This window comes from Gymnoscopelus braueri, assembly GCF_963280865.1.
Source record: "Gymnoscopelus braueri genome assembly, chromosome: 3".
NCBI lineage: Eukaryota > Metazoa > Chordata > Actinopteri > Myctophiformes > Myctophidae > Gymnoscopelus > Gymnoscopelus braueri.
In genome coordinates, this window is record NC_137612.1 from 46,267,477 (window position 1) to 46,555,834 (window position 288,358).

Below are 288,358 nucleotides of genomic sequence, written 5' to 3' on the forward strand. Positions count from 1 at the left end.
CGTGCCACTACTGGAGTAGGCCAACTGAATGGTCTGAACTACCCAGTGGGAAAGTGTTTGCTTAGAAATGGGCCTACCCCGCAACAGCGGTGCCCATGACACAAACAACTGATCCAACTTCCTAGAAGCCCTGGATCTGTCTATATACATCCTCAGTGCCGTCACTGGGCAGAGATGATCTCTCGTCCTCCCGTGACGAGAATGGGGGCGGATGGAACGTCGCCAAAGTCACAGGAGTACAGGGCGTAAGAGGGTTCTTGGGGATATACCCAGGCCTGGGTTTAAGCACCACCCTCGTCTCCCCATCACTGAACTGCATGCACTCCTCATGCACTGATAGTGCGTGGAGATTACCAATCCTCTTGGCCGAGACCAAGACTATCAGTAGTGCAGTCTTGAGCGTTAGGTGTCGCAGATCGATCTGGCCAAGAGGTTCGAAGGGCGCCCTAGACAGGGCGTCCAACACCAGGCTCAAGTCCCAGGACGGTACCAGGGACTTAGCTACTGGCAGAAGGCGCCTCGCCCCCTTCATGAACCGTCTCACCAGATGGTTCTGACCCACCGTGTCGTCGCGCAGGCCTAAGTGGCAGGCAGAGATGGCCGCCATGTAGATCTTCACTGTGGAGAAAGCCCTGCCCTGCGCGCGCAGGAATGGGAGAAAGTGGCTTATGGCCAGGAACACGGCCAGGAGCTCTAGGTAGTTTATGTGTTGGGTTTGCCGTCGGTGGCCCGTTCTGGCGATAGGCGAGCCGTAAACAATACCGAGTCTAGAGCTATGCCTATAAAAGACGCAGTCTGTGCTGGTATGAACACGCTCTTTTCGTGGTTGATCTTGAAACCTAGTTTCAGTAGATGATCCACTACTCTCTGCGTGTACTGCTGCACCTCGGGTTCCGAGTCTGCTTGCAGTAGCCAGTCGTATATGTACGTAGATAGGCAAATGCCGTCTCTCCGGAGGGGGGCGATCACAGCGATCGTATATTTGACGAAGACTCTCGGGCTGAGTGACATGCCGAAGGGCAGTACCATGTACTCATAGACTCTTCCCCTGAATCCGAACCGTAGGAACTTCCTGTGCGGTGGATAAATGGGAATGTGAAAATAAGCATCCTTTAGGACAGGGAGAGAACCTCTGCCTGTAGAATGTCGCCCGCCTGGCCCCTCGCTTCTGAGAAAATGATTTTCACAAAAGCGGGGGACCTCGATGCGAACTGGAGCCTGTACCCCCCCGAGAGAGTGTGGATGACCCATGGAGAGGCTCTGCACTGGATCCACTCTGGAATTCTCAAAGTAAGAGAAGTGCCTATCATCTCGTGCCTGGCCACCCGAGGTGCAAGGTTGCCCTCTGGTGGACGAACAGTGGAAAGACTTTGACACAAACTCCCTTGGAGAAAATCTATTTTTCTTCATGCGGGGATAAAATGTCCCGCTGTCTCGGGGTGTCCTAAGGACCCCCGAGGCAGCGGACTCATGTCCCTTATGTTGTGGGAGTGTTTTAAATCTGTCGCTAGTATTCGTTTCCCTGAAAGAATCAGGCGGTTTTGATTTTTTATTAGAACACTCGGGCAGAGAAAATGTACATTTTGTACAGAAATGTGCAAATGTACAGTATGTGCCTGTGGGACCGGTGAGTGAGCTTGTGTACCGCGTACCTCCCGCTCAACCCGGCCCTCAAAACTGGGGAAAGTCTTTTTGCCTGACGTGTGCATCCCACTCGACCCGGCAGCCCCGTTCGGGGAAAGAGCACGGGGGGCGACATTGTCCACTGTCGCCCCCGCTTTTGTGCCATCTATGTCTGCTTCCTCCTTCCCTGCTCGCTCTTCTGAGTGGCTTTGCGGCCCCTCTCCTGAGCTGCGCCTCTGGCTTGGGGTGATCGGAAGCGGGGTTGCTGACCGCCCTGGCCAGACCCACTGGGTCGTCTGTTGTCAGGGGATGGTGGAGACGCCATCGGTTGGGAGTTGGAGCGGGCTTGCGGCTGGGCTCGATGAGGAGCAGCAGCAGCGGTGACCCGGGCGGGGAGTGGGGCGTCTTTGAGCGAAGAGAGCGATGGAAGCTCACCTCGGTCGGACCCCACTGGTGACGAGTTGGATGAAGAGAGGACTTTGAAGTCCTCCTGGTCCTCTCGGTCCTCTCGGTCCACTCGGTCCACTCGGTCCTCTGCGTCGACGATCGGGTCGAAGACGTGGTCCGTCAGGTCGTCGTCGAGTAGAGGGTTGGCCACATCCATGTGGCCACTCCAACTACCCACCGGATGGGACCTCAGCGCTCGTAGCGGCTGAGGTTTGTCCAGTGGTCGGCTCTGACCCGCCTCCTGATCGTCCGCCCTAGAGTCAGGAGGTGGTGTCGAGCCTGCCTGGGGGAATTTCTTGTCCTTCTTGCGGAGGTAGGGCAGGTCTGTGTCCACACAGACCGTGCAGAAATCTGCCCCCTCTCTTAGGCCGTGAGCGGCGTGTTCCCGGCCCAGACAGGCTACACACTGGGTGTGGTTGTCTAAGCCGGACATCAGCCGGCTGCACCTCTCACACGTCTTCTGTCGGGTGTTGAGGGTCGCGGACCTGGCGCTGTGTCTGGTTCCCGACGCCATGCTCTTCTTGGTGAAGGCGTGGGGGGAAGGTTGGGGAGGTGGTCTCGACCCACGTGGGAGAAAACACGCGGTTCTGTCGTGCTTATCCGAGCGCTTTAGCTTTGGTAGCTTAGCACTATGGTGGAGAGCACCACGTGTCGCCCGATGGCTTAGGCTATGGTAGGCTAGCGGGGAGGCAGGGCTAGCTATGGTAGCGTAGCAGGCAGCCACGCAGAGTCACCCAATAGTAGGTGTGCTAACGGTGTGCTGTGCGGTTAGCTGGTGGCTAGCGTAGGCTTGAGACATCGTTAGCTGTGAAGCTAACGTGTGCTGGGTCAGGCTAGGTAGCAGTAGCAAGGCTCGAAGACGCGAGATGTGAGTTAAGGCTTAACTGTTGTAGAATCCGTGTGTTCGTCACTTAACAGAGAAAAAATCAAATCACCTGGATTAAATGCGCCTTGCGGTCACAGAAGTCTATCCTCTATAGCAGAATAATCCTTGTGGTGACTGAGTGGAATGCGTCTGTAGTTCTCACCGAGAAGAAACGAAAAAGGAGGAAGTAGATGTATCCTGGGTATTTATTACCACGGAGGGCGGGACCTCGGACAGGAAGACATCTAAAGTCCAGCCAATCAGAGTATTGCCCGGAGTGTATCTAATGCTTCTATGTTCACGCCAGAGGGCGCTCTCCCATAGGCGAAACTCGAAGCGACTCTATTGAAATAAAACAACGTGGTTTGAACTGACTAACATTGCCATTCTTGCAGCCTTGCACTCACAATAGTGGGGCTTAAAATCAGCATTCAATCATGCTGCTCATGAGCTCATCAGAAACTCAGATGTGTTTCTTAATGGCAGTGCTTTGTAAGTTGTACATGTACATATAAGATTGTATTGTTGATAGTTGAAACATGTTACAATAAGTTCAAACAGCAGTAATAAAGATATGAAGATATTTATGTTGCTTTTTGGCAAAAACAACCTACATTCAACTGCCAATATCTATGGAATGGATGATTTCTTTCCCCGATTCCACAAGACTCGGATACCTCTTTTAAAGCGATCAGGGAATCGATCATACTGGAGATAAATATTCTATGATTTGAAGGTTAGTGGAAACACTCAAAAATTGCTGGCTGTGGGCTTAGCAAACAGTGTTCTATTTATGGCAGTCAAAGACAGGGCCGGACTGGGACCAAAATTCAGCCCTGGCATTTTGGTCCAAACCGGCACACCACCCCCCGGGCCGTTTTGTCAAGGGGGGGGGGGGGGGGGTAGCGTTTCACTGATTCACTGAGGCCCCTGCTGGAAAGCATCCCAGCCCAAACATTAACGTAACTAATAATTGGGCCGCGCGACCCGGAAATGACCGTAATAATCTTTTTTTGGCCCAGCGGCCCACTGGCCCAGCGGCCCACCGGGCATTTGCCCGGTACGCCAAATGGCCAGTCCGCTGCTGGTCAAAGAGTTAAGGACAGGAATTATTTTAGGTTAGTTATGAGTTTTGGTTGCGAGTCAAGAACCAATACAGTACAGTATGTATGTTGGTTTTGGTAGGTGATTTCACATTTTGGTGGCAGCATAGTAAAATGCATTTTTACCCATGTCTGAGCCAAATACAGCATTTTACTACCATGCACCACAAACCTGGAATAACCTTCCAGATTACAGTAGACAAGCCCCAACCTAGCCATTTTTAAGTCTAAGTTAAAACATATTTATTTAACAGTTTCAGTTAAATTTCACTTATGTGTTTAATAAAATCTTTCATCTTTAGACTTTCCTATATCTTATCTTATCTATTTAATTTGTATCTCTCGTTAAAGTGCACTGTTGCACTTTGATTGCATTTGTTTTTAGCACTTTGAGTTGCCCTGGTGTATGGTGCTGTATAAATTAAGTTGCCTTGCCAAGTTGCCCTCCCTGTTGCAGGAAAGACACTGCCTTGTTTTAGTATACATTAAACTATTTTTCCTCTTTGAAACCTAGAAATCACCTTGACAAAAATGTCACAACTCTGTCAAACTCACCCTCAGTCTGTCTTCCAGCTGTGTTCTCCGTCAGGACCTCCTGTGGTCCATGGATGATGTTGGAGATTCTAACATCATCCAAACTCTCATAGATGTGCTCCTCTCTCTCCCCCTTCTGTCTCCTCACCTTAACCTGTCCCCTTTCCTCAGCGTCACCTCTCTGGATTCTGTTTTCACCTCTCTGTCTTCTTTTTGTATATATCACTGTCTGTGTCGGGTCTGGTGAGGCATAAATATGTTTAGACATCTTACCGGGATGATACTTGAAAAGTAACTATTGACTAGAAATATTAACTATGTTGTATATTGCTCTCCTGCTTGATTGCTATCTCCCACTACATTACATATTACTAGAGAATTAAACTTGTTTAGCAAAATTAGATGTCTGTCTGTTGCTGGTTGGGCGAAATCTGTATCAATAAGGAAGTGTATGACAGATATCCACACTCTAAAAGCTTGTCACGATAAGAGGCGTTGTGATTTTGTAGATATGCTATATCCGCTATATTTTAAAGATACTGGCAAATAGTAAAACTAAGGACATTTCTCATGGTTGTAGTTAGTATTGAAAACACACAAAACAGTTTCAGTTAGTTCATGTTTTTCTTTTGTGTACATGCCACTCACACACGCACACACACACACGCACGCACGCATGTACACACACTTGCCCAAATGTAGCAGCCGCACCTCTCACTCATGTTTTTGCTCACGACTGTGTTGCAACCAAGTTAGGAATTGCAATCAGGTGGCAGGTGGACATTTGCATTTTTTGGGTTATATTTTTTTACCCTTAATTTGACTGCCAATCACGTAGATCTACGCGAACCGATTTAAAGCCGCCACGTGCCAATCGCGTAGATCTACTTTTTTTTTTCAATTTCACCCAAAGACCAAGGAGATATGATTAGTTGAAGATCTAGACTCCTATCCACTTCCTTGTTAACTTAAAACTTAAAAAGTCTATATTTCGTCTACTCGAGTACTTTTTTTTTTCCAATGAAAAACTCTGGCACTGGCTAAAAAAATATGAAAATACCTCTGGCAGTTAATGGGTTAAATGTTATTTCAATGAGGTATATTTAGAAGTAACAATTAGATCTCTCCTTTCGAGTTGGTACTGGCCACTTTAATGCACATGTTTGACCATTGCATAGTTACACCATGACATTAAATCATAACTTAGGCTACTTACTTACGTAATTTACTTAAAGCTGCACTAGGTTGGCCTGGAAACCAGACAAATCTGCCAGTGCAAAAAAAAAGAAAAAATAGCCCTTGGCAGATTTGGTCTGACCCCACTCATTTGTGATTGGATTTCCCTGCCCCGAAGTGGGGCACCAATCAGGGCCCAGTATGCAAATGTAGGGCGGGTTTATCACCAGAGGCACTTTTTTTATTCGCCCCTTGGAAATGCATGTTCCACACAGAGATTCCAGACTAATAACTACACAGTGATATTAGTCTGGCCATATGCCTGTACGTAACTTTCATGTTCTACCCTGGACTTGAACCATGCGCAAGTGCTGACATGTTTTACCACTGAGCTAATAGAGCCTGCCTGCTTGCTCTGGGCAGAAATTGAATTTTGACCTTCAGGGCAAAATTCGCTTCAAACCAGAAACAGGATTGTCCAACCTAGAAATCATGTCCAACCTAGAAATCTAGTTACTGTATATTGTAATTTAATTTTAGGAATGTCAGTCAGTCAGTCAGTCAGTCAGTCATTCTTGCTTGGTTCTCCTCAGTGGCTTAAGCAATTGCTCTGTACTTGCACATGGCCATTGATCATTAGCATATGCACACCGTGAGGGAGACCCTTTTTCTCTTCGTCGCAATTTAACATGTTTATTTGCGTTTTGCTGTAAACAACGGACATTCTGAGCTTGGCCGATGGGACTGTCGTTATGGTTACAGCCCCCCAGCCTATGGGAGCGCATGTGCTCGGTTTACTACTGCTGGCCACGGAGCAGCAGGGGCGGCCTTAATGATCTGGGGGCCCGTTTCAAGAGCTCATATGGGGGCCCCATATGCACCCCCCCCCCCCCCAAAAAAAAAAAAAAATTACGTTTTATTTTATTTTAGTTTTTTATAATTTGTGGACTGAAGTTGGTTTGCTTCCACAATCCATAATGATGCATTTCGAACTAAATTAATTAGGCTATCTGCACTTCCACCATGGACAGACAGCTAAAACAACTCACTGCACATGATTCACTTGAGCTGAGCCCTGATTCAATCAGATCTACATCCTCTTCTTGCATGAAATTCTTGGACGTCGGCCAGCCAGAGGCGGGCCCCGGACTGGGATGCGAGTCAAAAAATATTTTAAAAAAAATATATATATATATATATATATATATATTTTTTTTTGTGGGGGCCCCCTGAGGTTGGGGGCCCGTTTCAATTGAAACGGGTGAAACATAGGAAAGGCCGCCCCTGCGGAGCAGGGACTACGCTCCATGCGCTCTGTCCACCTCAGTAGGCTACACCACAACAACGCATGGACAGGACGACATCATTTTCACAACTACTCCAAAAAACATCCCAATGTTTAATCCAGGTTGTTGTGGGAGGGACGGGTCCGGCTGCGTGTGCACACACACACACACACACACACACACACACACACACACGTGTGTGTGTGTGTGTGTGTGTGTGTGTGTGTGTGTGTGTGTGTGTGTGTGTGTGTGTGTGTGTGTGTGTGTCCGCGAGGGGTCACACGCTGTTTATTGGATATTACAATAACTTCTGCAAAGAGGGGTTCACAGAGTTGAGTTTGAGTAGAACTAGCGTGACAGAAATGCTATGAACTAATTTCTTGTCACATTGCTCACCTCATTAAACACTTCATAGATTTTAGAAATAGAATTACTTGTTTTCATAACATTTGCGTCAGTGCTAAGTTTGATAAACAGGTACACTGCATAGTTTTAACAGACTAGTACGGGGAGAAAACCCTGCCGTTTAGTTTGTTTATGTGCTGCTCCTCCTCTCACTGCGCAGTGCGCTCTGCGTTCCTATGCAAAGGGCAGCAGGGGCCAGTTGCACCACCCCATACTAAGTTCAAACTTAGCCTAGTTATTGCTTAAATGGCTTTTAAAAAGCCATTTAACCAATTTAGCCGGGAAAGTATATGTGTCATTTTAGATTTATTTGGCTATTCAAAAATAGCAGATATAGGCCTACAAGCTCATAGCGTGGCACCGAGTGCCGCGCTATGAGCTTGTAGATCTGCAAAAAAATAAATAATGAAAGTTTCTTTAAATATATATATATTTTTTTTAAATATATATATTTAAAGATTTTCACACATTTTCACGTTTTTTCGAAAAATAGCAGCTCTACAAGCTCATAGCAGTGCACTCGGTGGCACGCTATGAGCTTGTATATCTGCTATTTTTGAATAGCCAAAGAAATCTAAAATGACAGAGATGCATCCCGCATTGAATGGGTTAAGCTATAACTAGGCTAAGTTTGAGGTGGTGCAAATGGCACCAGGAGAGGAGGGGGGGGGGGGGAGTTGCGTGGGGGGACAGTTTGAAGATCTAATGGAGTTGGGAGGTTTTGTCAGAGGCGCTTTTTTATACTTTTCATAGCGTTTTATACTATATACGATATACTGTCTGTGCACAGCGCATAACCCAAACTGCACACTTTGGGTGCTCATATCCCCCGACGGGTATGGTCTAGTTGTATTAACATACCGTCGCCTTGCTAAACTAATGGCCTATGTCATTTTTTTCAGGAAAAATTAAAAACTGATCCAAAACAAAACTTTTCTTAATCATTTCACTCAAAATGTTTATAACAAATTATGACTATTTAAATAGAAATAACACTGTCTGTCGTTTATATAACATAAGAGATTTAAATAGGTTTAAATAGGATTAAATCTGACTTAGGCCAATTTTGTTTTGTTTTTTATATGGCCTAAATCAGTAAATAATTTGGCCCAAGTCACAAAACCATGTGACTTAGGCCCCAAAAAAATGACTATTTTGGCCTAAGTCACAATAGAGAGTTAGGCCATTATACTAAAAGGGGAGTGAACAGCATGATCCTTTTCAGTTAGGAGATGGGCGATTTTACTAGAGGTGGCCAGTGTCATGAGGAGCTGACTTATAGGCAAAAATATCATTTTCCTCAAAAAATTACTTAGGCCATTAGTTTAGCAAGGTGACAATACTATACTATACATACTATACATAACTATAATACAGATTGGACAAAATAACATTTTATTCACAGAAAAACACATAATAGAGCTTTAATATTATTAATATTTTTTGTTTTTATTTATTCATTAAGTTATAGTTGTGTTTCTTCTTTTTGTTCTGTCTGTGTAATAATGTCTGATGTACCGTGTATATAGAACTTGTAAAACCCATGATGGTGGTACCGTCCTATAATGAGCATCAGTGAGGCCCCATATATGAAGTTGAAAAAAAGTGAAATGTTCCATTTAAGTAAAAAGCACGTCTCCCACCAAAGCTGGTCTACTGCAGATCTAGATTAGATTATATCTGCAGTACACCACTGCAGCAGAACACTCAAATGTTCCTAGTCTGAGCACTTTTGAAGGTAGAAAGTCATACTAGGGTATAGCAGACTGATCATCAGATATTTGCTTTTTTGTATTTCAGTGACACAGTGTCACTTTATTATTATGTATTTTTATTTTAGGCTATTGTATTGTATGTATTTTATTTGCTAGTACTTGATGTAAATTGTTTTAGATTTTTAAATGTAGTATTATGTGTTTTTCTATATGTTATGTATGTTTTTCAATTCTGTGTAATTCACAGTGGAAATATTCAAATCAAATCAAATCAGTTTGTGTGCTCGATCTCTATGAGAGGTGTGATCTACTCCCAGGAAACCACAGACCACATCCATCCGACAGTTCACCGTTTCACAGAAAAACACACCAATGTTTCATTTAAGTTCAAGGAGCACTTCACCCCTGGAAGAAGTTTTCGGTCTTTTAATGAAGTTTAGGAGTCAAGAAACAAGATCCTGGGTTTTTTTTGTGAATAATCTGTGTTTTTAGATATCTAGTAATCTTCGCAATATTCGTGACGTTATTTGCATCATGAGAGATTGGTCTCATTCCTTTCCGCACTACATGTCTCGGTGTGTCTCAGTCAGACCATCTCAAAAGACAGCCCCAATGGGGTGTCCGTAACACTTTGTTCAACCTTCTTTCGCCACTCGGCCACTCCCATTAGCTGCGGCCAGCGGCCCTTGCAGAGTGAGGTATTACTTTACCTGAGTTATCTTCTGATAGTTGTACTTGAATGTTGACATGAAATAATAATCCTGTGTAGTGTTTCATAAGCGCAAGCTTGAAAAAAAAAATACAGCGTGGAGTAGCAGCGCTGGTAAACAAACACCGTCACGAAAGGCTAGGATCATAATACCAAGGATGTGACAGTGATGTCAATACTATGCGACACGGAAGTGAAACTGCATGAAGATACTTATATGTCCCAGTGATATGACATCACTAACGAATCCTTGGACATAATATGTAACTAGTTGAACGTTTGCGAGGACAGCCAGTGTTGCCAGATATTGTGAGAGAAATAAGCAGCCAGGTCTATGAAAACAAGCCCAAAAGAAAAATAACTATGCCAAGAGCACTTTACCTAGACATGGGATATTATATATTTGAAAATTGCTGATCTACAAGCTCACAACGCTTCGCAACCCATTGTGAGCTTGTAGATCTGCTATTTACAAAAAAATCTTGAGGGGGAAAAAGTCCAAAATGTGGATTTTTTGCAAAATATTTTTATTTGCTTTTCAAAATGTGGAATATTTTTGACACATATTTGTTAGGGGCTCCCTGCCACAAATTATAATTTCAGATGGGGGTCTGTGGAAAAATACATGAACATGTTTGAGAACCACTGGTTTAAACAGCAATCAAAACATTTGGAAACAAGCCCAAATATCAACTACATTTTAGAAAGAAGCCGCTTATAATAAGCAGACATGGCGACACTGGCATGCTGTTTGAATGTTATTGTTGGAGATCACACCCACATGGAACCTCCCCTGCCACAAGGCACCAAAGCATTCTGGGAGTTGAAGTTATAGGCAGTGATACGCTGTGGTCCCCCTGTGGTCCCCCCTGTGGTCACCCCTGGAACTTCTTCCAGGGGTGAAGTGCTCCTTTAAGTTCAAAGAACAAAACTGTGACTACTTCAGCTTCAAGGAGTTTTATTAAACTGTGGCAGATCCTATAAGCAACAATATCATTTCTAAAAATGGTCTCCGCCAGGCCGAAAGGCATGGCCGAGACTATGTTTTGCACCCTGTCCGTGTGTCCGTGTGTGCGTGTGTCTGTGTGTCCGTCGCCCCGTCCATCTGTGGACAGCTAATCTCCGGCACCGTTAGCATGATCGCAGCAAAACTGTGCACACACACACTCCCTGGATGCCAAAGCAGAACCTCTGCCCCAAATCTTTCACATGGGCCTGTTCACCAGGAGGCCGCTTTTTGCTAAACAAAATGTTTTGACATTACTCGTACAGATTTTGTCCAAACATCACACAAATCGGTACACAGTATCCCTAGAATGTCTGTGATCTTACATACATTTCATGTATTCCAAATACACAGCCATAGATCGGTCCTATCCCTGCATGGTTAGCAGACTGACATTTGCTCCACACCAACCGCGACGCGCGTCTGCAAACCCCGAGTTAATAAAACAAGCACCCCCATTCTCAGTCAACCTCTCTTACAGACCAAACTCACATTAGATGTAGGCTATTGTGTGTATCATCATGTAATACAACACACAAATGTGTAGGCCAATATGTGTAAAATTTGATTTCTTATTTTTTTCGCGTGTGTGTGTGCGTGCGTGTGTGTGTGTGTGTGTGTGTGTGTGTGTGTGTGTGTGTGTGTGTGTGTGTGTGTGTGTGTGTGTGTGTGTGTGTGTGTGTGTGTGTGTGTGTGTGTGTGTGTGTGTGTGTGTGTGTGTGTGTGTGTGTGTGTGTGCGCGCGTGCGTGTGTGGCCTGTTAAAGGGTGTTTAAGGCCTGTTAAAGGGCAAGGCTGTTTTGGGAATTTTACCTTCAGGGTTTGGGAAAAGTGGCTGTTTTGGGTTTGTTGGTCAATCAATGGACAAGGTAGGTTTATATAACATGTCATAATGAGTGAGTCTCTATTTGACCTGGTGTCAACATAATGTAATTATGCAACATCTAAAAGCTACATCCAGGTAGGAGCCCTCTTAAGGCCCTGATGTCAGATCAGGTGACACATTGGACAGAGCTTGGGGTTCCAGCTGCAGCCATCCATAGTGACATCCCACATGACATCAAACTTGGTGAGTAAACCTTGTATACAACCTTATATACCTCTTATATACTTGAAAAGTAACTATTGACTAGAAATATTAACTATGTTGTATATTGCTCTCCTGCTTGATTGCTATCTCCCACTACATTACATATTACTAGAGAATTAAACTTGTTTAGCAAAATTAGATGTCTGTCTGTTGCTGGTTGGGCGAAATCTGTATCAATAAGGAAGTGTATGACAGATATCCACACTCTAAAAGCTTGTCACGATAAGAGGCGTTGTGATTTTGTAGATATGCTATATCCGCTATATTTTAAAGATACTGGCAAATAGTAAAACTAAGGACATTTCTCATGGTTGTAGTTAGTATTGAAAACACACAAAACAGTTTCAGTTAGTTCATGTTTTTCTTTTGTGTACATGCCACTCACACACGCACACACACACGCACGCACGCATGTACACACACTTGCCCAAATGTAGCAGCCGCACCTCTCACTCATGTTTTTGCTCACGACTGGGTTGCAACCAAGTTAGGAATTGCAATCAGGTGGCAGGTGGACATTTGCATTTTTTGGGTTATATTTTTTTACCCTTAATTTGACTGCCAATCACGTAGATCTACGCGAACCGATTTAAAGCCGCCACGTGCCAATCGCGTAGATCTACTTTTTTTTTTTCAATTTCACCCAAAGACCAAGGAGATATGATTAGTTGAAGATCTAGACTCCTATCCACTTCCTTGTTAACTTAAAACTTAAAAAGTCTATATTTCGTCTCCTGAGTACTTTTTTTTCCAATGAAAAACTCTGGCACTGGTTAAAAAAATATGAAAATACCTCTGGCAGTTAATGGGTTAAATGTTATTTCAATGAGGTATATTTAGAAGTAACAATTAGATCTCTCCTTTCGAGTTGGTACTGGCCACTTTAATGCACATGTTTGACCATTGCATAGTTACACCATGACATTAAATCATAACTTACTTACTTACGTAATTTACTTAAAGCTGCACTAGGTTGGCCTGGAAACCAGACAAATCTGCCAGTGCAAAAAAAAAGAAAAAATAGCCCTTGGCAGATTTGGTCTGACCCCACTCATTTGTGATTGGATTTCCCTGCCCCGAAGTGGGGCACCAATCAGGGCCCAGTATGCAAATGTAGGGCGGGTTTATCACCAGAGGCACTTTTTTTATTCGCCCCTTGGAAATGCATGTTCCACACAGAGATTCCAGACTAATAACTACACAGTGATATTAGTCTGGCCATATGCCTGTACGTAACTTTCATGTTCTACCCTGGACTTGAACCATGCGCAAGTGCTGACATGTTTTACCACTGAGCTAATAGAGCCTGCCTGCTTGCTCTGGGCAGAAATTGAATTTTGACCTTCAGGGCAAAATTCGCTTCAAACGAGAAACAGGATTGTCCAACCTAGAAATCATGTCCAACCTAGAAATCTAGTTACTGTATATTGTAATATAATTTTAGGAATGTCAGTCAGTCAGTCAGTCAGTCATTCTTGCTTGGTTCTCCTCAGTGGCTTAAGCAATTGCTCTGTACTTGCACATGGCCATTGATCATTAGCATATGCACACCGTGAGGGAGACCCTTTTTCTCTTTGTCGCAATTTAACATGTTTATTTGCGTTTTGCTGTAAACAACGGACATTCTGAGCTTGGCCGATGGGACTGTCGTTATGGTTACAGCCCCCCAGCCTACGGGAGCGCATGTGCTCGGTTTACTACTGCTGGCCACGGAGCAGGGACTACGCTCCATGCGCTCTGTCCACCTCAGTAGGCTACACCACAACAACTTATGGACAGGACGACATCATTTTCACAACTACTCCAAAAAACATCCCAATGTTTAATTCAGGTTGTTGTGGGAGGGACGGGTCCGGCTGCGTGTGCACACACACACACACACACACACACACACACACACACACACACACACACACACACACGCGTGTGTGTGTGTGTGTGTGTGTGTGTGTGTGTGTGTGTGTGTGTGTGTGTGTGTGTGTGTGTCCGCGAGGGGTCACACGCTGTTTATTGGATATTACAATAACTTCTGCAAAGAGGGGTTCACAGAGTTGAGTTTGAGTAGAACTAGCGTGACAGAAATGCTATGAACTAATTTCTTGTCACATTGCTCACCTCATTAAACACTTCATAGATTTTAGAAATAGAATTACTTGTTTTCATAACATTTGCGTCAGTGCTAAGTTTGATAAACAGGTACACTGCATAGTTTTAACAGACTAGTACGGGGATAAAACCCTGCCGTTTAGTTTGTTTATGTGCTGCTCCTCCTCTCACTGCGCAGTGCGCTCTGCGTTCCTATGCAAAGGGCAGCAGGGGCCAGTTGCACCACCCCATACTAAGTTCAAACTTAGCCTAGTTATTGCTTAAATGGCTTTTAAAAAGCCATTTAACCAATTTAGCCGGGAAAGTATCTGTGTCATTTTAGATTTATTTGGCTATTCAAAAATAGCAGATATAGGCCTACAAGCTCATAGCGTGGCACCGAGTGCCGCGCTATGAGCTTGTAGATCTGCAAAAAAAAAAAAAGTGAAAGTTTCTTTAAATATATATATATATTTTTTTAAATATATATATTTAAAGATTTTCACACATTTTCACGTTTTTTCGAAAAATAGCAGCTCTACAAGCTCATAGCAGTGCACTCGGTGGTAGCTTGTATATCTGCTATTTTTGAATAGCCAAAGAAATCTAAAATGACAGAGATGCATCCCGCATTGAATGGGTTAAGCTATAACTAGGCTAAGTTTGAGGTGGTGCAAATGGCACCAGGAGAGGGGGGGGGGGGGAGTTGCGTGGGGGGACAGTTTGAAGATCCAATGGAGTTGGGAGGTTTTGTCAGAGGCGCTTTTTTATACTTTTCATAGCGTTTTATACTATATACGATATACTGTCTGTGCACAGCGCATAACCCAAACTGCACACTTTGGGTGCTCATATCCCCCGACGGGTATGGTCTAGTTGTATTAACATACCGTCGCCTTGCTAAACTAATGGCCTATGTCATTTTTTTCAGGAAAAATTAAAAACTGATCCAAAACAAAACTTTTCTTAATCATTTCACTCAAAATGTTTATAACAAATTATGACTATTTAAATAGAAATAACACTGTCTGTCGTTTATATAACATAAGAGATTTAAATAGGTTTAAATAGGATTAAATCTGACTTAGGCCAATTTTGTTTTGTTTTTTATATGGCCTAAATCAGTAAATAATTTGGCCCAAGTCACAAAACCATGTGACTTAGGCCCCAGAAAAATGACTATTTTGGCCTAAGTCACAATAGAGAGTTAGGCTATTATACTAAAAGGGGAGTGAACAGCATGATCCTTTTCAGTTAGGAGATGGGCGATTTTACTAGAGGTGGCCAGTGTCATGAGGAGCTGACTTATAGGCAAAAATATAATTTTCCTCAAAAAATGACTTAGGCCATTAGTTTAGCAAGGTGACAATACTATACTATACATACTATACATAACTATAATACAGATTGGACAAAATAACATTTTATTCACAGAAAAACACATAATAGAGCTTTAATATTATTAATATTTTTTGTTTTTATTTATTCATTAATTTATAGTTGTGTTTCTTCTTTTTGTTCTGTCTGTGTAATAATGTCTGATGTACCGTGTATATAGAACTTGTAAAACCCATGATGGTGGTACCGTCCTATAATGAGCATCAGTGAGGCCCCATATATGAAGTTAAAAAAAGTGAAATGTTCCATTTAAGTAAAAAGCACGTCTCCCACCAAAACCACAGACCACATCCATCCGACAGTTCACAGTTTCACAGAAAAACACACCAATGTTTCATTTAAGTTCAAAGAACAAAACTGTGACTACTTCAGCTTCAAGGAGTTTTATTAAACTGTGGCAGATCCTATAAGCAACAATATCATTTCTAAAAATGGTCTCCGCCAGGCCGAAAGGCATGGCCGAGACTATGTTTTGCACCCTGTCCGTGTGTCCGTGTGTGCGTGTGTCCGTGTGTCCGTCGCCCCGTCCATCTGTGGACAGCTAATCTCCGGCACCGTTAGCATGATCGCAGCAAAACTGTGCACACACACACTCCCTGGATGCCAAAGCAGAACCTCTGCCCCAAATCTTTCACATGGGCCTGTTCACCAGGAGGCCGCTTTTTGCTAAACAAAATGTTTTGACATTACTCGTACAGATTTTGTCCAAACATCACGCAAATCGGTACACAGTATCCCTAGAATGTCTGTGATCTTACATACATTTCATGTATTCCAAATACACAGCCATAGATCGGTCCTATCCCTGCATGGTTAGCAGACTGACATTTGCTCCACACCAACCGCGACGCGCGTCTGCATACCCCGAGTTAATAAAACAAGCACCCCCATTCTCAGTCAACCTCTCTTACAGACCAAACTCACATTAGATGTAGGCTATTGTGTGTATCATCATGTAATACAACACACAAATGTGTAGGCCAATATGTGTAAAATTTGATTTCTTATTTTTTTCGCGTGTGTGTGTGTGTGTGCGTGTGTGTGTGTGTGTGTGTGTGTGTGTGTGTGTGTGTGTGTGTGTGTGTGTGTGTGTGTGTGTGTGTTTTTTTTTTTTTTTTTGTCACCCGATGTCTTTTTTATAGGACACGTATATATATATATATACACATACATATATATATATACACATACATATATATATATACATATTACGCTTACATCTATATCTATCTATATATATATCTACAAGTGCACAATGCGTCGCAAGCTAATAGATGTTATCATTGGTGCACAAGCAGCGAGACACCATCGTACCGTCGCATTGTGACGCACTGTAAGCTTGTAGATCAGCTATTTTCAAATAGCTGTATAGGGCTTAAAGTGGTTGAACAAATTTAGCTGGGGACTCCCCGACCTCTGGAATATAGGAGCGTGGTGGCTATGGCTACCTGACCGTCACAGAGGTCAATGAGACGAGTCAATGAGGAGTTTGCTCTGTAGCAGCTTGCCTTCAAAGTACATCCATGGGGCACCCCATTCAGACATAATCATAACAATGGGTAGTTATAAATGCAATAATTCAGAATCCAGTCATACAGTAAAAAAAAGTCATAAGATGAATAATGAATATATAATAAATCAATATTAGTAAATCAATAATTATACAGGAATATACATTTCCATTACACTCAGTGTAGCAAAGATTAACTCCAAAACATGTAAAGTTTACAAACATTGTAAACAAACACAGAAGCAAATAAAATACACCATAAAGAGATTGCAACGCAAATGCGAACTACAGTCAGTGGGTCCCCAATCAGCACTAGCCGAATGAACAGGTGTTGCCAATAAAGCATACAAAGTAACACAAGAGATACAGAGTTACAGATATAACTGAACTACGAGCCATATGGTTTTTGTATATATTTGTTTCACTCTTCATACCAGTAACCTGTAAGCTGATTGTATGACATTCTGTATAGTAGTGTGTATATCTCTGTCTCTTATATGTCATCATGATTTGTGTGCATGGGGTTCTCATCTTAAACAAGCTCAGTGCTTAATGAGTCTTCCAGTTTAGTAGACCTTGTATTGTGAATTTGTACTTCCATGTACTGTTATTCCCATGTCTTACTAAATAAAAGTACATCAATCAGTCAGGGTTCCGCTCAGCCCACAGCACAGAAACAGCGCTGGTCAGGGTCACTAATGACCTTTTGATGGCAGCTGATGCCGGCTCCCCCTCCCTCCTCATCCTCCTGGACCTCTCGGCGGCTTTCGATACAGTCGACCACAATATTCTCCTCAACCGTCTTCACTCCACCATAGGACTCTCCGACTCCGCACTACACTGGTTCACCTCCTACCTCACAGACAGAACCGAGCGTGTCTCCCTGGGAGGTGCAAGTTCCCGGACACAGCCTGTCACCTGTGGCGTCCCCCAAGGTTCTGTTCTCGGCCCCACCCTCTTCACACTCTACATACTCCCCCTTGGTCGTGTCATCAGCCGGCATGGGATCTCCTACCACTGCTACGCTGATGACACCCAACTGTACATCAGGACCAACCCAATCCACTCTGCCTCCTTGCCGTCACCACCTTCAACACCATCATCCACACTGACCACCTGCCTTGAGGAGATAAAGGCGTGGATGACTCAAAATTTTCTACAGCTAAACAGCACAAAAACAGAGGCCATTCTAATCTGCACCCCACACCAGGTCAAATCATCCCCAATAACTAGCATCACTTTCTCCAGCCAGATCCTTTCCCTCTCACCCGTAGTCACCAACCTCGGTGTTAAAATGGACCCCCACCTGACTTTCGATTCCCATATCAAACACCTCTGTAAAACCTCATTTTTCCACCTCCGAAATATAGCCAGACTCCGCCCCACACTCACTCTGCCAGATGCCGAAAAACTCATCCACGCCTTTGTCTCCTCAAGGCTTGACTACTGCAACGCACTTCTCATCGGGATCCCTAGCAAGAGCATCCAGAAGCTCCAGTACATCCAGAACAGTGCTGCTAGGATCCTGATGAGAGTGCGGAAATACGAACACATCACACCCATCCTCCATTCACTACACTGGCTCCCCATCTCCGTCAGAATTGAATACAAGGTCTCCCTCCTCACTCATCAGTGCATCTACAGCAATGCCCCCTCCTACCTAAAGGAACTCATCAAACCCCCGAACTCCACCCGCTCCACCCGCTCACTCCGCTCCAGAAACTCAAACGTACTGGAGCCCCGCACAACAAATCTCCGCACCATGGGGGATCGGGCCTTCTGCTCAGCTGCTCCTCGACTATGGAATGCCCTCCCGGACCATCTGAGAGCACCACAGTCGATTGACATTTTTAAAAAGGGCCTAAAAACCTTCCTTTTTAACAAGGCATTTGCATAGACAGAGATGTAGTTGTTTTATTTTTATTTTAAACTTCTACTGTGCCTGCTGACTTGATCTGAATTTTATTCATTTCACTGTTTTACTTTTTTATTGTTGTTTTCTCTTTCTTTTTATGTTTTTTAATCCTGTAGCACTTTGAGATTTGCTTCAAATATAAAGTGCGTTACAAATAAAATTTATTATTATTATTATTATTATCAATCAATCAATCAATCAATGGTTCACATGACGCTCGTCTGTCAAAAGCGTCAACTTGTTCCTGTTTTTTAATTCTCTCCATACAAACCCCCGTACATCTACATAAACGTTCAGATTTCAAATATAAAATGCTTAACCCACGGCCACGGATGTAACAAGTTAAAAAGCCTGGGTCTAAGTACCCGTATCTTCCGTATTGTTCAATAAAAAGCATTTTAATCCGATTGGCGGCCATTTTCTCATACAATGTATCAGAGTGCAATACACCTCCCAACCGATAGGGTCACTCAGTTGAAAGCATTATGAAGGAAATCTTGACAAAATGGCCAATCGAATTAAAATGCTTTTTATTGAACAATACGGAAGCTACGGGTACTTAGACCCATGCGTTTTAACTTGTTACATCCATGGCCGTGGGTTAAGCACTTTATATTTGAAATGTAAACGTTTATGTAGATGTACGGGTTCAGGGACGCCGGCTTTTGTGCGTGGCCATGGGGGCTGAACTTGACCACCACTCAACCCCCACCCCCCCCCCCTCCCCCCCGCCTCCACCCACTGCGTCGCGGGCATGTACGCGCGCGAACCGCGCGCGATTTTTTTTGCTTAATTAATTCATTAAATGACCATAAAACAACATTAACAACACTCTACCCATCCTTCAGTGTGTCCCATCCTCAAATGTTTTACTTAAATAAAAGTACTTATTTTAGTAGTAGCCTATAGTTACTTCTACTCCACTACATCACATATAGACAAATATTGTACTTTTACTCCACTACAATTATTTGATAACTTTATTTACTATAGTTACTTTGTAGATTTTGATTATTATTACAAAACCACTTATACATTATATATACTTTGGCATTTTGAAAATAGCAGATTTGCGACGCGTTGTGAGCTTGTAGATCTGCTATTTTCAAAGAATTTGTATACATTTTACACGTTTGAAAACTTGTGAAATGGGACCTTCTGCATAATGAGTACTTTTACTTTTGGTACTTTAAATACATTTTGATACCAATACTATTCTACTTTTACTCAAGTACATTTTGAATACCTTACTTTTACTTGTAATAGAGTATTTTTACACCGCAGAATTGATACTTTTGTTTAAGTAAAACATTTTAGTACTTTTTCCACCACTGGTATTCAGTGCATAGCGACCCTTCATTTCAATAAGGGCAGATGGCAGAGCCAAAACCTGCAGAACATGTTTAGCACAGCCATGGCCATGGTTCACGCGTCATGGTGCCGAGTCCCCCTGGTCTAAAGTTGTGTTCGATTTTTTCGAGCCGCAATAGCCCCGCCCCCCCCGCCGCGAGCCGTTTCTATGTCTGGGCTATTGTTCTAGGTGTCAACGGCACGTTAACACCTATCTGCGCCCCGCTATAGTAATGGTAATGGTAGTGGTACTGTAAGTTTGAGCCTGACATCTGAGATTCATTCATTCATGACCAATTGAGCGTGGGGGCGCTAGCCCCGAAGCCCCGAAGCCCCCGCGTCATCGGCGCCCCTGTACGGGTTGTAAATGGAGAAAATAAAAAAAACTAGGAACCATGCAGTTGCGCCATGACAGTCATGTTTCAGGGCTACAGAACTACTAAATTAACACTAGGACATAAAATAATGTACTCACATTGTTTCATGAACGCACGAATAAAGAAAATCAAGTAACAAGGGAACAAAAACACATAGTTTGTAGTGTCTGACTGGTCCCGTGTGTGACACTACAGTACTGACTGACTGTCTGTAGGTAAGTAAGTACCACGTCAGGCCACTAGGCGTCACTGACAGGCTTTCTGACAGTTACAGTGTCATGACCTGGTCATTGTAACATAAACCTGAAGCAAAAACTAAACAAAACACACAGAAGGTAAAAAGTGTGATGATACATTTTGATGATCATGTCCTTTTAAAAATACATAATCCGAATTGATATAATTTGGGGTATTAAAGGTAGGGTAAGTGATTTTCTTTGGTTAAAATAAGTGTTGAATAGCTCTATATTCTGATAGTACTCATTGATATATAGTGTTTGTTCAGTAACAGGAATCTCCATGTCTCTCCAGATCTTTTATAAACAGAAAATGCATTTTCAGGTCAGGATACCAATTTTACCCAATCAGGATAGAGAACTCGGTCAGGAGGATACATATTAAACTAGAAAATGTGCTCCTCGGAGCACAAGTCTCCGCCAGCGGACCCGTGCTATTTTAATCAAATGAAATCACCTACCTTATCTCTAACCATAGTTCTTTAGGAATGTTCTAATTTACGTAAAATAGAACATGTTACTATATTATAGCAATTATATTATCATAACAATAAGTAATGAGATACAATAAGTAATGAGATACAACCTCCGGAAGGTGAACAGACAATAATACTAATTTTCATATTTATTGTAATGTTAGGTCCATCTGTTCATCCTGTAGAGATGCAGGGTGGGGTTCCAGCATGTCCTCCGTCAGCCCAAAGTAATCATCCTCCACAAACAGAGCACAGGTGGAAGGGAAAAGCCAGTATTGTTTGTAGATTCTGTCTCTGCCCAGAGGAACGAGCGACGTACGACGGGAAGCCTTCTGGATACGATAAGAATTAAGGTGATACATGGGCACTCTCTCCTGATTGGCTGAAATTGTGTCACCTACCTGAAAATGTATTTTCTGTTTATCAAAGAGCTGGAGAGATAGGAAGCCTCCTGTTACTGAACAAACACTCTATAGCAATGATTACTATCAGAATTACCCTATACCTTTAACATTAAAAATAAGCCGGCACATAACAACCTGCACGGTACAGGGGCAAAAATGTTATTCAAAAAGAAGCACAGTTTCGGTTACAGATGAATATAATCTTCTTCAGGCAGGATTTGGGGTCCCCAGCTAAATGATTAGTATCTCTTGAGATTGTACAAATGGAACCAAATGGTGCATTTGGTTCCATTTGTACAATCTCAGAGGTATGTGGTCCGTGGCCTGATAGTAAACTGGGGTTCCTTGACATGAAAACGTTTGAGAATCACTGATCTATGTCTTCGGGATCACCAAACCATGACCCACCCTCCCGATTCACCGCAGAACACAGCAGAGCACCATGAGGTGCATGGGGGCGTTGGCAGGCTTGAGCATGGCCGGGGTGTCTGAGCACATGGAGGCCAGGCAGGCAGGAAGGTTCTTGTCCTCGGCAGCCTTCCCCAGCCACAGCCTCTTCAGGCTGGGGCAGCACCACTCCCTGAAGGCCAGGGCCTCCACCAGCTCCGGGGTGTGAGGAGACGTGCCCTCGTAGGCTGCCCACTCTTTGACCACCAGGGAGAATCTAAAATCCAAACCAGCAATCGGAACGGATCTTGTTTCGGTTTAGTAAACTGTACCTCAAAAGAAAGCTGAATGAATACACTGAAAATAAAATAAAATAAAAATAAACAAAATTTGAAAAATGGCATTTAAATGCCAATGTCAATCAGTCGGGTAATATTGTTGCTGTCGTGCAGAAACCTCATATGTCCATATTTCAACTTTATGTTTTCTCGTAATTAATGGACAACTTCAGCCATTTTCAACCTATCTTCATATAATTGGTCCTCACTAATGCTCATGATAAAATGGTGCCATTTATTCTACTCACGTGTCTCATAGGAGGGGCTGTGGACACTTCAGAAACCCGGCTTACGGCCCAGACGGTTGGCATAAAAGCCAAAAAAGAAATCAAAAAAGAAAAAAAGGGAAATCATCGTTAGGCAGGCTTTTTTTCCCCCCAAATTTGTTTTCAAATTTTTTATTTAGATTTGTATTAATGCAAGAACAATTGCTTCCATTATAGCATGCTAACTTTCCAGGAATAGAAAGCCTGCAGTTTCTAATAGCTTGGATTCCCCATCAATGATCTCACTATAGGCAGGTTTCTGAACTGTCCACAGCCCTGCTCTGAGACACAGAGGCCCCTTTTCCACTAGGGTTGAACCACTTCCGTTCTTTTTTCCTCGCCTAATTTGTAACCAGTTCAATATTGAGAGATTTTAAAGAAAAGACCCTGTAAATCACAGGCTCTCAAGGTGTGGTCCGAGGACCCACCAGGGGTCCTTAAAGGCGTTCCAGTAGGTCCACGGCTAAATGATTGATAGTTGGGAAACAACTTACGGGTCAGTAACTCTGAGAGTGTACAAATGGAAACAAATGTACTTTACGGGTCCATTCAGTTGGTTCCTTTTGTCAGAGTTAAATTAGTCCCAGAGAAAATATTAAGTATGGCAGTGGTGGTAAAAGTATACTACTCACATTCTTTACTTAAGTAAAAGTATCAATACTGCAATGTAGAAATAAATACACTGTAAAAGTCCGGAATTCAAAATTTACTTGAGTGAAAGTACAAAAGTATTGGTGTCAAAATGCTCTTAAAGTACCAAAAGTAGAAAGTTCATTATACAGAATGTCCCGTTTCACAAGTTTCAAATGTATAAAGATCTTTTGAAAATAGCTGAAGCACACAACACGTTGCATCGCCAAAGTTTAAATAGGACTGAAGTGGTTAAAGGTAGAGTAAGTGATTTACTTTGGTTAAAATAAGTGTAAAATAGCTCTATATTCTGCTAGTACTCATTGCTATAGCGTGTTTGTTCAGTAAAAGGAGTCTACCATGTCTGCAGCTCTTTATTAAACAGAAAATGCATTTTCAGTGCTCTTTCCTGATTGGCTTAAATTGTGTCACCTACCTATAAATGTACTATATTCTGTTTACTAAAGAGCTGGAGAGACCCCTGTGACCGAACAAACGCTCTGTAGCAATGATTACTATCAGAATATAGTACGTTGACCTTTTTAACCAAAAAAAACAATAAAATAAAAAATATCACTTACCCTACCTTTAACTGATTCACTGCCAATCACGTAGATCTACGCGAACCTATTTAAAGCCGCCACGTGCCAATCACGTAGATCTACGTGAACTATTATTATTATTATTTTTTATTTTTTCAATTTCACCCAAAGACCAAGGAGATATGATTTTTCGAAGATCTAGACTCCTATCCACTTCCTTGTTAACTTAAAATTCAAAAATTCTGTATCTCGGCTCCTGAGTAGGCCTACTTTTTTTTTTTCAATGAAAAATCTCTGGCACTGGCTATAAAAATATGAAAATACCTCTGGCAGTTTACTAAAGTGTTGGCCATCTTGAAAAATGGCCGCCATCTTGAAATTTCAAGTAGCTGTGGGTGGCCTATTGTCAAGTGACCCATAGAGACTGCTCATGCCAATTTTCATGCTTGTATCACCAAATAAACCATCATATCACTTAACTGCCCACTAAGGTGTCGGCCATCTTGAAAAATGGCCGCCATTTTGAAATTATAAATGCCTCAGACAATTTTCTTGTCAAGTCACCCATGGAGACTGCTCATGCCAATTGTCATGATTTTATCATAAATTGAAAGATCGTATCACTTATCTGCTCCGCTATTAGTATTTGACCAATTATTTGAAGGTCCACTTGCATTATCCCACCAGTGGGTCCAGGCCCACAGGTTGGGAATCTCTGCACTAAACTGAACAGTATGACATTTATATTTTTTTGAATTGATAAAGTCAGATGCTCAATCCCGCCGCTTTACCAAATCACTGATACATATTTGGATGTCAATATGATATCATATTGATGATGTCAGAGTTGCCATGCAGATGCCAGCGCAACTGAATTTAAATCAGTGTATCGCCTCCATATTAACACAGAAAGTGAAAAAGTTACAACTTGGATTTAGCAAGACCTCAAGGGAATATTCTTGAGGAGGCAGTGTTAAATAAACTTTTTTGTTACCACCGCGCTCTGACTTCTCCTGCAATATCCAGTACGAGTCAGTGTTACCACTTCTGACTTTCCTGTCTTGAGTGGCTTGTAGCTTCATTCTAGAGACTAAATGGTTCATTATTTGTCTTTTACCGAAGAGGATTTCTCCTGTCCTGTGTGCCATGACATATTTAAGGAACCTGTTCTCCTGTCATGTAGCCACAGCTTCTGTAAAGGCTGTCTGCAGGAATGGCTGGAAAGGAAGGAGCAGGAATGGCTGGAAAGGAAGGAAATAAAGAAGTGTCCAATTTGTAGTAAATTAGCTTTAATCGATGATCCGCCCTGTGTTCTGGTGCTTAAAAACCTATGTGAGACCTTTTTAGAGGAGAAACACAGGAAAGTAGATCACAAGGAAGAAATCCCTGAATCTTTGAAGCTCTTACAGGGGAAACTGAAGATCTTTAATAGAGTTCAAACAAACTGTGACCAAGCAGCAGAACACATTAAGATCCAGACCCAGAACACAGAGAGGCAGATGAAGGAACAGTTTAAGAAGCTTCATCAGTTTCTACAACGGGAAGAGGAGGCTAGGATCACTGCACTGAAGGAAGAAGAGCAGCAGAAGAGTCAGTTGATGAAGGAGAAGATTGAGGGTCTGAACAGAGATATATTAACTCTTTCAAACACAATCAGAACCATAGAGGAGGAGCTGAGAGCTGAACACATCCCATCTCTGCAGAACTACAAGGTCAAAGTGGAAAGAGTTCAGCTCACACTGCAGGACCCACAGATGGACTCAGCAGCACTGATAGATGAAGTCAACCACCTGGGCAACCTGACCTTCAGAGTCTGGGACAAGATGAAGGACATTGTCTCTTACACTCCTGTGATTCTGGACCCCAACACTGCTCGTACCGGACTGTTCCTGTCTGATGATTTGACCAGTGTGAGATGTGGAGAGGAACAGAAGCTTCCTGACAACCCAGAGAGGAATGACTACTGGTACTGTGTCTTTGGTTCTGAGGGCTTTAACTCAGGGACTCACAGCTGGGATGTTGAGGTTGGAGAAAATAGACACTGGTGTGTAGGTGTGGCGACAGGTTCTGTTCAGAGGAAGGGAGACGGTAAGGGAGAACGTAGGGGTCAATACTGGACACTAAAGTCACATGATGGTGAATACACAGCAGTCTCCTTACCAGAGAATATCCTATATAATATAGTTCTCTCAGTGAAGCAGAATCCCTGGAGGATCAGAGTCCAACTGGACTGGAACAGAGGAAAGCTGTCCTTCTGTGATCCTGATACTAACACACACCTGTACACCTTCACACACACTTTCAATGACAAACTCTTTCCATTTGTTTATAATGTTGATGATAGTGTCCCTCTGAAGATGTTACCAAGGCAAGAAAGATCAGTGTGACTAGAAGAATTGCTCCTCAGAGCACAGATCTCCGCCCGGTCAGGTAGGTTATTGGGGCCTCCTGGTGGTGCTATAATAGGCCAATGTGAAAAGGGTGCCATTTCTTCTTGGGCCTTTCACGGTAGTCATTCATGATTTGAGGCATTTTGTTCCAAAAATGTGTTTCGCACAAATCAACCTACTGGTGGCGCTATAACAAGCCAATGTGAAAAGGGTGGCATTTTGTGTTAGCCAATGTTAGCCAATTAGGATGGAATATCAAATATCGGACAGATCCTTCTTGATCACATGACTATAGAGATACTGTGTACCGATTTGTGTGATTTTTGGACAGAATCTGAAGGAGCAATATAAAAAAAAATATTTTAAAACAAGGTGGCCTCCTGGTGGCGCTATAAAAGTGAAAATTTTGAAAAATGCAGGGCAGATGTTTTTCTTGGTCTCTAGGGAGTGTGCATGCAAAGTTTCACGCAGATCGGTGCAGTTATACTGTAGGTGAAAAAAAATAATGGGCCTGTTATAGCACCACAATGAGGCTGATTTGAAACATTTCAAGTGGCATTTTCTCCTTGGCCTAGTGGGAATGTGCCAAATTTCACGGAAATCGCACGCTGCGTGCATGATTTGAGGTATTTTGTTCAAAACGGAAGCGCACACGCAAAATGTTTACATAAAATGTTTCTGTGGGCCACACACGCTCGCGAAGTTTTTATATTTAATTAATTATAGACGTGCGCATGCCGTGCGTGTGGGAGGCAGGGAATAATCATAGTATACCCTCCAAAAAAATCTAGAACACATCACTGGTTCCTTGGGCCGTGGTGGTACTGCAGACTCCACTTGCGGCTTGCTTGAATGACCCTCCTAAAGGCCTCACCGTGGATTTTTAGGGCTTCTTCCTCACGGAAGACACAGGCTGGGGCGCTAACCCATACTGCTCCGGAAAATTATTGGTAGCCACTGTGTAATCTAAGGCAGTGGTTTTCAACCTGTGGGTCGGGACCCCGAGGGGGGTCCCCAGTCCCCACATGATTGTCTTTTGGGGGGGCTCCCCAGATGACAGTAAAGCTTGCGTACACTACAGGATTCTTTCTGTCTTAAACTATTTTGAAATCTTAAACATGCACACACTAGGCTACACGATTTTAAAAATCGGGGGCATCTCACACTACAAGATTCTCTCCAGATTCTTGGGCTTGCACTCTTAAACAAGCCAACCAGCTTAAAGTGCGCAATGAAACAGTGTCGCCATGTCCGCTTATTATAAGCGACTTTGGGCTTGTTTTTCTGAGTTGCTTGTACATTTTGGTTGTTGCGGGTTGCGTTTTTTGGGCTTGGTTACGACCTTATATGGTCTAGAGGACAAGGAGTAACATATTTCAGACCAGTCAGGTTCAACCAAAAAAGTGTACAGTTTATTAATTAAGTCAAATTCATAAGGGAAAACAAACAGGGGAAGCAACAACGTCGGGGTGGCCAAAGCCAGAACAACCCTACCTTTAAAGAAAAACAATCTAAGCTACACCCAAAATAAAAAGTACAATATAAACTCCCTACCTAATAAACAGGAGAAAAAAGGGGGAACAAAGAAAATGGCAGCACACCCCTACCAGCTTCCCTGTTCGGAGGTACTCAGGAAAAGTGTCAATACTATTAAGGAAGGTCTCCTATCTAAGGATGGGTTTAGTTCGAGTTGACTTAGTCTGAATATAAAGAAGTAGAACTAACTTTACTAAAGTACGGCCTAACTGATGAGGCTTGGAATTACTATAATAACAGTCAGTTGGGAAAACAGGTCTCAGCAGGTGGTGTTGCAATGGTAAAAGAGGGACTGTGGGCTGATCTTTCCAGGCTTTTATAGTGGCTGCTTGATTTGGGGAATGGGAACCAGGTGTGTCCCCAATCCCCACGCCACTCCTCCAATCTCCATGGCCACTCCCACCTTCATCCATCCTGCAGCACTGACAGAGGGTTAGACACACACACACTAAGGCCATATAGGGCCGTAACACCCCCTCCCATAAAAATAAGCGTGTACATGGTTAGTTAGGGGTGGCTATAACCAATTACACAAAATAATATCTCAAACATTGTCATTGAATTAATCACCCCCATTCACGGGACAAGGCATCGGCCACTACATTGTCAGCCCCCTTCTTGTGTCGAATGTCCAGGTTGTAGTCTTGGGCCAGCAGGGCCCAGCGCATCAATCGTTGGTTGTGGTTGTACATCCGAGCCAGGAACACCAGTGGATTGTGGTCGGTGTAGACAGTCACTGGTGAAGGGCTGGAGCCCACATAAACATCGAAGTGTTGGATTGCGAGCAACATGGCCAGAGTCTCTTTCTCTATCGTGGAATACCCCAACTGATGCTTCTTGAACTTTGCAGAGAAGTAGCACACTGGGTGGTTGATGTCATCTGTGCTCCCCTGTAGCAGGACTGCTCCTGCCCCAGAGGCACTGGCATCCACCTCCAGTGTGAACGGTCGAGAGAAGTCCGGAGCAGCTAGAATTGGAGCACTGCAGAGAAGAGACTTTGCACAGTCGAAGGCATGTTGGCACTCATCTGTCCACACAAAAGGATGCTTAGGGCTGGTTAACATGGTTAAGGGGGCAACAACTACAGAAAAGTTCTTGCAGAAACATCTGTAGTATCCGGCCATTCCTAAATAACGTTTCAATTCACGTCTGGTAGTGGGTCTTGGATAGGCGAGGATGGCTGATACCTTGGCATCAACAGGGCGCACCTGCCCATGGCCAACCTGCTTGCCCAGGTAGGAGACAGTTGCCTTGGCAAACTCACATTTTGCCAAGGTGAGTGTTAGACACGCCTTTGCTAGACGTTCAAACACCATACTCAAGGACTTCATATGCTCCTCCCAAACAGAAGAATACACCACCACATCGTCTAAGTAGACATTACAATTTGGGACATCACCTAGTACCCTATTCATTAGACGCTGAAACGTGGCTGGTGCATTTCGCATACCGAATGGCATAACTGTGTACTGTAGGAAATGGTCTGGAGTCACAAAGGCTGATATGTCAGATGCCTGGGGAGTAAGAGGCACTTGCCAATATCCTTTCAGCAGATCCAGTTTGGTAATATAAACAGCTGACCCTACATTGTCCACACAGTCTTCCATGCGGGGTAAGGGAAAGGAGTCGGGCACAGTGACAGCATTCACCCTGCAGTAATCTGTGCAAAAACGTGAAGAACCATCTGCTTTTGGTGTTAGTAAACAGGGGGAACTCCAAGGACTATGGCTAGGCTTTGCTAGGCCATTCTCAAGCAAGTATTCAACTTCCTTCTTCATCATCTCTCTTTTAACCAGAGGGCAACGGTAGGGATGCTGTTTAATTGGGGCAGCGTTACCAACATTAACATCATGTTCTACCACTGTAGTGCATGAGGGAACATCCCCAAAGAGATCAGGGTAGGCAAGAATTAACTCTGTCACATCCTGTTTTTCATCATTAGTGAGGTAGGACAAATATGTGTCTAACTTTGACAATATTTCAGTGTTTTGATAGCCTACCACATTGTTGAGCTTTACTTCCCAGTTTTAAACCATCCTCATCCACCTGTGCCATTGGGCTCACTACCAGAGAAACTGAGGCATCTGGGGTGACAGCAGCTTCAGTACTTTTCTCTGGCTTGTCCTTGGCATCCTCTCTAGAATGAAACAGTTTCAGCATGTTAACATGGCAGAGACGTGTCTGGCGTTTGCGTTCAGGAGTGTGAATTACATAGTCTGTGTCACTCACTTTACTCTTCACCGTATATGGGCCTGAGAACCGTGCACTAAGGGAAGAACCTAGCACGGGCAGCAGGACTAACACCTGATCTCCTGGTTGGAAACTGCTTTCCTGTCATAGTGCTGTTTCATCTTTCCCTGGCTGGTAGAGAGGCTTGCCTTTGCCAAGGCGCAGGCATGGTGGAGTCGTTCCCGACACTGAGTGACAAAGTCTAACACATTCGTTTTGGGTGAGGGACCAATGGACATGAACTGTTCCTTTAACACCTTCAATGGGCCCCGAACACTATGCCCAAATACAAGTTCAGCAGGGCTGAACCCAAGAGACTCTTGTTTAGCCTCCCGAATAGCGAACAGTACGAATGGTAAACCCTCATCCCAACTTTTCTCTGTTTCAAAACAGTATTTGCGTAGCATTGACTTCAATGTTTGGTGCCAGCGCTCAAGTGCACCTTGCGACTCAGGGTGATATGCACTTGACACCGCATGTGAGATCCCTAGGGACTGTAACGTCTGTCTAAACACCTTGGACAGAAAATGTGTTCCCTGATCAGTTTGGCAGAATTAGGTAGGCCAAAAGTAGTGAAAAACTTAGTCAATGCTTTAGTAATGGTTGGGGCAGTAATTTTCCGTAGAGGAATAGCCTCCGGAAACCGGGTGGCCACGCACATTATCGTTAGCAGGAATTGGTTTCCAGATTTAGTTTTCGGCAAGGGGCCCACACAATCAACAATCACATGTTCAAATGGCTCACCCACAGCAGGTATCGGGCAGAGGGGGGCAGGTGGTACCACTTGGTTAGGCTTCCCAGTGACTTGGCAGGTGTTACAGGTCTTGCAGTAAAGGGCTACATTGGCCTTCAAACCTGGCGAAAAGTGCCTAAGTATTCGATCATATGTTTTTGTGATTCCCAAATGTCCAGACCATGTATGGTCATGGGCCAACTCCAGCACATGCTGTCTGTAAGCAGAGGGAACAACAACCTGATACACAAGACCCCAGTCATTATCAGTCTCATCTAACCCCTGCATGTTTCGGGAGATCCATTTTCGCATTAAAACCCCCTCATCGAAGTAAAAGGACTGGTGCTTGCCCCTTACCTCTGTGACCTTTACAGCCTCTGCAAAACATTTTGAGAGGGTTGTATCGGCCACCTGAGCATTGATAAGAGCCTTACGTGAGACTGGCAAGTTGGGGATAGGAGAGTCAATTTACAGGTTAGTGTTATCGGTGTCCACCTTGTGAGGTGGGGAGTCATCTTCCCTCAGAGCAGAGGCAAACATAGAGTCAGCTAGATTCACCCCTTCCTCTGCCTGTTTGCGGGCCTGAGCCCTAGTAAGCACACTAGCAGAGAACACCTCTGGAAAGGTTTGTGACAATGCATCCAATGAGTCAGGCTCTGGGTTGCACACAACTTCAGGGACAGGTCTCACCTTACCCCCTGCAATATCATTTCCCATAAGGAAGTCAACCCCTTGGATAGGGAAAGAGGATCGGACAGCAACACGGAAAAACCCAGTAACCAGGTCTGATTGCACATGATGAAGTGGGGCTGGCACACAACCCATCTCGATACCTTGTACTATAGTACTTGTCCCACAGGAGGACTCCCCACTCAGGGGTAGAACATCACTCAAGACAAAGGACTGTGAACCACCCGTGTCTCTCAAGCTTAACAGGTCGTTGGTCCTCTGCTTTTCCTGTTAGGGACACCAAGCCTTCAAAGATGAATGGCTTAAAACACTCATCGGGGACCATTGGCTTATCTGGAGCTGCCCGGAGGCCAAAGGGGGGGACAGTTTTAACCAACCCCATACCTTTTAGCTGCCTAGTCTGCTGCCTCAGTGGAGTGGAGTTAGACTGTTGTGACTGCTGTTTACGCTTAAGTGCATAGCATTCTGCAATACTGTGACCAGTCTTAAGACAGAAAAAACACGTTCTCGGATTCGGAGGGGACGCCTTGGGGCGTGTGGCCGGAGGGTCATCATTTTTGTGATAAGGCTCACGCATGGGAACATTATCCCGTTTCCCCCCAAAAACAGTCTTATGGGTTAGCGCAAACTCATCTGCGAGTACAGCTGCCTCCTGCAGAGTAGTCACCTTTTGTTTGTTTATGTACACCATAGTGCGCTCTGGTACACAGGTTTTAAACTCCTCTAGAAGCATTAGCTCCCGCAATGAACTAAAATCAGAAGTTTTGGTTGCAAGGCACCACCTATCAAAAAGGGTACCTTTCTCCCTGCCAAACTCTACAAATGTCTGTGTAGCTTTCTTTCTCTGGTCACGGAATCGCTGTCTATAAGCTTCCGGTACCAACTCATAGGTTCTGAGTATCGCACTTTTAACAATCTCATATTGCAGACTGTCCTCAATTGACAGGGCTGAACAAGCCTCCTGAGCCTTCCCAGTTAGTTTGCATTGAAGCAGTAACGACCACACATCCTGCGGCCAATGTAAAGCCGCGGCAACTTTCTCAAAGGCATTGAAATAACATTCTACCTCAGTCTCCCGGAAAGGAGGCACAAGGGCAATATGTTTACTCACATTGAATGTAGGCGTGGTAGAGGACACTGAGGGTTCCGGTTTCTCCATGGTGGACACATTGGTACGAGGGACAGCAACAGGGGACCCTGGGGGATCTGGTTTCCCCATGCCGAGCACCTCGGTGCCAGGAGGGACAGTAGGGGACCCTAAGGGTTGTGTGTGTTCCACCTTAGACACCCCTGTGCCTGCCCTCAGTTTCGCATCTAGCTCTAGCTGCCGCATTTTAACACTCATATCTGCCTCAATGCGGTGCAATGCCAGTTTGTACTCCATGTCTATCTTGCGAGCATCTGCCTTGTCTTCATTCTGTAGTTTAAGGCGGGTTAAGCGCACCTTCAAACGTGCACTGTCTAGTTTCGATTCCCTCGAAGAGGAACTCACCGAGGACAGGGGTGACTCTACCCCACTTTGATCAGCGCCACCACCCACACCACCCCCCTCCACCTGAGGGCTCAGGCCCACCCACACCACCCCCCCTCCACCTGAGGGGGCTCAGGTTGAGCCTGTTCAGACGGCAGCTCCATGACCTTGTTCTCCACAAGCCCTGCCAACACGAGGGCTTTTAGGTCGGCTTTAAGAAGAGGACCAGTTTTCTGGATCCCCAAATAATCAGCAATTTCATGCAAGTCTACCGTCCTGCATTTATTAAGCCTATCTACGGTGGGATTGCTTAAAAAAAGCTTTAGATCAAATTGTGCCATTTTACCATTGCACACACAATTAAACACCTATGCTGATCCCGGACGAGCCCCCAAATATGTTACGACCTTATATGGTCTAGAGGACAAGGAGTAACATATTTCAGACCAGTCAGGTTCAACCAAAAAAGTGTACAGTTTATTAATTAAGTCAAATTCATAAGGGAAAACAAACAGGGGAAGCAACAACGTCGGGGTGGCCAAAGCCAGAACAACCCTACCTTTAAAGAAAAACAATCTAAGCTACACCCAAAATAAGTACAATATAAACTCCCTACCTAATAAACAGGAGAAAAAAGGGGGAACAAAGAAAATGGCAGCACACCCCTACCAGCTTCCCTGTTCGGAGGTACTCAGGAAAAGTGTCAATACTATTAAGGAAGGTCTCCTATCTAAGGATGGGTTTAGTTCGAGTTGACTTAGTCTGAATATAAAGAAGTAGAACTAACTTTACTAAAGTACGGCCTAACTGATGAGGCTTGGAATTACTATAATAACAGTCAGTTGGGAAAACAGGTCTCAGCAGGTGGTGTTGCAATGGTAAAAGAGGGACTGTTGGCTGATCTTTCCAGGCTTTTATAGTGGCTGCTTGATTTGGGGAATGGGAGCCAGGTGTGTCCCCAATCCCCACGCCACTCCTCCAATCTCCATGGCCACTCCCACCTTCATCCATCCTGCAGCACTGACAGAGGGTTAGACACACACACTAAGGCCATATAGGGCCGTAACAGCCTTGTTTCTTATTGTTGTGTAAACCAGTGGTTTAAACAACACATACCCCCCTTCTGAAAATATGTTGTGCCAAAGACCGGTAGACCCCCATACACGATTTGTGTGGATTTGGAAAATATAACATAACATTTTTTCAAGATTTCAAGCTTGTAGATCGGCTATTTTCAAATATGCAGTGTATTTGTATAGGTTTAAAGTGCTTATGTGGCCTATAATGTCGCTTTTTCTGGGCTTGTTTTCATAGATCTGTTGCTTCTTCCTCCCGCAAAATCTGGCAACATTTCAGACAGGCTGCTCCGCTGCTCACATACAAACAGCTCTCTCTCTCTCTCTGTATTCCTCTCAAATAAACATCCCCCCTTGAGCTCAGCACGCTCGCTCACTCTCTTTCTGTTTTATAATAATGTTTAACTTAATGCAGGTGTTATAAAGTCCAAGACTACCAAGAGACACCGGCAGGCACGCCCCCAAAGCGCGTGCATGAGCGCACCGTAGGAGCGCACCCTCAGGCACGGAACGGGAGCGCGGACGGCGGACGCACCTGTCAATCAGAAGTGACGCTGTGCTGCGGAGACGAGCTTTTTCACCGTGCCCAGAGGACTTTGTTTACTGCGACGGACCCTTTCTGTTATTATACTCCTTTCTACCATCCATTCCTTTTCCTGTGTGCGTCATCGAACAACTGTAAGTTGTGTTTTATGTTTGCTGTATGTATGTTTCACCGTTATTATTGCTGGTGTATCTGCTTAGGGTAATTTTGTGCCATTGTTTGATGTGCCGTTCTATCCCTGTGGACTGACTTTTTAGGTTGATTGCTAGTGATTACTGTTATTATATCTACGTCTAAATAATCTACCTATATGCGTCATTTACCTGTATGTATTTGTTTGGACTAAAAGGGAGTCTGTAATGTGTCCTTACTTTAGCTCTTGCCGTAGAATACGACTCTGATGTATTTTATTCTATGAGAGTCGTAGGGAACATGTACAAATGCAAAAAAAAGGGTGCTTACCTCATTGCCCCAAATGTCAACTCATTCTACGGCGTAGTAGTGCAATGTAATAATCCATATTTTTCAATAAATAAGTGTTTTAATCCCGTCTGTGGCCGATTCTGTCGGAAATTCACAATGGACGGTATTGATGAAGCGCATCCGGAATTACAAAAAATGTAAACGGAAAGTAAACGAGGGGGGAAAAGACAGACGGGATTAAAACGCTTATTTATTGACAGAAATTGATTATTAGATTGCACTACTATGCCGTAGAATGAGTTCACATTTGGGGCAACGAGGTACACTTTTTTTGGTTTTAAAAAAAAATCCTGTTGACAACAGGATTGTCAATAAAAAGAGTGTTCTTTTTGGGCTTGGGGATTAAAGTAATTAGACCTTGCGTCAGTGAGGGAGGAAGAGTTCCTTTCTCAATACTTTCCAAATCAATACTTTCCAAAACTACATTAAGTAGAATAGGAGCTAGCTTTTCTGTAAACGCCTGGTAAAATTCCGCAGATAGGCCATCAACTCCAGGAGACGTATTCATTTTAAGATGTTCAATTGCAGAAGTAATTTCTATCTCATCACACAGCTTAGCCTCATCTTGATGAATTGGAGTAATATTGTTAAGAGAATTCAAAAATGAAGAGAGACTGCTGACAATACTTGGATTTATACAAATCACCATAACATTTTGAGCAGTAATCAGCTATTGTTTTAGGATCATCAGTCACAGTGTCATTAATATTAAGCTGATGGATTATATTAGCCTTTCCATGATATTTTTCTAAATTGAAAAACTTCCTCAATCCACCTTTTCCTTTTTAGCCAGCCATGTCTCTGAGCGGCGAGGTGTGCCTGGTAACGGGGGCGTGTGGATTCCTGGGACAGAGGCTTGTCAAGCTCCTGCTGGAAGAAGAGAGACTGGCAGAGATCCGTCTCCTGGACAGACAAGTAACACTTGAACATGTCAAGACTCTGGAAGGTAAATACATTTAATTAATAAAAACACTTATTTTCAATTATCATTCACTAACCATGGAACTAACTAACCATTAAGACCGGGAAAGCATCTGTGTCATTTTAGATTTTACAATCATTTTAACCACTTTAACAATATTTTATACTTTGGCTATTAAAAAACAGCTCACAGCTCGTCACTTCGTGCGCTGCAAACTAGTAGATCTGCTATTTTTTAAAAGCAAACATTGTTTAACTCAAATCTTTCAACAAAATATGTTGAGATGGGGGTCCGCGGCCAATTACATAATTGTGGGTGTCCTGATTTAGAAGACATTTATAGAATCGGCCTCAGGTCTTAATGGGTTAACTAACTAACCTTAACCTCAGGTCCATTTGTTCACTCTCAGAATTAAGGGGGTCCTTGAAATATAAACAAAAGTTTGAGAGCCACTGGAGTAATAGTGCTGATTTGATGTGTTTGTCAGACTGTATGGTGGAGACCAAGGTGAAAGTGTTTGAAGGAGACATCAGAGACAGTGATGTACTGAGGAGAGCATGTCGGGGAGCGTCCATCGTCTTTCACGTTGCGGCTCTCATTGAAACAGATGCTGTGGACGACAGCGAGCTCTACGGGGTCAACGTAAAAGGTAATACTTTAGGCCATTGGTTTTTGAGATGGGGGTCCGCGGCTAAATACATATCAATTTGGGGTTTCTTGACATGAAAAGGTTTGAGAACCACTGCTTTAGGCCTGTCTGAAAATGCTACATAAACGTTAAGAGTCGTTTCCATTCATCTGTATTAACACAGCTGTATGAAATGAACAGAGATTTCATATTTCCATCTTTATTCCCACATTATAACTTTTCAACCTACTACTAATTACTAGTTACCAATTTGGGCATTTAGTGCAAAACATATTAAAAATGTTGGGTACCGGATACTGTCATGTTTTTCTTAGCATAGGTAGAGTGGCTTGGGAAACGGCAGGTCCCAGTTTGATCCCGGGCTCCCCCTGAGTTAGTATCGAAGTGTCCTTGAGCACCCCCAATTGAGCAGGGTGGTGTCTTGCATGGTTTCCTCCGCCGTGTGTGTGTGTGTGTGTGTGTGTGTGTGTGTGTGTGTGTGTGTGTGTGTGTGTGTGTGTGTGTGTGTGTGTGTGTGTGTGTGTGTGTGTGTGTGTGTGTGTGTGTGTGAATGGGTGAATGTAATGCACATTGTAAAGTGCTTTGAATGAAGGCGCTATATAAATGCACCATTTGCCATTTAAAATTCTAGTTTGAAATGCAGCACTTTAAAGGAACTGCTTTTCCAGGCATATTACATGAGTCCCAGGCCCTCTTGTGGTGTTTAGGGGTAATGAACTGTATTAGGATTTACAGTACTGCACAACAGTGGTTCTCAGTATTTTTAATGTCAAGGACCACCAAATTAATATGTATTTGGCCACGGACCCCCAGCTGAAAATACTTGTGAACCAGGGATCTCCATACAAGAGTAATGTTGTTAAAAAACATAAATATTTCATGCGTTTTGAGCTTGTAGATCAGCTATTTTCAAATAGCCTATGTGGGCTATAGATGGGGTTAAAGTGGTTAACGGACTTTGATGCTATATTAACTCATTTTGCTGGGGACCCCCTGGAACACCCTCAAGGACCCCTGGTGGTCCTGGGACCCCACTTTGAGAAGCACTGCTGTACAGTATGTGATGCTCTATGTTGAAACTTATTGTGTGTGGTGAAGTGTGATCAGTTGTACTTGAAATACAGTCACTGATTCTAAGGTAATAAACAGGGGTGAGAAAAAGAGGGGAAGTCCGCGCACCGTTTGAGCTCCCAGTGTTTCGATCGTAGCCGGTCTTCATCAGGTCTTTCAAGACCTGATGAAGACCGGCTACGGTCGAAACGTTGCCTAACAAATAAAAAGACTCTTCCACTGGGAGCTCAAACGGTGTGCGGACTTCCCCTCTTTTTCTCATGTACGTATTGTTGTCCAGCACTCGATTAACTGTTTTAGGATGTGCGCGCTTACCCCTCGTTCCTAATAAACAGGGGTGCACATAACTTTTTTGGTCTAGTTCTCAGGGGAGCACCTGGAGATGTTACTTGGTGCTCACCAAATACATTTTGCCGCTACCCGTCTCGCAGGGTGGATAAAAGAGGGATACATGGATGGATTTTTTTCATAACTAAAGATGAATTAACAAATTATGATGTGTGTTAGTCTGTAGAATCAGTAGTGTAGGTGAGGATGTGTGCAAAATATGGTGTGAGGGTGTTGTATGCAAAACAAAAGAAACAAATGCAAAATCGAATGACTGCACTTTAAGCATGAAAGTCTGTTCTTTAAACACACTGAAATCAACTGAATGTCTGTTCTTTAAACACTGAAATCAACTAACTGACTGCTCTTTAAGCACTGAATGTCTGTTCTTTAAGCAACAGCATGATTCATTGCAGCAAGGTCTAAAAGCAATACCGGACATTCATAACTGCGATGCAGTATTTCTACATCGTGGTATTGCTACTTTTACTTAAGTAAAACATTGGAGTGCTTCTTCCACCACTGATGTAAATATGTTCCACTCTTGCCAGTTCAGTAACAGCAGCTGGCCATGGTGATATAAAGGATGCGTCTCTAGTATGATTAGCTGAGAAAAACATTTTACGCATGAGAGTATTACATACTACTAACTATTATCTAAAGCAGAGGCTTCCAAATATTTTCATGCCATTTGAGGCTTTAACAACATCGTTCTGAAGCATATATTAAGTACTAGAATGTTGTTATGAGCAAGCATATATATACTCAACTGACTACTTACACATGTTACCCACTGGTTCATTACAATAACATCAAATGAGCACGGCTCAATACATAAATAGTAGAAATCCTCATGAGAAAGTTAAATGATATGGTGAATATAATTATTAAAGTTCCATTTTCACCTTCAGGATATTTATCTTATTGAATTACATGTTTTGAAAGCTTTCATATCAGTAATATTCAGAATGTATAGGCTAATTGTATATAGACCCCTTAACAGACGACGTCACACTGGCTCCAAACGTCATACTGGCTCCAAATTAAATCAGGTCTCGCTAGGGCGCGCCTCACTAGCCAACACACAAGAGGGGGTTGGAGTGAGCTGAAACCGGCGCACCCCGAAACAACAGGTTGAGAATTGATTGCATGAAACAATCACCTGTGCATCCAGTCTCAATGTTAGTAAACAAATAATTGGTCTATAGAAATGCTGCAATTCAGCATAATGTTGGTTGGGAAGCTTATGGCCTATCTACACTGTTATATCTATGCTTACTGTACATCATTCAAGAACAATTTTGTTCATCCATTTTATCACATGATTGGGTGTACAGTATTGAAGTAATGGACATAATGGAGTCATCCCATCCAAAGAACACATAAGTAAACAGACATACAGGCTTCTAAAAAAACACTTGAAAAAAACACTGATAACTACGGTAAACCCAAATGCTTTGAAGTTTGAAGTCTAAACACACACACTTCCCTCCGTGCATTTCATTCTGTGTGGATTTGTGGATATTTGTTTCTTGCAGCGGAATATCGTGTACACACAAATTCGATCCTATAGCTCGCTAAGTCGATCACCCAGTCTAGTCACAAACTTCAACCCATTCCAGTATATCTCTGTACGATCCCACAGCCCACAAACTCTGTTGCTGAAATCCCATCCAGACAGCCTGCTTATGCCTGCCGTAATAAAGCTGATCATGGGAGGTCTAATATCTATGCCTGGACCGCTGGCGTAGTGGTCCAGGCACCCAAGCTCTAGAGTAGCCTGACAGCACGTCACGGGTTCGAGTCCCGATTCCAACAACCTTTGCTGCATGTCACCTTCCATCTCTCCCCATTTCATGTCAGCCTACTATCCTATCCTATCAAAAAAGGCATAAATACTGTGTGTGTGTTCCAAAGTCACAGAGAGTGTTTTTCATGTCCAGCCACACAGCTATTGCTTGAGGCCTGCATACAAGCGAACGTCGTCTCCTTCATCTACACCAGCAGCGGGAGTGTGGCGGGACCCAACTCCAACGGCGACCCCGTCATCGGCGGCGACGAGGACACGGCCTACACGTGCTCCCTGAAGGTCCCATACAGCAGGACCAAGAAGGAGGCGGAGCAGCTCACCCTGCAGGCTCACGGCGAGGTTCTCCAGAACGGAGGCCGGCTGGCCACCTGCGCCCTCAGGCCCATGTACATCTTCGGAGAGGGCTGCCGCTTCCTCCGCGGCCACATGGCGGACGGGATCCGAAACCAACACGTCCTATACAGAATGTCGGCCCCGGAGGCCCACGTGAATCCGGTGTACGTGGGTAACGTGGCGTGGGCGCATCTCCAGGCGGCCCGCGGGCTCAGAGATGCCCAGAAAAGATCCAGGATAGGGGGTAATTTTTACTACATCGCCGACGACACGCCGCCGGTCAGCTACTACGACTTCAATCACGTCATGATGTCACCGCTGGGATTCCGAATCCAAGACAAGCACAGGCTGCCCCTCCCACTCCTCTACCTGATCTGCTTCCTGTTGGAGGCGCTGCGCGTGCTGCTCAGCCCCTTTGTGCGCTATGTCCCGCCCCTGAATCGTCAACTCTTAGTCATGCTGAACACCCCCTTCAGCTTCTCCTATCAGAAGGCTGGTAGGGACCTGGGGTACGCCCCCAAATTCACCTGGGAGGAGGCCCACAGGCGCACCATAGACTGGCTAGCCTCCGAGTTACCCAAGGAAAGGGAGAAAATATGGGCTAAAGCCTGATTATTGTTCCGTAGTACAGCAGTGTCCCCTGCCTCAGAGAGCAGATCTACATGCTTGTAGATCTGCTCGTTGAGGCAAGCAACGCTGTCATGCTATGGGGTATTTAAGCTTTAGCAATTACAACTCCACAAGACGAGAAGATTCTCATCTATATCTCTGGTCTTTTAGCTCATTCCCTTATGGAAAGACAGCAAACAGCAAGATGTAAAATTTAGTGTCTGGATTTATAGCTGTAGTTGGGATGAGCCTTTCTGTAATGGGACCATTTTTATCAGTAGGCTAGTCTGATTTTGGTCCAGTGGATATGAGAGCACAGTGCAGGGCTTTCTTTTTAATTAAGGTTTATGCAGAGCATGGTTAACAGATTGATTATGATTTTGACTTCTATCTGTTCATGGAATAATTGCTCTAATCTTTTTCTAAGGTATGTAAGGAGTGATTGGGGAGGCGTAGGGGAAATGTTGTTCTGTAGTGATTTTAATTTTAGTTATACTAGTGTGTGGGCAACGGTTATAACAACTTGTAACTGATGTATTTTGCTCTGTTGAATGTTCCTTTGTGTAAAATGAAATGTGAGGACTTCAAACATTGATGACAACACATTTTCAAGAATAACATATATTAAACTGTGTGACCCACATGATTTTGGGTGGTCCCCATGACAGTGAAGTGACAATTTAAGGACCTTTAATACCTAAAAAAAATACCATTACTGCATCAAAAGTAATCAACAAACTATACAATAAAAAAAGGTCAAACATTGTCCAAATTGTCAAATAATTTTGAAAACATTTTGAAAATGGCAGATCTACAAGCTCACAACGCCTTGCGAGGCGTTGTGAGCTTGAAGATCTGCTATTTTCACAATAGTCAAACTAAACGTAATGCATCAACTCCTACATTCCAAATGCTATTATATTATTATTTCAAAAGATTTCCCACACAAAAATCAATCTTCATCAATAAAAAAAACAACGATTTCTCAAAAGAATTTCATTAATAAATAAAAAGAAATCAAAGAAATTCCATCAATTAGTTAAAAAAAACTGTGAAAATAGATCTACAAGTCTGGGATGCGTTGTGAGCTTGCAGATCTTTTGGGATATGTCCTTTTGTACACCTACAAACGGACAGGTGCGTGGGAGTATGAATGCTGAATATGGAAGAGAGAGGGAGTCCTGCACACTGTCTTCACTTATAAAGAGGTTTTTATTTAGGATGATGAATGCCTGATGAAGGTCCAAGCGGCCGAAACGTTGCATCCTAAATAAAAAGCTCTTTATAAGTGAAGACAATGTGCGGGACTCCCCCTCTCTTCCATATTGAGCTTGCGGATTTCCCATTTTAACTAGTTTGGATACCGGGGAGACATCATACCTGCATGCCAACATTAGACTGTGAAGATTTTCTTCTGTTACAATTGCCCCCCCCCCCCCCCCCCAGTATACAGTATATTATACAGTATATATTTTTGTATTAAATTTGACATTTCTTGTCCTCTTTTTGTGATGTGACATAAATAATATATTTATTATTATTATTTAATAATAGTAATGTCACAATAATTGATATGATTATGACAACATACATCCAATAACGTATTTACTTAAAGGGATACTTCACTTTAGGGCCGGGGACACATTTAAAAAAAATATTAAAAATAAATGAAAAAAGTTATGGAAAATTCATGGCCCCCTCACGCATTAGAGTGTCCTACTAATGTGTGAGGGGGCCATGAATTTTCCATAACTTTTTTCATTTATTTTTAATATTTTTTTTAAATGTGTCCCCGGCCCGAAAGTGAAGTATCCCTTTAATGGCAATTGGCAAATAATATACTGGATTGATTCTAAATAACACTTTACTTCCTGAATGAAGCCAAAATAGACCACGGTGCTAGGGTTACCAAAAATGAACAGATCTGCAGATCTACATCTTGACGCGTTGTGAGCTTGTAGATCTGTTTTTTTCTTATTTTTTTGGAAGCAGTGCATTCTGGTCTGTGAGCAGTGTTGCCATATCTGCTTATTATAAGCGACTTTCAGCTTGTTTTTCTGTAAAGTTGCTTAAATATTGGTAGTTGCGGGTTGCTTTTTTTGGGGGCTTGTTTCTGAAGTGTAGTTATTTGGGCTTGCTTCCATTTTATTAATTTTTAATTAATATATTATATATATTTTTTTCTGCAGATCTGTTTCAAATAATATTCCAAATATTTCACTTTTAAAATAGCAGATCTACAAGCTCACAATGTGTCACAAATGCGACGCACTATGAGCTTTTAGATCGGCTATTTTCAAATAGCCAACGTGCAAATGTAGCCCATAGTCGCTTCTTTTGGACCTTTTCCTTTTTTCTTCTTCTCTTGTACACATTTTTTACTTATCATACCAGTAACCTGTAAGCTGATTGTATGATTGTGATGATGTTATCACAAGAAAGGAGGAAATTATCTTGGAGGCAAACCTCTCCGGTAACAAAAACGCCGAAAGAGTGATCAAAAAGGTTAACCAAAGAATACGCTTTTTGTGTAGGATTGGACGTCTAGTCAGTAAGAATACTCTGAAGATTCTTGCAGGGGCCCTCATACAAGGTTATTATGATTATGCATGCCCTTCATGGTATCACAACACCTCCAAGGCCTTAAAAACAAGGCTCCAAACATCCCAAAACAAACTAGTAAGGCTACTTCTTGGCCTCAATCACAAAACCCATCTAACCCCTGCTCATTTTGCTAGGATTGGATGGCTTAGTGTTGAGGACAGAGTACAGCAACTTGCTATGGGCCTGTAACCTGACACCGTCAAATGGAAGAAAGCTTGCGACACACATTTTGTTTCACAGCGTACTTGCATCTGAGACTTCGGGCGCAGAATCGATGACAGACAGTTTTTCTTTTTTTCAAGCTACTAGGCAGGTGATTGGATGATCCCGCCCCTAGCAGCCGCTGATTGGTTCGTATGCGCAGTGGTTCGGCCATCTCTACTCCCTTCGCAATCCCAGACCTCCCTGAAATCAAATGCAAATGAGATTTCCGGAGGGAGGGGGTTTACCAGGCTAATGGGCCTGGTCTTCAAGATACACCACAACATTGGGATCCCCCTGTATTTGTCAAAATACTTCCAAAATGTTAATGAAGTCCATGATCATAGCACCAGAGGCAGCTCCACGAATCATGTTCAACCCAGATTTGGCTCAACAAAGGGAATGAACTCGTTCTCATGCTATTCACCAAAAATGTGGAATGCCCTACCTAAAGGAGTGTAAAACCCTACTCACTTTCAAAACTGCCCTAAAGATACACCTTCAGGAGGCTGCAATTCGAAAATGGCCCCTGTCCAACCCCCCCCCCTTATCTTTTTCTTCTCTTGTACATATTTTTCACTCTTTATACCAGTAACCTGTAAGCTGATTGTATGACATTCTGTATAGTAGTGTGTATATCTGTTGCCTCTTATATGTCATCATGATTTGTGTGCATGGGGTTCTCATCTTAAACAAGCTGTGTGCTTAATGAGAGTTCCAGTTTAGTAGACCTTGTATTGTGAATTTGTACTTCCATGTACTGTTATGTACTGTCATGTACTATTCTCATGTCTTACTAAATAAACTACATCAATCAATCAAAAACCATGTGAGGCCACTAGGCGTCGCTCACGGGCTTCCTAGCAACTGCTGTCAACAGTTTATACCAAGCTGACCTTTCCTATATGGATGTATAACTATTTCTGACAGAAAATGCTTCATTTTTATAGTTCCGTAAGATAGTCCTCCTTCTAAGTTGTATTGTAACACAGCTCTGTTTACACTTTTATGTATTCCCATTTATATGTATTATTTAATTGTACACACATTGTTCTGTTTTCATTGTTTTGTTTTTGTTTTTGTTTTGGCAATGTAAACGTATGTTTTCTCATGCCAAAAGCTCCAGAGAGAGAGAGAGAGAGAGAGAGAGAGAGAGAGAGAGAGAGAGAGAGAGAGAGAGAGAGAGAGAGAGAGAGAGAGAGAGAGAGAGAGAGAGAGAGAGAGAGAGAGAGAGAGAGAGAGAGAGAGAGAGAGAGAGAGAGAGAGAGAGAGAGAGAGAGAGAGAGAGAGAGAGAGAGGAGAGAGAGAGAGAGAGAGAGAGAGAGAGAGAGAGAGATCATATCTTAATTCATCACTTTTTTTTGTCATTTAAGATAATCGGTTTTTTTTGTCTTTGGTATGTGTGTGAATGTGTATATTGTATTGGTTCTTTAATTGTTATTTTATTTTTGCTTGTCAATCTGTTTAATTGCACTGTAATTTATTAATTGTACTGTATGACCCCAGGAAGAATAGTCACTGTGGGGATCTAAAATAAACAATACAATAAACAATAAACAGACAGACAGACAGACAGACAGACAGACAGTCAGTCAGAGAAAAAGAGATTGCAACAGCTTGTATTTGTCCACTAGGGGGTGTCAGAGCACTATGGTCAGACTCAGACATGATATGATCCAAAGTGCCCCTCCGTTCATAAAACGCTCTCTGTGGACACGGCTCCTAAATCAAAGTCCTTTAATCTTTGGAGCCGTGGTCTGTCTGTGCGGCCATTCTCTGTTCGTGTGTGTGTGTGTGTGTGTGTGTGTGTGTGTGTGTGTGTGTGTGTGTGTGTGTGTGTGTGTGTGTGTGTGTGTGTGTGTGTGTGTGTGTGTGTGTGTGTGTGTGTGTGTGTGTGTGTGTGTGTGTGTGTGTGTGTGTGTGTGTGTGTGTGTGTGTGTGTCACAATACAGGCGATATGATAATAACTTTAGGTGTACATCTCCAGTCCAAAATGGAGAGATTTTGCTCTACAAATTTGTGAACGCTGAATGTTCATTAAATTAATAATAATAATAATAACAATAACAATAATAATTATTATTATTATTAATATCATCATTATTATTTTAAGTTCATGACATTTTTACTATGATGCATTGCTCTGTACTGCGTTTTATCCTCGGTTTTATATCAGCTAGCCCACTGGTTCCCAAACCTTTTAGGTTATGTCTCTCCCCAGGACCCAAACTAGAGAAAATAGCAGATCTACAAGCTGCTGTTTGTATGCGAGAGCTGGCGAACTCAGATTAACAAACTGTAGATCGGCTATTTTCACTACTTCTTAAAACATTTGTTTCCTAATTTATGGAATTTATTTTGAAAAATCATTGAATTTATTTTTAATCATGCACAAGTTTGCTTTTTCTTCAAATGTTTTGAAATAATAATAACTAACAAAATGAAGGAAACAAAACATAAAGGCATATTTGGGAAACAGTGAGCTAGACTACACTTCCCATGATGCCACTGGAGTGGGCGTGTTTTGTGGAGCCGCTGCTGAGCTGGGAGGTGACAGCGCTGTGTCCGTGTTGTCGGCGTTGGTTGGGGAACTTCACAGCGGCGACGGGTGTGGCTTGAAACGTGATCAATCTGAACGAGAAGACAGAAGAATGCATAACGGCATTAGTGTTGTTTAAAAGAAAAGAAGGGAAGTAAGTGGGCACGAAAAAAAAGCGAATAGCTTACGTGGAGTGGGTGTTTTAATATATAGGTTCAACAGCCTCACTGGCATCGGCATCCATCTGGGCGATTTCAACAGCTGGAATACTTTTTTTTTGCTGAACTTCGCGGCCCATTTTCGTGCGTAAAACCTGTGCTGATAGGTTAGAGGTTATTATAAGGATCTACTCATTTTGCCCTAATTAAAAAAATCACCTAAAGTCCTTCAAAGTTTTTGATCCGCATGACAACTATAACTGTCCTGATGTTGGTGTATTGACTCCTGGGACAACGACTCTTTTTTTTGGGGGGAAAAAATCTTTTAGCAGTCACTGCCAAGTCCACATTGAATTAGGAAATAATTGAATTCGTTTTGTGATTATTTTCCCTTTTTTTTTTCTCGTGGATGAACTCGCGACACCCATCGCTCTTCCAAAAAAGGGGAAGTTTGAAGCGCTTCAACTTTAAGTTGAAGTGTCAGCTGAGGGAATCGCTCAACTTATAAGTTAAAAGTGTCAGCTTGAGGGGAGCTTTTATTTTTTGGGGGAATAAAACGCTTTCAGACGCAGTCAGCGACCCTGATCTTCAATACAACATTTCCTCGGGTGATCTTTGACCGTAAGCAGCAGTCCTGAAGCGCGCACTAGGAACCATGGGGTGTACAGTAAGTCAGGAAGATAAAGCCGCGGCCGAGAGGTCCAAAATGATTGACAAAAACCTTCGAGAAGATGGAGAGAAGGCATCCAGAGAAGTGAAACTGCTGCTGTTGGGTAAGCGCTCCTTTCTCACAACCACTCTGCTCATTCACACTCATTGTGTAAGTCAGTGGTTCTCAACCTTTTTCAGGCCGAGACCCCCCAAAATAATCATATTTGAACTGCGGACCCCCCCCCCCTGACAAGCACTTTGAATGTAGGAGTTGAGGCATTACATTTTGTTTGACTCTGTTCCACAGATACATATTGTGAAAATAGCAAGCTCACAAGTTGCGAGGTGTTGTGAGCTTGTAGATCTGCTATTTTCCACAATTGTTGCCTCTTTCTCATATTGACAATTTGGCAAATTTTTGACCAGTTTTTATAGTTTACTTTTAATGCAGTAATGGCATTTTTTCTTTTCTTTTAGGTATTAAAAATGTATATAAAAGTCTTTAAAGACCTTTAAAGACCCCCCCCCCAAAAAAAAAAAAAAAATCATGGGAGGACCCCCCTGGGGGTCCCGACCCTCAGGTTGAGAACCACTGGTGTAGGTTACATTGTTGCGATCGGATATTACTAGTAGACTCGGTACAAAGAAAGCCCTACAGGTAGAGAGTGGCAGGATATGGCTTTGCCACAGTAACCACTTGCACTGTGCAAGAGAGTGCATGCAACCTGGTACAAGAGATATCACGTTCAGTAAGTACACAGTTAAACATAGACAGTGGGCACAGTCACCGAAGGGCATTAATGATTGATTGTGGTAAGTGGTTGCCATCACGGATTGTCTTCTTATTGAGCCGATAGAGCTGCAATTGTCCAATATTAAACCCTATAAATGCAAAGAGCATTGCTGCAGCCTCAACACACCACTACAGAGTTCATTATCTCATGGTGGCATAACCTTGAGACATGTTTGACCTACCGCTTGCTGAAATGTTTGTGGTTACTTTATCCCTGACTTGTCTCCTGGAGAGATTGGGAATGACATGTAAACATTTGTATGAGAAAACAAATGTGTGAGGGGGCAACAGTTGATAGATGAATGTGACCTCACACATTGCCCCATTTCATACATCCAAAAGTGACAGTAGTGGTGATTGCTGTCTGGCACCTGGGCAGAGAATTTGCTGGTCAGTTGTCTCAGCTCGGTGTCCAGCACCATCCGGCAGTTATGTTAGGCTACATGCTGCCTTTGTGTGAGTCTTTGGTGTGTTTGGACTGAAACACCCGAGCCTCTGTTGAGAATGTTTAGAGAGCTTCTGTCTGGAGACCGAACAGCAGTCCGGATCACACACGTTTCAGCCAATGGTATATTCTCTGTAATTGTGGCAGATGTTTGAACCCTGGATAGAATCTTGCAGTGGTATTAGGCCTGGCCTAGATTTGAGGTTAGACGGAGCTGGACTTCTGTTTTTGGTCAGGTGGTTCTAAATACAACGCTACAATAAAGTTCAACCTTGTGTGTGATACGATTGTTTCGGGTGAATTCCCATCACATACCCATACTGTACATTGTCACCCAGTTGTTCATTGAATTGTTTTTATGATTCTGTATATGGAGCTACTTTAAAATGAAACTGCCAGTCAGTGATTTGCAGTGGTTTACTCTCACCAGGTCTGTCAACTGTGTGCAGTTCGTTCAAACTATGGCTGTTACTGGTTTGATAATGAATTTGCTGCTGTTTGGACAGGGAGGGTGAACATCTCTCACTTTTCTCACACACACACACACACACACACACACACACACACACACACACACACACACACACACACACACACACACACACACACACACACACACACACACACACCATTGATTGACTAATGGTATGTTTGACATTACTGCAGACCATTTTCTAAATCATACCATAGTTTGTTTAATCTTCGAGGAAGCGTTTATTTCAGTAAGGTATGAAAATCATCTAGACTATATACTGATGAGTGACACAAATCTGTGGAAATAGATTCAGGTTCAGATTTAGGCTAAACACAATGCGCACAACTTCTTTATTAATATGATTTAGACTTTGATTTCTTATACTCTTATAGAGTCCCGTCTATCAGTGACATCATCGATGGGGAATCCAAGCTAATAGAAACTACAGACTTTCTATTCCTGGAAAGTTAGCATTCTATAATGGAAGCCATTATTTTCGCTTTAATAAAAAAATTAAAATAAAAAATAAAATAAAACAACTTCCTAACGATGATGTCACTGGTAGACGGGTTTCTGAAGTGTCCACAGCCCTCCTATGAGACACGGACTGAGTACGAAAAGATTCACCCTTTTATCAGGAGCATTAGTGAGGATCTATTATATGAAGATAGGTTGAAAATGGGTGAAGTCGTCCTTTAAATACACATTGGTGACTGTAGTTTCTTTCATTTTGGTACCCTTGAGAACAAGTAAACAAAACATCAATACTGGGCACCTGCATTCTGAGAAATAAAGGTTCAGTATTGTGTATCGATTGTCCTTTCTCTGCTACATACTGACTGCATGACTGTTATTTTAAGGGCTTGATGAAACTTGAAGTGTTTATTGATTATAAATAAGTAATATAGTACATATACCAGTGGTGTGTTCTACCATGTTATGTTACATACTGTACGTAGTGTGACCTGCAGAACATTTTCGTAGCCAAGCGTAGCCCTCTACTAACCATTTCATCCATTGAAAACGCGCTAGCGTATCTCCACGACCACGCGCATGTCGTGCAGGGAATGATCATCGTATCCCTCCGAAAACCCTAGAACACATCACTGGTACATGCACATTATTCCCTTTTATATGAGTGTCAAAGAAAAGTCTAAATTGATTAAACAATCTCTGTCTTGAGAGAAAAGAGCACTCAGACTGTAACTTGCTGTGTTATTGTCTCTACAGTGCTGGGTGAAATGGATGGTTTGGAAGTATTGGCCCTGGTTTGAAGTCTAATTACACAGTGTGCCCTGTAGAGTTCATATCAGTAATTAGTGATATTGTGCTGTGTGCAGCAGGGATTGAGAGAGGAATTATAGGACACGTTGAAAATCCAAAATGAAACTTCACAAGATTCGTGCGAGGGGACTTGTCATGCGAGGAAAGACGTCTTCCTCTCCTTTACCTGCATATTGCAGCAACATGTCAGTGCGTGTGACGGCGGCGGTCTGATTCGGAGAAACTACTAGGGTTGCTGTCAGGTGAAATCCAGATACCTCTTCTGTGGCAGCTGTGGTCACACACACAAAAACCAATGGCTTCAAGATGAAACCCTACTCTTTTTGTCTTTTACAGCAGATTACGTAATTTTTTTCTTTTCTTTTTTACAGTGATGGTACAGGAGTAGTGCTTGCCGTCTTGAGTATGAGTAATACACCTGTTTATTTCATTCAGTCTTGAGAGACAGAAGGTGTTGGGCTTGGATATTTGTTTTGTTTTGATTTTTCCAGGACGTTTATCCAAGGCATCTTCTCAGAGCACGGCTGAGGAAAACCTGGCCTCCTCTTTCATCCCGATGGCCTTGGAAAGGCGAAGGAGAAATCCATCCTGCCTGACCAATAGAGCATGTCTTTGGAGTGGCACGCCCCCCTGCCCCGCCCCTGCCTCCCTCCCTCTCTACTAAAGCAAACTAAACAGAATCTGAGAGAAGTGCTGTGGGCTTCAGATGAAGGAGAGGCAGAGCTGCTATTTATAGACTTTTGACAGAAATGAGGAAGTGATGGATCTCTGAATCAGGGGGGCCTTCCTTCAGTAGAGTCGAGGGAGTCTTAACCACTAGCAATTCGGGGCAACACAGGTGCTCCATGCTTTACCTGGTGTAAACAAATAGATGGGATTGGATATTTCCATGGTAACCGCTTTCATCCAACTACGCTGCAGGAAAAAAAAAGATGTCTGTTTGATTGTTTTGCGTTGTGGCTCGTCCCTAGAGGAAGCCATTAGTTAATGCAGCACAGAGGAGCTCCTACTGTATCTGACTCGCAGGCTTAATAATGCATTCATTAACAGGAGACCTATGTTCAGTGGCCTCCCTTCGGATTCTAGACTTTGATTGGTATTTCATCGCCTCCCCCTTCTCCAACTAAACATGACACATTTTGCCTTCATTTTGGCTTATTTTTTTTCTGTCTGTTTTCTTTTTTCTAGCCTCTTGTTTCAGTTCAGTAGACATGGAAAGTTTCGTTGGCAGCGTGCACTGCTTTTACTGTGTATAAGAATAGTAGCTTGGTCTGTGTGAACATCTCTGATGCACAGTTCACCACACACACACACACACACACACACACACACACACACACACACACACGCACACACGCACTCGCGCCCTCATGTAAATGCAGAGAAACACATTTGCTCACAGGCTTGATGAGCCGTGCCGTTATGTAAACATGTTAGCATAAGGAATACACACACTGTGGTCACAGAGGATGGTGATTTGTTATTGTGTAATACATGCATAACCGAGACATTGCACCGTAAAGAGACCTGGACAAATGTGCACATTAAACGAGCACCACATCCACTATGCGCACTATGCGTGCATGCGTGTGCGTGTGCGTGTGTGTGTGAGGTTTAGGTCCGCAGTGGAATATACCATCTTTCTCTGCAGCTGTCTTGCTTGATGGGTATGGCGTGATTAACCCATTGAGACCTGGGACGCATCTGTGTCATTTTTTGATTTGAGCTGAAAAGCATTATTTTACACTTTTGGCTATACAAAAATAGCAGTGCCGCAGCTACGAGCATGTGTGAGCTGTGTGAGCTTGTAGATCTGCTATTTTTGAAAAATCTTGAAAATGTGTGCACATTTTGAATATAATTTAAAAGCAAACATTAACTCAAATCTTTGCTTCTGGGGGGTCCCTGGAACAAAATATTTTGAGATGGGGGTCCGAGGCCAAATGCATATCATTTTGGGGGGTCCTTGAAATGAAAAAGTTTGAAAACCACTGATATAGAAACGTACGTTTTTCAGAAAACCGTTGGGATTTAGAAGACATTTTTTGCAGAATCGGAACCTCAGGCCTCAATGGATTAATGGAACTAGAGGAAAACAAAAGGACAGCTTTATTGGCCTGTAACTGAGGAATGCTGATCATATTCTCAGCAGAAATTGCATCATGGTCCATCTATTTTGAGTTTGAAAAAAAAACAACTGATACAGCAGTTCTGTTATTAATTTCCACTGGGAATGAACGAGTCTTCCCCCTTACCATGTGATAGATCCTATATTACATGCATGTCATGCATTTGTATGTATATGACATGCTTATTGTTAGAATGTGGGAATATGTGTGGGCTTTTCCCAGCCAGTCACATGGTCACATCTGCAAATCATAAAGCAAGGCTGATGTATTGTATTGCCTTCAGCAGTTTTTAGTCACAGATCAAGGCATCAAATAGTTAACCGGACAGGCGAGGCGACAACTACATTACATCACTCACGCCTTGGGGTGGGGAATAGGCTAAAAATATTTCTAGGCTAAGCATATGATATTATCTCTGTGGAGGGGGATTTAAAAGAGAAGCCTATGATGCTATAAGAATGTCCACTAATTCTTCAGAAATCTGTTTTCTTGTTTGACCACAAGCAGAAAGAAAGACGGATGACACCAAACCAACATTAATTTTCTCTTTCCTCTTTTATGCATGAGCTGTGGTGACTGTGTCAGACAAAATACACGTATCAGCTTTGGTCACGAACAATGGACAACGGCTTCAAAGTCATCCTAAAATCAACAGGGTTTCATCAGGGCTAAATTGCTCCCCACAATTACTCTCCTAAAAGGCCCCCAAATCTGTTTTAAAACACGCTTATGTATTGAATACCACGGTAAATAGTATATATACCCCCTCTGATAAGTATAACTCCTTAAACTCTTAACTCCCCCACACACACACACACACACGTGCACCATTTGTACGTACACACACATGCACGTACACACACACGCACGCACCATTTGTTTGAACCATCAACATCGAGGCTTGATTAGATTTTTCTTTTTTATGGTAGGCACACATCCTGTGTTCCCAATCCCAACTGAGCACCGCTGTGCTCGACAGCTACCACTGTCAAAACACTATTTGAGCCAAGAAGAAAGGTGCACACATGCCTGTCCTTTTCTGTACTACCGTCTCTTCCAACAGAGCTCAATTATTGTGTATGTGTGCATGCTCGCGTGTCTCCTCTCCATGGCTAATCAAGAAGGCAGTCGATTGCCACTGCATAAGATGTTGGTTAGGCCAAATTGTATTAAATCGTAAGTGGTGTGACACTTCTGCAAGAGCCGTTTCCTCCTGTGGAGTCTAGGGTGGTGGGGGGGGAAGCAAACGGTTACCATTATTTTTCTTAAACGTGTTGATTAACTCGCTTTCTCTGAGCTTGGAACAACACACTCAGTATTGATCGGGAGAGCGAGAGAGAGGCGACCTGTATCGACCAGGCTGGCTGCTTGCTACGGTTGCCGAACGCCATCCATCAGAGAGAGAGAGAGAGAGAGAGAGAGTGAAAGCTGTGGTGTGAGTAGATGGACTAGCAGACAGCTCTAGCCTCTTCCTGACCCTACCCTGCTATCAGCTAGCAGCAGTCAGTGATTAGGTGTTTAACTGGTATGTATTTTGCTGGAAAACTTGATTCTGTCAAGAGTCAGTTTCTCCTGACATTTGTTATTACTGTACCTACTTCTCCAGCCTTTTCAGGGGTGTGATCTTCACCAGGAACACTTGAACGTGTTTGTCCCAAGAAAAATTAAAGAAGAAAATCCCACTGAATATCTCACTATTAATTATAAATTACAGTTTGGTAACACTTGATATGCATACCATGTCTATAATTCATTATAAACATATACTTGTAATGCATTATAATCTGCTTATATATATATATATATATATATATAAGAACTCATAAATATTCATAATGCTTTTGTGGAACAACCTGAAAAGACTGCACAACAACATGCTAGCTTGCAGTGGAGTTGCCCGTATAGAACAGAAACGTCATACTTGATGACTACGTACGTGAGGAGACGGGCTTTATTGCCGGTCTGTCCATGTTGTGGTCAGTGCTGCATAGACACACAGGGACTTCTTCCCTCTCATTACAGCTGGTGGGTGAGTTTTCAGTGAGTGTTTGGTATAATTACAGTCGGCTGATTATACAGGGTTTCTCTCTCGAAGAGGCAGAGTCACATTGACCTGCTTGCTTCATCACACAGGTACAAACAACAAACCCATCTGAAACGCCTGGGCCTGACCTCTTATAAACCCAGTCACGTGAAATCTCATGGAGCTGTACGGGAACCGTGTTGTGAATTACCGTATAATCACAACGAGAATAGGATCCGACATACAGGCCAGTGAGGCCACGAGGACGCTGCTTATTTAGCACGCTATACTGCCTTGTTTACTGCCTGTGTTTTTGTGAGACACGATCTTGTTTATTTGCTGTTTACAGTTGTGCTGCCCTATTAGCTGTGTGTGTGTGTGTGTGTGTGTGTGTGTGTGTGTGTGTGTGTGTGTGTGTGTGTGTGTGTGTGTGTGTGTGTGTGTGTGTGTGTGTGTGTGTGTGTGTGTGTGTGTGTGTGTGTGTGTGTGTGTGTGTGTGTGTGTGTGTGTGTGTGTGTGTGTGTGTGTGTGTGTGTGTTTTGGGGTGGGGTGGGGTTCATCCTGCAATTACGGGGAGCGTTGTGAAGATAAAGCCTGCTCCTGCAGACTGCTTGTCTCAATGTGAGTCCACAGGGAGCGGCCAGCGCTATCCACCCTGCTTAAAAAGCACTGACGGCATGAGAAGTCCACAACTGCTGGCTCCATGCTCGTTCGTCACCACGCAACCATACTTCCCCCCCACTGTTTCGTACGAGCACAAGAATAGCATACAGTGAATATTTCAGTAACACTGAAGCCCAGGCATAGTCTGACTGTATTTTTCTTGTCTTTTTTTCTTTTTTGGAGCTACACAAGACAAGTTGTACAGTAACTGCTGAGTTACTGTCTACATACCGCTATGCTCGGCTAAACAGGATACAAACGGGCTCTGGTCATAGAGAGGTTGAGGGTGTGTGTGTGCCTGGCTGCAATGCATGAGGCAGGGCAGACCATAAAAAAGTGTGTGTGTGTGCGTGTGTGTGTGTGTGTGTGTGTGTGTGTGTGTGTGTGTGTGTGCGCGCGCAGCCACGTGCATGCGTTTGTCTATAAAACTTAGAAAGCCATTGAGAGAGACAATGACAAGACGTTTAGAAAACAAGCGTACGAAAGGGAGATTTTCTAATCTCATCTATAGGCTCTTTATCTTATCTTTTCTGCCACGCAGTCAAACTATGCTCCTTGTATCTCGCCGGCCATTGTCACATTGTTGCCAAGAGGAACGTTTGTGTGTTCTAGATGCAGTCCCGCTCCCATTCACAGTCCATGGGAATAATGTATACGTCGACTATACCCATGAAAGATTGTTGTGAACTGTCAGTTTGTTTACAATCAATGGGGGACGTGGGGGGTAATGTACGCTAAAACACACACATACTGTAAACCATTAGTAAATCCCACCCCCTTCCCTTCCTCTCTCTCTCATTTACAGGAAATGAGCTCACTTCACTTCCTTCACTCATTGGGTTACTCTGTCATTTCCTGCATTGGAAGGCGCGGTGCTCCTGGAGTATATAAATGCACTCTCTCTGCTTCTCTGCGCCTCTGAACCAATCAAAAGACAGCCGTGGTGGTGTACACTTTTTTTTTTTAACCCATTCAAACCCGTGAACGCATCTGTGTAACCACTTTATCAATTTTTTAAATACTTTGGCTATTCAAAAATAGCAGATATACAAGCTCATAGCGCGGCACCGAGTGCCGCGCTATGAGCTTGTAGATCTGCTATTTTTTTAAAATCTTGAACATTTTGTGCAAATATTTGAATATATATATATATATATATATATATATATATATATATATATATATATATATATATATATATATATATATATATATATTTAAAAAAATATATATATATATATATACACATTACACACACACACACACACACATATATATATATATATATATATATATATATATATATATATATATATATATATATATATATATATATATAAAGTTTTTCAAAAAACTGTAGGAGTTTTCAAGACATCTGTAAAACCCCGAGAAGCAAAGATTTGAGTTAAAAAAATATTTGCCTTAAAAAAATATATATATATATTCAAAGATTTTCACACATTTTCACGATTTTTTCAACAACAAAAAAAAGCACTGCCGCGCTACGAGCTTGTGGATCTGCTATTTTTTGAATAGCCAAAGAAAATGTAAAAAATTACACAGATTCTATCCCGGTCTAAATGCGTTAAACAAGATTTCTCTGCAGGATGAGAATAGTATATAGCGCTACGTCTGTGATCAGTGATGTCTCTTTGAAACTGGGGATGGTTGGCATGCCTGTGTCGCTGTTCCCTGTGCTGTGCAACAGTGAGCCAAGTGATGGCATGTGACACAGAGCTGCTTCTGTAGCCGAAACCTTTCAGAAAAGCAAAAAAAAAGGAAACGAGAGGCGGCATTCATTTCACCCGCAGGTGCACGAGCCTGGTGCACGCTGGAGTGGCTCGTTGTAATAATTTTTCTTCATCCTCCTACACCAGTGGTTCTCAAACCTTTTCATGTCAAGGACCCCCCAAAATGATATGTATTTGGCCATGGACGGACCCCCCATCTTATTTTGTTCCAGGGACCCCCCAGAAGCAAAGATTTGAGTTACGAATGTTCGCTTTAAAAAAATATGTATATTCAAAGATTTGCACACATTTTCACGATTTTTCAAAAATAGCAGATCTACAAGCTCACTCGGTGCCGCGCTATGAGCTTGTATATCTGCTATTTTTGAATAGCCCAAAGTATAAAATATGGATAAAGGGGTTAAAATGCTTGTGACGCTTTATTAACTAATTTTGCTGGTACCCATCCCCAAGGACCCCTGGGGGTCCCCGGACCCCACTTTGAGAACCTTTGTTTATTCACTATTCACTCTGACTCTCACTTTTTTGTTGTTGCTTTGAACCATATTGGTAATTTGCCAAGTGTGTTTGTTTGATGTGTTTTATGTGGGGAACTAGTGGTGGATGTGCATTCAGTGACCCCTATAACAGTATAACTGAGCAGTGGGGGGGCCTGTCTATTGGCAATGGGTGAAGAAGGGCTGTCATGGTCATGACATTGTAGAATGACAATTAATTGTGATACAAATGAAAGTCATACTGTGTAACCTTAGTCTTCAATAAAACAAGAGTAAACTGCAGTTGCACAGGTCAGATATGACAAATAACTTACATCACTTTATACTTTATAACTTCATACTTTAAAAAAAAACATTAATAGCGGAAATAGCCGATCTACGTTGCGACACGTTTTGAGCTTGTACATCGGCTATTTCCACTTTTCTTTTTAAATATATGAAACATTTTCAACATGGAAATGATTGACATGGAAATGATCAAATAATTGCGATTAGGTGATTGTCATGTAGTAATTGTGACAGGCCTAGTTGCGAGACCTTTTACTCAGTTAAACCATTTTCTTTTAATCTGACACGTTTCGGCGTATGGCCTTCACCAGAGCACAATGAGTTGCATGGCGTCTAACCCTAACCCTTACCCTGTGCTTAAATTAATTTCGTATACTACATCCTCCTGCCAAATATATTAACTCATCAATATTGATAACCATATAAAGGTTCAAAATTGCTCCAGGAAATTGATTTAGGTTGAAATTAAATGTACGATTTTCTTTTAAGAAATTAGTTGTTGCATAACCACACCTGCCTTCACCTTCTAAAACTAATCAGAGCCCTCCTCTATTCTGCAAATGAAGACCCTCCCTGGAAACCAATACATTTCATGGAGATGAAGAAAATGAATCATCTCTCCCCTTGAGCTTTTTTTTCTTTTCTTTTTCATTATCTCATTTTCTCTAGTGGCCTTCCAGTGCAGCTGATCTATTATAAGCACTTTTGTTTTTATAAGCAGGTTTGTTTAAATTGCCTCTTGTTCAAAAACGTTATTTTAGACAGTAAAGAAGTAATTATTTCCTGTATACATTTATTGTGTCCTTAGCCAGAAAAGTATTTCTGCTGTTTCTCTGCTGATTCTAAGTAATATGTAATCAGTGGTGGAAAAAGTACTCAAAAAGTATCAATACTGCAATGTAGAAGTTCTCTGTTACAAGTAAAAGTCCGGAATTCAAAATGTACTTGTGTAAAAGTACAAAAGTATTGGTACTTAAAATTTTACTTAAAGTACCAAAAGTAAAAGTACAAAAATGCTTAAAAATAGCAGATCTACAAGCTCACAACACGTCGTGATGCGACGCGTTGTGAGCTTGTAGATCGGCTATTTTCAAATAGCCTAGGTATAAAATAGGGCTTAAAGGTTTCATGACATTCAGTTTTACCACACATTAAAAGTCTTTGTCATGGTCCTTAAAACGTGTATAAGAAGTTTTAACAAAAAATTCCACTCCAGTGATCCATGTTAGGTGTTTTTCTCTCACATTTCTAAAGCCTTTTCAACTGCAATGAAAAAAGAAATCTTTGCCTGCGGGTGTCGCTGTTGAGGGATTTTGCCTGTCAATCATCGCCTCTGCTCAGCCCCCCCCAAAGGAAAAAAAAGTGAAAATTAATGTCATAGAACCTTTAAGTGGTTATTGTTTTATAATGCAATAATTTATATTTGCAAAGTAACTAGTAACAAAATGTTTCAAATAATTGTAGTGGAGTAAAAGTACAATATTTGCCTCTGAGATGTAGTGGAGTAGAAGTAAAAGTATAGACAATTGGAAATACTCCAGTAAAGTAAAAGTACCTCAAAATTGTACAGTACTTGAGTAAATGTACTTAGTTACTTTACACGACTGCCCGTATACATTGGTTGTGTCCTTCTTAGCCTTTGCTGCTGAGTGTAAGCAATATGTAATATTTAAAAATATTTGTCTTGCCCTTTTCCACCGTGGTTCTTGCTGTGTTGCAGATGGAAATGCTGCCATTTCCTGTTTCAACCCACCACCCCCTTCATCTGTCACTTCCTCTTTCTACTGGCTGCAGTAACAAGTAAAACAGAAGTAGATGCTAATCCTTTGTTTGGCTGGTTGAGGAAACCAACACACCCATCCTGCATCACTTGGCTGACTCTGGTCTTATATACTAGGCACCGCTAACCATATTCTATTCAAACAAGTGTCAGTGTGGTGCTATTGAACTCAACCTTTAACCTTGGGTTGTAGGCTAATACTGTAGCTACCTGGCCAGCTTTATTGATTGTCTCCACCAAGCCGGGCGGCCGAAGGAGGAGACTATGTTTTCGCTCCTGTCCGTCCATCTGTCCGTGTGTGTCTGTGAACAGCTAATCTCCAGCACTGTTGGACTTAGCAGAATCTGTTTTTTTTGTTGTCTTTATGCGAGAAAATTGGGATTTCTGAGATGTCTATTACTCTACAATGAGAGGGAATGGAATCACTACTTCTGGATGTTTGCTCACAGAACACAGAAGCAACAGATAAAAATTATGAACAAATATTTGGACTTTTATAATGTCCAGGTACTGTAGCTGACTGTACAACCCGTTACAGAGTTCAACACCACTTTAAATAAGTGGGTAATCAAAAACTACATTTCACCCTTCACTGTCAGCAACAGAGGAGCTAGAGCAGTAATTACTTTTGACTGAAAGTACAGTGAAAACTAAACCCAGGAGTAGACCTTTATTACTGTAACTTTGCCTGCTTACGACGGCCTCCATTTAACCAGAGAGAGATAACTTTCCTCCCGGACATGTATTCGTTATAGCTCATCACATCATACTCAGTCATTATTTTTCGTTGTCTCAACACAGCCCTCAGGGTATAAAAAGATGTTTTGGAAAGAATGCAGTACGACCATAAAGAGTTTTTTGTACCTCGGTGTGTCGTTTTGTTTTCCACCCTATAAAAATGGCTCCTAAAAGTGCAGATCTCTATAAAGCGGTGTGTGCGCTGCACTGCGGTGTGTATATATATCCATGCTCTAGTGTCTACCTTTCCTAAGCCCTTCGCCAGAGCAGGCCTGTGCTAAGTTTAAGTGTGGGGTCTGTGTTTGCAAGCGTGTGTTTTGGATTATGGGGCAGGGTGTGTTATGGTGGCATGTGGGAGGCAGTCTGAAACTCTGTGAGATGTGCCATGTCACGTGTGTGTGTGTGTGTGTGTGTGTGTGTGTGTGTGTGTGTGTGTGTGTGTGTGTGTGTGTGTGTGTGTGTGTGTGTGTGTGTGTGTGTGTGTGTGTGTGTGTGTGTGTGTGTGTGTGTGTGTGTGTGTGTGTGTGTGTGTGTGTGTGTGTGTGCTTGTGTTGGTAGTACCACTATCGGAGCGGTGTGTTGGGGTGTTGGGGGGCAGGGAAGCAGAAGGACGTCCGAAACAGCTTTGTGGAAATGATGAAGAAAGATGTGTGATTCTCTCTCACAGTCTTATATCTCCTCTTCATTCATTATCTCTAAACCAGTGGTTTCATGTCAAGGACCCCCAAAATATATTTGGCTGCAGACCCCCCCCCCCCATCTGAAAAATATTTTGTGCCAGGGATTTTTCAAAAATAGCAGATCTACAAGCTCATAGGGCTGCACTCGGTACGTACCAACGGATGCTATGAGCGTCCGTTGGTACTTGGTCCACAGTGCCATGGACACGTTTTTTTTTTTTTCTCACACAGAACCAGGAGATAACGCGATTCAATGATTTGCAGCTCCATTCACTTACTGGTTAAAGTATTTGGGAAATATTCTGTATCTCGGCTCCTGTGTTTTTTTGGCAAAACATGCTATTTTCAACTTGCCGCAAGTATGCTACGGATTACCGTGATCAGATTGTTTTTTCCCCCCAATTCTACGAGACCCCTGTGCGTGTAATGAGGGGATCACCGTGCGGACAGCGTTCACAGAAAATATTCCATGATTTAGGTAAAAACACTAGTTCTCGCTGGCACTGGGGTGACACTATTACAATTTTACTCTGGCAGTTAAAGAGTTAAAAAGGGGATATACTGTATATGTCCCCCTTTAAAAAGGAAATAATAATACCATTGTTGACACAAACAGGACGCACGGACGGCGTGCGCACTGCCACACACACGCACGCACGCACAAACAAACAAACGCATATATGCATTATTATTCACTGTACCTTTTGGCTGAAGTGAGTCACGCAGGGCGAGGTTTAGGAAGAGAGGTGGATAATAACACATCATCACCTTGGGTTTTTGTGTGAGAGGGAGAGGGAACAGAGGGCTGACTCAGCTATACCACGTTACACTGACACTCATATCCACAGAGATTACGTGTTCTCACTGGAAAGCTTTATTTAATCAGACATTTTAGAAGTCAGGAGGTTCAGTGTGCGTGTGCGTGTGCGTGTGTGTGTGTGTGTGTGTGTGTGTGTGTGTGTGTGTGTGTGTGTGTGTGTGTGCACTCAGTGGAAATAGCAGCGCCTTGAAATGTCCATGGAAATGAGGAATTCTCTGATTATCCCATATCTTCTCCGGCACAAGGCTGAGTGCCGCTGAAACTGCACCACCAAGGACTCTCCCTGGACCTTCATCGTGCAGATATGATCATGAAGGCCACGAGACAGACCAACCTAGAATTTAGAAATTCCACGTGTGATGTCGATAAGATCACTCATGGAAGCTAATATAGATATTTAAGCTGCTTTTTGTATGAATAAGTTATGTTAAAAAACATGCAGGGTGGATGTATCTCTGCCTCTTCTCTCGCTGTTCTTACCACATGGTGACGCGATTGATTATATCATCCACCCCCTGTCTGCTCTGACCACTGCATGGGGTTTTACATTTCCCCAATTAGGTTTCCAAACAAACCTGCTGCCTGCTAGTATCTCTCTAGGAGACTTGAGACTATGCAGCCCTAGCATGCCAGTGAGCTGGGTTTTGGAAAAACTCCCCATTACTAAGAAATGATTTCACATTATGCAATCAACATTGACCGCTAAACCGATCCGAATGTGAGTGACGTCTTCTACAAACAGAGGAAATAACAACAGTCATCTCCAGGAAGGCCTATATTGCTCCTGTTTCAGTCCTATTTGACAGCCACTCTAAGCAAACTGTCGCTGCCTTAGGCTCTATATGCACAGCAGCCATATTGGAAAGAAATTGGGCCTCTCTTCCTTACTTCCTTCACAGGTCTTACCAATTATACTAATTAAGGCTCTGTTCCAACACAAACACGCATGTAGTAGGCTACTGCAGCTGCTTCTGGCTGCTATTGTACACATCAAATGCAAAAGACAGAACATATGCAAAAAGAATGATCGGAAAAGGGAATTACTCTGAGCTCACGGACCGGGTAACAAGGAGATCACATTTCACTGTCACACAAACCAACTTGTTGTTAACATAGTGTGATATCCAAACATTTGATCACAACGGCTGCTGTTCAAATAATTTTTATTATCAGGTTCATCTGATCCAGTGTATAGCCTATTAATCCAAGGTGCATGAAATGATAAATGAACAACCCGTCTTTGTCAACAAAGCAGACTCGATGAACGTGGACGGCAGTAGCACCAAACATGGTGACCTATAGAAACTAGCCTCTATAGAAAGTTTCACTGCCATAGTGACTCACTTGGGGAAAAAATTATGAAAATAGAAAATTTGGCAATGTGGCAACATTATGGATTTGAAGATGAGCTGAAACATAAACACTGAATATGGAAAAAGTAGTATTGCTTTTATTAGAAGAAAAGTAAGTACCAAGTGGTCACAGAATATGATTGGTCACTAAAGTCGGTATAGCCAGTTTGGTCCGGTTCGACCATGAACGTTTTTTATATCGGCACAAGCCTACGTCCAACCCCATGATGATGCCATGTTTGGCTATTTGACTACTGTTTGCCTGTATGTGCATTTTTTTGCCAGTTAACCATGATGTCTGTCTCTGTGCATCGTGTCTAGACCTTAACGTGAGCTAATGACTGTTCTGCCACTGCCCCGTTCTCTGGTTTCAGCATTTCACACCCAACAAGCACAGCAATTTGGTAAGGACAGGCCACTCTCGCCCTAAGCTGACCTCAGCCGTCTGCCTCTAGTCTCAGACCGCCACTGACGTACTGTGCGAGTAATTGAGCCGTAATTGCGCTTGACTTATAGTAGGAAATTCATCGCTTCAAGCTTGTGCTTAAAGAACAGCTTAATGAAAGTGTTCTTCTTTGTGTTTGGTCAAAGCCGGAGCGGCGGCTTCGTATTATGCTTTGTTTCAGGCGTTTATTACTTTGGTGTATCGCTCTTTTAGCAATTATCCATGGCTATCTGGGTAAGCCTGGGTAGGCCTCCCAGCCGCTACTGTATGACACAGGCAAACCACACTGCACTGCAAGCCGGGATGAAGCTTGCCTGCCTTAATTATTATGATGAAAGCACTGGCTTGGGAAGCAGCATGTAACTCACTACAGTAGTACTGTAAGTGGCTAAAGGGCCTTTAAGGACTTGTACCATGTTGATGGGGGTAATCAAGCACCCATGCAGGCAAGTCAGACCTGTATGGTTGTTTATTCTCTTCTGTTTAAGTGTTTTATTTTCTCTTTGCTATCATGCCCCAGGTAAAAGGTTTCTGGGTCATGTTAGCCTCTGCTGTTTTTCTTCTTATCCCTGCTGTCTCAGTCACTCCATGAAATGAGCAATTTATCTTCCCCCTCTGCGGGGAACGCAAAGAATGGTGTCAGGCATGCCGTGTAGTGTGATCTTAATGTATACGCTGCATGTGTTCCTTCACATGCATGTGGGCTAGTGTGTGTAATAGTATGTGAATGCAATGTGTGAGGGTGTGCGCACATCCAAACGGTATGCAATATCTACTGAATGTATCCATTTGTTTGTTATTGGTGTGTTGTGCTGACATTTGTTATTTTGTGTGTGTGTGTTCTGTTTGTATACATTTTTTTATTTTACCGTTAAGGACTGTTGATTAAAAACCAATACATAGGAAATGTTGCAAGGAAACGAACATTTAAGAAAAAACTTCCCAAAAAAAATTACATTTCCACAAAAACAAATCCCCCAAAAATATTGATACGTTATTTTTGATACAGTAATATCGATACAGTAAGAATCGCGACACAAAATATCGCAATACTCAAGTGTATCGATATTTTCTTACACCCATACCCTACCTTGTGTGTGTGTGTGTGTGTGTGTGTATGCCAGGCAGTGTGGTGGCGTTGCAGTGATTTGAACCAGATTACTGCAGATCTGTTGTGTAATAATGAGGAGAGCTGTGCCGATGGATTAAACACAGCATCATGTGGCCCAAATGAGGAAGCAGGTCTGCTGAGAGAAACACTGAGTCACATCAGACAACAACACACTGCATCGTCATCCTCCAGGATGACACAAACCCTCTGTAGTTCTGAGCACGCCTCCACAGTTGAGGCCGATCCTACAAATCAGTAGTTCTCATACTTTCAAGATTTTTCAAAAAATGCTCAAAAATAGAAGATTTGGGGGTGGTGCGTACTGCCTGTCACAATTATTACATAATTGCCTAATGGCAATTATTTGAGATAAGCTCAATTATTTTTGTCATAATCGTTTCCATGTTGAAATATTTTCATATATTTTCAAACATTTTCAAAAATAGTGGAAATAGCAGATCTGCAAGCTCACAACGCGTCGGCGTTGTGAGCTTGTAGAACGTCTATTTCCACTATTAATGTTTTTTTTTAAAGTTTAAAGTTATTAAATATGTCAGTCATTTCTTTGTATATGTTGTCATATCTGCCATGTGCAAACTCAAAGCCTAAAAGCCAAACAGAAATGTAATTTGTATTCATAATGTTCCACGGCAAAAACACAATTAAATCGTTATTTGTGTGACAATTAATCGTCATGTAAACTTTCATAATCGTGACAGCCCTATAGTGTGCGATGCCACAGAAATATTGTGATATCGCAGAAGTATCGTAATATTATAGATTTTTTGGCCTTGCCTAATTGTGAATTCCAAATCACAAGAGCCTGCATTATAATCTTTTTTTTTTTTAACAGAGAAATGTGGCTATGACCGTCTCCCCAAACAAACTACTCCCACCCAATTTCACCTCCCCACTCCCTGGTGCTGGAAAACCAGGAGTGGCGGGAGTGAGACTCCAGAAACTGAAAGAAAGAAAGAAAGGGGAGAGAGCGTTAGCGCCAGGATGAAGTAAAAGGAGGGCATAGAGCTGGGGAGACGTGAGAGAGTGGGAGGCTGGGAGGGTCTGCACGGGGCTGGGCTGGGCTGGCGCAGTGAAAAACGACGAGTGAGAAGAGGAGGTGGAGGAAGGAACTAAGGAAGGAGCGTATATAGAGGGAGAGAGAGGGCTGCAGCTGAGCCCGTAGCCGGGGCCGCAGCACTGAAGGCTTTATTGTGATTTGTAATTATGTGGTTTTCTGTGGGGCCTCAGTCTGGTGCTCTCCCACACTGAGGCCCTTTTTTAGCCGGCAAATACTGAGGATGGAGGAGAACAGAGCGAGGGTGGAGCCGGGGGGGGGGGGTTAACCCCTTCAATCCAGCCCACAATGAACAGATGAGGCCCGCGGGCTGCGTGTGTGCGTGTGTGTGTGTGTGTGTGTGTGTGTGTGTGTGTGTGTGTGTGTGTGTGTGTGTGTGTGTGTGTGTGTGTGTGTGTGTGTGTGTGTGTGTGTGTGTGTGTGTGTGTGTGTGTGTGTGTGTGTGTGTGTGTGTGTGTGTGTGTGTGTGTGTGTGTGTTTGGAGTTGGACTGAAGCCCCACACGGAGCCGTCACCAAAATGAAAAAAAAGAACAGACCGCTATTATGAACGAGTCCCACCAACAGTAGGTTTATACGCCAGAGCAAGGTCACTTATACAGTATAGGAAGAAAAAGAACACTGTTGAGCACTTCGTCTGGAGTGCGATATTATTATTTGTGAGTTGAATTTGAAAGTAGCCGGATGAAGTGTTGGGATCGAGGCAATATTTGGTCTGGTCACTGGGGTGGGGTGGGGTCCGAAAGATCAGGAATAGAATGGCTGATGGTTTCTTTTTTTTTAGATGTAAGGAGGGAACAAATTAGAACCAGAAGCTTTGGCGGAGAATCAAAGCTGATCCGAGCTGAAATCCTAAAAGACAGAGACTGTTGTAGCACGCGATCAATCTTTTTTCCCCCAAGCGTATGAATCCCCCATTAATATCTTTTAGCTACCCAGCGTCAAGTACATAACCATCTGCCAGATGATTACATTTATAGATCATGAGTGTAAATGCAAAGCATTGTTAGCTTTCAGAGTAAAGCGCCACCTGCTAAATGTAGTGTGTGTGTGTGTGTGTGGGTGTGTGTGTGTGTGTGTGTGTGTGTGTGTGTGTGTGTGGGGGTGTGTGTGTGGCAATGAGAGAGAGAGCAGTGCAGCAGGATGATCCAGATGGAGAGACGTCTCAGCATGCATCTTCCTTAGTGTTGTTGTTTTTCTCTCCTCTCCATTTTTCCCGCGAGTGATTATGGTGAGCCAGTGACGGCTGGAGGGCACTGGGTCAGGTGGATGACTAATGGTTGTCTGCTGTGGCAAAGGCTCATTCTTTGCCCCCAGTCCTCGTTGCTGGCTGAGAAATCAGCCTTTTATTTGGGGCTTCCTCTAGAGACCTGCACAGGATCCTTTTACTTAGTATCGACGGGTTGGAAGAACAGGGGATGTAGAGGGAGGGAGTGAGAGGGAGAGCTCAGCTATTTCAACCCCAAATGAAGATAAACAGGAAACGAAGGGAATGATGGAAGGGAGGGCGTGAATAACAGCGCTTGAGGACAGAGTAATGTTAGAGGATGGATGAAAACGGCCTCGGAGGGACTGTTTTGCCATCAGTTTGTCAGCCAGCTAGCCCTGCCAGCTGTCTTGAAGAGCAGCTGTACTGAATGGATTCCCCCCTTGTATACTTCATAGGCGCAGTTATGTCGGAGGTCTCTCGTTCCTCCTATGCGGTCTGCATGCCACGGTAATTGGCTCTATGCACAGCAGCCATATTGGCAAGAAATTGGGCCCCTTCCTGACTTCCTTCACAGGTGTTACCAATGATATTGATTAAGGCTCTGTTCAATTTGATGTAGCACAGTGGTTCTCAAACTTTTTAATTGCAAGGACCCCCAAAACTCTGAGAGTGTACAAATGGAACCCCATTTGTACTCTCTCAGAGAGTTACACACCCGTAACGGGCCATTTGGAACCCCCTCACGGAACCATGAGGGTACCTGGACCACACTTTGAGAGACCCACTGGTGTAGCAGAGTGTTTCCAGCGAGCCAACATGCACAATATCAGCAACCCTGACTCTGTTGGACCTGAATGGAACAGAGCCTTCATTAGTATCATTGGTAACACCTGTGAAGGGAGTAAGGAAGAGGCACCATTTCTTTCCAATATGGCCGCTGTGCATAGAGCCTATTGTGCAGTCTGCTTGGCTTCATTATTATGGTCTGCATGCATGCATGGCAGCATATCATCGGGCTGGAAAACCTTGTAGTATGTCCGAAACCGTTGCTTTCCAGGAAATGGAAAGAATAAACCTGTGTCCCAAATGGATCCAATGTAGTTATTATTTAGTCACAAGCTCTGTGGAACGTGTGATTACCAGCTGCCCCTAATACCGGCCACCGAATGGTGATCTTGGTTTAATTGACCTGGACGGTGACACTCTGGACTGGGCTTGCCGCAGCGGAGCTGAAGGTCTAAGGACATACTATACGACGGAAGAAGTTAATTCTTTTCAGTGGTTCGATATTTATAAAACCTACAGACACACTATACAAACACTTTCACTTTCTTTCTTTTTTTGCATATAGCAAAAAAATCTGAAGCTTACAGTAGATCTTCTATTTTACTTTTTCACGACACTGACTCTTGTAGTATAATAAAGTAGGACATTGATTTACAAAAATAAACGTAAAAAGTTGAAATATGGCGATACGAGGTTTCCGCCCAACAACGACGATATCTGGAATAGCTTATTACACCTCGTAACTGTTTGTTTTGCAATGGTCTGAATTTGTTTCATTTGGGGAATTCGGTTAATAGTCAAGTATAGTTTCTAGTGAGGCTGTTCGACATTGATAGCAGTGTCTGTTGTGCCAGGAGTCTTGCCTAAAAATCTGTGTTGTATAGACCAGGGGTTCCCATTCTTTCCATGCCAAGGATCCCCAAATAGCCATAGCTTCTGTCTGTAGCCCTTGCTAAAGGTCTTAATAAATACTGTAGATAGCTAACCTTGTAGATCTGCTATTTCTGAAAAATGTCATACAATTCTGACATCGCTATACCATAAATGGCATTCAGAAAATAGGGACACCAAGTTAAAAGTCAGGCACACTAATCTTATGCACTGAATTTGAATTGAAATTTAACATTTTATATATGTAAATCTTTTTTTATGATTTTATTTAATTTTATTTGTTCCCCTCTCCTTCCCAACCCCCCCCTCCCCCCTTTTGAAAACCTGTGGTATAGGCCACATATTGACTCACATCACCACCTGGTGCTGCAGGCTGATTTCCTGTTTTTCAGCTCGCCTGTGTTTTGGTCTTTGAGAATACAGGCAGAACTGAACAGCCACCTTTATTTTCTCCATCAAACACACACACGCACGCACGCACGCACGCACGCACGCACGCACGCACACACACACACACACACACACACACACACACGCAGGCCTCGGCCTGGCACTCTACAAGCACAGGAGTACCGTTTCAAACTGTGCCAATTCAAAAATCACCTTCAGGCAGTGATCTTTAGAATATGACTGCCAGATTTAAAGTCAGCTTGCACAGTGCTGACGAGTATTTCACCCCCATCACTACAGTTCCACGCTTACACACACAGTCAGCAGGATAGATTCCCCTCCCCGGCCGGCAGAGCTCAGGCCTCACGGGCATTGGGTGAAAAACGACCTGCCCTTTTGTCCACCGAGGTTTGATTAAAAGCTGTAGGGAACTGATGCATCGAAACAAGAAAGCAGCATGGGGTTGGGCTCCACCTCTGCACTTTTGTCTCTAAATACTGTTTTCCTCACTGCACCGAGAGCTGTTATGTTGACTACATTAACCCATTTAGACCTGAGACCCATTCTACAAATGTCTTCTGAATCCTAACAGTTTTCTGGAAAAAAAACAATTGTTGCTGTATCAGTGGTGCTCAAACCTTTTCATGCAAGAACCCCCAAAATTAGGCCTACTATGTATTTGGCCGCATCTCAAAATATTTTGTAATAGGGACCCCCCCCCCAGAAGCAAAGATTTGAGTCAAAAATATTCCCTTTAAAAATATATATATATTTAAAAAAATGTGCACAAATGTTCAAGATTTAAAAAAATATAGCAGATCTACAAGCTCATAGCGCGGCACTCGGTGCCGCGCTATGAGCTTGTATATCTGCTATTTTTGAATAGCCAAAGTATAAAACATGGATAAAGTGGTTACACAGATGCGTTCCCGGTTTGAATGGGTTAACCCTGGTGCCCCCCCCCCCATATAGCGAAAATAGCTCATCAACAATCTCACAACGTGAACGCGATGTGAGCACGTTGTCGTATATCGTATGTGGGGCTTAAGTGGTCATCAACACCATGGTCACCACCAGGCTATTACTACAGCCCAAGGGAGCTGCACGGCCACATGTGTAATCCTGATGTTTGCCGAGCTGTGGGCCTCTGCGTTTCCAACCGATCAGACACACATCTTGTTGGATCAAGAGCGGAGACGTGGGGTTTGGCAGCAGAGGAAAGCCAAGGTTGACCAACCCGCCTCATTATTATGAGCTCTCAAGGTTTATTGCTTATTACGGATCCCCATTAGTCCTCACCGCAGTGAAGGCTGCTCTTCTTTTGGGGTCCAAACATTCACACTTCACAATCAAATTAAAACATAAGGGAGATTGAAGATTTCGGTCTTCACATAACTCCACAAATGATTACATAAGCATATTACTCTCTGGTGGACAAATATTACTCTCTGGTGGACAAACCAAGAAATTATATGCATCCATGTACAAACAGAAAAATGTATATCCAATTACAGACAGTCCAAACATTAAACATTAGGTGTCAGACGATAACCACTAAAGGAATTTTGATTGAAAATCAGTTTTTTTTTAAAGATCTCCATGCTAAACAATTTAAAAAATATATATTCTTTTGCATATAATGCCCAAAATAGGGACCCCAGGGTAAAACCGGTTAAATGATCCATTATGTCACCAGTTGTGGCAAGAGTTGTCTTTTAACAACACACGTGAATAATGGCTGCAATAACCGCAACGTGATGCCGTCTATGCGGCTTCACTGGATGAGGAAGTGTTGCTGTGAAGAACTCTCTACAGGGAGGAGGAAGGCCAGAGAGTCAGATGGAGTGAAACGCTCAATTCATTCACCATCGCACAACAGTGTTGCTTGCCGAAAAGTACAGATTTCCAAGAAGACGGCGTGTCATGATGCAACGTGTCTGTAGTTGAAGATCTGTTTTTGTCGGCTAGCGCCACCGGCGTGCGGCGGAGTTTAAATCAGTCAAAACACTCCGTCTGGCAGAAAGTGTGCTCATGTGCACAAACTCAATACTGACACGGTGAACAGGAAGGGCGTGGCTGAGCTGTGCAGTGTGTTTCCTGCCAGGCAGGAAGTGAGCTAAGGGTCAGACCACAGACAGACACAGTGAGTGAGTTAGCGTTCTGAGCTGCTGCTGCTTCTGCTGCTGCTGTCGTCCCAAGATTTAGGCTCGACTTAAACTTCGTTGCGCAATTGAAATAGCTTTCAACGTTTTCAGGCCAAGGACCCCTTGGCTGAGAGAGAGAGAAGAAGCAGGGACCCCCACACTACATATTGTATAAAATCTTGTTGTAAATAAAACATTTTCATAGATTTCTTAGACGGCTTCATAGACTTTGACAGCGCTATCATCAGTGTATGTTCGAGACATACACTGACATTTAACCACTTGAACCGTCAATATTTAGTCTTTTTTTCCCTCTACACCAAACCTCTTTGCCAAAAATAGCAGATCTACAAGCTCACAACGCCTCGCGCTGCGACTGCGAGGCGTTCTGAGCTTGTGAGATCTGCTATTTTTTGGCTAACGTTCCACTCAGAATAGAGATGCTGGGGTTCAAGTGGTTCATGTAAAAAACACGATCCTATCACACAAAGATTTGGCGGCCCCCCTGTAGTAACTCTGGGGACCCCCTAGGGGTCCCGGACCCCCTGTTGAAGACCCCTGGTATAAAGCATAAAGCGGGCTTAAACATAACTGCTGTTACCAGGGTCTTGCTGCTCCAGTCATTGGATCAATCACTTCATAATGACAGCCCGGTTGATGCTGATTGACAGTCCACAGGCAGGTTGCCAAGTGACAGAGCCTGGCACTGGCTGATAGAATTGTTCATTAATGAAGGTATTTCATGAATGATATCATCATCAATGGCTCTCCCGTAATTTGTTGACGGGGGAAAGGCAATGATAGTGGCACGTAATGGAGCGTGAGAGAAGGTTAGAAACCCCCTAGTGCTCGGAGGATCAAACTCTGACCTTTTACATGAAAGCAGGACAGAATTAAAGCAGCTGGGAGATTGATGACTCAGCCGTTTGAGACTTAGTCTTGTCTGTTTATGCTGACATTAAGGCCTGGACTCACTGGACATACCCTCTCTCTCCCTTATTCTGTACGCACGCGTACACACGCGCGCGCGCGCACACACACACACAATAAAAGTGTCTTAGAAGATAAGATGCTAACCAAAATAATTGCTTATGAAAAGCTTGTAGTTGTGCAACAGTCGGTGTGACTTTTTTAGATTAGTCATTTGTTGAATTCCCTGGCTGTGAACAGCAGCATTGTGTTAGGTATGCACAGGATATTGCAAATGTGTTATGCAACCAAGGTCACCATCACTCTGACATTCATAAAACGTGTCTTTGGGTCACCCTTAAGCACAGTGTTCTTCCGAAAGTTAATTTCTTCACACAAAACGTGCACTCGGCACTCTTTGCTGCTTTCAGAATGTGTGACATCGCCTACAGCAGTCTAATATGTCTTTCATCCTTGCGTGCCTATATGTCCGATTTACAAGCTCATATCGTGTCACGAAGCATTATGAGCTGACGGCCACCTCTAGGCCAGCATTTCCACGATTTGTGCTTCTCTCGCTCTCTCTCTCGTTAATATGCAAATCAACCTACCCCGACCCCACTCCTTGCCCCTTAAGATAACGCGGGTCTGTATTTGTGTTTGCATTCCCTGTAAGGCAAAGGCACATAGAGGTTTGTTCCCTCCCTGTGTTATAAGCTGTGCTATACAAATCAAGCATCATTTGACTTCACTGTCCACTGTGCTCCCCATTTGCAAACTATCATATTGTTGTAATGTTTGCTTCCTGTTATCTTCTGTGCAGCTCTAATATCCCTCGCTGAGGCGAGGAGAGAGCTAGTCTATGTCCACACAGGCCTCCAATGGATGGATATTAATATTTAATGTCTGTGCTTGGTTAAAACCTTGAGAGCTTACCCGGAATGGGGTGGAAGGTTTAATGGGTGATATAAGTGTGTGTGTGTGTGTGTGTGTGTGTGTGTGTGTGTGTGTGTGTGTGTGTGTGTGTGTGTGTGTGTGTGTGTGTGTGTCATGCTCAGAGTTAGACATACATCTGCAGTCACCTTTCCCGTTGACAATGTCAGAAAATCGAGGAATTAATCAAGCTGCAATGGTACCAAGTTCAACAGCAGCAGCAACAGACATAGTCATCGACGTGTCGTGTTAGACGTGTCCGGTCCTAATATGGTATTAAACACACTCACTCAATGGTACTTATACTGGACTATACTAATGACAATCAGTCTGTTCTGTGCTCACCGCTAAGTAGGGCCGCAGATTGGTCAATACGTCATCTCCTTCCCAGTCATCACCATGGTAACAGTTGCAGGACTCTGGGGTATTTATAAACAAAACCACTAGCTGGCCACATTGCGTTTGAAAGTTATGCATTTTTTTTTAAAGTTCCCTGAAAGTGTCTGGTGAAGTTTGAAACACACACAGGGTTTCCCCTCCATCACACAAAGAATTTTCCATGTGTCACATGAAGCCATAATTTCAATGGAAGCACCTTGGGTCAATTAATTCGAACTTTGAGCACAGTGACTTGGCGGAAAATCTGAGCGCTGTGAGAGTGAGAGAGAGAGAGAGAGAGAGAGAGAGAGAGAGAGTAGTGGTACTGCTCTCTCTGCTCTCTCCATAGGAAGACAATGGCTGGACCAGTGCAAAGCGGTTTTGCCACTTGCCATGAATGCACTATTACACTAAACTTTAAACACACCGATTTAACCACTTAAAGGGATAGTTCACCCAAAAAAATATTTTTTTCCTATCGATTAGTCACCCCATGGAGACATGTTTTTGTTTTCGCCACATTCCTAAGCCAATAATTTGATGACCAGCGGACCGGTAGGAACCGCTGCCGGTCATCAATAAAATATCCATGAATTCAAGTCTCCATGGGGTGACTAATCGATAGGAAAAAAAGTCATTTTGGGGGTGAACTATCCCTTTAAGCCCTACTTCAAAAAGTAGTGCAAATAGCCGATCCACAAGCTCACAATGCGTCGCATTGGGACACGTTGTGACAGCTTGTAGAATGTAGATCTGCTGTTTGCCTGTTTTGCCTATAATGATTATGCTCAAAATAGGGACACTGTCTGTTTCCACACCTCTTTATTTCTAATCAATTCAGTGATCAGAATCAACTTTATTGTCACATCACTGGTTTACACATGTAAAGAACTGGGTGAAATTCATTTTTGCATTTAGCTCCATCATTTTGTTGTTTTCCAGAAAGGGAGAAGAAGAAAAAGGGGGGGGGGGGGGGCGGGTAGAGGGAAAGCAGGGAGGAAACATTAATCTAACATTAAATAAGCATGTCAAAAACATTAAAAAGTTAGATATCTACATATATATATATATATATATATATATATATATATATATATATATATATATATACAATATGCGAAAGTGTAAACACATTGCTAGGTCCACATAGTGGCAGGTATGTGCATGATTAGACATACCTACACCTTTTTTTGCACCTTATTAAGGTGAAAGAACACATAGGCGTTGTTAGAAGAAACTTTTATCAGACTTCATTGCACACAGGTTGCCATGGAAATTATTTTCATTTTTTTTCCTTCTTTTTTTTTGTTGGCAGAGTAAAGCCTAACCCATAACTCCCAACATATTGCTAATGAATTAATCCTCTTTGTCTGTTCATCTGCGATCCAATATTTGAGAGCAGCCTCTTTGCATACTGGCTCCAGTGAACTCTGATTGTTAATGTGTGGAAAAGCCCTGGCTGGCTCCCGAGTTTCAGCCTTCTGGTTACCATGGTATTTATCACGGAGACGGAGTATGTTATGAAAGCAAACAGGTCTGTTTTTGCACAAACACTGGCTCGGACGCCACTGATGGTAAACTGAAGGTGACTGCGTGTGTGTCTGTGTGTCACACGCACCATGGATCTTAAATATTCTCTCACACTTTTTGAATAGTGTGGCTTAATTACTTATTACGTACTTATTAGTTGTATGATGAATAGCAAAAATCCATTCTGCAAACTCACAACGTGTCACCATGATAGAAGATAGATCTGATAGATTTTGTTTGACTTGAATGTAATGACATGACCGAGGACGGCCGGTTGAAAGTAGTTAATGGCAGTGGCACTGAATTCACGTCATTGTAATGATTTACGATTTGTGTGTTCAGGTGAAAGTAAGAAACTATAACTGAACATCATATGGTCTTCTTATAAAGTAGCTCTCTCTCTCTCTCTCTCTCTCTCTCTCTCCTCAGTGAAAGAGACACACTCTGTCTCTTTCACTGAGGATCTCCCCCCCCCCCTCTCCCTTTCTCTCTCTCTCTCTCTCTGTCTCTCTCGCTCCCTTTCTGTTTCTCTTGATCTCAAAGTCCAGGACTTTATATCTCTCTCTGGTCAGCTGCAGAGAGAGGGACCTGAAAGCAAGTGGAATAAACAAAAGGAAGGCAAGCCAAACAAATCTGCAGCTTGGGGGCTCTCTTGGCGAACACGCCGGTTCAGAGGCAGTGTGCACGTACGTGTACAAAGAGCCCTCTGTGAGACCACTGGTTCAACCCTCTCCGTATTCCTGAGGAGTGCTCTCACGCTGAGGCCACACAGACACACACACGTGCATACAAATCGCGCTCGTTAGCCATAGTTCACTTAAGCAGAATGTTTTCACATTTTTGTCCAATTATTATTCTATGAGATGATGATCACGAACACTTAACTTGATCCTGCATTAGCAAGAATGAAAGCGAGGTTTCTGGTGGTGAATACCATGGGTCAGGATAGTCAATACGAGAGGTTCACTGTCCATCAGGTCAAATGCTATGCATGATAAAAATGTTAATATTCTACCAGTGTGGGGTATTGCTTTGAACAGAGCCGGTGTCAGTCAGTGTTTCACTAAAACTCTGTATTGCGGTGAGCATACAGAAAGGTTTGGCACAAGAAGATATATTTTTACTCATTTTTTTTATTATTTTCCAAGTAGAAAATTCAACAAACAAAAGGACAAATATGAGAAAGACACATACATAGAAAAGTAAAACGAAAATAAATAAAGTAAGGACAAACAAAAAAAACATAAACATTGTGTTGAGGTGGGCGTCATAACACAAGGGTTAACATATTAATGAATTAAAAAAATGACCCCTTTTTTTTCAAACAATCAATCAATGAGTTACATTTCCCATCAAACAGTAAGAAGTCCATGTCTTCCAGTTCTCCGCATATTGTTCCGCTCTCAGCCTAAGAGAGAAGGTCAGATTCTCCATAGAGTCTTATCTCGTTGACTACTGTAGTCCAATAGAAGATATCTGTTGTTTTGATTTATTTCAAACATATTTGCAGGTGATTTGTCACTCAATAACAATGATGATAATCGCTTATTTTTTTATTTAGAGTTGCAAATGATTCTTTCCTCCTTTTCTCTCAATTTAGTCGTTATGCCAATTCCTGCATTCCGCACACATTTTCGGTGTTGTCCTGTCACTGCTGCCCCTACTGGCTCACATGGCAATGACAAGCCCCTACCGGGAAGATCTTCGTCCTACTCCCCGCCGCCTGGCTTCCCTGGCGGGGGATTCGAGCACCATGTCTCTCCGCAGTGGTGGTCACCCAATAATTTTGACAAAAATGATTTTGACTGTGGGTTTGCTGTCTGCCATGTATCAGAAAGTCTCAGGGAGCTTTACACAGATGGCTGCACTTTGCATGGATGGCCCACTTACAGTACATGGATTAAAGTTCTCAGTCGCCACGATTCCATAGAAGCCAGCATGGCTTCTGTGGAAGAATGTTGCACAGCGAAAGTAGCCAATCTGCAAGCTCTCGCATTGAGAGCTTGTAGACGGGCTATTTTCGGTTATTATTTTTAAGATTGGAGCATTTGAGGTGTTCAAACTATCAATATGTGCTGCTTCTGAAGCATCTTCCATAAAATCCTAATGGTCTGTGATATTTCATAAAAGTAAAGACTCAATCTGTGATTTATTCACCTGGTTGGCAGTATGTAGAACAGCAGGAACAATATTATCTACAGTATATGTAAAGCGCTTTGGATAAAAACGCTATATAAATGCACCATTTACACACACACACACACACACACACACACACACACACACACACACACACACACACACACACACACACACACACACACACGCATAACTATGCATATATATTCTGTATCAATACACATGGATTCTTCTTCCACCATTAACCCATTCCCACCCAACTCGTCAGCTGATCTCCACAAGCCCCAATGAGTCTGTTCTTTGAGGGAATACTGGAGTCCATCCAAGAGGCATGTATGTGTATGTATGCATAACAGCAGCTGTAGGTATCTGTGTATGTCCTTCCATTGAGAAAGGCAGACCCTGGTGTCAGGTAGGACACCTAGCCTACTGGTTAACGAGTAGTACTGCCTTAACCCATTCAGACCGGGATAAATTATGGATAACTGTTTTTATACCTTTCAGTCTGGGAACGCGTCTATGTCTTTTATTTCTGAAATTCTTAAGCCCCATTTGTACTTCACCATATGACGGAGTTGGACGCCGAAAATAGCGGATCTGCAAGCTCGCATATCTGCTATTTTCAGTCGGGAGACTAGCGTTTGAATCTTGGGGTAGGACATAAAAACATATTTAACATCCATTATCTCCAGTATGTGCAGGCTACAGGAAGGAACGTGGACGTTTACAGAGTGTAAGTACATCAGTCCAGTGCACAATTAGCTAGATTGAATGCAGCCAAGAGCTCGACATATATTATGAGGGTAATAGGATGATTCACAAGGCTGTAAAATGCGCTAATGTGCCAAGCCACAAGCAATATGAGGCTTTGCAGACATTCTAAAGTAGTGCCAAGGGTGTGCAAATAATGTCTGGCTAATTATAAACAGCGTAATGGCAGTGTATACTTTAACAGTCAACAGGTTTGCCTATACAGCCAGTTCAGTGGGTGGTTAGAGAGAGTCCAGAGATGGTTGGCGTGCAGGGTTTGTGTTAGGACAGCTGCATGGGCGGAATGATGGCCTCTTTATTTATAGGAAGCGGCTCTTGAAGAGGCGGGCGTTCTCAATCTTAATGGATCAGCCTCATTATCTCTCTTAAGTGAAGAGATTTACACATATTTTGCAGCCAAGATTGGTTGGTAGCAGTGTCTCTGTTAGCAGTCTGTCTCTCGTGCCCTCTCAAAGTGATGCTTAGCCACTTAAGGCCTATATACTTCATTGTACGTCATCACAATGCAATGCGTTCAGTGAGCTTATAAGAAGGTTGGAGTGGCTTATTGTCGGTATTATTATATTAGATTATTATCTGTATTATTATATTGCTGAGTACAAGGGCGTCTATTGTTATTACTTTGGTACTTAACGTCTTAGTTGCCCAAGCCGTGCTATCATACACTGACTTGGCGGTGCCCGGGGTCGTTCTGGTAGTGCTCTACTGACTAAGCTACCTGGACACGAGACCCTTACACATTTTATAATTATGTAGTTCGATTTTTCTTTCTTTTTATGTTTGAAATTCCTTTCTTTTTCTTTCTTTTTTTTTTCTCCTATAATGTAAGGTCCAAAGTAGGGACACCAGGTTTAATGTGGTTAAAGGCTGATCCCAGCAACCCAATGACTCAGCTTATTTAACAAAGTAAATACCCTTAATGATGAATATAAGAGGGCTCTTTCAGAAGTCAAGTTTAAATAAGACATGTTAAGAAGAGGGAAACTGCTCACCGAGAGGCTGTTCTGACAGGTGTAATCTCGTACATTCAATTCTATGTGTCGAAGTGTTCCTGAGCAAGACACTTATCACCTAACTGCTCACCGCCCAGCGCTCATCATAATAATAATAATAATTTGGTCCCCACTCCTTAGTTTGGGGTATTTGTCACTGTATATTTGCACATACTGTATGGTGAAATATTTCCTCTGTATTGAAGTGTCCTGCTCAGGGACACTTCAAGACATAGACCGGACGTGAACCGGGGACTTTCTGTTTCCCAGGTGGCCTCTATACCCATTCAGCCATGGCCGCCCGCCCGTCTGAGCAGCTATCAGCTGGGTGAAGCTGAAACTGAATTTCACCAATGGGACTAACAAAGGTTTCCCTTTCATTACTGCCTTTCTATCTTCGGAGGAGTCTGATATCCATCCACAGATTCAGGGCTTGACATCGAGCATGATAACTCGATGCTGGTGCACAGAGTGTCATGGAAAAATCATACTAACCACACAGGGTGAAGCCATATGTCAAAGTGTATTTCAAGCAGAACCCAACAGCCTTACAACCTGCCAGGCCTAAGAACCCTTTACATGTATGTCAGGGCTTCTTTCAGCCCAATTTGCACAGAGGGTTGGACATTTTACTCAGAGAGGGAGGGAGAAGGAAGGTTTTTGAATGGTGTTACACCCTAGAGTCTACTCTAGGGCATACATAGGCAACTGGCTAGTGAAGGTGGGGGCCACATGCGGCCCCCACCTTCACTTAACACATTGACCGCCAGAGGTTAATCTCATAATGTACTCACCAGTGCCAACGTTTTATTGTTGTTTTTTGTTTTTTTCACGTCGCCATAGATCTTGTTAAAATCCTTAAGATTGAGCACGGTCTGTTTACATCGGCGACATCTCCCTGCGTGTACCAGTCCAAACCACGTGTCAAACGGAGCCGCCATGTTTGAGTTCTGACCGTTTATGTTAACATGGGAAATGCGAGGATGAAAAACTACATAGGTTTACAGGGGTTTTTGTGTACGACTTAGAATGGAGGCAGACGGGAAACAAAAAACGGGATCGCACTTCCGGTTGACTTCGGGTGGTGTTACACTGAAAATGGTCCCCCTAGAAAATTGAAAAAAAAAAAAAAATTCGAAAAAAAGGAAAAAGCACCACAGCCCGTAGGCTACGGGATCGGCGCTTAACCGTTGGATTTAACGGCCCGTAGAACTACGGGCCCGGCGGTCAATGTGTTAATGCGGCCCGCAAGTTAATATCTGAATACTGATATATTATTGATTTCAGCTGTTACAATTCCAAACATGACCCGCTTTAATTACTTCAGTCTATATTAGTAGCTTAATGACTAGTGTTAAAATTCTATTGTATTTTTATGTCCAATGTATTTGTATTTAAGTTCATAAAGTTATAGTATAACTAAATGCATTTGAAATTAAATAAAAAATTTACTTTTCAGGATTCCAATAAAAAAAAAGAAATCTGGATTCCAATTCCAACATAGCAAAAATAGCTGATCTATATCGACTATTTTTGCTACTTTTTTCTGACATAGAATGGCCCTCTGGAGTGAGTGTGGAAATATAGTGGCCCTCTCAATCATCAAAGTTGCCCACCCCTGGTCTAGGGCCTAGCCCCCACCTCAGAGTGCTGTGAGGAAATTGTGAGATAATGCAATATTCTTTATTCACACTTCTGCCGCGTTTCTCTACCTGTCGAGCCCGAGGCTAGGGTGAGGTTTTCGAGATAAGCAGACAGACTGTGTGTTGACCATCAACATTTAGTGGGAGGTGATTGTTTAGGGAACCACAGCGTAAGGATTCTTATCATGTCAGCTGTTGACTCAGCCCGTAGGGGTCCATTCTGCCAGCTGGAGGGGTCTTTCCTGGTAGGATTGAGATTATAGAGTTTATAGAGGTTTTGAGGGACTGGGGGAGAGAGGGTCTCTCTCTCTCTAAGTTGACTTATGGTGAGACAGAAAGAAGCTTTGAACAGGGATGACTGCACTGTGCCTTTTCCTCTTCTAGAAATAAATCGTATTTTAACCCGATTTATAAATTACTTAGTTGACCGTGTTCCCCCCAGGGGCCTATACAATTTTTTTTCCCCCTCCAGCCCCAAATGTCTTTGCCAAAAATAGCTAATGTACAAGCTCACAGCATTGTGAGCTTGAGTGGGTATTATGTCCTGCAAAATGTCCTCTTTCATAACCCATAATACCACAGGTATTAATCTTTGATGTGTGCTTCGTCTTTGTGAGTGTAATGTGGAATTATATATATATATATTTTTGCCAGAAACGTAACAATGGTCCGATAACTTGTATGTAACACAAAATCGGGAGGAGCAGAGAAAAGTGTCTACACCACCGGTTCTCAAACTGGGGTCTGGGGACCCCCAGGGGTCCTTGTAGGGGTCCTCAGCTAAATGATATGTAACTCTGAGAGTGTACAAATGGAACCAAATGGACCCTTGCGGGTCCATTTGGTTCCATTTGTACACTCTCAAAGTTACGGGGTTCTGTGGCCTAATAATGCATAGTAAACTGGGGATCCTTGAAATGAAAAGGTTTGAGAATCACTGGTACGTTCCCCGGTTTCTCAACGTCGGGCCTGTGGGACCACCGGGGGTCCAAATTGAACCCTTTGGACCGAGCCAAATGGACCTGTTGGGGTTAAATTAGAGTTACATTAACACTGGATTTTACAGTGTAAATTTGGGTCCCGGAGATAATAACCCATTGCGCTCTCTCGGAGTTACAGACCCGCAAAGGGTCCACTTTGACCCCCTGGTTGGTCCCCATGCCCTACGTTGAGAAACAGTGCTGTACGTCATCATCATCAGTCCAGTATTGTGTGTCGGAGGTGCATGCGGCTGTGGTTGTTCTGCTCAGCCACTGTGCTTGAGCCTTTTGAGAGGTGACAAGTCGGCTTGAATTGTTTCATTCAGTGAGAGGTGTTAGTAAAGCAAGCTTTGGCTTGCGCTCAGAGAAAAATGTCTTGAGTCGTTGGTAAACCAGCTCACCCCCTCCTCCTTTCATTTCCTGTGCTTTTTTTTCTCCCCCCCTTTTTTTTTTTATTCGGCAGACTTGCAAGTGGGAGTTGCCATAGCAACAAGAAATGGCAATAAACTTCCTGTCTCTACACAATGGTTCTTTTTTCCACTCACTTGCAAACTTCACATTAGCTGAATTCAAGCGCTGTTTGTCATCTTTTGTAGATACGTCAACAATTGTTTCCCTCGGAACTCGTTTCCCAGAAATGTGATAAACATTTGCTTCTTTGTGTTTTCTGTTTATCTTTCCAATTTATTTATTTAATTGCTCTTTTTAGACATGCAAATCTTTGCCAAATACTCGATAAGATTTCCTCACAATATTTGTATTAATATGTGGTATGCATATTGATAGCTTTGCATATGCACATTATTTATGCATATCGTCTCTGTTGGGTGGAGACCTCACATGTCCAAAAGAAATGCAACTTTTCAGGATTAAGATTAAAAAATAGCAACAAAAGTATCAGATCTACAAGCTCAGAACGCGTAGCTTTTCGAGCGTGTAGGTCTGCGCCTTTTGATGCTTTTGTGTGACACTGTAGTAGGCTATTATCAAGTAGTAGGGCATATGGAGGGCATGTGGAGGTTTCTGCCCGACATCAATGACATTGCTCTAATGCGCTACTCTGCCATAACACATTTCATTTTGTGTTTGTCCCCCCGCACCTCCAGCTTAGGTGTTATAAACTACTGTACTTACACATCACGTGGGCCTCATTACTGTCATTCTATCATGGCACTCTGCCCCAGACACCACACTCTCAACATTACTTGTTGGAGGTTGGCAAAATATACTTACAATACCAAAAGTAAAAGTAGTCATTATAAAGAATGTCCCATTTTTAAAAAGTTTTTCCCCCCACAAATTTTCAAAAACAACTATTCGCAATGCCATGCGTTGTGACCTTCAGATCAGCTGTAGAAGTATAATATAGGGCTTAATTGGTTAAAGGTAGGGAAAGTGATTTTCTGTGTTAGTGTTGAATAGCTCTATATTCTGGTAGTACTCATTGCAGAGTGTTTATTAGGTAACAGGAGTCTCCATGTCTCTCCAGCTGTTTAGCAAACAGAAAATGCATTTTCAGGTCAGGCTGACATTTTGTCACCTACCTGAAAATGTATTTTCTGTTTTATTAAAGCGTTGGAGAGATGATTACTGATGATCAGAATATAGTGCTTTAACCTTTTAACAAAAAACTTTTTGTTTTAACCAAAACATATCACTTACCCTACCTTTTAATTAATGCATGTTTTTGTAATAATACACAAAATCTGCAAAGTAACTAAAGTTTTCAAATAATTGTAGTTGGAGTAAAAAGTACTTAATGTACTCAGTTACTTTCCGACCACAGGTCACCAGCACACCTCACCTACTTCATAGGAGCATTACCAACGTGGACATGCTACTGTACGTGTGTCTATAAATAGCTCACATGGAGTTTCATTATCCATGAACTGAATCCCCCTGCTCATCCTTAGCCAGCAGTTTGCTGCATGGTCATTGGCCCGCCCTGCCCTACAGCTTCATCACCACTGGCGATGTCATGTCCAATGTCAAAACATCCCCCTGTGCATGAAAAGAATAACGGTAACTGACCCATCGGGTAATAGCAGGTTATATAGCAAATGAAAAATGATTTGTAAACTCCGTTTTACCCATGGTGTTCATTTTAATCATGTATTGAGTTCAGCCATCGATTGCTCTCGCCTTCAAAATATGCCTATGTGTTACAGAAAAGTGAGGAAGAATATGTAACCCGTGGATATACTGTATGTATTTGACCGCGCTATGAGCTTGAAGATCTGTTTTTTTTTTTTTTTTTCGTGAAAATTTGTGTATATATAATATGTAATATATATTTTTTTTAAGCGAACATTTGTAAAATATGTTGTTCCAGGGAACCCCAGAAGCAAAGATTTGAGTTACGAATGTTCGCTTTAAAAAATATATACAGTATATTTAAAGATTTGCACACATTTTCACGATTTTTCTAAAATAGCAGATCTACAAGCTCATAGCACGGCACTCGGTGCCACGCAAAGAAATCTAAACATGGCACACAGATGCGTTGTCCGGTCTTAATGGGTTAAACAAGCAAGCGCAGTGACTGCAATGGAGAAAGCGGTGGTGCAAAAAAGTGGTGGAATAACTTGGTGTGCACATTGCAGGCAAGTTGGTTCACTGCACATATCTGCAAACACGCATGTGATGTTTATTATATGACAAAAAAAAGGAAACTTGCCGGTCACGGTGGCCGGCCAAAAATTGCCTAGCGGAAACCCTGATACGGACTGTGAAGACTGAAGAGTGATCTATCTCTCTGTGTCTCTGAGCTCTTCTCTTACACCTCTCTTGTATCCTCTCATCCACGTTATGGAGACCCAACACAGCTTTTACAGGTCCTTTTGAACGCTTTGCTGTAATACTACTGATGGAGGTCTGTTTACAGTAGCCAAAAGCCAAAACACTTTGTTTTCAATGCCAACTTGTTTTCCGCACTTCAAAGCAGCACGCAGAAACTGGGCTATTCAATCCGCTATTGGCCAGAGGATATCTCAATGCTTGCAGACATCTGTTGCTGCATGGACCATTTCTTCGCTTGCATGAATTACAATGAATTCATTCATTCTAATGAATGTAGTTATAAATTCTCTTAATGTCTCAATTGGCGTGTCAGTGTTTAATAATCAGGCTACACTTTAAAAATCAGGCTACACTTTAAACACTTTAGCTTGAAAGCGGTCAGGCTTTAAAGTTAAAATGGGGTGACAGGCGCTCTGAGGGCGTAGAGTATATAGCCGTCTGGGAATGGAAAGGTCCTTGGATTGATAGTACCAGCTCCTCCTGGCTTTGTGTTGAAGTGTCCTTGAACGCCTATCTGCTCTAGATGAGTGAATGAATAGGTGATTGTAGCGCACATTGTAAAACACTTTGGAGGAAGCTGCAATAGAAATGCTAACCACATATATTTTAGTCTTTGAGGGGCGGCCATAGCTGAGTGGTTAGTGAGCCCGCCTAGGGAACCAGCTGGCCCTGGTTGCCCCAGGTTCGATTCCAGGCTATCCCAGCATTTGTGCCGATGATATGAAATTTGTCCCTGAGCAAGACTCTTAACCCCAATTGCTCACAGGTTCTCATTGGAAACAAGACCGCAAGGACTTTCATGAACGACCTGTTAAAAGGAATTATCCTTATCCTTATAGAAATGTAAAGCATTTAAAGAGGAATTTCACTTTAAAAAAACTTCTAGGGTCATTTTTATATCTCTTCTCTGACTTTTGCAACCTTTACCACACAGACAGTTTCTAGGTTGCTTGATTTAATATTTAGATATTTGATATTCATTTGAACAGACATGTCCCCTGCCTTCAACTTCAAACTTGAATGGACTGATGATGACGACGTTAGACTCATTGGAAACACAAGTCCCTGCTTCTGGTGTCTGATAATTATCCTTCTAAGGAATAGAAGACCTTCATTTTCCAATTTGTTATTTCGTGCATGGATTTCATGCATGGGCTTGGACTCATTGATGCAACATTACATCGTAGAAAATATTAACATAATAAAATAAAGCAGGGACAACGTGGTTGAAATGGAATTGAATAGGCTCATATGTTAGGAGGCGTGTCTGATCAAATGAATATCAAATGTCATAATATTGAATCAAGCTACTTAAACGTGTCACTCTGGGTGCACACAAAAGCCAGAGTAGATCTGATCCCAGAAGTGTTTTAAAGTGAAATACTTTAAAATTACCGTCAAATTATTTTTGCGACATGTCGCTGGAATTTTCCAGAGAGCTGAGCATTTTGCGGGTTGGGTTTTGATTTCATGCAATTAGCTTGGTTGGAATACTAAATGGATGTCTGCTCTGGCCAAGCTGGGGTGTACTGACTGCCCATGAGGTGATGTAGCCATTTCTGCTTGCCCAGCCTCGTCTACTCTTTGATCAATGGCCTTTCTGTTTGGAGTAATTACCCTTGGCCTTTACTGGGCTGGAAGTGTTTGAGTGTACTATGTGTTCTGTGTGCATACATGCACATGCATGCACAAATGTAAAGCGAGTATTAATGATGTACTGAAGCAGCATGACCTCTCTTTTTGAACACACCTGAGGTTATCCAATTCAAGCATGTAGGAAAAACATTACATTACATTTTACCACACCAATGGAATGGTGTGGGAAATATAAAGTTGTGAAAGTTATGCAGGTGCCTTTGTTATTGTTATTAGCTGCCGAAGGCGAGGATTATGTTTTCGCCCCTGTAAGTCTGTCTGTCCGTCCGTCTGTGAACAGCTAATCTCCGGCACCATGGGACCGATCAGCGGGAAACTTTGCATGCCCGACTCCCCAATTGGCCTGTTTCCAACCACTGTTTGGAAAACCTATTTTTTGCTACTACTCCTTATAGATTTTGTCCAAACCTGACGCTGTATACATTATCTCTGTAGTCATGTGATCAAGCTGTATCTGTCAGATTTGTCATATTCTCTTCCGAATGGCTACAATTGGCTTCCAAAGGCCAATTTTGGCCATTTCGTACAAAATGCTACAAATAATGAACGCAGCATCTGATTTTTGTGAATCTTTGCACGCACACCCCAGTAGGCCGAGGAAAAAGCTCTGCCTCAAATCTTTCAAATTGGCGTCATGGTGGCGCTATAACAAGCCAATTGGCCTATAACTCGCACAATCACAATCGCACAATCTTTTTTTCCCCCTGGATTCCTTGGATCATAACGCAACTTCACATACGTTTAGGCCCCAGCCATTTGTGCCAAACTCGATTTTCCGCCATTTCAGGCTTTCTTCAAAATACTCTTTTTGCTATGTTATCTCTGGAGACATGTGATCAAGATGTATCGGTCATATTTTGCAGATTCCATTCCAATTGGCTATGACTGCCTTCCACATTTTGCGTGCCCTGGGTAGGCAACCTGGCCTGGCGGGGATCTGGGCTCTGAGGAGCGCACTTTTACTAGCTACGCTTAAATCTTCTGTATTACTTTGTGCAATATATTTTGCATCCTTGTTTTCTGTCCAGGATATCATGCTGGTTTGGAAAGCAATAAGAGTCGTATTCCTAAAGTGAGTTCCTCCGTGGCATTGGTCAGTATGCTCAGAGGAACAGCAACATGACGACGCTCAGAGACTTTACCAGTGTATTCAGTATGTCTTCATCCACCTCTACCCAGCCAAAGCCATGGCCACTTCAGGGCACTCCTGGATGATGCACATGTACAGGACTTCTATGCCTTTTGTTTTCACTCGAAATTAATCAACTGCTCAGTCGTTATTCGAGAATGGCATGTTTTGATTATGGTCGGGGTTCGAGAAAAGGCTTGGAATCTTGTTTAAACTGTTGTGCTTTGTGCTCAAATGGGAGCGAGAAGTGACTGTTTTTCTGGAACAATATAACGGAAACACTGTCCTGGAAATGCATCAACACACTGTCTGGCTTGGGAGTTTGTTGTCTCTAAACAGTGTGATTCGGTCATACAGTACAGTACAGTCCTGCAGCCCATCGCCCATATTTTGCTACACCAATCCATAATTCATTTCTCTCTCTTTCCCTATCTTGTGTGTGTGTGTGTGTGTGTGTGTGTGTGTGTGTGTGTGTGTGTGTGCGTGTGCGTGCGCGTGCGCGCGCGCGCAAAAGCCTACACAGAAGGTTACGGCAGGGGGGCTGCTAATGGATGTATGTATAATGCATCAGAAGTACATTTCCAGCCGTCCATGTGGCCCATGGCGTCCTCCAGTGAGCTCAGGGCCACGGGGATGCTTGCTCTTTCTTTTTTTCTTCTAACGGTGGAACCATATAGGATCACAGCCTTACAGAACATATAGCTAGGCCAGAAGCAGTGGGCATCAGTGGTGGAAAAAGTACTCGTATGTTTTTTACTTAAGTAAAAGTATCAATACTGCAATGTAGAAATACTCTGTTACAAGGAAAAGTCCGGAATTCAAAAGTAAAAGTACAAAAGTATTGGTATCAAAATGTACTTAAAGTACCAAAAGTGGAAAGTACTCATTATAAAGAATGTCTTATTTCACAAGACTTCAAATGTATAAAAGTATTTTGAAAATAGCAGATCTACAAGCTCACAAGAGCTTGTAGATCGGCTATTTTCAAATGGCCGAAATATCTCTCTCTCTCTCTCTCTCTCTCTCTCTCTCAGAGAGAGAGAAATCTATATAGCTTTCAAATAATTGTAGTCGAGTAAAAGTACAATATTTTCCTCTGAGATGTAGTGGAGTAGAAGTAAAGGTACAGAAAATAAAAAAGACCCCAGTAAAGTAAAAATACCCCAAACAATTACTTAAGTACAGTACTTGAGTAAATATACTTGGTTTCTTAACACCACTGGTGGGCATACCCCATCCATACAGCTCAATGCTTTTTGAAACACATGTGACCAAGACGACCAAGCCCACTGTTCAATCGTTTCACTATGAAACATGAATGATTGTTTGCCTTGTATATTCCATGCTGTGTTGTCTTTATCGCCGCTTTCGTTGTCTCCGCCTCGTCGGTTTCGTGACTGAAGAAGCCGTTTTTTGAGAGAGGGGAATCTCAATTACAGAGAAGCACAGTAGGCACAGTAGGCGTTGTTATTACGCTGCTCAGCTGGAGATTGTAGCTGCAGATAACAGTTGTATGGACTGTTTCCCTGTGACTGCAATGCAAGAGTATACAGTCTATTTTTAAACGTGCGGCGCGGGTTTCCTGATTGACAAGAAACAATGCTTGGCAGGAAACTTCATTGTGGCTCAGTGGTACGCCTTAAACATGTGTTCCATCATTTTCTCTCTTTTATCCTTCTAGAGATGTTAACCCGTTAAAGACCGGGAACGCATCTGTGTGTAATTTTTTTTTTTTTGGGGGCTGTTCAAAAATAGCAGATATACAAGCTGAGCTTGTAGATCTGCTATTTTTTTGAAAAATCGTGAAAATGGGTGAAAATCTTTGAGTATATATTTACACTTTTAACTCAAATCTTTGCTTCTGGGGTGGGGGTCCCTGGAACAATATATTTTGTGATGGGGGGGCCAAACATCATCATTTTGGGGGTCCTTGCCATGAAAAAGTGTGAGAACCACTGATTATAGTAACATAAGTAAAAAGGGGGGAAAAATCCTGTAAGGATTTAGAAGACATTTGTAGAATCCTCCAGAACCAAAAGATTTGAGTTAAAAATGTTAGCTAGATTCAAAGATTTGCAAAAAATGTTATTAATAATTAATGGTTAAAGTGGTTACACAGAACAGCGTTCCCGGTTTTAACGGATTAAACCAGTGTTGCGTATTTTATGTCTTTGCAAGAAGACTGGTCATCATTGAGGGGGGGGCGGGAGTTAAACTGTGGCGTGTGACCTTTGACCCTCGTTCCAGCCCTGGGTGTTAGAGATAACTGATATTCTGCCCGTTGAATGTGCACGTGTAGCGGGGATTGGCTTTCTAGGACTGCTTGTAGATGGTGCTCAACCCCTAACCCTGACCTCAACAACATGCCTAAAGCCATTTGGCTCTAGTAGTTGAAGTACAAGTAGAGCATGGCTACTTGTTGGTCAGACAAACACATAAATCACATCACAGACATTGAGAAAAATAAAACAATCGTATCCTTTTGTTGTTATTCAGACTAGTGCTAGGCAGTGCTCAGGGCAGTGTTAATTTTGACAGCAATTTTTTTCATTTAGTCTTAGTCTTTTGAATAACGCACCATTTATTTTTGAGTGGTGCCAACCACTCCTACATTTGACCGTGTGTGTCCGTCCGTCCGTCCGTATGTTTGCGGACGGCCTCAACATGTTCGTGTCTGGCCTCAACAGCTGCAGCTGATTGCAACACAAAGATGCAACCAGTTACACTAATTAAACACAAACAGGAGAGCAACACATGCGCACCACTCACTTCACACTGGGTGTGATTTTTTTGTCATATTTTAGTCATCTGAAATTGTTTAGTCTTAGCTAAATCGACTAAAGTCGACTAAATATAAAAATCTTAGTCTTTTAGTCTTTTAGTCTTAGTCAACAAAATGAACACTGGTTCAGGGCATTAACGTGCCTCCACAGATATCTCTGGCATTCACAGGCATTACACAAAAATATGTTTATAAATGAAGACAAACTGTAATCCTTGCTAACTGCTAATTATTGTACCCAAAGGATGTCTTCCCGAAAAAAATCGATTGTCTGCTCTTCAGTGGTAGTTTTTCAAAAGCTTTGTGAGTGTTAATCACCCAACTCACCAAGTGAATAAAAACAGCTCACGCATCTCTTTAACAATAAAATAAATGCCTTGGATTAAGGGGACAAAAATGTTCACCCATGCAAAAAAAAAAATAATATCCCACTGTTTGTTTGGTTCAAATGAATAACTGGACACATCCTATAGTACATGTTCTTTATCGCATTAATTACAAACACATTCTTCCCTTTATCTGCTTTCCCCGCTGGGTGCCGGGCCACTGTGTAAATCATTACGGGAGAACAGGTCAACCTCTGGATCTTTTCTCGGAAAACGCAGCGGGGTGTTTATTTACCTCTTAGCATGTGTCCCCCCCCCCCCCTCACTATAAAGGAATCCCTGCTCCACGTGTTCTAGAACTGCACTTAACATTCTCAGCACTATTTCAGTTGGACTGTTTCAGCTTTCTTTATAAACTGTCAGCTAATCCAATTTGATTATGGATCGAGTCCATCTGTGTGGCTACGATTAGCACTCCCGGTAGCGGAGCCAACTTTAGACTTTAAACCTCACAAAACTGAGGCAGCGAGAGAACGTTGGACTGGAGCCAAGAAGCAATCATCTGTGCAGTTGCGCTTGCAACTGTTTGAGAACACGTGTGTGTGTGTGGGGGGGTGTGTGTGTGTGGTGTAAAGTAACTAAGTAAATGTACTCAAGTACTGTACTTAAGAACAAAAAAACTTTAGTTTCTAGTTACTTTGCAATTATCAATTATTATATTATGAAAGATACATTAACCACTTTAGCCCTATTTTATAGCTAGGCTATAAAAAAAATAGCCGATCTACAAGCCGATCTACAAGCTCACGAGCTTGTAGATCTGCTATTTTCAAACATTTTAGTACTTTTACTTTTAAAGTAAATTTTAAATTCCGGGCTTTTACTTGTAACGGAGTATTTCTATATTGCAGTATTGATACTTTTACTTAAGTAAAATATCTGAGTACTTTTTCCACCACTGTGTGTGTGTGTGTGTGTGTGTGTGTGTGTGTGTGTGTGTGTGTGTGTGTGTGTGTGTGTGTGTGTGCGTGTGCGTCCGTGTCCATAACTGTATGTATACTGACTGCATGCTTGACACACATTACTTGAATGTCAGACTAGCAGGCGAGCTACAGCAGGGGGTTAACAACATGGATCATGCGGCAGGCAGAGAGACACCTGCAGTTGATGGATCATGTTGGACTTCTGACATTGATGCACTGCAGTGCACTAGTGTTTGTCCTCAGGCTGGGCAATTAACCGCACGAAAATATATTGAACCCGACATAATAGAACCAATAACCGATTTTAATCTTGCTCGTGTAGGTTAATAAGGTTAACACATTGACCGCCAGAGGTTAATCTCATAATGTACTCACCAGTGCCAACGTTTTATTGTTGTTTTTAGTTTTTTTCACGTCGCCATAGATCTTGTTAAAATCCTTAAGATTGAGCTGTGCACTGTTTGTAAACATCGCGGACATCTCCCTGCGTCTACCAGTCCAAACCACGTGTCAAACGGAGCCGCCATGTTTGAGTTCTGATCGTTTATGTTAACATGGGAAATGCGAGGATGAAAAACTACATGTTTACAGGGGCTTTTACAGGGGTTTTTGTGTACGACTTAGAATGGAGACAGACGGGAAACAAAAAACGTGATCGCACTTCCGGTCGACATCGGGTGGTGTTACACTGAAAATGGTCCCCCTAGAAAAAAAAAAAAAAAAGCACCACAGCCCGTAGGCTACGGGATCGGCGCTTAACCGTTGGATTTAACGGCCCGTAGAACTACGGGCCCGGCGGTCAATGTGTTAAGAAGCAGGTTTTCTTTTATATACTGTATATGTTTTTATGCAATGGTGACGTACAAAAAAAGTGAAAATAGCCGATCTACAAGTTCTTTTTAAGCTCATTCATTAATCATAATCGAGGCAAAAGTTGAAACAATCGTGCTATTGATTTGAAGTCGTATCGCCCTGCCCTAGTTTGTCCTCTGTAAAGACGCTAGGGTGTCATGCCATTCTGTGGACCTTTGGAACATTCATCCTTGTCTGGGGAGTCAATTTAGCAAAAGGCACAGCAGGGCCTAACTAGTCCCCAATGTCTCTTTAAAGCTGCCCCCCCCCTCCCCCTCCTCTCTTTCCTCTCCTCTCCTTCCCCTGTACCCTGTTGCTACAATCACCTGTCTGCAAGTATTCTCCGATCAATGGTCTCTCTCTGCACCCTGCCTCCAATCTCTGGTCCCTCCTCTTCCTTATATCTCTGCTGTCCAGCAGCAACCAGCTAACTCCAAAATGTTCATTTTTCAGGAAATGACAAAAACAAAACAAAAGTGGAGTTAGGAGGTTTTGTTCATCATTGATAAGAACAGCTGAATAGACCATATTCACACGGCGGCCATATTGCCATTAAGTCAATGAAATGCCACCCCAGTTGCCACAGCAACGCAATGTTAAATTCCAAAATGGCCACCGTGTGAATATGGACTATGGACCTCCAAGCTCACAATGAGTTTGGAGGCCAAAAGGGGGTGGAGCCTGGAGTCAGCTAAACCAGCTAGCTCCGGTGGAGTTAGCTGTTTTAGCAGAAAGTTTGAGGATCCAATGGAGTTAGCTGGTTTTGTCAGAAGCGCTTTTTAATGCTTTTCATTGGTTCAACTTTTTTTTTTAATCAACACACAGATGTAAAGTGTTCAATGGCCCTGATTTATGGAAAAAAAATGCAGAAGCGTCAAAATGGAGTAAGCTGGTTTCTGCCGGACAGCAACGATTATATAAACTTCTCTGGCACTGTAAAAAAAAACGTCAGTGTTGAGTTAATTCTCAGAAGTAAATGAACGCTCTGGATTTTTACTGTGCAGCATTTTGCCACCTCTGTGTCTAGCTGTAACTCTGGCGGTGCTCCATGTCTCTCCTCAGCCCTTCTGTCTCTCTCTCTCAACCAGACCTGGCTTCCTGTCCCCCGGGACAGACAAGCAGGTGGTTTACAGATATGAGTCGCTTCACATCCTCCTTGTCACATATATCTAATTAGAGAAACACATTGTTTCCTAATTACTTTAACAGCTCTTCTATTGGAGGTAGGCACACCGTGTGTGTGTGTGTGTGTGTGTGTGTGTGTGTGTGTGTGTGTGTGTGTGTGTGTGTGTGTGTGTGTGTGTGTGTGTGTGTGTGTGTGTGTGTGTGTGTGTGTGTGTGTGTGTGTGTGTGTGTGTGTGTGTGTGTGTGTGTGTGTGCCATAATATTAGGGAGGGAGGGCCTCAAGGGGGAGAGACTGTTGCCATGGGAGTTGAGAAAGATTGCCCTTGGAGAAAGGATGGGGGGGGGAGGGGCTTAGGGCAAGGCACGGAGGTACCCGCGAGGGGACGCTAACCTTGGATTATTAGAGCCGATGTAATAAAACAGGGACAAATAAACCTCATTCTCCTCTCTCTCTCTCTTGCCTTTCTTCTCCCTTCATCCCAGCCCCCCTAACAGAAATGTCTGCCCGAATTGTGTCCACGAGTTACAATTTGGCTGGTGTGTACGTACTGGCAAAATGAGATCCTACCCCTTCACCGCCCCCCCTTGGTAATAACATTTTGTTTAGGATTGTGCTCTACAATGTACCTGGCCCCCCCAGCCCCTGCTGTTTTATCAGGATTTTGCTGTACAATGTACCTGCCCCCCCCACCCCCCCCCCCCACCCCAGCCCCTGCTGTTTCATCAGCTGCTGAAGTCCCAGGATGGTGCAGGGAAGAGGGAGTACCTGCGGGAGACAGACGTTTAAAGGACAGCTTTCATGCGGCGAGAAATAGCTTTCAGTCAAACAAAAAGAGTCGGTCGGTCAGACAAACGGGACAGCTGTGTCCTGCCTCCCCCCAGAGTGAGACATACACCATGCCGGAGGTCCCATGAAGCCTGTCGGAGTGCATCGCCTCCTCTCAAGCATTTCCGATGTGAATGTTTGAAGTGATCAACGCAGGCCTGGTTCTTCCTCCGCCTCTCTGCTCCCTTCTCCTCTCTTTATTTCATCCTGTTCTCTGTCATCTGTCTGTCGGCGAAGAGTAAAAACAGTGTTCGCAAAACTCCAGAGGTGAACATTTAACCAGACATTATGTCCACATGACACCCCTCCGTGACACCCCCTAGCCTTTACTTTGACTTCCCCTTTTCAGCAACCCTCTCCATGTCAGTCTCGTTAGAGAGACTGTGTGTGTGTGTGTGTGTGTGTGTGTGTGTGTGTGTGTGTGTGTGTGTGTTTTGTCTATACCATGGCTGTGTGAGGGAGGATGTCTGCGAGGCAGCGTTCAACGAGGAAGCAGGTGAAATGTCCAGGAAGTGGGTCTGGGACTCCAGTCCTCTCCAGGGACGTATCCCAAAGCACTTAAAGCTATTGATCCACTTCATCTATATCAGTGGTTCTCACCCTGTGGGCCGGGGCCCCACTGGTTGGTTGTGAGGATATTGCGAGTGGGCCCCCAATTAATTGGAGAAAAAAAATAAACACATTTTAAAAGATTTAAATGATAAAATATCATTAATATTAAAAAAAATACATGTGATTTTTTTAAACCTTGAAAAGAAAACTATTTTTAATTGTGATACTGATATATGGGAACTTTATGTATACTACGTTAGTTCCATCGATCCAAGCCGGAACCCAATCTGTTGACCCATCTGACTACTTAACACATTGAGTATCAAACATGAGAATCTACGTGTTTGTAAATACACCCGTCGAGTGCGGAAAAACGAGAATCTACGCGTTTTCATTTTTTTTTTTTTTTACATTTTCTTTCCTCAAGGGGCGCTCAACTTAGTAATGATCCTATAGGTCGCTTTAAAATGGAATATGGACGGCTGTGACGTGAGCCCAAAAAACGTCGCTTACGGCCGAGAACCTCTGCTCCATATGGACATGATTCCATTGAGTTGTCGTCCAGTATCTCTTAGCATGGAGATCGCCACATTGATGCAGGACTTGAATCAGGTCTAATTAACTATAATTCCGGATAAAACTTGACCTAATCAGATAAGTGTTAACAATGTCATATTGCATGATCAACATTAGTTGCTCAAGCATTTAATCAGCATTTCTCCTAGGTCTGTTCTGCCATAAAGGCCGATCCTTTTGTTGGTGGTACAATGTACTGTCAATCACAGCTACTTCTATTTCAGTTTTTCTTTTGGATAAACTTCACTTTGTTGGTCTGTCTGTTCTGTCTGCTTTATGCAGATGATACTGTAATATATGATAAATTATTACTCAAAACCAAATATCACACTAAGATCTTTGATACTCGACAAAACCTTTGGATTTAGCTTAATGTATTATTGCCTGTCTTTATGGCATGCCACTATAGAGTTGAACCCACCAACCTGGGCTTATGGTAAATTATATTTAGAAGAAAATTAACCTCAGTATTGGTGTTCTTTGCCGTTCCTGAAACTGCTTTGCGTGTACTATTAGAAAGAAGCTTGCATTATTACATTATATTGTTGAATGTAATTCATCCAATATTGGATCTACATCTTTTTACTGATGTATATCAGGCTAAAACTAATCTTCTTCCTCAATATATTTGATAATAGACTATGCAGATTTGTTCCTGGCTGTCCTTTCATAACTCAACATCATTGTACAATGTATAAAACTATCTCTCAACATAAGAAAAGAGCAACATATCTCCAGCAGGCTAGATGGAGATTATGTTTTCGCCCCTGTGTGTGTGTGAGTGTGTGTCGTTGCCAGCTAATCTCTGGCAATGCTGGACAGATCGGCATGAAACTTTGCATGCAAGAACCTCCGCCACAATGTTTTCAAATCGGCCTCATGGTGGCGCTAAATCAGGGCACTTGTTTTTCCCTATAACACTTGAACCATAGGTTGTACAATTACATTTCTTACCCCTGGGGTTCTTGGATCATGACACAACTTCCCATATCGGCCCCACCCATTTCTGCCTGAAAAGATGCTCTGAAATTTGTTTTAATCTTGTGATGTGACAAAGTTGATTCTGATTCTGAGCCTTTACTTTTGAATGCATTACCATCACTATTTAAAACGGTTTATCTAACTAAGAAAGCCTTTATGATTGGAATATTGTACCTGTAAATATTTCATCCATATCATTTTAATAATTCAACACAACCTGTCTTCTTTATTGTAGGATCAGTTGTAGGTCCATAATAACGGCTCTATAATTTTATGTTTTATACGTATTTCTATCGTTTTTGCTAAATGTTCATATTTAGTTTATATTGTGCTGTCGAGGAAAACCCTTGAAAACAAATGGTAGGTTTCAATGGGTTATTCCAAATATAATAAATCATTTACAAGGTCTCTCAGTCGATGTCCAGACCTGCTGTCAGCCCTATAGGCGTGGGGAGCCATCTGTTTGGTGCAGAGAGCAGGTCTCGCTCCTTCTACTTTTAGATATATGTGTGTGTGTGTGTGTGTGTGTGTGTGTGTGTGTGTGTGTGTGTGTGTGTGTGTGTGTGTGTGTGTGTGTGTGTGTGTGTGTGTGTGTGTGTGTGTGTGTGTGTGTGTGTGTGTGTGTGTGTGTGTGTGTGTGTGTGTGTGTGTGTGTGTGTGTGTGTGCGCGTGCGCATGTGCTGCCTCCATTTCCTCCTCGACTACAGCTGAGAATAGGAAGTGACACATGTGTCTCTGAAACGCCCCGGCCCTTGCAGGCCCACGCTGTATATTGTCACATAATCTCCACTCTGGCCCCCAGAAGGCACAGGGCTGTCAACGGTCGGGAGTGCACAGCGCCTACACACACCCAACCCTGGCAGCCTCATGCCATCAGAGGACAGTGGGAGGGGAAATGGAACAACGTCAGACATTAACCCATTAATACCGGGAACGCATCCGTGTCATTTTAAGATTTCTTTGGTGCTATTCAAAAATAGCAGATCTACAAGCTCATGGCGCGGCACCGAGTGCCCAGATTAGCTTGTAGCTAATCTGGGCTAATCTTTGAAAATATGTTTTTTTAAAGCGATTTTTTTTTACTCAAATCTTTGCTTCTGGGGATTCTTCATGTCTTCTCCTAACAGTTTAAAAAAAAAACGTATGCGTCTATGATATCAGTGGTTCTCAATTTTTTTTCATGTCAAAGACCCCCAAAATTATGTTTATTTGGCAGCGGACCCTCATCTCAAAATATGTTGTTCGAGGGACCCCCAGCAGCAAAGATTTGAGTATAAAATGTTCGCTAAAAAAAACCCGATATATTCAAAGATTTGCACTAGGGGTGTGCCGATATATCGTCTCGCGATATATTGCGATACGTTTTCGTGACGATACTGTATGTATCGTTTTGGGGGGAAAAAATATCGTTTTGAAAAAAATTAAATAATGCAATAATAATCAGGGATGCAAACAGGTGAAAAGGGTGACAACATGTTGTTTTTTTTCAGGTCAGGTGTCACACTATTGCCCTATTTGGATTCAAAACGGCTATTGTAGCTGAAAAGCTACAAGTTTGCATGTCTGAATAATGCAAAAACAGAATTATTTGTTTGGATTTTCTTTTTTTCTCCCCCATATATTTTCATAATAAAAAAAAGTGCGTATCGTAGCGTATCGAAGTTGTGAGCCCAATATCGTATCGTATCGTTACGTGAAATTAGTGTATCGGCACACCCCTAATTTGCACAAATCTTCCACGATTAAAAAAAAAGAAATAGCACGGCACTCATAGCGCGGCACTCGGTGCCGCGCTATGAGCTTGTATATCTGCTATTTTTGAATAGCCCAAAGAAATCTTAACACACAGATGGGTTCCCGGTCTTAATGGGTTAAAATGAAAATGGCAAAGGAAAAGAAAGAATTGAGACGGATAAGACGGACGGACAAAGTGGATTGAGGAGATGGAGAAGTGAGAGATTACTTCATTGCATTTAGAGGCCTGTCTATCGGCCAGTCAGCATTCCGATTCTGTTGCTCTGGTGGTCAAGTGCCAACTCAGCCAGATTTGTTTTCATTATGGTTCTCTCCCTACAGCTACGGTATCTTCTCTCTTTATGTCTCTATTCCTCAATCCAAACTGCTCCCTTCCTCATTTTGGCTGCTGCTCTTGACGTTGACTTCAGCCATCTGACTGCTCCTTCGCTGTCCACTTAACCCTTTAAGACCTGGAACGCATCTGTGTCATTTTAGATTTCTTTGGCTATTTTTGAAAAATCAAGATTTTTTTTTGCAAATCTTTCAATATATATATTTTTAAAGCGAACATTTTCAACTCAAATCTTTGCTTCTGGGGAGTCCCTGAAACAAAATACTTTGGGGGGTCCTTGACATGAAAAGGTTTGAGAACCACTGATACAGCAACATAGGTTTTTTTCAATAAACTGTTAGAATTTAGAAGACAATTTGTAGAATCGGGCGATGCATTATTGTTAAATCTTACATTGCTTTTGGATGGGAATGTAATGTATGATCATTCATTATGGTTTGTCTCAAGATGCTGAGACTGAGCATGGAGAGAGTGTGTGTGTGTGCGTGTGCGTGTGTGCGTACGCTACTGCGACAAACTCTGGACTTCACTGAGGCTACTGTTTACCAGCAGCACTGCAGAAGAGCAGAATAGATGGCATTCAAATGACCCATGCACCATTCAGGTTCTGCCTCTTCCTCTGGGAATATTGATTTACAATGGCTGCACCTCCAGGGGATTCTCTTTAATTCTGTCTTATTATTTAAAAATTCTGGAAACAACCTATAGGGGACAATCATAGGTCAGCTAGTCACTGGCGGTCAGGAATGTAGTTGCTCAAGATTATTGAAAAATGATTGACGATTGCCATGGAACATTGAGTTCCCATCAGGTCAAGGCACAGCACATTCACTGGATCAGGCTACTTGTCCTGTGTGCCAGACCAGAGCCCTTTTATGGAAAACAACAAACAAGAGTCAATCTCGTTTCTGCGATCTCCTCATTCTTTTTATTATTTGTTTATGCACTGCCATCAGTAATGTGATGAACACTAAACCAAGTGAATAACTCATTAAACCAAGTGGATGTCTGATTCAAGCTTGTGGAATTTTAGTGTTTGCCGAGCAGAGTTCATTCTTTATAAATGTTTCAGTACTTCGTCTACACGCCTCGGGGTCTGATACAAGCTGCATTCACAAGTGCAGCGCCTCAGTAATTACACTCAATCAATCAATTTCATTCAGATGCTTAATAGCTTGACACAGCCTGTTATTGGAAAACTATCAGAATGCCCATACATCACAGGAGCAATATTGGCCACAATCAGCTTCACCTCTATGGACGTTCTTATTAAAATGTCAAATATGATGATTTATTAATTAATTATTTCCCCCTCTGAGATAAATCCATTTATTTTCATCTATAAATACCGTTACTATACATTTAGTACAGTTTCTACCTATCTGTCTGTCTGTCTGTAATCAGTATGTTAGTGGCATTACATATTTAAACGTATAATAGTCCATTTTAGCGTTTTATTATAAATATGGGAAGTCCAGCCAATTCTGCTAAACAAAAAAATAAGAATTGAGACTGAATATAGATGACTTCCGTTTTTTTCTTCTTCTCTTTTCTTTTCTTTTTCTACCAAAATCAAAATTGCTTACTAACAACATCAGATCAGGGGAAACAATAGCCTCTATTAGTACAACCAGAAGCAACATTATTGGCTGCCTTGGCCTATTGGAGTAATTAGAAAGGGAGGAATGGCTTAAAATGATCAATAAACAACAGCCAAAATAGCACATTACACTGGACTCTGGGGACTGCTTTTTGGACTGGCTTTCATTTGCTTTGAAATGCATACACTTACCTCTCATCTACACTGACTGCTTTAGTAGCAGACAAAACAGAGCTCAATGTCTGTTTTCGTTTTTTCCCTTTCTTTTGGCTATTCAAAAATAGCAGATATCGGTGCCGCGCTACGAGCTTGTAGATCTGCTATTTTTGAAAAATCGTGCAAAAACATTTTTTATATTTTTTTCAAAAAACTGTTAGGATTTAGAAAACATTTTAAGAATCGGACTCGGGCCTTAATGGCTTAACCACGTATACCCTATATACTTAATCGTATGACAAACAGCCGATCGTCTGTTTTCACAATTTCTTTAAAATCCTACTTTCCTACTTCCTACTGTCCTACTATAAAATGAGGAAACCTCTGTCCTTCTGTATGTCTCAGTCTGTCCTCATACACTTTTCTCCTTAGTGGGTTGACCCATCAATCGATCTAAACCTGCAGGTGGGCATTGACCATTGGTATATGAAGGAGGTGAGGAAGACGATTGAACTGTGCATAACTGTAGTCTCAGGTTTTCAGAAGGTGGCATACCCATTTCCTGTTCCGATTTTGTTTTGCCATTGTTTCTTTTGATTGTCTCAGCAGCAGAATTCGAACTAGAAACACATGTGAAGGTGTTATGTGTTTCCGGTTCCAATCTGCTGTGAGCCAATCAAACCAAACTATGGGAAAATGAACCAGAACAGTGTGCAACAACGGGTGCAACATAGAGCTACAGTATATATTATAGGCACAGAGCATATATTGAAATAAAGAATGGTATATATAACAAATGCATGCTTTTTACATGACTTGAATACAAAGCAGACTCCACACTAGAGGGGCCGACTGTTCAAGTTACAAACTGAAAGGGTTAGAGTTGTTTATAATGTTAATTTTGAAATTGCACATAGTACATGACTTTTTTTGGTTTAGAAACCTTGTTGACATTATTAATGTTATTATTATTCAACATAGGTAGCTTAGCATAGCTTGACAAGATGAGCCAGGCTGGGCTGGGCTGGGCTGCACTATCCCATGAAGGGCTATCCAATGAAAATCGCCTGGGGAGTGGCCATTTCAGAAGTATTCTTGAAAGAATAATGATGCTTCTCTGTACCTACCTTTGCTCAGGGCTGTACACACAACACCAGAGAGAGAGAGCTGGCTCAACGGTGCAATGTTATTTAACCCATTAATGCCTTAGGTTTCGTTTCTACAAAATGTCTTCTCAATCCTAACAGTTTTTTTTTTTAAACCTCATGTTGCTATATCAGTGGTTCTCAAACTTTTTCATGTCAAGGACCCCAAAAATGTATATGTATTTAGCCGCGGACCCCCATCTCAAAATATTTTGTTCCAGGGACCCCCAGAAGCAAAGATTTGAGTTACAAATGTTTGCTTTAAAAAAGATATATTCAAAGATTTGCACACATTTTCTTTGATTTTTCAAAAATAGCAGATCTACAAGCTTGTATACAAGCTCGTATATGAGCTTGTATATCTGCTATTTTTGAATAGCCAAAGTGTAAAATAATGCTTTTTAGCTCAAATCTAAAAAGTGACAGATGCGTTCCCGGTCTTAATGGGTTAAATACAATACATAGAAAACAGTCACAGCGAGGCTGGGCTACATGTAGCCTATATAGACTTGCGCAGAAGCTTCAATTACAAAATAGCACCCAGTGTGCTACAGTGACATGACAACTACAAATCAGCTGACGGGGACTTTTATGCAGGCTGTTCTCATGCATTTTTCTCCTCAATGGGTCGCTATATCGATCTGAAATTTAAGCCGACGCATTTTTGCCACAGGCTATGATCTGTAGTGGCAGTTGTAGGCACACAAGTCTGCACAAACTGTAGTTTCGGTGCGCCCATCCCTGGATAAGGACTATATTTCTGCCTGTAATGACATGCCCAAAATAGGGACGCCACGCCACGGTTAACTGTTCTATTCAACCTGTTTGAAGTAAACCTCAACTTGCTTCACACAATATAGCGTTTGTGCATTTTATTTCAAACACCATGGCTTCTCTGAACCGTTACCACTCTGCACACCTGTTCTCATGCTAGTTGCTGTTCGATACACAGCGGCAGGGAGAGGCAGTTTTTAATAGTGGATAGTGAGGGCCCGGGGGGCGAAGGCCCATTGTAAAGTGTGATGTTGGTTGGAATGGTCCCGACTTGAGCGAGCAAAAACAGTAGAGGCCCTGTGCTCTCTGTCTAGCGGAGGCCCCCCACACTGCCGCCTTTGTGTCCCGCACCCTCAGGATGGGACACGCTCACTAAAAAAACACCCATACACACATTTATTCACGCGCACAGACAAAGTCAGTAACTAACTGCATGTCATGAGAAGCAGACCTCCGGAACGGCTCCATTTCAAAGTGCTGTGAGTGTAGCTGCAAGTCAGGCTGCTGATGCAACCAGTGTGTAAATGCTGATCCTCTGTACCAGCGCGGGACAAAGGGAAAGTGCCTTTCAGTTTGCCCTCCTTTTTTAACCCATTAAGACCTGAAGCCGATTCTACAAATGTCTTATAAATCCCAACAGTATTCTGAAAAACGTATGTTTCTATATCAGTGGTGCTCAATCTTTTTCATGTCAAGGACCCCCATCTCAAAATATGTTGTTCCAGGGACCCCCAGAAGCAAAGATTTGAGTTAAAAATGTTCGCTTTAAACAATATAATATTCAAATTATAGATTTGCACATTTTCACGATTTTTCAAAAATAGCAGATCTACAAGCTCGTAGCACGGCACTCGGTGCCGCGCTACGAGCTTGTAGATCTGCTATTTTTGAATAGCCAAAGTGTAAAATAATGCTTTTTAGGTCAAATCTAAAAGTGACACAGATGCTTCTCCCTATCTTAAAGGGTTAATATCTAGATGGATTAGTAGCATCACTCCAGTGACTAAACTGGAGCTTTCCATTTGGAGAAAGCATGACATGAATTCCTACATAAAAGTGGGAGGGAATGCTGCCGTTATGTTTCTCTCTAGAACTTTAGCTTATGTCACACTAGATGGGTAGTTGTAATGTGTCTACTTGTATGACTACGTCATTCTCGCCACACCACTTAGGAATGCAAATTTTAAGGGAAGGGAATCCCTTCAGGTCAGCGCCCCTGCGGACCGCCTACCTGTACTTGCGTCCCAGTCATTCCCCCATCTCCTCCCTCTACTCGCCCCACTGGCCCCATCCACCAATCATCAGCCTGCCTGACCGTCACTCCGATGATGATAGAAGCGTCCTGTCAAGCGATGGTGCCTGTGATTTTAATCTGAGCTCTGTGCCTCTCTAATATGTTAATGTTGTGTGCTTGTTAACCAATGTTAGGTTTCTCTCTAGTCTAGATTGTTAAGGCACTCGTTTAGGGTTGTTCTGGAGCGGTATGTTTTATGTGTGTTATGTGGGAGGTGGCAGAATTATTATAATTAATTATTATACAGGTATGGTTAGAGTGGACAGGTAAAGTCTTATTTTGGTCCTTTTTGCTGTTCGCAGTTGTTAGTAAGTCTGCTGAGTAGGGTACGTTTTGTTTGGTTTGGTTTCCATGCCACCCGCAGAAAATGTATTTCTTAGTTCTTTAAACTTTTTGTACAGATATGTACTTACAAGCTTTCATTTACAGTTATGTGTTCAGTTGATGTGGCAAACTTTGTAACTCTTACTTCCTTTATACATTAAACATTTTACAAGGCTATTGATTGCCTCATTGACGGCGGAAGTTTGTTGCGTCCCTTATTTCCTTTCCCCTAAACATCTACTGGGTCGTAAAAACACCAATGCAAACATCGTGTGAATGATTGGTCAGAAATCCAAGGTGCTCGTGATTTATTCAGTTCTATTTCCGCAATCTGCCGGCAATGTACCATGGACAATTTTGAAGAAATCTTGGCAGAGGAGGTTAGGACATACAAACCTCTTATTATCTCTCTCTGAGGGACTACAAAACACAACCAGATGGCAATTAATTCATTCATTAATGGAGAGAGATAGCACACACTTTGTCCATTGTGTCACACCCAAAATGGCAAAATCCCCTGGCTTTGGCTTTTTTGCTACCCTTATTATGAAATTTGGTCGTAAGACAGAAGCTCGTTGTGTCTCAGCCAATCACAGTCTCAGCTGACTGTCCCGTCCCCTCAAGCTATGGGATCTAAATGCAACAACACTGCCTTGTGTTGGCACTTGCGAAGCAGAGACGGAGAGGCAGTGCCAAAGCACATTTATGTTACTGCATTTGCCTATTTGTCACCTCAAACGTATTCAGATACTGTACATATTTTAGTATACTGTTTAAGTTTAAAGTTTAAAATTAGAACATTCTTACATTTGTGCATTCGAATAGGATTCAGAACAGAGTAGCAGCCCTGTTGTGTCTTTAAATTTAAAATTTTTTTTTTTGGCATTTATTAGTTATATCTCCATTATGACCATGGATACAAGTGTGAATTTCAGCTGGTCTTTTTAAAGTGTGTTAGAGTGTGATGAAAACAAAGAATGGAGCTTCAGGTGAAACTTGTCCTATTTTAACCCATCCTTGTGAGACAGCCGCTCCACATTTCTCTCACCTGTTCCTCGTTAGCTCTCCTTGTTATTATCTATCACATTCTGTCTTCACTGCCTTTATTTCCCTCGGTTTCAGTTCACCTCAGGCAGTATCTCTTTAGTCTAAATATCTAGCCTTCCCTCATGGTTCCGTCTGTGGTTTGTTGCTTTGTTCCTATACTCGTGAGTTTTGTCACCAAACCCTATTTTTCCTGTGACAATGTTTTTTTTGCTTGAAGACTTTGTACCTTTGCCTGGATTTAAGAAATATGCCTGCACTTGCCTGCCTTTACAGATGAACAGAAGGCACTGCACCAGTGGCCTTGTACGTTGCAATACAATGGCTTATTGTTCGCAAAGGGGAAAAAAAAACATTGAGTTGAGGGGGGAAAATAGATGTTCTGTGACTTCAAACATGTCACAGAACATTGCTCTTTGACTTTGGCTGCAAATACAATGCACAGCACACTCAAAGAGCACACTCAAGCGAGCCGTTTGTTGTAGCAGGGGAAATTCAACAACTGATGAGGCAATCAGAACAAGCGCTGGCCTTGTATTCCACTAAACCAATAAGACTGTTGTTATTCATTCCTTACTTCACCCCAACTAGCTCATGATGTGACAGTCTGCTTGCTGCGTGGCTCGGCCTTCTGCAGGCTAGAAATCCTCTTGTATCTTTTTTCTTTGGCTTCTGCTGCTAAACGTATTAATGTCACCACTCTGCAATTAACCCCTAAGCCGGATAACTGTGGAAAACTCCCAGCAGTACCTGTTGCCCAAGAGAATTCAAGCAAGGCGTTCCCCAATGTTCTAATGATAATTATGTGGGTATTCATTACAAACGGGGCCTAACCCCAATCAAGCTTTCTTATTTCCGAACGAGGCTGTAGAAAATTCCCTTCCATAGTCCCCAGAGTGGTGTAAAGAGAGAGTGTCGACAACTCTTTTTTTTCCCAAAGCAATTTCCAAATTTCCAAATCACGGAGCTTCTTTTCAGTCCCCGGAAGTTAGCAGTAAACACTAGCAGCACAGCAGACAGAGAAGAACAGTTTGCGATGCACCAGCTGAAATGAAAAAAATCCAAAAACTCTACCAATCAATTAACCCACCTGATGCCGATTCTAAAAAAAAAATCTAAATCCTAAGAGTTTTTTGAAAAAAATACATTAAAAGATTTGAAAACATTTTCACGTAAAAATAAATAAATAGCAGATCTACAAGCTCATAGCGCGGGCACTCGGTGCCGCGCTATGAGCTTGTATATCTGCTATTGTTTTAATCTTAAAATGACACGCTCCCGGTCTTAAAGGTTTAAATGGTAAATGGTGCATTTATATAGCGCTTTTAATCCAAAGCGCTTCACATAGCTTGTGCATTACATTCACCCACTCATTCATACACCGATGGCGGAGGAAACCATGCAAGGCACCAACCTGCCCATCGGGGTTCAGCGTCTTGCTCAAGGACACTTCGACACTAACTCTGGCGGAGCCCGGGATCGAACTGGGAACCTTGCGGTTTCCCATCCAGCCACTCGTACCCCTGAGCGCCACTGCCACCCACTTAAAGTCATTAAAGTCTATCATACCAGCCCTGACAAAAAAAGGGATAGTCAATTTTGTATTCTAAAACAATTTGTGGACACCAGAGAGTTAATGCAGCCTTCAGCCTTCAGCCTGGGCCATACGCAGTGTTGATGATCTCTCTCTCTCTCGCGACCCAAAGGATTCACTGTATTCTTTGCTTGTCTGCAATTAGCAAAGACACAGTGTAGCCTAAAGACCACACATGGGACTTGCTCCAACCTGGTGCTGTCTTTGTTGTAGGTGTCTTTTAATATGGGACGTGTCTGGGGAACACATCCCACACAGAGTCAACCCCCGAAGCTCCTGAAGTCTGTTTGATTACTCCTTACTCCTCATTATACCGTACCCCGCCCCCCCCCCCCCCCCACCAAAACACAGTCCATTATGTAATGTAGTCTCTCTGTCTCATGGGCCTGTCTGTTACTGCTGCAGCTGGATGCCATTAGTCCAGTGGGTTCCCTGGCACAGATTCCATCCACCTTGGCACTGACCTCCATGTTGTTGGTTCTGCCTTCATGGCTGCCTGGCACATTATTTGGAACCCCTTGTTTATCAGGTAATGTCCTCAGGGTCCACTGTTTGCCTCCCGACTGATAATGATACCTCCCCAAAACACACACTGTTTCTGGCCAATAACTTTAGAAGCACTATGTGTGATGCTGGTAAGCAGTGGTGTAAAGTAACTAAGTACAACCCCTGGGCGGCAGTGGCTCAGGGGTTGAGTGGCCGGGTAGAGTGAACTGGAAAACCGCAAGGTTCCCAGTTCGATCCCGGGCTGGGGCGCTCCCCTAGAGTTAGTGTCGAAGTGTCCTTGAGCAAGACGCTGAACCCCTAATTGCTCCCGATGAGCAGGTTGGTGCCTTGCATGGTTTCCTCCGCCATCGGTGTATGAATGTGTGTGTGAATGGGTTAATGGCACAATCAATGTAAAGCGCTTCGGATAGAAGCGCTATATAAATGCACCATTTACCATTTATTTACCATTTTACATTTACTCAAGTACTGTACTTAAGTACAATTCTGAGGTATTTTTGGGCGGTGAAACCGCCCCTATAAGTGAGATTTGGAAAAATGTACATTTTCCTGCGCTGTGATCTGGGCCCAGGAAATTTGTACAATTATCCTGCGCTGTGATTGGCCAATCACAGTCTATTCAGGACTGTGATTGGCCAGGGTCACATGACACATGTGCATAGCCCTATATAAGAAACCATAACTTGAAAAAAACAAAAAAAATGTTTTTTTCAAGTTATGGTTTCGTCCATCATAAAGAGTGTTTCAATAAATGTATTTATCTTTTGTACATGATTGGTTGACTCCATTCAGTATTGTGATTAGCTAGCAAGACACCGCCCACTTCACACAGGGTGTGATTTTTGGGCGGTGAAACCGCCCCTATAAGTGAGATTTGGAAAAATGTACATTTTCCTGCGCTGTGATCTGGGCCCAGGAAATTAGTAGAATTATCCTGCGCTGTGATTGGCCAATCACAGCCTATTCAGGACTGTGATTGGCCAGTGTCACATGACACATGTGCATAGCCCTATATAAGCAACCATAACTTGAAAAAAACCAAAATTTGGTTTTTTTCAAGTTATGGTTTTGTCCATCATAAAGAGTGTTTCAATAAATGTATTTATCCTTTGTACATGATTGATCGACTCCATTCAGTATTGTGATTAGCTAGCAAGACACCGCCCACTTCACACAGGGTGTGATTTTTACTTTACTTGAGTATTTCCAATTTTTCCAACTTTTACTTCTACTCCACTACATCTCAGCGGCAAATACTGTACTTTTACTCCTCTACAATTATTTGAAAACTTTAGTTACTAGTTACTTTGCAGATATAAATTATTATATTATAAAACATACATTAACCACTTTAGCCCTATTTTATACATAGGCTATTTGAAAATAGCAGATCTACAAGCTCACAACGTGACGCGTTGTGAGCTTGTAGATCTGCTATTCTCAAACGTTTTATTACTTTTACTTTTGGTACTTTAAGTACATTTGGATACCAATACTTTTGTACTTTTACTCAAGTAAATTCCGGAATTTTACTTGTAACAGAGTAATTCTACATTGCAGTATTAATACTTTTACTTAAGTAAAACATTTGAGTACTTTTCCCACCACTGCTGGTAAGTTTGTTTTTGTTGGAGATGGTCAAATGTTAAATAAGCATGGGGAACACAGTACTACGGAATGGGTTGAATATGCTTTTGTAAAGCAACAAGAGGTTGGGGGGGACGGACGGACGGTTTCAAGGAAGAGTTGAAGTAACGGTGCTGACATCCAGAGGCCCAACTATGCTCAATTCAATGGACTTTGAGACTGAACTGGCAGTTCTCCTATAACCCCCCCCCCCCTTACCCCTCCCTCTCTTCTTTTTCTTCTCTGTCTCTGTAAAAAAAAAAGAAAAAAAGGCCTCTACCATTATTCAAACACAGCCGCAACTATCTCTTTCATTGCCTAGTTTCTAAGCAGTGGGTTGCAATGTTCCTGCATATTCTGGGAGTCCGTTGGTCTTTTTAAGGAGACCATGATCCCTCTCCGTCTTTGTCCTAAGAGTTTGGCAGTTTTCTTTATTTTAGAATACATTTTTCATTCATCTTTTAAGTTCTCCTCCGTTATTGTTTACAAAGAATATATTTGCTGTAGTTTAGTTTTAGTTTTGAATAAAATAAAGTAAGAAGCCTTGATGAAGTTTAACCCATTAACTCATTGAGTGCCTGAATTATTTCTGGCCAGTACGATTTTTTGTGCTTAGGAAGCGAGATACAGCCTTTTTCAGTTATAAGTTAAACAAGGAGTGGATGGAGCTGCAAATCTTCAGATAATGATATCTTGGGTTCTAAAAAAAAAAAAAAAGACGTTTTCCCCCCAAAAAAAATCAAAAACACGTTGAACACGTTAATGGCACGTTGCACCATAGCGGTAAAACACGTGAAACACGTTAATGGCACGTTGCACCATAGCGGTAAAACACGTGAAACACGTTAATGGCACGTTGCACCATAGCGGTAAAACACGTGAAACACGTTAATGGCACGTTGCACCATAGCGGTAAAACACGTGAAACACGTTAATGGCACTCAATGAGTTAAGACCTGGGACGCATCGGTGTCATTTTTGGATTTGAGCTAAAAAAGCATTATTTTACACTTTTGGCTATTCAAAAATAGCAGATATACAAGCTCATAGCGCAGCACCGAGTGCCGCGCTATGAGCTTGTAGATCTGCAATTGTTTTTTTAATCGAGAACATTTGTGCAAATTCATATATTTATATTCTTTTAAAGCGAACGTTTTCAACTCAAATCTTTGCTTTTGCTTCTCAGGTCTTAATTGGTTCACAGCAGTTTATTTTTCCCACGCACCTCACGCACACACACACACAAACGTGCACAAATAAAACTAACTGTGTAATACCGAGGTTTGGAGAGTCTGGTGGCGGTGTAGCCAGTCAGCCCACAGTGTTTTTCACACTCAGTCTCACACTCAGTCTTTCCTGTCAAGTCAGAGCACAGAGATGCTTTGTAAGGCCCTACTTTCCACACTCGAGTCATTAAAAATGTCAGGATTTTCAGTAAACGTGTGCGTGCGTGTGTGTGTGTGCATGGCATGTATAGTTCACTCGGCCACAGTGCCATCATGCCACCAGTGTCCCGAGGGAGACATGGACAGTAATGCAGCATTAGCCCGCAGCCTGTTGTGTTGTTAAAATAAATAAATTGAAGGCTCGGTTCCATCAGCCTGGGTTTCTATATGCCACTATAGCTGCTGCCCATTGGCACAGCCTGCATCACGCTCGGATTACTGTCCGTGTGGGTGGCACTCACCGAAAGACCCCAAACAACATCCATCATCCTCCAACACAAACCCCAGTCCAGTCTGTGCCTTAGATTTGATCACAGCAGCTATAATGAGCTGGACGTTGTATTTCTTTCTTTGCAGAATTAGATTCGGTCAGCGAGTCTTTTCGTCTGGCTGACGCCGGTGCCCTTTTTTTCCAGCTGTTTTATGTGTTTCATGTGAGAGCGAGCGTGAAGGAACTTGTCTTCTTTATTCAGTTTCAGTTTAGCTCTTTTACTTGACCACGGCGAAGATGGGCACAGCTCTTGCGTGGGGATCCATCACAGAATGTGATGTGGGGGATCCATCACAGAATGTGATGTGGGGGATCCATCACAGACTGTGGAACACGTGATGACCAGCTGCCCCCAAATACCCACCGACCGAATGGTGATCTTGGCTTAACCCATTAAGACCTGAGGTATTCTGAAAAACAGTATTCTGAAAAACTCGGTGCACTCTGTGCCGCGCTATGAGCTTGTATATCTGCTATTTTTGAATAGCCCAAAGTGTAAAATTATGCTTTTTTAGCTCAAATCAAAAAGTGCCACAGATGCGTTCCAGGTCTTAAAGGGTTAATTGACCTAGACGATGACACATACGACAGAAGCTTGTGTGTGTGTGTGTGTGTGTGTGTGTGTGTTTGTGTGTGTGTGTGTGTGTGTGTGTGTGTTGGGGGGGGGGGGGGTCTTTTCAGTACTGTTTATAGTTACATATTACGTCAAAAGGCTATATTGATTAGGCATAGGGAAGTGAGTGCACAATCAGTGTACTTGTTCTTGTGCTTGTCATGCACAGAACAAATAGGATGAGATTAGGGCCTGTGTGTGTGTGTTATGTACAGTTTGTGTGCACTTGCACGTCACGTATATTACCATGAAGTGCAATGGAGGACAAGCTGTGGCACATTGTGTTAATTAAATATCAAACGGGTATTTTTTTATATCCCACATAGCACCTTCGCTTCTTGTTCAGTAACCTCATAATCAGTCGATCTAAGAGGTGCTAACCCACCATGGGGTGTGTGTGTGAGGGAGCACGTGGTAAAATGTTGTAAACACATTTCCTGGCTCGGTGTTGGGCTGAACAACTCCGGCACCCAGCAGACAGACATGCAGAGAACGTCACTCCCTGTTCTGAGTCATTCACGGTAGCTTCGGGTTCAAACTCCAAAGGGGAGGTTTACTAGTACGGTGAGGGGGAGGGAGGGCGGGGTTCCCTGACAGAAAGTCTTTTCAAAATGGGGGTTCTGCGGCCATAATGTAGATCAATTTGGAGGTCCTTGCTTGAGAACCACTGTCTTAACCCTTTAAGACCGGGAACGCATCTGTGTGTCATTTTAAGATTTCTTTGGCCATTCAAAAATAGCAAATATACAAGCTCATAGCGCGGCACCGAGTGCCGCGCTATAAGCTTGTAGATCTGCTATTTTTGAAAGAAATCGTGAAGGTTTGTGCAAATCTTTGAATATATATATATATTTTTAAATCGAACAAAATAGTTTTGAGATGGGGGTCCGCGGCCAAATACATATCATTTTGGGGGTCCTTGACATGAAAAAGGTTTGAGAACCACTGATATTATAGCAACATAAGTTTTTTTTTAAACAAAACTGTAAGGATTTAGAAGACATTTGTAGAATCCCCAGAAGTAAAGATTTGAGTTACAAATGTTTGCTTAAAAAATATATGTATTCAAAGATTTGCACACATTTTTTAGATTTTTCAAAAATAGCAGATCTACAAGCTCTCGGTGCCGCGCTATGAGCTTGTAGATCTGCAAATTTTTTGAATAGTCCAAAGAAACCTAAAAAAATTACACGGATGCGTTCCCAGTCTTAATGGGTTAACGGGGGTCTATGAACTCTGTGGGAGCGTGTTTGGCAGCCTGCCAGTGTGGACAGTCTGGACACACATGCCTGTGGCTGTGCAGTGGAGCCTCCACAGACACACAGCCTGTCGTGACAACTTTCCTCTGTCTTTTATCATTGCTGGCCAACAGTGACATGAAGTGGCGCTTGATATACACACCGTTTAGTTTATGCAAAGTACTTTACCGTAATGTTTACGATGACATTTAACTACTTTTAATCAAGCATCCCTATTTGGGGCATGTAAAAAATGAAAAAATCTAAATATCAGATCTACAAGCTCACAACGCATGTCTTATCTATTTCCGCATGACACCGTCATAAGACAAAGTATAAGTGGTTGAAAAGAAAGATGGCATGTCTTTCATAGTCCTTTGACTCAAACCAAATAAAATGTTCCTGTTTTTATTTTTCTGCCAGCTGAGCTATAAAGCCATTCCTTCGCTCTCATGGTGTGTGTGAGTTGTTTCTTGTTCATCGCTCTTATTTCATCTGCACCCCTGAATGTATAAATAAATAACTCTTGTCGGTATGGAGTGCATTCGGCATGCATGAACACACTAGCTCTAACTATTGTGTGATCCTATTCTCCTGGGCTACAATGAGAAATCAATTCACACTCAAGGCATGCAGCCAGCCAGCAGAGATCCGATTTGTTTCTCTCTTTCTGCTCAGCTATTCAGCCTACATATTGTACTACAGTGGATACTGTTTCATTGCAGCATGATTTGCTAATCGCTACGTGAGAAGAGTGACATAGCTTTGCAATAGGGGCGCCACAGTTAATCAAACTAATCAATTATAATAAATGATTGATAATTTAATAAAATAATCGATTAATAATTTAGCCCTATTTTAGTCAGTTTCAAAAATAGCCGATCTATAAGCCCACAACTTGCTGTGAGCTAGCTACTGTAAAACATGGTCATTCACAATCCCAAGGGCACTGGGCTGAGAGAAGGAGATGGAATGTGGTGCTGTGTGAGATGCATAGTCCTCCTAGTCCTAACATTGGCTGTTTTTTTTGTAAGGCACTTTTCACTAATCAATTTGTACAGAATATAGTCTAACTTTTTTAATGATATTCTATTACTAAGATTATATGGTCTCTACCAACCTCCCTATGTATCCAAACACATCCGCTTTGTTTGTGGCTCAACGTTTTTTGCTGTGCCAATAGTGTGATTTTGCCGTAGCAATAAGAGTGAATGTAATCCCTACTTCCAGTTCCTGAATCACAGAGCACAGAAGTAAAAGATAAAGATGATGGACAGTGTTTTAGATCATGCCCAGGTCAATCTGGGAACCCATCGCCAACTGAAAATGAAAAACAGCGCCCTCTGCTGTTTGTTCTATGTCTGTTGGCTCTGGGGGGAAGAAAACGTAGAGCCAGAGCGCAAGGAGACCGGTGTTTGTGTATGCCTATGCCGCGTCACTTCCGGTTGGTGCGCTTGTGTTTTCATTCCCACTAACAATATTTCTACACGGAACACTAACACCACTTCTCCCAGAGAACATGGATCGTTTTGGTTATAAGCCCACTTGTTTCTATGATGAAAGAGTAAGTTAAAATGTGAATATATTTCCGTGGTTTTGTCTGCTCCGCGGACGCTATTGTTAAATTAGTTTCGGTTTGTTTCGAGGGGGAAAGATCGACGGACATGTGAATCCCGCCCACTACATTTGATTGGGTAAAGCGCGGCCTGCTTCCTGATCTGAAGGCACGCCCACTTGTAGCCCAGTGTGTACATGTTACGACGAGCCTTCACGACAGATTCTCACGCAGTGCAGAATCTGTTCTTGAGAGATTATGCCCAGGTATATAAGCCAGGGGGGTTCTACCAAAAGTTCAACATCCCCTTAATATGAGAAAAGGGAACTTTGCCAAATTGCCATATGCTTGCCAAAACAAAATGCTGACACGTTCTTGTTTCCGTATTCCATGAAATGTATCTCAGCCCACTGGTGTCCCGGGGGCTTACTGCGTGCGTGCTGCACGCTGCGTAATAGTGTATTCTCAGGGTCATTTCAGGAAGACTTTTTTCCCCCCCCCACCAAGTCTGTGTGTGTGTGTGTGTGTGTGTGTGTGTGTGTGTGTGTGTGTGTGTGTGTGTGTGTGTGTGTGTGTGTGTGTGTGTGTGTGTGTAGCACTGTAGATTCCTCTTAACAGATGAGTATTCTCAGGCCACCCCCAGGCTATTGGAATAAACACAGCAGTGGATAAGAAAAGCCCATATCCTGTTGGTCTAAGCACCCAGACATTTTCATTAAAAGCACTTAATGATGATATACAGCCTTTTCTGGGAGGGGGGGATTATATAATGTGGTTTATTCCCTCAGAAGTTGAGAAGGGTTAGCCCTGCTTTAGCACCGTATTTATTTGGAATTATAAGCATGGGGAGAACCCTACAACACCATATGAGAGACCCGACTCAATGAAACAGGACGGTTTTCCTAGTTACTGACGGTTCTCTCTCTCCTTGCAAGCTGCAGATGGACATGACTGTTAGGCTGTAATTGGAGAAGCAACAAATATGAGGGGAGAGGGAGGGAGGGAGATACAGAAAAGGCTGATTCACCCTTGAAAGAGGAGGAGAAGGTGAGATGAAGATATGTGGCAGAGTATAGGAGAGGGAGGAAGCGCTAGTCAAGCTACTGTAGGGGTTCGTTGGAGGGCTAAGTCAGGAGTCCAGATGTGACCGTGCGAGGCGGCCTCGCGGGTTTGCCTGTTTACTTTTCTTCCACTGAACGGGAGTGTATTTTTAACCTCTGCCTCTTTGTTTTTGTTCTCTCTGCAGGTGCCGGGGAGTCGGGGAAGAGCACCATTGTGAAGCAGATGAAGTGAGTATTACTTGTTTCACGGTTCCATTCATCATGTTTGATGAATTCGGCTAATGCAATATTTAAACAAGACAGAGGCTTCCCAGAGGGTTCAACACATTGTATTCCACTAATTATGTGGATTAGAGCAAGCATATCGTTAGCCTAATTGCCTAAGTAATTTTTTGGCCAAATTGACATTTCTGCCTAACTCTACTCTCCTGACACTGCTGATTCACACTGCCTTATTGCCTATGTCCTTCAGCCTATCAGAATGCTTGTTACATTCCAAAAATGACTTAGGCAATTATGCTACGAGGCTACCTTATTTGACTTAAGCAGAAATGTAACAAGCGTTCTGATAGGCTGAGAACATAGGCAATACGGCAGGATGAATCAGCAGTGTTACAGTAGGAGAGTAGAGTTAGGCAGATATAAATAAAGGTAGATAAAAGGGACTTAGGCAAAATGAGTGTGTTGACTTAGGCACTTTTTGAATGAGTAATTTTTTTTGCCTAATTCGCCTGAAAACCTTAAAAATATGACTTAGACAATTATGCTATGAGGCTAACGATATCTCTCTCTCTCTGTGGGTGTGTGTGTGTGCGCGTGCGTGCGTGAGCGCGTGCGTGCATGGAAACCTCCAAAGGTCCGAAACTATTACGTTTTGAGCGTATAGATTTGCTACTTTCGATTTTGAGATTCTTACATTTTGTGTGACACAGCTGACGCTGTAATGTGATCAAGTGGGGCATTCATTCTCGAGAGAACACAGAAAGTTAGAATATGGAGATGAGAGGCTACTTTCTGCCCGACAGCAGTGATATGACAAAGACTGCTTAAATATGAAAAAGATAATAATTAATTCCTGTAATTACGTTTCCAATTTCGTCTGTTAGAGATGTAGTGAGTTCGTTTGAAAGGAACAACTAACTGTGATCACGTTGCAACTAGTTAAGTTATGGTCACTGTGATTCAAGGTTTTTATTGGTACACTTTTGTTTTGGTTCCTTATTAACGTTGTTGCAGCAATAACAAGTTAACAATCGCAAATAGGGATGTTAACAATTAATCTATAATCCATTAACTGCCGTTAAGAATTTACTCTATAAAATGTATAGATTTTCAATTAATATAAAATAAAAAATGTTTGATTTTTTTTTAAATTATTATTCTTTTTTTAATCTGGGGGGGGGGGGCCTTGAAAAAGTTACAGGTATGGTGTGTGTGATATCAAATGTGAGCCATAATCACAGTAATCCTTAATCAGATTCCATTATATTCAAGGGCTTTTGGAGAGAAATGAGACAGCACTGCAGAGTGTGCGTGTCTGTGTCCAGCTGATGCTCGTTGACGCTCGTTAATGTTATATACATCAAGGCTGAGGCAATTGTGTTTCTGCACTCATTTTCGGTTTCATTAATCATAGCACGTATGTGTGTAATATCTATTTTACACACTGTGTGTGTGTGTGTGTGTGTGTGTGTGTGTGTGTGTGTGTGTGTGTGTGTGTGTGTGTGTGTGTGTGTGTGTGTGTGTGTGTGTGTGTGTGTGTGTGTGTGTGTGTGTGTGTGTGTGTGTGTGTGTGTGTGTGTGTGTGTGCAATGCATACCTGAGCCTGTGCCAGTCACATGGAAGAAAAGCAGGCATCACTGAGAGAGTTTCAATGAGGGAAATGGCCTTCTCTGCCCTGTTCTGGGGGAACATACACACTATGTGCTGCCCTAATCCCCATACTGCACTCTGCAGTGAGAAAGAAGACTACAGTTAACAGTGAAAGCAATCCATACATGATTGATTGACTGATACTGTATGTACTGTACTGTAGAAGGTTTGGCCCAGATACACATTTAGCATTCCTTGGCTCAGGGCCAAAGGGATGGAAATCGGCCACTGTTATTCGGTTAATGCACTATCAGCATTAATCTAGATGATCAATGCCGTTGGAGAGGCGAAAAACAACTGTAAAGTGATCCGTAAGATATGGGTGAGGGAGTTACTGAGCAGGACCCGAATGTCATTCGAAGATGTGATGAATATGAGATTTGTTGTGCCCTCTGCTACACAGCCTATAAATCCACACAGGCCATCTAGTAATAGCTATCTGTTTATGACCGTTAGTTCTTACAGGCTCTTAACCATTTTCTCCATCTGCTGACAGCACAGAAATTGACATGGCTAACGGATTTCATTCGCTGACAACCCAATATGTGGATTGGATTTGGATTGGAATGCACATTGGTAGGCGTGCGTGCGTGAGTGCGTACCCTGCTGGCATATTTATAAACTTAAATTATTTGTTCATTGGAGTTCATTAGAGCCCAACTGATGCCAGATTGTTGTGTCTGATTCGAATTTTGGGAGTATCCTAGATCAATGATTACCTATGTGTCTTCACCGATATTTTGTAATAAAAAAATCGGCTATTATGACATGCCCAAAATAGGAACGTCAGGTTGAAAGTAGTAAAAATCGGGACGCATCAGCAGCACTATTGCCAATACCATTGTCATAAAAACGGGTATATTTACACGTACAGTGTTGGCCAAACGAATGATCCGTCTGGCTCTAAACTGCATGTCCAAACCCCATCGCCTGTCCTTCAACCAGGGCTCAATCTGCATGTCCAAAGCCGATGGTTATGAAGTCGTAGTGCTGCAGAAGTTCACAGTGATCCCCTATGGCCACTGTTGTTCGGACCAGACCACTCTCGCAAATCACTTTAGTGTGCATGCTGCTGCACTCTAAATCCCTCTCTCACAAAGCATACACATTCATGATTTGAACACATACACACATTCCACTGTGGTCAGAAATAACATGCGTACACACACACACACACACACACACACACACACACACACACACACAAACATTCATGCTATTGCGCGTAAAGGCCCCGGACACACATACTCCCATTATCACACACTATACAAGCCCTGTGTACAGATGGAACCAAATGGACCTGTAACACTGAGGATTTTACTGTGTACAGACACACTTCACTCTGTAGTTTAATTATTTCTCTCTGCCTGGCTGTGTGCTTTCGATGTTTCTTTAACCCTCTTATAGAATTAATTTAAACCTGCGTGGACTAAAGCCTTCCACTGGAACACCCCACTGACAGGACCAACCCATCAGTCTCATCTTTGTCAGGAAGCTATAGTAGTGATAGTACTTGATAGGGTCCTACTTTCATTTTGGAAAATAAACCAATGAGCTGACTCATAACATGGAAAACTGAAGATCTTGCCTGGATTTCTAAACTGCAGTCATTCTTCTCTGTATTATGCAGCTAAAGTCAATTTACATAATATCAGAGTTGCTGTACATGGGACTTTCTCATTATAATAAAAATGAAAGACAAAACCTAGCTTTTTTATCAGCATGAATTCGATTTTTTTTTCACAAGACCAGAACAGTGTCTTTACAGGTGGTCTAAAAAATATATACTGCTCAAAGAAATGTAGGGAACACTTTGATCCCTTAAAGTTGTACAATGCAAATTCACAACTAACGATTTTTAGCAACCTCTGCTGGTCACTACCGTCACTGCATACAATTTCCGTAATCCTCGATTACCCAGAATTCCATTCGTTTTCACCGGAAGCCGGAAGCGTTTCAAAAAGCGATCTTTTAATTGTTTTATACTATCTACGGATCGTTTCTCTTAGCCAGTGGCGCATTAGTTACCATGAGCTGTGCTTTCTTTTTCTGTTCTTTTTCGATCTTCTAATCCTACATTCTCTTAAAATCAGCGTGAGGTTCATTTTTGTTATTAGCGCGATAGTTCCTGGCCAAACAGGAAACCGTTGCGGTAGTTCCTGGCCAAACAGGAAACCAGTGCATTTCCACCTCCGTTTTCCGGCCAGATGACGTCATTTCCCCGGGAAAGTCCTCCCAGTCCACGTTCAATATAAAATATATAAATAAAAGGCTTCCGGGGGTGAAATTCATGGAGTGGGTGTTGTGAAACTTTTGCCACTCACAAAAGATATACAATTTAACTTTAGTTTTGTTGAAAACGTTACCTAGTATGCCTTTAATTATTTTGAGTTTTCATGAACTGTGTACATACTGCTAACAAAAACTGCTCAAAAGAATTGTATATATCGGACAACTGCAGTTGTCCCTAGAATCATTGCGTTTTACATATCTGGAACAAACTCTTGAGAAAAACTCAAATTGAGAGGACTTTACTTATTCTTCTGCACTGTCATTCTGAGCTCTTATTCTTCTATTTAATTTTTAACTTCTTTTGTTTTTATTCTATTCAAATGTCTTTTTTTATATAGATTTGTTTGCTCTGTGTCCTGAATAGATGTTTCCTATTAAGGAGATGGGTGTTTAACTTGTCTTTCTTAATTGTTACTGAATGGATGGCTGTGTAAACTAGAAAACCCCACTCTAAAGTCACCATCATCTGGCTACTAGCTAGTTTAAGTTTACAACCTGCCAAAACACAAAACTGATTGTTTGTGCCGAGGACATTACATCCAAGTTATTTTGTATGACAGCAATGAGAAGGGTACAAAAAAGGCAGCTAACTCCTACACGTTTCCTGTCTATAACCAGTACACATTCCCAGTCTGATGTTGGGTTTGGATTAAATGTATTATTTAAATGGAAAAAGGGTGGAGAAAAAAACGCCACTGTGTATTTTAAGTCCTCTTTGGCTGTGCTCCTGTCTCCCAGTGAGCTCGCTTGCATTTCAATGAAGTCCCATTCAGCAGCGCACAACAAATCAAGCCGTGTGATTCCGTCCCAGATGGGCTCGAACCGGCCAGGAGGACCGTTCTGTTCTGATTTCATCACAGCAGTATCTCAGCCACAGACCGTATGAGCCTCAGGCCTCTTTTCATTTTACCTCCCATAGATCCAAACGGTTGTAAACATGTGTTTTAGTGTCTGCTAGCTATAAAACGCGTAAGAGACACCGAGTTACCCCCCAAATCCTCCACCTGGCAGTATTGTGATTGCTGCCTGCAGTAGGACTGTTAAATGTGATGAAAACACTCGTGAAATACCTCACCGCAGAATAGGTTCCACCTTTTCACGTCAGAGTAACTTGAGGGTTTAGGCTATGTTTCATTATCTGGATATAAAGTGTTTAATCCTCCCTGTGGTTTGTCTCCAGGATCATCCACGAGGATGGCTACTCAGAAGACGAATGCAAGCAGTACAGAGCCGTGGTCTACAGCAACACAATCCAGTCCATTATGGCCATCATTAAGGCCATGGACAATCTCAAGATCCAGTACGAGGACGCTGCCAGAGCAGTAAGTGCTTTCTCCCTTCCAACAAGCAGGCAATTTGACATCATGACAAAATATTGTCATTACATATTGCACTCACTTGATTTTTAAGTTTAAAATAGCCATACCGGTGGTCTGGCCATGTTTAGCCTATTGACTATGACTCACTGTATGCTTGACATAATTGCTGACCACTTTCCAAAGCAATGAAATGGTTTGTTTTATTTTCAAAGCCCCGCTGGATTCCATTCATTTCAGTGCAGGATGAAAATCAACTTGTAGAGACATGAAACTTGCTCGAGAAATATAATCTAACGCAGTGGTTCTTAACCTGTGGGTCGGGACCCCCCAGGGGGGTCCCCACATGATTTTTGTGGGGGTCCCCAGGTGACAGCGAAGTGACAATTTAAAGGGACTACACCATGAATATTAACTTTTTCTTATTTTTTGTGTGTTTTTGGTCTCCCCTACCTCTCTTCTATCCCCAAAAATACCCCAATTGAACACTCAGGCTTTCACAGCAAATCTGGGGTTTTCTGTAAATTGGTCTCAAAACAGGCCAAACTGATTTGGTCCCTCCCGTTTTTCAGTTCCAACCAGTTTTCCACACAGAACCAGGAGATAACATGCAAACTGGCTCAATAGCGCCCGTGCCAAACAGGACAATGTGGTATTGCAGGTGAAAGTGCTTTATAAGCCAGAGAGAAGTTAGTTGGAATGAATATATCTGAGGCTTGATTTAGGCTCAAACCTTTTGAAAAACGTTTCAGGGACATAAACAATATGATATTAAATATTATTATTATTGGTGTAGTCCCTTTAAAGGACTTTTAAGACCTTTTTAATATCAAAGAAATTACCGTTACGGCATCAAAAGTAGTCAACAAACTATACTATAAAAACTGGTCAAACATTGGCCAAATTGTCAAATAATATGAGAAAGAGGCAAACTATTTGGAAATAGCCGATCTACAAGCTCACAACGTTGCGAGGCGTTGTGAGCTTGTAGATCTGCTATTTTCACAAGATGTATTCTGGGGGGTCCCCAGTTCAAATATGATTATTTTGGGGGGGGGGTCACAGCCTGAAAAGGTTGAGAACCACTGATCTAACAACATACAATGCGCAAATATCATTGCGCATTTTAATGTTATTTTTCAGTAGTAGTATTACATTGTTGCCATTTGATGCATTTTAAAGTTCACTGGTTTCAAAACTTCAGCCGACAATTTTCCCTGGAGAAAAGATTGTTTTACTGACAAAATTCAAAGTTCTGTTACCAACACTGACTCAAGCATTCAGCCAAGTTTGGAGACGTTGCCTTAACGACTTTGGAGAAAATGTGAGCAAACACAACACAACTGCTCTGTTTATGAGGGCCACAATGGAAACACGCCTTAGGGCTTTATGGTGTTTTTTTTTTAATCCTTGGTGATATTGTGTATGTTCTATGTTATGGAAGTGCTGATGTGCTCTTTCTTTTTATCGCCAAATAAATTCATTCATGCATTCATGGACGATCAGTGGTGGAAGAAGTAGTCCGATTTGTTACTTAAGTATAAAAGTAGCAATAACACAATATAGAAATACTCTGATACAAATAAAAGGCCTGTATTCAAGATGATACTTGAGTAAAAGTACAAAAGTACAAAATATAATTAAAGTGCCAAAGTAAAATAACTCATTTTCTTCAAAAGTTGTCAAACGTTTAAAAAAAATAGCAGATTTACAAGCTCACAACACATTGCATTGCGACGCGTTGTGACCTTGTAGATCGGCTATTTTCGAATAGATGAAGTAAAAAAAAATGGGCTTATTTGGTTAATGTACAGTATGTATGTAATGTACAGTATGTAATAATAATCAAAACAAATATTTGTGCAGTATTTGCACAAGGAACTCAAGTAAAGTAATAGTACCTCAAAATTGTTCTTCAGCGCAGTACTTGACTCTGTACTTGGTTACTTTCCACCACTGTGTACGATACACGGCCAAAAGTGTGTATAGAAGAAAAAATAAACTCAGATGCTTTATTGCACCAAAGAAAGCTGTGACGTTTGGAGCTAAACACTCTTCCTCAGACTGAGGGTGAGGAACCACTTGTCTTTGGTGCAATAAAGCAGTGGTTTTCAACCTTTTTTCATGCCAGGGAGGGACCCCTAAATTGATATACATTTGGCCGCGGACCCCCATCTGAAAATGTTGTGCCAGGGACCCCCCCCCCCCCCCAAAAGATTTGAGTTAAAAATGTTCGCTTTAAAAAATATATATATTCAAGGCTATGCACACTATTTTCAAGATTTTTCAAAAATAGCAGATCTACAAGCTCAGATCTATGAGCTTGTAGATCTGCTATTTTTGAATAGCCAAAGCTAAGTGGTTGAAATGATTGTGACACTATGTTAACTAATTTTGCTGGGGACCCCCTGGTACCCCCCCCCCCCCCCCACCAAGGACCACTGGTGGTCCCCGAACCACTGCAATAAAGCATCTGTCGCATAGGAGCCCTCAGTGTGCCAGCGCTTGTGTTTTCTCTTCTGTTACTGCTCGTCGCTCAGCACCTACTTGCCTCGTGTTCGGGTTGGAGATGTGCATGTCGTTTCCCTTTTTTCAAAACTGTGTACAGACTAGAGCAGTGGTTCTCAACCTTTTTCATATCGAGGTCCATTATTTATCCGGCATTTGAGCCACGGACCACCATATTTAGCCTCTCAGACCCAAAACTCTGAATATTTTGTTGTCGTTGGATAAGATTTTGTCCACAATTCCATGCTGCATTGATGTGGATAGTACTATAGGAGAGATAACAGGCAAACGTTGGATCAAAATAACACATTATTTTACATTCTCTAATTGTGTAGATTAACTCATTCACTGCCAAATAAAAACAAATAAAGACAGCCAGCGATTTTTCGATTTTCTTAACCTTTTCAAGTAGTAACAGAATATTTATCTCCAGTGTGATCGATCCCCTGATGGTTGCTAATCACGGAGGGTTTCACTGTGCTTCCGCAAAAAGAAGAAAAAAAAATCATTGCGACCTCCCAGCCGAGATACAGAATATTCCCAAATACTTTAACCAGGAAGTGAATGGAGCAGTAAATCTTTGGATCACGTTATCTCCTGGTTCTGTGTGCAAAAAATATTTTTTTTAAAAACGTCCAAAAGTCGTTTTAGTCATCCATGGCAGTCTGGGCCTTTGTAAAAAAGTTGTCAAAGTCGTCCTATGGCATTGAATGAGTTAAGTAATGCAGATGTTTAACAATAATGTAACTCTTGAGAGCGTAAAATTAAACCAAATGGACCCGTAAGGGTCCATTTGGTTTAATTTTACGCTCTCAAGAGTTAAAGATCTATAAGGGTCCATTTGGTTACCAACTCCATCATTTAGCCGGGGACCACCTGGAACCCCCTCAAGGACCACTGGTTGAGAACCACTGGACTATGACATTGATGCTGGTATGGTCTAAGAACAAGAGAAGCCACCTGTGCCATCCGGAGAGTCGTATAATGGAGCCTCGTGCCTGAGTTATACTTATTTGTGCTCCGAAAATTGCCGATCTAGAAGCTCGCATCGCAGCGTGATGAACTTGTACATAGGCTATGTTCGCTGCGCGACACCGCCGTGCAACTAAGTATAACTCAGGATTCACTCTGCTCAAAAGAGATGGAGTGGTTAATATAACTTCATCAGCACCAAACATATCCTCCACTCCCAATCCCATTCCCTTCCCGTCACATGCCAATGTTTTATAAAAGGAAAGGGTCGCACTCAGCAAAAAGTCTATTTACTTCGTTTAATAGAACATGCCACTCCACACAAAGTTTTTTGCCGTCCTGCCTCATATAGTGCTGCCATCTTGTGTGTGCGTGTGAGTGTGCGTGTGCGTGTGCGTGTGCGTGTGCGTGTGCGTGTGTGTGTGTGTGTGTGTGTGTGTGTGTGTGTGTGTGTGTGTGTGTGTGTGTGTGTTCAGACTCAGTGCACCGCCCAGGGAGATTATACATCACCGAAATATAAAAGCCCAATGATTACTCAGGGAAAGAGAGCGAGAAAGAGAAAATGTCTTTCTCCCTCCGTTGAACACGTCTTTAGATTACCTTTCAAAGCGAACCGTCAGATTCCAGCTCCCTAAGTAAATTTGAATAAATTAAGCTTAATTTGATCACACACGCATTTGCAGACAGAAAAGCAGACAATGTGTGCAGCATGATAGATCTCTACTTTCTTTCGTTCTATCTTTCTATCTTTCTCTATCTCTCTCTTTCTTTCTCTCTCTTTCTGTCACTGTTTATTTATGACTGAGATGCAATTATGAGTACAGAATGCTAGATGTCCTTTGTGGATGCATGCAACTAAGAATATTAATTGCACACATAAAAACTTTGAGTAGAGCATTTGTAGGATGTGTGTGTAATATTTTTAATGAGCTGTGTTCAAGTATCACACTACGTCTCACTATTCCAAACACTTCATTACTGGAAATGGCTTTGATTTATGAGGCGTTTAAGGTGCCTGGTGTACTTCACAACTGGCTTAGTCGGCGTAGCTTGCACGGCTCGGCGGTTTGAGCACGGCGTAGTGTAGATATGGCTCTATGTCGTGAATGAACCACTTAAGAACCCTAGCATCCCTGTTTGCAGTGAGCTTGTAGAGTGGCTGTTTTCCACAAAGAGATTTTGTGTAGAGCGGACCAAGTACAGAGCCGACTGCGGTTAACCAAGTATTAGTTTACTACTGCAAGTATACCGGTACTTTAGTTGTATGACAAAAATAGCTAAAATAACTGAGCTTGTAGATCTGCTATTTTTGCTATTTATTAAGGATTTGGGGGAATAAACGGGGAAAAAAATCACCCACATCCTTGGCCAGCTGCTATATTCTCACTGCCATAGTATCACTGCTATATTCTCACTGCTATATTCTCACTGCCATAGTATTGCTGTGCTTATCAGGGTTATTGTAGTTTCGCCTTTTTCATTCGTTTTTATTCTTGTTATGTTGAGATTCAACAAACTCAGAAAAATAGCAAAAATAGCCGATCTACAAGCTCACAACGTCCTGATTGCTAATCCTGGTGCTTATCCGTGTGTTTGAAGCAGGCCGAGCGAGGCAGTCCCTTCTATTGACTTACATAAGGTATAAAAAAACAGCATCAGCATTTTCCGCTGCCTAAACATTGCAATTAATAGAAGCGTTTGCTATGATCAGCATTTATGGTTAGATGGAGGGAAGTGTCTACTCATTTGCAGGCTTCTTCTCCCTTAGTTTCCCGTTGCCAGGCATCAGAGATCTTCGCCTACTGATAAGGGATTTTGTGGAAATCTGTATTCAATATCAAATTTCCGTTTCACCAAGTTTTAGCCTATGCCTTAAAATGTCACCAGACGTATCAGTAGGGGAAGATCTCACATGAAACATACAGTATTGTGCGCACAAGCCTACCTCCCTACCCACGTACACAACCTTTTCAACAGTAACCTTTGGCTTTGATTTCATTTTTTGGGGCCTTTCGGCCAGTCGGGAATCAAACCAGGGACTCGTTGTCATGCATTAGAGCCCATGTGGGATGCGTCCCTAACCATTCACCCCAGGGACCCAAGTGCCACATAGTTGATTCCTGGTACTTCTTTACACCGTAGCAGTGTGACTAGGGCTGTGAATCGTCAGCTATTTCACGATTCGATTCCGATTCTTGGATTCAGGATTAGATTTTTTTCAAAACAAGCGATTCTCGATTCAAAAACGTTTTTTTTTTCGTGTAATTTTTCCGTGTCATTTTTTCCGATTCAAAACGATTCTCGATTCAAACGATTCTCTGTTCCAAACCGTTGTTGTTAGATCTTGGAGAATAACACCAGTGTTTTAAGAGATGTGAGGTGATGTGTAAGCGGTGGACTTTGTGGGTATATGTGTGTGTCTGATCGATCATGAACTACTTGGCTCCTAACTCCAGACACTCATTTTAAATCTATACGCTGTACCAAACCTGCAGGAATGCCATCCTTCATCCACTGTTATTGGATCAGCTGAGTAAGCCCTCCCTCCAGCGAGTGTGTGAACGCCTGCTGTTTTGTAGGGGATCTTGTATGTCTCTGCATGTGTGTGTGTGTGTATGTGCTAGGATCTGATCAAAAGGTACTTATCCAATGTACTTGCCCCATAAAAATGTCTACTTTCCCAGCCCTAGGTTGTTTACCTTTTTCCGGCGGTGCGGCGCATAGATTTCTCTCACAATAATACTGCAGGACCAGGTGGTGGGAGATGTAATCTGTCACACAAACGCATCAAAAGTGGCAGAAACGCAAGCTTGTAGATCTGCTACTTCTGCTACTTTTTAATTTGAGTCCTGAAAACAAAGTAACAGCTTAGGACGTACAGTATGAGGTTTCCACCCGACAGAGACGATATACAGTACTGTATACAGTATATACCCAAGCTCTGCAGCTTCACATGCAAATATACAGCATGGGGCCAAATATATGGATGGTTGTACTACCAGCCGTTCCAGCTATCATATAGCATGTGGATATTCTACCTTTGCCTTCTCGTCATGTGACATTATCATTATCTTGACATGGTGTCAAGACTTGAATATACCAGGTGTTTTCTGGTCTTCTAGTGTACACACACACACACACACACACACACACACACACACACACACACACACACCCCCACACACACACACACACACACACACACACACACAGAGACACAGACACAGACACAGACACAGACACACACACACACACACACACACACACACACACACACACACACACACACACACGTGATGGAAAGTAACACACACACACACACACACACACACACACACACACACACGTAATGGAAAGTAACTAAGTATATTTACTCAAGTACTGTACTTAAGTACAATTTTGAGGTATTTTCAGTTTTCGGTACTTTTACTTCTACTCCACTACATCTCAAATGCAAATATTGTACTTTTACTCCACTACAATTATTAGAAAAATGTAGTTACTAGTTACTTTGCAGATATAAAGTATTATATTATAAAACATACATTAACCACTCTAGCCCTATTTTATACATAGGCTATTGCGATGTGACGCGTTGTGAGCTTGTAGATCTGCCATTTCAAACATTTTTGTACTTTTACTTTTGATACTTGCTATGTTTTGATGCCAATACTTTTGTACTTTTACTCGAGTAACATTTTGAACACAGGCCTTTTACTTGTAACAGAGTTTTTTCTACATTGGTAAATGGTGCATTTATATAGCGCTTTTTATCCAAAGCGCTTTACATAGATTGTGCATTACATTCACCCATGTAATGCACAATACATTGCAGTATTGATACTTTTACTTAAAGGTAGGGTAAGTGATATTTTTTGGTTAAAACAAAAAGTATTTTGTTAAAATGTTAAAGCACTATATTCTAATAGTAATCATTGCTATAGAGTGTTTGTTCAGTAACAGGAGTCTCCATGTCTCTCCAGCTCTTTAATAAACAGAAAATACATTTTCCGGTAGGTGTCAAAATCTCAGCCAATCAGGAGAAAGTACCCATTTTTAAGCTTAATTTTATAGTGTTCCAGTTCCAATTTTGTCTGCTCATTTCTTAGTGTCATCACTTCCAATTTCACTTGTTTAATCTATATCCTGATTGAGTTCTCTATCCTGATTGGATAAAATTGGAAATGAAACTGAAACTGAAACGAAAATGCATTTTCTGTTTTATAAAGAGCTGGAGAGACAAGGAGACTCCTTTTACTGAACAAACACTCTATAGCAATGAGTACTATCAGAATATAGAGCTATTTAACACTTATTTTAACCAAAGAAAATCACTTACCCTACCTTTTAAGTAAAACATTTGAGTACTTTTCCCACCACTGAGACACACACACACACACACACACACACACACACACACACACACACACACACACACACCATAGAGCGCCGCTGTTCAGTAGTGCTTTCTCTTTTTGACAGTCCGCTGTGTTTTATCAGTGTTTTTCTACCGCAGCGTTTAATTGCTTCCACTTGACACGCAGTAAAGTGTCGTCGACTTACTTACCAAATGGCCTCATGATGTAAATCCCCCGGTGCCTGGAGGCTCGTTTTCATCCTATGCTCACACAGCTCTTCCTCCTCTTCTGCTCTGTCCATTCTTTCTCTACCTCCCTCCTCCCTGCCCTCTCCTTGGAAATTCTACCGCTCACATGGATTAAAGTTCTCACGTTATCACGACTGATTTCAGTCATTTGGATTCCATAGAAGCCAGCATGTCTTCTATGGGAGGTATGTTGAGCAGCGAAAGTAATGCGACGCATTGAGAGCTTGTAGGTGGTCTTCTTTCGGTTATTATTTTAAAGGGATAGTTCACCCAAAGAAATATTTTTTTTCTATCGATTAGTCACCCCATGGAGACTTGAATTCATGGATATTTTTTTGTTTTTGTCATATTCCTAAGCCAATAATTTGATGACCAGTGGACCGGACCGGTAGACAGCGGTTCCGGTAGGAGACGCAAAGGAGACTCTTAGTGTCTCAAAATTCAAATTATTGGCTTAGGAATGCGACAAAAACTAGAAAATATCTGTGAATTCAAGTCTCCATGGGGTGACTAATTGATAGGGGAAAAAAAGTCATTTTGGGGGTGAACTATCCCTTTAAGAGTATAGCATTTGAAGTGGTCAAACTATCACATTATGTGCAGAAGCATCTTCCATAAAATACTTATGGTCTGGGATATTTCATTAAATAAAACGTTAAAGTCTCAATCTTTGATTTTTTTCACACTGGTTGGCAGTATGTAGAAAAGCAGGAACAATATTACATATTATATATTATATTCATTTTACATATTGTTGTTAATTGTTTAAGACACAGCGTTAGTGTGGGCGGGCTTCCCAAATTCACACATTAGGACACAATTTTTCAGTTGTGAGATTTAATTTCGCTTGAATCCATGTGCTCATTAACCTACAGTATACGTGTTGATATACATGCAGGCAGAACCAGACGTAGGTTAAACAGGCTATTTGTGTTGGCCAGCACTTAGGGAGCGCAGAGGAGCGAAGTGTGTGTGTGTGTGTGTGTGTGTGTGTGTGTGTGTGTGTGTGTGTGTGTGTGTGTGCGTGTGTGCGTGTGCGTGTGTGTGTAAAGCATGTGTCATTTTAGATTTATTTGGCTATTCAAAAATAGCAGATATACAAGCTCATTGCACGGCACCGAGTGCTGCGATATGAGCTTGTACATCTGCTATTTTTGAAAATGTGTTTGAATATTATATTTTTTGTAACTCAAATCTTTGCTTCTAGGGGGGTCCCTGGAACGAAATATTTTGAGTTCCGTGGCCAAATACATGTCATTTTGGGGGCCCTTGACATGATATAGCAACATGCGTTTTTTTTCAGAAAACTGTAAGGATTTAGAAGACATTTGTAGAATGGTATTTCAGGCCTTAATGGGTTAAGCAGATGGGAGCTGTGGTGGATGTCTTTCTCATGCTCCTTGTGCTACTAGACCTAGCGTGCCATTTGTGCTTGTTTACAAATAATGCCACATGACCCCTACCATCCTCTCTCTCTCTCTCTCTCGCTTTCCTCTCTCTCTAATTAGTCCAAAGCAGTGGTGAAAAGTAACTAAGTAAATTTACTCAAGTACTGTACTTAAAGGGGTAGTTCACCCCCAAAATAACTTTTTTTCTATTGATTACTGACCATCTGGAGCCTTGAATTCATAGATATTTTTTCGTTTTTGTCACATTCCTAAGCCAATAATTTGATTATAATAAATGTGTCCCCATTGATTCCGGTAGGAGACACAAATGCATTTGTGTCTCCTACCGGAATCAATGGGGCTAAATTTATTATAATCAAATAATAAAGGAAGGAATGCGACAAAAACAAATAAATATCCATGAATTCAAGGCTCCATGGGGTGAGTAATCAATAGAAAAAAAGTTATTTGGGGGGTGAACTACCCCTTTAAGTTCAATTTTGAGGTATTTTTTACTTTACTGGAGTATTTCCAATTTTCGATGCAGACTACATCTCAGAGGAAAATATTTGTACTTTTTCTCCACTGCAATTATTTGAAAACTTAAGTTACTAGTTACTTTGTAGATCTTGATTATTATTACAAAACATACCCCAAAAAAATCGTGAAAATATTGTGCAAATCTTTGAATGAAATGACACAGATGCGTTCCCGGTCTTAATGGATTAAGGAGGAAGGGAGGATTATTGTCTGCATTATCCATCCACTCTTAACTACTTGAACACCAGCATCCGTATTGTGCGGAAAGCGTCGCGCAAGAAAATAGCGTCGCGCTGCTATTCTTGGAAAATGTTTTGCCTGTAACGACATGGCCAAGCTGGGACGCCAGGTTGAAAGTGATTAAAGCCGTACTATGTAACTAGTTTTTCTAAATACATTTCTATTTTGTCCAATCTGTATTCGTTATTATTGCGCTTCTTTTGAAACATTTAGATCCTGTTTCTGGTTGGACACAAACGTTAGCTCAGTGCTACACAATTCAGCACTTAATGTGCAGGAGACCCAGGTTCAAATCCCTGGTAGAGCAGGAGGTTACGGAGGGTGGCTTTAAGGTGGATTTAACAGGATGATCATCCCCTCGATTTTCTTACCTTTTTCAAGTAGTCACAGAATATGTATCTCCAGTATGATGGATCCCCTGATGGTTGCTAATCACAGCGGGTTTCACTGTGCTTCGGCGAGAAAAAAAAGATAAATGTCATCGCGACCTCCCCGTTCAATTTTATACGCCTTTGAAATTGAATGTCTCGGCCAAAAATACATAGTAAAAAAAAAGTACACAGGAGCCTGCTGTACAGATACAGCCTTTTTAAGTAATAAGTTAACCAAGAAGTGAATGGAGCAGCAAATCTTCGGATCACGATATCTTGGGTTCTAAAAAAAAAAAAAAAAATGAAGTCTGTCTGTCTGTCTGTCTGTCTGTCTGTGATTTATCATACACAACTTGCATATCATCTCTGTCGGGTGGAAACCTCATTATGTCCAAAACTGTAACTTTTAAGGATTCAAATAAAAAAGTATAAAAAGTAGCAGATAAGCTCAAAACACGTCGCTTTGCACCACGTTTTGAGCTTGTAGATCTGCTACTTTTGATACCTTTCGCGCCACGTTTAGAGTTTGTGGATCTGCTACTTTTGATACTCTTGTGTGACGCTGTAGTATGACCAAGTAGGGCATTAATTTACACGTGTGTGTTTCTCCATAATCAGGACGATGCCCGCCAGCTGTTTGCCCTGTCAGCAGCAGCCGAGGAGCAGGGCATCCTACCAGAAGACCTGTCCAACGTCATCACGCGGCTGTGGGCCGATGGCGGCGTCCAGGGCTGCTTCTCACGGAACCGCGAGTACCAGCTCAACGACTCGGCGGCCTAGTGAGTGTCTCAGGTTCTCTCTGTCTCTCTCTCTCTCTCTCTCTCTCTCTCTCTCTCTCTCTCTCTCTCTCTCTCTCTCTCTCTCTCTCTCTCTCTCTCTCTCTCTCTCTCTCTCCCTCTCTCCCTCTCTCCCTCTCTCTCCATGTCTTGCTTATTGAGTTGTCCACCGAGTGCTCTTATCTGCAGGCAACAGTGTTGGAAGAAGTACTCAGATTTAGTTTTGACTAATAAGTAAAAGTAGAAATACTCTGTTACGAGTAAAAGTCCTGTATTCGAAATTTTACTTGAGTAAAAGTACAAAAGTATTGTGCGATTGTCAGCATTGTAAATTGCTGATTTGCCACATCCACTGATTATCTGAAGGCTTGGTATCTACGGTCATGTGTTTCGAAAATTGTTCGTCTGTGTGTTCCAAATTCTTTAATGATGGACACTAGAACATTTTTGTTTGATGTCTGATGATGCAACACAACTCTGCCCTGTCCCAATAAACTGTGACGTCTGTTTAGATAAGGATTCATTTGACCTGCTTGTTGTTTTTTCTAATGAAAAAAAGAACATCCTACTCAAGCCTCTACATCAACATAGCTCAATCATTTCCTCTATTTCTCTCTCTATTGATTTTGTTTTTCTTTTCATTTTCAATTAATCACCCCACCTGCATCTTGCTATTACCAAGGAGAACGGTTTACAAGCGCTGCTCCTCGTTAGCGCTTCTCATCATTAGTGTGCTATAAAGTGCTTTATGTCAGGATTTATTTAGTCATATATAGCATATAAATGACATAGGATGCCTAGAAATTGTGTTTAGGCAAGGGAAACCAATATCAGGAAAAGAGAGAATTATAGTGAACAAAAACAGAGACCAATTTCCCGTTATGTTGTCTGTTTTAATTCATCCCGTTTCTCCCATTCTTGTACAGTACTGTGTATCCCCTTTTTAACCACTTGAGAGCGAAAATAGCCAATCTACAAGCACCCGCGATGCGGCGTGTTGTGAGCTTATAGATCTGCTCATTTTTCCCCTTTTTTTTAGTAAAGGTTTTTGAAAATGTTTGTCCTTAATGACATGCCTAAAATAGGGATTCCAAGGTGAAAGTATTTAACCCCTTCACCTTGGTAAACTACTATAATACTTCTTTCACCCGGGTCCCCCAGAGGTCTATCCTTGGCCCACTCCTTTTTTTCCTTCTATATCAAATCTCTTTGCCGAATGTTGGCCTGTTATGATATGCCCAGAAATGAATAGGGAGTGCTAGGGTTCATGTAGTTAACCCATGAAAACCATGGGAAAGCATCTGTGTAACCACTTTAACTATTATTTTATACTTTGGCTATTCAAATATAGCAGATATACAAGCTCATAGCAAATCTTCGAATATATACATCTTTTTAAAGCTGACATTTTTAACTCAAATCTTTGCTGCTGGGGGTCCCTGGAACAACAATATTTTGAGATGGGAGTCGGCGGCCAAATACATATAATTTTGGGGGTCCTTGAAATGAAAAAAGTTTGAGAACCACTGATATAGAAACAGGTTTTTCAGAAAACTGTTAGGATTTAAAACACATTTTCTTTAGAATTGGCCTCAGGTCTTAGGGCGTGCTCTCACCAAAACATGGTCGCCTAGCATTAAACGCAGGGTGTGCGCGGCCACAGTTTTTTGCAGCCAGCGGATTCTAAAAAACGGGAGTGACGCGCCTGTCACTCACTTTCAGGACCCTCCCCGTAGCCCGCACCGCCTGCTGCCTTGAGCACCATGGTGCTTCCTGAGTCAGAGATTGGACAGAGGGGGAAAATCAGCTCCTGCCTCCAGCAGTTTTCTGCTTCAAATGGACAAGTCGTGTAGAGCAGATAACGCAAGGTCTGCGCGACAAGCAGAAAAATCCGCTCTTGCGTGAATCCACGCATTTACATTGACAATGCATTGGCAGATTCTGCCCCAGAGGTAAAATAAAAGTGCGTTGGGAGCGTGCCCTTAATGGGTTAAAGGCAATAGTGCTGTAGGAGGCCCAGTCAAATCTTGATGGTGGTTTTGAATGCAAGCCATGTCCCCATCAATATCTTAAGGGGATTAAAAGATCAAGCCGGTGGCTGCCGTGTGTTATTGCTTCATTGAGAAACCAATTCCTTTTGAAATAGTGGGTTGGGAGTCTCTGGAAATCTCCCCCAATTTCTAGGGATTCTGCTGTGCCTAATTTCCGCTGAATCAATTTCTGACGATAGGAACGGTTCCCAAGATAACTCATTTAAATCAATCCTATTAGCTGAAACTAAAGCGCAGGCATCCTGCTTACAGCATCGTGCTAGGTTAGAGAGTGCCTTGTAATTCATAGCACTTATGATATCCCATTGGCCCATTCTAATAACGCCTTTTAAATCCTGACCTAAGTTTTCTGAAAAACGGTTACCTTTAAGGATTCAAATTCAAAAATAGCTAAAGTAGCAGATCAACAAGCTCAAATCTCAAGCCGCTTTTGCGAGCTTGTAGATCTGCTACTTTTGAGCGACGCCGTAGTATGATCAAGTAGGGCATTAATTTACAAAAAAAAACACAAAGTTAAAATATGGACATAAGAGGTTTCTGTCCGATGTACTGTATAGCAACAGCCAATATGACACAGACGTGTTCCCGGCTTGAAAGGTATAACAACGTGTCGGTGTTCCAGGTATAAATGGGTTGTATTGAAATTGGCTAACATTAGCACCCAGTGAACATCAAGATTATTACAACAATTTCACCCCTTACAGTTTTTTGGTTCAAGCCGGCGGCTGAGGGTAATTTGAAAGACTGCTCTGTCAATATTCAATTCCTGCTGATGATGAGAGTTCTATGTCTTTGGATAGTCTGCATAGCAACAGTAATGCCATGATGCTGCATTTCTCTTTGTTGTGGGGGTGGGAGGGGGGGGACTAAGTAACTAAGTACTGTACTTAAGTACAATTTTGAGGTATTTGTACTTTACTTGAGTATTTCCAATTCTTTTACTTCTACTCCACTACATCTCGGACCCAAATATTGTACTTTTACTCCACTACCATTGTTTGAAAACTTTAGTTACTAGTTACTTTTCAGATATTAATTATTATATTATTAAACATACTTTAACCACTTTAGCCCTATTTTATACCTAGGCTATTTGAAAATAGCCGATCTACAAGCTCACAACGTGACGCGTTGTGAGCTTGTACTGTAGATCTGCTATTTTCAAACATTTTAGTACTTTTAACTTTTGGTACTTTAAGTATATTTTGATGCCAATACTTTTGTACTTTACTCAAGTAACATTTTGAACACAGGCCTTTTACTTAACGTAACAGAGTATATTTATATTGTGGTATTGTTACTTTTAAGTGAAATATCTGAGTACTTTTTCCGCCACTGGGCGGAAGCATTTGAAAACTGTGTGAGGCAACAGTCTGTCTCAAGAGACCAACGTGTCTGAGTGAAAACAGGACTATTCTGTTTGACTTTGTGGCTTCATGCTGGGGGACCGACCGTTCCTGTTGCTAAACTGTGATTACACGCTTTACTCCCCCTGATGCACATTTTCATTACCTCAATGACCCTCAGTGCCCACTTGCGCCATTTCTTTTTGTCAGATATTGTTGTCATAATGTAATGGTGAAAGGAAATGACAGCAGACCGCGAGGTAATCGTGTGCTACACGCTCTGCTGATACGAGGTGTTATCACCTCATGGGCCTCTGGGACACGTTCCATCACTCCAGATGGAAATTGAGAGAAAAGCCGTGACTAGAACACAATGTGTCATAGTTTACACTGTAATGCCTACAGAATGTGCTCCATTTATACCGTCTCATAAATCACTGTCTTCTCAAAGGGCCGTCCGGAATCCACCCAGGAACAGATTAAACACTTAACTCTTTAAGACCGGGGACGCATCCGCGTCATTTTAAAGATTTCTTTGGGCCTATTCAAAAATGGCAGATCTACAAGCTCATAACGCCGCGCTATGAGCTTATATATCTGCTATTTAAAAATTGTGAAAATGTGTGCAAATCTTTGAAAATATATATATATAGAATTCCCCAGAAGCAAAGATTTGAGTTAAAAATGTTCGCTTATATATAAGTGCCGCGCTATGAGCTTGTAGATCTGCTATTTTTTGAACAGCCCAAAGAAATCTAAAAATGACACACAGATGCGTTCCCGGTCTCAATGGGTTAAGCCCTATTAGTTTTTTTTGCGGCTATTCAAAAATATCTTTGGGGACATTTTGACAAATCTTGACAGATGTTGACAAATCCCAATCCCATTCGGCGCTTTTCCACCGCATGTATATTCCAGGCCATGCTCAACTCTACTCTGCTTTTTGGGTTTTCAATTATCAGGCAAAAGTACCTGGTAGTTTATTTGGTACCACCTCCGTGGGGGTACAAGGACCTGGGGGCCGAAAGGGGCCGAAAAAGGGTGCCAATGTTGGCCCCCACTCCCTGAGAGGTCTGAGGCAGGCCAAACGGAAGCCAAACCGGTGACTTCTAACGCTGCTTGCTTACTATAAGGAAGATAAGCAGAGGAGGATGTGTTGAGTTTAGGAGCTGGAGGAGAGGGTTATTTTTCAAAAATCATGAACATTTGTGCAAATCTTTGAATATATATATATATATATATATACGTTTCCCTGGAACAACATATTTTGAGATGGGGGTCCGCGGCCAAATACATATCATTTTGGGGGTCCTTGACATGGAAAAGGTGGAGCAGCACTGATATTATAGCAACATAAATTTATTTTTCAAAAAAACTGTTTGTTGAAAAAATATTCAGAGATTTGCACAAAATGTTCACGTTTTTTCAAAAATAGCAGATCTACAAGCTCGTAGCGCGGCACTCGGTGCCGCGCTATGAGCTTGTAGATCTGCTATTTTTGAATAGCCAAAGAAAGAGATGGAGAAGACCGTTCCTTAGTTCAGACATTGTGAGTCTGCCACTAGATAGCAATCCCACGTCTCATGAGCCTCTGAGAGAGACGGAGATGGCACTGCACATAGTAATGAGGCTCCTTTCTTCTTCCTCCCTGCTTCACCACCTGCTCGCGGTTAACAAGGATCTTTCTTTCCATTTTAAATACCTATCTCTCAAAGCTAACAACTAAGAAAGGCAAAGTGTACTTTAATGTCAAAGCTGTTAAAGGACCTTTGCAAAGTAATTTGTCAGTTATGTAACTATTACTAGTTGATTGAACAGTCGGAAGCTCTTTCAACAGTTGACAGTTTTTCCTACTTTTTGAAGACCCACAGGGCCGTTTCTCACCAGCCGCTGTAACTATAACGATAGCTATAGAGCAGTGATATTCAACTGGAGGCCCGCGGGCTAAATTCGGCCCCTGTGGAGTTTGCTTGTGGCCCTGTAACACAGTGGTTCTCAACCAGTGGTCTGGGGACCACCAGTGGTCATTTTCATTACCTAACGGGTCCATTTGGTTCCATTTGTACACTCTGAGTTAAATTAACACTAATGATGATGATACAGCGTAGATCGGGCATATCTTTTCAAATGGGGGTCCGTAGGCTAATATCTGTCAATTTGGGGGTCCTTGACGTGAAAAAAGGTTGAAAACCACTGCTGTAACATATTCCAACTGGAACACATTCCATATTCTGAAAATATATATTGGATGGTTGGTTGTACAGGATGACCATTTTCTATGTTTTTCATAACCGTTGACCAAAAACTCGTTAATGGATAATTAAGGCGCTCACATCAACATGTTGAGCCTGCTGTCCAGTGTTTTGTGCTATAGTACAACATTATGTCCATTGTTACAGTATGTGCTAAAAGGTGCTATAAGACCATAATGGACATGGTGATTTACTGCTTCACACTGCATTTACGCATTTTGTTGATTGAGAGGATCATTTCTGTGCCAGACCTTTTATAGTGCACAGGCTTTTGATTATTTTTGAGTATTCATTTCAATGTGTTCTGTGTACGGGTCCCTGGCACGGCAGCGTCTTCGTGAGAAGATTCGTGGGGGGGCAGGCTGACATGGTTCAAGTTGTTTCTATGTTTGTATGAATGAAAGGTTTTTGGTTTTTGTCTATATTATACCTGGCTGATAAGGGCACAGGCTCTTATGATGTGTTTCATGAACCATTAGTTGGGAATCTAGTGCATCATGACATTGAGTGCTTGGGTGAAACACATGACGGTGTAAAAAACTAATGGATGAGATGGAGAATTCTTTCTTTGGCGTGATAGACCGAATCCACTCAAAACTCAGATGTAAGATGCTACAAATAGAGGGAGATGGCGTGTTAATGGACAAGGTGCAGGCCTATGTTTTGTGTCCGGGTAGCTCAGCCGGTAGAGCTCTCGCCTTTGGATTACGTCCTGGGCACCGCCAACTCAGCGTATGAGTAAGTACTGGGAGCTGATGGTATCATATCAAGGTCCATTATTTATTATTGATGTTGGTACCATAGGAGAGATAACAGGCAAACGGATTGATCAAAATAACAATTCTTTAATTAAGTAATGCAGATGTTTAACAATAATTTAACTCTTGAGAGCCTAAAATGAAACCAAATGGACCCGTAAGGGTCCATTTGGTTTCATTTTACGCTCTAAAGGGTTAAAGATCCATTTGGTTACCATCTCTCTCCATCATTTAGCTGGGGACCACCTGGAACCCCCTCAAGGACCACTGGTGGCCCCCGGACCACTGCTCTAGTGCATTGAAACGGGTTCAATGCACGTTCTTGGCTGATACCGACAATAAGTAAATATTACATAATAGTAATAAATGAATAACAGTAAGTTAGACCTACTTACTTACTGTTTTGTAGGTGTCAGACATGATTTCCCATTGATTCTTTGAAAAAAAAAAATCTGCATGGTTCTTTATTGTAGCTGACCAAAGGTTTTCATGGTTTATGAAGTGGTCTAAGCATCTACCTTTAGGACCAATTTTGGCCATTTAATACTTGTGTTTCAACCATAATTCAACCGATACATAGCATCATAGTATATTACATAGCACAAAAGAAACACAGCTAAGCACCTTACCTTCTTATTGTAAGCCTACCAGATTCACTTAATCTTTTGAGGCTTGACTTCCATATCAAAATGTCAAATCAAGTGATGTGCCAATATCTGATTTTATGGACTACAAAGGCAGTCTAAAAACCTTTTCTCTCTAGGGCGATTATACTTGTCAAACACATTACAAAGGGAAGTTGTCAAGCAAAGGTTTTAATGTCCCACACCCACTCTGACTTAACACAGGATTACATCCAGTTGCAGCACTTTATTATACAACAAGGGTTGTTTTTTTCTTCATGTGATTGAACACCACGTTGAGTGATTGGCAGAAAATCCCTCAACCTTTGACCTGCAAGGTTCGTCTTAGTTCTGCCTCAGAGGCGTTGTGACAGCTGTATATCTCTGTGACAGCTGATCCCCGGCCGTTCTCTCGTCAGGTGTGTCTGTCACTACTGCTGCTGCAGCAGCATGCAGCTTTGTTGTAGGTAGCCTACTTAGGTATAGCCTACCCATTCAAACCGGCAACGCATCTGTGTAAACACTTTAACCATGTTTTGTACTTTGGCTATTAGAAAACAGCAGATATACAAGCTCATAGCGCGGCGCTCATAGCGCGGCACTCGGTGCCGCGCTATGAGCTTGTAGATCTGCTTGTAGATCTGCTATTTTTGAAAGATCTTGAAAATTGGTGCAAATCTTTGAATAAATATGTTTTTTTATGTAACATTTTTAACTCAAATCTTTGCTTCTTGGGGGTCCCTGGAACAACATATTTTGAGATGGGGCATCCGTGGCTAAATACATATCATTTTGGAGGTTCCTTGACATGAAAAATGTTTGAGCACCACTGATATTATACTTTTTTTTTTTAAACTTCTACAAATTTTAGAATCCCCCAGAAGCAAAGATTTGAGTTACAAATGTTCGCTTTAAAAAGTATATATTCCAAGATTTGCAAACATTTTCATGATTTAAATATAGATCTGCAAGCTCATAGCGTGGCACAGAGAGTGCCGCGCTATGAGCTTGTATGTCTGCTATTTTTTTTATAGTTCCCGGTCTTAATGGGTTAAAGGTAGGGTGAGTGATATTTTTTGGTTAAAACAAAAAGGTGTTTGTTAAAAGGTTAAAGCACTACATTCTGATAGTAATCATTGCTATAGAGTGTTTTTTCAGTACCAGGGTCCGGGTCCCCCTGTCTGTCCAGCTCTTTAATAAACAGAAAATGCATTTTCAGGTGGGTGGCCAAATTTCTGCCAATCACGAGAGAGTACCCATTCATCAGCTTCAATTTAATAGTCTTCCATTTTTTTGTTTAATCCTGCTAATTTCTTTGTGTCATCACTTCCCAATTTCACTTGTTTATCCTTTATCCTCTGTGTGTTCTCTCTACTGATTGGATTAAATTGGTATCCCGACCTGAAAATTCATTTTCTGTTTTCTGAAAAGCTGGAGAGACGGGGAGACTCCTGTCTCCGAATAAACACTCTATAGCAAGGATTACTATCAGAATATAGAGGTATTTCATATTTATTTTGGCCAAAACATATCACTTACCCTACCTTTTAAGTAAAACGATAATCAGCATTTAATGGCACGTCCATCAACCTGTGAGAATGTGTTCTCCTCTTTGCAGTCTGTGCGTGTCCCCATTGGAATAATTTAAACTGAACATGGACTGCTGAAAAGTGAGTTTCAGAATCGCTTTTGAGTGAAATATCAAACGTGTCAGCGTGACAGTGTCACACTGACACATGCACACACACGCGCGCACACACACTGGTGAAACATGTTTTCTTTTTTTTTCTTTCTCCCCCGTGATTACTGGCTGTCTGTTTGTTTAACCGAGGAAGAGAGAAGACTCCCGAAACGTCACCTTGGTGATAGTCCAGTAAATTAACTGGTTGTATGATCCAGTGTGTTCGTTTTTAACCGGGAACCCGACGTGGTTTTAAATGACTGGGAGCTGCAGCCAGCGGTGCGCTGTATGCTGAGCTGTAGCCTACTATTTATGTATCTTCGTAAACAATTAGGTGCAATGGTGTAGCCTACAGTTACAATTTGATTGGTCATGTCTACCATTTGTGTCCGCTAATGTTGGATTTCAAATGGTTTATTAATGGGAAGTGTGGCACTACCAAAACAGCCAAATATCACCATAATGCCTTCTTTCATCATAGCCTATGACTATAAGTCGATCATGAAGGGAATGCTTCATAGGCAGTCTTCTTCATAAGAATCCACATTCTTGAAGTGACACATGACAGCAGGTTGAAAAAGAACGATGGCGATGTGTAGGCAATGAAGGCAATGTGTATGAGCGTGCGTTCACTCACATTGTTCGGTTGGCATGAAGTCGAACTTCTTGCCCAATCCGGCCCCTTACCCCAGTGGTTTTTAACCTGTGGTTCGGGACCCCCAGGGGGGTCCCCATATGATTTTGGGGGGTCCTCAGATGACAATGAAGTGACAATTTAAGGATTTTTAAATAATAATACATTTTAATACCTAAATAGGGGGGGGGAAAAGACCATTACCACATTAAAAGTAATAAACAAACTATGCTATACATTTTTTTTTTTTTTTAACTGGTCAAACATGGCCAAATTGTAAAATAATATAAGAAAGAGCCTAAATTTGTGTGCTTGTAGATCTGCTATTTTCACAATATTTATCTGTGGAACAGAGTCAAACTAAATGTAATGCCTCAACTCCTACATTCCATGTGCTTGTCAGGGTGGGGGGTCCCCCAGTTCTAATATGATTATTTTGGGGGCTCACGGCCTGAAAAGGTTGAGAACCACTGCCTTACCCAACATGAGTCAACTGTTGACCACATAGTCACGATGTCATCATCCCCGGTTCCATTCCGTCTGGAGGCCTGTGTTGCATGTCCTTCCCTGTCTCTGCCCGCAGTTTCCTGTCTCTCTATACGGTCCTGTCTAAATAAAGCCAAAGAAATGACTGAAAAGAAGAAGTCGGTCTCGGTGACAAAGGAAATGGTCAGCTTAAATGCAGATACAGCCGAGTTGTTCACTTGTCCCGTCTTTAATCACTTTAATGACCACTTCACCCATTTTCAGCCTATCTTCATATAATTGGTCCTCACTAAAGCTCTTTAACCCATTAAGACCTGAAGCCGATTCAGTATTCTGGAAAAAAACGTATGTTTCTATATCAGTGGTGCTCCAACTTTTTCATCTCAAGGACCCCCAGAAGCAAAGATTTGAGTTAAAAAAAAATTGGTTTAAAAAATATATATATTCAAAGATTTGCACGCATTTTCACGATTTTTCAAAAATAGCAGATCTACAAGCTCGTAGTGCGGCACTCGGTGCCGCGCTATGGGCTTGTATATCTGCTTTTTTTTGAATGGCCAAAGTGTAAAATAATGCTTTTTAGCTCAAATAAAAAAGTTCCGGGTCTTAAAGGGTTAAGAGATGACACCATTTCCGACTACTCGGTCCGTGTCTCAGAGGTGGGCAATTCAGAATAATGCCCACCTGTGATGTCATCGGTAGGCATGTTTGGTCATTTCAAACTAGATTAATGCAAGAACAATGGCTTCTATTTCACTATGCCAACTTTCCGGGAAGAGAAAGGCTGTAGTTTCTATTAGCTTGAAATCCCCTTCAATGATGTCATTCGTACACACAGGTTCATGTTGTTCAGAAGTTCATTATGTGGCTTCTAGCAAAGAATACCTTGAATAATCACTAATCAGTTACTGGTTTGTTTATTGTGGGTGTAATAAACAAGAAGGACATTTAATCAATCAATTTGTCCTCCTTAAGGGAGAAACAGATCTTTATATTGCCTGTTGTTACGATTTTATACACTTTAGTGTGCAAGATTAATGAGTAATGGTTTAGTGCTTAATAGCCATTTGTCAGACAGTCAAGTAGAGGCAGAACCATGCGGATAAGCAGTCTTGTATTACTTGTATACCAGCACCATAACGTGAGACAACAGATTGATTACAGTGTCAGAGAGCCAACAGGAGGCATTTATTCTCTCTTGCCTGTGTAAGGACGACGTGTGGGGTATTTATTTTCAGAGCTGCCATCCTTCAGATGAGACGGTAGCCACAGATCTGTCTGTTGTCACTGCAGGCAAGCGGTCAGTACAGTACAGTCGAACTTTGTCACTGTAAACTTCTAGGGTGGAAACTGCAAACCTCATATCTCCAAGAATGTAACTTTTCAGGACATGGAAAAAAAGAACCTGTGTTCCAATGGATACAATGTAGATATTATTTAGTCATAAGTTCTGATTAATATTTTTAATTGGTTCAATATTTTAACTCCCACAAACGCACTTAACTTTTCCTTATTATTATTATGTTTTTTTTCTTCTTCACAAATGGCATAGAATTGCCGATCTACAAGCTCACGATGCAACACGTTGTGACTTGTGAGCTTGTAGATCGGCTATTTGTGCTACTTTTGTGTGACACTTTATTAATTATGAAAAAAAAACATAAAAAGTTGAAATATGGAGATACAAGGTTTCTGCCCGACAGAAATGACTTGCTAATGACCAAACCTTCCCTCTGCCAGCCAAGGACATCTTGGCAGGTGGACAACATGACACTGGTGGTTTCAGCACCCTTATGACTTTCCTCCACATGACATGAAGTACCAGGGTGTAAACTTTGCACAGATACTGTAAACTGTGAAATCTATGTGGGAGTAGAGCACGACCCATGACAGAGTTTCGGCTCGGATGTCAATTCCACTTTTGGAGAGTCCTAGACCACCGATTACTGATGTTTTGACTGATATTTTGTCAAAATGTTTGAATCAATTTGACAAACTTGGATTTGAAGTTTGTATTTGAGAACATAATCTGATAAGCAAAAGATAAATACAAATAAACACAAATAATACATAAACTGAACTTTGTTATTTAACCACTTGTGCTATGTAAACAAAACATAACTGATCTGCAAGCTCAGAACACCTTGCATTGCAAGCTCGTAGATCCATTTCTTTATTCTATTGCTGTAATGACTGGAACACATCGGCTGCATAACTGCTGTGCCAATACCGATGTAATCAAAAAAGTAAAATAAAGGCCGATCTGTAGAATGCCTGTATCATTATCAGTGGTGTAAAGTAACATAAGGACATTTACTCAAGTACTGTACTTCAGTGCACTTTGGAGTGTTTACAATGCGAATACTTTTGTACTTTTACTCAAGTAAATTTTGGATACCAAACTTATATTTGTATCAGAGTATTTCTACATTGTGGTATTGGTACTTTTACTTAAGTACAACGTTTAAAACTTTAAGTGCCCGGACCGCTGGCACCTAAAGTTGCCTGACAGTACATCGCGGGTTCGAGTCCCGTTCCCGACGATCTTTACTGCATGTCTCTCCCCATCTCTCTCTCCCCGTTTCCTGTTTATCTCCACTTAAAAAAAGAAAATCAATAAAGGCAGGAAAGCTAAAAAATAAAGTGAATACTTCTTCCACCACTGTATAATGATATTAATCAAGTGTGTCTGTGTGTGTTTGCCCCATCAGTTACCTGGACGACCTGAAGAGGATAGCCAAGGCAGACTACATCCCCACACAGCAGGATGTGCTGCGGACCCGAGTCAAAACCACCGGCATTGTGGAAACACATTTCACCTTCAAGGACCTACACTTCAAGTGAGCTTACGCTGCCTTCCACTCGTGTCTACTGTGTGATCACAACAACCCAGTGTCAGCTTGTGTTACCTCACATGCAAACAAGGATATCGGCCATGTCTGGCAGAAACCTTGACCGAAACAGTTGCTTTTCAGGAAATGGAAAAAAGATAACTTATGTTCCAATGGATCCAATGCAGCCATTATTTAGACACAAGCTCTTGTACTTTTGTACTTTTCATTGGCTCAATATTTATAAAACCGCTATTAGCTACTGTATTTTCACTACTTGTGCTTGTGCTTAGCCCATTCAGACCGGGGAAGAATCTGTGTCATTTTTAGATTTCTTTGGCTATTCAAAAATAGCAGATATACAAGCTAAGAGCGCGGCACCAAGTGCCGTGCTATGAGCTTGTAGATCTGCTATTTTGGGGGGGGGGAAATAGTGAAAATGTGTCAAATCTTTGAATATATATTTTTCCAAGCAAACATTTTTAACTCAAATCTTTGCTTCTGGGGGGGTCCCTGGAACAAAGCATTTTGAGACCGGGGTCCACGGCCAAATACATATCATTTTGGGGGACCACTGATATAGAAACATACGTTTTATTTAAAAACTGTTAGGATTTAGAAGACATTTGTAAAATCACCCAGAAGCAAAGATTTGAGTTAAAAATGTTCGCTTAAAATATATATATATATATATTAAAAGATTTTCAAGATTTTTCAAAAATAGCAGATCTACAAGGTCGTAGCGCGGCACTCTCGCTATGAGCTTGTAGATCTGCTATTTTTTTTTAATCTAAAAAGTGAAATTGAAATATGGAGATAAAAGGTTTCTGCCCAACAGTGACGATATGTTGTGACGATATGTCATTGACGTGATCAGCATATTAGAATCGTACCAAAGCATGGTGCGTTCCTTCATGATCATGTGTATGATGTTTCGTGGCACCAATTTCTAGCTGAATTTCAGAGGATTCAGCTTGTCTTCCTCGAGATATTGTAAATACCCATGTTTTGTCGGTGTGTCTTATCTCTTTGAGTACTAATAATGGTATTTTGTGCACCAAGTTTATGTCATCTGAAGATAATACATGCACAATATCTGTTTGTGTGTATCTTAGTGCGTGAGGTCACTCAGAGTTATGGGGGACCGTGGCTTAATCAAAAAGAGGGGCCTTAAAATTAAAAGGTTAAAGAAATCGACACATTGTGAGCTTGTAGATCTGCTATTTTCTGCACGTTTTCAGCAGAATACGGATGCCGGGTTTAAGTGGTTAAGTTAAATTTAAGCATTGGAGTTGACTGCTGTGGAGGTAAACATAGCCACTGTCTACTGGTGTGTCTTGCATGTCACTGCAGTAATGAACTGGCAACGGTTGGCAGTCGATTAAATGCAAGACCTGTAAGCCCAAATGAACCCAGTCCTGCGTATAGTTGAAAATGCACAAAGACTCTGTGATTTTAGAGTCCTAGAAAAAGCTGTATTTTGTTCGTAATAGGACTGCAACTGTCAATGATTTCCGATTAGTCTAATAATTAACCACTTATTCTCTGTATTGTATACTTCCATCGTACAAAATACAAAAAATGTAATCGATTGGTTAGATTAACCCATTAAGACCGGGAACGCATCTGTGTCATTTTAAGATTTACAAGCTCTACAAGCTCATAGCGCGGCACTGAGTGCCGGGCTATGAGCTTGTAGATCTGCTATTGTTTTTAAATCGTGAAAATGTGTGTGAATCTTTGAATATATATTATTTTTGAAAGCGAAATTTTTGGTACTCAAATCTTTGCTTCTGGGGGGTCCCTGGAACTAAACCTTTTGAGATGGGCTCTGTGGACAAAGACATATCATTTTGTGGGGTCCTTGACATGAAAAAAGTTTGAGAACCACTGATATTATAGCTACACACGTTTTTTCAAAGAAACTGTTAGGATTTAGAAGACATTTGTAGAATCCCCCAGAAGCAAAGATTTGAGTTTAAAATGTTCGCTTAAAAAATATATATATATTCAAAGATTTGCACACATTTTCCACGATTTTCCCCAAAACGGCACAGAGTGCACTATGAGCTTGTAGATCTGCTGTTTTTGAATAGCCAAAGAAATCTATAAAATGACACAGATGCGTCCCCAGTCTTAATGGGTTCTTAACTGTTCCACTCCTAGTTGGTAGCACATAGTGTGTGCTCCATGCTGTCAGAGGGCCACATGAATAAGTCAGACACCATCCCAGTCAACAATGAGTCTCCGCTCCACGCCGCAGTCTGGCTACAGGCGGCCCGTTACCACGGCAACTGCACTGTACCTAAATGCCAACAAATGCAAGGAAAATGACTAAGTCTGTGCATAGAGGACCGTGCCCTGGAGTGACAGAGATGTAGCAGTACAGTACAGTACAGTAGGATGGAAGGAGCGAGAGATGGTTGTCAAGGAGACTCTCAATCTGCCTCTCAGCCCTCACCATAAAGAGTAGATGTTCTCTATCCCATTAAGGCCTGAGGCCAATTCTACAAATGTCTTCTATATCATAACAGTTTTTAGTTTGAGTTGCTATAATCAGTGGTTCTCAAACTTTTTCATGCCAAGGACCCCCAAAATGATATGGATTTGGCCGCGGACCCCCATCTCAAAATATTTTGTTCCAGGGACCCCCAGAATCAAAGATTTTAGTTACAAATGTTAGGTTTAAAAATATATATATATTCAAAGATTTGCACACATTTTTACGATTTTTCAAAAATAGCAGATCTACAAGTGCCGCGCTACGAGCTTGTAGATCTGCTATTTTTTAGTAGCCAAAGAAATCTAAAATGACACGGATGCGTTCCCGGTCTTAATGGGTTAATATGGAGCAGTGGTTCTCAAACTTTTTAATTTCAAGGACCCCCATAACTCTGAGAGTGTACAGTCGACCCGTAAGAGTGTACAGTAATACATGCCATTTATATAGCACTTTTCTAAAATTAAAAGGTAAAAAGGGGAATTAGGAAGGGAATGCGAGTCTGAAGAGATGGGTTTTGAGAGTTGTTTTAAACGTGGCGAGGGTGGGGTCAGCTTTGATGTGAGCTGGGAGTGAGTTCCATAGGGAGGGGGCTACGACTGAGAAGGCCCTGCTGTCACCCCAGGTTCGTCGCTTTGTTTTGGGGACCACCGGCAGGTTGGCCTCACCAGACCCGAGGGAGTGGGAGGGGGCGTGGCGGTGAAGGTGGTCAGAGAGGTAGCGGGGAGCCTGGTTGTTGAGGGTCTTGTTAGGTGGTGAGCAGTATTTTGAAATCTATTCTGTGTTTGGCTGGTGGACTTGTAAGGGACTCTTAAGTTACAGACCTGTAAGGGTCCATTTGTATACTCTTAAAGCAGTAGTTCACCCAAAATAATTTTTATGTCAATTACACCCCATGAAGTTTGAATTCAAGTTGATTTTTTTTGTTTTGTCGCATTCCTAAGCCAATAATTTGATGACCAGCTGACCCATAGGGGCGGCCATAGCTGAGTGGTTAGTGAGCCCGCCTAGGGAACCAGCTGGTCCTGGTTGCCCCAGGTTCGATTCCAGGCTATCCCAGCATATGTGCCGATGATATGAAATTTGTCCCTGAGCAAGACTCTTAACCCCAATTGCTCACAGGTTCTCATTGGAAACAAGACCGCAAGGACTTTCATGAACGACCTGTTAAAAGGAATTATCCTTATCCTTATCCTTAGCTGAGTCTACCCAAATGCAGGTCAATTGAGTCTCCTACCGGAGTGTCCATCGGGCATCAAATTATTGACTTAGGAATGCGACAAAAACTATGAATAATATAAATAAATTATCCCCATAAATTCAAGGCTTCATGGGGTGTGTAATTGATAGAAAATAAGTATTCTTTTGGCTGAACTACTTATTTAAGTTACAGACCTGTAAGGGTCCATTTGCAATCTCTTAAGTTACAGACCTGTAAGGGTCCATTTGGACACCCTCAAAGAACCCTGAAGGTCCCTGAAGGACCCCACTTTGAGAGCCACTTTAATAGAGTATAGATGGCGAGTTCTTCTTTGTGATAACAGCATGTCTGTGTGTGTGCAGGATGTTTGATGTGGGAGGCCAGCGCTCAGAGAGGAAGAAGTGGATCCACTGCTTCGAGGGAGTGACGGCCATCATCTTCTGTGTGGCTATGAGTGCTTATGACCTGGCCCTGGCAGAGGATGAGGAGATGGTGAGTCCACCACTACACTGCATTTATTCAACTGCATAACTCAGAGGCAAAGAAATCAGGGTTAAGAACTGAGGCCGATTCAACAAAATGCCTTCTATATCAGTAGTTCTCACACTTTCAAGATGTTTTGAAAATGTTCAAAAATAGCAGATGTACAAGCTCGCAGTGAGCTTGTATATATGATACGTAGCCTGCGAGGTTAGTTCAGGCAGTATACACTCGAGAGGTCACACGCATGCTCATTACTATGTTACTATATTACTATACAGTGTCATGTTAGACCCATTACGTCATACGCTGACGTGGCAATCAGATGACCAATTGGGCGGGTTATTTAAGCTCACCTAAATCTGCGTTCCTTCCACTTTGTGTGTTCTGGTTGTTGTCATGCGGCTGTTTGCTCCCACCACCGCCACCAGTGGGCTCTGCTATTAGTTCTGTTCCCCATGGGGGGTTGTTATTGTATATCTGTCTCCCTGCTCTTAATGTTTAATGATGGTTGTCTAATTGTGCTGAGCAGGGAGAAATATTTATCAGAGCCTGAACGCCAAGATAAAATATTATATCCACACTTGTATTCTCATTCTATTATATTGGTTCAATCTATTCGTGAGTTATCTGTCTGAACTGCTATTTTTTAATAACGCAAAAATCTAAAGTGACACAGATGCTTTCCCGGTTTTAATGGGTTAAAATGAAAGAACTAGAATTGAAAGGAAAAAAAAGCATTTTAGTTAACTGAAATAAAAATAAATATGAGGCTTTACAAAAAACAATAACTGAAACTGTATTGTGTATTTACGAAATTAACTAAACGTAACTAAAATCATAGAGAAAAGGTTTTTGTCTTTGTCAATATGTCATATGCCTAATATCTTGGTTCGGATATCAAATCTATCTTCCAATATTTTAGCTGGGCCTGTTTTCTAAGATCTATTTTTGGGCTTTTTATGCCTTTAATGATGGTGAAGTGAAGTCAGACAGGAAACAATGGCCTAATAGTTAGGCGCATACCACATACAGTATAGACTCTAATGTAGCCTGACAGCGAGTCGCAGGTTCGATTCCCGAGCCCGGCGGCCTTTGCTGTGTGTTACTGTTTCTCTCTCCTTGTTTCCTGTCACTCTCCACTATACTATCGAAATAAAGGCAGAAAAGCCCCCAAAATATCTTAAATTAAATCTTAAATTAACTGAAATTGAAAACGCAAATGCAAAACAAAATAAACTGCTACTACAATAACCTTGCCTTGTTTAAAAAGTATTCCTTTTCTATAATGTTTTCATCTTTCTGTGTCTTGTGCCCGTCCCTCCGCAGAACCGGATGCACGAGAGCATGAAGCTGTTTGACTCCATCTGTAACAACAAGTGGTTCACAGAGACCTCCATCATCCTCTTCCTCAACAAGAAGGACCTGTTTGAGATTAAGATCGCCAGCAGCCCCCTGACCATCTGCTTCCCCGAGTACACTGGTGAATCAATTAATAACCTATCCCTATTTTGGGCATGTCATTGGCAAAAATATATATTTCTTTAAATCTGAAAAAGTGAAAATAGCCAATCTTCAAGCTCACAATGCGGCCATCGCGACACGTGGTGAGCTTGTAGGTCTGCTATTTTCACTATCTTTGCACGACACGCGCAGAGAAGTGGCTGATCGGGTAGTTGATATATAAACATTTAAAGAATATGCTTCTCAATTATTCAATGAATGCAAAAGGTAATTGGTAGAATACTCAATTATACCATTGATATAATTGATAGTTAACAGCCTTACTACCGTCACGGACCACCAACACATTTTGTACAAAGTCATTTTTTATTATACCATCTGTTGTGTGTTCTATTATTAACAGTACGCAGTGAAGTCCTCAGTGATATTTTACCATAAGCATTTGTAACTGCATAAGTGTACAAATGTAACCACGCGAGGCGTTGTGAGATCGGCTATTTTCGCCAAGGAGTTTTGGTGTGTAGAGGGAAAAAGGAGCGGATCAAGTACACGTTTTCTAAGTATTGAGGGTTTAACCCATTCAATCCAGGAACGCATCTCTGTCAAAAATAGTAGATATACAAGCTCACATATATATGAGCTTGTAAATATTTTTTAAGCTTTTTAAGTATGATATTGTTTTGCTTCTGGGGGTCCCTGGAACTAAATATTTTACAAATGTTCGCTTAAAAATATATATATTCCAAGATTTGCACAAATGTTCACAATTTTTCAAAAAATAGCAGATCTACAAGCTCATGAGCTTGTAGATCTGCTATTTTTTTTTAATAGCCAAAGAAATCTTAATGACACGAATGATGCTTTCCCGGTCTTAAAGGGTTAACATGAATCCAACACAACGGTATGCACAATCTCAGTGCTGTCGAACAAGTCTACGAAGCTACCTATGAAATCTATGAGAAAGTTTAACCTGCAACACAATTTCATACAATATGTAGTGGGGGAGGGAGGGGGGGGGGGGGGTTCCTGCTTCATCTCTCTCACTCAGCTGAGGGGTCTTTGGCCTGAAAGACGTTGGAAGACCCCTGAAATAAGACTAATCTCTCTCTCTCGTCTCTCTGCCCCCGGCAGGCCCTAATAAGTACGAGGAGGCCCAGGCCTACATCCAGACCAAGTTCGAGGACCTGAACAAGAAGAAGGACACCAAGGAGATCTACACCCACTTCACCTGCGCCACCGACACCAAGAACGTGCAGTTCGTCTTCGACGCCGTCACCGACGTCATCATCAAGAACAACCTGAAGGACTGTGGACTCTTCTAGACCGGAGCGTGAGGAAGAGTCAAGGTGAGCTCTACCGCACCAGGCCTAGCAGCGTCCCTATTCTGGGGGCCAAAATGGCATACTGCAGTGGTTCTCAAACGGTTTGATGTCAAGGACCCCCAAATTGATATGTATTTGGCCATGGACCCCCCCCCCATCTGAAAATATCTTGTGCCAGGGAGATCCCCAGAAGAGATGTGTTCAAAATCTTCCAAACATTTTCAAGATTTTTCTAAAATAGCAGTACAAGCATCTGCAATTTTTTGAATAACCAACGTATAAATCAAGGAAACCCTCAATCTGCCTCTCAGCCCTCACCATAAAGAGTAGATGTTCTTTATCCCATTAAGGCCTGAGGCCAATTCTACAAATGTCTTCTATATCATAACAGTTTTTAGTTTGAGTTGCTATAATCAGTGGTTCTCAAACTTTTTCATGCCAAGGACCCCCAAAATGATATGGATTTGGCCACGGACCCCCATCTCAAAATATTTTGTTGATACGGATAAAGTGGTTGAAATGATTGTGATGCTGTATTAACACATTTTGCTGGGGACCCCCTGGCTGGAACCCCCCCCCCCCCCCCCCCCCCCAGGACCCCACTTTGAGAACCACTGGCATACTGTAACTACAAGGCCACAACATTTTCTTCACCCATTAAGACCTGAGGCCGATTCTAGAAAAAACTGTTTTCTGTAACACTTATGTTGCTATAATATCAGTGGTTCTCAAACTTTGTCATGTCAAGGACCCCCAAAATTATATGCATTTGGCCGCGGACCCCCATCTCAAAATATTTAATTCCAGGGACCCCCCAGAAGCAAAGATTTGAGTTACAAATGTTTGCTTGAAAAAATACACATTCAAAGATTTGCCAAGATTTTCATGATTTTTCAACAATAGCAGATCTACGAGCTCATAGCGCGGCACTCGGTGCCGCGCTATGAGCTTGTATATCTGCTATTTTTGTATAGCGAAAGTATAAAATAATGGTTAAAGTGGTTCAAATCTAAAATGACACAGATGCTGTCCCGGTCTTAATGGGTTGAGAGATTTGGTGTCGATGGAAAAAAAGGAGGCGGACCTAGTATAGAGCCCTGAGGAACCGATGTATGAACTGATGTGTTTGTGTTTTTTATTGTTTCCAGATTACTTGAACAGTTCTGGTGACCAGACAGAAGGGGGAACACACACACATCATGAACGACTGCACTGGCCAACCACCATTTCTGCTTTGATCGGCTTTTTATAAAGACACCCAAGAGACTGAGAGAACTCCCACGAGCCTTGCAGAATTTCAATGATCGCTGATCCTGTTTGCTCGTATTGTTAACTTGTTTAACTTTGGGGCCATGACCACAAATCAACATTTATTATTGTATTTTTGTTTTGTTTGTTTGTATGTCTGTCTTTTCGTTCTGTTTTCTTTGTTTATTTTCAATTACTAGAGGAGGTAAAGGAAAACTTTTTTATATAAATGCATTCGTTTTAATTTAGAGATTCTGCTGTGCAAATTATTTAACCTTTTAATCGCATCCAGTAAAAGCTTATTTTTTAAGAAAAGAAGCACAGGCATGGATATAGAATATGATTGAAAAAAGGAAAGTGCTTTTTTATAATGTTTACATAAGTTCCTCATTCATAGCCAAACCGCATATTGTCCTGCATGACTCAAGATGGCAAATATTTAGCTGTGTAATCTGCACAAAATTATCTTAACATTCCAACAAAATTTAATATAAAAAAAACAAACAAAAAAAATCTAAAAAGTTGAAAAGAAAAAAAAGTTGCTTCACAACCAGGGGGAAAGTATGAAAATTCTAACTGATATTTAAAGTATGTATGTACCTAACATTCTATAGCATTTTATAGTGTCAATTTATATGTCTGTCGCAGTATGTTTGTGCCTTCACTTCAGTTTACAAACAATTCCTAGATATGCTTTTATCAGTACTGTTTGACCTACTGTGCGCCTACTTTTCTCTTCCGTTTTCTTCATACCACCTAAGGTTACATAGTGATTATTAATGAGACAAAAATCTAATTGAGAAAAAGATTAGTGTTTTTGGTAAATATTAAAATGCTTTAAAGTCCTATATGATTTAATTTAAATAAAAGTAGAGATCACCTGACTCCTGAATATTCATTTTCTTCTCCAGTTTATATATACTGTAGATAAATAGATGTGTGCATACAATATTATGTATATAGTATGTATGTATATGTGTATATCTACTAGCCGTCTATGGCAGGGTCTGTGTGTATGTCTTGTCTGTGCGGAGCTAAATCTCGCAAAATGCTAGACCACTCATTGCCAGATTTCCTGCACACTGCCAGATGTCACAGGCTGGTCATATGACGTCCAAGATCCACATTGGAGCCACAGCGTCTCTAAGGCACCCATTTACAATCAATGAATCATTTCAACATTCAATTCAATAATTTAATGACTTTCTTGTTTTGTTGTTTTATAATTTTTTATATGAAACGATACGAAACATTGTATTTATTATTTAAATGTGACACCATTCATCAAGTGTAAAGAAATGTTCTGATATACAGGCATTACTGCATGCATCCTCATCCTTTTAAATTCATCTGGGATGGATTAACCTTTATTCAAATGCAGGTACAGTAGGCTGCCACAGTAAGGAGACCGCAGCTGTTCCCCTTTTAAAGCCAGCGCCGTTCGCCAGTGGTGGAATTGAACAGGTAACATCGTCCTGAAACTACATAGAACTACATTGTCCCGGGTGTTTGATTGCATCTGCTTCACTCTAACCATCACAATGCTTGCCGATTCTGGCCGATTCTACATCAGCAGTTCTCACACTTTCAAGATTTTTCAAAAATGTTCAAAAATAGCAGATGTACAAGCTCGCAGCGCGGCAAGAAGTGGCGCGCTGTGAGATTGTATATCTACTATTTTTTTAATAGCCAACACAAAAATCTAAAATGACACCGATAATTTCCCGGTTCTAATGAGTTAATATAAAAAACTAAATAATAATAACAAGATAATGTGATACCAATAAATAGGAACTTAAAGTATACTACATTGGTTCCATCGATCAAAGCTGGAACACAATTGATTGATTGATCATTAAAATAAACATCCTCTAAAAATGCACAAGGCCCCACCCATCTGTGTCAGATGGGTGGGGCGTGAACGCTTTCAAAATTTTTAAGTGGGCCCTAATCCAGATAAGGTTGCGAACCGTTGGTAGATACATCTATGGAATACAGAAACACTTACTTGGATCTTGTGCTTTCCCATCAAATCTCTGTAAGAATAGAAACAAATAGTCAATTTTACTATTTAGAGCTGAATTTATTTGCTGATAAATGTCCAGTTGACATTGGCCAACATACAGTACCATGAGGTCATCCTGGAGACTGACTTTGGACAGGCTGACAGCGCCATCTAGTGAATGCTATTGGAAGAAAGAAATGGGGTTAATGGTAGGAAAGAATGTACAGAGGCTTCTCAATAATCAGACTCAAACTTACTTGGTCATTCTCATGTTTGTTTCCAAGGGTATCCTTTTTGTTGCTTCCATCCCTGGTTAAATTATACAAATTCCCCAAAATATAAATCAAAGTCCAAGTGGAGGGTTATTATTATTGTACCAAATGCTACTAAACAAAACTCACATGTTGGATGGAAGATGTTTAGCAGGGTTCTCTTTCCCCCAGCCATATTTGCTGTGGATATTGAAAATGTGTAAATTCAGAATAAGTTATACAGTATATTATATAAGAGGGCCAACGGTGCCGGAGATTAGCTGCTCGCAGACAGATGGACACACGGACAGACGGACGGACGGACAGGGGGTAAAACATAGTCTCGGCCATGCCTTTCGGCCTGGCGGAGACAAATTTGCATACAAATTTATCAACAAACTATACTATTAAAACTGGTCAAAGATTAGCCAAATTGTTAAATAATATAAGAAAAACTTTTGGAAATAGCTGATCTACAAGCTCAAACTTTGTGTTGTGAGGCGTTGTGAGGTTGTAAATCGGCTATTTTCACAATATTTATCTGTGGAACCGAGTCAAACTAAATGTAATGCCTCAACTCCTACAATTCCAAGTGTTTGTCAGGGTGGGGGGTCTCCAGTTCAAATATGATTATTTTGGGGGTTGAAAAGGTTGAGAACCACTGCACTAGAAGACTATAAAGACTATCAATATATCCATCCATTGTATCTGTCTGTTGCTGTCTAGCCATCGATCTGGTGAGAATTGTGTTGGGAGTGATTTAACTTAAAGTAAGTGTACCGCAGGTGTTGTGCTGATATGGACCTCCCTGTCAGAATCCGACTCAGCCACACCCAATCAACCCAACCACCTCGCCTATGGTGCTCTAGCCCCATAGACATAAATATACATACTGTAGACGACACACTGGCCACTGGTTCATACAAGTATGTAAACACTATTGTGTTGAGGCAATTTGCCAGAAATCCTATATAAGTACCTGATGACAACCCGTTTTATTAACCTTTATTACTGTTACTATCAACATCAGATAAAGTATTTTGATATGAAAGCCCCCATTTAACCTGTAGTATCCTGTATCATAACATAACTACATGTCTGGTATTAGTAACAAACCAAACTCCTTGAAAATCCATTGAAAATTTAGCGAGTTATAATTGTTTTAATTTGCAGATAAGACCTCCTGCTTGCACCCACTCAACCTACTACTACACACTCCACCACCGCTTAGGTGGGACCCTCCAGGGATGTCTGTAAGTATATGAGTGGGCAAAGGGGAAGTAGGATTCTGTTGGGGAGTGGGAAAACGGTAAGCCACTCTACCCACCTGTGAGTGAGCGAAGGAGAGTCGAATTCTGGCAGGGAGTCACATCGTGGCTCGACACCGGCATACATTGTCACGAGCATCCAGTGTCAACCCACAAGCATAGCAGAAAGTCTTGCATACTGAAGCCAATCGCAAATCGTTGCAATCAGACCTCTATCTCTATATTTTAACTTTTTATGTTTCATCGTAAATTAATAACCTACTTTGTCATACTTCAGTGTCACACAAAAGTAGCGTTGAGCTTGTAGATCAGCTATTTTGTATTTTCGCTACTTTTGAAGTGGAAGTGAAAACGGTTAAGTGTGTCTGTGGGTTTTAGAAATATTGAACCAATGAAAAGCATAACAACAGCTTGTGACTAAATAACTATGTTGGCTCCACTGGATCACAGGGTCTTTTTTCCATTTCCTGAAAAGTAACGTAAGTAAAGTTTTGGTGTATGAATGTACATAGACAGACATACCGTTTCAGAATGGCCCATGTGATCAGACCCAGAGCAGTGAGGAGCAGCCCTGCAGTAAAAGTCATCATCACGACAAACAATGGATCAGGGTCCCAGTAATCAGACCTCACCGTCACCACCTGGGGAGCTTTAGTCTGAGGGATAAACAGTAGAGAGATGCTGTCAGCTCTAGAGTCAACTTGATCCCAACATAATGACAATAAAGTGTTAAAAACTGTATTGTACCAGTACCGGAAGTCTAGTCACCATCTCAATTCGTATAATTTAGTAAGAAGAAAACGCTTTTTCAGTTCCTTTGGCCATTTTTGTGTCCCCAGGTTCTCTCACTGTGACATAACACCATACACCAGGGATTCCAAACATGTGGGCCCGGGCCACTGGTGGGCAGTGAGGATATTGCAAGTGGGCCCCCGAATAATTGGCAAAACACTAAAATCTTAATGATAAAATAACATGAATATTAAAACATAAATGTAAATCACAGTATTTCTTCTCTAAAACCTTGAAAAATGACTTTTCATTTGGATACCAATACATAGGAATTTAAAGGAGTAGTTCACCCAAAGAATTACATATTTTCTATCAATTACACAGCCTATGAAGCCTTGAATTCATGGAGATTTTTTTGTTTTTGTCTCATTCCTACGGCAATAATTTCGATGACCAGCGGAGTGTCCTACTGACCAGCCACCTGGTCATCAAATTATTGGCTCAGGAATGTGACAAAAAAACTAAAAATCTCCATGAATTCAAGGTTTCATAGGGTGTGAATTGATAGAAAATAAGTACATTTTGGGGTGAACTACTCCTTTAAAGTATACTACATTGGTTCCATTGGTCCAAGCCGGAACACAGCCGATTGATCATTAAAATAAACATGCTCTGAAAATGCACGCGGCCCACCCAATTACACAGCCTATGAAGCCTTGAATTCATGGAGATTTTTTTGTTTTTGTCTCATTCCTACGGCAATAATTTCGATGACCAGCGGAGTGTCCTACTGACCAGCCACCTGGTCATCAAATTATTGGCTCAGGAATGTGACAAAAAAACTAAAAATCTCCATGAATTCAAGGTTTCATAGGGTGTGAATTGATAGAAAATAAGTACATTTTGGGGTGAACTACTCCTTTAGAGTATACTACATTGGTTCCATTGGTCCAAGCCGGAACACAGCCGATTGATCATTAAGATAAACATGCTCTGAAAATGCACGCGGCCCACCCAGCCGACCACTTAAACTTAAATGGTCAGATGGGTGGGCCGAGAACCACCTGCTGTACCGGCAGCTCTGTGTGTGTGTGAAAGCGATCTTACTGTAGTTGTAGTGGTGGTGGTTGGAGCAGTGGTGGTCCATGGGACCACGTAGATGTAGGCCACCGCTGTGGTTCGATGTCTGCCGTCGGAGACAGAGAATGTCACCTCAAACATCGTGCGGTCATACACGCCGTCCACCACGTAGGAGAAGACGTTCTTGGAGAACAGGGTCAGATCCGGGTCGACGTGGAAGCGATCGACTGCCGCGCCTGCATGTGTGACGAACCATTTCACAGGAGGCATGTAATATACTGTATACAGAAAGACTGAAACAGGAGATATACTGTAGCTTCCTGACCTACCCCATGGTTCTGGTTGACCGCTGGTTAACAGGGTTACTTGCTTACTTATTGTGACTTGTGTGATTTCTAGAAACAACTGTCTTCAACTGTTTTTTTTTGTTTTTTTCTCCCTAGTTTATTCATTGCCATTCACCCCATGTACAGTATATCAAAAGTAGCAGATCTAAAAGTTTTTAAAAAAGCACAAAAAAAGCAAAAGTAAAAGCAAAAAAAAGCAAAAGTAGCAGATCTACAAGCACAAAACGCGTCGCTTCGCGCCGCGTTTCGAGCTTGTAGATCTGCTACTTTTGATACTTTTGTGTGACGCTGTAGTATGATCAAGTACGGCATTAAAGGTAGGGTAAGCGATATTTTTTTGTAAAATTGTTTTTTGTTAAAAAGGCTAAAGTACTATATTCTGATAGTAATCATTGCTACAGAGCGTTTGTTCGATCACAGGGGTCTCTCCAGCTCTTTAGTAAACAGAGTATAGTACATTTTCAGGTAGGTGACAACATTTGAGCCAATCAGGAGAGAGCACTGAAAATGCATTTTCTGTTTAATAAAGAGCTGGAGAGACATGGGAGACTCCTTATATGGACAGGACACTCTATAGTAACGAGTACTATCAGAACATAGACTCATTTTGCAATTATTTGAATAATTGCAAATCACTTACCCTACCTTTAACTTACGAAAAAACACAAAAAGTTAATATGGAGATAAGAGGTCTACGATATACTGTATAGTCACTGTCAAATGCCAACCCATAGCTGACATGACTCCTCTCTGATTCACATGGAGTCACCTCACCAGCTGTGTCAGCAGGAGAGTGTAACGCGTGCAGAGGAACACACTATTCCCCCTGTTCCCTCCCAACCAAGCCATAGGGGTCTCTCTAGTGCAGCGACAGCAGTGTTGCCAGATGTATGATAATTATCGTATTTGTACGCTTTTTTTTTGCCTCTGTAAGATATGATTAATAATTCCCAAAAATACAAAATTCCCTGGCTGCTGATTTGGGATCCGGTTTAGCTTTTCAAAATAAGTCACTGAATCAATAAATCTGATCTGTACTTTTATTTGTGTAAGGTCCAGGAAGTTGCCAGGAAGTTTCCACACAGCATATGAGTTGTGTTTTTATCTCGTAGGAGCCTCAAACAAGGTTGTTTCTCATAATAGATAGAAAAAAAGATTTGTGAAATTACATATTTACACCTGTGATATATATATTTTTTGGCTGTGTACGATAGTTTTCTTTCAAATACGATTTATGTTAGCCTCCGATACGATAGCCTAATTAAAAATGTCCCTTCTGGCAACACTGAGCGACAGAGAACACCATACCCTGCCAGCTTCCCACTCGCAAAGCCGGAGGCACCGTGGAGGAATTGGAACCCCAGTCTCAACTAATGGCTTTTTTTCCACTACAAGAACTAAACCATTAACCGTGTCATGCCATGAATGTAACGTATTTCCACGGGTTCAGGATTCGTTTCCATACACTACACTACAGGCTACAGCTTGGTTTCAGAGAAGGTCCTCAGAACCTAATCTGGGCCCTGCTCAGGAGGTATAGTACTAACCCTGAATCTGGGTTTCAAATATCTAAAAAAATCTAAATAGCGGATCTACAAGCTCATAATGCATCGCTACATGACGCGTTGTGAGCTTGTAGATCTGATATTTTCTCTTTTCTCTTCTTAGATTTTTTTTACGTACTTCCCACTTCAGGGGCAGTTCTGGTTATAATGGAAACGTAAAAAAAAAAAAGAACTTCACTGGTTCTAGAGAGTTTCAGGTTATGCAAGATTCTGTGTTACCCTTCGTGGTTGAAAAGAACCATAAGTCGCCACAGCCCTGCACCACCTGTCCACCCACTAAAATGTTGTAATGCTTGCACACACACATCATCAGGTGACACACACCGTTGGTGATGGCAGCTGTGAGATCATCGTCACCATCTGCGTCGGTGCAGCTGAGTTGGAGGATGGCCAGCCTTTCAGACCGAGTGGAGAAGATGGTCGACTCATACGAGACGGGATCACACACCGGAGCATTGTCATTCACGTTCTAACAGACGAGCAAGAGACGGGGGTTTAAAATGATTACCTGCGTGTTTCATAACGTCAGTGGTTCTCAATTTTTTTAATTTCAAGGACCCCTATAACTCTGTACAAATGGAACCAAATGGACCATTTGTAGACGCTCAGAGTTACGGACCTGTAAGGGTCCATTTGGAACCCCCTCAAGGAACCCTGAGGGTCACTGGTTGCATTCCACTTTGAGAAATACTGCATGTATATGTATCATACATTTTTCTTTATCGGTACTCGCCTTCTTACAATGGCTTGAATCTGCATTTCATTCCAAATTCTTATACAGTATTGACCATACATGCATGTATCTCCGGAAATTGGAACTTCCCCCAAGATTCTATTCCTGACCTCAACATGTATGATGATGTTCGCCAATCCCGTCTTCCGGTTGGTCTTGTCCACATCCTGGTCGTAGTCCTCTGCCTGCACCCTCACCACGTGTGTCCGTTGAAGCTCGAAGTCCAGCTCTGTGTTCAGATACAGCTGCCCTGCAGACGGGGGAAAAGAAGAAACCATTTGCCTGTTGAAGTGACAAGAGTGAAACCCATGAAATAGTGTGACATGTTAGATCAGTGGTTCAGGGGTCCTTGGGGGAGGAGGAGGGGGGTTCCAGGGGGTCCCCAGCAATAATTGTAACCACTTTATCCATATTTTACACGTTGGCTATTCAAAAATAGCAGATATACAAGCTCACAGCACGTCACTTCGTGACGCACTGCGAGCTTGTACATCTGCTATTTTTTAAATGTTTTTTAACAAAAATTTGAAAAGTATCAAAAACACAAAATCTTCTCTTCTGGGGGTCCCTGGCTGGCACAGAACATTTCCAGATGGGAGTCTACTTTAGTTACATGTACATTTGGGGGTCCTTGACATGAAACGGTTTGAGAAGCACTGATGTGGATGATCTTACCAGTGTCAGGATCAACAGTAAACCTGCTGTTCTCTGAGAGGATGGAGTAACGTATGTTGTCAAAGGGCCAGTCTGCGTCTCTGGCCACCAGGACCCCCACAGCAGACCCGGGCCGGGTGTCTTCTGGAACCCAGAGCTCCAGTGGAGCCATGAACACCGGCTCAAACTCATTCACTGGAGTCACTGTCACCAGAACACGTATCTGGGCTGGACACACACAAACACAATCTTTTTCTTTTTTTTCAACAATGCTCAGGTAAGGTCAGAGTCCAGGAATTTCACTGCCTGCTATATGCTCTCCCTGCTGTTGTGAATGTAGCAATATATGGCCATGAATCTTTAAAGCAGCACTATGTAACTTATTTTTTATGAATAAAATGTAATTTTGTCCAATCTGTAAAGAGTATGTTAATACAATATAACTTATAACAATATAACAATTGGGGTGGTTGTATTTTGTCTCCCTGCTCTTCTATTGACACATTTAGATCCTGTGTCTAGGTGAGACGAATTTGGTTAAAGAATTTTGACCTGACGGTCATGATTCAATTGAGCCCCTGAGCAAGGAGGATAAATCAGCACTTGCGCAGAAACCCGGGTTCAAATCCGGGGTAGAAGTGGAAAGTTACATAGTGCAGCTTTAATACACACACGTGTGTGTGCGACACTGCCACACACACTGCCACACACACTCACAAATATATATCTTTTGGGGGATAAGTATATTTTAGGTATGTTCATTCTACAATTTGACGCCATTAAAGTTGTTGATTGCATAAAGCACAATACTGGACCAATCTGCACACTAACATGTGCGTGGGGGTGTTCCTGCGTCAATGGCCAAGATTGTGTCTTCGTACTGGAAGCCGTTTGAGGCCATCTCCTCTGTGTCATAGTCCAGCGTGTTGTTTACCTGTAAGAAAGAGGAACCGTTGCAACAATCTGAATTATGACTCAATTAAAGGAGTAGTTCATCCAAATAATGACTCATTTTCTATCAATCACACACCCCATGAAGCCTTGAATTCATGGAGAACAGCGGAGTACTTAATTGAGTCTCAATTGAGTCTCTTACTGACCAGCCACCCGGTCATTGAACTATTCGCTCAGGAGTCCGACAAAAACTAAAAAATCTCCATGAATTCAAGGCTTCATGCGGTGTGTAATTTATAGAAAATAAGTATTTTTTTGGGTGAACTACTGCTTTAATCTGAAATTATGCTGAATTTCATTGAATGCTGTCTCTCGTGGTCACCTGGAGCTGTCCATCTTTGACCCGGAACTTGATGAATGATAGGCCGTTGTCGATCATGCTTACAGAGACACTGTTGTTGCTGGCATCCATATCGAGACACGTCAGAGTGCCCAGGTTTGAGCCCACCGCGGTGGTCTCGGGGACCACCAGCCTGTGATAGAACCACAAGACAGAAAGGTCAAAGGCGGCCTGACATGACCTGCGTATCGCAGACACCGGCTGCCTCAGAAGGACATTAGGCCATGTTATGCCATGTTAAGTCCATATATCGTCTCTGTTGGGTGGTGGAAACCTCATCCAAAAACGTACTTTTCAGGATTCAAGTTAAAAAACAGGAAAAGTAGCAGATCTACAAGCTCGAACTCGAGCTTGCAGATCAGCTACTTTTGATACTTTTGTGTGATGCTGTAGTATGATCAAGTAGGGCGCTAATTTACGAAAAAACACAAAAAGTTAGAATATGGAGATGAAAGCTTCTGCCCGACAGCAACGATATAATCCAGCTACAGCACAAGAGAAGAACTCATTTACAGTAACGACACATTCTCTCAGTCAAAGCACGATGCAGAGCAGTTGACAGTTCTTTATTAGGCGGTGAAAGGTCTCATCATTCACCACTATATGCCCCAATCCGACAATGTCACTGGGCCAGGACTCTACAGCATATCAAGTAGTTACTTCAGAAGCTGTGCGTGGTGAAACATCAAAGATGGAACTGCTATAAAGCGGCACGCCTCTGCCTAATGACGAGCATTAAAGCTCATTTATATGCCAGAGTGCAATGGTGTCACTTTGCCAAAAAGAACTGAATGTCAAGCTATGCTGCACATGAAACTTTATAGTGTCTCTTTATGCCTCTTCATTCACCCAGACTCGCTGCTCAGTCAGTAGACACTAAGCTGACCATAACAGTAATCAAGGATGTGTTTTTGAGAAGCCTTGAGAGAGTCTATATTTTGCACATAGTGTTGTAGCGTATTAAGATACCTGCTGTATAATAACCACTTAAGCCCAATTTCACAAAATCACACTGCGACCCGTTGTGAGCTTGTAGATTGGCTATTTTCGCTGTTTTGGAAAACAATTTAAAATGTTGCCAATGTTTTGCACATTTTACAATGGTGATGCCTGTAGGACAAACCTTTATGGTCAATTGGAGAACTCGGAGGCGGAATTAAATCAGTATATCCCGCCTTGTGTGCTAAAGGAATGGACATCTGTGTGAAGATTGAAATGACGAATTGTTTTATTGAGCACTTTCTGTCCTCCGGCTCCTTCTTCTTTTTTTTTCTTTTTTTCTTTCTTTCTTTTTCCTCTCTTGTTTTTCAAGATTGGTATTTTTTCTCTCATTCATTCTGTTTACAATGCGGGAGGAACTCAAAGCCCATAAACCCTGAAAGCAAGCCAGCCTAGATTATCCTCATCCCAGTTTTCTGAAATAGGCAGCCAATTCTTTAGCTAAGCAATTATTTATATTCTCAATTTGACTCTCAAATTGAATGAAATCCCCCCCAGTAGTTGTGAAACTTTTGCTGTGCATAATTTAGACATTTGGTGGGTGCATTGTGCCGCAAACTATTACGTTCTGAAGCAGTTTTCTTGGGCAGAGCTCCCTTGAAGTAGTAATAGTACTATAAAACACTGGTACATCTAATGAGGAGTAACACTGCAAAAAGGAATGTTTGTTTAACTCTTGACAGTTAAACGAACAGAGAGTCATGTCAGATTTGCAGTGAAGGAATACTTGCAATGTCATTTAGCGCAGGGGTCTTCAGCGTTTTTCAGGCCAAGGACCCCTTAGCCGAGAGAGAGATGAAGCAGGGACCCCCACTACATATTGTATAAGATTGTGTTGCAGTTTAAACTTTTTCATAGATTACATACATTGCCTCATAGACTTGTTGACAGCACTGTCGTCAGTGTAAACTTGACCTTTGGCTCTGTACTTGGTCTGTTCATTTTTCCTTCTACACCAAACCTCTACGCCAAAAATAGCCGATCTACAAGCTCTCTGCGAGGCGTTGTAGAGCTTGTAGATCTGTTATTTTCGGCCAATGTTCTCCTCAGAATAGGATTGCTAGAGTTAAGTGATTCATGTAAAAAAAAAACATCCTATCACACAAAGATTTGTAGTAACTCTGAGGACCCCCTAGGCGTCCCGGACCCCCTGTTGAAGACCCCTGATTTAGTGCATTCATCTTACACAAACACAGGCGGGGAGCAGAATGGTGGATACTCGTTAACGTCCAGGACAGTGACGTTGACAGTGGCGGTGCCAGTGCGTTCCTCTGCCAGGCTGAATGCCCTCACCAGCAGGACACTGTGAGCCACGGCCCCGTCTGCCTCTAGATCCAGATTATAGGCCGTCCTGATCACTCCGTCCTCTGATGAGAGAGCACGGGAGACTAGATTTGATCCAGTTTAAGTGTATACAGGGAATCTGCACATGTCTAAAGTTACAATTTAATGACTTTTAAGACCTTTTTAATACCAAATTGGCCAAAGTGTCAAATATTGCGTAAGAAAGAGGCAAACATTGTGAAAATAGACGATCTACAACTCACAATGCCTTCCAGTGCGAGGCGTTGTGAGCTTGTAGATCGGCTATTCTCACAATATCCATCAGTAACCGAGTCAAACTAAATGTAAAGCCTACAATTCCAAGTGCTTGTCAGGGTGGGGGGTCCCCAGTTCAAATATGATTATTTTTGAGGTATGTGACCTGAAAAGTTTGGGAACCCTTATACTATAGTCTATAGGGTTAAAGTGGTTAAACAGAGTTTGATGCTATATTAACTAAGTTTGCTGGGGACCCTCTGGAACCCCCTCTAGGACCCCTGGGGGTCCCTGCCTGGACCCCACTTTGTTCATGTGCTGACGGGAGTTTCATACATGGTATCTCTTGTCAAAGCACTGAAATAATTGTGAGCACTTAAACCACGCCAGGTTTAATAGTACTGTATACTGAATCTACAAGCTCACAACGCATGGTGCTGCGACACCATGTGGTGCCTTGTGAGCTTGTAGATATCAGAGCTTCTGATATTTTCGCTGAATGTTCGCCCCAAAATATTACTCGGAAAGATCTCAAAGTAGAATGTAGCATGAGTCAGGCCTAACCTTTCCGTATCTTGAAAGGTGGGTAGTCACTCACAAAGGTGTAACGCACATCAGGGAGGGAGACATTGGCCCTTACGGCAGCTACAAAGGACTCAGGTCCCTGGTTCTCAAAGATGGATACACTCTGGAAACCTTGACTGAAAAACATAGATCCATTGATTCCTCTATTTTTGTAGCTCATATTTACATCCTATACGTCATAAACTTCTGGTTTAATGGATGTAATGTATTTGCACTTCTATCTGCATCAAGACATAAAATGATGGCGATGATCGATAATAGAAAGTAATGGTATACCGTCTATGTCGGGTGGAAACCTCATATGTCCAAAACTGTTACTTTTCAGGATTCAAATTCAAAAGTAGCAAAATCAGCAGATCTACAAGCTCAAAACGCGTCGTTTCGCGCTTGTGGATCTGCTCCTTTTGATGCTTTTATGTGACACATGATCAAAGGCAATAATTTACAAAAAAAAACATTTAGAATATGGAGATGAGAGGTTTCTGCCCGACAGTAACCAACCATATGTTTGTTGTACTTACACAAAGTCCAGAGGACGGTTGTATACTTTCAGAACCTGGATTCTGACCGTTCCAGTGCAGTTGGCACCTTGTCTGTCTCTCACAGCCACATCCACCTCAAACTTCTGTAATACAGCATTACTGAAGCAGTGTATTACTCTAAACACAGACACGTACGCAGTTTTGAGACAAAACTGCCCTCAACAGCAACCGATCGTACCTTTGGTCCATTGTGGTAATCAAAAGGCTCACTGGATGTAAGTGTGCCACCTCCATCAATATGAAATCTACCACTTGAGGATCCAGGACGTACCTGGGTGATAGAGAACTACGGCACAGACATACAATACAATCAGGAAGTTATCAACCTGTCACAAGTGATATATGGATGTGCTGTAGAGGTGCAAACTAATCAATTTAATCAATTATGAAATAGAATGATTTTAATAAACTAATCGATTTGCAAAAAAATAAATTCACATGAACTTGTAGATTGGTGTCATATCTTACTATTATTTTGCACAACAAGATGTAAAATAGGGCTCAATCGGTTAATCAGACTTATCGATACAAAAAAATCTATTTGAATTTCTTTCACGTTGATTCATTGATATATAAAAGACATAAAAGAAAATATAAAAAAAAAACATTCTCAATTATTTGATTAATAAAAAAGTAATCGATAGAATAACGGCTAATGCAATAATGGATAGTTGTAGCCCTTATGTGCTGTGTGACAGATTACTGAGGTAGTGTCGTTGTGGTCAGGGTCCGAGGCCAGTATGGTGTAGATGGACACTGGAGCTGGGAAAACCTCTGGAACACGGACAGTAGCTCCTGAAAACAAACACCTACTATATCACCTGATTCGGATTGCTATCATATGGTTGCGGTTGCGGTTGCATAACGTAAGATATTGTCGTGCTCCTGGGTGTAGAGGAGTGGGTAATGACGGCCTCGACAAGGATTCTTCAGTTTAGCATGACTGCACTCAGGTCAGTCAGTCCATACAGACTTCACAACACACAATAAGTTGTCTGATCACTTGGTCACAACAATTATGGTCATTAAAGGCACTTTAGCTCAGGCACAGAACGGGAGACTGTATCCGTCCATGCAGTGAGCTCGAGTACCTGATTACAAGTAATTTAGGAAGTGAAGTGTCCACCTCTCTTTATAAACTTCCCACACAGAACGTCCCACAGCCAATGAGAATGTGAGAACATTCACATCCTCCCAAACTAGGGGATAACTCAAATCTTTAGGTAACACAGTCTCATGCTACACACACCACAGATCGTCACAGCACAAGGTGTCACAAAGCTGTACTGCTCCATCACAACAATATATATACTTGTTGCTGGGTCTAATGAGAATCAGATGTGTGTATTTTACCTGTTAACTGGAACAGAGGGTCACACTGTGGGGGCTCATTCACGTCCATCACTCTGATGTGGAGGGTTTGCTCTATGATGAAGCCAGTCGCATTGATGAGTTGCAAACACACAGTATACAAGCTGACCCTCTCATAGTCCAGAGAGCCATTCTGTATTATCTATAAAGACATCAGCGAACCTTATATCAACTAACAATATTCTCCAGAGCTCCGTAAACATTATTCAAGTGGTCTGTCATCAGATTAGCAAAATGCAGTGGTGGAAGAAAGTAACTAAGTACATGTACTCAAGTACTGTCCTTAAGTAAAGTTTTGACTTTACTGGAGTATTTCCAATGTTCTATACTTTTACTTCTACTCCACTACATCTCAGAGGCAAATATTGTACTTTTACTCCACTACAAGTATTGAAAACTTTAGTTACTAGTTACTTTGTAGATTTTGATTATCATTACAAAACATACATTAACCACTTCAGCCCTATATACATTTTGGCCATTTGAAAATAGCTGTGAGCTTGTAGATCTGCTATTTTCAAATGATTTTTATACATTTTATACTCAAGTACATTTTGGAATTCCAGACTTTTACTTTTAAGTAGTTCTACATTGCAGTTTTACTTGAGAAAAAATTATTAAGTACTTTTTCCACCACTGGCAAAATGATGGCCCTTGTCACCTGGACATCGAAGGTGCCAACGGCAGGTGCAGGCGTGACAACAGGGGCCTCGAGCAGGTCCTCGTGTGGGGTTACGGAGAAGATGCGGACGTCAGGCTTGAGGCTGAAGTTCCCCACCTGGAATTCTGCCAACACATTCCTGGGACGAACATCCTCCAGCACTGACACGGAGTCAGGAAGGCCGATGAACTCTGGAGACACAGAATGTTACAGCGTTTTGGTGACCTTAGCACAGCTGCTGGCCTTGCAAGGTCACAGGTCAGTTCTTCTCCACAACGCCATGGTTGGATGCCTGCCCGGTACCTATGTTCCCTCAAACTTAACCTTAACCACTTAAACCCCAGCATCCGTATTGTGGGGAAAGCTTTCGCTGGAAATAGCAGATCTACAAGCTCACAACAGTTGTGAGCTTGTAGATCTGCCATTTCTAGCGAAAGCTGGAACAGAAACTCCTGTTCTGTGTAGCAAACTGTCTGTGCAAGATATGTCTGCCTCTGCACACTACACTAGCAGTTCCTCCAGAGGGCGCTCTTAGTGTGTTGCTGGACAACTCTCCCACATCCACTTTTGCAATTAGTCACATAGAGGTACAAACTAAACCATTAGGTAAAAGGATTTCATCACAGTTCAAAACATATGTAATTGCATGACTCAAAGCAATTCCGGCTTATTGTCTGTGCCTCCCTCCTACACACATGGCCACACGCACACAGCAGACAGGCACCAAGAGGATTAATCATCATTCAATTAAACCAATCGTCTATATTATCTTTATGCTCTGGGTTAGTATGACTTACACAGGTTACTTTGATTGTTATATGAGAATGAGCAACTCTACCCTGTGGCCCAGACCCTGAGAACTATTACTCAAATAGGTGATAAATCACTGTGAAAGACCATTTTTGGACCTACACATTTATGTCTTTATTTTTAGAGCAATGATAATATATACGCCTACCGATAGAAGCCCAGAAATAACCCCTCACACAGTCTATTCAGTGTTTCCCAAACAGTGGGTCGGGACCCATATTTGGGAATATTATTTCCTACTTCTTTATTATTATTTCAAAAGATTTTTTTTAAATCCCACTTTTTCATAAATAAAGAAAAAACTGCTAACATTTTTTAAAACAATTTCATCAATAGAATAAAAAAGTCTAAGGAATTCCACAAATTAAAAATTAATTAATTAATTAAGGAGTAGTGAAAATAGCTGATCTACAAGCTCACAACACGTCGCATCACAACGTATTGTGAGCTTGTGTAGATCGGCTATTTTCACTAGTCTGGGTCCCAGGGAGACATCAAATTTCTCGTCTGGGTCTCAAGCTACAAAGTTTGGGAACCACTGGTCTGTACATAACCAACTATAGATTCTCTGTAGAATAATGGTTCTCAAACTTTTTGATGTCAAGGACCCCCAAATTGATACTTAGTAGCCCACGGACCCCCATTTGAAAAGATATGCCAAGGACCCCCATAAGAGATTTTTTTTACGGCTCTAGCAGTGATTCTCAAACATTTTAATTTCAAAGACCACGAGTTTGACATGCATTCGGCATGGACCCACATTTAATGGCGTTTCTATCTCTGGGACCCCAATTTATATTGTAAAATCTATGTTAATTTAACTCTGAGAGTGTACAAATGGAACCAAATGGATCCATTTGTACACTCTGAGTGACAGACTCATAAGGGTCCATTTGGTTCCTACTATCATTCTGCTGGGGACCCCCTGGAAATCACTCAAGGACCCATGGGGGTCCCCAGACCCCAGGTGATGATTATGTAAAACACAGGTCCACTTTCGCACTCTTAACACTCTGATGAGCTGTAAGAAGGGTTAGTTACATTACATCTTGTATATTGGTTTGATTGATTAAATACTTTATTAACAGTTGCAAATAGTACAGTGGTACGATATTACAATGATTGCTAAAAGGATAACACAAAAAGCCCTATAGGGGCTTGTTTCCTTTGGGTGTATGGTCAATTAAAGATGCACTCACCAGCAGAGACGTTGCAAACTAAATATGGCAGGAGCAGGAGAATGAAGATGAAACCCATAGTTAGAGGTTGAGATACATCTAATCAGATCATCATTCTATCTTAGACTGTCTGGATGTAAGAAGACTTTATGATATAGAGGTGTGTGTTCTTCTGTGTGTATCCTAACCTTGGTTACCTGGGTATCTATTGCCTGGATAACCATCAACACATCCTTGCAGGACAAACCATGACCACATCAGCTCTGCCTGATCTTGTGATATTTATGGTTCTTATGTTAAGGAAAACAGATAACAGTGTATATACAGCAGTTTAACACTTCATTTATAGGCCTAGTCAAAAAGAACAGATCTGCAAGCTCACAACGTGTCTCATAGCAACGCACCTTGAGTCAAGCTCAAAGCACAATCCCACTTTGGTAGGTTTGGGTTGTGTAGTTACCTTACCATGATGTAACTCCTATTGGTGAGATATATTAAATAGTTGCTCTGTTGATTAGAAATTGATAATCCAAAATATGATCCCCATTGTCTTTCATTGCATGGTGAAAATGGGTCTCAAAGTCACACTATTGGGATTTCCAGCACATAAACAAAGCATGACAAAACATGGTACTTTTTCAATTTCCTGCTGATTTTATCATTCTGAATCCAGATCCACGGATCCAATCCGGATCATCTTCCTAATTCAAATTGCAACTATTGAAGATATCTCATCAATATTTGGAGCTATACATCATGGCAAGGTAACTACACAACCCAAGTGTGATTGTGCTTTAAGGAGAGTAGGCAAAACACATATGAACATAGAATAATTCAGTGTCTTTATGTGCCATAACATCAGATACCGTTATATATCTGAAAGGCAAAACTGCTCAGAAAAAAAGTGGTCCCAACCCCCTTTTCCATCTCTCCTGTAATGACTTAATGCACTGTGGAGTGGCCACATACAGGCAGCAGCTATTCTGAAGGGTATGGGCTGCCATTGACATTCATTAAAATCCAAGTCATTACAGATGTGCTGTAGTGCTTTGTGGAGGGGCAGGGTACCATCCTTAATGGACCCCTCCCCCCTTTATACTAGTAAATGGCCAGCTCTACTGTTGTTCTGCATTAGTAGACAGACAGACAGACAGACAGGCAGACAGACAGACAGTCTAGACAGACAAAGAGACAAAGAGACAGGCAGAGACAGACAGACAGACAGACAGACAGACAGACAGACAGACAGACAGACAGACAGACAGACAGACAGACAGACAGAGATATATTAGATTAGATTAGATTAATAGATAGATAGATAAGATAGATATAAACAGACATATAAACAGACAGACAGACAGACAAGACAGTCTGTCTATTAGAGATAGATAGATAGATAGATAGATAGATAGATAGATAGATAGATAGATAGATAGATAGATAGATAGATAGATAGATAGATAGATAGATAGATAGTACCAAAGGAGTAAAGTTGCTAAAAGGACACGTTTGGACTTGAACAACATGCCATCAAAGTTTGATTAGTCTCCTTGTTGTGAACACAAGCCTTCACCTTGGCCCATCACATTTACATAATAAAGCTCCATTGACAGATTTAATGGGATGGGTGACTTGTTGTCAAACAATGACCTCCTCCCTCAATAGCCCAATTAGGACCCTGATGTGTGAATGGGTGTGGAAACTGTAGCCGCCTAGTCGAAAATAATATATACAATTAAAATGAGTTGTCAAAATAACATAAATAACTCCTTGCTATATCATGTGCTAAATTCACAGACGTGAATCAGATTAATAAGCATTGTCTAGCCCTCAGGTTCTCAACATAGGGTCCACATAATTGGGGTTCCAGTGGGTCCTCTTCAAAATGATTAAATGACAATGTACATTTATTCAAGTAGCCTACTGTACGCTACTTAACGACAATTTTGAGGTACTTTTACTTTACTTGAGTATGTCCAAACTACTACACTACACCTACTTTTTACTCTACACTACAATTATTTGATCATTTAATTACAAGTTATTTTGCAGATTTAGATTAGCCCATTACAAAGCAAGCACATGACCAATTATCAATTACCAATACCAATTAAAGGCTAACAATTCAAAAATATCCAATCTACAAGCTCACAACATGTTGCAATGTGTTGTGAGCTGGAAGATTTGAGGACTTTCAAAATATTTTGACACATTTAGGCTAGCTTGGGGTCCCAGAGATAAATCCAATGGGGGTCCGTAAAGGGATATCTCACTTTAAAACAATTCTGGGGTCATTCTAACCTCTACTCTTGCTTTTGTGTGCACCCCAGACAGTTTTTAAGTTGCTTGATTCAATATTCAGATATTTGGTTCATTTTAGCAGACACGCCCCCTCCTATTGTAACTTAACCATTACCATTACCCATTGTAACTTATCTGCAGTTTATGTTAGATTAATTGAAAACAAACTTTATGGTTGTGGTGTCTGATATTGTCCTTCTAATGCGTGAGGGGCCGTGTTTTTATTTTATTTATTAGTAGCCTATTTAAAAAAACAGCAACAACAAGTTTGAAGTTACAATGGGTTAATATGAGATATATTAATATTGAATCAAGGAACTTAAAAACGGTCTGGGGTGCACACAAAATCCCCCCAAAAAAAATGACCCCAGAAGAGAAGTGTTTTAAAGTTTAAAAGATTGAGAATCACTTCCAGCCTACATGTGTGGCTACATGCATTTACACAGATGAGATGTGCAGATGAGCGCCCCCTGCATACTGAGCTTGGATTGGCTGCTTCAGACACACGCCGTTCTAACAGAGTTGCCAGGTTAAAAGTGAGAAATAAGCAACCGGGTCTATAAAAACAAACCCAAAAGAAGCGACTGGGCTACGGTGATTTGAAAATAGCCTGATATTTAAAAAAGAATTTTTGGAAATGTTTAAAAACGTTTTAACAACACAAATCTTGTATGGGGTCCCCTGGCATAACATATTTTCAGATGGGGGTCTGTGGACAAATACATATACATTTGGGGGTCCTTACCTTGACATGAAAATGTTTAAGAACCGTCTGGTTTAAACAACCTTATGAAACAAGCCCAAATAATAAGCAACTTAACACATTAGAAACAAGCTAAAAAAAACGCAACCAGACAATATTCTACAAGCAACATTACAGAAAAAGAATGTCGCTTATAATAACCCGACATGGCAACCCTGCTGGCTGTCTAGCGGCCGCTGTATAAAGAGAGCGCATGGACCAGATCTTCACTTCATTCAGTCAGATCATCATATCATTGTATGGACTGAGTTTCTGTCTGTCCTGAAGGTTGGATGCGAAACACCACCGAAGGGTTAAGAAGAAGATCTTTTTACTGGACAATTAGACTCATGACTTCAATTGGATACAAGGATTAACAACATATAATGTGAGTGTTGCAGCTTTACTTGGCTGACTTTTTATCTATGTATTATTACTCATACGGAATGTAGGCTACATCGGCTGCGCCTGTTTATTCGACTTTAAAAGTATTAACAGTAGTTTTCATTATTTTGTTTTTGCAGAGAGTGTCCCTTGTTGCAGATGATCGAGAAAGACATGGTAAGTTCAATATCCTCATGAATCAAATGATCAGTTTGAACGAAACGCACCATATCAGCTCATTATTGTTAAGTCTACAATAGTCTGCAACAGATTGTTCCTAACTGGAATCATTGATGGAGAAACTCTCAGTTTATGATATTATGGATACAGTGGGGTGATGATAGGGATCTCTGCTGCTGCTACCCTCCGAGGCTCCCACATAATGAGCACATCTGCCTGTGTTAACATGGTGCATGGCTGGCAGGCAGGCAGCTGAACGGGCAGTGATGTCCCAACGTCTCTGCAGGCTGCAGAGCCGTTGGGACATCATGGGACTTCACATCATGTTCAGTGGTGGAAAAAGTACTCGCATGTTTTTACTCAAGTAAAAGTATCAATACTGTTATGTAGAAATACTCTGTTACAAGTAAAAGTCCAGAATTCAAAATGTACTTGAGTAAAAGTACAAAAGTATCAAAATATACTTAAAGTACAAAAAGTAAAAGTACCAATTATCCAGAATGTCCCATTTCACTAGCTTTCAAATGTATACAAATCTTGAAAATTGCAGATCTACAAGCTCACAATGCCTCGCCATGCGATGCGTTGTGAGCTTGTAGATCTGCGATTTTCAAATAGGCAATGTTTAACTTAAGTGGTTAATGTATGTTTTGTAATTATAATAATAATTGCAGTGGAGTAAAAAGTACAATATTTGACTGAGATATAGTGGAGTAGAAGTAAAAGTATTGAAAATTGGAAATACTCCAGTAAAGTACAGTACTTGAGTAAATGTACTTAGTTACTTTCCACCACTGCATAATCATGCACACTGTGATGGCAGCAAAGGCTGCTTACAGATCATGCATGTAGCCTGCTACATTGATCATTGCCGTCCAGCCTTATTTAAACAACGGTGGACCATTTGTGTGACAAGTTTCTTGCCTAGTGTTGTGCCACACGATTCGGTGTACATTCTCAAGTTCCCGCAACTTCTAGCACAGTAATAATAACTGCAAACAAAGGCAGGAGGTCTTGGGACAGGGTCAAATGCTTGGACAGATAGCGAAGAAGACAGGTCATGCCGGTTCAGAGGTTAGCATCCTGGTGGTGAATGGGGTTATAGAGCTTTGCATTTATGCACTGCTGTACACATGAATGTGTCATCTCTGGTCCCAGACATGAACCTGGGAACTGTGATAGGACATTCTGTAGTGTGTGTACGTCCTCCACTGTTTATCTTTACATTTCTCACCTCTTTGTTAGCTCAGTCTCTTTCTGGGTGTGTGTGTGTGTGGGGGGGGGGGGGGGTAGTATAGTGCTGTCTGCAAACAATAAGTGTCAAAAGGCCAGAGTGAGACATTCAAAAATAAGCAACATCTTAAGGTTTTTGTTTTTGAGTTATAGTTCCATAACGGTTCACTCTAATAGCTCACCATTCCAAACAGAGCTCGGTTGATGTTTACATGGAGTGTATCCCATTCTCTCCTGTTTCTCTCAGCGCACAGTGCACACACGCTGTTACCTGATCTGTTATTCCTGTGTTTGATTTTGAGCGTAAACCAACGGTTCTCACTGGTTGCTTCTGACCAATCAGCGTGGGATCCTGTGAGTCAGAGGCAGAGGAAATGGGAGAATTATGTTCTTTAGTGTGTGTCGCTGCTGAAGTCTCTCCAGTCCTCTCACACACTGTAGAATCCTTTACTTCTGTGTTCTGCATACACTATGGTGAAAGTGTGAGAACATCTGTAGCCTGTAGTGTTGACAGTTGTCTCATATCTGATTAGATGAAGTTGTGTGCGTACGTGGTTTACGCTTGTGGTCTAGTAAATGAACTGGCAGATAAATTAGCCCACTTTATGTGTGTCTAGTAGAGTTGTGCATCCGTTTTCTAATAGTTGTTTTGTGTTCTGTGAGATTATAATGGGGATAAATGGTGAAACCTGACAGCCCAAAATACTTTCTGCAAGTTGGAGCCTGCAGCCTGTGATAATGCACAACATTTAGTGCACTGTAGTTAATGGAGCCGTTTATTACAACATGTTTTGTATTCACCATCGTACGTGACTGACTGCTAATGATTCTTATCTCCTCTTTCTCACAGCTCTGTCTGCGTGACTCCGGGGACTGTCTGAGGGGGCAGATGCACCATATGATGCGGTCGCTGCAGGACCTGAAGCAGCTACGGAGAATGTGTCCGCCGTCCAAACAACCCCCTGCCGCCGTTGTTACCGGCGGCGGCGGCCCGCTTCCGGCCCTGGCGGCCCAGCGTTCCGCGGTGGCCCGCGCTTGCCAGCAGCGAGCGTTGCAACGGGAGCGTGCCACGCGCCTGCGCATGTCGGACTCCAGCACGGCCAGCACCTACTACGACTCCGCCTGCTGTCTGGTCAGTCCTCTGGAGGAGGAGGACGACGAGACGGTCAGCGAGCTGGGCGGCGGGGGCTTCAGGCTGAGCCTGGGCTCTCCCAGCAGCGAGAAGAGTCTGGAATTCGACTCGGGCTACTCCGAGGCCTCGTGGCAGGACGAGGCGGTGGTGTTGAGGAGGACCAGGAACGTGCGGGTTTCTGCCTCCGCCTGCCTCCGGACAAACAGGGCCTCTAGTGGACGCGTTAGGCCCAAATCCACCTCGGACGCCTGTCTGGAGAGGTGGACGTCGTTTGAGGTCAGCGACCCGGAGGACTGGACTACGGCGCTGTTGACCAGAGGGCGCAACCGCCAGCCTCTGGTATTGGGGGACAACAGCTTCGCTGACCTCATACAGAACTGGATGGACCTGCCGGATTTCCCTGAGACCACCGAACTGAAGCCCGCGTCTGGCTCCAGACTCGCGAGGGGCTTCTTCGTCAACATGAGGAGGAAACTAGCAGGGATATCCAAGAGCATGGAGGGCAGAGTGAGGATGAGGAGCACAGACTCTTCTCGCGCTGCCAGGACTGCCAATGCCCCGAAGCGCCTGTCCTGTCCAGTCGGGGTGCAGCAGCCGCCGCCTCGTGCCCCCTTTTTCCACCAGTCCCACACAGCTCTCCATACGCTGGACACAACAGACTTTTACCAATTCACGGCCCTCATGAAGTCAGGCAGCCGACAGCCTATAATCTGTAATGACATTATTGGATACATCTAAAACATTGGTTGCCTTGTATAGAAGTTTTTTTTTTTACAGGATGAACAATCCTCCAGAGTCACTTTATTTTTTATATGACTTGCATTATCACTATTGTGCATTGGCAAATAAGCTATTGACAAATAAAACATGGTTGCATTATTTAAGACTCTACGTACTTCTTGCATTGTTTGCATTATATAAGTCTTGGACAAGACAGTGTTTCTGGTGTGTTTGCTAGAAATTCTGCATGAGAAGAGAAACCTGGGAAACATCTAGTCAGCAACGGTCTTTCAGAATGATGTGGCTGTACTTCTCAGGGCCCCTGGAGTATAAATACAGTTCATCACTGTTAGGCAGTATCTCCTCATTGCCAGAGAGACATCAAAGGATGCATTCACTGACTCCGCAGAGAGGCCACAAAACGTATAATTATAAGCAGGCCACTCAGGAAAGTGAAACATGTGTAGTGTAAATGCTGTATTGTAAAAAGATAAAGTGATGAACTTCCTAATACAATATGCATAGTTGGAAGTTTTTCCATTGCATTTGAGTCGGTCGAGTCCGGCACTTAATGTACTCCGGCCATTTTGCACCACACTCGATTTGAGGTTAAACACTATAGGACATATTGTTCTGTCAAACTTCTATTCCAGCCCCTCCATGGTGGGTCAGGGTGAATCCCCAGTAGAGTCAGGAAAGAGCACAATGTAACTTGTTTACAGGCCAGCATCAGAGGCTGTATCAACACTGAGCTGTGTGCCTGATAAGATAATCCCTGATTGTGTCTCAACACAACGATGTGAAGAGAAGTTAGGAGCAGCCGGGCGCAGATGGACCAGAAGTTTACTCAACTCTCATGCTTTATGAAGCACGACCTCTCACTAACAGCCCACCGCCTCATTTAACCCGCCCCGCTTTCCCCATTCTTATTTTGGTCTCAGGTGCTGATGTCAACTCATGCACACACATCGGCTAATGGAGGGAGTCATTTGTTGTGTGCGCACGACGAGTAAAATAAACCAAAACACTCAAGACGGGTTGCCGTGGGGTGAACTCTGCATGGGGTTGAGCTAATGATTGCTTTATCTATGCCTGTCTAATTTGTCCATGATTTAAGATTAGGAGTGCAATAGAGCTGAGAAGTAATGAGGTAAGAAGGTTTTTTTTTCCTCCAGAGAATCTCCCATGCTCCCATGGTCGCTTCGCGGCAGGCAGCCTCACCAATCATCGGGGATATGAAGGGCGTTGGGGATTAGAGAAGAGAGATGGCTCTTACTGAGAGTGTCATTTGTCTTAGCCTGTTTATCTAGGTCTATACTGGTGGAATGTCACTGCAACCTTTGGGCCAGCTGGGATAGAACCAACTCTATCTGGACACTGCTGAAATGTTCCCACTGCAGAGAAACTGATGATGCCATGACTCATGAACAATAATAATCACACTTTGCAAAGACTGGGCTATACATGGATGAGATGATGTCATTTAAAAAAGACTCCCACTCAGGAGTTTGTGACTTTAATCGCTGACTTTACTTTTTTTTCCTGAATTTGCATGTTTCTAATGGTCTGTAGCAGGTTAAGTGAATCTATATCATCTCTCCTGGTTGATTGAGGAAAGAAACGCACATTCAGTACATACATACAGTCCCCCAAAAGTATGTTAGTCTTCAACATGCATGTTTATGAGGGAATCCATTCATGTACACATGTTGAGAGTGTATGTCAGCATTGTTTCAATAGTAGTAGTAAAAGGAGCAGCACTTCACACGTGGGAAATGGCTTTGTCCTTGAAATGAAAGTGATACAGGAAACAATAGAAAGTATGTCCACAGTCACTGCTCACAAGGCACAATGAAATATATTTATCTTATATGAACTCTCAACCAGGTGTGCTTAATGATGCTTCTTTGCACTCAGGGGACCATGACCTTTATTGTTTTTTTATTGAACGCTCAGCAAGACCACAGGTTTAAAAAGACTGTTGTCATTAACAACATGGAATTAGTTTGCTGATTAAAATAAAAACATCAACATATATTTTTTTAAATGAACAAACAATTCAAAATGGACCAAGACCAAGAATAATCTCCAGAAGGAAATATAAAACTCTGGAACATAATCAATATGGGCTGCATTGTCTGTATTATACTATTCACCACAAAGTGGTTAAAATTCAGTACTCCCTTTTAGTGATAAAGGGAAGAAGACCCCTGCATTATAATCTAATCATTATAGTCTAATCAGTAATCAAGCATGGGATTAGAGCTATATTCCCGATGATCTAGTTATCACTGAGTTGCTAATGAGTACATAAAGTCATTAGAATAGTACTGCACAGTGGGTGGGCGGAGTTAAGTGTCTAAAGGTGTCTTTCAAAGTGTGAAGGACTTCTAGAGAGGCAAAGATCGGCCCTTATGACCAATGTGAGATACATCAACACAACAGTAGCAGCATTATAGAACATGACCCAAAACACATGTACTGAATCCCAGTGTGAGTAAACAATTTAAAGTTGTAGACAGATGACAACCAAATCTCCTAATTAAGAGGGGTGATGAGGAATTAAAGACGGGTTTTCGCCACCTCACTCGTAGCTGTAGGGTCCTACTGTGAGCATAAACCCATTACTTCATGCCCACTAATCTGTCAACCCCATCACCCACATAGTAATTATCTCTTTGGCAAACAAAAGGAAATTGTCCATGTGTTAAAGCTTGGCATGCCCTTCTAAACTGTGTTGAAAGAAGGAAGCTCCAATTAGGCCTTCTACAGCTGATTGTGACGCCTTCTGTGGTGAAATACACTGGTTAAAAATAAATGTGCATAATAGACTGGCAAAAAATTAGAAGTGAAATACGTGTGACCAGGAGAAAAGAGAGAGAGCAACTTATATAGACATCATGTAAGTCAGTGGTTTTTTCGTGTCAAGGACCCCAAAATTGACACTTATTAGCCTGCGGACCCCCATTTCAAAAGATATGCCAGGGACCCCCATAAGAGAAGACCTTTACAGCAGTGATTCTCAAAAAAAATAATTTCAAGGACCCCCAGTTTGACATGCATTAGACTACGGACCCTCATTTAATGGCATTTCTATCTCTGGGACCCTAATTAATATTGTAAAATCAATGTTAATTTAACTCTGAGAGTGTACAAATGGAACCAAATGGACCCGTTAGGGTCCATTTGTACACTCTCAGAGTTACAGACACATAAGACCCTTATGATAAGGGTCCTTTTGGTTCCTAAATATCTATCATTTAGCTGGAGACCCCCTGGAACCCCCTCAAGGACCACTGGTGGTCCCCGGACCACTGGTTGAGAACCACTGATGTAAGTTAACAAACTGTGCTGAGAAGTGGAAGGCCGGCAGAAGTGAGAAAGTGTGTGACCTTTAGCAGCCACCTGGGGCATCTCTCCAGGAGCGTTTTGGCTGTTCAGAAGAACCTTCCCTGCGCTCTCGTGGAATTGGGGGGTGGTTCATGTGATCAAGGAACTTACATAATGCTTCTTCTAGAGCTTCCATAGGAAGTGTTTCAACAGAAGATCTTGTGATTTTCATTCCGCTTCCCTAATAACAAGAGGGGAAAACTGTGATTCCATACAACAAACACGCTTTTGTGTCTCTTGTTTGGGGGGGGGCGTACATTGGAAGCTGCTGACTCTGATTACGTAGAGCCCTGATTGATTGTACACACATTATGGAAGACTGTCACCTGGAAGTGGGGTTAAACGACATCACATGGTCATGACCGCTTCATCACAAGACAAAACTGAGCCTGAGAGTTCAGTGATTCTTCAGAGGAATGTAGTATTTAGCCATTCAGAGGAAGGAGAAAGTGAGTGAATGGAACATGCTGTGACATGTCTGTAAGTCTGCCTCCATCAGCTGAAGTAGGACAAATAAATCAATAAATAATGCATGTATTTGATGCCCCTCACCCACCCACCCACCCACCCCTGGATGGCAATCAAAAGGAATCTTTCCGCAAGTTGTGGACATCAGTTGCAGAGAGAAAAGTGTACATTAGTTCAGTAAAATCTATTTCATTTTGAACTGAAGTCCTTAACCACAAGAACCCTAGCGTCTATTCTGGGGGCGAACATTCTGCAAAAATAGCTGATCCACAAGCTCACAACGCGTCACATTGCCACACGTTGTGAGCTTGTAGATTCGCTATTTTCACCGAAGAGATTTGGTGTTGAGGGGAAAAGGGAGTGAACCTAGTATGAGAGTCCAAAAGAGAGACATAAATATAGGGATTAAGTGGTTAGAAACAATGATTTGACCTTAGATTAGATGGTTTTGATTGAGACAAGTAGACTATATGTGTGTGGACTGTTGAAGTAGTAGTTGCGCTATGTGTTGGACCACTGCCCAGCGGAGGGTTTCCACCATCAGTCACAGTCCCAGACACACTGAGCAGATTAAAAACCGCAGATAGAGTATATCAGCCTTCCACGTGAGCTTTACTCCCTACCCCTCGCACGCACGTACGCACGCACACACATACACACAGCACACACACACACATACATTTAACTGTGCACTTGCAGCCAGACTGGGACATGATGTGTAGTGGGGGCCAAGAAGGCTGATGTCTAATAGAAGCTAAACGTACAGTAACTCATGTACATCTTTCTATATGAGAGGTCTGGCTGGGTAAATAAAATCAAGCACAATGATTGATGTCAGACCATCTGTGCCCTAACTCACCGCTCACAGCCCTCCTAGTATGTCCCACTTAAGCCTAATGAATACTTTGTTGCGCACCGGTGTTGTACACCGAATATTATTGATCTACAAGCTCACAACGTGTTGCATCGCTACGTGTTGTGAGGTTGTAGATCAGCTATTTTTGTGTTGCACCACCGTCATGAAATGTATTATAAAGTAAGCATTTAGTGCTGGACTCTTAATTTAACATTTATTGATTCCAAGAGGGAAATTCAGTTGTTAAGGCAGTACCGCAGTTAGAAACACATATACAGATAGGACAGATATAGAAAAAAATAAGAGATACAGAATAAAAAAGGGTAATAAGACAACACCAGAAAACAAAAACGGGCACACTCAGGCTGTATATAATGCAGTTTGCCGGGTGCACGGCTCACGAAGATTCACAGTAAGAAAGTAATAGCCAGCACGCCTGAGTCCTTTAATTCAGGGATTCCTAAACTGTGGTAGGCACACCCCCTGTGGCCAAAATGCGTCCGTGTATGCTGTAGGTGCATCTATGAAAAGCACCAGAAGGACTTCAGAGTGCTGGCTATTACTTTCTTACTAAAAATAAGACTAGACAGGTAGTAAGGTACAGGGATTAGGAATAGCTCTTCTACAGTATATGTTATGGCAGGGGTCTTCAACAGGGGGTCCGGACCGGAACCCCTAGGGGGTCCTCAGAGTTACTACAGGGGGGCCGCCAAATCTTTGTGAGATGGGAACTTTTTTTTGTTTTTGTTTACATTAACCACTTAGACCCTAGCATCCCTATTCTGGGGGGAACATTAGCCGAAAATAGCCGATCTACAAGCTCGCAATGCCTCGCACTGCGAGGCGTTGCGAGCTTGTAGATCGGCTATTTTCGGCAAAGTGGTTTGGTGTAGGGAAAAAGGAGCAAATAAGGTCAAGTTTACTATGTATTGAGGGTTTAAGTGGTTAAATGTCTGAAATAAACAAAAAATATTGATTTACACAACACTGATAGTCAATGAAGCTGTCTATGACATCTATGAAAAGGTTTAATCAGCAACACAATTTTATACAATATGTAGTGGGGGTCCCTGCTTCATCTGTCTCCCAGCTAAGGGGGTCCTTGGCCTGAAAAACGTTATTATGGCATTACATATTAGATGTTAGTTACAGTAACATTATAAATATGGCCAGTTGCCAGATGGGTGTTGTTTATTTGGATACCATACAGCTGCTTGACTCTCATAGTCATATGGTTTACCATGAACCTGGAGCCCTGGGGTTCATGGGAAACATGACAGAGGGGGGTGACATGGGCGAAATATCCCAGGAGGCCTTGCTTTTGGTTCTCATGGCCAAACATGGCCAAACATGGCCTCTTAGGTCAGACCTCACTTCCTCTGCTTATCTAAACAGGCTGCTTCACGAGAATATTCTAAATCTCGCAAGTATAAACCAATTCACCGCAGGGGGATATTAATAGGAGCAGCCGTGTTTACGTAGGAGACTATTAATCTAAATATAAATCTTGTTTGTTATTTTTTATTGTTTAGTGCTGTATCAGCATTTGGGGTGGTGTGGGGGGCATTATGGCCACTCTGGAGGTTATACATCTCCCCTCACGTTAATTCAACTCTGAGACTACACAAATGGACCCCTTTGGGCTCAGGATTTTGCTGTGTGTGCTATGTTTCATATAAAGCTAGCGCTAAAGAAGAACTATGCAGAAAAACACAATGAATGTTTAAAGAGACATGAAAAACGAGGTAATTCCTTGCACCTGTTGACCACTGAAACAGGGGGGGGGGGATTTGAAGCACTTCCCTTCCCCCAACTGTTATGTTCTCATCAGGGATGTCTGAAGCAGTACTACAAAAAATTGGTTACATCTATATTTATTGGTATATGCTGACAGCAACAGTAGGCTGTTTCATAATTTGTCTTTATTGGTATATATTGGTCATGGTTTTTATTCTGTTTAATATATCATAAATGATATGCATAAATATATTCCTATTTTATGGGTTAAATAATATATAAATAATTTAACATTCTTTATTTCAGGTAATCATCTTTTTTCATACTTGATTAATAGTCGAAAGTGTTGCTATGCAGACTACGTGGCGCAACATAGCAAGTCTTCCCCCGGTGGATTTCAGCTTTAATGGCTTTTCTCAGGTACACAAGGCACTATAACCCAGGAATGTGAGCGCTATTCAAAACAATGCTATTCTTAGTGGGAGTACAGTACATGTGCTGTGTGTGCAAGTGAGCGAGTGTATGTGTAGACTAGGGCCTGCCTGAGCCTGTGTGGTGCCCCACTTCCACAGAATCTGGCTCAGTGACATACTGTACTGTAGTTGGGCCTCGGCAGTAGGTTGGTCCTGCAGCAGCAGAAGTCACATTCAGAAAACAGAGCATGCTTGCAGCCAGTGTTGCCAGGTCTGCTTATTGTAATTTTCCCCAAAGATTTTATTTGAAAATAGCTGATATATGTTTAAAGTGCTCGTGTGGCCTCATAGTCGCTCCTTTTGGGGTTGTTTTCCTAGACCTTGTTGCTTGTTTCTGTCACAGAATCTGGCAACACTGCCTGCAGCCTGCAGCCTACCACCACCGTCTGTGCACTGGAAAGAAAAAAGCACAGTAAAGGAGAACGGAAAAAACATTAGCTTCTCTGGAGACAATTAATGGTGTTTTCTACTTCCCCCGTGGCCTCATGTCTCTGCAATGACAATTTCTCCCTTTATTTTGTCTAAAAAAAGACGCAGCCAAGCAGGACCATCGTGGAAAAGCCCATTTGTGTGGAACAAAGAAAAAGCTTTTCCCATTATTACTGTTTCATGTTTCTGTTTAGATATGTCAGGCCACTGATAGGCCAGTTAAATGAAAATAAACAAACCGTGGTGGCCACAAGATCTTGCAAAACTTTCACAGTCAACATATTGCTAAGTTTGAAAATAGCATCAATTGAAGTAAACAGACCATGCACTACAAAATCTGCTAATCTAACTCAGAGTGTAAAAATGAACCTGCGAGTTAAATCAACACTCAGACTTTGCAGTGTGGAGAAGCTGTTGCAGACACACATAAAGCCAGAAGCCAAAACATTCTTTCATGCCTGCACTGCTGGAGGACTCCAGTGTAAAAGTGCCACTGGGTGTTCATTTTCTACCAAAGCCATTCACAACCACACAGCTCTGTGCATATAATCATCAACTCCAGTAGCAAACATAAATATTCACACACTCCCTCACTGCACACACATCGCTCCTCAGTCATGAAACAGCATTGCTTGCAGTGGTTACAGTGGTTTTCAAACCTTTTTTCATTTCAAAGACCCCCATAACCCTCAGAGTCACAGATCTGTAAGGGTACATTTGGAACCCCTTCAAAGAACCTTTGAGAACCACAGCTATAATAGACACTGTGACTTAAAGCTGCAATCCATAACTCTTTGTTTTAGTGAATACAATGTTATTTTGACCATTTACAATTTAGGCATTTCGCAGACGCTCTTTTCCGAACTGGAGTGGATATTTAATGTTTTATGTTTATATTTTATGTAAAGCACATTGAATTGCTTTGTTGTTCAAACACTATGCTAGTGTTTCTCAATGGGGGCGGTACAGCCCCCCAGGGGGGCGTACAGATAAGTTTGGAGGGCGCAATATTTTTCAAAGGGGGTTGCATCATGTCAGTATCATGCAGTATCATCTTATTTAACACATTAGTATTAACACAGGTATTTTCTTGTCTTTTTTCCCCTCTTCTTTTACTCACATGTAATTTCATGTCTTAGTTGTTAGTTTCAATATGATTAATCACTTTTCATATTTCTGATTATAGTGGTATTCATTTTTCATTATTATAATGAATGATGAAGACCCCTCCGTTACGCGTCTGGGTCTAATCACCCTGTCAGGGGTTTATTTCTCAATAATGACCTGCTCCCCATTGATAAAAAACCCTTGCATAAACCAGCGTTTCTGCTAAAGCCTTGCCGTGAACCTAGTCAGTTTAGGCTCGTCTCCTCCACATCATGAGAAGCATTCCTTATCACAGGTTAAGGGTTCAATCAGACCCTTTCCTGATCCATTCCTCATCGAACATCCATGACCCATCCAGCAAAACATCAGTGCACAAGCCATGCATGTGACTCATGACCTCATACACTCGAGTCGGATGTAAGTACGCAAGAGCGCGCACGCACACACACACACACACACACACACACACACACACACACACACACACACACACACACACACACACACACACACACACACACACACACACACACACACACACACACACACACACACACACACACACACACACACACACACACACACACACACACACTACCCCATGCAAGGAGCATAATGGAGCCTTTCAATTGTTACCGGCCAGATCATCATCTGACTTGTAAGATTGCCTCTGGCTGGGTTTCAAGTAGATGACAACAAGTTGCCCTTCCCTACAGCCTCATCTACACTCTATCATACGTCTTATATATATATACAGTAGAAGGAGCTCATGTGAGTGTCATATATATACTGCATATGCACAGTGTATGCACTATTTTGTCACAGGAAATGTAATAAACTAGGAAAGTGTGGGAGAGTGTCTGTCTGGCTCGTGGTTAGAAAAAACCAACGTCTGGAGAGATAAGCGGATAACATAGACACGAAGCCAACGCTATGAAGAGGAAGGGAGTGATGGAGGAGGGAGAGAGAGAGAGAGAGAGAGAGAGAGAGAGAGAGAGAGAGAGAGAGAGAGAGAGAGAGAGAGAGAGAGAGAGAGAGAGAGAGAGAGAGAGAGAGAGAGAGAGAGAGAGAGAGAGAAAGAGAGAGAGAGAGAGAAGAAAAGCAGAGAAGAGAGAGGGCTGTTGTAGGGTGGATCGGAGAGTAGCTGGGTGGGCGAGCAGCAGTCAGAATGCATGTCTGAGAGCTGCCCGCCGCTACTCACACACAATGGGTCATTCTGGTGGGCAGGAAACCGAGGTCAGAGACATGACCTTGATAAGTTGTCTTCCTGTGGTGCTCCACAGCACGGCTGTGCCACTGACTGTCCCTCCACAGCACCACAGAGAAGACCCTCGCCAAGCGCTCACAATGGAGTCCTTTTCCAGTCCCAGACAAGGAAGAGACAGACAGAGAACGGACATTATGTGGTCTCAAAGTTCTCCCAGTCTCCCAGTCCGTCTCCCAGTTCCGTGTGCTTTTGTTTCCCCGTCTATGTCATTTGAACTTCCTGCTGACATCTCCACTGTCCTATTCTCTATTCAACTCACTATAACAGTAAACTAACTCTATTTGCATTTTGTACTCTACGTCTTCAGACATCGGGCCAAGATGATGCAACGATGTGTGCGGTTTGTTTTTTTTACAGACTTTTCTCAGCTTCTCTGTTGAACTGACAGGCCTTGCATGATTGGCTGCTATTAGGGATGCACTATTCATTCACCGAACATCGATATTGGCTGATACTCGCCTTGTGGACTGCCATCAGTATATCTGCAAATAAGATGACATTCACTGAGGCCAATGGTCGATCATGTACAGTTGTTTCATTAGGGATGTGCACGGCTAATCCCCTAATCTATTAAACTAGCTGCTGCCCCAACAAATCGTTTTCTAAATACTAGTCGTTCAAATTATTATTTTGTACCGTAATCGCAAAACACGCTTTTAGTCTGCGAAAGTACGTTGTTTTGAAATAAAAACCCACAGCTGTGGGCACATTAATTAAAACCCACAGCTGTCACAGCAGCTCTCTTTCAACTGGTGCCAATATTATCTGACGGCCCAATGTTCCAAAACACTGTTTGTCTAACATTATAACTAAGCCTAACATTAACTCTAACCTCACACTAACCTAACATTTTTCAAACTATTGGAACGTCAGACAAATGGGCAGTCCCCCTTCAACTTCCTACAAGTGCTCAACTTCTCTTATTTCCCTGTGTTTCTTTGAGCAATAGTGCCATTTTCCGAATTGCAATGTGGTGGCTACCTAACGGGTACATTTGGGGGAAAAAATATTACTTTCCCAAACGTGAACTCAACCAGACCATGCATGCTGGGCATGCATCAATGACAGAGTCAGAATGTTAATGCTGGAGTTCATTTAGCAAAGTTAACCATGGTTTTCCCCATTTGGATTTTATTTGAGAAATTATTTCCTAATTGTTGTTGTCTGAATGAAACCATTTAGCTGAATCAACAATTGATTTTGATTTGTAAGAATGGCTTATACTTTCATGCACCAAAATAGCAGATCTAAAAGCTCCCAATGTGTTGAATTGTGAGTTTGTAGATCTGATATTTTCAGACGCACAATCAAGTGTAAAATAAATCAGTGTGAACTATAGCATAAGGCATTGTCCCAAAATGCCCTACCTACTGCAGCATTATATAATTGGTATAATTATATAATATCTCATATACTTGGTCATCACTAATGCTCATTATGGCACCATTTCTGTCCACTCGCTCTGCATCTCAGAGGTGGGATGTCGACAGTGCAGAAATTAGTCACTTTGTACATCCCTACATAAATCTACATGATTGAATTTGTGCACTTTAAAAGAAGTGAAGCGCTGATGGGCTTTAAAAAGGTAATTTTTTTAACAATACAGACGTGTTTGTTTCCCTGACACAAAAGGGGTAATGATGAACAATAAAAACAAAAAAAGTCTGTATCATTATTGGCTATCAGCCAATTTGTATTTTAAACATCGATATAGGTATTGATATCGACCCAGAATTTCTCAATCCATGCATCCCTAGCTCTCATACTGTGTCTGGCTATGAGTGCTGAACGTGTTTATTGACCTCTTGTCCTGACACCTGCCAGAACAGAATGAATGTTAGCGGTAATGGTGAGAATGCAGAGAGAATGGCGATGGAGGGGAGATCTCTTTCTCTCACAAATACACACAAATGATTTTGTTGAGTTTTTAATCAATTATCTAAGAACTCAAATGCCAAAACCTAGCTTTTGGTCTACTAGTGTACAAAGCAGTATCAGTTTCGTAACCTGCATTTCAACTCTCAGCTTCCCTTTTGATCTTGAGTGACAGTGACAGTTCGTTGGATGGTGACGTGTCAATAGTCCGCGAGAAACAGAGACTGGTTTGGTGACACGTGTCTCTTTGAAAACATTTTAATGTCTTATGCAGATTAGTCATGATCTAGTCCAACTAGTCTAACTTATTGTTAATTATTGCCTATCAAATGTACTTTAGAGACCACCAGTCTCTCCAGATCGGTGTCATTCACCATTTCCAATCAAGTCAATAAACTGTAATGACACACACACACACACACACACACACACACACACACACACACACACACACACACACACACACACACACACACACACACACACACACACACACACACACACACACACACACACACACACACACACACACACACACACACACACACACCTTGGAATACTGTTGGTTTTTATCTCCATTTTCAAGAAACATGAGTCATCATACCCAGCATTACCCTGAACAATACTGTAGTTTAACATAACATTGTTCTACTTCACAAATATAGTTATAAAAGTAAAAGTTTGCTTGGTACTGTACCTACTGATCTTACACACAAGAAATAGTCAGTTCCTTCCTTTTACAGGGCACTTCTAATTTATTACATTAAAACAACAGTGAAAGGCCAAATAGATGGTAACTAGAGAAGGGAAGGCATGCCACCCAGCTCATTAACTTGATTTATCCCACAATATCACGAGAATATAGAATGCACCTTTTTTTTCTCTTCAGAAACCTGCAGAAGCTGGGATAGAAACTGGAATGCTTTATCAGCAATGGTGGCCAGCCTATGCTACATCTATAGCCACCTTATTCACCTATCACATATACAATACATCTTCCGCTGTCAGTTTGTTCAACCCAGGAGTAAGTCAGCCATGTGCTCCCTCAAATTAATTCCACCGTTTTATTCCCATAGTTTATTTGATTTATGCAGAAATTAATGTCTGTGGTTAACACAAGACAAAGAGTGTGTCACCTTTTGTTCTATTTAATTAGACTTTAATCTCAACTAGGGATGGGCAATATTATCGATATCACGATATATCGCGATATTTTATTTCGCGATACTGTATCGATACTCCAGTATCAATATCGCGATAAAAAAAAAATGAAAAAAAAAAAGTTTTTTTTTTTTTTTTTTTTTTTTGCTTTTTCAGATACAGGCTTTATGAAAAACATTCAAAGAACCTATCATAGATCTGCAGCTACTCAATATGTAGTGTATATATAAACAATATGTAGTTGTGATATATGCATATATCGCAATATATCGCATTATATCGCAATATATCACAATATATCGCAATATATCGCAATATATCGCAATATATCGCAATATATCCCAATATCGTGATACGACCCAAGTATCGTGATGCGTATCGCAATATAATCGTATCGTGACCCAAGTATCGTGATACGTATCGTATCGTGAGATTGTTGCCAATACCCATCCCTAATCTCAACAGCGAATTTTGAAGCCGTTATGCACTTTTTCTTTTAAACATACATTGAGTGTATGTTTGAAAAGGTATGCCGATTTGTGAAGATTATCTCGTTGAACAAAACATGCACATCATAAGCCCTTTGTTTGTTTTCCAACTCAAAGATTTCTTTGGAAATCTGACATAGGGACCCATGGCGGAAGCACTTCCGTGTTGGCCTATAGAAGACGACGTCATCACCAGAACAGTCTATTTGGTTAGCCTAGCTCTCTTCGGGATAACAGGCCATTTTTTAAGCCCTCTTTATTTTCTCTCTCCAATCTGTTTGCCCCCCTTGCGAGTCTTCATGTGACTATATGAAGGGCAGAATAACAGAAGATTAGATTAGTGCGTTAGTGAGTCAGGAAACAGGATGGGCCACTACTGCAGCACGCACCCAGCACCTAGTGTTGCCAGATTGTGCGAGAGAAACAAGCAACCAGGTCTATGAAAACAAGCCCAAAAGAAGCGACTATGGGCCACAAACCTGTATGCACCGGCTATTTGAAAATAGCCGATCTACAAGCTCACAACGCGTCGCATCGTGAGCTTGTAGAACTGCTATTTTCAAAAAGAAATCTTGAAAGAAAAGTGCAAAAATAAATGTGGAATATTTTTGAAAGATTTTTCATTTCATATTCATTTGGGGGTCCTTGACATGAAAATGTTTGAGCAAGCCCAAATATAAGCAACTGCACTTTAAAAACAAGCCCAAAAAAACGCAACCCGCCAACTACCAAAATTTACAAGTGACTTCACAGTTAGACAAGCCCAAGCCCATGTCGCTTATAATAAGCGGACATGGCAACACTGCCAGCACCATGAGGCAGAGCGATGCATGGGAAAACCATCAGCCTGGAGACTGGCTGAACCAGCTTAGATCTTTTGAATAATGCAGTGTAATGACAAACATGATGCAGCGTGGGAAGATATTACTGGTGTCGTACCAATCATGTCACCTCATAAGACCTTTATTGTAGGATTTTCTAGATTTTCTTGATCATACAGTGTAGTGTCACACAAAAGCATCAGAAGAAGCAGATCCGCAAGCTTGAGCTTGTAGATCTGCTACTTTTGCTACTTTGGCATTTGAATCCTGAAAAGTATAAGGACATACAAGGTTTCCACCCAACAGCGACGATACACAATGTTTCTTCAGTACTGTTATCGTGATTTCTGGGCGGTGAAACCGCCCCTATAAGTGAGGTTTGGAAATGTGTACAATTATCTTGGGCAGTGAAACCGCCCCTATAAGTGAGGTTTGGAAATTTGTACAATTATCCTGCGCTGTGATTGGCCAATCACAATCTATTCAGGACTGTGATTGGCCAGTGTCACATGACACATGTGCATAGCCCTATATAAGAAACCATAACTTTAAAAAAAACAACAATTTGTTTTTTTAAAGTTATGGTTTCGTCCATCATAAAGAGTGTTTCAATAAATGTATTTATCTTTTGTACATGATTGGTTGACTCCATTCAGTATTGTGATTAGCTAGCAAGACACCGCCCACTTCACACAGGGTGTGATTTTCTATTTAGCTTGGAGCTATTTTCTGATTTTGTCCATATGGTACTATCCTACTGCATATAATTAAGTTAATTATGCTTGCTCTCTCAAAGTTTTACTATTAAGCATAATATAGGCTACTGTGTATAACCCAAAGTCTGCAAATACTTTCAGTGCGCACATCCATTCCCCGGGTATGGACTAGTAGAGTTAATTTATGAACAGATACATACATTGTCTTGCAAGTCTCAGTAGCACACACACGCGCACACACGTACGCGCACGCACGCACGCGCAACCACACTACACATTAGGACAATAAGCCAAAGGAGAGGGATCTAGAGGGAGTTGTATAGTGTTTTATGACCCGTAGCAGACGTGTGGAACCGTGACACTGCATTGTCTGTGGTAGCTGCGGGGCAGGACTGTACAACAGCCTTCACATCTGGTTACACAGACTGACCACTGTGTCCGGCTAATTACTCTGGCCACAGGACGGTCACCTCTGTGGCCTCTCGCCTTGTGACACATAGAGTCTCCACTTTCACCCCTCATCCCCCCCCCCCCCACCCCACCCCACCCCAAAACGTCAAGCTTGACAAAAGTGAAAGCTGAGAGTCTTTTTGTTTGTCAACTAAACTGTACTCACATGTTTTACTTATGTAAAAGTATCAATACTGAGATGTAGATATAATCTGTCCCAGATTAGAAGTCCCAAATTCAAAATGTACTTGAGTAAAAGTACAAAAAAGCATCGACATCAAAATATACTTACAGTACCAAAAGTAAAAGTATTCATTGTGCAGAATGTCCCATTTCACACGTTCAAAATGTATTAAGAAATAGACGATCTACAAGCTCGCATTGTGAGCTTGTAGATCTGCTATTTTCAAATAGCTGAAATCTATAGGGCTGAAGTGCTTAGTGTGTTTTGTAATAATAATCTAAATCTACGAAGATACTAGTAACTAGTTAAAGTACAATATTTGGCTCTGATAAGTAGCGGAGAAGAAGTAAAAGTATTGAAAATTGGAAATTCTCCAGTAATGTAAGAGTACAGTACTTGAGTAAATGTACTTAGTTACTTTCCACCACTGCTAAACTGACAATCTGGCTCTTGGCCTGTGAAACACGAGGAAACATCCCAAGCCTCTTCCGTAAAACACACTGTAAGACACGGCATAGAAAATCACTGACAGGCACTACAACCCTTGATAGACAATTAAGCCTCCCCTTAGGGTCCAATCAGTACATAGATCAGCACAAATTACAGGCCTCACTCAGCCCTCCATCACCTTATCACAGCTATCAGTCACACATGTAAACGTGTGATCTAATCAGAAGTCGATTGCGGTTTCCATGCTATGTTTATCTGTGCAGTCTGTGCACCATTTGAATGTGGCTACGAACGCATACGCAGACCAAAATAAACCCCAGATAATGCTGTTGTTTACACAGTGAAATCAGACCTCTCTCTCTCTTGGCAGGTTTTTTTGGCAGACGTTCACAGTGTGCCGCTGGGTTGCCAGATCTGCTTATTATAAGAGATTTTATTTGAAAATAGCCGATCTACAAGCTCACAACGTGTCGCGATCCGACGCGTTGTGAGCTTGTAGATCTGCTATTTTCAAATAGCTGTTTATGTTAAAGTGCTCATGTGGCCCACAGTCGCTTCCTTTGGGCTGGTTTTCCTAGACCTGGTTGCTTGTTTCTCTCACAGAATCTGGCAACACTGTGTGCGGAGCTGAGTAATGCATGTTGCTTGGTAGCTGCAGATCAAATATACAGGCTCAATGACAATTAACATCCACATTCCTGGCCCACAAACACACGGCGTTTGATGATCATAATTGCGAGCAAAGTTGAACCGAACCCAGGATCTGGTTCTCATGGGACCATTTTCGCTTTTCAACCTTTTCGCAAATGACACTTAAAACAACACGTCAAGTTTTTCAGTGGAATGTGGTGTTATTGCAGCAATTTAGCTTAGCCTTCGCTGTGCTTTGTCAACGTCAGTGGGTGCTTTAGATATTCTGTTTAATGAACGTACCTCAAAATGCATATTGAGCCAAGAAAGTGAACTTTATTATATGCTCCGTGTTGCTAAAAACACTTGAATCCATTAAGACCTGGAACGCATCTGTAATTTTTTTATTTGAGCTAAAAAGCATTATTTTACACTTTGGCTATTCAAAAAAAGCAGATATACAAGCTCATAGCGCGGCACCGAGTGCCGTGCTATGAGCTTGTAGATCTGCTATTTTTGAAAAATAGTGAAAATGTGTGCAAATCTTTGAATATATATATATTTTAAAGTGAACATTCTCAAATCTTTGTTTCTAGGGGGTCCTTAGAACAACATATTTTGAGATGGGGGTCTGCGGCTAAATACATATCATTTTGGGGGCCCCTGACATGAAAAAGTTTGAGAACCACTGATATAAAAACATACGTTTTTCAAAAAAACTGTTGGGATTCAGAAGACATTTGTAGAATCGGCTTCAGGTCTTTAATGGGTTAAGCCTGCTGCCAAGATGCTTGATTTATGGCACGGTCCACACAGTATGCGTCTGTGCATGCTTACTCTGCAACCGCTCTTCATAAATTGTAACGCGTAGTGTCGCTAATTGTTGTACATCCTATTATCTGCTCACACTACACTTCCAATTGGGAAACAAAAGGATAAATGCCGTTGTGTATTTCTGCATGCTTCTTCCCACGTGAATGAGAGAGAGAGAGAGGCGCTGCCAAACTCACATCCCAGTACAGCTGTAAAGGCAAGCTGCCTTTCATGTCGCAGAGACTCTGAGACGGTCTTTTTGCCTGCTTGCAGCTGTACCTCACGCGTAGCATTACGCAGGGTCTAAACCGCAAGTCTTTAGTGTCAGTAAATATGCATCATCTGTGGTGGGAACTGCCCTGCGCTGCTGTCTCCAATTAGCCTTCCTAAGTTCATTATCACGCCGGCATGCGGAACACGCCTTTGGCGGAATATGAGGGGCGAACACTGAGCCCCTTTGTGTGTGTGTACCCTACGCGCCATACCTCCTCCAGACGCAAACCCCCCTAATGGAGTTGATGTGATCACATGGCGCTCTGGTTCTGCTGATGCTTGCTGCCTCGGCTAGTGATTCCAGAAAGCGCCCACTTTTTTAGGGTGGCCGTAGCCGAGTGGGTGGACTGGCCGTCTGGGGATCGGAAGTTGCTGGTTCAACACTCAGCTCGCCCATGTGCTGAAGTGTCCCTGAGCAAGACACTTAACCCATAACTGCTTCTGGTGCCGTATTAATGGCATCCATTGCTCCTAATAGTTAGGATGGGTAAATGCAGAGAACAAATTCCAGGTATGTGCAAAAAATGTTAAATAACCCACCAACAACTAAATGATTATTATGTCACATCATCATCAGAGCAGACCCAATGTGTTCCACGAGGCCTTGACAGTCCTCCATCAGGACCTCGTCAGCCCACATCTCTCTCTCCCCCTCCCTCTCTCTCTCTCTCAACTTCTTCTGCCCTCTGTTGTCTCCATCCTCTGCCCTCTGGGGACAGTCTCTGGTCCACCACAGATGTAGAGCTGCCCCACAGAATGGTATTTAACCACCAAAATAACTCCCCAAATGGGCTGTGTGGATACTGGATTCTGACAGTTAAATGATGTGTTGAATTCATGTGGTCAAATGACTCAAGATGCTATCTTTACCTTGCTTGGATTGTGTGTGTGTGTGTGTGTGTGTGTGTGTGTGTGTGTGTGTGTGTGTGTGTGTGTGTGTGTGTGTGTGTGTGTGTGTGTGTGTGTGTGTGTGTGTGTGTGTGTGTGTGTGTGTGTGTGTGTGTGTGTGTGTGTGTGTGTGTGTGTGTGTGTGTGTGTGCGTGTGTGCGTGCGTGCGTGCGTGCGTGAGGGAGTGTATGGGGGTTTCCCTTCACAGCGCTGGTTCTGACTAACGTCCTATATGTGAATCTGAACACTGAACAGCAATGCTTAACCTGAAGAAATAAAAAGAAAAACTTAAAGAAATACCAGCCAAACACTTGTGCTACTCCAAACTGCAAGGTCAGTGTGTAATTGCACGTGTGCCTTATAGGGGCATTGCTACTGTGGTCCAAATCAGGATATAAGTGCATTTTTTTTTTAAACTCTACAGTCGACAACGTTCATCCAGGGAGGGGAGGAGGGGGTATTTAACCACTTGAACCGTCTGTTCTGGGGGGTAATATTTGCCAAAAATAACTGATCCACAAGCTCAAAATGCATTGCGACATGACGCGTTTTGAGCCTGTAGATCGGCTAGAGATTTGGTGTAGACGTAAAAAAGAGTACAGTTGTAACTCAAGTGCGTTTCGCTGAGACTAGAGGGTTTAAGTGGTTAATGCACCAAATCATTTGAGGAAATGCACCTCATAAAGAATGAACAGAAACAAGCACAAAGCATTTCCCTTGGAGGACTTTATGTCGGCTATTATTTTGAGTATTCCCATCTTCTTGTCACAGGTTCTACCTGTTCCAACAGCCGACCGACTGCACCGAAGAGGCTGTTAGTTGAAACATCTGGTTTGGGGTGATGCTCTTTGGTGCTTAACAGCCTCGGCAAGGGGCCACATCAATGGCAGCGCCAGCGAGGATAAATCAGAACAATGAGAGGGCCAGTAAAAGGAGTCAGCAGGGGGTTCCACGGCGAGGCCACAGGAAGTGTGTCTCCTCTTGACCCCCTGACCCCTGAGGTGAGGTGTGCCCTTCAGCGTGTTCCCTGCAGTGGGACCCCTTTAAAACACCCACATGCCAGACCATGAAGACCTCTGGCTACACTGTGTGGACACTCCCATCAAAGTGTCCAATGTCTGTTCTGTCCAGTTGGACAGAACTCAATGTAAGGTTGGCAGATTTTTACTTTCCACACAACCCATGAACAATGTTAACAATGTTGTTTTGGGGCTTGTTGCCGTTATTATGATAGCACAGTGAAGAGAGACAGGAAATGGGAGGGTCAGGGAGAGACGGACAGAAAATCCACCATCAGGCTATAGGAATCGAACCCGCAATATGCTGTCAAGGGTTCGTAGTACTGTATGTGCCTTAACCACTAAGCCATCGGCGCCCCCCATTTCTCTTGATTATCTTGTCATGACAGAAAACTATAGACTGCTGAAATTTGAGACAATCTCTACCAGTGAAGTGAACCCAGGCACGATTCAGTGGCCTGCCTCTGCTTCATGCTTGCCATCCTCCATGCCATCAGAGAAAGAGTTTCCACTCCCACAGACATACTGTAAGTGAGCTGCAGAAGTCAACACTCAACTTAACGGACTCACATAAGGCAGCAACCAACCAAGAACAAAATAACCAAATGCGAGCATTGACCTGGTCAGCTACGTACATGCATAATAAAATACGCACATAGAACAGAAGAACAAAGCACTCTCATCAGGCGTCTGTCACTAAACAACACTGGAGAGAATTAGCTTTTTTACAAAAGTCAGATGCCGGCTGAAGGCTCTTTAGGCGAAAAAGCAAAACCTCTCCCAATTAGCTCTGAGCAGATGCCACAGTTGTCGAGAGAAGATCAATAGGGCCGGTTGTGACAGCCTGGCATTTTACAACACAGGGACAGTTAGACGGTTAGCCACCAGGACTTTCAGACGCATGCCGATATCAAAGAGAATGAGAACAGAGGGTCTCAATCACTTTCACAAAACCAAAGAAACGGTGTAGAGCTGAAAGGGCCTGCAGCAGCCCTGTGTGACCTCTGGACCCTGAGAGTATAGCCCTCTGAACCGGGTGGTCAGTCTAATGAAGTGAAGGGAGCGAGATGCTGAGACGGACATTTACTACAGCCCAAGCAAACTGATGCTCCAGGTCTATATAAGGAGAGGACCGCGGAGCCATCGCAGTCTGCTGGGGTTGAGAGTATAAACAGCATAGTACCTTCTGCTACTTCTCTCCATGGGCAGACGTTTACAATGGCTTGTCCAAACAATAGCATGCGAGGAGGCTTTCCTTTCCACATCCAATACCATATTTGGATAAATGTGACAGCTGTGGCTTATCATACTGCTTATGATGGAATGTGTCAAGCCTCGGGAGTAGGAATCAATAAATCAAACCGAGGAAAAGGAAGGAGCAGAAAGATTAATTAACCGCAATTTAAATTTAGAACTATCATATGGTTTTTCCACAGTGAATCTGTATTTTATGGGCAAACTCGGCCCATAACATAAAACAAAGTCATCGCTATAGACTTCCTTGGACAGCCTGGGTCGCCATATGTTTGGGGAGGTTGATATCACAAGTGCTTTATTTGCCAAGGAATCACAACTCAGTTATCCCTGACTGCTGACGGTGTAAAAACTGTCTATATCTCAGCTGGGGAAGACACCAAATGGCTTCCAATTCACGGGTTCCCATATCAGTTCGTCCATGTGGCCTGCACACCTGATGGTGTCTTCAACACAGCGAGGTAATCACCCTCACACCACAGGCCGTCTGAGAGCCCGCAGCCCTCTCCAATCAGGATAATTGGCACCAGACTTCAAACTATAAAAGAGGACCAGCTAGTTCCCTCTGTTCTGATCTCTAATATATGTGTGTGCACACACAAGCTCAATGCAATGGAGCAGTGGTTTTCAACCAGTGGTCCGGGGACCACCAGTGGTCCTTGAGGGGGTTCCAGGGGGTCCCCAGACAAATTAATAGTTAGTAAACAAATTGACCCTTGTGTGTCTGTAACTCTGAGAGTGTACAAATGGAACCAAATGGACCGTTTGTACACTCTCAGAGTTAAATTAACACTGATGGTGATACTACCAAGGAATCAAAATGGTTGACTCCATGGCATATCTCTTCAAATGGGGGTCCCTGGGCTAAAATGTGTCAATTTGGGGGTCCTTGACGCAAAAAAGGTTGAAAACCACTGCAATAGAGGGTTCTGCTCAAGAGAATGTATTGGCATTCACAAAATCCTCACATCATGCTGTAGCCCCCTTCTTGCTTATCCACAAGTTTCCTAGGGAATTATGGGCATCACTTCCTGTCGGAATGTGAATTGAATGACTGACAACAGGAAGTGACACCCGTAATTCCCTCTATGCCCCATGGGACACTGGAAACTGGTGGGTGACCTGTGGTGTAAGCTACATCAGTATCAGTATTATTAGCGGGGTTGTTTCTCCAGCTCTGTGTGTGGCCGTCTTCATGTTTACAGAGAGTGGTAGGGGTCTGGAGCCTGATGTTAGATGACAGCTATGGCCAAACACTGGATGAGGGGCCTCGGCTCTGCTGGGCTGCATGGCTAGAGGGCTACTGTTGGAAGTGGAACTTCAGTGCTGATCATCAAGCAAACCAGTGGTGGAAGAAGTACTCAAATGTTTTACTTTAGAAGTATCAATAATGCAATGTAAAAGTACTCTGTTACAAGTAAAAGTCTGGAATTCAAAATTTACTTGAGTAAAAGTACCAAAGTATTGGTATCAAAATGTACTTAACGTACCAAAAGTAAAAGTACTCAAATGTTTGAAAATAGCAGATCTAGAATCAGAATCAGAATCAGTTTTATTGTCACATCACAGGTTTACAAGGTAAAAAAGTGGGTGAAATTCGTTTTTGTACATCGTTCCCATCGCAACGTTAATTTCCATAGAAAGAAGAGGGGGGGGGGAGAAGAGGGGTGGGGGGCAAGTGGGAAGGAGATCAAAACAAGAGAGCAACAGAACGCCAGACAAGTTATCTACATATTTACAAAGTACCTGAGATAATAAAAACTAAGGTGCCTGAGCATAGCAGCAATGTATGTATACTGTGCATGTTATACTTATACTGTGCATGATATACATACATCTACATCTACAAGCTCACAACGCGCAGCGATCCGACGTGTTGTGAGCTTGTAGATCGGCTATTTTCAAATAGCCTAGATATAAAATAGGGCTAAAGTGGTTAATGTATGTTTTATAATGTAATAATTTATATCTGCAAAGTAACTAGTAACTAAAGTTTTCAAATAATTGTAGTGGAGTGAAAGCACAATATTTACCTCTGAGATGTAGTGGAGTAGAAGTAAAAGTATAGACAATTGGAAATATTCCATTAAAGTAAAAGTACCTCAAAATTGTACTTAAGTACAGTACTTGAGTAAATGTACTTAGTTACTTTACACCACTGAAGCAAACTAATTCCCACATCAAAACAACAAATGTGAATCCTGAGATGTAACGATTAAATTGAAAGCATAAAGCTTTTTTGTTTTAGGCTCCTTTACCTTTTCACTGACATTGCACAATTCTGCTGCTTTGCTACACGGCTGACAGGAAAGCAACCAACCAATCCTTTGAAAAAGCATACTGTAAATGCAGTCAGTGAAATCATTATAAAAAGTACAATCTTCTGCGTTCATGAACCTAAAGAAACCGACAATGTTTTTCACACTCTTTCTTTACACATTTTCTTACACTGAGGAGGACTGTACGGTGTTCTAGTTTTTCCAGCCAGTAAATAGTTAATTATAACATGTCTTAATAGGCCCCTCATCTGACACTCAGGTGTGAAGAACCGTTCAGCCTCTCCCTGGACTGTAGCCCACATAAACACTGACACAAGCTGGGACCAGACGGAAAGTGCAGAGTAAAATCCTTAATATCAATTGAACTCTGACAGTGTACAAATGTAACCAAATGAACCATAACGATAGTGATGTGAGCATCCACACCGACGAATCATAGCGTTCTGTAAACATGTTGAACGTGAGTGACGTGTTGAACGTCACCACGTAGGGCACCGGGCCCTGTAAATTTGAATGGATTTTGATTGGACTGACAGTGTTTCTATTGTTCATCAAATGGCTTTGAAAGTGATGCCAACGATATCTTTGTCGTCGTTATAGTTGTGCTGTAGGCTCTCTCGCCCTCGCTTTAACAACATATTCATAGTTGCGGTTATACTTATCATTCTTTGTGTGGCCGGCCCTTATGGGTCCATTGTGTTACATTTGTATGCTCTCAGAGTTACAAATGGATAAATGAACACTGAGGATTTTACTGTGTTCAGGGATGAGAAAAGGAGAGGAGAGAATAAAACTCAATCAACTGACTGAACTTGAGGACCTCTGTTTTTCTTGCCCCCGTTATAATGTTTGCCTAAACGTGCTTGGTTGTATTTGAAATGTTATGCTTACATTTGCATCGCCATTCAAAACAATTCATCATTTATTTGCTCAGGCTTCCTCTATGCTAAACAAACGCATCGACGTGCATCACATGACGCGAGATAAGGGCAATCAAACGTCGTTGCATGTTTTTATTGCGGCGTCGATAGTCGCGAAACCTGTACGTACGCTGTTGCGTAAACAATATCGCTGAAAAAATATCAGAGAGCTTGCACTGACTGTGACGGCTACAGAGCTCTTTGCATACACTTCTCTGGGTCTCAGCTTCTTTGTATATTTTGCTCCTAGTTCCCCCCCCCCCCCCCCCCCCGCCCTCATCTCCCACTGACCACAGAGACCCAGTTTCTCCAGATGGAGGTCAGTTCCCAAGGCCCTGGAGCCGTGGTGAAGAGAGCCAAAACTGGCCAGCAGCTTCTTCACCCCTCTGCGTGTGTTTAACCCATTAAGACCGGGAACGCATCGCATCGGTGTCATTTTTTTATTTCTTTGGCTATTAAAAAATAGCAGATCTACAGCTACAAGCTTGTAGATCTGTTTTGTTTGTCTTTTTATCGTGAAAATGTGTGCAATTCTGTGTTTTTTTTACATTTTTAACTCAATTTCTTTTTTCTTCTGGGGTGTCCCTGGAACAATATATTTTGAGATGGGGGTCCGCGGGCAAATACATATCATTTTGGGGGTCCTTGACATGAAAAACGTTTGAGAACCACTGATAGATTTTTTTCCCCAGTTGTTTTTTTCCCAAAAACTGTTAAGATTTAGAAGACATTTGTAGAATCCCCATAAGCAAAGATTTGAGTTACAAATGTTCCCTTTTAAAAACTACAAAAAAACCTACAAGCTCATAAAGCTATGAGCTTGTAGATCTGCTATATTTTGAATAGCCCAAAGAAATCTAAAAAAATGACACAGATGCGTTCCGGGATTGAATGGGTTAATCACTAGGGCCACGCCAAGGAAAACCTCCGCTTTGCAAAACCCTCAACAAAGCACGCTGGTCTGTAACCAGAGCGGAGAGAGAGATCCTCGTGTTCAAATATAGGCATGTGCAGGAATATAGGCGAGAGAGATGTGGGCCCAAATGGCATTGGCACACAGAGCACAACATTCTTTTTCCCAGCAGCCGTTTTTTGCAGCACACACCCTCCTCCTGCTGCAGCGCGGCAGCCAATAGCACAACATGCCATTTTGGTGGCGTGGCACTGACTGCAGGGAATAATAACATATCGTCATTCCTGTCGGGGCAGAAATCTTGTATCTCCATGTATATTTCAACTTTTGTACGCGTTTTGGTAAATGAATGCCCCTGCTTCGTCGATACAAGGGATACACAAATAACCAATCTACAAGCTCGCAACGTTGTGAGCTTGTAGATCAGCTTTTTTTTGGGCAGATTTTGAAAGTTTTAAAGTGAGAGTGGTTAAGTGTGTCTTTTGGGTTTTATATTTAACCCATTAAGACCTGGAACGCATCTGTGTCATTTTTTGATTTGAGCGGTGTGCAAATCTTTGAATATATATTGTTTTAAAGCGAACATTTGTAACTCAAATCGTTGCTCCTGGGGGTCCCTGGAACAACATATTTTGAGATGGGGGTCCGCAACATTTTTCAAAAAACTGTCCGGATTTAGAAGACATTCTGTAGAATCGGTCTCAGGTCTTAATTAACCAATGAAAAGTGCGTGTGATTAAATAATAACTACATAGGATTGATTTGGAACACATGGTTCTTTGTATACATTTCCTGAAAAGTGACGGTTTGGGACATACAAGGTTTCTACCACGACAGAGACGTAATGATTGGAGTGAGATCTCTCTCCCACTGACCTCAGTTCAGTGGGGTGTGCATGCACACACACACACACACACACACACACACACACACACACACACACACACACACACACACACACACACACACACACACACACACACACACACACACACACACACACACACACACACACACACACACACACACACACACACACACACACACACACACACACACACACACACACACACACACACACACACACACACCCTGGTCCTCTCCTCTCCCACACCACACTCACCAAAAGAGCTGCTGTATAGAGGCAGATGCACTGCTTTCTCCTGTGGTCTCTTTCATGCCACACATGTATGACGTGTGTGTCCCATGTGTGTAGGATAATTATGCCGTTATTGAACTACATATGGGGGGGGGGGGGGGGTTGGGGGGGGTGTAGTAGACCTGTGGTTCCCAACCTTTCTGGATCATGGCCCTCTCGAAAGTGTTCGTGGACCACCCGTTCGGCTGCCGTGTTGGACAGATGGGTGGGCCGTGTGCATTTTCAGTATATTTATATAATATATTTATTATATAGTATATATAATTTATTTATTTCAATGATCATTTAATCAATAGGGTTCCGGCTTGGATGAATGGAACTAACATACTTTAAAGGAGTAGTTCACCCAAAAATGTACTTATTTTCTATCAATTACACACCACATGAAGCCATGAATTCATGGAGATTTTTTTGTTTTTGTCACATTCCTAAGCCAATAATTTGATGACCGGGTCATCGGTCAATAGGAGACTCAGACTCCGCCGTCCATCAAATTATTGGCTCAGGAATGTGACAAAAACTAAAAAAATCGCCATGAATTCAAGGCTTCATGGGGTGTGTAATTGATAGGAAATAAGTCATTTGGGTGAACTACTCCTTTAAGTTCCTATTTATTGGTAAGAAAATGAAAACTAATTTTCAAGGTTTTAAAGAAAAAATACCATAACTTTGTTTTTTACATACTGTATGTATTTTTCTGTTATATTATCATTAACATCTTAGTGCTTGGGGGTCCACTTGTAATATCCTCACGGCCCACATGTTGGGAATCACTGTAAGTAGACAAAAACAGGAGCGAACTTGTGGGTTCTTTGATAGCTTTTGTGTGAGTCCTTAATGGTTATGGCAGATTACAGTACACCCACATCTGCCGCCGTTTCCCAAGACTGAGCTCACCTGTCTGGTTTCCAGGACACCCATGGCTCATTAAAAGCACCTGGAAGGTAAGGTGAGGCCTATAGCCCACCAACAGGGCAGGACAAAGACGAGTGAAGCTGAACAGCAGGACAGAGGGAAATTATGAGGGTAAAGAAAGGACCCTAACTGAGCTGGGGATTAAGCATAGTGAAATACAACACTAAGGGAGACAAGTGGGGAATCACAGAGAGTCTGGCCCAACGCAAACACAATGAACACAAATTGACGTGTGCAGGAAAATACAAATCCAGCATTAGCTGTCATTTGTAGGTTTCACTTAAGACTAATTAGTTCTTACCCTTCGTTCAAGACTACTTGGAAGTCGTAAATGTCCAGAAAAACCATTTGAGCACTTAACATCTCAAATGTCCAACTTTTAAATTTGCGTATCATTATAAAAATGTGTATTATTCATTTCTTTCATAAAAGTTCCAATATATCCAATAGACAAAGTTTGAAACCATTGTAAAACAAAATCCAACCAGGCATTGCACATGCCTAAACAGTTGAACATCAAGGGATAGCAATAAAGAAACAAGATGGTCTAATAACATAGCTTCCCTGTGGATCTCTCATGTCATGTCTGTGGATCTGGGATTATGAATTGACAAAATATGAAAAATATTCAACCTTGGCCTATACTGGCACTGGTGCTGATCAAAGACAAAAGTGGATTATTTTATTGTCGGTCAACCTGATCACAGCTCATGACGGCTCATAACTCGGAAGTTCCAACTTGACGTTTTCGGCCTCCAACAGCGTTCAGTTGTCATCTTGGAAAAAATGGCCACCCTGAAGGAATTTAGTTTCTATTGATATTTAAGCATAAAACAAAAAATGCTGCAAGCAAAGTCATAATGTAAAATAAAAAAACGTTATTAACGGTACTGTAACTTTACCTTCTAGAATCTAGCTTGAACTACATGTCACACCAAAAGTCTCCAATGATGCGTTAAAGATGCTTGCCGCCCCCACGGTCGTATATTGCTTTAACTTTGAGAAACTGCAAGCTGAGTAACCTTTACACATGTTTTCTGACCCCTTCCCCTGGCGTCTCATGAGACAAGAAGTTGAAACATACCCATGTGCAAGCAGATGCCCATGACCAGGGATCTGCCCCGGTATGTTTTCCCCTGAGAGATGACATGAAGTAAACAACAGTCTCCAGGGAAGTAACAGTGCGGCTCCCGGGGGACCCCCCGCATCATTGTGGGGGGTCCTATGGGGCTGGCCCCGGCACACTTCCCCTGACCCGGGGTTATCACCATGGTAATCCTGGCTACAGCCCCCGTGAGAAATGATGTCGGCTACTGGGTAATACCTGGTCAGTCTTCAACACTCGACACAAGCACTTCTGGTGCCACATCAGGAAATGCACAATGGATACTAATGGTCCAAAAATACGTATAGTAAACTAAACATTAGTCATAAATAACATTACACTAGTTCCATAGTATATAATATTACGTATTAAAACAATATGAATAACGAAATGTTCTCATTTGTTATTCATTGTATAAGAGGATATTCCAACAATGGAAATCACCATGTTATTCATCTTATAAGAGGGAGCTTACCGACGTCACATAATACAAGCACCAACAGACACCACCAGCTACGCATTCAAACAACGCAAAACGAATGGGCTCGTGAAGGACACAATGACCAGTCAGTCAGTCTTTATTTAGGTCGTACTGCCTCTCCTCCTCCACAATACCAGTCAGACATTAGCAGAGCAATATAAAAACTTTGCTAGTAGGTATCCCATCAGACTAACTGTCTTTTCTTTATACAATAAATGAATGCTCTTCACTTTAAACCTGACTGCAACAAATACATCCATTAGCCACGTAACCCCTACATATTTAGTTGTTCAACAAATAGTGAAAATAGCTGTAGATCTGCTATATTTTACAACCTAAACAGAGCAAAAAGTCACCCCACTCACTGTGAGCACAGAGGGGCCTGCAGAGGGGAAAGAGCAACCTCTGACATGTGTTCAATTCCCAGTTATTATGTTCATACGGGTGTGAACGTGCCCACATGTATGCCTGTGTAGTTTGTGTACGCATGGCTGACACTGAGCGACCCCTCACTGAGCAGGTTGGGGCCTTGCATGGTTTCCTCTGCCGTCTGTGTGTCAGTGTGTGTGTGTGTGTGTGTGTGTGTGTGTGTGTGTGTGTGTGTGTGTGTGTGTGTGTGTGTGTGTGTGTGTGTGTGTGTGTGTGTGTGTGTGTGTGTGTGTGTGTGTGTGTGTGTGTGTGTGTGTGTGTGTGTAGCCTCGGAAACCCATGCCTTTTTTTTTGTTAAATGTGTGTGTAATGTAAGGCACACTGTAAAGCACTTTGGATAAAGTTGCTATATAAATGCACCACTGACCATGTCAAATGGTAAGTGGTGCTTTTATATAGCGCCCTGTTGTGTGCACTGTACATACCGTACAATGCATGGGCGCAATGTGTGTATGTCTCCTCACCAGTGGTGGAAAGTAACTAAGCTAATTTACTCAAGTACTACTCAAGTAATTTTGAGGTACTTTTACTTGACTTGAGGTATTTCCAATTTTCAATACTTTTACTTTTACTCAACTACATCTCAGGGGCAAATATTGTACTTTTACTCCACTACAATTATTTGAAAACTTTAGCTACTAGTTACTTTGTAGATTTTGATTATTATTACAAAACATACATTAACCACTTATGCCCTATATACATTTCGGCCATTTGAAAATAGCCGATCTACAAGCTAACAATGCATCGCGACGCATTGTGAGCTTATAGATCTGCTATTTTGAAAAGATTTTTACACATTTTATACATTTGAAAACTTGTGAAATAGGATATTCTGCATAATGAGTACTTTCTACTTTTTGGTTTAACTTTAAGTACATTTTGATACCAATACTTTTTAACTTTTACCCAAGTAAATTTTGTGTTCCGGACTTTTACTTGTAACCGAGTATTTCTACATTGCAGTATTGACACTTTTACTTAAGTACAAAACGTGAGTACGTTTTCCACCACTTGCTCCTCACAATGCATTCAGCGCAACATACTGAAGAAAATGTTTGGGTTGAGTCCAGGGTCAGCGAGGCTTCTCCCTGACAGTTTTATATACCCAATAAGATGACTGGCTGTTTGTACTCGGAGGCTCAGATATTAACTTCCTCAGTCTGAGGGTTTAAAAGCGTGCCGTGACGGCGTGTCCTGTTCTGTATTTATGTTGGGGGCCGTCGCTGCCCCATCTGCCCAGGGGCTTCGGTCTGCATGATGGGACCCCCACTGTATTACTGCTGAAGGCTTGGGGCGGGCGACTCCCCCGCCCCCCAGTCAGGATCCCGTGTGTTGACATTTGAAAAGCCAAACAGCGCTCCGTAGTGAAACATGAGCAGCCAGCGCCAGGGCGAACCAAGAAAACGCTTGCAGATTGGTGAGAGAGAGAGAGAGAGAGAGAGAGAAGTGAGAGAAGGTGGGAGAGAGAGAAATAATGAAGGAAATACCCCACACCCCATTAGAAGAGGGAGATGAGTTTCAAAGACCCCCCCCCCCCACCTGCACCCTCCCTACTCCGCATCGCGGAGAGAAGCCGAGAGTGGTTTCAGCTGCATGGGTCTGGGATCACAGTCAACTGTCAGGGAAAATCTGTTTCCAATATGAGCGTTTCCTGTGAAGGCAGGAAACGTCTCTCTGTACAAAGCGGGCCTGTGAGCGACGAGGAGAGGAGCAGCCTTGGCGCTACCGCGTGCCTCTCTCTCTCTCTCTGCCCAGGAGGAGCCTTGAGCTTCACCAGGCACTCGCTGCACCATCCAAGAAAGCAGGAAGTCTTAAAACTTCTCATACCGAGCAGAATAGATTAGGACCACCCAACGGATGACAGTTTTATAAAAAAAAATATATTGTGAGAATGTGCATCAAGGGTGATAAAACCAATGGTGGAAAAAGTAGTCAAATGTTTTACTTAAGTAAAAGTATCAATATTGCAATATAGAAATACTCAAGTAAAAGTCCAGAATTCAAAATGTACTTGAGTAAAAGTATAAAAGTATTGGCATCAAAATGTACTTAAAGTACCAAAAATAAAAGTACTCATTATGCAGAATGTCCCATTACCCAGTTTTCAAATGTATAAAAATCTTTCGAAAATAGCCGATCTACAAGCTCACAATCGTGACGCATTGTGAGCTTGTAGATCGGCTATTTTCAAATGGCCGAAATGTACATAGGGCTGAAGTAGTTGTTGTTTCGTACTAATAATCAAAATCTACACAGTAACTAGTAACTACATTTTTCAAATAAATGTAGTGGAGTAAAAGTACAATATTTGCCCCTGAGATGTAGTGGAGTAGAAGTAAAAGTATTGGAAATTGGAAATACTCAAGTAAAGTACAAATACCTCAAAATTGTACTTAAGTACAGTACTTAAGTAAATGTACTTACTTTCCACCACTGCCAGTACCCATGGTCTCTCTACAATCATCTGTTCAGGCTGCCCTGCCCCTGTCATTTCACTCTGCTCCTGCTTACTCCCTCCCCCCTCTGTGTGGCCCTGATTGAGAGACAGGTTCCACCTGGGCAACCCAGCTGTAGACTGTTGTGTAATTGGACTTGGTAGTGTATTTAGTATTAGTGTAGGAGTGTTCTAATCTGTTCCTGTCAAGGTTTCTGTTTTCAAGAGTTTATCCATGTTTTGTTTGGCCTGTGAGGTGTACCTGAGTTTCTAAAGTAGACTATTCAAGTTCATTCTGTTTCCTGTGGCTGTTTTCTGCATTTTGGGTCCTACAGTCCATCCCCGGGTCTGAGCGTAACATCATCATCATCATCATCATCATAATATTATTATTATCATGATGTTGACTATACATGGAAGACATATCAGACATAAGATCTTAAATAGAATCTTAACTACTTTCAACCTGGCGTCTCTGTTTTGGGCATGTCATTATATAATATGAAAAAATGCTCTCCCCTCCCAAAAAAAATACAATAAAAATGTATACAAAATAATAATAAAATAAATTAATTAATTAATAACTAGAAATGTTTTAAATAGAATTCATTGCACAACTAAGGATATAGGGCTTAAGTGATTAAGCACCATTAGGCAAGTGAACCACACTGCTGTAGCGTGTGAGGGGGTGTAAGCTCTACTTGGAGCCTGATGGTAGAGAGATCATCACCACCGCAGATATCCCCTGTGAATAGGGTCAGTCGATATGGTGGTGTTTTTGCTGATGCACGTCTTGATGTGGGTTAGGGGCTACGTTCTTTTCCCCAAAATTACCACACTCCCATGCTGTGTTTGAACACAGAGGATGATGATTCAAATGTCCCGTCAGGAAACTACACCCACGTGTCCACTATAAATCGAATCCCTTGTTCCCCAATCCCAGTGCACCACAGTATCTTGAATCCTATTTCTGATCTAAAAACCAGTGGTGTAACACAATAAGCCCAGAGGACTCTTTGGTCATCTTGCACATCTCAAAGCCAAACAGCCTCCAGGGCTCTCTGTAGCCCATCCAGGAGAATGTAACCGAGGCCTTTTCAATCACCATCTGCCATCGTGGGTGTAGCTACACTTGACTTCAGATCGTTTTATAATTAAATAGAATCATTCCACCATGAGCTGCAGAATTCCTACTGTACCATGAAGACTGATCATTCCACACAGAGAAAGAAATGCAAACACAAAGAGGCATGTAGACTTTATGTTCACAACGCTTACCTAGTAAGTATAGCTTGTAAGTATATCCACATCCTCTATGTAGGCCTATGCTTATTACTGCATTAAAATTCAACATGCAGAAGTACTAATTTGGGGCATCCCGGTAGCTGACCAGAAAGTGTGTCACCCGAATACTAGGGCTGAGCTGAGCGTGCTCTACTGTCAATAGTTTCAGAGAAGTATAGACGGGTGCTTACTCTCAGTGAACAGTCTATACTAGAAACAGTCTGCACTCACAGTGATTTTTCTTTTAATTTTATTATTTACCGCAGCAGCAGTCTCTGACAAACAGACGCGTTTCAGCTACTCAGGCCTTCATCGGCATTTGAAATGCGTTGAAAACGTTTGTCAGTGACTGCTGCTGCAGTAAATAATGAAAATAAAAGAAAAATCACCCTGTGAGTGCGGACTGTTTCTATAGACAGATAGTGTGTCACCCATGGTTCAAATTCAGCTGCAGGCCTGTGTTGCATGTCTGTCCCCCTCTCTGTTCTCAGCCTCCTCTGCCTACAGTTTCCTGTTTACATTAACCACATGAACCCTGGCATCCCTATTCTGGCCATATCACAATAGGCAAACATTTGCCGAAACTATGTGAACATTCGCCAAAAATAGCATAGCGCTGCAAGGCCTTGTGAGCTCGTAGATCGATATTTGGTGTAGAGGGGGAAAAGGAGCGGACCAATTATAGAGCCTTGGGGGACCCCAGTCAATTAAGTACATATATGGCTTCAAGTGGTTAAATAAAACTCATCTTAATTTAGTAATTTCATGTAAAGTGTGTTAATCTACACAGGACACCACGGCTTTCCGCTGGAAATGTTTCCAAACACCCAAATGGCTACTTTGCCCAAATGGCTACTTTGCATAACAGGTTTACACGTGTGCATGTGATGTGACGTCATTAAAATACCGTTCCTCTGAAAGAAAAAAAACACCATTACACCACCGGTCTTACATGATGCACCTATAAGCCTGACTTCATTGCACGACGGTGTCACTTGACGAAGAAAACGCATCGGGTGCAATGAAGTGTAAATTAGGATTTACATGAAACGGATCAATCGGTGAGCAGGAGTTCTTCTGCATGACAGATGGATTCGAGGGGCCTCATCCTGTTCATATGTAAGACAATGCAACAAGGGAAGGAAGCCTAAACGGTCTTCAACAACATTGGTTGATGGACAGTGGACAGCCATCATCACCGCCTCTGTCCTTCATTAGTAACAAGCCTGCGCCATTAGTGCTCCTTTTCTCTCACCTTGAGTTTTATGGCTTACAGCACTTTGCTGAGTAGTTAACCCTGGGGTCAAGTCCCCGTGGACCAACAAAGACCTGGCTCCATCCGGACTCTCATTCATTTAACCTCAGTGTGCCGTGTCACTGTCCACACAGAAAGAGGGTCGTGTTTGTCACTCCTCTCATGCCATCGGAGTTGACCAACACAGTAAACACACCTCCCTCCCACACTTAAGACAGCTCTGAACGTGAGAGCTCACATGGCTAACGAGCCGATGTTGTGTTGTGCTCAGCAGTGTGTGAGTGCCAGCTGACCCTCTCAGTCTGGGCACAAGAGCAGACACAGACAGTGTAATAATACATAATTACACACATTTAATCACTTTCAACCTGGCGTCCCTATTTTGGTCATGCACTTTTTGGCCAAAGTTTTCACAATGTTTCTAAAATGTTCACAAATGATGGAAAAAGCCGATCTACAAGCTCACAATGCATCGCATTTTCAAAATGTTTATAAAATATGAAATAGGGTTGAAGTAGTTCATAGTGCACACATTCCTACGGTAGGCCTATACACACACACACGCATGTATGCGCGCACACGCACGCACACACGCACGCACTCACGCACGCACAGTACTTGCATTTTCCTTGGAGGTATTCTTGCACTCACAGCACTTCTGTGCTAGCACACCACACTGACATGTATCCACTATGATGTCTTCATCCTCTTACACTGGGACCCCATGCAAGCCATGACCCCATGCAAGCTCAGAGCTTGCTGCAGGCTTGCTATTTTAGAACATTTGAAAAATCTTAAAGATTTATTTCTTTTTGGGAGAGAGATGGGAGTGACATGCGGCAAAGCCTGTCGAGATCGGGACTCGAACCCGCAACGCGCTGTCAAGCTACTTTGGAGCCTAGGTGCCCGGACCACTACGCCAGCGGTCCGGGACATTAAAAAAAAAATCTTGAAAGTGTTTTAAAATTTTTCTTCTCTTCTGGGGGTCCTCGGCACAAAACATTTTCAAATGGGGGTGCAAAATGCAGTGCGTTGTGAGCTTGTAGATCGGCTATTTTTGAATAGCCAAAGTATAAAATAGGTTTTTACTCTGTAAAGTAACTAGCAACGTAAGTAGTCAAATAATTGTAGTGGAGTAAAAGTACAATATTTAACTCCGAGATGTACGTGGTGGAGTAGTATAAAGCATTGAATAATGGAAATATTTAAGTAAAGCAAAAGTACCTAAAAGTTTTACTTAAGTACAGTGCTTGAGTGAATGTACATAGTTGCTTTCCACCGCTGGTTTTAAGACATGGGTGAATAGTTTGTGGCTGGCCATGGTGTCTGGGTGTAAACTGAGAGCCCTATTACTGGTCCTGTGCACTATGGACTGCTGCTTTTCTCCTGCTTCATTAAACACATGGACAGCAGCCAGAGCCATTAAATAAGCATACTATTCTGCTACACACAAACAGAGAGAGAGAGAGAGAGAGAGAGAGAGAGGGAGAGAGAGAGAGAGAGAAAGTACTCAACTGCAGTACTTGAGTCAAAATATACTCGAGCCATATTCAACCACAAGTGAAAAAGTTGCTCTGTCAAATGTGTACTCTTTTTAAAATACGTAAGTATTCAAAAGGAGAAATGACAAAGTATATTTTCTTTTTAATATCAATGTATCACTGTATTAAATTTTAGACATGTAGCGAAAACATTCAAGATTTAAAAAAATAATCTTAAGTACAGTACAGTAAGTAAATGCTCTTCGTTACTGTCCACCACTGAGAGAGAGAGAGAGAGAGAGAGAGAGAGACAGAGACAGAGAGAGAGAGAGCGAGGATTCTCTGTGGAGTGCTGTGTGGAATATCTTTTCATAAAGTAGCAGTGTGCGTCCAGTCATGCCGTCAGCCAATAGGATCAAGTTTACATTGGACGAATATCAAAAGGCTACCTAATTCTTATATAACTCGCGGCTCATGGAAAGATGTAATAATGAAAAAAAGAAAAATCCCTTTCACGCTCCAACCTAGAACAAAATGGGGCGGAAAGTGGGTTCCCCTGAAACATGTGTCTCTCAGTCTTTGCATGCATGTGTCTGTGCATAATGCATGTGTGTGCATATATATATATAAGTGTGTGTGTGAGTGTGTGTGTGTGTGTGTGTGTGTGTGTGTGTGTGTGTGTGTGTGTGTGTGTGTGTGTGTGTATGTGTGAGAGCATTCTGTGTGCGCATGTATACAATTACACACACATACATGCATGTCTCAGCCTTTGCGTGCATGTGTGTCTATGTGTGTGTGTCTGTGTTTGTGTCTGTGTGTGTGTGTGTGTTTGTGTGTCTTTCTGTGTGTGTGTGTGTGTGTGTGTGTGTGTGTGTGTGTGTCTATGTGCGTGCGTGCGTGCGTGCGTGCGTGCGTGCGTGCGTGTGTGTGATGGACACATGTTCATTCACATTCATATATACATCTCACGCTCCATCTGGTTCCTGCCCTCGGAGCACATGTCAGGTGAGTGCACACAGGATGCATGATGGGTAACTGAATACAGGCACAGATGAGGAGCTAACCCGATATGTATCTGATCCTCTACACCGGGTCACGGGACCAGCCCAGCAGGGGTCATACACACACATACACACACACACACAGGCTTCCTGAACGAGGACCAAACACAGGGTTACGCCTGATGTATACTTAGTTGTGCGCGTGCATCGTGCACCAAAAATAGCCGATCTACAAGCTTACAAACCGTTCCGGTAATACTCCGGCTTATCGTGACCTTTTCCGATAGACGCTGTACCTGGCGTTACACCTCATGATCAAATCCTGAGCTCAAAGCACTTGAGGTATAATAAGTGATTCTGTGTCGGGGGCTTTCTGATTGATATGTAATGAGAGCCAGGTGAGTATTAGTCAGGAACCGCAAGCCTTGGTGCAAGGTCACTAGAGAGGCCACTGAAAGGGGTCAAGCCGGCCTCAGGGGGGGGGGGCAGATGGGGGCAGAGCGGGCTGCAACACCAGGGGTCGGGTTTCAATTAAATCACAGCTCAAAGTGTCACAGGGATATATGAACAGCGTGCCGGCGAGCCGCGAGATGAAACTCCCAATCCATCTCTCAGATTAAAGCTCAAAGGAATCAAAGAAAGCTCATATCTCTATCAAACGCAGACATGACCTCCACTCTCTCGCTCTCTCTCTCTCTCTCATTTTCAATCTATCACACTCCGTCACGCCAAGGACACATGTTCTCTCTTTCTTTTTTTCACTCAGTCTCTTTCATCACACCCAGGGCACGGCATGGATGGCCCCAAAACCTTCTCCCTCACGTCTCCTAAATTTAATCTTTTCGCTTCTCTTTGGATGTCTCTTTGAAATCCCCCCCCCCCCCCCCCAAAAAAAACACACACATATAGCCCACATCCAGTGTTGCCAGATTCTGTGAGAGAAACAAGCAACCAGGTCTAGGAAAAACAGCCCAAAAGAAGCGACTATGGGCTACATGAGCACTTTAAAGGAGAGATCCGGTCATTTTAGGTTGTATGTTTGATGTGTCGCTAATCACTCACCAACATACAAAGGAACGTTGAATAATTCCAGATCTGCCCCTGTTGTCCATTCTGCAGACCCCTTGCAGCGGCATAATGGGAGAGTGTGTAAGAGTGAAAATCGCCTATTTTAACAAATGCAAAGTCTGTTTTTTTTCTCCTAGTACTCATCGTGGAGTCTCATGATACTCAAACATGCGCTGAATGTCCCTCATAAGCTACCGCTAATGCAGAACGAGATGACGCTGGTTGCTTGTTTCTCTCACAGACGCCAGGTTCTGTGAGAGAACTACTGGGCGTTATTATTATTATCATTTATTTTTTCGGTACAATCTTTGTGGTCGGTGTCATCCATGTTTCTGTGTGCATACACAGAAAACTCTGTCTTCATACGGTGTCAAAATAGCAGATCTACAAGCTCACAAGCTCGCGAGCTTGAAGATCAGTTTGTAGATCGGCTAGATCAGCTTCGTTGCGCGCCGGCGTGCGCAACAAAGTACAAAATCAGGCTTGTTGCCACTGTGGATTCTGCTGTGTAAATGATGTGAGTTTAAGACAACAGAGGAACGGAGGGGTGAGAGAAAGAGACAAACAGAGACAGCGAGAGAAACAAGAGAAGACATAAACAGACACACAGAGGCCGTATTGAGAAGGTGCTGAAATACAGGAGAGCTTTACTGATGGATGAGCTCCATTCTGCACTCACACATGTGGACCAGATGGTGGACAGGGTCAGGGAGAAGACGATGATGCTGCTGACACAAGGACATTCTGATATAACGTTCCTCTTCAAAGTGACACTGGTCTAGGGAAATGGACAGTCTGAGGGTGCTGGTTAACCCATTAAGGTCTGAGGTTCCGATTCTACAAAAACTGTTTTCTGAAAAAGTTATGTCGCTATATCAGTGGTTCTCAAACTTTTTCATGTCAAAGACCTCCAAAACGATATGTATTTGGCCGCGGACCCCCATCTGAAATTATTTTGTTCCAGGTACCCCCAGAAGCAAAGATTTTGAGTTACAAATGTTTGCTTTCAAAATATGTATATTCAAAGATTTGCACAAATGTTCAAGATTTTTTAAAAATCGCAGATCTACAAGCTCATAGCTCATAGCCTATGAACTTGTATATTTGCTATTTTTGAATAGCCAAAGTATAAAATAATGGTTCACGTGGTTACACAGATGTGTTCCCGGTTAAATTCTTTATCAAGGCAAGTTTCTGTAAATTGCTGTTACATTCAGTTGTCCACCAATGCATAGTATAATAAGTAGGCATTCATACAATATACAGACAAAATAGCATCTGTATCTACTGTACATTCACAATGCTTTTTGTCTTTCAGTACGTCTGTGGTTTGATTGAGAGTTTATGCATTGAACTCGCAACTATAATCAAGAAGAGGGTGGATTCAATCTAACTATAGTTAAATCCACATGGGGATCTTTTCACTGCGGGAGCTCTCATACCCATAGACAATAGATGTCAGTGCATACAGTACCCAAGTACTAGGACTGTAAAAGAAAGCTAGCCTATTCACAAAGGCTTGCTTGAGAGTAATTTGGACAACTTGAACCCTAGCGTTGATGCGTTGTGAGCTTGTAGATCGGCTATAGTCGTAGAAAGATTTGGTGTAGAGGGAAAACAGAGTGGACCAAGTATAGAGCCAACTCGGGTCAAATGTACTAAGGGAGGGTTTAAGTGGTTAAAGGATATAAAGTGTTTTGGGATAGAGATGCATCCTGAGGTGAACACAGGCCTGTTGGAAAAAGCCTCGTTAATGACTATAATAAATCAACAGTAAACAGGTAGCATCTGATGACTTAATGATGGCTGTGGTGTTGAGGCGGAGTAGGAGGGGAAAGAGGCAGTGCCGCCTCATCACCACAGCATTTCTCTCATCGACTATTTATAGGGTCTTACTGTTCAACTGGTGATTGAGTCGCATGTATAAATGCATCTCAGGATCTTGATAGTGATGCAGTTCAAAAATATACTTTGGCTTTGATGTAGAATTGGTCAAAATTATTATAACAACAATTTATGCTGAATGTAAGGCTTACCTGAAGTAATTCAAGTATAGGCTATACCTGAATACAGCACTTCATCACATCGGCATCTTTACGCAACGACGTAACACATTTACATCGGTTTTATAAGGCAGGTGGCTGATAACGTTCTGCGAAGTGCCATGTTATCAATTGGCGGGCGTGCAGATCTGCCCAAATATGGACATGCGCTAATCTACGTTGTTAAGACAATAACCCAGACCATTCTAGAATCTGAACACGCTGATTGATGTGTCGCAAGGCGACGGGGTTGTCAGCAACAATAACCTTCACAATGCTTCACATTGCCTAACATTTTCTGCTTGTAAACAATAAGATTGCTGCAATGACAAAATATCACAGCCATTAAATATTTTTCCAGAAAAAGGGGTGAGGACCGCTCTGACCCTTCCCTGCCTTCCTTCCCATAGTCAGGTTTGGCTCCAGGGCTCTTAATGGGTCTGGGTTCGGGGGGTTAGGGGTGGCTGGGTGGAAGTCCCTACACACACAGCGGAGAAGTTAGACAGGCTGTCAGCTGAGTGTGCAGCAGGGCTCTGGCAGCCAGTCCTTTGGGGTCTGGAGGAGAGGAGTGCAGGATGGGGGAGTGGGTGAGATGTGCAACGGTTTCCTGTGTGTATTTCCTGTGTGTTTAATGTGCAGCTCAGGGCCAGGGCCTGTTTCCTGTGTGTGATGGGTGCCAGGCGCAGGATTCAGACACGCAGACAACACAAAACCAAGGCCCACCAATCTCAGTAACAGGCCCAATGGCCTAGCAGCTGGTACTCTTATATAAATGGATGCACAGCTTCACACGCTTTCGTACGCACGGTCACAGGGGTTCAAAGTTTACAGGACGAACAGAAGTCTCTGGGAGAGTACTCTCTCTCTCTTTTTCGCTCTAATTCTTTCTCTCTATCTTAATGTTTAAGCAACTCCTTACTGGGAAGCATTCCAATTAATCTGCCTGGGGTCATATACCAGGTGTGTAGCCTTCATATGAATACCATGACAAAACAGTACAGTACAGTGACTACATAGACTAAAATGTTACCCTGAGTGACTGAGTATCACGTGGCTCATTTATGACGTTTTTAAGTGTAAGGGAGTCTGACAATAGTGCGCATGTCTCAGGAACTGTGTGTTTCTGTGTGTTTGGGGCACGTGCTGACGAGGGTCAACCCAGGAGCTCTGGTGACAAAAAATCCTCACTTGAGCAAACAGAAGATGTTTACTCAGTGAGCAGCGCACCCTGACACACACACACACACACACACACAACACACAAAAGACCACGACGGACAGAGGAGAGACATAGGATAAAGAGCGAGAGAATAGGGAGAGCAGAGGGAGACCGCGAGGGAGGGAGAGAAACGGAGGGAGGGAAAGATGTTGAGGGTGGTGGTTCACCAAGACAAGCACAGACAAACACACTGAAACTGTGACGCACCGAACGGCTGCATTGAATTCTCCCAACTGCTGTGAGTGAGCATGTGAGGAGTGCACACTGCGCATGCACAGCCACAGGTATCACAATGTCATGTTATTGTTGTGACAATGTAATTTGTGGTCCATTTATCCACTCCAAAAGCAACAACAGGTGAGCCCCCGGTGGCTTACCTGCTAAGAGTGAGTGCATACCTCATAAATAAAGGCTATATTCCTTACCGCAGCTGGCCCGGGTTTGAATCCGACCGAGGCTCTTTGCTTCATGTCATCCCCTCTCTCATGCCATTCCCATGTCTCTTCCACTGTCACTGTCAAAAATAAAGCAGAGAATTAAAAATAATGTATACTGTACTTGCTTTGGGGCAAATGAGCAAAGCTAAACGCACACATGGGTGAGCATGTATAGCGCGCGCGCACACACACACACACACACACACACACACACACACACACACACACACACACACACACACACACACACACACACACACACACACACACACACACACACACACACACACACACACACACACACACACACACACACACACACACACACACACACACACACACACACACACACACACACACAGTCTGGCTTTAGGGGTGTATTTGGAGGTCAGCCAAGAGCCAGGGTTAAATCAGTCTATCAGACACACAGACAGACAGACTGGCCAGACTCAGGCCAGAAGGGAGGCTTCCACTAAAGAGAGGGGGTGCCAGTCTTCTGTCATCACCTGTCAGAGACATAGTATATGCTGCACAAGGCAGAAATAAACTCCTCCTCTGCATGATAAAACGGAGAAGGAGCATCTTCGGGCTAGTGGCCAGAAGGTGCAACCATGGAAAGATGACTGGCGTTTTTAGTTAAGTTATACTTTATTCATCCCTGTGGGAAAATATGGTCCTCAGCTGTGCATTTGACCCATCCAAACTAGAAGCAGTGGGCAGCTATAAGCCACTGAGCAGCCCCCAGAACCAGCTGCAGCTCTGCATTGCTCAAGGACAGAGGCAGGACTATATCCCTAACATGCATGTCTCTTGGTGTGGGATGAAACTGAATCGAACACGGAGAGAGTGTGCAACCAGTTCCTGGTTTGAACAGAGTTGAACACTGAGCCAGCACTGAGTCAGTCTTGGCTACGAGTGTCTGTGTGAATAGAAGGACACCTTCATCCCACTTATTGTCATGTTGCTATTCTACCATAAAACACAATGTAATGCTACTGACCACAATGGCTGAGTATATCCATAAAATGCAAAGTGTGTATCAGTGGCATTCAGTACACAAGCCCAATGACAGTGAGATAAAGACAGATTGTTGACTTTATCCACAAGGATCTGATTTGTTTTGCTGAGGGATAATAACCAAATTAGATAAGTAACAACAATGAATGTGTGGACATCACTGCCTCTATCACTCAGCTACCTGGACAGCTAGCACACTAAGCACAGCCGAGGTACAGACCTCATCGCCCTCATTATAGGAACCGAAATTACAGTAATATTAATAATACACCCGCCACCACCATCAGCATCACCATCAATAGGGGGCATAACAGCAGTGTCTTCAAGAATAAAGATGCTATTCACTCATAGATCTGTGTGTGCGTTTGTGCGCGCAGGTGTAGCTACACAGGTTACATAGGGAAGTGTGCATTATACTGCATATTACAGACCAGACTGAATTCTATTCATAGGCCTCTTGAGGTTACAAAGGACCTCTCAACCATTAACCAGAATCCCAAAGCCTTATTACATTTCTCAGACTGCATCTTTATATCCCCATTCAGTGCAAAATTCATTTATGAAAGGAATAAAAGAAACACACCTTGATGGGTATACGTATTAGTCTTCCTAAAGAGAAGTGGATAACATCTATTGATCTGCTCTCACACGACACAGCGCAGCTAACAAAAGAACAACGGAGGCTTAGCTGAGTGAGCTCTATACAAGCCTGTGAATGCTCTAATGAATGAGCCCACAACTCATTAACCACTTGAACCCAAGCAAACATTCGGCGAAAATAGCAGATCTACAAGCTCGTAGCTTATAGATCAGATGTTTTACTAGTACTGGCGAAACTAGTATAGAGCCCAACTAAGTATTTAGGGTTTAACCCATTCTCTGTCATTTCTTTTTCTTTGGGCTATTCAAAAATAGCAGATATACAAGCTCATAGCGCAGCACTCGGTGCAGCGCTATGAGCTTGTATATCTGAGCTTGTAGATCTGCTATTTTTGAAAAATCGTGAAAATATTGTGCAAATCTTTGAATATATATATTTTTAAAGCGAACATTTGTAACTCAAATCTTTTCTTCTGGGGATTCTACAAAATGTCTTCTAAATCCTAACAGTTTTTTTGAAAATGTATTTGGCCGTGGACCCCCATCTCAAAATATTTTGTTGGTGGGACCCCCAGAAGTTGTAACAGAGTTAGAAATGTTCGCTTTAAAAAATACATATTCAAAGATTTGCACACATTTTCCACGATTTTTCAAAATATAGCAGATATACAAGCTCATAGTGCGGCACCAAATAAATCTTAAAAATGACACAGATACGTTCCTGGACTTAATGGGGTAAGTGGTTAGCTACCAGAGAGAGGTTAACAGAGAGAGAGGTTAACAGACTGAAGTTCTCAAAAACATTAGGAGCAGTGTAGCAAATGGGTATTTCCCATAGAGTTAAAAAGTATTTCCTAATCCATGCCTCGCCTGGTCTATTGCCGCACTTCCTGCACGGTCACAAAGGGACAGGTCTGAACATGGAGGTGACAACTCAGTGACAACCGCAGAAGGGTGGAATACACATTACACTGGAAAGCTTCATCGTTGTTGGTGCCTTCCGTGGAAAACTACAGTAGGGCCAAAAACACAGAGGATGGTTATGTTTCATATTTAGTGCATTAGGTAAATGCAGTGCAGGTGATCATTTTCAGACAGATTTCATGTGACCAAAATGTGTCATTGTCAGCTGACATTGGAACAACAAACACGCTGAAATGTGATGCTCAGGCTGAACAGAGGACAGTTTCAGTGGGTTTAAAATGAAAGGTCAAAGGGGCTTTTGCTTGACCACCGTCTTACACGAGAACAAAAGCTCGTCATCCCACTGAAAGCACTTAAATCCAATGCTGGGGTTAGAGTTGAACTTTGACATTTACAACCGTGGTCAGCTAGGTACACTGCAAAATTCTGAGTGACTATTTAATACAGAGAGTGTAAAAATGTATCCGTTGAGTGTCCATTCGATTCTATTTACACTCTCTGAGTTAAATTAACACAATGTATACTCTATCAATAATCATACATTGCCTCTTTTTCTTTCTCTATGGTTAACAGTCTGTATAACAAAAGTAAAAAATGTATAGGTTTTCTATATATCAAAAATGTATACACAGATTCCACACCGGTTGACATGAGACAGATCAAAAATGTCTCTGCTGCCATCTAATGGTATGTAGTGAATCTAATCTGAATGATAAGTGTCTACTGCCCCCTGGGGACAATACAGACAAATGAAATGTTGTAGCTAACTAATGAAGATTGCATTAGACCCCCAAAATCAACCTATTATAGTAGTATAGCAAATCCTTTAGAGTTCAGATTACAGATGCGATGACTGACATACAGTTTGGGTGGAATCAGGTGATAAATATGTCCTCCTGGTTAACACTTTACATTAAGGGTACAGTAATATCATTAATGCATACATGTATTAATGCACTTCATGCATTAAAACCCCAGGAATTAAAACCCCAGGAATTAACAAGAGTTCAACTTCACAGTGCCTCATATCTTAATACATGAACACATTAATTAAAGCCTTAACAAAGGTATGTCACCATGATTGATCGTGACTTCTTCTTAGCAGTTAACTAAATGGACTACTGAACAAAAGTCAACCCACCACAGCACAAATGTATTAAGAGCTGTTAGCCGTCACTGACCAAACCTTAATTAATCAGTTCTTTGTGATCGTGGGCCTTTAAATAGTGGTGTGGATTGTTTTTCCTTTAAAAATAATTATTACCACACTTTACACATTGAAACCCACACGGTCACATTTGTGTTTGTTTGTTTGTTTACATTTCTGGAAGCTCTAAAAGTATTGTTGTTGGCTTTAGGCAAGAGATGTAACTTTTAAATGAAAAATAAATATTGTAAAATGGATCAGTGTCATGCAACTAGTGTGAAAGGTCACATGACCAGGTCAGCTTATATCCGGAAGAAAATGTCTTCCTCAGAATGTGCAAGCAATGCCTCTTTGCACGCTTTGCTACACAGTGCTGTGTGCGCTGGTTTCCCATATGCTTCACTCCCTGTGAGGAGTGAGCGTGCCAGAGGTTGCGGCAGGAAGCAAGTATCTCCAATGAAGAGGGGATGATCTGGCATCTCTTCAATTGATGGTGGTTCAGGGTGTAGACTCCACGCTGCAACTGCCTGCCAATTCCACCCCCTCTGTGAGTGGCACTCCATCCTCCCAATATCTGCTAGTGGCATCTCACATGGAAGGCCTCCAGCCTTCTGAGATGGTGGCAGTAAGGGGTCCACTCATAATCCCGACATCCCATTATTCCCGAACGTTAGGTTAGCGTGAGGTTAGGGATAGGGTTAGTTAATGGGGCCAGTCAGACCAACGAGACGTTAATGGGCCGTCGGAATGACATGATGGTGGCGGCTGTAGATGTCTCCCATCCATACAGTAATGTGGAGATGCATACTGCCCTGTATACTGTACATTCACTCACTTTGGGTGTGGAGCCTCAGGTTGCCGTTCTGGAATACCTTTCTCCTTCTCCTTAGATGAGCAAATGATTTTGATGCTTGTTTTAGGCAGTTTTGGATCTCTTCATCCATTGGGCAGGTGTGAGATATTATGCTTCCCAGATAATTGAAGGGAGGAACAGTGGCCAGCTGTTGCCATTCCACTGTGAAGGTTGTTGTTGGTTAGTGTGGGAGGTTGGCACTCGCACACATCTGACAGATTACATGATTTTTGGGTGTTGATGGCCAGTCCCATATCACTCACTCACATACGTACGTGTACGTACGTACGTACAAAATTGTAACAATTTACATTTTTAAAAACAACATTAAAATAAATTAAAGAATAAAAGAGCATGGTAATAGAAGAGTGACAAATAAAAAGAGCTAATACAAATTAAAGTGACAAAAGGGGATTGAAGAGATAATGCGGTCTGGGTAAGGAGATATATGGGAAGGCTTTTCTGAACAGGTGTGTTTTAGAAGTGATTTAAAAGACAATACAGAGTCAGCTCGTCAGAAAGCCTCGGGTAGGGCATTCCAGAGTCTAGGAGCTTGGACAGCAAAAGTTAATAAAAGTTCTTTATAAGTACTAAACAATTATAAGAAGATGACGAAAGAGGGGTTTAATCACTTTTCCATTCCATATCGCTACACTTAGTCTATCGATAAATGTGTGTAATCTGTGTTCATGTCAAGGTGCCAGTTTGTCCATATGTGTTCAAATATTACAATGTCCATGTATTTGCCAGTGAATCACCGTGTTTACTTGTTTATATCCATAATAATTTTTCCCTTAAAAAACCTGCACTATCCACATGTTTTACACAGATTTATTTATTTAGCTAAATAGTTACAGTATCGATCTTTAAATCATTGAATCGTATCGTATTGCCATGAATGAACCAATATCGTCCATGTTCAAATGTGTAACATGAACAATAGTAATAAAGACAAAGTTTATTTTAACCATATTTAATTCTTATATGTTGCATACAGTATGTTTAAAGTGTGTGCAAATAGGTCTAACTGAAGAATTTGTATGAATTTTGACTATGCTGTTTCCCACCAGTCAGTGTGTATAAAACCTAATATTTCACACCAACAAAAAATATGAAAAGCTATAAGGTTTGTGTGTTGGGGAGGTCTAAAGAGTAAAATGCATGTACTCTGTAGGAAAAGTATGGGATTGGGATTAAATGATATTATGCTCTATGCAGTGGCAGGTTGGCTTAGGTTGTGAGTGTGAGTGTGAGTGAGTGTGAGTGTGAGTGAGAGAGAGAGAGAGAGAGAGAGAGAGAGAGAGAGAGAGAGAGAGAAACCTACCAAGAGAAGCTAGCTCAGTATTGTCAGCAGACTCATCACAGCTGCAAGTATATTCATTTGATAGAGGCAATAAGATATTTGGACTGGATAGACTTTAAAACATGGTATGTTCTCTCTAATGTCTAATGTATCCTCTGACTAATAAACATATTGAGGTTAGTGGTAGACTGTAGCACTGACCCAAAGAGACCTGAAAAGAACAGCTGCTGTAAAGTCGATCACAGCTCTTTTCAATAAGAATATTACTCAGATCTTTCAACAATTAAAAAATAGCTACAATAATGTCACCTTGTACAGGCTACAGCAAGACTGGTGTCATCAATGGTATCAAGAGTTGGACTTTCTATTGGTTTTGATAAAAAGCATCAACTTAGTTAGCAGTTAGTGAGTTAGCACAACAGAAGCTTCTTTTTGCTGTCTGTCTAGTTTTCTCCAGACTGCGATCAAAGGCTTCTGTTCTCCTGTGTCCTTGTGCCCCCTAGTGGACTACATTCATTCCTGCACGGATAATCCTATTCAACTCAAACTGACAGCTAAATACTGATATTGTTTCCATACGTCAAGCCCATAGGTAGCTTCAAGTTGAACAAATAAATTGTTAACAATACAAGTGGTTCTCAACCTGTCTGTCCAAAATCATCGGTATTGCAGGTGGTCCCTGGCATGCATTCAGAAATGTAGTAAAATCTTATTCTTATTTTAACTTTAAAAAGCTACTATCGTTTCTTGTTTGTGAATAATTAACTTAATTCGAATCTAACTTTATATTTTGTTTGAATTTGTTTTACTTAGTTCTTACTGTATGGTGTGTGTGTGTGTGTGTGTGTGTGTGTGTGTGTGTGTGATATGAAATGTGAGCTTACCATAATCACAGTAATCCTTAATCATATTCCATCATATTCAAGGGCTTTTGCAGAGAAATGAGACAGACTCCAGTCACTTTCAAATTAGAGCACTGCAGAGGGCAGGTGTGTGTGACTGCGTCCAGCTGACGCTCATTGACGCTTGTTAATGTTATAGGCATCAAGGCAATTATGCTTCTGCACTGTCAAATAGGCCAACATCTAATCTAACATTAGTGGGACTCATTCAAATGACCACCAGTGAGTCCCAGAACTCACTTTATTGAAAACCTAACAACATCACTGTTTTATATTAGATATTATATTGATGTTATAGCTATTTTTATTTTATTAGATATGTGATGTTGTGACCTGACAATTAGTTGACTTTTGGTGAAAAAGCCCGCATATATTGGTATCGGTTGGTATCGGTTGATATCGGTATCGGAAATTAGGAGTTTGACAATATCGGAATATCGGATATCGGCAAAAAAGTCAATATCGAACATCCCTACTCTTTACTGATAATAAAATGCTTTTTTGTCCAGCTCATGAATGTAGCCTGTGATAGTGTGATTAGTGAGTAACAAGTTAGAAAAAAAACCTAATCTTAGCCCATGGAATGGTGCATGAACCCTATAGAAAAAATAAGACTGGCACATCCACTGGACGGCAGGTGTAGGACCAACAGTGGATTAAAATAAACAAGACCAGGAGACCTGGTTCCGCCAGACCCAATAGCAAATCTCCAAGCTCATAACGCGTCACATTGTAGATCGGCTGTATGTGGTTACTGTAGGTTTTGTATTAATAATAAAATCTGCAAAGTAACAAGTAACTAAAGCTGTCATATGCTGTAATTGTAGTGGAGTAGAAGTAGGAAAGTAAAAATACCTCAAAATTAAACTGTGCATTGTAAGCACTTGCATAGTACTTGAGTAAATATACTTAGTTACTTTGCAGCAGCACTGAGCAGGCAATGACTGACAAGCTAGTTAACACCAGGTGCACTGATTGCTAGAGTGTGCTAGAGTGAAGAGAGACATGGGTTTATATTAATGGTCTTAACTTAAAATGTATACATCACACAGCTTAGCTCTTTGGATTAAATTGGAGAGCAGACCCGTGCCATCTTGGTGATGTAAAAAACATGTCTGTAGTGCAAAAAATGCGGCCACTGTGACTTTACGAAAACACAGGGCATTTCTCCTCTGTCCTTCTCTCTGTAGGGGTTTTCAGTTCAAATAACATTGACTTTCCCATAGACTTTTTTGGGTGTTTAAAGTTAAATATTTCCAAAACTACAAATTATTTCAAAATGAAAAATACAAGCACCCATGTACACAGTAAGCTGGATTTTTTACAGTTTGAATGGAATTTCTGAAGCGTTCCTGAATGGCTTGGGAGGAAAAGAGGGACAGACCGACCGACCGACCGACAAAGCCTTCTGTAGGCCGACCCCCTGGGTCTGGCAAAAAGTTTGCACACTGTAACTTGCAAAAAGCTCCAAGTGGTGCATGAACCTAGCCTGGTAAACCCTCCCTCCGGAAATCTCATTTCCATTTGATTTCACTCCAGAAATCAAATGGAAATGAGATTTCCGGAGGGAGGGTTTACCAGGCTAGCATGAACCCCCCACCACTATTGTGTGGTGTGGGTCTATGATGGACCCATCTGACACAATAGTGGTGGTCCCCAGGTTGCTCTTAGTCAGGATGGTGGTCCCTGGGTCAAAATCAGTTGAAAACCCCTGCTCTACGGAACATTACATAGTTGAATGTGAATTAGGGAACGCAATTTGTAGTGCTTTCCTGAGTTTGCTACAAGACGCAAAACTAACAGAGGTGCTTCTGGATCTGAAGACAATGCCATGGTACAACCTTCCAGCACACATACTGACACAACCACCAAGTCATCTAAGGAAGAAGCCACGGTGTTGTGTAGTAAACAGAATAAACTGTTCTGTGAGGAAGTACAGAGAGTTTGTGATCGTGTGTGTCATATCTGTGACTTCTCTCTCCAAAAGAGGAACAAAAGAGGAACAAATATAAATATTTTTTTTGTGCCTGATTGGGTTTTAGATTTCACTACTGAACATTAGAGGAGCTTCCTGTGGACAGGTGTTGAAAATTAGCACTTGTGCTATATACACTGTAAACAAAACATCTGGTTCGTCCTATGTATTTGTGATGTCCACATCAAATAAATAAAGAAATAAAGAAAAAGAACAGTGCAGAGGTTGATAAGCTCCACCAGTTCCTGAGAGAGGAAGAGGAGGCCAGACTGGCAGCTCTGAGTGCGCAAGAAGAGCAGAAGGGGGAGACTGTCAGCAGAGAGATGATGATTGTTCAGGCCCAGATCTCCTCTCTCTCAGACAACATGGTATAAAACAAGAGCTGCAAAAACATGTCATTTATCAGTAGTTATAAATCCACTCAGACCAGAGCCAGAGTCCAGTCAGATCCACAGCTGGTCTCAGGAGCAGAGCAGCTGTGATACATGTGTCCAAACACCTGAGAAACCTGACCTTCAGAGTCTGGGAGAAGATGAAGGAGAGGGTCAAGTTCATTCCTGGTCCTGGACCCAAATACGTTATCCCCTTGGCTCTGCCTGTGTAAAGACCTGACCAGTGTGAGATAGACAGACACAAAGCAGCAGCTTCCTCCCAACCCAGAGAGGAACACTATACTGCCGATGTTCTGGGTTCAGACACATCTATCTATTGGAGATGCTGGTGATGCGGAAACAATGCATACAAAGCCTGACAAGTATAAGCACTAAGCAGTGGTGGAAGAAGTTCTCAGGTCTTTTATTTTACTTAAGTAAGAGTAGAAATACCAATGTAGAAATACTCAAGTAGAAGATCCTGCATTAAAGATTCCACTTAAGTTAAAGTACAGAAGTGTTAGAATAGAAATATACTTAAAGCACCGAAAGTAAAAGTACACATTATGGAGAATGGCACATTTCAGAATAATAAATATTACTTAATTGCAATATAATTATGTATGCATTAATGTGTAGTTAGTGTTCTAGCTGATTTTAAAGGTCTCCACAAAATGTATCACAATAAAGCCATATTGTATATAATCTATCCTAATGTAGCTGACAACTGTAATAGATTTAGCCATGATTCACCAAGAAACCTGTCCCATATGTTTTGATCTAGCCCCAAATTGAAGCCATTCTGGAAATCCATATGTGTTACCATCTCTGAGCTATTGGAGACAACTTTTCTATTGGGTCCTCAAATTACAATTTTTGGGATCCCTAAGGAGTATGTGGTTATAACCAAAAATCAAACTAATGTAGCCTTTACCTCACTGATTGCCCACAGGAGGATACTCTTACAAGGCAGAGTCTCAGATTCTTCAGCCACACCATGGGTGACGGGTGAGTGATGTTATGCATCTTTTTAATTTAGAAAAAGAAAGAAAACTACAATTCAAGGAGCCTCTGATGAATTCCTTACACACTGACAACCATTAATAACATATATATGGACAGGCTGCAGTCATTGCCCCTTGACTGAGGATACATGATGTGGGAATATTGTGGATAAGGGTAGAACAGAATTCTTGTTGGTGCGAGATTCTTGTGGAGATTATGAGAAAATAGAAAACCAAAGTTGTTGTTTTTAATGTCTGCAAATGGAAATTTGTGCACACTTCGAATAAAAATGTTATTATAAAAATGTTGGAGTACCTCAAAGTTTTACTTAAATACAGTACTTATAAATGTCCTTAATTACTTTCCACCACTGCATCTAAATATAATCACAATACAGTACAGCTGTTTCATACTTATGAGAGAAAAATATGCACACTATTGAACAATCATCATTGTAATCCACCAATGTCCAAAAGGGGAAAACAGATTATTAATTTACCAACTTTCCAGGCTTCCTGCAACAAGGGTGGTAGTTTGTTGTAAACCCACTTTGATACACTAGAGGACCTCAGAGAGATGCTTTGTTGACTCTTAGCTCGCCTCTCACCTTTACTTCAATCAAAAACATGATGGACAGTTTGGTTAAGAAAGCCCCAAAAACATCTGTCTGTGACGAAAGTAATTGGAGCGTTTACTCAATGCTTGTCTAAAGATTAAAGAAGGGATTATACTGTCAGTCAGTGTTGCCCCCCAGCTACAGTACAAACATTTCATCATTCTGTCTCCCCGACACTTTTTCACTCGCCTGCTCATGCAATGAAAGTAGAGGGATGTATTGTAGCTATAAGTTTGACAAATATATATTAAAGGAGTAGTTCACCCAAACAATTACTTACTTTCTATCAATTACACACCCCATGAAGCCTTGAATTCATGGAGATTTGTTTTCGTCGCTAAATGTCTAATGTCGGACAGTGTGTAGGGGCCCTAAAGCCAATAATTTGATGACCGGTGGAGTCGGCTTAGGAATGCGACAAAAACAGAGAAATACTCCTTTAATTGGCCTTCGTCTACTGATTTTGAGACAGATAAATAGCTGGGTATTTAATTATAATGCAATATATATGCAAAGTATGCCATAAATAAAGCAATATATAAATCTGTTGATGAAGAGGTCACAAAGATGTGACGATGATGATAGAAATTGTGTTTAGATCAAGCAAATGACCCGATATGTATATACCTTGTTATCACTGAACATCAACAAATGTATTGATGAGCTGTCTGTTTATTTCACTTGGATATCTCCGTAAAAGTATTCAGTATACTAAAACAACCTTGGTGCAGCCAATCTACAGGACTCAGGGGTGGCAACAACACAGGCAAAGAAAATGATGATTTATAGCTTTTTAGACAGAGGTGTAAGAGGAATGATGATGTGAATGAAAAGTAGCAGCGTACAAACATCACACCCCAAAGACACACACCCACGCACAAACATGCTACACAGACATAGACACATTAGACAGCTCTAAATGTCTCAGTGTCAATCATAGCACTGACTGCCAATCAGCATCAGCTCCCACTTTAAAATTCCCAGACCCTGTTATTATAGAGTTAGCAAAAGACTAGAAAGGTAAAAGGGTATAATTTTAAAAAGCACAAGTCCTAGTAAAAGCAAGGGCCACACCCAATATTTGTGTGTGCAATTCCTCATAAAAAATAATAAATTAGATTATGATAGGTGTATAGTAGGCTATCTCTGCGAGGCAACGTCATTGTTTTCACCTGAGTTGTTGCTGGGAATGTTACTTTTCGTAAGTAATGCGAGAATGGTGTTTCCACAGTGAAGATCAAGAGATAGTTAAACACTGATACAAAGACAGGACCATATAGGACTATAGAAAAAAGACCAAGCTTTTCTTGGAAAGCTTTGAATCAGAACCATACATGTATTTAATCCATAGGCTTGGCTCGGTCGGGAATCTTCAGTAAAAGTGTCAGAACATCAGTCCAAGAACAACGCAGCCCAGCGCCCATATTATTGAGGAAAAGAGAAGCGGAGTCAAGCTGGTGACTCATCAAAGAGAGGTTGCCATTGTCTACAACAGATTGTTCAGGCATGTTAACCCAGTGTTATTAGAAACGCTCTACTTCAATGTCAACCGCCGCATGCTGTCTGTCTCCCATGATGTTTCCACTGTTATCACAGGTCACAATGGGGGCAACGCTGGACAAAAAGTGCTATGAAATACTAAATGTGGCAACATCTGTGCTGGCAACAGCCCAAAGGAGCCGTGACATTTATATAGCTGCTGTTTATAGAAGGCCCAGCGCATCATCAGAGGTGAGCTTCTCTCCCTCCAGGAGCCAGAAGGAGTTCGTAGCCAAAGCTGAGCTCATCACCCCAGCTACGATCTGTTCACGCTGCTCCCAGTTACTGCCCGCACAGAGTACAAAACACTGATGTTGGCCTAAAAAACAACCAAAGGCATGGCACCCCCATATCTTCAAAGCCTGATCCAACCCTACAACCCCTACCAATCACTCAGATCATGCTAACGCAGGGAAGCTGTCAGAACCTTCCCTAAAACAGCCGGGACAACGCTCCACACGTCCCAGACTCTTCTCCCTTCTGGCTCCCAAACTGTGGAGCGAACTCCCCATTAAAGTTGGAATTGCAGACTCACTCCCAATATTCCACCGTAATCTGAAGACTCATCTCTTCAGACTCCACCTTAGCCCGTAGCACTTACCGTAGCACTTGCGACGACCTTGCAGGCTTATGCAAAGGCTAAAAGGTCATTTAGGTAGCATGTTATGTAGACAGATGCCAGGTCATTTGCAGACCTGGTATCCTATAGTGTGTATAGTTTTAATTTTCAGATTATTGATTTTTAGACTGTTTAGACTGATGATAGTTTTTTGATTTACCTATGATTCAAGATTGCTATTTCTATGCATTTGAGGTATTACCTCGTGTTTTCCTTGCTTACTGTAAAGCGCTCTGGAGTAAGAGTGTCTGCTAAATGCCTAAATTGTAAATTGTAAAAAGCCATATGACCAGACTAGGGACCAGTTTCCACGCATCAGGCTGATGAACAACCACTGAGCCCTGTGACTCCATGTCAGTCTTGGTGAAATAGGCGATGACACAGGCATTATGACTTTATGTAAGTACTGTATATCTGACTACAATTACACTCCATTGCTGCTGCACTGGTACAATCACTTATACATACACTTACATGTATATCTGCTTGATATCTGCTTGATAATTGATATCATAAAGACCTGTGCTGATCTCCTGGTGCCAGTATTCACCACACATTCAACTTCTCCCTGGCCCAGTCCGTGGTCCACACATGCTTCAAGAGGCCCATCATTGTCCCTGTACCCAAGAATGCCTCCCTATCTGGCCTGAACGACTACTGTCCCTGTAGTGCTGACCTCAGTGGTCATGAAGTGCTTTGAGAGGCTAGTAACGGATCACATCATGCTCCTCTCTCCCCAGCACCCTGGACCCACTGTCAAACAGATCCACTAACGACACCATCTCCTAGGCTCTGCATGCCACCCTCTCACACCTTGACAACAAAGAGGGGGGCTTTGTTAGGCTGCCAACTGTCTTTAACGCCACAGTAACACAACTTCACACTTGATACCTGTTACAGTATGATGATATTGCTGTCCTGTTGTCTGACTTTTTCCGTTTCTTGCTTTATTGTCATCAACTTAACATTAACTTTATTGTCATATCACAGGTTTACAGGTGTAAAAAAAAGGTGGGTGCTTTTCACTCTTTGTGGTGCAAGCTCCCTTTATTTGCAGTTTTCAAGAAAATGGGAAAGTAATAGAAATAGAAAGAAAGGAAAGGAAAACTATAGGTTTCTTTTCCAACCCTGTTTCGTGTAGTTTACGTACCACTAATTTGAGTTTCCAGAAGCTCTCGAGTCTCCGTCTTAATAACTTTGCTGCTGTAATGGAGGTGCGAGGTGCAGCGTTGCCGTGCCATTTGTCACCTAGACAGGTGGTATTTGGAGAGAAAGCTGGAGGCGGTTGTCTGAGGATCAAAAATGAGAGAGCCCTCCTGCTCGCCCTCTCCCTGTTCGTACTGCTGCAAGAGAGAACAGGGAGGGAGTCCTAGGAATGCCAGCGTTCTGACATGCTAAACTCTCACCGTGTTCCTCATGTCCCTGCGGCATGAACGTGGCCTCTACAGGGTCAAGACCGAAGTGGACACAAGGATAAATCTAAGCTAGTCAGCGCTCAGCTGTGGCTCAGTCTCAGGCATACTGTGTGAGGGGGGATTTGTTTTCTGTCACCAGTGTGCACTCAGATGTGTAAACATTGTTGCAGAAAGCACATGAGATCTACAGGTACAATGGTGTGTGTTCATAGAGATGAAAGGGAAAATGGCTCTGCGCAGGAACAAGCACTACCTGTGGTGATGATGATCTCTGCCATCTGCTGCACCTTGTTCTCACCCCCTCCTCGCCTATATATCCAGTTGTATCAGCCAGGTATGTGGATCAACCAATGCTGCAGAGGATAGACAGACTGCAGTTAATGACAGCAGGCTGGAAGAGAAAAAGAAGGAACTTGATGAAAGACATGGTTGGGTGTTGTTGCAGTCCTTCTGCATTCTTTTCTACGTCTGGTGAAGCTCTGAATGAGATAAAGACATAGCTACTCAAAGGTCCAAATAGCATCCTTGTGTATGATAATGCATTATTAACAAGGCAAATCGTTTTTTTTTTTTTTGTAAAAAAAATAGAGCATCCTTTCCTAACCAGGACTAACATCTTGCTGGGCTTAGACCGATATTTGGTAGTATCAAATATCACAACACTTCTGCAATATTGCAGAGATATTGAAATACCAAAGCGATGGGAGGCAAAATAATCATTATGATTGATTGAATATTTTATTGGACAGAATTGTAAACACGAGTAAGCACGAGTACAGTCAAACACTCGGTCTAAAAGGATAACACCAAAAAAGTCCTTGCGGTCTTGTTTCCATTAGGGTCCTACTGTATGTATTCAATTCATCGACATATACAAATATAACACCAAAAAAATCTATATCATCACAAATATAAAACATTATATGCACAGAGTAGGAAAAATAGGAGGGGGGGGGTTAAAAAAAGGGGGGGTTGGGTCGCCTGTCTAATGGAGAAGTGATAATTAAGTGATAATTACCTCCCCCTTTGGCCTCCTGAAAGGTGAATTTTCAGGGCTGTTTTAAAGGAAGCCAGTGAACCAAATTTTTTAAGGGATGGGGTCAGGGCATTCCACACTTGGGTGGCAGTGCTGTAGAAGGAGAATTTACCCCTGTTTGTTGCGAACGCAGCGGAAGGTGGAGCTTACTATGAAACCGTGCTCGGCTTGTGTCTCTGTGTCTCTGTGTGCGTCTCTGTGTGCAGTATTGTGTGCACTGCCTGCACTGCCTGTGTGCAGCCGCCTGAGTGCGCCAGAGTGCACTACAGTACACTACACTCCTCTGAGAGAAATATAGATAGCAGCTACAGTAAAAAATAACACATCTAAAAGCATCTACACAAGTTCAGCTATTGGGATCTCTAAGAATTCCATGTCATTTGTGCATATTTCAGGCCGTATGGCAAGTTGAAAGCGTTCGCTTCCCGTGTTCGCGCGTCTTACTTGTACTATAGGTGGGAGTTACCAGATCGTTTTTTTACGCTCCCTCTAGTAAATTATTTGTGTGCCATTCAGCCATCAGGAACACAACACAAACAACACAGCAATACATGTCATCAAGTCATGTCATGAAAGAGCAGAGACAAAATTTACATTGACAATTCAATCTCCCCTTTTCACCATAAAAGACCTCCTTGGAGCGGTTGATCTCCATTTTCTCCTGGAAGTACACGGAACAGTGGGGGAATGATAACAACATGGCTCCACATTTGTTGCTTCGCTGAAGTAAATTTATGATGTGACATACAGCGCTAAGAACATCTGCAACCCATAAGTGCTCAAATGATCCTCCAGGCTTATATCTATATCTCTGTCGAAGAGATAGATAGATAGATAGATAGATAGATAGATAGATTGATAGATAGATAGATAGATAGATAGATAGATAGATAGATAGATAGATAGATAGATAGATAGATAGATAGATAGATAGATAGATAGATAGATAGATAGATACTACCTAGCATTGCATGTTGAAACTGTTTGGGCTTGCTGTGACGTCATTTTGACTGATGTCATTCAGTTCCACATGGCTTCATGACTTCATGGCTTCACACACACACACACACACACACACACACACACACACACACACACACACACACACACACACACACACACACACACACACACACACACACACACACACACACACACACACACACACACACACACACACACACACACACACACCAATCATCTCATCCTGCGACATCATCTTTTCTATACGCTACAAAAAATCCAGCTTCCATGACATCATAGCCATATTCTGAATTGTTTAACACTTGTGCCAGACTGATGTGGATATTATGTTCTCTGCCATTTTCGCTCATCTGGATATTCATCAACATTTTAGAATCAAGCCTTATCCTTTTTCCCCACCATTCTGCAGCTGAGCCTGTCTGCATTCATTGAGTGACTTCACAGAACTTAGGGATCAAGCTGCATTCTCCACAGCACCTCTGTAGAGAAACTACATGTACTATATTATGGAAAGATGGACAGATCGTCTCAAAACCTCTGGTCGCCGAGCTGCTCTTCTAACCTTTAAGCTACTGCATGTCAGGTCAACTTGATAGACTGTGTGTCAGCAGCCTAACTGGCGTCGTCGAGAGACATGTTAATTTGTCACAGTGAGGAGATACAGTATGGAAGGGGCGGTGTTGTGGAATTGCAAACTGAGGGGTTGAACCAAGACTCATCTTGCCTTCATTGTCTCTAATGACCCACAGGTTTCAGCAGCAGTGTCAGTAGAGTCGACTGATGGAATGTGATTTTTATTAGTGCAGCATGTTTTTAGTTTGTTGACTGCTTCAAAAGAGTGCAGTGTTCCACTGCACATCTGTCCAACACAGTTTTCTTCTCAATGTTTGTCTGTCTTTTTGTAAGTCTATAAACCTCTCTCTCTCTCTCTCTCTCTCTCTCTCTCTCTCTCTCTCTCTCTCTCTCTCTCTCTCTCTCTCGTCCTATTTTTAAACTCAAATGCATGATTTGCATGACACATGCATGAACACGCAGACAAACGCACGCACGCACATGAATGCACACACACACACACACACACATACACATATTTCAGTGCAGTGGGTCACAGCCTCATGTCAATAGTCAATAGTCTAATAACATTGTCCTTTAGGAGACCATGCATGTCCTGACAGTGATGGCATATTTCATCCCAAAACTGAGGAGCTTGAGCATGCATGTCTGTCAATGCAAAACTTATGACACTTAAATGCAAAACTTATGACACTTAAATGCCACGTAAACTCCACCCCATCAATGGCAAGAGGACATCCCCAAGGCCTACTTAAAGGAATACCATGAAATGTAAGAGCTTTCCTTAACTCTGAAGATGCCATTATCGTTGAAGAAAAAGAAAAGAAAACTATAAATAGAATAATAACAATAAAGATACATATAACTGCAGCAACAAGCGAGCAACAAATAAACAGAGAAACCAGATTTTCATCTGGGATTGTTGCACAGCATGAATGAAGGACTTTGCGGTGGACTCATAATGTTTATTTAAACCCAATTATTTACACCCATATATTTAAATAACAGTTTAGCCTGTTTTGAATTATGCAGGGATGCTAGCTACTTGTTTTTTCATTATGTCAAAGCAAAATAGTGCACAGAATAACAAATTAACCCATGTGGCCTCTAAAATGTACCTAAACAAAATCATTTGGGCTCCTATATTGGTGTGTAATAGACCTTAATCCAAAGGACAGCATAGTAATTCAGTAGGCTAAATGCATCTAGTATACTATATTTGTAAGGGAAATGCTCAGCAGGACTAACACAACAAAGATGCTCTGAGGTTACAGAGAACAATAAGACATTCTAAGAGAAGGAAATAGGCTACTTAAATGGGACTTTTTTTTTATTTCAGCTGTAAAACCACACCACACAAACCATATGACCAAACTTGACTGTGACTGCAGTTTGAAGATAAACCATCCCCCTTCCGGAAATCTCATTTGCATTTGATTTCAGGAATTGGTCTGGCTACAGGCCTGTATGGGCAATTTGGCTGTGGCCGGGAGCTGGGCGGGATTAGTACCGTTGACAACCCCTTCAGCCAATCAGCAGTTCGTTCCCCCCACCACCAGAGCAATGTGACGCAGAGGGACTTTTGAAAGGGCCATGCCAAAAATAGGTTGCTTTATTTGGATACGTGCGTGTCAATGCCCACCCCTGCCTGGACAACTAAATTATATCCGAACAATATCTTAAAAGTAAATTCTGTGCCTCAAAAAATAAGTTTCAGAGCGTTTTGAAGTTTTAAAACCAAAACAGCGGACAGAATTTCAATGGCGGCCCGTTCCATTTTTGTCGGCTGCACTCGGCTCCATTCGGGTTCACTCAGCGAGGACGCTGAAAGGAGAGTTCATGTTATGAACTCCGGAGAAACGCCCAGACAGGCCTGTAGGCTAACCCAATTCCTGAAATCAAATGCAAATGAGATTTCCGGAAGGGGGATGGTTTACCAGGCTAGTTTGAAGAGGTCTCGTGGATAAAAAAAATACGTTAAAATCAAATGAATTAAATCCTGTCCTATAGGTTAGGCCTATAGAGCGTGCCAAAAATCCTGAAGGGGGTGTCAACAAGTGTCATTTGGTAGCGGCGGACATCTTAACATTCATCATGGGTTGACTTAACATTGCCCCCCTCAAGTATGTCTGTCTGCAGCTACTATGCCACGCCCCCCCGTGGTGACGAGTCGTTGGCACGCACTATAAGCCTACCTAAAAAGCGGTAACTGTAGATCAGTGGTGGAAAGTAACTAAGTACTAAACTTAAGTACAATTTTGAGGTATTTTTACTTTACTAGTAAACTTCCAATTTTCAGTACTTTTACTTCTACTCCACTACATCTCAGAGGCAAATATTGTACTTTTACTCCACTACGATATTTGAAAACTTTAGTTACTAGTTTACTTTGTAGATTTTGATTATTATTACAAAACATACATTAACCACTTCAGCCTTATATATATATATATTATTTTCTATTTTGAAAATAGCAGATCTACAAGCTCAATGAATCACGATGCTACGCATTGTGAGCTTGTAGATCTGCTATTTTCAAAAGGTTTTTATACATTTTGAACTTGTGAAATGGGGACATTCAGCACAATGAGTAGGATACTTTTACTTTTGGTACTTAAAAGTACATTGTGATGCCAACACTTTTGCACTTTTACTCAAGCTGGCTACATTTTGAATAAAGGACTTTTACTAGTAACAGAGTATATCTACATTGCAGTATTGATACTTTTACTTAAGTAAAACATGTGAGTACTTCTTCCATCACTGCTTGCTTGCCTACCTGAGAAGAAGCGGTAACTGGAGACTCATGAGATGTTTTGGCGCCACAGCCATAGGGCTGTGCTTGCAGGCAGAGAGAGAGGGGCAGGAGAGGAGGGATAGAAGATGGGAGGACCGAGGCGAGGAAGGAGAGAGAGAGAGGAACGCCAATGAAAAAAAGAGAAAGAAAAATAAAAAAAAGGAGAAAAAAGGAAGAGCTTATAGGACTCCCCTTCAGGCATCCGAACGTGTCTGGACTGTTCTGATGTGCAGCGTGTGTGCAGCCAACGCCAGCAGGGTTAAAGTAACTTGTGAATCGGAAAATAGCTTCTAGATTACAGTATCATCTATAGACTGCATGCGTCTCTCTCCGGCTGCAGGGATGCGCTAACGGACCTACTGTGATAGACTGTACGGAGAAGGACCTTTACTTTGACTTTCACCCCAACAGAGGACAGTCTTCATCACTTAAGTTTCACTCATTTTCTGGATCTAGGCTATGCTACAGGTGGAAAGGGTCGATCAGGTGTGATCCAGTGGATTTAGTGTGTGCAGGAACCGCAGGTAGGCTGCTGCCCACTGAGGTGGATGCCTCTGGGCTCCCATGAGAACTTTTTTTAAGCGTCGCTCCCGTCCTGATCGCATTCTGTCGGATTTATTGGTCTAGTTTTAAAGAGGAGTCGCTGGCTGGAATGCTGGCATTGAATTATATACGTCGTTAAGTGTTGCGAACTAGGCTGACTGCGGTGAACCCTCGTTGGCTACTTCTCTCTCCACTGACTGAATGGTAGGTATTTGAGTTTGTTGGGGTCTGTGTTTTACATGGCCATGCTGGCAGCCTGGCACAAAGTCCGAATCAGCTGCACTAACTGACAGCAAATGGGTTTTCATTCATTGTCAACTGTAATAAAATAATCTATTAACTATAGGGGATAGTCAGCTGTGAAAACACTGTTTAATCTGAATGTATTACCATGAATAGCCATAGACTTAAAATCACCAACTGAATGAAGCAATAGCAGCAAACTAAAAAAAATATTCATTTATTTTTTAAGAAATTAAATCTGCTCCAATATTAACACCCCAGGTGTTTCAATATATTGTGACAGCTTTGCTGTCTCCCTTGTCAAGCATGCTTTGCTGACCTCAGCTGACTTCACACTGAGACTCCATGCATTACTCCTGATAGAATTGACAAGGCAACATTCTGCCATGAGAGAAATGCACTGTCAGAGAAGAGTTGGTATAGCTAAGTGTTCTGAGTGAAGAGATGGACATTTCACTCCCTTTCCTCCCCCTGTCTTTTTAGGTCTTCATGGTTTCAATTATTGTGTGTTCCACTTCTGAAGGAACTCTCCTCTTTACTGTGGCTTCCCCCCCCCACCTCATACTAACTGTTGTGGATAGTAGTATCAAACTTTGTAACTATTGTAGTCTTCTCCTGTTTTCAATAATCAGACTCAGAGTTAAACTTCACCTTTCGGGGCAGCCCTATAGCTTGTGGGTAGAGAAGCCATCTGGTAATGAGAAGGTAATGGTTCACCTGTCAAGTGTCCCTGAGAAAGAAACTTAACCCCTAACTCCCCCCCCCCCCTCCCCGTGACCATCTAAGCAGCCATCAACTTGAGCTGAAACAGAACTGAAACAAGCTGAAACAGAATTTCCCCCATGGTACATGGTATTAATAAAAAACATCACCACCTCTCTCATGCTATCATCCTAGCTCTGGTCCATAGTGTTAGGAGTTCTATATGGACCAGAGCTACCATCATCCTAGCATGCGTTGTTAATTCTGCCAGGCTGGAATTGCATGGGCGGGAGAGTATGTTTTCACCTCTGTCTGTCTGTCTGTCTGTTTGCAGCAAATCTCGCAAACTACTACAGTGGTCAGCGTCATATTTATTGTGCATGCTGTCAACAAGCCAGGAAAGTTCACTCCTATCAAATCTGTAACAATTATGCTAGTTTTGTGATTTATTGATAGCACTAGCAGCACTACTACCATTCCTCCAGGCTATGGAATACAGTATGTGTCTGTGGAACTAGTCAATCGGGCGCATGCTGTCCGTTTGACTTACAGGATGTACTGCACTATCGAGAGAGTGTGTGTAATCCAATACGACATATTTCGGCACAGAGACAGACAGACAGACAGAGATTGCAGCACAGACACATGCACATGCATCGCACACACAGACACACTGACAACACCTACGATGCACATGCATGCACAAAGACACTAGCAGAGACACACGGTACCGCAGTACTTATGACGTGACGTGTGCACACATGCGCACTGCACTCATGCAAAGACAAAGACTTACAGTAAGGCCCTATTTAGATGTCATAAGTGCACAGTCTGAAACGCAGAGCGCAATGTGTGCTCTGCACTGGTATAGTGATGTGACTATACCAATTTTGCTAGTTAGACGGCGCCTTATCTAGGCGTTAAGGTCCGAACACGGCGCTAAGGGCTTGCAGCTTAGGCTCTGACTTAGCCATTGGTGTGTTTTGGGTGTTACATCCGTGCAAAGAAAACAGGCACTTTCTCATTGGAATATATTGATAATCTGGCCCAGATCATTAATAATTGTTTTACCTCTATGCGGGGTCCCTCAGAAATGTGATCTGCACAGTATATTTCATACCGGCAATTTCACAGCTCCGTACCATGTCAGATAACCTCTTAATGTTCTTCCACAGTTGCAGTGGGAATGAAGAGTATCTGTTTACTGGTAGCGTCGTGCCGGTACATGCAAGAGACATTACTTCTGTGAATAGATTGTTGTTCTATGAACAAAGTGCTTCATAAAAGGCAATGTTGGTGTAAGAGATTAGCTGGAAAAAGTTCTTGTATGCACGCTGGTGCAAAGAGCATGGGAGAGAGACAGAAGGCGTGTGTGTGTGTGTGTGTGTGTGTGTGTGTGTGTGTGTGTGTGTGTGTGTGTGTGTGTGTGTGTGTGTGTGTGTGTGTGTGTGTGTGTGTGTGTGTGTGTGTGTGTGACGGTGAGGTGTGCATAGTGGGTTGAGATGCATTGGGATAAACTGAGAGTGAGCGTGTGTGACAAGGAGGCTACCTGAAACCGAAACAAAAACTGTTCAATTAACAAAATGCTTCATAAGAGCAATGTTACTAAGAGATTAGCTGAAAATTATATATTTTCTTGTGTGCGTAAGGAGTGGGTGAGAGAGAGAGAGCGACGACCTCAGCAGAGAATTATATCATCCGGTCTACAAGCCTGCAGATGCCTAGTCTTGCGTGCGCTTGATGCGTCTCTCGCGGGAGCATTATGTACAGTACCTGTTACATTCATCCAAGGAGGGCAATGTGGGAATGACTCTCCATTGCCTCTCCATTTTTTATCCAGCAATGTACTGGTATTCCAGTGGAAAAGGCATTTTACACAGGCATAGGTGGACCACTCGGCCTGGTGGAGATATGCGCTCCACTGAACGCCCCTTTCTCATTCCAGCCATGCTTTGCTATTATCGTGTGGGGGGGACCCTGGACTGCCTCCAACTGTTTAATCCATGTAATGGTCTGCTGCTGGTTACTGTGTGTTTGATGTGAGATCGGCTCTGTTTTTTGTTGGGAGACAGCTTTGAAGTGATCCTCATCGTAGCTGTTATGACATTTAATTTAATTTTCATGTTTATACAGTTATTGTTGGCGTGCCGCGTTTGATAGTGGTGCTCAACTGACAGCTTTTTGGGCTTTTGTATTAAAAGGTTCCAGGCCATGAGCTTTTGAGCCAGCAGGTGAAGGCCTTTTATTTCTTCTCTTTTCATGTCTTTGAATGAACAGAGGGTGATTCATTTGTTTCCTATGAGTAAAGGAAATTCAGAAGAAGGTTTATTATTATTATTATTATTATTATTTGGTAAGCTCTTGTGCAATGTCTTTAATTTAACAAGACATTCCACATCTTCTGACACTCTGATGTTTCATTTGGCACACGTCCCAATGTGGGGGCTCGGAAGATTTCAAAATACGTATGCTAAAAATGTAGTCCCTATGTTTGGTTTGGATGAGGAAATTAAGTGATGCTGTGGTCCATGCTGAGGTGAGAGGTGAGTTTACTCACCCTGTGGGCCAGAGGTCAGGGGTTACTTGGTGATACCGTGTTATATTGTTTCTGACACCCAGAGTGCTGTTGTTTTGTCCCCCTTTGCCAGCTATAAGGTACCTGATGCACCGAGTGCTACTGCTGAATCCAAGACCTGTGTAGGTAATTCACTGTGACACCCCACCCTCCTTTATCCCCTCTTATTCCCTCCATTCCCCTGTCCCCCTGTTCCTGTCTGTCCCTGAGCTGATGTCATGCTGGGGGAGCCTGGCCCTTATACAATCTTCCACTCTGTCACAGCGCGGTTAAACACTGGCCCACCGCCCCCCCTGGGAGAATGGCATCTCCACCAAACCCACGGTTCTGGTATTCTGCCCGGGCTGTGCTCTCAGTAAAGTACAGTTCAGCTTGAGTACAAGTCCCCCCTCAAAGGGTCTGTGCAGGGGCTGCTCCCTCATGCTCCCTGCCTCTCTCTCACTTTCACTTTCCTCGAGGCTCCCATAGCAATTTGAGGAAATTGCTGGTCTTCAGTACAGTGTTCTTTAACTTCTTGCTGATTGATTCTGAGGGTCCCGCTCACTGCTGTGCTGCTGTGTCATTGCTTTTTTAACCTATGAGTTATTTATAATACCCAGGTGGGCCGTTGTGGGCGTGGCCATACCTCTAATACCGCTAATTCCGTCATCCTTTTAAAGTTCCAGGTGTGGAGAGGCCACTCTTGGAATGTGCCAACTGCCAAGTAAAGATCTATGGGGGAGGCCCGAAAATTGCACTTTCCTTTAATAACATGGAAATTGATTCTAAGAGGTCCATTACTTCTACATTAGAGTCTTCACAGCCTGTTCTTTATATTGTACTCTATATGTATATTTTATAAGATTGACATTCAACCTTCGGCCTTCAAGATACATGAATGACATCAGACTCATCACCCTACTCTCCTCATTTCCGGTCTCTCTCTCGACTGTGCTGCCAGTAAAGGCTAAATAATGGCCAACATATGTGACATTGAATCTTTGGGGGCATTTTTAGCCTTCATTGACAGCACAATGGAGAGAGACAGGAAATGTTAATGCAGAGAGTAGGGAGATGACATACTGTACAGCAAGATCAGAGAATTGCGCCCATGTGGTATGCACCCTAACCATTGGACTATTGCCAGCAGGGATTTCGTGCAGGGATTTCACCCTCCCCGCCCGGCTTCCCTCCCCTGAACATGGGCCAATTGTGTTCGTATAGACGCTCAACAAAGCCAGATGCCTGGATTTATACCCACAACCTCCGCGGTGGTGGGCAGGCACTTTACCACTGCGCCGCCCGAGCGTCCTTGAATTGGTGCTTTCATGTGTTTGTATGCGAGTGACAGAGAGAGAGAGAGAGAGAGAGAGAGAGAGAGAGAGAGGGAGAGGGAGAGGGAGACTGTGTGTTTATGTGTCTGTTGGGAAGTACGGAAGGGAGGAGAAAGCCAATTTTATATACATTCTGAATAAACGCTTTCAGCATTTACTGTAGTGTTACTACTTTTAGTTTTCAGCTGGCTGGTTTTTTAAATGGCAATTAAGACATTAATGCCTTTCAATTACCATCTTTAAACGAGCCTTTTCGTAAATGCTTAGACAAATGTAAATATGCTGTGGGTAGGTTGAGGTCTCAACACCTGGCCTGAATAAATTCACCAGAAAGGAAGCTTGGTACCAAAGATGCCGCACAGGAAGCAGAAAAAAATAACTTGAAAGTTAAGTGCGTTCACTTGCCTGGTACTCAATTGTACATAATTTCATTTTATAGGTGTTGATCTTTTTAAATATGGACATTCATTGTGCCTCCAGCTGTGGAGAGGGGAAAAGGTCACTACAGTACATTTGGCATGCATTAAGTTTGGTGACGTGCGATGCATGTTTGGGACAATAATGGCTTGTGGGTTCTGAATTATACCACGGGGACAAACATTTGAATGCTAATTAGGAGTTTCTGTCATTTGGAAATGTCTGAAATGGATGCCAGTTGTTTTCTTCAGACAAATTTAAATTAGACCTGACCAACTTCCTCATGTCTCAGCTTTTACTAATGCACATGATTACAGTTCCCAAATCCTGGTATTACACAGGGATATGAGTCAAGTAATATTAGAGGAACCTGAGGTCTCTATACTGTCGGTAGGAATCGAGGCTCTCTCACCAACCTCTTACACTTTATGCATCACAGCTGTTTGTGTGCGTGCGTGCCACACAAAGTATTACAACAAAATTGAGTCTGCAGTGCTGCCTTTTGCAAACTTATTATCAAGACGATCAGTCTCTGAGTGTCAAGCTCAACTCTCTCTCATGCTAGGGAGATCTGACTGAGGCACTGTGACGGTCAATCTGGTTTGGGCTAGGGGTTGTTATTCCACTGGTGCCATGCAGGGCAAAACATCCACGACCTCCAGATGATGTTGATTTCCGATACAGACATACATCGTGCCAGTAAATCATTTCTGTCTGCTGTCATCATGCCACATCATCCTTACGCTAATGTACAGTAGATGTTTGATATGGTGAAGTTAAATAGTTCCTTGTGTTTTGCCTCTGGGGTTCCTTAACCATTGCTATACCTTTACATTTTCCATGTATAGGATTGCAGCAGATCAAGGTTGGCTGCTTTTGGCATCTGTAAGCTATTTGGTGTAGCTCCTCTGCTGCACATGACATTTCTGAAAAGGCAAGTGGAAGTTGCACTGGGAGAAGTATGTGCCAGTGCTGATGCAAAAAAGAGGAAAGATGCTATCAGTTCAGCTGATGAAGTAGAGTCACTATAGGAAATGTTTTCATTTGCATTTACAATACTGTAGGCTACTGTAGCAAGTAAGCTGGGGTTGTGGAGAGTTTCCTCTGTATTATTTTGTAAGAAAAGATGTTCAGAGATTAGTGGTTTCACCATCTTTTTTTTCCTCTGCTGTCTCTGCTGATGGGACTCCCTCTTTCATTGGTGTCGCCCAGATTGCGCCTAAACCCTAACCTTTAACTTCACAAAAACTATGCCTAAACCTAATCTTAACCTAGCCCTAACCTCACAAACACTATGCCTAACCTTAACCTCGCAGCAATGATGCCTAAACCTAACCTCAAAACCCCAAAACCCTTAGCTGTTTCCAATGCTCATTTGTTAATTGCATGGTCTTCCTTCTCTCAAGTTCAGTCTATTATGTTTCTACATGGCTTATTGTGCATATTGCATATAGCTTTTTCTATATTGCATATTGCATTTCTTGGCCCCTGTATTGCTACTTGCAGCTATATTTCCAATTGTTATTTGTTCATACCTTGTACAACATTTTATATTTCCCTGCACTGTATTTTTACATTTGCAGAATCTAAATGAAATTGACCATTTGCAGTTCCTTCCTCAAAAAGAGAGATGTGCTGCTGAAAGTTAGACTAATTGAGCTGTTACAGAAGCTTTTAGTACTACTGTGTATCTACAGTGTGTAGACAAGAGACAGAGACGTACAGAGCCAACAACAGACAACAGGGTTCTACAGGTCGAAAAACACATGGAAGTTGATTGTAGGTGGTACAGTAGTTATAATTAGTTAGTAGTTAATAATAGTAAAAAAAAAACAATTACACCCAGTGTGAGTAAGCGGTGCTTACTCTGTTTGATGAGTGTGTGCTGGTATTCAGGTGGTACTACTCTGTTTGATGAGTGTGTGCTGGTATTCAGGTGGCACTACTCTGTTTGAGGAGATTGTGTTATTCAGATGGTACTACTCTATTTCATGTATGTGCGCTAGTATTCAGACGGTACTACTCTATTTGATGTGTGTCCACTAGTATTCAGACGGTTCTACTCAATTTGATGTGTTGGCACTGGTATTCAGACAGTACTACTCTATTTGATGTGTGAGCGCTGTTATTCAGACAGCGCTCTTTTTCTTTTTGTTAAGATTTATTTTTGGGCTTTTTTATGCCTTTATTGGTAGGTTGACAGGAAATGGGGAGAGAGATGGGGAGTGACGTGCAGCAAAGGCCGTCGGGATCGTGACTCGAAACCGCAACGCGCTGCCAGGCTACTTTGGAGCCAGCGGTCCGGGCCATTCAGACAGTACTCTATTTCAATATGATGCTACTCTATTTGATGTGTGGGCGCTGGTATTCAGACGGTACTACACCTACTTTATTTGATGTGTTTGATTCAGATGGTGCATGTCCTTAACTGGCCCATGTGTTGCACTCCGCCTACTGTTTGTGTTTAATTAGTGTAATAGGTTGCATCTTTGTGTTGCAATCAGCTGCAGTTGTTGATGCCGTGCTCATGCAAATACTAGTCACATGTGGAAGCGCCTGGCATAGCTTAAAAACATTCAAGTGCAGTCAAATCAGTTACAAATACTACAGACACATCGTTTTGTCAGGGAAATTGTGCTACAGTATGTGACAGATTAGACATGGAAAAGTCATGGAATTTAATGAGCAGAAATGTGAATTATTTGTAGATTAGATAAGTGATAAACGGTCTGCAGCCTGGGATGCAGTTGGTCTCATTCACCCAAGGAAAGTTTTGTTTTGAGAGATGAGGAGATGATTATAAATATCTAACGCTAGCTGGCTGGTAGGCTAGGGATGACCTCAGGTACAACTTCTTGCCTAATTAATCAGAGTCAGATTATCCATAAATATATCCTATTGCATGTGTCTTTCAGCTCAACTGAGATGGAGATCTCCCTCTCTCTCTCTCTCTCTCTCTCTCTCTCTCTCTCTCTCTCGCTCTCTCCCACTGCGTCTGGGCTCTGACCATAGACAGTAACAAATATGGACAAAGTTACGCCCGTAAACTCTACAGAGTACAGACCGTAAATTAAGCAATTTTTCAACTATTTCAAATCCGCCATCTTTCTATATCCTATGCACTCGGAAATGAATGCTATTGGTTGGGACCAGAGCGGGGGTGGGGAATGAATGCTATTGGTTGTGTAGCCTGTCAATCAAATCATCACAAGGTAGCCATGCCCCTCCTACAGCATACCCAACTTTATCATACATTTTAAAATAAATGGGACCATAAATTACCAAAACGCATATCATGGTGATTGAAAGAAGACTTTAAACTAGCGACTGGAAGCATATAGTATTTATGACAAGTGTAAAGTTCGACAAAAACCCATCCGCTTGAATGGAGCTTAATCACTTCTGACACCAGCAGGGGTGAAACAGCGAGACTACATTCTTATGAAATGTCTCTTCCTATATTATAGCCTCAATTTACAACTGGGAAGCTGGCCCCTTGGCTCTGACACAGGCTCACACAGCTGGACTGGACTGTGCAGCATGTGTTTGGTGCTACTGTTTACAGAACGTATCATTCATCAGTGTGGACATTCACATAATTATCCTTACAGCTATATTTATCGTGCTCATTGTGAACAGCGCTATGCGCTATACAGAACTTTTGACTCCATTGAGAGATAGAGTTAGGAGAATCATGACACCACTCCCTCACACACTGTTTTCATCTAATCATTTGGACTGGAAAAAAACAAAAACAAAACATTCCTTTGATTCCACCCCACCATCTGTATTTATCTTACCTCGCCCTGTGTGATTTCTTTTTCTGTTCTGAAAGAATCCAAATTAACCTGACATTACTATTACCCTTATGGCATGCCATAGGGTTATCTGGATTATTGGATTTAACTAGTCCATACCCGGGGATGTGTGCATTCAAAGTAGTAACAGACTTTGGGTTATGTGCTGTGCTGTACAGCAATAGTCCCAAACCTTTTTGGCCCCAAGGAGGACCCCTACCTCCCATAGAGACACACGGCCGGAAGCGGAAGGCCTACAAATCCACGCCCACTTTTGACACTCGGGGTCCGTTAGAACGATGAACTGCATCTCTCAATGCAATCTCTATGAGAGGCATTGTAAAATACCGTCATTTCACTGGTTAACTACTGAGGCTGTAGCGTTTTTTTTTGTGTTCTAATAATCTGTCCCATTTGTTTAATTTGTCCTTTTTAATGTCCCATATCTTTCATCTCGATATACTACCCACAATATACTATAATATACTCCATCAGTATGTCAAAACCGCTAGCATCGGAGATCCAGACTTTAAGTGGTCGCATCACGGACGCATCCCTTGAGGTTTTCAATACCCAGAAAACTGGCGAAAGTGGCCGTTTTCAATAGGTTTTGGTCATTATCTCTGGAACAGAAGGTCCAATCTGCTCAGTTCAAAGCTTGTTGGATGCGTGACTTTGAGGACATTAAGCACGCAATGACACATTTTCGGTTTTTTTTTTTTTTAGGGGAGGCGAGATCTTAGTTGGGCAGGCGACCGCCTCTCCTGCCTCTACAGTGTGGGTACGCTGTCGGTCGGCGCTCGGCGCTCGTAAAGACAGTGATGTCACTGAAATGCCCGTCTGCTGTCTACCCTCTGCTGTGTTAGCATTATGGGTAACTCGTTAAAGTGGCAAATTAAATGTGAAACACATCAACTATTAAGAAAGCAAGAAGATATGTTGACAAAGACACTCCATACATTTGGAAACATATTTTTATTTAAATCAATATCGTCTTCAGTTAATGCAGGATAATTTTAAAAGTAGGCTAACTTTCATATCCTCTCATAGGGAATGCATTGGCAGCTGCAGTTCATCGTTCTAACGGACCTCGAGTAGCGGCGCTGTCTCAAAAGTGGGCGTGAAATTTGTAGTCCCCGTGTGTCTCTATAGCTTGGGGGGCTGTAACCATGGTGACGGCTGTAAGCTGCCGACTATAGCTCCCATAGCCCGAATTCCGAAAAAACGCTAATAAACAGCTTAAATTTTGGGAAAGTGAAAAACGGGCGTCACTGTTCCGTGCACATGCTAATGGTCAATGCCTGTGTGCAAATTCAGATCAATTGCTCCAGCCACTGAGGAGAATCGGGCAGAACAGGTGATTTCGGTGACAGAGGTTTGTGGAATTATAGGAGGATTATAGGAGGATGGCCATTCTGTCTTTCAAAAATCTCTTTGTGTGCCCTACAGTATGTAGAAACACCTGCATGGGCAGGTGAAGTGGAGTTGCTTTTTGATACAATGTTTACATTTATAAGTCTACTAGTCTTGAGATCTATAAATTCCTTCTGTTGTACAAGGTTAGAGCAATGATTACAGGTGGTTTACAAACATTTGCAAGTCCTTATCTCTTGAGCCAATGGCCCTCTCTCCTAACTGGAACTGTAGATAACTAAAGATGGATCCCCTCTGAGGTTTTCCCAATTTGATTTGATAATTTGTCTAATATGTTGAGACGGTTTACTAAAGCACAGATTTGACACGTGAGGTATATTAGTTGTCGAAGTTTGAAGCGACCTTACTCTGACCTTACTCTAACCCTAGTAGTGTTTTTGTATGATCTATTCAGGAAAACTTATCGTCAATTTCAGAAACTTCTGAAATTGTCCTTAAGGAAATTGTTCTTTTGGTGGTGAAGACCCATAATGTAATAAGTAGGGATGTAACAATATTGTCGTTATGGTGAATTCATTACATTACATTACAGTCATTTAGCAGACGCTTTTATCCAAAGCGACTTACAATAAGTGTATTCAACATAGGTAGGGAACGAAAACTACTAATCACCAGAAGTCTTTAGTGCATTTTCTGCAAAAACAAGCAACCAAGAGTATACCTAGCGCTAAGGTAAAAGTGCAATATATCAGCTACCTATTTCCTTAAACAGATGAGACAAAATAGCTAAATCAAATGAGCATGAGCTAAAACAAATAAGTGTATCGACTAAACAAGATCCAATAAACAATACAGCAATAGAAAACAAGCGTTCGTACAACTAGTTAACAACAAGTAGGTCAGGCAGAGAGGAAGGGTAGTGTTTCCTGAAGAGGTGGGTTTTCAGTCTGCGGCGAAATATGGGCAGTGACTCTGCTGTCCTAACATCAGTGGGAAGTTCATTCCACCACTGTGGGGCCAGAACAGAAAAGAGTCGTGACCGTGTGGATCGGCCAGAAGGACCCTTGAGTGACGAGGCAATCAGTCGCCCCGAGGTGGCAGACCGAAGTGGTCGGGCAGGGGTGTAGGCATCGACCATAGACCATTCATGTGGTCAATATTATCAATATTGTCGCGGGCCTGTGATGGCATCTTCCGTATACAGTAGGTATTCAGACCGAAAATTTTATTGTTTTGTTTGAACAGCAGTGGAGTATTGATTCTTTTATTCATTTATTTAAAGTATTGTGATAAATATCGTTTCGTGAACTTGTTATCGTTATATTATGGTTTGGGGACTTTTTGGTATCCTTACATCCCTAGCAACAAGGAATTACAATCTATCTAGGTTTATTGTCAGGTTGTCTTTGTTCTTTGACCCTATCTACTGTACTTATTTAACCGGTGTCCCTCAGGGGTCTACACTTGGTCTATTCCTTTTCCCCCTCTATGCCAAATCTCTTCACCAAAAATAGCCAGTCTGTACTTTAAGTTCACTTTTAGATCTGCTATTGTCACCAAATGTCCACCCCCAGAATAGGGGCTAGGTTCATGTAAATATGTTTAACAGGCTGAAACATTTAAGACATGATGTAACTGAATAAAAGGTTATGGATTATGGAAGTCAGTAAAGTCAGTGGTGTAAGTGAGTGCATGTGTGGATCGGATGATATGGTGCAGTGGTGTAAAGTCCAAAAATGCAAACCAGACCAGACAAGAGAGAGAGAGAGAGAGAGACTGATTGGTCATAAGATTATAAAGCCTAGGGAATCGCCGGGCCCCCTGTTCCCAATTTAGTCCATGCCGGTCTGCTCCACCCACCAGATACCTGCCAACACAGACTAGAGGAATCCTGCAGTAACGGAGGCTGCGGTTTCAGGACCACATTTCTAGTACTCTATACAGTAGTTTGTCAGGACAGCGGCACCTAGCGAATGACCATGTCATGTCCATGTGGAAAGCAAAAAAATGTCAATTTTGATATTGGTTATAACAGATTCACATCCTACAGGCTCTCTGCATAACTGTAGTCCTGGGTTTCAGAAGGTGGCATACCCGTTTCGTGTTCTGGATCATTTTCCCATATGTTTGATTGGCTCTGCAGCAGATTTGAACCGGAGACACCGGAAAGTGTATGCCGAGCCAATGGAAAATTGGGACTACAGTTACGTATGCACATATACTATACCTGTAGGTACTGTATATGCAACTCGGACATCCATGAGTCAACAGCCTGACCATGACATCACTCAGTATGGCCAGTCGCTCGACTAACCTCATGAATATTTCTTTTATAAATATGAATTGTATGAAATAACTTTAGTTTATTATTACTTTCTTTATATTTGTATCTTGTTTACTCATTACTGTATGCTGTGAATTATTGTCTTCTTGTTGAAAATGCAAATGAAAACAGTTTATATTGAAAAGGGGTCTGAAGATGCCTCTGCGCTCCTCTTTCTACCCAGGTTGTGAAGATGTGGAGCTGGGCCTTCCCAGTGGCCGTCCTGCTGTCTTCAGTGAGACACACACACGCTCAGGGTAAAGACACTTTGGTTCATTAACCCATTAAAACCGGGAAAGCATCTGTGTCATTTTAGATTTTAGCTATACATATAGCACATTGGTTGGCTATTCAAAAATAGCAGATCTACAAATGTGTGCAAATCTTTGAATATATATATGTTTTTAAAGCTAATTATTATTACTGAAATCTTTGCTTCTGGGGGTTCCTGGAGCAACATATTTTGAGATGGGGGTCGGTGGCCAAATACATATAATTTTGGGGGTCCATGACATCAAAACATTTTGAGAACCACTGATATAGCAACATACATTTTTCAGAAAACTGTTAGGATTTAACAGACATTTGTAGAATCGGCCTCAGGACTTAATGGTAATGGGTTAACCAATACTTGTTCTCCACCATCACATAAGCCCTGAATTCTTACCCTACTGTGGTGTGTGTGTGTGTGTGTGTGTGTGTGTGTGTGTATGTGTGCGTGTGCGTGTGTGTGCGTGCGTGTGCGTGTGCGTGTGCGTGTGTGTGTGCGTGCCTGCGTGTATGTTTGTATTTCAGGCAGGTGTAATAATGTGCGAGCTGCAGACATTGTATTTCTGGTTGATGGCTCTTCCAGTATCGGCAGAGCTAACTTCGTCCAAGTGAAGGGATTCATGGCTGGCATCATCAAGCCTTTTGCCGGCTCTGTCAGTGAATCAGGGATACGCTTTGGGGCCGTGCAGTACAGTGATACGTCCAGGTGACTCAAGTTCACACTTATCTGTAAAGCTGCAACCTTTTTCCAGGTGATGAGGTTTGCTAAAAATGCATGTTTTTCCTCCTGCCAGGGTTGAGTTCACCTTCACCACCTACCTGAATGGTACAGAGCTCATTAGCGCTGTGGAGAACCTTAACTACAAGGGTGGAAATACGCGCACCGGCGCTGGACTCAAGTATGTTGGCGACAACTTCTTCAACCCTGCGTCGAATCGTGACGTCCCAAAAGTCAGTGAGAAAAAGGCGGAGGGGGGGGGGGGGGGGGGTTTAATACATTAAGACCCGGAAGCATGTAATTTTTTCGATTTCTTTGGCTATGTTTTGAAAAATCGTGAAAAATGTTGCAAATCTTTGAATATATATATTTTTTCAACATCTTTAACTCAAATCTTTTCTTCTTTAACTCAAATTCTGGGGGGTCCCTGGAACAAAATGTTTTCAGATGGGGGTCTGCGGCCAAATACATATAATTTTGGGGGGTCCTTGACATGAAAACGTTTGAGCACCACTGATATTATAGCAACAATACGTTTTTTCAAAAAACTGTTAGGATTTTAGAAGACATTTGTAGAATCCCCCAGAAGCAAAGATTTTAGCTACAAATGTTTGCTTTAAAATACATATCTTCAAAGATTTGCACAAATTTGCACAAATTTTCAAAAATACTGCCGCGCTATGAGCTTGTATATCTGCTATTTTTGAATAGCCCAAAGAAATCTTAAAATGACACAGATTCTTTCCCGGTCTTAATGGGTTAAGGGTGAGCATTGTTGTTGAACGAATGTCGGTAGAGCGTATTTAATGTATTTCTTCCTCTGTGTTTTGTTCTTCTTTCTCTGAACGCTGTCACTCCTCTATACCAGATCGCTATACTGATCACAGACGGAAGGTCACAAGATTCTGTGCAGGAGCCGGGACAGAAGCTACGTGGTCAGGGAGTGCAGGTTTTTGCAGTTGGTAGGTGTCACCTACAGAGGAACCCTCTGTCCCGTGTTGCAGTTGTTTTCTACAGTGTGATCGAAGGAAAAGCCGCCTAGAACAGGATTTGTCTGTATGTGTGTATATTTCTGTCTGTCCCCTCAAAAGTAGACTTCAAGACTTGGTTATCTGAACTTAGCCTGGTAAAACACACGCCTTCCGGAAATGGTTTACCTGTCTAATCTGAACTTACCTGTATATTACTTATGGAGAAGATTTGATATGACATGATGGACAATTCAAACAAGTTTTATGATACATGGCAGCCATTTTTAGATCATCTTGCTCAAATATACAGTATATTGTATGCCTTCCCCTTTCCACATACGCTTTATCTAGCAGTGTAACTCATTGTAATGACCATCATTGTTTTGAAATAATGCCCTGTTTTTTTTATTTTCTTGAATTTTTGTCTTTGTTTATGCTCCTTTTTCTTTTTCAAATTTGTTTATGTCTGTCTTATTTTTTGGAAAAACTAATACAAATATTATAAACAAAAGTAGACCAATCACAATCAATCTGTACTATCAGGAAATGCCTGGTGAAGTGAAAGTCAAATTAAGTGTTTTAGATCGTGGTTCCTAATGTACATAAATGTTTATTTCTTGTTGAACATTGTTCTTATGAAGCACATCTATACTTATAGGTTAAGTATTTAAAAGTATTTAAAAAGCGCACTTTCCATTTGGCCAAACGAGACCATCCGAATATTTCCTGTGTAGCGTGGTGTCGCCATTGAACACGTTATTGTGATTTGTGAGTGTGACTGTGGACAAGCAACTTACTCGTCCTGTTTGTGTCGCGTCTATGTCTTTTGTTAACTTCATGTGTCTGTTTGTTAGGTATCAAGAGTGCAGACCAGAAGGAGTTGGCTCAGATAGCCAATGAGCCCAGCAGCGATTTCACCTCTTTTGTTGGGGATTTCAAGCTGCTAAACACACTACTGCCTCTGGTTGGCCCCAGGGTGTGCTCCAGTTCAGGAGGAGTCTATGCCAGCGACGGTATCACCACAATTTAAACTCAATTATACACAATAACATTTTGAGTTTGTATTATAACATACATGGGCAACTGGCGGCCCGGGGGCCACATGCGCCCCCCTACAGTACCTTCACTTAATGCGGCCCGCAGGTTAATATCGGAATACTGATATATTATTGATTTCAGCTGTTACAATTCCAAACATGGAAACATGACCCGCTTTAATTACTTCAGTCTATATTAGTAGCTTAATGACTAGTATTAAAGTATTACAATTCTGTTTTATATCTTTTTTATGTCCAATGTATCTGTATTTAAGTTCATAAAGTTAAATAAGTATAACTAAATGCATTTGAAATTAAATAAAAATGTAACTTTTCAGGATTCCAATTAAAAAATAGCACAAAAAAAAAAAGAATTCCAATTCATAAAAAGTAAAAATAGAAAAAAGCAAACACGAAAGTAGCAAAAATAGCAGATTTACAAGCTCAATTTTTGAGCTTGTAAATCTGCTATTTTTGCTACTTTCGTGTTTTTTTTGCTACCGACAGTATATGCAATGTGGCCCTCTGGACTCGAGTAAGTGTGGAAATATAGTGGCCCTCTCCATCATCAAAGTTGCCCACCCCTGTATTATAAACTAGTAGATTTCTGTTGTCTCTGTCTTGTCGCGTCTCTCTCATCACCCCTTTCCCTGTCTCCTTTACTGATAGAGGCATTTTCCGGTCCATCCAACCTCCAGTTCTTAGGCCAGACCTCTGAATCTCTGAGGTTCCGCTGGAGTCCTGCTGGGGGGCCTGTGAGTGGCTATGTGGTTCAGTACACGCCCCTCTCTGGACTGGGCCAGCCTATCACAGCAGAATTACGTCAGGTGAGGGATTTCTTTTTCCCCAAAAGAATTATCTGCCAGATATCCTTGAACATACGGTCTCACACATCTGATGTGAGTTTGAGGCATTACACTGAGTAACAACAGTATCAAAACATTTGCAAATGATTTACACATTTAAAATGCATTTATCAAACAATAAAGCATAAGGAAGCTATAAGTGTTATATCTCTGCCGTCGGGCAGAAACCAGTTAACTCCAAAATGTAAATATGTTTTTTTCAGGAAATGAAAGAAAACGTATATATTTAAAACAAAGCAATACTGCCTCAACAAAGTTGGTATCGTGACTTTATATATGGTCAGATACTTGCATGTGTCATTATATTATCACCACTTTACCCAAATCCAGCTCAAGTGGAGTTAGGAGGTTTTGTCCATCATTGATAAGAACAGCTGACAATGAATCTCCAAGCTCACAATGCATCACAACACGTGAATTAATGCCCTGATGCTTATTGCTTCATGACACTGCTTATGCATGTACACTGCATAGTTACCTTTAACAGACTACGGGGGGAAAACCCTGCCTCGTTAAAGTGTTTATCTTCCGCTCTGACTCTCCGAGTCTGCAGCTGCAGCTGAGTCTGCAGCTGCTCTATAGACGAATCCTCAAGAGCGCTGGCACTGCGCTGCCATAGCTGCGGTGTCGCTGTGCAGAGCGGCAGCCGCTTGACACCGCAGTTATGAATGCCGTTCTGTGGATTCGTCTATAAGCCACTCAGGGGAGAGGGGGTGGAATTAGCCGGTTTAGCCGACAGTTTGACGAACCAATGGAGTTAGCTGTTTTTGTCAGAAGCGCTTTTTAACACATTGACTGCCAATCACGTAGATCTACGCGAACCTATTTAAAGCCGCCACCTGCCAATCGCGTAGATCTACGTGAAGTGGTGTTTTTTTTTTTTTTTTACTTTTCGAATTTTTTTATCCATTTCCGGTTCCGGTAGCACCACCGGAAACGGAATTATTTGGGATCCGGTTTTGCCGATCGCGTCGGCCTCCATTCTAATGACGAAACTGAAACGCCATTTTCTCTTTGTAGTTTTTCTCCTCGCTGATCACTGTTTAACATAAACCGTTCTAACTACAACATGGAGGCACCGTTTGACACGTGGTTTTCACTGGTAGAAGCAGGGAGATCTCCGCGATGTTTGCAAACAGTGCAGAGCTCAATCTTAAGGATTTTAACAAGGTCTATGGCGACGTGAAAAAAACAAAAAAACAACAATAAAACGTTGGCACTGGTGAGTACATTATGAGATTAACCTCTGGCATGGAATGTGTTAATACCACGAACTAATGGAGTTAGCTGGTTTTGTCAGAAGCGCTTTTTTTTATACTTTTCATTGGTTCAATATTTTTTTAACCCACACAAAGGGTGTTCAATAGCGTTAATTTATTTTAAAAAATCCAAAAGTTGAAAAATGGAGTTGCCCGACAGCAACGATATGCAATATATAATGTGCACTAGTTAGAGGCTGGAATAGCAACATGGATAATTCTATTAGTGGACATTAAGTTGGTTCTTGACTGGTGAGGTCAGGAAGACCGGTGACCTAGATTCTTAACTATAAACTGGAGTGGTGGGGGCAATATTCTCAGGCCCAGAGAACACAGTAACGGCGCTGTAGGCTGAGTATGAACTTGCTTAGTGGGAGGATCTTCACATGATGTTGCTACTCTAGACATTAAACTTTGGCAGAGATGAGTGAAATTCCCATCTGTGTGTGCCGGCTGGCAGGTCATTAACACTGCAAAAACATGTTGCTGCGCTCGACAGGGAATGCCCGTCTTATGGCAGCGGTTAGTCTGTGTTAGTCTCTAATGATCCTCATTCTCTCTCCATTCTCTCTCTCAGGAGACGGTAGCTGCCGGTCAGAGAACCTTAACGGCGCGGGAGCTGAGGTCCGGCACAGACTACCTGGTGACGGTCATCGCTCAGTACCCCAACAGCGTCGGGGAGTCCGTCTCTGCCAAGCAGCGCACTAGTGAGTCCCAAGAGAAGGAGTGTGTGGGGAAGCTAAGAAATCTTTTTAATTACCCTGCCAAAATACTGAAAGACAACAACCATTATTACAGAACCTATCATCCTCTGAAACCCCTGTGGGGCCTTTTCGCCTCCTCTCTTTCTCTCTCTCTCTCTCTGCCTTCACAATCCCTCTCTCTCCCTATCTGTCTTCACCATCATCATCTGCCTTCACAATCCTCTTGTCAGAATCCTTGCCAGGGGTGTCCAGTCTGCGACTGGTGCAGTCAGACTTCTTCTCTCTCTCCGTGGCCTGGGAGCGACCGTCATCTCCCTTCCAGGGCTACAGACTTACCTATGGACCACGAGGTCAGGCACACTTGTCCGCCTCTCTCCCTGTTCCTGTTCTGTCTGTCTGTCTGTCTGCCAGCGTAGAGAGATAGTGCAAAAGGGCACTAGCCTATCTATGGTTGATGCAAGTTGGAAACGTGTCTAAAATTTATTGAGGAGGGGAAAGATGAGCTTCTGTTGCAGCTTACGCGCCCCTCAGGCTGCGAGTGGGAAGATTTACTGCCCAAAGTATTACCTCAGAAATCAAATGCTAACCGCCCTCAGCTTGGGCCCTCATTATCTGCTGCCTGGTAGACCGAATATCAGAGTCAGAGGATTTGGCACCCTCAGTGTTAATTCAGAGAGTATGCAGTACAAATGTAACCAAATGGACCCTCCATCTATGAGTTATAAATGGATAAATTAACACTGAGGCTTTGACTGTGTAGAGATTAGAGAATAATGGTGTAAAGATGTTGATGCTTCCATGGGCCATGGGGTTGATACTATGATTCATCGAGGAAAAGTGTCCCCTGAGGATTGATCTCAACAGCTTATCCCACTGCATGGCAGACAGTAACGGGAGGTCCTGTGTCATTTCAGGACAAGACATGGCATGAGTGCCAGTCTCATACGGAGGTCTTTCAGTCTGGCTAAGTGTGTGTGTTTGTTTTAATTGGGTCCGTGTGTATTCTGTGATAAGTGGTGTGTTCGTAATTGCTAGCAAGTGCGCATCTTTCGCAGTCATAAATCAAACAAACTCACGGGCAGATACAGACGCACACATGCAAGCACACACACGCATACACATGGGATGCTATACCTTCTTCATGAAGCTCAAGCACTTAATTAAGCTTTAAGTGTTCTATATGTAAAAATTCAGTGCCTTGATTTTTTTTATTATTTTTTTCATTTGTCTATGGAGTTGACATAACTAATAAAAGTGTGCTCCTCGGAGCGCAGATCTCCACCAGGTTGGGTTGCCTACCCCAGGGCTGTTTCAATCGTGGGGTGCAGCCGTCAGGATACAAGGACGCTTTCGGGGGAAATTTAATTTGCATGACAGACAGTGTAAACTTTCGTGATTGTGGCGCCCTTAGGGGCAGAAGTTAAGCTGCTTCTGGAGGTGCACTCTATAGAGGCCCCTCAACATGTGATTTCAATTGGATGTTGCGTTCATATTTGGCACTTTAAGAAACAGGCCCTGCCTACACAAACAGAGACACATGGACACACTGCAGACAGGGGCGAAAATGGAGCGTTGCATTGCATTGCACTCTAATGGCTGTGTTCAAGCTACACAATCACCTAGATTATATTTTCGATCCGAATGCTGATGCCGAACACATGCGTCCACTTTCAATTGCATTCAAATAATGAGATAAATTGTATCACTGTAGGGCTACAATTATTATAATGGCTGTTTTTCTGGTGTTGACTATTCAATCACGTCATGATGAGGGTGACTAGATGTCCTGAAAAAGTTACAAGCAGTTGGTGCTGCGGGTCTATTTGGTTCCATTTGTACACTCTTAATTTCACTGTTGTAGCGTACATGAAATACAGCTCTGCAATGCATATTGCTGACATCAATAGCCTACTGTTTATTAATGTTCTTTTATTTACATTTTTCATCAGCTAAATTAAAAATCATTTTTTTTACAAAAATGAGGGGTGAGTGTATGGACTTGTGAAGCTCTTTATGTGAACTAAATTGTGTCCTAAAAATACACTTATTAAAACCACTAGCTGCACTCGGTGTGGACAAATTAAGCTGTGGCGACATATGCATGATCCATGACCTGTGGAGTAGACAGAATGTACAGTAACGCAATGCGACACAATGCTCCTGGTTGAGCCAAGCTGTAAGATGGGGTGGGGTTGCCCATACCCCAAGTATGATGTACCGTAAGAGCAAAATGGCTGTGTAAATAAATATGGACAATTGTGAATGTTGTCTGCTGTATAGGTGACATCATGAATCAGCATTGTGTTAACTTGTCTGTTTCTGATGCTTATTTGTATGCTGCTCTTGTTCCTGCGGCGTGATTGGACGGCGGGGAGAGTAGGTCAACCTGCGGCCCAGCTATCGGAGCAGACTCTCTCTGCAGATTCCACATCTGTCACCTTGGAGAGGCTGCAGCCAGACACAGAGTATGTCGTCAGCCTTTATCCCCTGTCCCCCCGAAACTCTCCATCCCCCTCCACCCTCAACGCACGCACACGTGAGTACACCTTACTGGTACCTTACTTAAAGGTAGGGTAAGTGATATTTTGGGGTATTTCTTTTTTTGTTAAAAAGGTTAAAGTACTGTATTCTGATAGTAATCATTGCTACAGAGCGTTTGTTCAGTCACAGAGGTCTCTCCAGCTCTTAAGTAAACGTTGCGTGCGTGCGTGCGTGCGTGCGTGCGTGCGTGCGTGCGTGCGTGCGTGCGTGCGTGCGTGCGTGCGTGCGTGCGTGCGTGCGTGCGTGCGTGCGTGCGTGCGTGCGTGCGTGCGTGTGTATGTATGTACGTACGTAGGTATGTCAGTATCATGACAATCTGGGAACCCATCGGCAAAACAATTAAAAATAAAATTCAGAATCTGTCTTGAGAGATTAGTATCATGATGACATGGTCGGCAATGCATGCATATACTTTTTTTGAAAGCTTTGTTTGTGTGTGTGTGTGTGTGTGTGTGTGTGTGTGTGTGTGTGTGTGTGTGTGTGTGTGTGTGTGTGTGTGTGTCAGTGCGTCTCGAGGCGGTACAGCAGCTGACAGTGGAGACAGAGTCAGAGGGCAGTGTGCGTGTGCGATGGAGGGGAGTCCGTTCAGCCAGATCCTACCGCCTGGTCTACGGACCCTTTACAGGTCAGGAGACATCAATACACATAAAACGTCCTTTTTCACTTTGGTTGCATGTATCATCATGTTCTCATTTGCCTAAATATGCCCAACTGTTACATTCTTGCCAATAAAGCTATTTGAATTTAAAATAATGATCTTATAATTCCATAAAATAGTTTATATATTTTATAAAATATCTTCATCAACAACATATTCATCTGTCTTCTTGTCTCCTCTGACCCTCTCGGTGCTGAAAGGTCGCGATGTGGACACCGTGGAGGTGAACGGTAACAGTGAGTCTCACACACTGGCCAACATCCAGGTGGACACAGAGTACATCGTCACCATCATTCCTCTCTACGAGGGCAACGTCGAGGGCCCTGTGGCGACTGCCAGGTTCAAGATTGGTAGGTCGACAAAATGACTGCTGCGGGGGCCCACAGTAGGTGGATGTATGCTCAGGGTCTGCTTTATGTCCGCTCGGACGCAAAGAGGACCATGAGCAGACTAGGAGGTCTATGCAGCAGTCATGTTTTATGTCCATGCATATACGTGTCCATGTGACCTGTCCATGACATGCAGTGGTGTAAAGTAATTAAGTACATTTACTTTAAGTACTGTACTTAAGTACAATTTTGAGGTACTTTTGCTTTACTGGAGTGTTTCTAATTATCAGTACTTTTACTTCTACTCCACTACATTTCAGAGGCATATATTGTACTTTTACTCCACTACAATTATTTGTAAACATTAGTTACTAGTTACTTTGCAGATATCAATTATTACATTATAAGACATTTAGCCCTAAACTTTAGCCCTATTTTATACCTAGGCTATTTGAAAATAGCCGATCTACAAGCTCAGAACGCGTCGCATCGCTCTGCTATTTTCAAACATTTTAGTACTTTAACTTTTGGTACTTTAAGTACATTTTGACGCCAATACTTTTGTACTTTTACTCAAGTAAGTTTTGAATTCTGGACCTTTACTTGTAACAGAGTACTTCTACATTGCAGTATTGATACTTTTACTTAAGTAAAACATTTGAGTACTTTTTCCACCACTGATGACATGTCTATAAAATGGAGTCAAGCCTCAAGCACACTGGATGAATGGTCCGCTGAACTCTTAATGGATGTTAAAGGGATATTTCACTTCCCAACATGTTTGGGGTCATTTTAATGTCTACTCTGGCTTTTGAGAGCACCCCAGACAGTTCTTAACTTGCTTGATTCAGTATTTAGATATTTGATACAAACTGTAACGTCAAACTCCATTTAAACCATGTTAGATTAATTGAAAACACCCGTTCTTGGTTCTGGTGACTGATATTGTCCTTCTAATACGTGAGGGGACCATGTTTTTCTCATTTATTGTATTTTATTTTTTGTTTCTTTCATTTTCCAGAAATTCTTTGGGAAATTGAAAAAACACGGTGTCCTCATGTTAGATTAATTGAAAAAACACAGTCCCCTCATGTATTAGAAGGCCAATATCAGTCACCAGAACGAAGAACGGGTGTTTTCAACATGATTAAAATGGAATGTGAAGTTACAATGGGTTTGTATAGGAAGGGGGCGTGTCTGATAGAATTAATATCAAATATCTAAATACTGAATCAAGGAACTTAAAAACTGTCTGGGGTGCTCTCAAAAATAGACTTTAAAATGACCCCAAACACGTTTGAAAGTGAAATATCCCGTTAAGCCTTCATGATGTAAAACAGTTTTGTTGGCTTCAAGCATTTAGCCATTGTCATGTGTGGGTTACAATGTTTAAAACAACGGCAGCTGTAATATATTTTCCAGCTTTAGGGTTCATAGCAAAGTGAAACAGACAAACATAACATATAAATTGGATGATTTTGACCGTGCTAAACGCTGATAGACCTGGTCCAAGTAGTTTGACGGTGCAAATCGCGGTGCAAAGTCCTCGTTGACCCCACAATTGCATTCCACTGCTGATTTGGAAACAATACCCCCCGCCCCATGGCACCTCGCCTCCCACACCGGCACACACAACGAGTTCCCAACATACAGACGGAGAAGAACGCCACTTCTCTGGAAGTGATCAATTCCCCCATTCACTCCGTGCCTCACACAAATCCGCCCGCCCCAAAAATAGACCCCAAGTCTCGTGATGAATATAGAAAGAATGCTTCTAGAAAAATCATTCTTTCCTTGTGTCTTTGTTTCTGCCACGGCCTGCCAACCATCAGTGGTGTAAAGTAACTAAGTAAATTTACTCAAGTACTGTACTTAAGTACAATTTTGAGGTATTTTTGGGCGGTGAAACCGCCCCTATATGTGAGGTTTGGATATTTGCACACCAAATCCTGCGCTGTGATTGGCCACAAATGTACCCCCCTAACCCTGCACCGTGATTGGCCAATCACAGTCTATTCAGGACTGTGATTGGCTAGGGAAACATGACACATGTGCATAGCCCTATAAATAGGACCATAACTTTAAAAAAAAACATAAATTTGTTTTTTTAAAGTTATGGTTTCTTCCATCACTTCTTCCATCACTTCTTCCATCACTTCTTCCATCACTTCTTCCATCACTGTGATGACCACTGTGACCACACCGCCCACTTCACACTGGGTGTGATTATTTTTTACTTTACTGGAGTATTTCCAATTTTCATTACTTCTACTCCACTACATCTCCGAGGCAAATATTGTACTTTTACTCCACTACAATTATTTGAAAACTTTAGTCACTAGTTACTTTGCAGATATAAATTATTACATTATGAAACATATATTAACCACTTCAGCCCTATTTTACACCTAGCCGATCTACAAGCTCACAACGCGTCGACGCGTTGTGAGCTTGTAGAACTGCTATTTTCAAATATTTTAGTACTTTTACTTTTGGTACTTTACTGGAGTATTTCCAATTTTCATTACTTCTACTCCACTACATCTCCGAGGCAAATATTGTACTTTTACTCCACTACAATTATTTGAAAACTTTAGTCACTAGTTACTTTGCAGATATAAATTATTACATTATGAAACATATATTAACCACTTCAGCCCTATTTTATACCTAGCCGATCTACAAGATCTACATTGTAAAGGGCTGTAGAACTGCTATTTTCAAATATTTTAGTACTTTTACTTTTGGTACTTTAAGTACATTTTGATGCCAATACTTCTCAAGTAAATTTTGAATTCTGGACTTTTACTTGTAACAGAGTATTTCTATATTGCAGTATTGGTACTTTTACTTAAGTAAAGAATTTGAGTACTTTTGCCCAAAATAGACCCTAAGCCTTGTGATGAATATAGAAAGAATGCTTCTAGAAAAAGCATTCTTTCCTGTGTGTTCCTTGTTTCTGCCATGGCCTGCAAACCATGCTGCAGGAAGAAGCAAGAGTGGGAATGGAAATTTGAGATAGACATGGGAGGCCAAGAAACGTCTTTGTTGTTGTGTTCCGTCTCCTCTGAAAAGTCGACACATGTTACTGTTTAGTTCCGCTGTAGGAACATCGCGAGCACACCTACACCCTCATTATACACACACGGCATCTGTCTCCTCTGTGACTAACGCCACTCAGTGGTGACCTGCATGTTGCTTGAGTTTGTGTTCTGAGGCTGAGTCAGCCGCCGGGCCATGACGAGAGTCATCTGATGTGGAGGAGAGGAAAAGCTCTGTATGCTCTGTATCCTGCCAGAGATGTAGGATGTATACAATACACAGACCACACTCACTTAAACCTGACTTAGGCTTTTCTCTCTCCTGTTTGTTTCTGCATAAACCGCTACAGTTACTTAACTGTAACAGCTCTTTGTAATGTCTGATGTTGTTCCTGGGTGTGTTGAGATGTCTGACAACAGTGATTCATGCTGCTGGAAGAGAAGCTTGTCAGCATAAAAGGCCTCAAGGATCACATTTACAGCTGAAGATGACTTGCTGTTGTTTTGTCAAAGGAAATGGCAGAATCCAGCATTTCTACGTTGCATGCCGTTTTAATGGTACTTATTATTTCGAATGAATCGTTTGGTAATTATACTAGCTCATTTAAATTCCTGTTGACACATGTGACAGACCTTTTAAAGTCTTTGGAATATGTTTCTGATTCTGTTAGATTGGGAATCTATGTCTTTTTTTCTGCTCCTCCTGGCTGCTTGTAGAAGTGTCCTTGTGATGGCTGACTCAGCAGCCACACATAGACTATAATGTATGGTAACTCTTCCTTTTGGTTTATATATTTAGTGTGTTTATTTTAAGTTGGACATTATTAACAAGTTGAAATGACATAATTTATTGTTTGTTTTTCTATGAGTTTATTTGCATTTGATTAGACTGAGTTTTCTTTGAGTTACCAGTGCTGTGGGAGGTTGCTGACTGACATATATGGACATGATGGGCTGGCCAAAGCAATGGGGATCAGCTGCTCCAGATCTACAGCTAATCTGGAGAAATTGGACTGCACCACAGTCCCTCTGCACTATGGGGTGGGGCAGGGGTTCTTAGAGTGTGTGTCCATGGTAGTCTTTGTCTTTTCCCCCTTTTGTATTAACAGTGGTCTGACCCGTCCCTATATATGTCCACCTCCTGTGTCATTCTGGTTAGTTCAGTTTTCTGTTTAGTTGTGTTGTTCAGTCCTGTTTTTCTCTTCACGGTTGGACCGGGAAACAGTCACCTCTGCCTCGACTTGTGGGCGAGAGACAGTTGTCATGTTCATGTCTTTGTCTGTGCGGCGAACATTTGGCTGTTTCACAGACTGGTTGGTGACGGCTTCTTCAGACAATGACTTGCCACGTCTGACTTTGCTGCTCGTCTCTCTTGACCTATCATATGATATTCTCCAGTCCTCAGGGAATCCACTGGTGAATTTCTTTAAAAACCACCGTGGCAAGTCAGAGTCCAACGGCATGATCATCTTGCCCACCAAATTATACATCTTTCCAGAGGCTGTCCTGAGCGTAGTATTGGAAAGCCTCTCCACAATGACACTACTATGCCATGGCTGTTTGTCGTCCTTGCGGATTCCATCAACATAGAGGCCAGCAGCGTTAGATTTCAGCAGCCACCTTGTCAAAGTGACCTTCTCACCACCTTCATCCTCACGTATCTTTCTGTCCTCACGTATCTTTCTTTTCTGAAGGAGATGATGAGAGGAGGTGAACTGAGAAATGAGTCCACCACCAAAGGCTGGACATCCCCTCCAGGGTCATCTGCTCCTTCCAATTTGGACTCACTGATGGGATCAGCACTTCCAGGAACACTTCTGACATCATCCATGGAGGATTTGAGCTCCATCTCATCCTGAAAGTGAACTCTCCGATGGAGAGCTTTGTAACCTTCGTGAATGCGTCTATTCCTCTCGTTCTCTTTAATGTGAACAAAGAGCTTGGCTGGAGACATCTGAGGAAGCCTCTCCAAATTAACACACGTCCTGGGAAATAAATTGGACCCAAACGCAGGATGGTTTGAGGCAACTTCAGTGAGAGGATGATGCTCCCTCTGAACTTGGGATTTCAACGCATCTGTGTCATTTTATGATTTATTTGGCTATTCTGCCTGCTTTAGTTATGTTTTATTTATTTTATGTTGTTGTTGTTGTTGTTTTGTGTACTGTTGTGTTGTTGGTCTTTGTCTGTTATGTTATGTCATGTTTATTTGTTGAAAAGTGAATAAATACTTTAATTACAAAAAAAAAGAATAGCAGATCTACAAGCTCATAGCGCGGCACCGATTGCCGCGCTATGAGCTTGTAGATCTGCTATTTTTTTCAAATCATGAACGTTTTTGCAAATCTTTGAATGTTATTTTTTAAAGCGAACATTTGTAACTCAAATCTTTGCTTCTGGTGGGGGTCCCTGAAACAAAAATATTTTGAGATGGGGGGGGGGGGGGGGGGCCTACTAAATATATATCATTTTGGGGGTCCTTGACGTTTAAGAACCACTGATATTATAGCAACAAGTAACAAGTAAAAAAAGATTTGAGTTAAAAATGTTTGCTTTAAAAATATGTATATATTCAAAGATTTGCACAAATGTTCACGATTTTTCGAAAATAGCAGATCTACAAGCTCATAGCGCGGCACCGCTTATATCTGCTATTTTTGAATAGCCAAAGTATAAAATAATGGTTTAATAAGTGGTTACACAGATGCGTTCCCAGTTTGAATGGGTTAACCCCCAACTGCACCCGATGAGCATGTCGGTGCCTTGCATGGCTTCCTTCGCCGTAGGTGTGTGAATGGGTGAATGTGAAATACATTGTAAAGGGCTTTTATAAAAAAGGCACTGCTGTATATAAAGGCATTCCTTTGTGTTCACCATCTTTTGAAAATGTTCTTTCACCAGTGGCGTGATCTCGTTACACACCATCCACCCACTATCGATGTGTTGTTCACCATCTTTTGAACTCATTGGGAATCTCAAGTTCTTTCAAGTCAGCAAAGACTTCCTGGTCTTGAACTCACAACCTCTGCAGTGAGAGGTACAAGTCTTTCTGCTGCAGTGGTTCTCAAAGTGGGGTCCAGGGACCCCCAGGGGTCCTTGGGGGGGGTTCCAGGGGGTCCCCAGCAATCATTTTAACCGCTTTAACCTTTCATACTTTGGCTATTCAAAAATAGCAGATATACAAGCTCATAGCGTGTCACTTCGTGCCGCGCTATGTGCTTGTAGATCTGCTATTTTTCAAAAATCTTTGAACATCTTTAACACAAATCTTTGCTTCTGGGGGTCCCTGGCACAACATATTTTCAGGGTCCAAACTAGACAAACACTATCCTTGGATTTGAAGCAAGAACCTTTGTATTGGCATGACTGACTATTATTCTGTGCCACAAAGGTCCTGAAAACAACTGTGCTACAGTAGCTAAATCTTTAACCACTCAAGCCTTATTTTGAGATTTGCGCATGACTGTGTTGCTCGTAAATAGCTTATCTACAAGCTTTGCATGGTGACGTGTGTTATGAGCTTGTTTTCTTACCAGGACAATACCACTGAGCTACCTCTGTACATTGGAGACAAGTGGTGTCTTGTGTGTGTCCAACATCTTTCTTTATTGAATATTGATAATTGTTAAATGAACTTCAATTGCAGACCTATTCTAAAAGTTTTAAAGTAAATGTCTTATGGATATGAACCAATAAACCTCTGGACTTCAGCACTGGGTGCTGTATTAATGGCACCCACTTCTCAGAGGATGCAGAGGATCAATTTCTCATACATGCAAATGTGCAATGACAAGTACCCCAACAACATGTCTTCTCAGCTTGTCATTTGATCACATCAAGAACATTTATGTTGTTGCACAACCACCTTTCTCTTATTGGTTTATGTTGACATCTGACACATTTCAGCATTTATTTGACAATTATATATCTTATTTGGACGTCCAGTGGTAAAGTGATTGCCCACCACTGTGGAGACTGGGGTTCAATTCCTCTATGGTGCCTGCGGCTAGGCAGAGTGCTCCAACAAACACAATTGGCTGTGTTCACAAGTGGGAAGTTGTGGGAAGTAATTGGTAGTTAGATTTTGGCCGGCTTTATTCTTTGCCGTTGCACGCACTAGTGACTGCTGTTCAACAGGGATCGGAACTGGGAGGGTTAGCGAGTTCCTTTGGACGAGTTACTCTCTCCTGGTAAAACTGACTCACTGTCAGCCAGGTGGTAGGAAGCATCTGGTGATTATATGTGGAAAGTAACTTAGTACATTTACTCAAGTACTGTACTTAATTAACATTTTGAGGTACTTTTACTTTACTGGAGTATTTCCAATTTTCAGTACTTTTACTTCTACTCCACTACATCTCAGAGGCAAATATTGTACTTTTACTCCACTACAATTATTTGAAAACTTTAGTTACTAGTTACTTTGTAGATTTTGATTATTATTACAAAACATACATTAACCACTTCAGCCCTATATACATTTCGGCCATTTGAAAATAGCAGATCTGCTATTTTCAAATGATTTGTATACATTTTATACATTTAAAAACTGAAACGGGATATTCTGCATAATGAGTACTTTCTACTTTTGGTACTTTAAGTACATTTTGATACCAATACTTTTGTACTTTTACTCAAGTGCATTTTTAATTTTAATTAAAAAAAAATTAACAGAGTATTTCTACATTGCAGTATTGATACTTTTACTTAAGTAAAAACATGTAGTACTTTTTCCACCAGTATGTGTATCAGAGGAGACATGTGGTTGTCTCTAGACCAGGGTTTCTCAAAGTGGGTGCCGTGGCACCCTAGGGTGCCATGATGCAGGTCCAGGGGTGCCGCGGAATACTTTGATCATATTTGACTTTGTATAACGGACCTGAGTTGCACTGTACTTGGTGCGTTCTTTTTCAGTCTACCCCAAATCTCTTCGCCAAAAATATTTTTGCCGAATGTTTCCCCTCAGAATGGGGATGCTGGGGTTAAACGTCAAGTAGAAAGTTATTTTCAATCTGTCCTATAATGGAAACGGACACTCTCTGAAGTTTTCCTCGTGACTTAGGCTACTGCATCTTAGGGGAAAAGATTTACATATTTACGTACCGTAATATGACATACATGTAAGGTGCTGTAAAGTAACAATGTAATTCAGGGGTGCCATGGATGAAAAAGTTGTTTACAGGGGTGCCCTGAGCCAAACATATTCTCATCTAGACCCTCCCCAGGTCAACTGCGGGGAGACAGGGGTTAAAACAAAACTAAATAACAAAACAATATCCATCTCATTTGCCCATTTCAGGGTCTTCCGCAATTGCAGTGTTCTCCATCTTTTGAACTTTCTCCTTTACCATTGGGAATCTGGTTCATATTCTTTGAAGTCCTTCCACACATACTGTATCTTCTGTGCTACACAGGGACGGAAATCTAGTGCAACTAATGTATGTGTTTTATGAAAAGGGAGCGTTAAGGTCATTACACACCGGCGATTATGCGAATATACGCAAAATTTTGACTCGGTCCGAATAAATAAAAGACGCTTTTTCACTCCGCGAAACTGATGACGTATTAATCGCATGAAAAAATCGCCCCCGGTGTGTAAGGACCTTTAGAGTTTGATGCTGTTTAAATCTCTTCATTGCTGTTTGTTATTACAATGTCATCACATGTGATCTATATGAACGTTCTCACAGTTTAATGTATGCATGAATCAGATGACGTAAACAGAAAGTATGATGTCTCTATGAATGAAGACTTGTTGGTTGCTTTCCACCAGAGCGACAGGAGCAGCAGATCCTCAGGGCCGCCACCACGGGTCCTTCCACCATCCGCCTCACCTGGAAACTCATCCAGGCCTCCAGAGGGTACCGGCTGGAATGGAAGCAGGGAGAAGGTTCGGATGTTCACGCTTACATTCACATGCATATAACTTTGACACCACACCCCTCCCTGGACTCTCTGTTTCCCAGGTGTTACGGAGTTTCGCCCAGGTGGGCGTGGTTTTGAGGTTAGGTTAAGGCAGTGGTTCCCAAATAGTGGGTCGGGACCCATTTGTGGGTCGCGGACCCAAAGATTTTCAATTGAGTTTTTTTTCTCACAATTATTCATAAACAAATTTAAATTCCATAAGAAAATACATAAAAAAAACTTTAGAAGCAGTGAAAATAGCAGATCTACAAGCTTGCAACGCGTCGCATCGCAACACGTTGTGAGCTTGTAGATCGGCTATTTTCACTAGTTTGGGTCCCGGGAAGACATCAAATTTCTCTTTTAGGTCACGACCAAAAACGTTTGGGAACCAAGGCATCTTTTCTGTGAGGCTAGGGTTAGGTTTAGGCATATAACCACGCCCACCTGTGCCAAACACCAAAGAAAGAGGGAGTCCCCCACCCCTCCCACCACCCGTCCACCACCATATTCCTGGTTAGAACAGTGAAACATGTTTGATGTTGTTTGTCTCTGACTTCAGGAGGCCGTGTGGAGAGCCAGTCCTTCCCCAGAGGCACCACCACCTACGAGCTGACGGGCCTTCAGGCCAGCACAGAGTACATCATCACCCTCTACACCCTGTATGAAGGCCGAGAGGAGGCCACGCCCGTGTCCACCACGTCCTCAGGTCAGGGGAAATGGCCAGTAGGGGGACGACAAGACTCACAGAGTGCAGAGTTTGAGTGGCTGCTGGGGCTGGATTGAGTGTAATTAGTTGTAGAGTTGTGTACATAATGCAATCTTGGAACCCATTGGCTACGGAATATTTCATTTTAATCTTAAAAATAAACAAGTAAAGCAGGGGTCTTCAACGTTTTTTTCAGGCCAAGGACCCCGTAGCTGAGAGAGAGAGATGAAGCAGGGACCCCCCACTACATACTGTATAAAATGGTGTTACTTTTACATAGATTTCGTAGATAGTTTCATAGATTTGTTTGACAGCACTATCATCATGTGTCGTGAAAATGATTTATCTTTTGTATTAATATGTTGGATTCATGTTAATGTGTACTTTCAGACAGTTAACCTTTCAAACCCTCAATACTTTAGTCAACTTGGACCTCTGATTGCTCTGTACGTGGTCTGCTCTTTTTCCCTCCGCACCAACCCTCCGAAAATAGCCGATCTACAAGCTCACAACGCCTCGCAGCGCGAGGCGTTGTGAGCTTGTAGATCGGCTATTTTCGGCTAAATGCTCCCCATCTCACAATGGGTTGGGTGGACCCCCTGCAGTCACTTGAGGACCGCCTAGGCGTCACGGACCCCCTGTCAAAGTCCTTTTCCAAGATTGGCACGTACAGTACGGTAGCTGTATGCAATTACTACAAAGTCTCTTACTGTATGTCATGGTGGAATGCTTGTCCCTGTGTCGTTGCAGTGGAGCAGCCGGTGGGGAGCGTTTCCAACCTGCGAGTGGTGGAGTCTCTGGGCAGCACTGTGAGACTGGGCTGGACCGGCGTGGCTGGAGCCACACAGTACCGCATCCTGCTCCTTAACACAGAGGGTACACACTGAACGTTGTTTTATAAATCGTGTTGATTTTGTATTGAAACATTAACCCATTCAATCCTCCTGAAACCCATTCAGCACTATGAGCTTGTAGATCTGCTATTTTTGAATAGCTAAAGTATAAAAGGTTAAAGTGGTTAAAATGATTGTGATGCTATATTAACACATTTTGTTGGGGACCCACTGGAACCCCACCCCCCAGGGACCCCTGGGGGTCCCCGGACCCCACTTTGAGAACCAATGCCTTAAAGGTATCATGACAAAGGTATCATTTTCACTTTTTTTATTTTCAATGTTTTATTTGGGGTTTTATGACCTCAATTACACCCAAAAAAAACGAACTTAGAACATTCAGTGGATTTTCTGTGGTCTGGGGTTTTCTGAATAATTAGGCTGAAAAGTAATCTGAGCTTGGCCCTTCGACAGTGAGGTCACAGTCGATTAATCCCGCCCACTCTCCTCCTCGCCCCTCCCCTCCCCTATCCTTTCCTTTGGGGGGGGGCGGAGCAGAGGCGATGATTGACAGGCAAAATCCCTCACCAGCGACACCCGCAGGCAAAGATTTATTTTTTCATTGCAGTTGAAAAGGCTTTAGAAATGTGAGAGAAAAACACCTGCCATGGATCACTGGAATGGAATTTTCACTTAAAACTTTTTGTACACTTTTGAAGGACCAGGACAAAGACTTTGAATGTTGTGTAAAAGTGAATGTCATTAAACCTTTAAGGGATGATGAGTGTGAACGTTCTTGGTCTTGATGTGTGTGTTTTGGTCTCGTCTCAGCGGGGACAGAGGAAACCCGCAACATTCCCGGGAACCAGACGACCCTTGACCTCAGAGACCTGACGGTGGGCGTGTCTTACGGCGTCAGCGTGACGGCGCTGGTGGGGGAAAACGCCGGGGACCCGGTTACCGTGTACATCAAACCAGGTGAGGCAACCAATGGCAACTAATTAAGGCTTGCTTCATCCTGTTGTTGAAGTGGCTGAACGCAGCGTTTGCCTAACGTTTGGCAAACGGCTCAATCTTTCTGCCAGGCTTGGTTACTGTCCAGTTCCTTTAGGAATTAATAACTTCATGAAGGCAATATCAAACACGATTGCTGGATGATTATCAGTTGAGATAACAGACATGCTCGAGTTAACCCATGCTCGGGAACACATGTCATTTTTTCTGTCATTTTAGATTTCTTTGGCTATTCAAAAATAGCAGATATACAAGCTTGTGCAAATCTTTGAGTTTATATATTTTTAAAGCGAACATTTGTGACTCAAATCTTTGCTTCTGGGAGGTCCCTGGAACAAAATATTTGACAAATGTTCGCTTTAAAAAATATACATTCAAAGATTTGCACAAATTTTCACGATTTTTCTAAAAATAGCAGATATACAATATCTGCTATTTTTGAATAGCCCAAAGAAATGACACAGATGCGTTCCCGGTCTTAACGGGTTAACAGGGACAAAAAAAAAGGAGAAGAAAAACAAACACAACCAATGGACCATACACACATGGAAGCCAAATGTAGCTGGAAAGAAAGATGGAAACAAACACACTTGACACTGATGACCTAGGATGAAATCCTGCCAATACAATCTTTCCTCCTGTGTCTCCTCCCACTGCATTGTGCCCTCAACATAACTCTATGTATGTAATCTCGGGGGACACGCCAACATTCTGAACTGTTTGACACATGGTTCTTCTGTGTGCAATTAATTCCAGAGCAAGTTGCCGGGCGCCTGACTAACCTGCGAGCGACAAACGTAAACAGTCGGAGAATTCGAATTGCCTGGACAGGTGTTGCCGGGGCAACGGGTTACCGGGTTACCTGGAGACAAGGCACCAGTAAGTGGTGTGTCTTGCATGCACACTTTTTTGTATATTTAAAGGGATAGTTCACCCCAAAAAATACTTTTTTTCTATCGATTACTCACCCCATGGAGACTTGAATTCATGGATATTCTTTTTGTTTTTGTCACATTCCTAAGCCAATAATTTGATGACCAGCGGACCGGTATAGGCAGCGGTTCCGGTAGGAGACACAAAGGAGACTCTTTGTGTCTCCTACCGGAACCGCTGCCGCTCATCAAATTATTGGCTTAGGAATGTGACAAAAACAAAAAGAATATCCATGAATTCAAGTCTCCATGGGGTGACTAATAGATAGAAAAAAAGGTCATTTTGGGGGTGAACTATCCCTTTAATAGTGCAATTTTCACTATTGTATCTTGCATTCAATGTTGTTTTACATTTCGAAGAGAAAAAAACAACAATGTCGTCCTCGGTGATAGGCGGGGAGCAGTCCCGTGTGCTGGGTGCAGACGCCTCGTCCTTCACCATCGAGAATCTGCGGCCAGACGAGGCTCTGGTGATCGGCGTCACGCCCGTGGTGGGTCAACGTCTCGGGGAGGTGGTCACCATCGCCTCCAGAACCAACGGCCACGGAGGAGGCTGGTCAGGGTTCATCTCTGGCCTTCGCATCGTCGACGTGACGCCCGGGAGGATACGCGTCACCTGGGCGTCGGCCTCCAGATCGAGTGGCTATAAGATTACGTGGCGCCGTGAGGACGGTAGGCAAAGATGAGCATTATCACAAATGTAACAGTAACTCAGTACATTTACTCAAGTTAACTCATTCAGTGCCTGACTTATTTCTGGCAGTTTGGCTCTGAGTGCCAGAGCCAAAAATACATTGTAAAAAAAAAGTGCTCAATGGCACTGAATGAGTTAAGTACAATTTTGAGGTACTTTTACTTTACTGGAGTATTTCCAATTTTCAATACTTTTACTTCTACTGCACTACATCTCAGAGACAAATATTGTACTTTTACTCCACTACAATTATTTGACAACTTTAGTTACTAGTTACTTTGTAGATTTGGATTATTATTACAATACATACAGTAACCACTTCAGCCCTATATACATTTCAACCATTTGAAAAATAGCAGATCTACAAGCTCACAATGCGTCGCGATGCGATGCATTGTGAGCTTGTAGATCTGCTATTTTCAAAAGATTTATTTTCTTGGGACATTCTGCATAATGAGTAGGCTACTTGACTTTTGGTACTTTAAGTACATTTTTATTCCAATACTTTTGTACTTTTACTTTTTAAGTCAATTTTGAATTCCAGACTATTACTTTCTACATTGCAGTATTGATACTTTTACTTAAGTAAAAAATATGAGTACTTTTCCCATCACTGCCCATTTCACAAACAAAAGAGGCAGCCGTGTCAATATCAACATGGGTAAAAATGATGGTTAGATTTGGGTCTTCAACAACATAACGATATGTGGTTTTCATGGGAGTCTGAGAGAAGGGGAGTGGTACAGATATGTACTCAAAGATTGAGTTTTTTCAAATCTAGCTCCACTTCTCCAGATTCCTGTATGGATTGAAAAGGTTGTGTTATATTTCTTTTCGGGTGCAGGGGTGGAGGCAACCCAGAATGTGGGTGCTGATGTGACTTCCTACAGCATTGATGGCCTCCAGGCTGACTCTGCCTACAGTGTTTCAGTGTCCTCACTGAGTGGCTCTCGAGAAGGAAATCCTGGCTTGCTGAATACCAGGACAGGTATTAACTATGCCTTGTCACACTCTAACACACATCATCACTCTTGTCCAGAGCTTCTTCTTGGATGTGAACCTTTTGAACAGCCGCAAGTCTTCGCTGTCGGGCAGAAACATTGTATCTCCATATTGCATCTTTTTATGTTTTTTTTCATAATTAAAGGTAGAGTAACAGATAAGGGACAACTTCTGATATTTACGTAGGTACCCTCACAAAAAACATGCAGTAATCCTGCTCTCTATACTGCCCCCCCCTGGTCAGCCGGGGCGCCTGATGGAGGGGAAAGGAACTGGTTGGAATAACGTGTTCCTTCCACACGCTACGTCCTACTGGGGAAACTCCCCCCTGTCAGGTGATAAGAAGCGGCCTGCTCACTCCTCATGCTTTGAAGGAAGCATGAGCTCAGTTCGGGGCTCTCCCCAGGCTGGCAGAGGGAGAGTAGCACCCAGGATTACAAGCTTAGGCATTGGCACTGGGTGAAAAATGGGTTACAATATCGTAAAAAAATAATAATAATGCTATTTACAATATCTAAACATCAGTTTCTTTTTTCATTGAATTATATGGAAATTACTTAAAGGATCTACACCATGAATTAAAAAAAAAAAATTGATATTTAATATCATATGGTGTATGTCCCTCAAACCTTTTTCAAAAGGTTTGAGCCTAAATCATCACTCAGATATACTCATCCCAAGTCAATTGTCTCTGGCTTATACAGCACTTTCAGCTGCAATACCAAAACGTCCTCTTGGGCAGGGGGGGGCTACTGAGCAATTCTGTCTGCATCAATGCAATGGCAATGCAAGTGACATCACTTGCATTGCCATTCTTGAAATGGCCTGTTCAGACACGCCCATTCTGAAAATCTCTGAAATGAGAATGACTGAATGTTAAAAAAAAAATTTTGGGGTACAAGAGACACTGGGGAGCCCAAAAAATACCCCCCCCCCCCCAAAAATTCATGGTGTAGACCCTTTAACGTTTTGAAAAGGTGACTCTACAGATAGCAGAATGGAAATGCTCAGTGATGATGACGTCACGAGTGGAGGACGCTGTTAGATGTCTATGCTGTACTGACAGGACTTGGTACAATGTTGGCCTATAAATGAACACTGTATGGCAGTCGTATGACAGTGCCGCACAAAAGTAACGAAAATAGCTGATCGCAATGCAGTCGCATCACGTTGTAATGATGTGAGCTTTCAGATCATTTTCACCTATAATGACATGCCCATAGGGACACAATGTTGAAAGTGGTAGCTTTCCTCTTCTACCCTGGATTTGAACCCGGTTTCTGTGCAAGTGCAAGTGCTGTTTTTTTTACCATTGAGCTATTAAAGCCTACCTGCTTGCTCAGGGGATAAATTGAATCTTGACCATCAGGTCCAAATTGGTGTCAGATCCTGTGTCTACTGTAGGTGAGACATGACCTTTGACATGATCTAAATGTCTCAATAGAAGAGCAGGGAGACAAAATGCAACCACCCCAATTGTACAAGTTATATTGTATTAACATACTCTGCCATAGAGATTGGACAACATTTTAATGTATTAATTTAAAAAAAGTTACTTTAAGTCTGTCTGTGGCTTCTATGAATATTAAACCAATGAAAAGTATTAACAAGTAATAATAATAACTACATTGGATCCATTGGAAAGTAATTTCCTGAAAAGTAACAGTTTTGGACGTACAAGGTTTCCACCCGACAGCGAATAAAGAACAACTTTAATCCATGCATGTACAGTTAAGGTTTTGGTAATAAAATTAATAAAATAATAAACCTATTAATCTCCAAATAGCTACAGTATGTGCTTAATGTTTGGAACAATTAGCCTGACCTGTTGTGTTTCTCCGTATAGAGGCCAGTCAAGTTGCAGTTGGAACTGTGACGTCCTTACAGATTCAGGAGGCCCGCGGAGAGGTCGTCAGGGTCACCTGGGTCGGCGTGCAGGGAGCAACGGCCTACCGTGTGGCTTGGAAGCGAACAGATGGTACGCCTCTTGCAGTGGTGGAATGTAACTTAGTACATATTTACTCAAGTACTTTACTTAAGTACAATTGTGAGGTATTTTTTTCTTCACTGGAGTATTTCCAAATTTTCAATACTTTTACTTCTACTCCACTTCATCTCAGAGGCAAATATTGTACTTTTACTCCACTACACTTATTTGAACACGTTAGTTACTAGTTACTTTGCAGATATAAATCATTATATTATAAAACATACATTAACCACTTTAGCCCTATTTTATGCATAGGCTATTTGAAAATAGACGATCTACAAGCTCACAACATGCTCTCAACACGTCGCATCGCGACGCGTTGTGAGCTTGTAGATCTGCTATTTTCAAACATTTTAGTACTTTGACTTTTGGTACTTTAAGTATATTTTTATGCCAATACTTTTGTACTTTTACTCAAGTAACATTTTGAGTCTTTTACTTGTAACAGAGTATTTTTATATTGTGGCTACTTTTACTTGTGTAAAATATCTGAGTACTTCTTCCACCACTGGCCTCTTGCCTGATGGTGAAAGATTTCATGAGAATAACCTCTTTGGTTTCTATATTGCAATGCCTCGTATTTACAGTGTTCCAGGGCCTTTTTTACTCGTTATATCTTATAAAATCAAATCATTATCACTAGACCGGTGCAGGGACCACTGCAAGTCGAGCACAGTGTATAACGAGAACGATGCAACATAGGAATGCATGCCCCACCCGGTTATGCAATAACCACTGTCCATTGTTGTCAGATTTCTCGCTGTAGCCGTTGTCAGAGAACCCAGTGCACGCCGGCATACGTGTAATAGCCCGTGGTAAAAAAAATGCTAATAGCTTAAAGGACGACTCCACACATTTTCAACCTGGCTTCATGTAATTGGTCCTCCTCACTAATGCTCATGATAATATGGGACCAATTCTGTCTACTTGGTCAGTGTCTCAGAGGAGGGCTGTGGACAGTTCAGAAACCCGCCTACCAGTGACATCGTCGATTGGGAATCCAAGCTAATAGAAACTGCAGGCTTTCTATTCCTGGAAAGTTAGCATGCTATTATGGAAGCCATTGTTCTCGCGTTAATACAAAATAAATAAAAATTAAATAAATCTTGGGGAAAAAATGTGTCCACCGCCCTCCTATGAGACACAGACAGAGTAGAAAAAAATGACACAATTTTATCAGGAGCATTAGTAAGGACCTACTGTATTACATTATATGAAGATAGGCTTTGTCACTCTCTTCATATGCCAACCCGTGTGCAAGTTCAGATTTATCGGTTTAACCACTGCAGAGAAAATGTATATATGATGAATGCAGACAGACAGAGGTTTCCTCATTTTATAGTACGATACATACAGTATATAAAAGAGATTCTACCCACAAGGTATTGTCTGATGTGAAGAAAAATAATAATGTTCAGTGGTAGTCGGCTTGTAAGGGTGCTCACTGGTCCTACTGTGTGCTGCTGCTCCTGCAGGAGGAGAAGAGAGGAGTCAGCTGGTGGGAGGAGACGTGACCGTAGTGGACTTGAACCAGTTGGACCCCGGGGCCCAGTACGAGGTGAAGGTCATGGCTTTGGTCCAGAACAGGGAGGGATCCCCTGTGTCTGTCAGAGTCACCACAGGTAATGTAAACCAAACCTTCCTTACTTTCAGACATTCAGCATAGGGTAGATTACACCGTAAAATGTGTGCTCGTTTAACGTTCATTTAACTCATTTTAGATTTCTTTGGCTATTCAAAAATAGCAGATCTACAAGCTCATAGCGCGGCACCGAGTGCCGCGCTATGAGCTTGTAGATCTGCTATTTTTGAAAAACCGTGAACATTTGTGCTAATCTTTGAATATTTATATATTTTTTACATTTATAACTAAAATCTTTGCTTCTGGAGGTCCCTGGAGCAAAATATATTTTTAAAAGTTTGCTTTAAAATATATATATTCAAAGATTTGCACAAACGTTCACAATGTTTCTAAAATAGCAGATATACTGAGCTTTTATATCTGCTATTTTTGAATAGCCAAAGTATAAAATAATGCTTATAGCTAAAATCTAAAATGACACAGATGCTTTCCCGGAATGGGTTAACAATTGACTCTTTCTAATCCATTTCTACTCTGTGCAGTGTCGTTATTGAAGTGTGCAAATAAAACACAATGCATTATGTTGCAAAACATACAAGACGCCAAGTCAAGTGAATAGCTTAAGCAATTGCGTGTGTGTGTGTGTTTTCCCCATTTCCCTGACTCTATTTGTTCACACAGCTGGTGCCCCGACTCCCACCCAGACTGTCACCAATTTGCGTGTGGCAGAGGTTACACAGAATTCTGCGCTGCTTGGCTGGTTACCGCTGGCTGGGGCCACAGGATACATCCTCCGTTGGAGAGAGGAGCGAGGTGAGACACTTCATTACAAATAACAGAATACACACACACACACACACACACACACACACACACACACACACACACACACACACACACACACACACACACACACACACACACACACACACACACACACACACACACCCACACACACATGGGCTGGGCTGAAACTTTGGATTGCAGACTTTTATAATCTGGTGAAGGTCATGGGCAGGTCTAAACCCAAGCTATGCCCACATATAAGTCATGCCCTCCTAAAACACAATGTACGCCCACCTAAAATGACATGTCCACACCCCAGGTCAGATTGGCCTAGCGGTGTGATCCGAGGAAAGTCATGGCAAAACCAAAACATTGTATATCATCTGGAGAGGGCACAGAAAATCCTCGTCCATTTATTTCAATTAAACTTTCTCACCCAGCGCAGACTCCCCCCGACTCCCCCCCTATCTCCCTTCTTCCGGGGTTTGATGACGTAACGGGCCCATAAGCATGCACATTACTGTCCTTTATGCGTCTACGTCACAAACTGCCTCCATCAGGCATGGCCATATATGGGCGTATTTGTCCAAACACAGACCCACTGACCACAAACAGTCAACTTTATGTAGAGGATTTATTATTATCTTATATCTTATAATAATCATCATTTGCATTATTGCAGTTCTGTCAGATAACTCACAAATAGTTTGAACCAATATTTTATTATAGAATGAGAATACAAGTGTGGATATAATATTTTATCTTGGCGTTCAGGCTCTGCTACATTTTTCTCCCTGCTCAGCACAATTAAACAACCATCATTAACCATTAAGAGCAGGGAGACAGATAGATATACAATAACGACCCCCCATGGGGAACAGAACTAATAGCAGAGCCCACTGGTGGTGCTGGGGTGGCGGTGGGAGCAAACAGACGCATACCAACAGTCCAGGGACAAATGACAGCAGGAGGAAGAACAGAGACTGAGAGGAGCTTGAATAAGCCCCTCCGGCTTCCTCAGGTCTGGTGATGCCGACCTCCTGGACATCCCCCCCAAAAAAAAAAACGCACCTGGGGTGACAGGGCTTTGCAGCCCCCTCCCTTTGGAACCTACTCCCACCTCACATCAAAACTGCCCCCACCCTTGCCATGTTCAAAGCCTCCCTCAAAACCCACCTTTTCAGACTTGCTTTCCCCGCCCTAACTCAAACCAAAATCTCCCTTTCTGCTCCCTAGTCTTGGCTTAATGTTTTTAGCCTTTTAACCTTTTCGCTCCTAATAAAGTTGTTTATTTTGATTTGTTTTGTAAAACGACTTTGGTTACTAAGAAAAGTGCTATATACTGTAAGTCTGATTTATTATTATTATTATTAGTATTATTATTTATTATCCATATATGTCTGTCTTTGGTTTGCAGCGGAACAAAACAAAAAAAGTTGCAAAACAAATCCCGGAATTCTTGCTCGTTCTACAAAGACATTATAAAATTGCTTGGCCAAACTTTTTGTTACCCTTGAGAAGTTTTTACGATTACAATTAGAATTTGGTCATTTAGCAGATGCTCTTATCCAGAGGAAATACCATGAGCCCTGTTCAACAAACAACGAATGAAAACAAGAACAACAACAATTTAGTGCATCAAAGAAACTAGGACACCAGGTATACATCAGAACTAACATGTCTAAACAACCTGCTATCTAAATAAGTCAACAGTAGGCCTAAATAACACATCAGTATGTGTACAAGTAACCCCCATACTGTATACTGTATCTGCATAGTATAAGTGTGGCAGCTATCAAAACAGGCTAGAAGAAGGGATGCAAGGAGAGAGCGCTAAGGGGTGAGGTGGAGTTTTCAGAGTGAGTCTGCAGTCCTTACTGAGGTGGACACATGGTCATTCCACAGCTTGGGAGTCAGAGGAGAGATGCTTGGACCGGAGCATTGGCTAGGGTGTTTGTAAAGGGATGAACAGACTTCCTGTGTTTATAGCTGATTTAATCCATTATGACCTATACCGGGGACAGCATCTGTGTCAATTTAGATTTATTTGGCTATTCAAAAACAGATCTACGAGCTTGTAGATCTGCAATTTTTGAAAAATCGTGGAAATATGCGCAAATCTTTGAATAATATATATATTTTTGAATCGATTTTTTTTTTCTTATGGGGGTCCCTGGAACTAAACATCCGTGGTCAAAGACATATACTTTTTGGCGGTCCTTGACATGAAAAAGGTTGAGCACCACTGATATAGAAACATATGTTTTTCAGAAAACTGTTAGGATTTAGAAGACATTTGTAGAATCCCCAGAAGCAAAGATATGAGTTACAAATGTTCGTTATATATATATATATATTATACATATATATATATATATATATTCAAAGATTTGCACACATTTTCATGATAAAAATAAAAAAAAACAGATCTACAAGCTCAACAGCTTGTATATCTGATATTTTTGAATAGCCAAAGTAATCTAAAATGACCCAGTTGCTTTCCCCGGTCTTAATGGGTTAAGTGAGTGATAAGGGGCGTGGGGGTGGATCATGTCCTGAAGGTAAGGGGGAAATGATTGCACTGTAGAGATAGTACATTAAGCAGACTGTTTTTAATTAGTATCATCACATGTTTTCAATCTCATTCATGCAGCCATGGTTTAAAAGGAGAACATTACTCACTCTGCTGTGTTGTGCCACTGTTTGCATCACACTGACAATAGAAAGCAGAGGGAAAAGCGGAGAGTGGTCTGAGGAGATTAGAAACAAGGTTATAGCAAAGCATGGTCAATGTAAAGTTTACAAGACTACAGTATCTCTCCCAAGAGCTTGATGTTCCTGTGACCACTGTTGCCAGTATTATTATCCCATTAAGACCTGAAGCCGATTCTACATGTCTCCTAAATCCCAACAGTATTATGAAAAACATATGTTTCTATATCAGTGGTGCTCAAACTTTTTCATGTCAAGGACCCCCAAAATGATATGTATTTGGCCGCGGACCCCCATCTCAAAATATGTTGTTCCAGGGACCCCCAGAAGCGAAGATTTGAGTTAAAAAAGGTTAGCTGTAAAAATATATTCAAAGATTTGCACACATTTTCACGATTTTTCAAAAATAGCAGATCTACAAGCTCGTAGCGCTGCACTCGGTGCCGCGCTATGAGCTTGTAGATCTGCTATTTTTGAATAGCCAAAGAAATCTAAAATGACACGGATGAGTTCGAGGTCTTAATGGCTTAAAGGGATATTTCACTTTCAAAAAAAGTTTTGGTCATTCTATCGTCTACTCAGGCTTTTGTGAGCCACCCAGACCGTTTTTAAGTTGCTTGATTCAGTATTTAGATATTTGATATTCATTTTTTCAGACACGCCCCCTTCCTATACAAACCCATTATAACTTCAAACTCAATTTTTAACATGTTAGATTTGTCAAAAACACCCGTCCTTGGTTCTGATGACTCACCCTGCCCTCCTAATACGCGAGGGGGCCGTGTTTTTTCGATAACCTTTTTCATTTATTTTTAATATTTTTTTTGGAAAATGAAAAAAAAAAAATACATTAAAAAAATTAAATAAAATAAATGAAAAAAGTTATCGAAAAAACACGGCCCCCTCGCGTATTAGGAGGGCAGGGTGAGTCACCAGAACCAAGGACGGGTGTTTTTGATGAATCTAACATGGTTAAAATGGAGTTTGAAGTTATAATGGGTTTGTATAGGAAGGGGGCGTGTCTGATAAAATGATTATCAAATATCTAAATACTAAATCAAGCAACTTAAAAACGGTCTGGGGGGCTCACAAAAGCCTGAGTAGACGATAAAATGACCAAAAGTTTTTTTTAAAGTGAAATATCCCTTTAAGACCTTTAAGGCCGTAGTTTTGGGACTCTAGCCATTATCAAACATCTCTGGACATGGTCGCAAAAGAGGAAAATTGGACCAAGATTGAACAGAAAGATTGTTGTCGAGAAAGAACAAAGGGAAAACTTCAAAAACAGTTTCAAGTCACCCCCATCTGTCACTGTCTGTATGAAAATGGGCAGAAGGTCTGCTCCACTTCTAAAAAGGAGACACAAAAAAAGCCAAACTGGACCAAAATCCTTGTTGACATGATGCCGCTGTCCTTCTGGAACGTTGTACAGAGCAATGTCCCAAAAGGACTGTGGCGTGTGTAAAATTTGTACTTTGGACAGATGAGGTTTTTGGTAAATCAAGGCTATGTTCACAGAAGACAAGTTGACGCTTTCAAATAAAAGAACGGCGTGCCTATGTTATGGTTTGGGTTTGCTTTGCAGACTTAATCACTGGGTGCTAAACTCATAGCCTACGTCAGAATTCTGTGTCTTAACCCATTCAATCCGGGGGATGCATCTCTGTATTTTTTTTATTTCTTTGGCTGTTCAAAAATAGCAGATATACAAGCTCATAGCCGCGCTATGAGCTTGTAGATCTGCTATTTTAGGAAAATCAAGATTTTTTTTGCAAATCTATGAATATATATATATATATATTCTACAAATGTCTTCTAAATCCTAACCGTTTAAAAAGAAATAAACTTATGCTGTTATATCAGTGGTTCCCAAACCTTTTTATGTCAAGGACCCCCAAAATGATATGTATTTCGCCACGGATCCCCATCTCAAAATATTTTGTTCCAGGACCCCCCAGAAGCAAAGATTTGAGTAAAACATTTCCCTTTAAAAAAATATACATTCAAAGATTTGCACACACTCAAAAAATAGCAGATCTATCAGTTCATAGTGCGGCACTTGGTGCTGCGCTATGAACTTGTAGATCTGCTATTTTTTTATAGACAAAGTTGCGTTGGTGGGGTTGACCTTAAAACTGTTTTGTTGCAAGGAGTTGCGACTAGTTGCATTGGTTCGGTTTGGCCTTTAGACGCAGGTCATGGGTCTGCCATGATAATGACCCAAAACATGCATCAAAAAGCACACAATTATGAATAGGAATACATTGGACTGTTCTGAAGTGGCCTGCTGTGAGTCCTGATCTGAATCCCACTGAGCATCTGTGGAAAGAGCTGAAACTTGTAGTTGGGAGACGGCACCCATCAAACCTGTGAGAACTGTTTGCTGGAACAGAAATGTTTCATTACAGAAAGTGCTTGACTGCAGTTATTGCATCCAAAGGCTGTGACACAAAATATTAAGTTAAGAGTAGGGTACCAATATTCTTATTTTTTCAAGATATTTGTGGGGTCTTTTTGACCTTTATCTATAGATTAGGCCTACAGTAGAGACAGACAGGAAACAGGGAGAGATAGATGGGGAGAGACATGCAGCAAAGATCGTCGGGAACGGGACTCGAACCCGCGATGCGCTGTCGGGCTACATTGGAGCCTAGGTGCCCGGACCGCCATGCCATTTTCATTAGTTTTATTATTTCAACTGTTAATATGTTAAGCTGTAAATGAATTATTTCCTATTCAGTGAGAAATAAAGAATAATGGGTGTCATACTTCTGTCAGATTCAACTTTAAGCTACACACAATGTAACTTTCATGTCCTGCCCGGGATTCAAACCCAGGTCATCCTGAACTTTAGTTCATAAGTTATATTGCATTAAAATACTTCACCATACAGATTGGACGAAGTAACATTTTATTCACTCTTAAGACTTGTAAGTCGCTCTGGATAAGAGTGTTTATTGAGCTCTAGTCAATAAACAATGTAATCATAATGTAAATAATCAGATAGAGTACAGAGAGAGAACCGTGTACCGTAGGGCCTCCTTGATGTAGTACAGGGGTCTTCAACGTTATTCAGGCCAAGGACCCCTTAGCTGAGAGAGAAATGAAGCAGGGACCCCCCACTACATATTGTATAAAACTGTGTTGCAGATTAAACCTTTTCATATATTTCATAGATAGCTTCATAGACTTGTTTTACAGCACTATCATCACTGTTGTACAAATTAATGTTTTTAAGATTTGGAGGACCCCATGTTCTAACTCTGAGGACCCCCTAGGGGTCACGGACCCCCTGTTGAAGACCCTTGATGTAATATATTGAATATATTGCTTTGTCTTACTGTAAGTCTTTGTATTGTTAAGACACAGGGCAAGGCCAGTCCGTCACGCTCCCTGCTTCAGCCAGCTCGTACCGGGTGACCGGGCTGCGTCTGGGTCTTCGTTACCGCTTCACCATACAGCCTACGTTCGCCAGTGGACTGGGAGCTGAGGCCTACGTGGAGGAACGCACTGGTAATGCACTGCCCTCATGTCTGTACTTTATCTGCATGTGTTCTTTCCTTATAACAGACCCCCCTCTTCTGGATATAATAAGCACCAGTGGTGGAAGAAGTACTGCTTTACTTAAGTAAAAGTATCATTACTGCAATGTAGAAATACTATTGGCATCAAAATGTACTTAAAGTACCAAAATTAAAAGTACTAATTAGAATGTCCCATTTCAAGATTTCAAATGTATAAAAATCTTTTGAAAATAGCAGATCGACAAGCTCACAATGCGTCGCATCGCAACGCATTGTGAGTTTGTAGATCAGCTATTTTGAAATGGCCGAAATGTATACAGATCTGAAGTGGTTAGTGTAGGTTTTCTGCAAAGTAACTAGTAACTAAAGTTTTCAAATAAATGTAGTGGAGTAAAAGTATAATATTTGGATCCGAGATGTAATGGAGTAGAAGTACTGTACTTGAGTAAATGTACTTAAAGGGCAAGACCACTTTGTTAGAGGTTTGGGTTGTGTATTTACCTTGCCATGGTGTAACTCCAAAGGTGGACAACAAATCAAAAATAATTGCTCCATTGATTAGAAATTGATAATTCAAAATATGCTCCTCATTGACTTACATTGTACGGTAAAACAGCTCTTAAAGTCACTCTTTTAACACGTAAACGAACACAAACAAAGTTGATTCAGACAATATAGAACATCACCAAACCCAGTACTGTTTGTTTTTTTAATAAAAATGTGAACTTCCTGTTGAATTTGCTATTTTTATTTAGAAGAAAACCCGGACTGGATCCGCGGTTCCGGATCTTTAAATAGTCAAATCAACAGGAAGTTGACATTTTTATTAAAAAAACAAACAGTACTGGGTTTGCTGATGTTCTATATTGTCTGAATCAACTTTGTTTGTGTTCGTTTACGTGCTAAAAGAGTGACTTTAAGAGCTGTTTCACCGTACAATGTAAGTCAATGAGGAGCATATTTTGAATTATCAATTTCTAATCAATGGAGCAATTATTTTTGATTTGTTGTCCACCTTTGGAGTTACACCATGGCAAGGTAAATACACAACCCAAATCTCTACCAAAGTGGTCTTGCCCTTTAAGTTACTTTACACCACTGCTTATAAGAGCCTCCCCTCTTCTGGATATAATAACCACCATACACATTTATCTCTCTGCAGTGTGTGTGGGTGGTCGTCTGGATGTCGTGTTCCTGGTTCCGGCCTCTCAGGACCGGACAAGCCTGAGAGAACCTCTGGTGGCCCTTCTAACCAGTGCGGCCGGGTCGCTCACCTCCATCGGACCCCGCGACTCACAGGTGCAGTTCGGGAGCAAGCATTATGAACACTGTTGAGAAACTACAGGCTATTGTATACAGTAGTTCACATTCTATTCTGTCTAGATTGTGATAATGATGTCCTTTCTGCTTCCTGTTGTCCTCAGGTGGGAGTCGTGGTCTACAGTTCCAGACCCAAAGTTTGGTTCCTGCTTAATCGCCATAGCAACTCTCAAACACTGCTTCAAGAGATCCTATCCACACCCTTTGATGATAATCCGGGAAACAACATAGGTCGGTGTCTGTGGTTTTCCACACACCTAAACATAATGACCGTGCTTATTTTCTGTTATTTTGTGGAGGTTATTACCAGGTTCTCTTTAGATATGTAACGCTGTGGCTCCCCCTGCAGGCGAGGCACTGACGTTCACTCGACAGTTCCTGCTGACCACCACATCTGGACGGAGACCCAGGGTTCCTGGTGCCGTGGTCATCATCTCTGACAGCAGATCCTCGGACAACATCACTGTCCCAGCAAGCGCTGTCAAAGCCACAGGTAGGTTGATACTGTCGAGTAGGCCTGACCTCGATTATTCGAATAGTCGACTAATCAGTCGAGGGGAGTCTGAGTCGACTGCCAATCTCTTTATTTGACATCTCTACATTATTCGACTGAGAGATTGGCCCAATTTGTTATGTTAATTAACTAATAGTTTGCCAAAAATATACATCATGATTTATTGGGATAAACCAAGCAAGTATGTTAAATCAGACATTAAGCACCCCTACTGCCCAAATGGAATGTTCCTCTATTACATAACATATTTTTTGTATGATTCGACTGAGAGATTGGCAGTCGAATCAGACTGATACGACTGCCAATCTCAGTCGAATCATGCCAAAAAGAAAATTCAAAAACATATTTTTTTTCAAAAAATAAATAAAATATATATATATATTCTTTTTGGTGTTGCATTAGTCGACTATTAGTCGACTATAGGCAACATTTGGCCAATCATATTTGACTATAGAAATCCTTAGTCGGGGACAGGCCTACTGTCGAGTAACCCGACGCATTATGACTGTCACAGATGACTCTTGCTATTTAGATTTATTGTGTTTTGTGTTGTTATTATAACTTTTGAGTTTTCCTCATCTTTGGTTGGATCCTCAGGTCAAATGTTAGTCGCAGATAATTAGGATTAGCAGAGCAGATTCCTACTGGTTGAGGTTGCTCTATCAGGGTAGTTCATTTCAAGTAAGTCGTTATCACAGAAGTATCTAATTGTCTCACATCTCTGGTATTTATTACTTTGTATTAAGTGGCAACCCCCTCTCGTTTGGGCACCTCCCTTTGCCCCAAACAAACCCAAGTGCAAATACACTTTAGTCTACCTTTGCTTGTCTATACTGAGTGTTTTGTTCATAAAATATCTGATGAAAACATTCATGTCATTGTTTTCTCACAAAACTCCATGTGCCCAGCAGGTGCAGTGACGGTGTTGGCAGTGGGTATTGGTCGGGCGGACCGTGAGGCACTGCGCCAGTCGGTGACAGATGGCAGCACCCAGAACCTCCTGTATACTCCTGATGTAGCACAGCTGGGCACCCTGCACGCTGACCTGGCAGACCTTCTCTGTGGCATTGCTAGAATTCCAGAGGTATAGGGACAAAAACATGTTGATGAAGGAAGAAGTGAAAGTTTATGTCATGTCTAAAACATGGAAATGTTGATATTGTTTATATAATTTGAAAGTACTGGGAAATAGTTAAAAAAAAAAGCTCATATGCTTCACTGTTTGTCATTGTTTTTACTGTTCAATGTAAATCTTTAGCACCGGGTACATATGTGGGTGAAACGGGGTGCCAGTGGCTCTTAAGGTATAGTGGCCGTTTGGGAACCAGAAGGTTCCCGCTTCAGTCCCCTGCTTCTCCTGTCGTCGTGTCAAAGTGTCTTTGAGCAATACACCGAACCCCTAACTGCTCCCAACGTGCAGACCCTTGCATGGTTGCCTCTGCCATCGGTGTACGAATGGGTGAACGTGATGCACATCGTAAAGCACTTTGGATGATAATGGCGCAATATAAATACAGACTATTTAACATTTATATGGTTGCCTTCGGAGAGCTTATAACTGAGATCACAATTTCTCTAAACAAACGAAAATGAGGTACAAAGGATTTGGGGACAGTCAAACAGCTATTCAATAAGAGCAAAACAATTAATTGAACACATTATTAAACACAAATATTGAACACACATATTGGCTGTGGTAACTAGCAAATGTCATGGAGGAGTCAGGACTCGTGCAGAAGTCTGAATATAATTGAATGAAAAAAATAACATTTGACAAAGTCAACAATTACGTTAATTACATTTTTCTCAAAATGTTGATGTTCCTTTGCATCTGATTTCTATGATTGTGGTATGTTTTCAGGTAACCCCTGGGACAGAGCGGTGTACCGTGCAGTGTCCTCGGGTATGTACACTTAGTTTGGTGGAAGAGGTACAGTGTTGCCAGATTCTGTGAGAGAAACAAGCAACCAGGTCTAGGAAAACCAGCCCAAAACAAGCGACTATGGGCCACATGCGCACTTCAACATATACATATATATCAGCTATAGCTAGCAGATCTACAAGCTCACAAAACGTTGCGATGCGACGCGTTGTGAGCTTGAAGATCGGCTATTTTCAAATAAAATCTTGCGGGGAAATTATAATAAGCAGATCTGGCAACCCTGCCCGTGCACAATAGACAGTGAGGAACATTGCATGCACACACATTGCACAGCTGCTTTCCATAGCATTCACCAGCAATCCGGCTGGGAAGTGTAGTGGTGTTGTGTTTCCTTACATGTGTATATCGGAAGACATTCTCAACACAGGACTGAAAGGGGTTTAAATGTTTATTGATTGACACTGTGTGATGAAGTTAAATTGTTTGTGGGGTCACCTGTCTC

At 42.0% G+C, this 288,358-nt stretch overlaps 6 protein-coding genes across 6 annotated transcripts in view; 5 read left to right on the plus strand and 1 right to left on the minus strand.

The window, feature by feature from the left end:
• Positions 1-24,965: 24,965 nt before the first annotated feature.
• On the plus strand, positions 24,966-26,258 carry LOC308081996 (nuclear factor 7, ovary-like; the record flags this gene model as incomplete). The annotated part of the gene is made up of 1 exon (XM_080423606.1): positions 24,966-26,258. One exon carries the CDS (start codon positions 24,966-24,968, stop codon positions 26,256-26,258), a length of 1,293 nt encoding a protein of 430 aa, XP_080279732.1.
• Positions 26,259-34,563: 8,305 nt separating this feature from the next.
• Positions 34,564-40,868, plus strand: LOC308081657 (3 beta-hydroxysteroid dehydrogenase/Delta 5-->4-isomerase type 3-like). The gene is made up of 4 exons (XM_080423237.1): positions 34,564-34,674; positions 35,813-35,969; positions 36,433-36,594; positions 39,936-40,868. Exons 2-4 carry the CDS (start codon positions 35,819-35,821, stop codon positions 40,745-40,747), a joined length of 1,125 nt encoding a protein of 374 aa, XP_080279363.1. The 5' UTR covers positions 34,564-34,674; positions 35,813-35,818; the 3' UTR covers positions 40,748-40,868.
• Positions 40,869-46,120: 5,252 nt separating this feature from the next.
• On the plus strand, positions 46,121-152,505 carry LOC308082566 (guanine nucleotide-binding protein G(i) subunit alpha-2). Its single transcript, XM_080424387.1, has 9 exons — positions 46,121-47,019; positions 114,049-114,091; positions 119,208-119,349; positions 130,587-130,747; positions 143,287-143,415; positions 147,470-147,599; positions 148,917-149,070; positions 150,183-150,397; positions 151,522-152,505. Exons 1-8 carry the CDS (start codon positions 46,902-46,904, stop codon positions 150,371-150,373), a joined length of 1,068 nt encoding a protein of 355 aa, XP_080280513.1. The 5' UTR covers positions 46,121-46,901; the 3' UTR covers positions 150,374-150,397; positions 151,522-152,505.
• A 541-nt stretch (positions 152,506-153,046) lies between these two features.
• On the minus strand, positions 153,047-169,314 carry LOC308081997 (cadherin-related family member 4-like; the record flags this gene model as incomplete). The annotated part of the gene is made up of 19 exons (XM_080423607.1): positions 153,047-153,102; positions 153,630-153,657; positions 153,751-153,807; positions 155,205-155,232; positions 155,668-155,801; positions 156,985-157,193; positions 159,194-159,338; positions 159,713-159,852; positions 160,278-160,484; positions 161,088-161,190; positions 161,533-161,683; positions 163,736-163,916; positions 164,653-164,789; positions 165,195-165,298; positions 165,394-165,501; positions 165,919-165,989; positions 166,569-166,728; positions 167,248-167,438; positions 169,257-169,314. 19 exons carry the CDS (start codon positions 169,312-169,314, stop codon positions 153,047-153,049), a joined length of 2,268 nt encoding a protein of 755 aa, XP_080279733.1.
• Positions 169,315-172,528: 3,214 nt separating this feature from the next.
• Positions 172,529-176,080, plus strand: LOC308082410 (PAK4-inhibitor inka2-like). Its single transcript, XM_080424148.1, has 3 exons — positions 172,529-172,666; positions 172,803-172,839; positions 174,926-176,080. The coding sequence occupies exons 2-3, from the start codon at positions 172,822-172,824 to the stop codon at positions 175,943-175,945; spliced, it is 1,038 nt and encodes a 345-aa protein (XP_080280274.1). The 5' UTR covers positions 172,529-172,666; positions 172,803-172,821; the 3' UTR covers positions 175,946-176,080.
• A 60,929-nt stretch (positions 176,081-237,009) lies between these two features.
• The window catches only part of col7a1 (collagen, type VII, alpha 1), a 136,685-nt gene continuing 85,336 nt past the window's right edge, over positions 237,010-288,358 (plus strand). Inside the window, exons 1-28 of the mRNA XM_080424385.1 lie at positions 237,010-237,524; positions 250,249-250,321; positions 250,860-251,040; positions 251,129-251,285; positions 251,921-252,014; positions 252,878-253,036; positions 253,730-253,887; positions 255,763-255,892; positions 256,120-256,239; positions 258,270-258,425; positions 258,936-259,055; positions 259,289-259,438; positions 268,232-268,348; positions 268,925-269,071; positions 269,822-269,947; positions 270,736-270,882; positions 271,675-271,797; positions 272,244-272,522; positions 273,389-273,532; positions 275,393-275,524; positions 277,012-277,158; positions 277,800-277,931; positions 283,980-284,129; positions 285,303-285,439; positions 285,565-285,691; positions 285,810-285,953; positions 286,886-287,058; positions 287,836-287,877. Coding sequence (XP_080280511.1) covers positions 237,522-237,524; positions 250,249-250,321; positions 250,860-251,040; positions 251,129-251,285; positions 251,921-252,014; positions 252,878-253,036; positions 253,730-253,887; positions 255,763-255,892; positions 256,120-256,239; positions 258,270-258,425; positions 258,936-259,055; positions 259,289-259,438; positions 268,232-268,348; positions 268,925-269,071; positions 269,822-269,947; positions 270,736-270,882; positions 271,675-271,797; positions 272,244-272,522; positions 273,389-273,532; positions 275,393-275,524; positions 277,012-277,158; positions 277,800-277,931; positions 283,980-284,129; positions 285,303-285,439; positions 285,565-285,691; positions 285,810-285,953; positions 286,886-287,058; positions 287,836-287,877 — 3,768 coding nt within the window. The 5' untranslated portion in view covers positions 237,010-237,521. The remainder of the gene's footprint in view (positions 237,525-250,248; positions 250,322-250,859; positions 251,041-251,128; positions 251,286-251,920; positions 252,015-252,877; positions 253,037-253,729; positions 253,888-255,762; positions 255,893-256,119; positions 256,240-258,269; positions 258,426-258,935; positions 259,056-259,288; positions 259,439-268,231; positions 268,349-268,924; positions 269,072-269,821; positions 269,948-270,735; positions 270,883-271,674; positions 271,798-272,243; positions 272,523-273,388; positions 273,533-275,392; positions 275,525-277,011; positions 277,159-277,799; positions 277,932-283,979; positions 284,130-285,302; positions 285,440-285,564; positions 285,692-285,809; positions 285,954-286,885; positions 287,059-287,835; positions 287,878-288,358) is intronic.

Excerpts from the sequence above, each read along its gene's own strand:
- LOC308081657 (XM_080423237.1), top strand. The coding sequence starts at position 35,819 with ATGTCTCTGAGCGGCGAGGTGTGCCTGGTAACGGGGGCGTGTGGATTC. Across the intron at positions 35,970-36,432 it reads ACATGTCAAGACTCTGGAAG|ACTGTATGGTGGAGACCAAG; the intron begins GTAAATACATTT and ends TGTGTTTGTCAG. Across the intron at positions 36,595-39,935 it reads CTACGGGGTCAACGTAAAAG|CCACACAGCTATTGCTTGAG; the intron begins GTAATACTTTAG and ends TTTCATGTCCAG.
- LOC308082566 (XM_080424387.1), top strand. The coding sequence starts at position 46,902 with ATGGGGTGTACAGTAAGTCAGGAAGATAAAGCCGCGGCCGAGAGGTCC. Across the intron at positions 130,748-143,286 it reads CTCAACGACTCGGCGGCCTA|TTACCTGGACGACCTGAAGA; the intron begins GTGAGTGTCTCA and ends TTGCCCCATCAG. Across the intron at positions 147,600-148,916 it reads TGGCAGAGGATGAGGAGATG|AACCGGATGCACGAGAGCAT; the intron begins GTGAGTCCACCA and ends GTCCCTCCGCAG.